The sequence below is a fragment of the Ornithorhynchus anatinus genome, chromosome 2 (genome assembly GCF_004115215.2).
Source record: "Ornithorhynchus anatinus isolate Pmale09 chromosome 2, mOrnAna1.pri.v4, whole genome shotgun sequence".
In the NCBI taxonomy this organism is placed as follows: Eukaryota; Metazoa; Chordata; class Mammalia; order Monotremata; family Ornithorhynchidae; genus Ornithorhynchus; species Ornithorhynchus anatinus.
Window position 1 is genome coordinate 66014229 of NC_041729.1, and position 288008 is coordinate 66302236.

Sequence of the window (288008 nt, forward strand, 5' to 3'; positions counted from 1 at the left end):
AACCCTTCACTGGAAATGCTAAGACGCCCAAATCTACGTGACCAGATCCGAAGCCTCTCCTTATCGACAATCTCACATCTTCTCCTGGCTCTAGACTATCAGCACGTTGTGGGCAGGGAATGTGTCTGTTTTGTTCTATTGTATGCTCCCATGTGCTTAGTACAGTGCTCTGCACACAGTAAGCACTCAGTAAATACAATTGACCAACTGGCTGATTCCAGCGCATCTCTACCTGGACATGTTGCTGCCCTTTCAAGCTCAACCTGTCCCAAACTGAATTTGTTGGCCCTCCCAACTCCTTTCATCCCCCATCACCAACTTTCCCATCACCACTGACAACACCATTATCCTCTCCATCTTTCAAATTTAGTAGCATGAGCTAATGGAACTAACACAGGCCTGGAAGTCAGAGGACCTGGGTTAATAATAATAATAACCGCAGTATTTGTTAAGTGCTTTCTGTGTGCCAGGCACTGTACTAAGCACTGGTGTGCACAGAAGGTAATTGGGTTGGACGTAGTCCCTGTCCTACACTGGGTTCACAGTCTTAATCCCCATTTTACAGATGAGGTAAATGAGGCACAGAGAAGTAAAGTGACTCACCCAAGGTCACACAGCAGACAAGTGGCACAGCTGGGATTAGAACCCAGGTCTTTCTGACTCCCAGGGCCGGGATCTATCCATTAGGCCTCACTGCTTCCCTACTCGGCCACTTACCTGCTTTGTGGTCTTGAACAAGTCATTTACCTTCTCTGTGACTCAGTTTCCTCAACTGCAAAATGGGGATTAAATACCTATTCTACCTCCCCCTTAGACTGTTGGCCTTTTGTGGGATAGGGACTGTGTCTAATGTATTCTTATTCTACTACACCAAGGTAAAGCAACTAGTAAATGCTTAATAAGTACTACAGTCATTACAGTGAAAAAGTCAGAAGAGCCAAGTGGGGGGTTTTTAAGGAAAAAGTAGACAAATCACAGGTCAGTGATATCTTAGATTATGAGCCACTTTGAGGACCAGGGAACTTGCCTAATTCCCTCCTCCGTATTCTTTCCCTGCGTGATTCGCTCCATTCATTCATTCAATCGCATTTATTGAGTGCTTACTGTATGCAGAGCACTGTACTAATCTCTAAGAGTAAACAGACACATTCCCTGCCCACAGTGATCTTACAGTCTAGATGGGGAGACAGACATTAATATGAATAAAGAAATGACAGATATGTACATAAGTTTTGTATGGCTGGGAGGGGGATGAATAAAGAGAGCAAGTGAGAGCAATGCAGAAGGGAGTGGGAGAAGAGGAAAGGAGGGCTTAGTCCCAAAAGGCCTCTTGGAGGAGGCCTTTAATAAAGCTTTGACGGGCTGGGAGGTAGAGGGTAATTGTCTGGTGGTTATGAGGTAGGAGGGCCTTCCAAGCCAAAGGCAGACTGTAAGCTCACTTTTGTAGTGTACTCTCACATGCACTTTACAATATGATTGACTGACTACAACGCTCTGCACACAGAGAACACTTACTAAACATAATTACCGATCCCGAATCAATACCGGGGCCAAGCTATGAGTCACTAGAGCAGGAAGCGGTATTTTAAGGCAGAACTTGGCTTTCTCTTAAAACATTCCAGTGCCTGCAGCAGCCGCCCGCTGACCGCGTGCAAGTGGAGTAGCAGACGACATTCCTGAAGGACTAAAAAACTGCGACAATGGCCCAGGGCAAAGAGAAAACTGGCACCTCAGCAAGCCCTCCAGAAAAGACCGGGGCCTTCTCACCAGCAGATGTTTCCTTTGCCCTCAAAAGCCCCCAGTCAGATGGGCAATTCTCCCGCCACCAGAGCTGGGTAAGGGCCTATCCCAGAATCCTAAAATTGCTGCCGTTAATATTGGCACTAACAAGACCCTGGGTACCTGGTACAGAGTTAGGTATCGATCAGGACCGGTTTTAAGAATAATAGTAATTATTATGGTATTTGTGAAGCGCTTACTATGCGCAGAGCACTGTTCTAAGCGCTGGGGTAGATAGAGGGTAATCAGATTGTCCCACATGGGGCTCACATTTTTTTTAATCTCCATTTTTACAGATGAGGTAACTGAGGCACAGAGAAGTGAAGTGACTTGCCCAAGGTCACACAGCAGACAGGTGGAGGAGCCGGGATTAGAACCTATGACCTCTGACTCCCAAGCCCGGGCTCTTTCCACTAAGTCACTGCTTCTGCTTAGTGGTTTCAGCCACTAAGTGAGTGGGCTAACCACCTCAGGATGCAGGGTGAGAAGCAGCATGGCACAGTGGGTAGAGCACAGGCCTGGGAGTCCAAAGGGAGTTCCAATCCCAGCTCTGCCACTTGTCTGCTGTGAGACCTTGGGCAAGTCAGAACATGGGCCCGGGAGTCAGAGGATGTGGGTTGTAATCCCGACACCACCACTTTTCTGCTGTGTGACCTTGGGCAAGTCATTTCATTACTCTGGGGCTCAGTTCCCTCATCTGTAAAATGGGGATTAAAACTGTCAGCCCCATGTGGGACAACCTGATTACCTTGGATCTACCCCAGCAATTAGAACAGTGCTTGGCTCATAGTAACCGCTTAACAAATACCATTATTATTACTATTACACTTCTCTGCTTTTCTGCTACCTCATCGGTAAAATGGGGATTAAGATTGGGACTGTGTCCAACCTGATTAGCTTGAATCAACCCCAGTGCTTAGCACAGTGCCTGGCACATAGTAAGCGCTTAACAAATGCCCTCTTGTTTCTACCCTTCCCCCTCTGATGTTGTACCTGTGCCCCCAACTTTATGTTTTAAGGGTAAGATCAGAGCGCCTGGGAATTGGAACATAAATGTTGCCACGTGGAACGATAAATTCTTGAGCCACTTCGGAATGACATGATAGGAATAGGAGGAGGCAATATTTTTTCCTTCAAAATAAGAGGAGGAGGCCATGGAAGAGACAGATTGGCCTAATGGAAAAATCACAAGCCTGACTGTCAGAGGACCTGGGTTCTAATTCCCACTCTGCCACTTCTGCCTCGGTGACCTTGGGGAGGTCACTTGACTCCTCAGTGCCTCCGTTTCCTCATCTGTAAAATGGTGATTAACACCTGTCTCCCTCCCTGCTAGACCGCACTTGGTGTGTACAGGGACTGTGTCCAATCTGATGATCTCGGGCCTACTCCAGCGCTTAGCTCAGGGCCTGGCACATAGTAAACAAGCTACTCATGTAAACATGAAAACATGGAAACACATAGTAAACATGTAACACATAGTAAGCATGTATTTCTAGACTGTGAGTTCATCTCTAGACTTCAAGCTCATTGTGGGCAGCCAATGTGTCAGTTTATTTCTATATTATACTCCCCCAGGTGCTTACTAAGTGCTTTGCGCACAGTAAGTGCTCAATAAATATAATTGAATGAATGAAAGAAGTAACAAATTCTGCAATCGTTTTTATTATAATTATCTGAAGCTGGCCTTACTCTAGTGCCCTGTTGAACTAGAGGCTATTGTATTACATTGTACTCTCCCAATCACTTAATACAGTGCTCTGTATATTGTAAGCGTTCAATAAACTTAATTGATTGAAGCCAAGAGAAACCAGGGCTGGAGGCAACAGGCAGCAATCCATCTGTGCCTCAGAGCTAGGGTCTCTACCCACTTCTGCCCCTCAACCCTAAGGGGTTGCAAAGGTTTCCAGGGTGACCCTGACCACAACGGCCCAGTTAATAATAACAATAATAATACCTGTGGCATTTGTTAATCCTTACTATATGCCTGACACTGTTGATAATATTTGTATTTGTTAAGCACTTACTATATGCAGAGCAATGTTCTAAGCACTGGGGGAGATACAGGGTAATCAGGTCATCCCACACGAGGCTCACAGTTAATCCCCATTTTACAGATGAGGGAATTTAGGCCCAGACAAATTAAGTGACTTACCCACAGTCACACAGCTGACAAGTGGCAGAGCCGGAAGTCAAACCCATGACCCCTGACTCCGAAGCCCAGGCTTTTTCCACTGAGCCAAGCTGCTTCCCTGTTCTAAGCACTGCTGTATATACGAGGTAATTGGACACAGTCCCTGTCCCACGTGGAGCTCACAGTCTTCAACCCCATTTTATAGATAAAGTAACTGAGGTACAGAGTAGTGAAGTGACTTGCCCAAGGTCACACAGCAGCTGCATGGCAGAGCTAGGATTAGAACCCACATTCTTCTGACTCTCAGTCCTGTGCTTTGCTAAGCCATGCTGCTTCCACAGCCCCACACCGGGCAAAGACCAGATCCAATTAGGGCAGTGAGACCGAACCCTTTCAAGCCACGGCTTGCTCTGCAGCTGACTCCAACCTATCTTTAATTAAAGCACTGCATCAGAATTCCAAATCAATTCCATCCTGCCTTGGCTAAGTGCTTTGCACAAAACATTAACTCTAGAATCTCATTACGCATTAGCAGATCCTGTGACAAACATAAATGATCATTTAGCCCTAATGCATTCTCGAGCCAGCATTCTTTTGCTCTAAAGAGCACATGGATAAGAGCAACTCTCTGAGAGACATATGTGGCCCAACTGATCTTCCTCTATATTCTTCAGTTAAACTACATGAGAAACACTGTGGTTTAGTGGAAATTGAGGACCTGAGTTCCAAATCTGCCTCCACCACTTTTTTTTTTTTTTGGTGGCAATTGTTGAGTGCTATGTGCCAGGAACACAAGTGCTGGGGTAGATACAAGGTGGAGCAAAGTCCACATCCCACATGAGTTTGGCAGTCTTAATCCCCATTTTCCTGGTGAGGTAACGGAGGCCCAGAGAAGTGAAGTGACTTACCCAAGCAGACAAGTGGCCGATCAGAATTAGAACCCGGATCCTTCTGACTCCCAGGCCCATGCTCTATCCACTTGGCCGTGCTGCTTGTCTTGCCTGCTGAATGAGCTATGGCAAGTTACTTCCATGTGACTCAATTTTCCCATTTTTCAAATGGGGATTTAATACCTGCTCTCCCTCCTATTTAGACAGTGAGCATCAAAAGCTGAACCACGTGTCCTAAAAAACCATCTACCCTCCTCCAGATAGGGTGTGGTGGGATGTGAGAAGATCTGTCTGGCTTTCGAGACCCCATTATTAGAAATCCTCACTCCGGGAAGACACGAGTTGGTGGGGGGCTATGGGGAAAATGGGGCTGTGCTGTGTCTCTCAGATGAACAGGAGAAAGGGTTGTGTCTAAGATCGGGCTGAGAAACAGCATAGTCTAGTTACATAGAGTTTGGGCCCGGGAGTCAGAAGGACCTGGATTCTAATGCGGCTCTGTCATTGGTCTGTTGTGAGACTTTGGGCATGTCGCTTCACTTTTCTGTGCTTCTGTTGGCTCCTCTGTAAAATGGGGAGGAAGACTGTGAGCCCTATGTGGGACAGGGACTGTGTCCAACCTGATTAGCTTGTATCTATCTCAGTGCTTAGAACTGTCCTGTGTCCCTGCTTCTAGACTGTGAGCCCATTGTTGGGTAGGGATCGTCTCTATTTGTTGCCGAATTGTATTTTCCAAGTGCTTAGTACAGTGCTCTGCACTCAGTAAGCACTCAAATAAATATGACTGAATAAATGAATGAATGAACTGTGCTGGACCCATAGAAAATGCTTAACAAATACCATTATCATTATTATTATTAACCAGCATAGGCCACCCATGACTTGGATGCTGGCCTTGGACTGCGTTCCTGGCCCATAATGTTTGTGATCCTGTTTTCCATTACCTCTAAAATCTAGGTCTGAAGAGATCTCCACATAAACATCTGGAGAGATAGAAACACAGACAGACTGATGTTTTACAGAATACAGAGACCTAAATAACATGGCCTAGGATTCAAAGGTCCTAGGTTCTAATCTTGGCTCTGCCACATGCCCGCTGTATAACCTTGGGCAGGTCACTTAACTTCTCAGTGCCTCAGGTACTTCATCTGTGAAATGGAAATTAAGATGTGAGCTCCCTGTGGGACAGGAACTCTGCCAACCTGATTACCCTGTAAGCAGCGTGGCTCAGTGGAAAGAGCATGGGCTTTGGAGTCAGAGGTCATGGGCTCAAATCCCAGCTCTGCCACTTGTCAGCTGTGTGACTGTGGGCAAGTCACTTAACTTCTCTGTGCCTCAGTTACCTCATCTGTAAAATGGGGATTTAAGACTGTGAGCCCCACGTGGGACAACATCATTCACCTGTGTCTACCCCAGCGCTTAGAACAGTGCTGTGCACATAGTAAGCGCTTAACAAATACCAATATTATTATTACCCCAGCACTTAGAACAATGCTTGACACATAGTAAGTGCTTAACGAATACCATGATTATTATTATTATTAATAAAGGTGGTGACAGTGAGAGTGTCATAAAAGCACAGCATGGCCTAGTGGGAAAAATATAAGCCTGGAAGTCAGGGGACAAGGGTTCTAATCCTTGTTCGGCCACTGGCCTTCTACATCAACTTGGGTTGAACACATGACTTCTCCGTGTCTCGGTTTCCTCATCAGTGAAATGGATCCATTACCTCTTCTACCTCTCCTGTAGACTGTGAGTCTCACCTGGGAAAGAGAATGTGTCTGACCTAATAATCTCTACCCCAGTGCTTAGTACAGTGCTCGGCACATAGTAAGCACTTAACAAATACCATTATTATCATCATCGTGTCCTCCTACCCCCAACTCTGGATCTCCCGGGATCTCCCCACAAGAGATGACTCTGGTTCCCTCCTCCTGTAGCTGAGAAGGACCACTGCCCCCTCACACACACACACCCCACACACCCCCACACACCCCCACACCCACCCACCCCCCCATCCTGGCTTCATCGAACACTAGCCCTGCATGAGAAGAGTTAATATAAAAGACGTCCCCTTTTCATTTAGATCCCTTCCCTTCTCCTCCGAACTTCCCTTCTCCTCCGAAGTCCATTCACAAAGCACATCTGAGCTCTCTCCCAGGAAACGGCATTGTTTGCACTCCGTTTATTGTTGAAGAGACTTGGTAAACATTAGAATCAACATCCTCAATCTCTCCCCTGCCTAAAATATCCCTTTCTAAAACAACAGGAGAGGTTTGAGTTCTAATTAAGCTCGTAACCAATCTGTGCGGGTGTGAAATGTGTGTATTTAACATGATAAAATATTTGTAACTAAAATATCTCTCCCTTGTTATCTCTTCTCTTAAGGAGCTTCAGATCCAGTTAGGTCCCTCCCTACAAATTCCCCTAAATATTCTCCTTTTTCTTTAGCTTACTCTCTCGCAGTACCCAATGTCTTTACCCCAAGTATACAGTTTACTCAGGAGAAGCAACTGGTTGCCTAGGGGATAGAGAAAGGGCCTAGGCATCACAAGGCCTTGGGTTCTAATCCCAGCTCTGCCACTTGTCTACTGTGTGACCTTGAGCAAGTCACTGAAGTTCTCTGTGCCTCAGTTACCTCACCTGTGGAATGGGGATTAAAACTGTGAACCCGATTTGATATATGGACTGTGTCCAACCTGATTAGTTTGTATCTACCCCAGCGCTTAGTACAGTGTTTGGCATGTAGTAAGCATTCAACAAATACCATTTTTTTAAAAAGCCCACTCTAACAAAAAACCAATCTTCTCTTGCTTTCCCTACAGGAAATGTAAAGCACCTAAAAGCTTGCCCAAAGAGAAACGAGGGTTATCCTTGAAGAATTCAGTAGATGGCCTCATACATATGTATTTACATATATATTTCCTCTGCTACATTACAAATAATAATGTTGGTATTTGTTAAGTGCTTACTATGTGCAGAGCACTGTTGTAAGCGCTGGGGGAGATACAGGGTAATCAGGTTGTCCCACGTGAGGCTCAAAGTCTTAATCCCCATTTTACAGATGAGGTAACTGAGGCACAGAGAAGTGAAGTGACTTGCCCACAGTCACACAGCTGACAAGTGGCAGAGCCGGCATTTGAACCCATGACCTCTGACTCCCAAGCCCAGGCTCTTTCCACTGAGCCACGCTGCTTCCCACTCAGTGGTAATAATTGTGGCATTTGTTAAGTGCTTGCTATGTGCCAAGCAGTGTTCTAAGCACTGGGGTAGGAATAAGGTAATCATATCCGACACAGTCCCTGACCTACATGGGGCTCACAATCTTAATCCTCATTTTACAGATGAAGTAATTGAGGCCCAGAGAAATTAAGTGACTAGCTCAAAGTCACAAAGCAGCCATGTGGCAGGGCTGGGATTAGAACCCACATTCTCTGACTTCCAGGCCGGTGGTCTTCCCCCTAGGCCACATAGTTTCTTTACCCTGGGCAGAGAGCTATTCTAAGCACTTGGGAAAGTCCATATAATAACCGACCGCTGCCCTTAAGGAGTTTACAGTCTATAGGGGAAGACAGACTTTGCATTAAATTACAAGTTGGGGAATTAGAGTATAGGATATGTAATAAAGTGCTGTGGGGCTGAAATGAGAATGAAAAAGCTTAAAGGCTACACAGTCAAGTGCCTAGTTATTCAGAAGGGTAGGTGGATAGTGGAAATGAGGAATTAGGGTAGGCCTCTTGGAGGAGATCTCATTTTAGGAGGGTTTTGAAGGTGGGGACAGCGGTGGATTGAGGGAGGGAGTTCCAGAACCAAGAGAGAACATGAGCTGGGGATCGAGCAGTGGGAGAGATGGCACAGTGGATAGAGCACGGGCCTGGGAGTCAGCAGGTTATGGGCTCTAATCCCACTCACCACTTGTCTGCTGTATGACCTTGAGCAAATCATTTCACTTCTCTGGGCCTCAGTTACCTCATCTATAAAATGGGGATTGAGACTGTGAGCCCTACCCGGACAGGGACTGTATCCAACCCAACTAACTTGTTTCTGCCCTAGCGCTTAGAACAGTGCCTGGCACATATTAAGCGCTTAACAAATACCACAATTTATTACTATTATTATAGATGACATCGAGGTATCGAGAGTAGGTTGGCTTTAGGAAAGTGCAGTGTGCAGATTGGGTTGGAGTAATAAAAATAATAATAATAATGTTGGTATTTGTTAAGCGCTTACTATGTGCAGAGCACTGTTCTAAGCGCTGGGGGAGAGACAGGGTAATCAGGTTGTCCCACGTGAGGCTCACAGTTAATCCCCATTTTACAGATGAGGTAACTGAGGAGTAGGAAATCAGCGAGGTAAGGCAGGAGGGTTCAACCTGAATGAATGCCTTAAAGCCGACGGTAAGGAGTTTCTGTTTGATGCGGAGGTGGGTGAGCAACCGCTGGAATTATCGAGCAGAGTGGGCAGACTTGGACAGGATTTTTGTTAGAAAAATGATCTGGGCAGGAGAGTCAAGTATGGACCGGAGTGGGGAGAGACAAGAGGCACGGAGATCAGCGAGGAGACCGATGTAGTAGTTAAGGAAGGTTAGGATAAGTGCTTGGATCAACGGGGTAGCAGTTTGAATACAGAGGAAAGGGAAAACTCTAGAAAAGTTGTGAATGTAGACCCTTTGAAGGCAGGACAGTGTTCATTTCTAGAGAAGCAGCGTGGCTCAGTGGAAAGAGCCTGGGCTTGGGAGTCAGAGGTCAGGAGTTCTAATCCCGGCTCTGCCACTGGTCAGCTGTGTGAGTGTGGGCAAGTCACTTCACTTCTCTGGGCCTCAGTTACCTCATCTGTCAAATGGGGATTAAAACTGTGAGCCCCACGTGGGACAACCTGATTCCCCTGTGTCTACCCCAGCGCTTAGAACAGTGCTTTGCACATAGTAAGCGCTTAGCAAATACACAATTTTTTTTTTTACTCTCATTTCTACCCTGTCCTCCAAGCTGCCAAAATGAGGGCAGGAGCCAACAGCTATCCACTGAGGAGATGGTGGCAAAGATCTGTTTCATTATGGCTTCCTCTCACCTGCTGCCCCTCTCCCTGCCCTTTACCCTACCTACTGTCCCCTCTAGACCGTAAGTTCATTAAAGGCAGGGAATGTGTCTGTTCTTTTGTTCTATTGTATTCTCCCAAGCACCTAGTACAGTGTTCCTCCCACAGTAAGGGCTCAATAAATACAAGTGACCAACTGACTGGCCGACCTCTTTTAGGGGTGTGATTCCCTGCCATGGCTACCCCCTCTATGGCCAAACAGTGAGTGGGTGGGTGCATGCATTGGTGTGTGGGATTGGATGCTTCTGTGACTCCTTTCTGACTTCCTGTCTGTCTGTCTGTCTGCTTTCCTTTCTTCCTTCCCAAAAGAGACCTCTCCCTCTGTCCCACTTAGGGATTGCAGGTTGCAAGTTTTCTTGCTTTGCATGCCTGCAAGCTCTGCTTACCTCTCAATCTGTGCTGTGTGAGGATACTGGTGGACAAGAAGCCTCCAGCTGAATTTAAGGACCAAGGACTAAGTGATCCTCCCATTCTCTCCCTCCTGGGCCTTCTATTCTGACTCTGAAAGCTCATTGTTGAGTGAAAAAGAGAAATAGATCTTCCCTATTTTTTTTCCGAGATTTCTGTCTCCCCAGGAATTTCCCTTTTTTGTGTTCCACCTTATTTACTTGTCTTGACCCCATTACTTAGAACAGTGTTTAACACGTAGTAATCATTTAACAAATACCATTAAAAACAAAAAGCATAATGAGAAGCAGCATGGCCTAGTAGTAAGAGGCCGGGCCTGGGAGCCAGAAGGTCTTGGGTTCTACTCTCAGCTCCGCCACTTGTCTGCTGTGTGACCTTGGGCAAGTCACTCTCTCTTCTAGACTGTGAGCCTGTTGTGGGCTCTTTGTTGCTGAATTGTACTTTCCAAGCACTTAGAACAATGCTGTGCACACAATAAGTGCTCAATAAACATGATTGAATGAACTTCTCGGGGCCTCAGTTACCTCATCTGTAAAATGCGGATTGAGATTGTGAGCCCCACATGGGACAGGGGCTGTGTCCAATCCAATTTGCTTGTATCCACCTCAGTGCTCTGTACAGTGGCTGGAACATAGTAAGTGCATACAAATACTAATAATGTTGGTATTTGTTAAGCGCTTACTACGTGCAGAGCACTGTTCTAAGCGCTGGGGGAGATACAGGGTAATCAGGTTGTCCCACGTGAGGCTCACAGTTTTAATCCCCATTTTACAGATGAGGTCACTGAGGCACAGAGAAGTGAAGTGACTTGCCCACAGTCACACAGCTGACGAGGGGCAGAGCAGGGATCCCATTATTCTCTAGACTGTAAGCTCATTGTGAGCAGGGAATGTCACTGTTCATTGTTGTGTTGTACTTTCCCAAGCGCTTAGTACAGTCCTCTGCGCACAGCGCTCAATAAATACAACTCAATGAATGATTGAATGAGTGAATCAAACAACAGAAACTGAGTCAACTCCCTCTTTTGGGAAGTTCTCTGTTGAAAGTTGTAGAACTTCAATACTAACTTTTAAGGCCAGGGAGCCATTAAAGAATTCATTAACAGCAGCCTGTTGTGCATATAAAATGAGAGATGGGGCAATGGGTTGGAGGCTTTGTATTTTCATGCGCAGAATTAACATTTTAATCTAATTAGCATGTTTGAGCATTTCCTAATGTGTGTTTATACTTTTTAGTCCATTAGAAATCATTTCCTGCGCAGAGGCTAAGATCAACACAGAGACATTAATGCGGGATTGGATCTGTTCATCCCTCCAACTGTAACTGGATGCCGTTAACTTTTTGGTCAACCAAATTTGGATAATTCTAGATGCTCCAGTGGGGCTACGTTGGGTTTTTTCAAGAAGCGCCAAGCGAATCCACAGGTCCTCTGAAGCAGAACTCTCAAACAAGTTTGGTTTTCCTCTACTTACACACTTGAAAAAGCACCAACGATTGGAAGACCGTGAGACAAGCAGCATTGTCTAATGGATAATGATAACTGTGGTATTTGTTAAGCGCTTACTATGTGCCAAGCACTGTTCTAAGCGGTGGGGCAGATACAAGGTAATCGGGTTGGAAACAGTTCATGTCCCTCTAGGTCTCACAATCTTGATTCCCATTTTTCAGATGAGGTAACTGAGGCACAGAGAAGTGAAGCTACTTGCCCAAGGTCACACAGCAGACACATGGCAGAGCCGGGATTAGAACCCATGACCTCTGACTCCAAAGGCCGGTTTCTTTCCACTAGGCCATGCTGCCTCTCATTATGTCTCTCTGTTCTAAGGACAAACGTTAAACCCTTCTAAAAAGCCTTCAAACAACCTAAAGTGATGAAATGAAAAGCCGACCAGCTTTCATGCTATCTTTAATGCCTGACGTATTGTTTCTTACTATCTTTGGGGCCTCAAAATAATTATCTACCAAATCATCTAGAATGATGTCAATAGATTCTTAAACCCTAGCTATACCGCTGCCTCATGTTAATGTTTTTATACATATGGTATAAAGTTTATATGTGCATAGACACATACACGATTATGGTAAAGAGAAATTGCCGCCTCAATCCTACCAAACCTTACTTTGGAACTTAAAGCATGGGCCTGAGAGTCAGAGGACCTGGGTTCTAATTCCGGCTCTGCCACTTGTCTGCTGTGTGTCCTTGGACAAGGAGCTTCACTTCTCTGTGCCTCAGTTATCTCATCTGAAAACTGGGGGTCAAATCATCCCTCCTCTGAATTATGGGCCTCAAGAGGGACAGAGATTATATCCAAAATGATTATCTTGTATCTACTCCAGCGTTTAGAATACTGCTTGACACAAAGTAAGCACTCAACAAATGCCATTTAACAACAACAAAAAAAAAGATGGAAGAGATCAGGGACCTGGAGAGCGAGCAGGAGAAACAAGAGACCAAAATCAGGACACAAACTGAGGTTTCTCTGATCAACTACAGGGAAACTCAGCTCTGCCAAGTAGTTGGTAGCACTCTTCCACTATTGGCAGGAAAGGCAAATTTCTCCCATGGCTTCTGGGAAGAGTAAGCAAGGTAGCCCCTTTGCTCACTGGATCCTGTAGTATGTCTTGTCTTCTCCTTCATTTCAATTCTCTTGTCAGCTTTTAATGGAGCTGTTTCCAGGACTGTTCAAGCACTGCTTGGGTTGTGACCTTGCCATCCAATAACTAAACTCACTTGTATTCCCTCCCTGTAGCCTGGAACTCCCTCTCTCTCCACATTCGCCGGACCACCACTCTCCCCCCTCTCTCAGAATTGCATCTGGAGAGTTTCCAGGACTCTACCAGTCCTGGATAGGACTGGTGGGATAGGGACTGTTGTCCAACCTGATTAACTTGTGTTTACCCCAGTGCTTAGAACAGTGCTTGGCACACAGTTACTGCTTAACAAGTACCAATATTACTATTATTATTATGTGGGACAAAGACTGTGTCCAATCCGATTGATTTGCATCTACCCTAACACCTAGTGCAGTGCCTGGCACATAGTAAGCACTTAACAAATACCCTAAAAAAAAATGGAAGGGGGTGGCATTGTCTCAGTAGCTTTACACCTTCACTGTGCTAATTGAGAATTTGATCCACTCCAAATTGATCCCCCAAATGGGAAACCCAGCCCAACCCACCAATTAAACAAGGATCCTGAATCAGAACCAGGAAGGGGAAACTAGCCTGAAAGGCTTCTGAGAGCAAAGCCGGATCACTGCTCTGTTGAGGGGATGGCTTTCACTAAGATCGCTGCAGTCTCTTTAAAAGCCTTTTCCTCAGGAGCTCAGAATCGAGTCATTACCCAGAGTCCTGGGGCTTACGGAAGCACCCAGAACACCAACAGGCCACAGGAAAGGAGAAGATGAAAGGAAGCCCTGGGTGGAGGCGATTTGAAGGAAAACTAGGCCCCCGGAAGGAAGAATCGTCTGGGCCTGAGTTCTCTGAATTTCCTCATCAACACGGCTCTGCCAAAATACAGCATGTTCTGTCCTGTAAAACCATCTCCCCCAGCGTCACCTGTTGGTAAAATTGTTCTCCCTCTGTGACTCACAAATATGTTAATGGTGAATCATGAGCAGAATTCAAATCGGGGAGCCCACACTCTCTCTTACCCCATTGACGGGGGATATAAATTCTGGGGAGGAAAAGAATTACAGCCTCATTAAGATGACTTTCTACTGTCGGGGATTGTTATGAATTTCACATTTGCAAATAAATGTGCTCCGTCCCCAGGTTGTTCAAAATGTAAGTTGACTACCTAAGTCAGCACTTCATTTTTCATTTTTGATTTGAGAAAATGGGGGGTTCAAATTCCTTGCTATTCTGCCTCAGCGTCAGGGGGCATCCTCAGGTTCACACTGGGGGTTCATGCTGGAAGACCCACCAGGGGAGAGCCTCTCCCTCAGACCTTAGCTCAGTGCCCTAGATACCGTAAGTGCTCAATAAATCAATGGTATTTACTAAGCACTTTCAGTGGGCAGAGCACTGTACTAAGATAATAAGAATTATGATATTTTTAAAGTGCTTACTATGTGACAGGCACTGACCTAAGCGCTGGGGTAGATACGAGTTAATCATCTTGAACACAGTCCTTCTCCCTTATGGGGCTCAACGTCTCAATCCCCAATTCACAGATGAGGTAACTGAGGCCCAGAAGAGTGAAGTGACTTGCCCAGGTCACACAGCAGACAAGTGGCGGAGCCGGGACTAGAACCCAGTTTCTAGGGATATGGAGCCCCATATCTAACTGTGAGGTAACCAACACAAATGTGGACCCAGATGCTGCGTTGTGTTGGTGCGCAGAAGCTGTGTAGTGGCTCTGGGTACATCCAAAACAGCCCCCACATTCACTGCTCAGAGTGTACGCACAGAAGCATGACTTAAGATAGAGCATGGACCTGGGAGTCAGAAGGACCTGGGTTCTAATCCCAGCTCTGCCATGTGTCTGCTGTGTGACTTTGGTAAGTCACTTAACTTCTCTGGGCCTCAGTTCTCTCATCTATAAAATGGGGATTAAGAGTGTGAGCCCCAAGTGGGACAGGGACTGTATTAACCAGACTAACTTGTATCTACCCCAGTGCTTAGAACAATGCTTGGCACATAGTGCTTAACAACTACCATGATTGTTATTATCAGCAAAAGCAGAGCACCTTCCCGCAGTGAGAGTCCTGTACAAAATAGCAACATTAAAAGTTCAGTGGGGCTATCTTGGGACAGGTTGGAAAACTGAGGGGCATGACAGGCGAGATCTGTGTGTACTTTTTAATCACCCTCTTTGGAGACTTGCAGTCTGTATCCCATTTAAATTCTGTAAACTCTTCAGGTCCTCCGTTAACGTTTGATAAGGAGGATGAGGAGAGATGGAGGAGGAAGAGGAAAAGAAGTCCAACTGCACGCCTAGGTTCAGACTCAGAGGAACGAAATCATTCCTCTAGTTTCTTTGTTAGCTTGTATTATGGCATTTTTTAAGCACTTCCTACCATCCAGGCACTGTGCTAAGCACTGGGGTAGGTAGTTCATCAGTCTGGATGCATTTTTTAGGTAAATGACCCCATTTGCCCAACCCGCGAAGCAGTCTACCCGAGAGACCTGGTGGTTTCTATGGATCAGATGTGTCACGTTGCTTATTTCTTTTTCTTACCCTTAGAGAAGCAGCGTGGCTCAGTGGAAAGAGCATGGGCTTTGGAGTCAGAGGTCATGAGTTTGAATCCCAGCTCTGCCACTTGTCAGCTGCGTGACCATGGGCAAGTCACTTAACTTCTCTGTGCCTCAGTTACCTCATCTGTAAAATGGGGATTAAGACTGTGAGCCCCACGTGGGACATCCTGATTCCCCTGTGTCTACCCCAGCGCTTAGAACAGTGCTCGGCACATAGTAAGCGCTTAACAAATACCAACATTATTATTATTATTAGGAGGGGCATCCCGCTTCCCCTCTTCACATGTTCCACTTCTCTGACTTTCATATGGAAAGGATAGTACCACTCACTGATCTCCCCTGAGGAGCCCCGATTCCGGCTTGAATAGCACTTGGAGATTCTCTCGGAAAGACACTTGAGATCCTTATCTCGTTCTAGATGTGGGATTTTCAGAACAAATCCTCGGCAAAACAAAACAAGTCAAGGATTCTGTGAATCACCTGACTCTGGGAAACTGTCTAGCAGCAGTAACCTTTTCAGGGAAACCTCAGTAATTCGGTTGGGTGGGGCACAATCTGAAGTGATGAAGTGTTGCTCAGTACCGATCGAATCGACCGATAAATGGTACTCATGGAGTGCCGGCTGAGGGCCAAACACTGCGCTATACTCTTGGGAGAGTATGAAACAAGACAGTTGGTAGATCCGATCCCTCATGGAGCTTGCGGTCTAGTGGAGGAGACCAACATTGAAATAAACAACAAATGCAGGAAGCAGCAGAGTATAATAATGATGATGATAATAATGATGGAATTTGTTAGGCGCTTACTATGTGCCAAGCACTGTTCTAAGCGCTGGGGTAGATACAGGTAATCAGATTGTCCCATATGGGGGTCACAGTCTTAATCCCCATTTTACAGATGAGGTAACTGAGTCACAGAGAAATTAAATGACTTGCCCCAAGTATAAGGAGATGTTCATAAGTAAAGTAGGGGTAGATTGGGATATCAGAGACCCAAGTGTATAGGTTTTCCCTCAACTTAGGCTGTGAAACCCCATGTGGGACTTGATTATCTTGTAACTACCCCGACACTTGAAACAGTGACCTATTTTTTTTAAAAAAGGTATTTGTTAAGCACTTAGTATGTGCCAGGTACTGTACTAAGGGCTGGGGTAGATGCAAGATAATAAATAATAATAATAATGATGATGGTATTTGTTAAGTGATTGCTATGGGTCAAGCACCGTTCTAAGTGCTGGGGTTGATACAAGGTTATTAGGCTGTCCCTGGTGGGGTTCACAGTCTTAATCCCCATTTTCCAGATGAGGTCACTGAGGCACAGAGAAGTGAAGTGACTTGCCCAAATTCACACAGCTGACAAATGGTGAGCTGGGATTAGAACCGACGACCTTTGACTCCCATACCCTTGTCCTTTCCACAATGCCACGCTGCTCCAGGGGCTCACATGGGGCTCAAAGTCCCCATTTTACAGATAAGGTAACTGAGGCACAGAGAAGGTAAGCGACTGGCCTGATCACACAAAAGACAAGTGGTGGCGCCGGCACTAGAACCCAGGTTCTTCTAGACTCCCAGGCCCGGGCTCTATCCACTAGGCCACGCTGCCTCTCCATTCAGGTACGAGTGGTGCCTCCTGGGTCCCCGGAAGGAAAAGTTGGTGCTGTTCATTCATTCATTCATTCATTCATTCATTCATTCATTCATTCATTCAATCGTATTTATTGAATGCTTTCTGGGTGCAAAGCACTGAACTAAGCACCTGGAATGTAAAATTCGGCAACAGAGACAATCCCTGCCCAACAATGGGCTCACAGTCCTTAATTCTGAAGATAGGGGTGTCACATTTTGAGACAGATTAGTGGGCTGTGAACAGACAATGGGCTTTGCTACTCTCGTCTCAGCCTCTCAGTCCTACTTGTTCTCTTCACCACCACCTCCCCTGTTGCTGCTTCCTCTCCCTTGGCCTGGCCCACCTCCATGACCTCAGTCAGTCAGCCAGCCAATGGTATTTATTGAGCTCTGTGTGCAGAACACTGTACTTAGCGCTTGGGAGAATACAATGAGAAGCAGCGTGGCCTAGTGGCAAGAGCACAGGTTTAGAAGTCAGAGGATTTGGGTTCTAATTCCGACTCCATCACTCATCTGCTGTGTGACCTTGGGCAAGTCATTCTCCGTGCCTCAGTTACCTCATCTGTAAAACGGGGATTAAGACAGAGAGCCTCAAGAGGGACAACCAGATTACCTTTGTATCTACCCCAGTGCATAGAACAGTGCTTGGCACAAAGTAAACACTTAAATACTATAATTGTTATTATTATTGTTACAATAGACCAATAAACAGACACATTCCCTGCCCAAAGGCTCCCTCAACACAGGCACAAGGAACTAGTCACAGGCTTACTCTGGACATGGATGAAAATTGTGCTTTAGGAATGAAGGCCTTGCCTTGTATCTGCGTCGTTAACTTTTATCCAGGCTTTAATACTTTTCTATTATCTATTGGTAGCAGTATGTTCTCTTAGATCTGAAGGTCAGAGAGCGGGGGCCATGGTCTTTCAATTTGCTTCTATTAAAACACACAACCTATTTAGGGGGCCTATGACCCCATAAACCAACTGTCTGGTTTGCATAACAGCTCAGAAGTGATGACATTCAGAACGCTGCCCTTAGTGGGGTTCAGGTATTTCAAGTATGCGTACCTTTCTCCCAAATTGTCCTCTATACATGTTTGTAAGGATGATTTTTAAGATGGCTCGTCTCTGCGGTTTCATAGCGATAGACTCGTAACCTGAGAGAAGAATAATTGCGGTATTTGTTGAGTGCGCACTATAAACCAGGCACTGTACTAAGCGCTGGAGATCATAAAGGATAATCCCACGTAAACCCACTATAATACAGGATGGTCTCACCTGGGGCTCACAAAGCAGGATGGTGAACAGGTATTGGATCCCCATGTTGCAGATAAGGGAACTGAAGCACGGAGAAGGTGCGTGATTTGCCCGAGATCACACAGCAGGCAAGTGGCAGAGTGGGATTAGAATGCAGGTCTTCGGACTCCCACGTCTGTACTCTTTCTACTAGGCCATATTGTTTCGCTCATACAGATCATACAGGAACATTCCCGGTCAAAGAAATCAATCTTGCTGAAGCAGTTTCGCTGCCTGACAGAAGCAGCGCAGAGAAGCAGAGAAACAATAAAACAAAACCCCTGCCTTCAACAGTCGAAGTCTAGTGGAAAATGCACAGACCAGGGTTCTAATCCTGCCGCTGCCACTTGTCAACTGGGTGACCTTGGGCAAGTCAATGTCTCCGTGCCTCAGTTTCCTCATTTGTAAAATGGGATGAAATACTTGGTCTCCCTTCCCCAGAGACCACAGTCCCACGTAGGAGACGGCATCTAATTGGATTATTTTGCATTATAGGCAGAGAATTTATCTACTAATTTTGTCATATCTCTTACCCGCCCAAGCGCTTAGTAGAATGCTCTGCACATAAGTACTCAAATACCATTGATTAACTGATCCATCTACCTCAGTGTTCAATACAATGTTTGGCTCATAGCGAACACTTAACTAATACAATTATCACCCTTTATAAAGTGTGGTGACATAAATGGGCACATTACCCACATGTCTGCTGTGTGAACTTGGGCAAACCATTTAACTTCTCTGTGCCTCGGTTACCTCATCTGTAAAATGGGGATTAACACTGTTAGCCCCACATGGCACAACCTGATTACCTATCTACCCCAGGGCTTGGCACGTATTAAGTGCTTAACAAATAACATTATTATAATAATGAAAAAAGTGGACTATTTCCTAATCTTTGCATTTTTTGGATAATTTATTTGTGGGCTCGCTTGGATTTAGTAAGGGAAGTGACTTGCTTGGTCATGTTTAGCCTTGTGTCAAATATGATCACTATGTGGAGGGTTGGTTTTTTTTGGGGGGGTTGGGGGCTATGTTTGTGCCTAGTCAGTTTTAATTCATTCCAAAACCCTATAACTTTTGGTCCTGAGTTTTATCTCCCACTTATCCACTGACAATTTCAGCCTACTTCAGTAGGTCTTATTTCTCGATTCACTAGGTGCAATCTGGACTTCATTCACCTTCCAAAATGTGAGCAACCCTCCTACTTTTGTATCCTCTTTAGATCTGATAAGCATATTCTCAACGTCTTCACCAAGGTCTTCAATAAATAGACTGTCCATTTAAAAGAAGTATAAGGACTGCGGGGTCAAAGCGTGGAATTGATTTAATTTTAAAAGAGCAGCTTCTGGCTCACTTTAGTAGAGGGATTTTACATATAGACATGAAATGAGCTTACAAGTGTACTAAAATTCTGCAGTAAAGTGTACAAGACAGAGTTTAGTTGAAATTATGAATGGTGCAATAGTATTTCATTTTGGGGACTCTACTTACGTCTGATATCTTGGTTTTTAAATATGGATTCATATATTGAGATTTTAAAATAACCAGCTAGGTGTTACTTAAATAAATTAGGGCGTAATCTACACTCTGAAATAATTGTTTTCAATTCCAACCAAGTAAGCTATTTTAAAGAGATACTCTGAATTTACGTACAAATACTAGGAAAATTAAGTTGATGTTTAACCAGCACCCAGGAGGAATGAAAATAGGCTACAGCCTAGCTCTAGGATTTCCACTGTTGATATAAACATCCCAAATCTGGTTCCACATCCTCCTCTCTAAGTGAGTAAATAGTCTGTTTCTAAAATCATGGCCTGGAGAGTTCCACTGATCCACGATTTCTGGGAAAGTGGAAGTTGCGGATGGGAGAAGGAGAGTAACGTAAAGAGGATGATGTTTCAAGGGGAGATGAACTGGTTCTGAGAGGTCATTTGAGTGGAAAATACCAGAGAATGACGTGGAGAGCTAAACATAGTGAAAGAGGAAATTTTGGAAAAACCGAGGCTTTTAAAACTTGAGTGGGTGAGAAAACTTAGGAAGCCTTGGATCAGGTAGAGTGGAAAACTACCTCTGAGGATCCAAGTTGCTTTGTGTTGCTGCCTGTTGTGCGTGTGTGTGTGTGTGTGTGTGTGTGTGTGTGGAGGGTGGGGGAGGGGTTGGAGATGGGTGGTGAGAAGGCTGAAGAGACACGCATGATGGCTCTTCCACCCACTTTTATACCCAGAAAAAAGCAACTACTCCAATTGTTGGGTTCCTTTAATAACGATCACACAGAATCCAGAACAATGATTTCGCATGAATGAACAAATCCAACTGAGGACATCCGTAGTGTAATTTACCCATTTTCTTTTCTAGTCACTGAAAGTAGAACAGAAATTCTAAGTGATTCTTTAGTAAATGGCCTAGAGGTCCAAGATACTAGGTCTTGATATTATTTACTTCCTTGAAGTAAGCTCAGAGCATTAATACGGTTAACGGTTAAAAGATGCATTTTCAAATGACTTAGGCACGAAATGTTTCTGACTTTTCAAGAAGCCAAACTAGAACTGCAGCCTTGGAGCTGCCAGTTGGGTATAGAGGATAAAAGCATAGGCACTTTCCCCAGCTGGTTTATTGCACATCGTCATGTTCGGTCTCAGTTCGAGTTCCAACCACATGCGTTTTTGTAAATAACCAAATCCCCACCTCCAGGTACATTCCCACCATCAAAACACTAAGTGTTCCATGCTAATTGCCCTAATAAAGCTATATTCAGTAATTAGAACTGCTCGAAGGTCGCCCTTTTCATTATTGCCTCGGGAGTTGAGATTTGTCAGAAAGTGACTTTAAGTGACTTTGCCTCCACGAGGCAGCACGCTTCTCGGCCATGGGGATCCAGATGGAGACTAGCTAGCAACTGCAAGTCCTGTCCACTTCCGCTTAGTGACAATTAGTGCAGCACAAACATAGAAAGAAGAGCGCTCTGCTTGAATTAACCAGTTTGATTCCACATTGTGTACTGCATTTGAAGTATTTAACAGTACTCCTTTAATGGAGGCATTTTAATCCATTAAAATTCATAGTAATCACTCCAGGCGTAGTTACACATGTGTACTTTAGGAATGTTTCTCAAAAGTGATCCATTGTATTTTACATAATCTCTCACATCCAGTTTAGAAAATTGCTTCCTTTAAAATAAAGTTCACGTGGCATCAGAAGCAGAGAGGCAGCATGGTTTGGTGGAAAGAGCACGGGCCTGGAGTCAGAGGACCTGGGTTCTTCCTAATTCTGGCCCTGCCAAGTGCTTGCTGTGTGACCCAGGGCAAGTCATGTAACTTCTCTGTGCCTCCCTTGTAAAACGAGGATTAAATCCTCCTCCGTCCAATTTAGACCAAGCCTCATTTGGGTCAGGGACTGCATCCAACCTGATAAACTTCTATCTACCCCGGCGCTTAGAACAGTGCTTGACGCGGAGTAAGCGCTCAACAAAGACCATTAAAAAAAATTCTAAGAGTTGCGGAAACCTGATTTGGACTTTGTAGATAGATGTGACAAATGACCAGATACAAATGACCATTTGGTATAATGCTTACAAAAGTTCTCCAGCTCAAAAGCACTGGGTGCTGGTGATGCGACACCCTAGAAGATTCTAGCCTCAATTATGAAAAAAAAAACAAAAAACCACCAAAAAAATAACAAAACCCAACAAAAAAACAACAAAAATACCACATCGGTCTCCCAATTTGTGGAAATTGCCAGTCACTGTCAGTAACAAATGAATACTCCGAAAGCCGCTAAGCCGACCTCGACGACACATGAAAGTTTCAAGTATTTAAAAGACCTTGTTATCGACAAAACATTTTGGTTTAATTTGGTGGAGAGCCAACCTGTTCTCCCTCAAACTCTCGTACTGCTTTTGAAGCGCGAGAAAGATGAGAGGTCGTTTCTTCGATTAATACTTCTTTAGAAAACATTCACCAAATATGTACACAGTAATTATGGAGTTTGGTGTTCAGGCACAGAAAGTTTAAAATGGACTCAACTGCTCTTGGCGCTACAGCACCGCAGCTCATCAGTACACTAGGCTTCGCTATAGGTTGCGCGACCCTCTGCTTGTCTTAAAAACACAATTAAGCAAAAAAGAAGTCGTATGCGTCGCTTAATTCGCCAACTTCAAAACTGGGAAAAAAAATGAATATCCAGTTGGCTTGATAATGGGGAATAAATTGGAGCCAGCCTCGCAAGCTTATCTTTTCCTGGACTTTTTAAGGCAACGAGGTTTACATTCCAACAGCGTCTGACACGCTGGGTCTGTCGGTGTCCTGTTGTTTGTGTTATAGAAGGAGTAAGCCGAGGGGATGCTGGTGTTTATTACTACCTCCAAAATGCAATGGTCAGGAGTTCCCTTCATCAACTTTTACTACAAACTCTATATATATTACAAAAAAAGGGTTATATCTGTAAAAGTACCATTAAGGGACACGAGATGAAACCGCACTGTGACCCCCACAAGGTGACTGTAGTAGGTATAAGCAAAACCCTGAAGAATGGTGCTGTGGACTGGGGACTGTCAGCCATTGGCCCGGTTTCTTCAGGAAATGGGAAGAGAGAAAGGGCAGCGGTAGCAACAGTGTGGTTGGCCCAACGGGCTCTGGCGCTCACATAACAGGAAATGAGCACACGGAGCCAATCGCTGCGACGACCCAGGTCACCGACCCTATTCCTCATCTTTCCAGTTTTCATATCCAGGAAGTTCCGTTATCACAGGCCAGGAAGGCGACCCGTATCTGTGCCATTCGCAATGTACCCCGAGAGTCTCGTGGCTCATAGCTAGCTATCATCGTATTCTAAGTTCATGACTGAGGGTGGACCTTTTCAGACTTCCAACCCAGAGAGCGCTCAAAATCAATTTCTGAGAAATGGGACCCCACGGCCTTCCCCCGTCAATTCCCTGCCGAATGCTCTCCATTTAAAACCCCTGCGCTCGTGCGGAGACAGTCATTCGCAGGGGCAAGAGATCTGAGGAAACCCCAATCCTCACGCCTGAGGTATCGCTCAAGAGTTGTCCACTTAGAAAAACGGCTTCTTTCTCGCTGTTGAATTACAAACCATTATGTCAGTCTTCTGGCCTTTGGTTTGATCTCTGGGGTACACCCTGAGTTAGAATGTGATGGATGGAAAGCTCGATGAAACCCCACTGAGGAAAATGTTTGAGCCTCTTGAAGGGAGGGAAGGGATGGGCTGGCGGAGGGGATTTTTAGTAAAGGGTGAAGAATAACCAGATCTTTTGCTTCGTGCCAAGACCCAATACTTTCTTCCTTTGTGGAGCTAGAGGAGATAATGGTTCAACAAAGAATCAAACTGGTTCTTTCCGAGCATAACATCACACTGAACCTCTTCGCTTTTTTGTCGTGAGTGTGGACAGTGATTATTTTGGAGAAGGAAAAATAAGAAAGTGTGGAATTAGTAAGGCAGATGCTGAAAGGCAAATTGCAAGGCTCTGCAGGAAGAATGCCTCAAACAAACGCTACTTTGTTCCCATCTCTACTGGCACCGCTGCCCCTCCCCTCCCTCGGCCCCCGCATCCCCAAGGTAAAAAGGCCAGAATGACCAAAGCCATCTTAAGAGTAGTGTGCATAACGCCAGCTGACAAACAACATAGAAACAAGTCACGCTGTGTTATCCGTGGTCACGTTCTTCAGGGTTAGTCCAGTAACTCAAGACTTTACATTCTTCTGTCTTTATTTCTTTTATTTCTTTAGATTAAACACGTAAAAGGTTAATGAACAGACATAATCCGGAGTTAGTAGGTTGGTATTATCACATTTATTAAAATAATGCTATGGGTTAATAGAAACAGCAAAGAACCAAAGAATTAAAATGCAAGCTATGTAAAAACCCAACTAAAACCCAAATGTATCTAATGTATTCAACCAGAAGCTAACTAAAAGCTCAAGAAAGACAACACACCCGATATAATAAAGTACTGCAAAACAATTGGCAATTTTCAGTTATCAAAATCGTGGGTTTTGCATTTTTTGTATCCTTTTCTCAATCAGGAAAAAAATTATTTTGAATGTTATATAACATACATATAAAACAAGATAGAAAAATACATTATAAACTTGTAACAATGGCTGTAAATACATTATCTTACATGTTTCTCATAGGCAATAGGTTGGTTATGGTACATACATAGCATGGATCTACTAAGATAATAAAGAATAGACAAAATACATGTCAGCTGTACGATAACATACAAGCGACACTCCCATCTACCCACTCTAAAAAAAAAATTACATAATACTGTCAGAAAAAAGTCTACATATTTTAATAAGAAATAAATTCAAATAATAAAGAATGATAATACTGAGAACCAAGGCGTTCAGATATTTCAAAAGTCATGCTTTTTTTTTTTGTTTTGTTTTCTGTTGTTTTTTTTTTTTTTTTCAGTTGAGCCCCAAATTTGTCAACTAAGTTTTCCAAAGTTTGTTCGGAGCAAACATTCCTCATAATGTCACACACCTATCTCATAAGCTTACTTCCTTTCCAATAAAAAGAAGACATTTGATAAACTTCGAAAATGTCCAGGTTTATCGTAGTTGAGATGAAACTGGATCAAACACTGGTATCGTTCTAGCAAATCTCTCTTCGTATTTTTGAGTGTCGCACGTTTATTTGACCAACCAAAATCAAAATCAAAATGGCACAGCATATACTGTAGGTAAATGAAAAGAACTGTGTAACGGGGAGACCAAGCTGGTGGCATGTTGAACAAAAGCTAGCTGAATACAAAAGGATGAATGTCTATTGCATAGTAAATAAACTGATAAGTGTTTTTTTTTCCAAGTGACACACCACGGTAGGTGAGGTCACCGTGCGGGTGCTTAACTGAGCTGACTTCTGACCTTTGACTTCCAAGCTGCGAAGGTAGGTAAGAGGGACGTGAGTTGAGAAGCTGGGTCTACCCCCATCACCTGATATTTGCCATGACCGGTTCTGAGCTCTTGGGAAAAGAGTACTTAGAACCCAGCAGCCTTGTGTGTATGCTTGCTTCGCTTGATGCACAAGGCTAACCAAACCCCAGATGAAATGGAGACAAACAGGAAGAGGGCTGAAGCGTTCCCAAAAAACCAACAAAAAAACAAAAAACCCAGAAGCTTTTTTTTATGCACTATTTTGAGCCCACATACCAGTTAATAGTCAAATAAGAACCAATTCCCAAATTTACTGTAAAAAATGACCTCCCGTGGCCGGCAGGGATTTGTAAAAATGTGGGGTTTGAAGCACAAGGAAAGGCTGGGAGGGGTGGGAAAAATCAAGCCTATTCAATTCCACCATCCACAAAGCTTGACTTTGTGGAAAGTCAGGTTTTTTTTCTTTTCCTCCCTTCCCCCACCCCTGAAAGGAAGCCAAGCCAACCTGTGAACCAAGTTGAGTGCCTGGCCCCTTGAGTTTTTGTGAGTGTAGGTTCAGGTACATCAGAGCCACACACGCTGCGCTTAACTTAGGTGGTTGACAGGGCTGAAAATGATCCGGTTGGTGTGTGATAGAAAAGTGCCCTCATCTTTTCTTTTTTTCACAGTTAGTGGATTTGGCAGAGTTCGAGAAGTTGGCATGGCAAAAATTAGGCAATCTTATATCATCAACTCACTGGTTTTCCCTCCCAGCTTCTTTTCTCCAACTGGGTGACTGAGTGGCATGCTTTTCCTTGTTATCTGAGGGAGGAGCTGATTGGACGAGACACTTGACTAAATGACCGTGGAGGAAAATAAGGCACTTTCTTTTCTTTAGACGTATTCCAATACTTAAAAAATCAAAAATAAAGACAAAAAAGGCTCTTTTGGTCTTTTGTTTCTTGACAACCACCAGAAAAAATCATTTAATGAAATAAAGGGTTTCTTTGTTCTTTTTTCTTCTTTTTTTTTATAACACTTGAAAGTATAAAATGCTACATTTCCAAAAATATATTTTTTTTTCTGCACCAGCACCCTTGAATAGTAAAAGTATCTACTTTTTTGTTCATTTGTTTCAATGCACTACACTTTATCTACAATTTCATTACATGTATACAGCAAATAGGCAAGCATGGCTTTTACATCCTTAATGATTTTGTTCTATACAGGGAGGTTTTCAAAAAAATATTTGAACAGTTTGCCCAGAAATGTGACACATAATGCATGTACCTTGTTCTCGTAGAATCTTTTAAAGGAGCTGTAAAATACATGTTCGGTCATTTTACCTCAGGTGTTTTGAAAAAATAGTGTTGCAGTTTTGTTCTTTGCATCTCTTTGAAAATTCCTCTTAGTTTTCCCCCTCATGGCACGCTTTTCAGTTAACGCATCAAATTTGGCAGGCTATATAAAAAAGGCTGCAACTTCTGCCCTCTGAGGGCACTGTAGTGACTTAACAGCATGTCAAATTTTGAATACTTTTGGAAATCACTTCCCCAATGACATCCCTGACCAAAGGTGCATGCATGATGCATCATCACACAGTACATTCAGAAAGAGAGAAAGAAAGAGAGAGAGGAGAGGGCAGGGGAAGAAGGGATGGAAGGGGAGAGCTTTGACTTCACTATGAGAAGAAAAAGATTCCTAGAAGTCTCTCACAGTAACTGCCTCTGTCATAGGGTAGTTAAGGGCCATCTGTCTCCGTTTCTTAAAAGTGAGGCCTTCTTACCGTTCGCTTAGGGTGGGTCGCTAAAGGATGATCAGTGCTGAGGGATGAATTGGGCCTTATTGCTTTACTACTCTTCAGTGCAGGTTCTAGAACCACTTTCACCCAAACAGGAGGGAAAAAAAAATGAAATAAAAGCCGAGTCGGAGGACAACAATTTCTTTGTCTTTCGTTTTGTTAGATGGTAAGACGAACGGACAAGTGCCTCAGCTCGCTGCACTGACGACAGGCAAGCAAAGGCGATTACCAGTTAACTGATCAGCAGGCAGGCATGGTCAGGTCATCATTGGGTGAAGAGTTCAGAGGTCAGAAGGTCATAGGTTAGTTGCCGGTGGCGGCTGGGTGGTTAGAAACAAAACAAAAAAAAAAAAAAAAACAAAAAAAAAAAAAACAAAAAGAAAGAAAAGATAGAGAAGAGATTAGTTTCAGCTAGTGACGGCTTAATGACAACATGAAAAACTAATCACGACTAATAAAAAAAAACAAGCATGTTTAATTCTGACAAACTGATCGACACCATCTACAGAGTGCAATAAAATCATGACATCATGAAGCATCATGATTTAAACATGTGAAGGAGAGCCCATACCCACAAAACTGGTTAAGGAGAAATAAATAGAAGTCAAATACGACTAAAGTCTAATGGTTAGTAGCAGTCAAATGAAGGAAATTGGAAAACAAAAACAATGAATAGGTTTTGGAACCTGGCAAAAGACTTTTTGAACCAACAGTCAGTGCAGTTATCCGTTTCTGACTGCTATTAAGCATTAGTACTCTCCCAGGTGCAAGCATTAAAGCAACTATTAATGATGGATGTGATTATTAATAACTGGTGGTTAACAGAAATGAATTTCAAATCCCCTCTACACCATTTGGTTTACCATAAACCATGGGCCGAACAAGGTTTCTTTTGTTCAATAAAATTTTTATTGCTTTTCAATTATCTATTTACAAACAACATGGAATCTCTTGGCCTCATGATACAAAAGCAATACTAAACTGTGGTCTAGCAATGTAGGCGTCATCATGGGAACCAAGCCTTTTGCGCTAGCCAGCACTTTCCAGTTGAAAATACTATTTTACACATATAGAACACTTATAAAATGCACTTAGATGTAAACACTGTAAAGTCCTGCCATTTTAAAGTCTATACTTACAAAGCTCTAAGTACATCAAAAAATAGAGAAAATCTCTAATTGATCTCTAAGAAGGCATTTTAAAACTACAAACAGCTTTCTTTATTCCATTTCAAAGCTAATACTCTGCAAATACAATAAAATCTGACATTTCATATACATTCCTGCTTTATATTTTTATATTTTAAAAGAAGCCACCTGTAAATACTATTTTCTTTTGCAAAATAACAAAACAAAAACCAGGAAAAAAAATTACAGTAAAACATAAAAAAGTTCTCAAGTGGAAAAAGTTATCATTCCCAATGTCCTTGAGCGGTTCCTTCCTTAATTATCCGCTAACCACACTCTCCTTCACCAAACTTGGTCCACTTAACAGTAGTATGATTTTTTTTTAAGACTCATTCAACAGCTTAATTTATCTAATAAATTCTGAGGTTTGATAAGAGTTTTGTTTTTTGTACTGTTGCCATTCTGACTAAGGCAGAGGAGGTGAAAGTGAAAGATCTTCAGTGCAAAGTCAGATTTGTGCCATGTCATAAAATGAAATCCAGTAGGTGTAACGTTCACAGATAGCGGGAGTTTAAATGATCTGCATCATGGGCTGATTTACCTTTACGTAATCAGAAATGGTTTCTGTGGTCTACCGTTTAGGATACAGTTCAAAAACACTTAAAAAGATCACTTCTGTATCTTAAACGTAAACACATCTTCCCTGAATTTCTTCGAAAATCGGTTATGTGGGATCATGCTGAAATTAAACTGCTGCTCCCAAAAGGAAGAAACTAAAAATAAATATTTCATGTGGTCATAGGCGCCACTTGACAGGTATCTAGAAAGACAGAATCTTATAAAGCGTTTGTGGTAGTGATTATAATTTCGAGTAAAATGTACAACATTTTTCATATAAATTATGTGAGGGATGGTTCTTGTAAAAAGATTATTCAGAAAAATGATCAGTATTATTTCTCGTGGAGCAGAAAATCGAAGCAAGCTACCTTTTAAAAAGAAACCAGTACACCATCCTCTGCCTAGGCCCTGGCCTTCTACAGTACACACAGGTTGTCAACTGTGCAACTTAATGGTTCCTTACAATTACAAGTCAGTCTGTAGAGTTATAGGAATCAAATTCAGTTTCGCATTATTTGTACAGCTGGGGCTTATCTTAGTAAAGAACTCTACACGGGGTCAACCCTTCACCAATTTGAAAGGCATAGTTATAAGAGTAAAACAGTGACACACGTTCAAAGGCTGAATTTCCTTGCTTTCAACGTAATGCTTACATCACCTCAATGCCTAAACAGAGGATACAAAAAGTCTACTTTAAAAGAGTGAGCACGGTAGTGTGAAAAAATAATTTAAGAGAACCAACTTAAACAATCCCTCAGACCCAGAGTACATCTTTATGTGGATGCCTAACAGCTGGGTGTGAGTTTCCCGTGCTCTAAAAATTAATATTTCGGTTTGCTGACATTGCATTCTGAATCAAATCAGTGACAAGACTACAACATGCATCATTAACTTACAAAAGTTACACTTGGAATGTGTTGCCAATTTCCAGATACACTGCAATTTTCGTTGAGCTCTTCTATTGAATGTTTAAAAGGACAGTAATTATTCTCAACGACAAAGTTTTCCGGATCTTCAAAATGGATAGAAATGGAGTAGTGTTCTCTGATGTGAAAAACTGTAAAAAATACTTTTATACCCTATCCTAAAAGATGTCACTGGTGTGAATAAAGCACTACACAGTGTCCATTTTGCTCTGAAGAAACCTCCCCCCCACCCCCCAACACAAACGCACAAAAAAAAAAAGTCACAAAATTGCTTCCGTTTCCTAGGAAATCCTTCCTGGATTCAGGCGGAATGGTGTGCATTTTATTTCCAACATGTTTTGTGAGGGACTGATAGTTTAGGTTTCCACAGGGTGGCCACCATAAGAGTCCTGTGGCAGCCGCATTTCTGCCCTAATACTGTCCCTTTGGGGCATCCTGTGTCAGAGCCTACGAGGCTCTTGTGGAATGTAAGGTGCTGTAATAAATATCGAGAGTGTCCCCTCGGGAAGCTCCTCTGGGTGCAAGGGATTCAGCCTATTGGGGGGGGGGGAGGGGGGGTCCACTGCGTATACTGAAAAACACATATTTTTTCATGGGAGGGCTTCATGAGTACAAGGATGACCAAAAGCTGCAGTGCATTTCCTCTAATCCATCAATGGCATTTATTGAGGGCTTACTGAATGCAGAGAGCACTATACTGAGTAAGCCCTGAGCCCTAACGAGAGAGGCAGATAGATCAGTTGGAGGAAAAGTGCCAATTCATGGACTTTCATTGACAGCCACGGCTACCTTGTGGCAGGAAAAAGAGTTCAATGTCAATAAACCGAAAAAAAAAAAAAAATAAAGGACTACCTTCCGATAGATTTCAATAGCTCATTGGAAGGTCCAGGGGTACAAGGAGGTGGCAGATTTTAACTGATGAATAGGAGAAAAATGAAGACTTATTTTCCACTCAAGGTCAAGCAACAGAGATCTCCAAGTGACTGGATCCCATCTCGGCAACGGAGCTTCAAAAGTCATTTTACCTTCAGACGATATATTTTAGCAGCAAATGACAGATACCGAAGGATCTATTTTGGCAAGAAAACGTAGCAGGACGAGGGAAACTACGTATATCGATTCAGAGAAGCCCAACTACCTCCAAAAGTTATCTTCACAGTCCTTACTTTGCTACCTCGGTTAAGTATGTCCTCGTGGCTAGACAGAGACCCAAACTTTTATTGCAAAAGAAAGTGGAAACTAAATCTTCAAATTTCTCCAGATATACTAGGGAGGCATTGATTCCCCTTTACTTCTTTTCCATTAAGCACCCACCCATCCAGTGTGTTTCTGCGACACCAACCTGATATGTTTTCGGGCCAGTTAAAGAGGCAAAAGAATAACGGGAAACAAACGTATTCATATTGGGTCAGGATAATGTACGTTACCACACGCCTACAGTTGGACAGTCTGGGGACAGGAAGAAACCAAGGAACTTTTGAAATGCCTTAAAAGATACCAATTTTTCACAGTAATCACTACTCAAATCGGAAAGGGGCAAACACAAAATGGATGAGTGGAGGGGGTGGGGAGGGGGAAGAGGGAGAAGATTTCCTCGCCAGATGTGGTGTTGCAAATTTCATGTACATCCCACATTATTTCTTATAAACAAGAACTGCAGAACTAAACTAACCTCGGTCTGCGGTCACAATCCTTTGGTAAGGATGGACTCGCATATCGTGCCTTCGAACTTTAGTAGCCACCGCACCTAGTTAAATTGCAATTACCAAGACAAAGTTAGAAAACATTCACAAAGAAATCAACATTAACAGCAGGGTTTATCAAAATGGATTTCAATGCTCATTTACTACAACACAAAGATTTGTTTTAAGAAAGCAACAAGTTAAGGCACAATCATTTCAAATTTTAACCATAATATGTGGAGTATGTCTGTGGAGCTTAAAATTGCATTCATTTCAAACATTCTGGCCTTAACCTGCTTGATCCATTCATTTGAGATCCCCAAATTTCAGTTTCTCATGAAATCAATTAGACTCAAGCACATTTAAGCTTTACTAGTCACATATTCACTGAAGTGCCTTTCTTGCAGCAGGACTATTTAAATAATGCCATATTTAATACTGACAATTACTTGCTAACCTTAAGACCACTTCCAGTTTCTACCATTTAGCAAAAGTTTAAAAGCAATTCTTCAAGCCTACAGATTGTGGTTTTAAACTTTTAAGTCATAAGTATGAACTGCAATGAATTAGGTGATTAGTAAAGCAAACAGTATAGAACACTTAGCAGTCAGTATACTACTGTACACTCATTTATAAATTACAGCTACTTCATCAAAATACAGGCTAAACCAAATCAATGGCAAAATTTCATTTGATAATCTATGTGCAAAAAAGTGCAAGTAAGTCACTGACTGCTAGGCCAAGCTTTTTTATTTTTATTTTTCCCCGAGGCTGCTGAAACTAAGCATTTGTTAAATTCAGATCTGATGAGGGTTCGGTTAAGACCGTTCTTGAATTCTTAGCCTTTCGTTGGGAAAGCCATACCTAAAGATAAAAGGAAGGGAATTAAAAATTAGTCACCAATGAAGATTTGATGCTAATATCACTCTCCTCCTCCCTACCACCAACACACATGGCCGCATCTGTTTTGAAGGGCGCTGCTTACTCATTTAACATGAAAATGGACATATGGCATGCATGTTATCTGTGTGTATACGTGTTAAAACTCAGCAAAGAAAGGAGCTAAAAATATTTGGAATTTCTCCCCAGTCTACAGAAGCAATCGGCCTTTTACTGCTTAGGACAAAAGTACTAATTAGAATTAGTGTGATATTAATGAGGTCTCATCTATATTGACCTATTTCTGCCAATGGGATATTTTCCCACTCCACATATTTTGGTCACTCATCTAGCTTCTTTTGAAAAACAGAACAACAATTTGCCCCATTTTTTAAAAAATATTGCTTAGGGGCCTTTATGTTCTTTCTAAGCAGTAAAATTTTTCGATGCCCTTTCCTTCCTTTAGTAGAGCTCGCACAGGTAATCACAAGAGTTGAATTCTACATGGTCAAATCACACAGCTTTTCCACTCCAACTGCCGAAAAAACAGCTGGTGGCTGAGTTACACTCTTGCAGGATAGCCTGAATAGCACAACTCCTCACCAACAGATGCTATGGGTGCCAGCAGAGAGGAGTGCTGGATGGACACACACACATAAACACACACACACACACACACAAAAGGGAAAACGGGGAAAAAAGGAAAAAAGCATGCGTGGGGTTACAGGATAGAATATTAATAAAATGGCAGAATCTGGGGTTAAATGTCACATGTTACTTTTTTAATGCTTTAGGAAAAGTCTGCGGTAGAAAAAAAGCCTCTTGTTAACAGTTCTGTCATGTGATTTTGACCACTATATTATTTTAATCAATGATTTAGAGAGAAATGAAAAACATAGGTCACAGTAAAAAAAGAGGATTTCTTTCCATAATTCTCAAGGCACAACTGTGCCCGCGCACCACACACAGATAACATACAGAACATCTAGTCTTCACTTAATTGAGCACTGAATTTTTGTTTCAACCAATTATTGACTGAATCTCAGTGTCCAGTGTTTCAGAATTTGTGTAAATCAATATCGCTGCTGAAAAAACTTTAAAGATCAAAGTTCTAGAAATCAACAGCAATACACGCAGCACCAAGGTCATAAGCAATTCAGGGATAGCGAAGAAAAAAAAACCAGAAAAAAATTATTCAAATTCTAACTGATAAAACAAAAGGTTTGCAATGAAACAGTTTGTTCCAGATTGATTGGTCGGGTTATAACGGCTGCTGTATTCTAGTCCTTCATCCAGCAAGTCAATGGGCTGAAATATCAGGCATGAATGGCATTTCAATCCACTCTATAAAAAAAAGGCATCAGTAATATTGCTGAGCACACTGCTTTTGTTTGTCTCGCAGTTCTAAACTCAATGCAATTACTAATATCTCTGCTCTCCTCTACAAGTGGCATTCAAAGTGTCCCGCCAAGGGATTTATTCATCTATTTTACACCCTGTTGGTACCTGAAAACCCCACGTACTTTGGCACTTTTGCCCAGCCTTCTTTCAAGGCCCACCCTAAAGAAACCCCATGACAGGTGAAGGAGGCCACTGGACAATTCACCTCTTCCCCATCTTTCACTTCTACCCCTCTTAAAATGCATTCAGGAATTACTCTAGTCTTTGGAGAAACCATTCAAGCTTTATATCTGTAACCCTAAGAATATATTCTGGCACCATACGCACTTGTCTGCAACCTTCTAACTGGCCCCCAAATGCGCCTGACTTTAATCTATGGCAGTGATCATCCTCTCGTCCCACCTCCGGGGCTTTGTCAATAGAAATGATGAAAATGTAACTCAGTTTTTCAAAAAACCCATGAAATGTCCGTCTGTCCCAAGCAAAAAATATATGGGAACAATTGTGTGTGAGTGTGTGTGGGAGAAATGGGCCACGATCTTATAATACGGTACGATCAAATCTGCCCCCGCAAAATATATACACATTTCATATGCTTGGTAATCCCTTTTGGAATTCATTCTCAGGCAAGCCCCAAATTCCAACTGAATTGTTGCACTACCTCTAAGTTGTACAGTGTTTGGGTGTGTGGATGTTGGGGTGGTGGGGGAGAGAGACACCATTTTGAAAGTTGGCCCACAGGGGAATTAACCATGGCGGGAGAGACACTTACCTAATACACCACTGGGCTCAATAGGGTACTCAAGGATCGAAGTAGCTGGTGCCAGTGTGTAGGGATACTCGTAGGGCGTGTAAATTAAACCAGCTTCGGGTCCCGGAGGAACTATTGCAGCAGTGGGGTGAGGAGTTCCGTTTGGCATGACAGCGGTCTGTATTTGTCGGATCAAAGGCATTATGGTAGGGCCAGCTGGCGTAGGGGTACGCAGGGCAGCTGGTGGAAGGACAGGCGCGGGCCCGGTAATGATCCTCGGCGCCTGGGCTGTGGCTGCAAGAGAAAAGGCAAGGGCTGCTACAGTAAGCAAAGAAATTGAGAAGGAAGTATAGAGGCAGCGGTACAAAATGGGACGGTTGTGAGGGGGAAGTTGGGGAGGAGCAGGAAGAGGATGAGGAGGAGCAGGAGGAGGAGAAAGGAGAAAGCAGGAAGGAAGAAAAATAAAAGGAAATCATTAGTACATGCGCTGATCACACAAAGTGCCAAAGCACACCAATCAAATGCAAACAGCTTTCCCTCTCCCCGTGTGATTAAGAAAAACACATGCAAAAATTAAAAAACAAAAAAAGCTGTTGTAAAAACAGTGAGCTGGACCATTAAAAGGTTACAGGAGCACAGGAACCTCATTCAGTCCGCACATTTCAATTATGGGGAGTTTCGGCACCGCATGGGACTAAGATGCATGCAGAAGGCACAAGGAAAACACATTTATATGGACAAATTATATGCAAAATACTGTGCATTTAGAGTCCACAGAAACAGTTATGGGTAGATACTACGAAACGGTACGCTAGACTTCAAACTGGAGAAAGGTGGGCTACTTTCACTTGAAAATACGGCCAGTTTAGCATACTCGTTCCACTAGCTTTCAGCGGTTACCCTCTTCACGTGAGAACGGGAAAATAGGCTCAAATTCATTGTTATCCTAACACATCAATTACCCACTCTCACAAAATCCCACATCAACCCTTTGGATTAGTAGACCCATTTTAAAAATCGGGGCTCAATATGTAAGATCAAATGGAATTAAATATCACAACTGTGGTGCCTTTGGGGCAAAATTCGCAACTCTTTCCCTCCCCACTTCATCGAATGCCGTACTATCATCGGATCTGCTTAGCTTTCTCTCTATAGGGTTCATTTATTCATTTGTAAACTTGCAGCTTAAAAAAAAAAGCACTCCCAAAGACATCCGATTAGACCAAAATAAGAAAAGGAAGGGCCCATCACAACACTCATCTCTGTGAACTCTCCCACGAAATCAATAAATATATGCGTATATCGGAGGGAAGACATGCAAGCAAGATGGCAGGAAAGAATGTCATACAGATAAGCTCGACTGTCTACGGATTCAAACATGTTCCCCCTTTCGACATGTTTTCAGTGAAATAAGGTTAACCTGTTTAGATGATACAAAAATCAACACAAATCTGAGGTGTTTACTGCACGCAACTGAAACCTCACATCTCCTGAAGCTAATAAAACGAGGCTGCAACTCTAGTTTTTAAAAGCTTGAACTTTGGTTAAAATTAAGTAACAAAAATGTTTAAAAATATCAAACCCAGACAAATTGGCAATGAAACAATGTCAACAGAATGTCTCAAATTTGAGAAAGCATTAAAAACGGGAATATTGGTTCTGCACCAAGTGTCCCAGTTCCTTCAACAGATCTGCTACTGTTCAGGAACACTGCTGCCAAAAGGAAAAAAAGAAAGAAAGAAAAAAAAAAGGTTTGTAGACCAAAAAAACAGCCGAGACAGGCATCCCCCGGGGCCCCTGGCTTATCCTTACGTGATTTGATGTTGGCATCTCTGTAGGTGCCATTGAGAATTGCAAGTTCCATCAGCTGCATCTTCTTAAGGCTGTCTTCCCCCTCTGCCTACAGGGGAAAAGGAAAGCATGGACTATTATTTTCAGAAACACCTTCAAGTTCAATGGCTCGATCGAAACTCATAATTTTAACAAACCCCAAGAAGTTTGGAATGCAGAGGAGGAGGGGATTTTAGGCCCCAAAGGGAGAGGGCCCTGCTGAAGAAACTATTCACCCAGGGATAAACCACTTGGTTGGAGAAAATGGTCACCTCTGGCCTACCAGGAATGTATGTATTCTTTACCAACCAAGTGCTTACACACTGACTGATCAATATAGAAATGCATTAGAGGAAGGGAACGCAGTTTGGTTTGGGAGGCAGAACGTACCAAATCTTGACTTCATGGATGACTACTGACTACAATTCTATACTAGTAATGGGAAAAATAGAAAACTGAGGACCAAAAAAAAAAAATACTTATAGGCTGACACAATACCGGGTGTTTTGGCGTTTTCAACTGTTAAAACCTAACCAGATAATTCATATTTCCCCATCATGTTTAGAGATCAATTAAAAGGCAAGATCTCCAAGAGTCCTCTCTAGAAAACCCATGTTAAAAACAGAAAAAGTACCAGACGTGTACTCCTAGATTAGGAGAACAATCAAAATATTTGCGATTTTACTATAAGGTGCACTGAGACTCATAATCACTTCAAAGAAACGATATAGATTGATTTGACTTCTCTCCAACTCACTGTATGTAGGTATTATAATCTATATATCAGGAGCGCTCTCTCTCCCAAGATAAATAGTTTGGAAATAAATGATGAGTACTATCAATTGATTCACAAAACTAAATATTGTAAGCCTAAATTTAATATTTCTCCTTATAAGCAATTTTGAATAAGTCTTTTATTTTTCTTAAGCTTTGGGTAATGATTAACAAGATCACAAAATAGAGGATTTGAGAACTCCCGATTTTGTGAATAGTAAAAGGAATATTGCATTCTTTCTTACATTCCTATATTAAATAAGCTAGACATGCAGAACAGTGACATAAAAGCTAGCTTCTATCAAACTTTTAGTCAGTAAAATGATTGTAAAGCCATCATTAGATAATCAAGTAGTATACCACTTGGTTTCTGAAAATGGAAATGCTATTTCACTATAACATTAATCATACAATTTTCCACACAAGACTAGACATATACTAAATGAAGTATTTAAACAAATGCCAATACTTGAAATATTTCTCATCAGGGGGCTACATATTAAAAATACCATTCTGAAGATCTCACACAAGCCGTGAAGAGTTAGAGCAATGTTCACAAATCTAATCCAAATTCACTTAAAGAAGCTTAGTAAATGCCGAAGATGTCTGTTCTAAAGGACAGGAAACAAAAGGCAGCCATTTGTATTCTGGAGCTGCACGCAGATTTATTCTTTTTTCATACATTTTCAAATCTCAAAAATCAGTAGTATCTCTCCTCAATCTTCATTTACGTAGAAGAGCGGCATCAGGAAAATGGAAAGAAAGCCCTCACTGTTCATAATTTTTCCTTCAGTGGCGAGCAGTGATCGGATGACACTTCTTTATGATATCCCTTAAGTTCTTATTAAGTGCCAAGCACCGCATCCCAGTCCCACATGGACTCCCAAATGAGGTAAATGAGGTGCAGAGAAGTGAGGTGACTTGCCCAAGGTCACAGAATAGACTAGGGGTGGAGTCCGGATTAGAATCCAGGTCCTCGGACTCCCGGGCCCGTGCTCTATCCACTAGGCCACGTTGCTTCTCATTTAAAGGTTACGGTAAGTGAGAAGCAGATTGCTCTACCCGGAACACGTGACCCACCCCTGGAGCTCTCTTCTGTTTTCAGTGCATCTGAATACTTTGCAAACCTGTGCTTCTGAAAACTACCCTAACCAAACTTTGCCAGCCAACTGACGTCGCTACCCAGGTCGGTGACCAACTTCATCATTGCGGTTTTTGGCACTGAGCGGTTTCGCTCATCCCTTCTACAGCATATGCTGACTGGCCTCACTTACTGAATCCTAACGACAGTAGCAACCCGCGCCTGCAGGTTTCAAGACTATATAATCTGGAGATGGGTTTGGAAAATGAATAAATGGGAGGGGTAAGAATTGCAGGGGGCGGGGGGGCTCGGAATGGAACCCAGACATTCCACCTTCCCAGCTGCCTGATATCTGTATTTTCCAGAAGATGGCACTGTCCAGTACACAATGCAATTACTCCGTGCACTGAGGGGGTTCTTTGTGGCCCCGATGGCAGTTGATACTGGCATCTCTGGCCAGCCTGCATCTGACTGTACCGAGTAAATCGTCGGTCGCTTTGCCACCTCTCCTTTGACTGACACGGCGATTTTGGGGGCAGTCTGCCGTCTCTGCAGCAGTCCTCCCCGGGAAGCCCTCTACTTTATTGTTAGCTCCTTGTTTTTCAGGCGTTGGGGTTGTTGCTCGGTGCTTCAGCAGTGAGTGGTCCTCCATTTCATCTGACCTGTCGTCTTTCCTCCCACTTGACAGCTGATCGAATGAGGCAAGCCGCTAGCTCTGGGCAATTCTGCAGGGACTCTCTGTGAGCAAAGCTTCCCTTGTGCTGGGATTCAAAGGCAAGCTCCAAAGCCACAGCACCCAATCCGGAGAGGCTCCAACAAAGGCCACTCATTTGTACAGAGAGGAAGCTCCTTTAAAGCAGACGGCAATAAGGTCACGTAAAGCTCGATTTGCATTGCTTAGGATATGCCCCAGTCTTTCATCCTCTTTAATTCTTCAAAGCCTCTCTCCTGTTTCTCATGCCCAATGTAACACACAGATGAAACAGTGAAAGGTTTTGAATAGCAGCCTTTGCTTCGGAAACGTGAGTCTTTAATGGGAGTTTCTAAAACTACTCACTAAACATCCAGGTGTTAAGCCAAGTGAAATTTCCAAATGAGGAAAGGGATAGTGCAGGCCTCTAGACTGTAAGATCCTTGTGGGCAGGCATCATGTCTACCAACTCTTTTCCAAGTGCTCAGTACAGTGCTCGGCACTCAGTAAGTGTTCAATAATTACTGTAGGGGTGGATGGATTGATTGTGGGCAGGGGATGTGCCTGCCAATTCTGTTATACTGTACTCTCCCAAGCGCTTAGTATAGTGCTTTACTCACAGTAAGCGCTCAATAAATATGAATGATTATGCTTTCCCTCTGGGCCCTGAAAAGGGATGGTCTTATTCTGTTCAGTGATCTCCGATGCTAGGGATCCTAAAGGGGCATAACCGAGATGCAACCTCTGTGCAGTGTATAGAGGATAGAGGAGGAAATTCCAAGGGCTTCAAATGGGATTGGGAAAGAAATTATGTATACTGGACTGTATACGCCTGGAGGTAAGAGCCCCTGTCTTTCATGTGCTGGGTGGTGGGGGGGAATTGTATATTACTACACAGTAGGTGCTCAAAAAGTGTTGTTGATGATGACGGTGAATCACTTCACTTCTGTGGGCCTCAATTACCTCATCTGTAAAATTGGGATTTAGACTGTGAGCCCCATGTAAGTCAGGGACTGTGTTGAACTTGATTAGCTTGGATCGAGCTTGGCTCTTAGAGCAGTGCCTGGCATACATTGTGTTTAACGAATATCATAAAAAATTCAACATAATGAACACAATCCATCCATTAATCAAAGAGCACTTTATGCAGCGTACTGTATGTAGCGCTTGGGAGGGTAGAATACAACAGAGTTGGTAGACAGGATCCCTGCCCACAAAGATTTTAGAGTCTAGAGGAGAGTTAGACATTCAAACAGATTACAGATATGTTCATCAGTGCTGTGGAATCAAGGGTGGGGAGAATACCAAGGGCAACCCATTTAACATATTCAAAGTACGTGACAAACACACACATTCCAATGTGCTATGATGTGGTGACACATAACAATGGGTAGATTTTTGTTCTAAAGGAAAAATGGTGGGCTTGTTTTCCCTCCTTGTTATAGTAGAAATAGTAATAGAAACAGTGATAGTAATAATCCTTGAGCATCTGATATACCAAAGGTGGTAGGAAAAAGTCTGGGCGGGTTATACATTTGACACCAAGTAGGGGTAGAGTTGACCTTGCTGTCGGACTCAATGTCGTGCACATGAACTTGGCCTTGACAACAACAAAGTGATCAAGCTTGGCTTAAAAGGAGGGTTCACAGGGCTAAGGGCAGCAGTTGTGAACTGCAGCAGAAAGGAAGCCATCTGGAAATGCTTAGCCTGGTCCCCAGCGATCCTCACCAGGGAGTCCCGACGAAGTCTAAATGGAGCTGGGACAGGAGGGCAACATCTGATCGTGGTCGTGGCTTTCCCACGCCAAGGGCTCATACTTGCTTTAGGTGCATCTGAGTTGTGAGTAAAGGCTGTGGTTCCATTAGCCAGAGAAGCCAGAGCCCCCAACATTAAAGTCCATTAGTCAATAGCATTTTTAGAGCAACAGCTGTGGGCAGAGCACTCTACTAAGCGCTTGGGAGAGGACAATATGGAGCAGAGTTAGTAGACATGTTCTAATCTCCAGTGGTTGCCTATCCACCTCCGTATGAAACAAACACTCCTCATCACTGGCTTTAAAGCACTCCATCACCTTGCCCACTCCTACCTCACCTAGCTTCTCTCCTAAAACCCAGCCTGCATACTCTGCTCCTCCACTGCCAACCTACTCACTACGCCTTGATCTCGCCTGTCTTGCCGCCAACCACTGGCCCACGTCCTGCCTCTGGCCTGGAATGCCCTCCCTCCTCAAATCCGACAGATAATTACACTCCCCTCCTTCAAAGCCTTATTGAAGGCACATCTCCTCTAAGAGGCCTTCCCAGTCTAAGCCCCACATTTCCTCATTTCCCACTCCCTTCTGCATCACCGACTTGCTCTCTTTGTTCTTTCCCCCGACCAGCGCTTATGCATATATCTGTAATCTTATTTATTTGTACTGGTGTCTGTGTCCCCCCGCTAGCGCAGATTAGCTTGTTGTAGGCAGGGAATGTCACTGTTCATTGCTATATTGTACTTTCCCAAGCGCTTAGTTCAGTGCTCTGCACCCGGTAATTCATGGATACGATTGAATGAATGCTCATCTTCCTATCCAGTTTCAATGATGGCTGCCACAAAGCCATCTTGCCCGGCACTGCAACTACTATCTCCATCTTTGACCCTGGGCAGGGGCCCAAAGTTGGCCATCTCCTTACCATGCACCTGGGTCCAAATCCCAGCTCTGTCACTTATCTGTGGTGTGACCTTGGGCAAGTCATGTCACTTATCTGGGCCTCAGTTACCTCATCTGTAAAATGGGGACGAAGACTGTGAGCCCCACATGGAACATGGACTGTGTCCAGCCTAATTTGTTTGCAGATACCCCAGCACTTACAGTGCCTGGCACAAAGTAAGCACTTGAATGTCAGAAGGTCCATGGTGGGAAAATAAAAACAAGCGACTAGGTAGTGCTGCTAGGATTCTCAAGATTTTTTTACAGAAGTAGCTGGTCCAGGGAAGAGTTATGACGAGTAAGCAGGAAACCCAGTTTGCATGCCTGCACTGTTGTCACTATCCTACAGCAACCCCTTTAATAAGACCAAAATCATAACCCATTTTAGTGTTAGTATTCCGAGGAAGGCTAGGGCAAAGAACAAATGGGGTGGGAAAAATAGGCCAGGTTTTGCATAGTCATCTAAATACAAGTGAAAAATTAGGCATCGGTCCAGAAATGCACAGGGGTGTATGGCGAAAGAGAGCTGAAAAGGGATGGAAATATAGTGGGAAATGAGTAGCCGTTGTAAAGTGCAGAGGAAGGGAATACCTATGAAATATCTATTAACAAGAAGGAAGTGGCAGACTGTAGAGACAAACTAAATGCGGGAGGCACATGTGAGTGGCGGCTCAAGGATGACACCAAAATTTCTGCGTACCTGGAATGGGGAAGATGAAGTTACTGTGGACAGCAGGACTTTGGAAATTAGTTTGTGAGAAGACAGGATGTGAATCTCTAGTCTGTCTTCGGTACTCAAGCTTACAAAGGTCATGCCACTAAGCCAGTCTGAGAGCCCATGGGCAATTGAACAGCCATGCTGAAACCAGTCTGGCCATTGATAGAAGGACTAAGAGGGCTTGCTGAAGGCTAAAAGTCAGCCAGCCAGAGACAAATTGGGGGGTGGTGGTAAAGTAGTCACAAATGGTCTTAATTCCTCCGATGAAGAGAACTACTTTATACAAACCTAGCCGGATGTTAAGATTAATGCTAGTCATGCCTGGGCCAAAAAGAGGAAATGCACTGATTTTAAAAAGCAACGTAATTTTAGAACACTGCCACCAAAGAACAGCCACATGGTCAATGTTTTCTTTAGAATGTCTAAATAGCATTAAAATATCAATATCTGAGGCCTAGCTATTTGTGTTTAGTTTATTCAATCAAAGGCCTGTCAATATTTAGCTGTTTTTATATTACGTGAAAGCGATGCTACAGGCCATTTACTGCCTACCCATATTCTGCTCCACCTCATTGTTCCCATATTTATGTATGGAAATGCATATTGCTTATAGATTCAAAAAAACCTCACTTTATATATCCTTGCATTTAGGAAAAGGGACTCAAGTTTTCAGAGGTATATTTACCTAACAGATTGCCGAAAGTACGCTTGTGATGATGTTATTCATTTACAGATTTCTTTGGAGAATGCTCAATTTAGCACAGCAAAAACACAACAGTGAGTGCACGGAAATTTTGTGCTGACAGTCACCTTTCAGTTTAGCACTGAGACAAAGCAGGCCTGATTCCTTCATCCTGTCTGGCCCCATGTGCAATAATCGTAGACTAAACTGATTCATTCATTCAGCTGTATTTATTGAGCGCTTACTGTGTGCAGAGCACTGTACTAAGCGCTTGGAATGTACAATTCGGCAACAGAGACAATCCCTGCCCAAGAACGGGCTCACAGTGATGAACGTTATCATAAAGCAGGCTAATGATAACGTTTTTGACAAATATAAGAGAACGCTTTTATTTAGCTGACCAAAGAAAAAACCAACAAAAAAAAACTGCTCCACTATAATTCACTCAGTATGCGTTCTAAATATATCAGACAACAAATGTCCTTTATACAACCATGTTTTCATTCACGGAGAAGAAAACGTCCATTCATAATTTATAAAGGAATAATCTCAGAAGAAGGCTCTAAAGGCTCTAATGCATGGGAGACATGGACATGTTTTAATTAAAGTTTCAACCACAATGTGATTTATGAAAGGCATCAAACTGATGGGGCTCTCCAAATCGAGCATTTAACAACCCACGGAGCTCAATTCACCCCACACTTGGCATGATCCTGTGGGAATTTTTTTCTCAGAATCCTGTTGGCGTTTATTTAGTGACAGCACGCAGTCACTACGTGAAAGTCACGGAGTGCAAGACCAACCAGCTGGGGGAGGACAGGAAGGTAGGCTTCACTCTAGCTCACTGTGGGCAGGGAATGTGTCTGTTTATTGCTATGTTGTACTCTCTCAAACGCTTAGTACAGTACTTTGCACACAGTTGACACTCAATAAATATGATTGAACGAATGATCAGGAGCCCACAAACACATTAAGCTGTTTTAATGCATCACTGCCTAGGAATGCAGCACTGCAGAAAAGCAGCTAGGCCCGCCTGGCAGTCAGTAAGACCAAGCTGCTAACCCCATGTCAGCCACCTGTCTGCTGTGTGACCCTGGGCAGGTCACTTCACTTCTCAGTTCCCTCAACTGTAAAATGGGGATTAAATCTTCCTCCTCCCAATTAAGATTGTTAGCCCCATCTCGGGCAGGGACTGAGCCCAACCTGATCAGCTTGTATTTACCCCAGGTCTTAACAGAATGCCTGGCTCATAGTAAACACTTAACAAGTATCATTAAGACAAACAATCCACGCAGATCTACATCTCCGCCCCGTCCTCTCCCCCTCCCTTCAGGCTCGCATCTCCTATGTCGGCCCGCCACCTAAAACTCAACATGAGCAAGACTGAGCTCCTCATCTTCCCTCCCAAACCCGGTCCTCTCCCAGACTTCTCTATCACCGTGGATGGCACGACCATCCTTCCCGTCTCTCAGGCCCATGATCTCGGTGTCATCCTTGACTCGTCCCTCTCGTTCACCCCACACATCCTATCCGTTACCGAGACCTGCCGGTTTCACCTCTACAATATCGCCAAGATCCGCCCTTTCCTCTCCACCCAAACGGCTACCTTACTGTTACGGGCTCTCGTTATAGCTCGGCTAGACTACTGTGTCAGCCTTCCCTCTGACCTCCCTTTCTCCTCTCTCGCCCCACTCCGGTCTATTCTTCACTCCGCTGCCCGGCTCATCTTCCTGCAGAAACAATCTGGGCATGTCACTCCCCTTCTTAAACAACTCCAGTGGTTGCCTAACAACCTCCGCTCCAAACAAAAACTCCTCACTCTAGGCTTCGAGGCTCTCCATCACCTCGCCCCTTCCTACCTCTCCTCCCTTCTCTCTACCGCCCACCCCGCACGCTCCGCTCCTCTGCCGCCCACCTCCTCACCGTCCCTCGGTCTCGCCCATCCCGCCGTCAACCCCTGGGTCACGTCCTCCCGCGGTCCTGGAACGCCCTCCCTCCTCACCTCCGCCAAACTGATTCTCTTTCCCTCTTCAAAACCCTACTTAAAAATCACCTCCTCCAAGAGGCGTTCCCAGACTGAGCTCCTCTTCTCCCTCTACTCCCTCTGCCATCCCCCCTTTACCTCTCCGCAGCTTAACCCTCTTTTTCCCCTTTTCCCTCTGCTCCTCCACCTCTCCCTTCCCATCCCCACAGCACTGTACCCGTCCACTCAACTGTATATATTTTCGTTACCCTATTTATTTTGTTAATGAATTGTACATCGCCTCGATTCTATTTAGTTGCCATTGTTTTTACGAGATGTTCTTCCCCTTGACTCTATTTATTGCCATCGTTCTTGTCTGTCCGTCTCCCCCGATTAGACTGTAAGCCCGTCAAACGGCAGGGACTGTCTCTATCTGTTGCCGACTTGTTCATCCCAAGCGCTTAGTACAGTGCTCTGCACATAGTAAGCGCTCAATAAATACTATTGAATGAATGAATGAATGAACAATCAATCAAACAATTGTAATTGCTGAGTGCCTACTGGGGGAGCACAGTGCTTACTGTGAACTAAGCATTTGGGAGAGAACAATACAGCAGACTTGATAGACACATTGCCTGTCCACGACAAGTGAACACAAGGTTACTGTGGCCTTGTGTGCTCTTCCCCCTTCCCCTCCCCAAAGCACTTGTGCATATTTGTATATATTATTTATTACTCTATTAATCTTGTTAATGATGTGTATATATCTATGATTCTATTTATCTTGATGACATTGACGCCAGACTACTTGTTTGGTTTTGTTGTCTGTCTCCCCCGTTTAGATCGTGAGCCCGTTGTTGGGCAGGGATTGTTTCTATCTGTTGTCCAATTGTACATTCCAAGCGCTTCGTACAGGACTCTGCACACAGTAAGCGCTCAATAAATACGATTGAATGAATGAATGAATGAGGCCATATGTTCTTACGGAATACCTTACTTGAAAAGAATCACTCGCCACTGATACATGAGAATTTAATCTTTTAGTACCTAAAAAGAACAAGCAATAGTAGGAGAAGTAGTGGTGTTCTCTGTCTGCTGGCTGCAATGGGCTTTATTCGGGGCTAGCAAAAACTAAACATTCCTTCATTCATTCGCATTTATTGAGCACTTACTGTGTGCAGAGGACTGTACTAAGTGCTTGAACAGAAACCTGAAACATGTTCCCTGCTCACAGTGAGTTTACATTCTAATGGGATATGTGGATTAAAGCATCTATTAAAAAAATCATCGGAATAAATAATTGACTGTAAAGCAAAATAATAATGATAATAATAATGATAATGTTGGTATTTGTTAAGTGCTTACTATGTGCCGAGGGCTGTTCTAAGCGCTGGGGGAGATACAAGGTAATCAGGTTGTCCCACGTGGGGCTCACAGTCTTAATCTCCATTTTACAGATGAGGGAACTGAGGCACAGAGAAGTTAAGTGCCTTGCCCAAAGTCACACAGCTGACAGGTGGTGGAGATGGGATTAGAACCCATGACCCTCTGACTCCTAAATCCATGCTCTTTCCACTGAGCCACACTGCTTCTCTTACACATCTGTATGTGTGGTTTTGGGGTTTTTTTTTTTGTTATTTGTTAAGCGCTACTGTGCTATGGAGTCAAGCACTGTTCTAAGGGCTGGGGTAGATACAAGTTTATCAGGTTGGACACAGTTCCTGTCCCACATGGGAGTCATGGTCTAAGCAGGATGGAGAACAGGTATTAATTCCCCTTTTTGGAGCTGAGGAAATTTGAGGCACAGAGAAATTAAGTGACTTCCCCAAGGTCACACGCAAACAAGTGGCGGAGCTGTGATTAGAACCCATGGCCTTCTGACTCCCAGGCCCCTGCTCTATCCACTAGGCCACGATGCTTTGCACATCTATAACCTTCTATGTCCACACCTTCTATGTGTCCATAAGGTTTTCCATTTCTACCCTGAGCACAGAGAAGGGTAGTCAGGCTTTCCTTTCTTCTAAAACATACCAAAGAAGGAATGGACAGTATTTGATTAGCTAAAGTTAGTAGCTAAAGCTAAACAGAAGGGAGAACAGGTATTAAATCCCCATTTTGCAGCTGAGGAAACTTGAGGCACTGAGAAATTAGGTGACTTGTCCAAGGTCACATAGTAGGCAAGTGGTGGAGCTGGATTACAGCTCAGGTCCTCTGGCTCCCGGGCTCTATCCATTAGGCCAACCTGTTTCTCGCTGCTTTCTTCAATAAGAGTCTCCAACTATTATTCCTCTGGGTAAAATGGTAAAGGACAGCAAAGAAGGAATTCAGGAGCAGGAGAGGGCAACTGAAGATCCCCTTGGACTTTATTAATGACAGATTATACACAGGGACTCATGGACCAAGCGCTTAGTAGAGTGCTCTGCACACAGTAAGTGCTCAATAAATATGACTGAATGAATGGACTCTCAGTCATGCAGGGAGGAACAACCTCCACCTCCCCCCACACACAGATCTTATACTTCAATAGCTCAACAATGCAGATGAACATTTTAAAAATCTGCTAAATTAGATGCTTAAACCAGGGAGTAGCATATAAATAATCCGTTCACTGGTTAGAGTCTTATCCGAACAGTACTTCTAGCTAGAGCCTCCACAGATTAAGTACTGTAAAGATGGTCTCAGAGGAGAGCCGCAAATAAGATTAAAGGATTGGGAAACAGGACCTATGAGAAAAGGAATTAGGTTGGAAGTCATAAATTATTTGGGGAACGGGGGATGCCTTGATCTGGGAGGGCGCATATAGGAATGGATATCGTCATCACCGCTTTTCCCCACTCCCGGCCACTTTCTGGAGGTAAATGTCCCAACGATCAGAAAAATAGGAAGCATTTAAGATCCAAGGAACAGAGAAAATACAAAGGGGGTGGATTAGCTCCGTCTGATTATTCTTCCCAACAGAGGGGTTCTGTTTCGTCTGAAAGAGCAAAGACCCAAGGGTGAACTACGGACATTTACTTTAGGAAGGGTGAGCAGGAAGAGGGAAAGGAGATCCGAGGCTCTGAAAATGGAAGAGAATCATCAGATCCCTGTCGAATGTAAATTTCTTGTGGGGAGGGATTGCATCTATCAATTCTGCTGGGTTATGCTTTCCCAAGCACTTAGTACAGTATGCTGCACATGGTAAATGTTCAATAAATACTGCTGACTGATTGATGAAGCACTAATAATTAATAATAATGAATTAATTAATAACCGTAGCATTTGTGAGGCACTTATTGTGTGCCAAGCACTGTACTTAGAGCTGGGGGAGATCCAATCAGGTCAGACCCAATCACAGTCTAAGGGGGAAGAGAGAGGAGATATTTTATCTCCATTTTACAGATGTGGTAAACAAGGCCCAGATAAGTTAGTTAGGTGACTTGCCCAAGGCCACCCAGCAAGTAAATGGTGGAGTTGTGATTAAAATCCAGGTCCCCCTATTTCCAGGCCTGTGCTCTTTCCACTGGGTCATACTGTTCCTCTGCCAATCAAGGGGCAATTGGATGAAATTCCTGACAGGAACTTTAAATACAGAAATCAGTTACCTAAGGATGCTGCCAAATCTCCCCCCCGCCATCACAGAAAACAGGCTAGCTATCCAGGATGGATTAAGCCAGTAATGGAAATTCGCTCTGAGTGACAAAGAGCACTGGGCAGAGTCAACAACTGTTTACTAAACACCCACATTCACCTGACTTGGGTGCTTGGAGCAAATGCTAAAGGAGAGCCGAACCATTTCTTTAGAAAAAGGAAGGACAACAAGGACCTATAGATCACCAGGTATAATCATTAGAAGTAAACAAATACCATTCATTGATTGATTGCTAGACTACATTCCAATGGAGGAATGAATTGTTAATGAACTGGAGACGGGTGAAGTTGATCAGGGAAAAATTATCCAGCAGCAGGGGTCCCTCAGACTGTGCTTTAAAGGAAGAAGTGGATGAGGTTTGAGTACATAAAGATGGGTAGTATAATAAAAATGATGGTATTTGTTAAGCGCTTACTATGTGCCAAGCACTGTTGTAAGCACTGGGATAGATACAAGGCAATCAGGTTGTCCCATGTCGGGCTCACAGTCTTAATCCCCATTTTACAGATGAGGCCACCGAGGCACAGAAAAGTCAAGTGACTGGCCCAAAGACTCACAGCTAAGTGGTGGAGCTGGGATTAGAACCCACCACCTCTAACTCCCAAGACCGTGCTCTTTCCACTAAACCACGGTGCTGCTCAGGAAAAAGCTGAGGCAGTGAACTGGGGTTGTGGCGGGGGGTGAGGGTGGAGACGGAAAATAGCGTTCGGGCTGAAATAATGAGGCAAGTAGCAGTTAAGGAAGGTCAGCTGATTGGTGAATCATGGACCAACTGGATGGTTGTCCAGTCATTTCAGGAGATGAGACCAGTAAGATCACCTCTGCCAGGAATTTCTTTTCATCCCAGTGGATTTCAAGGAGGCTCTACATCAGAAGCGAGGTACTCAAATCTTGTGAAACAAATTCTGACCACAAAATGGTGCCCGGAAAGAGGCAAGTCATTTCGTCGCTTAGATTGTGAGGCCTGTGTGGGACAGGAACTGTATCCTACCTGATTGCCTTCTATCTTGCCCAGTGCTTAGAATGGTACTTGGAAGCACTTAATGAATACCACAATTATTATTATCATTATTATGGAATCAAGCCCCCACCACACACACACACCACCATCTCCTTTTAAAATGACAGATTCTAATCTTTAGCCAATTTCTTCATTTCAGGCCCAGGAAACGCTATGACTAATAGCAGTACAATTTAATCTGCAGAGTTTATAAACTGCATACCTATTACTATTTATCTACTTTAAGATCCTGCATTTAATCCTATTTTAGTCACAAATATTTTTATATGAAACACATCTCTTAAAAACTTCAAAATTTGGATATTTGCACAGAGCACTACATTTCTTCTAACTTCATTCAAGTTCAAATAAAATTAAATGATATCCATAGAAACTAAATATCTTTCAGAAGTCCCTGCCCCCATCACAGAATGATCATGTTGCATAGCTGCACCATGCAACTAGGTTATTTCTCAATTTCCTTTACAACATTGAAGCACGGTGCTAAGCTAAGGTGGACAGGCAAAGATAAATTAGGATCATTATTTCTTCTGGGCAGCATAGCCTGTTTATCTTCTTCAAAGCAAGCCCTCAGTTCAAACGATATGCAAAGAAGACGGTGCTGTTTCACTTGACAAATTTGTGGGTCAGAATGTTAAAGATACACCGGGGGTGGAAAATAAAACTTGGCATATCTTCTCGCATTCCCCACCACCCAATCTGACATGCTCCCATTTAATCATGATACTCCGTCTTTCGGCAACAATTTCGGGAGGCCCTTTTTCGGTTGCTGCAATAAGCACAGCAAGATAAGGTGTAGGCAAACAACAGGGAAGTACACTCTGGCAAGATGACTCTAAATACATTATGGAGGAAACGCTGTGTTCTGCCTCAGTGCTAACCGTGTGAAATGGCACAAAATCTTGACTCCTTGTGATTTTCAATATTCTTCACAGAAATTCCATTTCTAATTGTGTGACCTTGAGAAGGTCCTTGGTGTGGTTTGTCCTCAGAAGCAAGTACCTCAACTTCCTCCTCTTATTTAGACTGGGGGCCTCATGTGGGGGGAGGGCCTGTGTCCAACCTGATTAGCTTGTAGCTACCCCAGTGCTTCCTACAGTGCTTGGCACATAGTAAATGCTTCACAAACAATACGACAATATAATAGTAATAATAGGACAGAGAAGGAGAAGAATAGAAATCACTCTGGCTAAACTGCTTTCCCACTTTAAGAAGAATAGAAGTCACTCTGGCTAAACTGCTTTCCCAACTTTCCATGTGATAATGTGCTATTAGGAAGAGTGACAAACTTTCTCTCAGCCCACTGAGGGTGGGGATTCTAGCACCTCAGAGCCACAGTAGGTAGGCTCAATAAACAGGACCTCAGTTCGGGGAGGCAACACATTAGAATGAAATGGCCTTCCCAGACAAAAAGCTGCTTTCCAAAATGGGAAGGAGAGATCTCCGAAATGTCCCATGGTCTGGATGGTCTGCATCCACTCTAAGTTTGCCTCGACATGCGCTTAATCTGGTCCTCAGTTTCCTCCCTGCAGAACGCATGGGATTGGACCAAGATGTCTTTTTCACTGTTTGGAAATACTTCTTCGCCACTCTCCCCCTTCGGCACATATGCTCCTTTTGGGTAAAGAAAATGCTTTTCTAGACTGTCAGCTCGTTTTTGTATTTTTTCGAATGATACTTGCTATGCGCTTACTGTGTGTCAGACACTGTTCTAATCACTGGGATAGGTACCAGTTAATTAGGTCTGGCAGAGTTCCTGCCTCGCATGGGCTCACAGTCTAAGTAGGAGGGACAACAGGTTTTTAATCCCCATTTTGCAGCTGAGGAAACTGAGGCACAAAAGGGAGGTGACCTGCGCAAGGTCATACAGCAAGCATTAGGCAGAGCAGGGATTAGAACTCAGGTCCTCTGACTTCCAGGCCCGTGCTCTTTCCACTAGCCAAGCTGCTTCCCTGCTGAAGGTAGGCAGGGAACGTGTCTACCAACTCTGTTATAGCGTATGCTACCCAGTGCTAGTGCAGTGAGCTGCACACAACGATCGCTCACTAAATACCACTGATTGATTGATTGTGGTACAGGGAATTACTGTCAGCAGATAGTCAGTAAGGACCAACATACATCTTCTATCATGTAGGGCTCAATCCTCCCACAACAGAGGCCCAACTTCTCCTTCCGCAGGGTCAAGCCAAACCAGTGTCAAAAATCAGCACGACTGTTGTCCCGTTACTCCCAATCACTCGACTGACCCTGGCCAGGTTATAAATCTTTTAGCAGTATTTTACCAGCCAGACCGACCCACTTGATACAAGGTGGAAAAACCCGGACAGAGAATTTAAATAACTCATCGGAAAGCTCATAACGAGCCAATGGATCTGCTAATCACGTGTGCCACTTATTTCTGTAAAACAGTAATGTAAACATGAAAAGTAGAACGGTTTAGTGGAAAGAGCCCCGACCTGTGAGTCTGAGGACCTGGGTTCTGATTCCATTTCCGCTAAACAGCTTAGTGGATAGAGCTCAGGCCTGGAAGTCAGAAGGCCACGGGTTCTAATCCCTGCTCGGCCACTTGTCTTCTGTGTGACCTTGGGCAAGTCACTTCACTTCTCTGTGCTTAGGTTACCTCATCTATAAAATGAGGATCGAGATTACGAATCCCACATGGGGCAGGGACTGTGTCCAGTATCCACCCCTGTGCTTAGTATGGTGCCTGGCATTTAGTAAGCCCTTAAATACCATCATTACTAACTTCTTGCTGTGTGACCTTGAGTAACACACTTAACTTCTTTGTGTCTCAGTTTCCTCAACTGTAAAATGGGGACTAAGACTGTGTGGAACAGGGACTGTGTCCAACGTGGTTAACTTGTATCTATCCCAAAGTTAAACCCAGAGTAAGCACTTAGCAGACACAATAATAATAATAATAATGATAAAAAACAATATGCCACCTAAGTTACTTTAACCTGCAATAGATAAAACTAGCTTGATATTGCTAGGAATAATTGCAATGGCTGATGATAGCAATTACTACTGTTGCTTATTTAGAAATCAGATAAAGTGTGTGAATTAACAAACATGACACTCCTCCGAAATGAACTGGGCTAATTCCGAATTAACGTTCCAGTGAATTCTGTGTTTCCAGTTTGGTTGCTGCCATAGAGCAATCATTTTTTTTCCCCCTTTCCAATATGATATTGGAATATGGGCAAGATAACATCACAGTTGGGCACAATTCCACGGATTAATGCTTCAACTATATGGATCTCATTTCCGACTTCCTTCTCGCACACAAACACGCAATGCGCACAACCAAACGCTACCCCACAGTGAGAGATTCTTATTTCAGATACAGTAAGGCCAGAAGTGAAAGCATGACAATTCTATGCCTCTATAGGAAGAAGACAAGCGATGCTGAGGATGATTGGAGAAATAAAAGATTATTTTCCAAATATAAAGTGCTCCTTCAAAACAGCCTTAGTTTTGTTGCAAAGGAGGTTTACGATCCCTTAATGCTTTCTAATATTTTTTTCTCAAAATTAAATACACCAAGGTAATATTTGCAATGATTAAATTGGTGGTGATGAACGACAAATTTCAACATGAATGAGATCTACTTGACTTGAATTATTAGAGTGGAACTCATTGGTAAAAAAAAGGCATAAATTATTTTTGGTGCTTTTCTCACTGAAACAAGTTTAAGCATGAATAGTGAAAGCTGAAATCAGTTTGGTTACAAAGACTAAAAGAAAAGATTTAACAGTCTACATAGTCTAGGCCGCTAGAGTTAGCCACCTGTTAGACTGAGTGCTGTCTACAAAAAGCAGGTAAAAATGAAATATCCCTAACTTCATTTGAGTTTCATTTGCTGACTAGGAAAATGTTGGAAAGTTTAGGTATAAGAAAAGTAATGTACTGTAAATGAGAAGAACGTAGTGGATACAGTGTGGGCCTGGGAGGCAGATGGTCCTTGGTTCTAATCCCGACTCTGCCACTTGTCTGCTGGGTAACCTTGAGCAAGTCACTTCACTTCTCTGGGCCTCAGTTATCTCATTTGTAAAATGCGGACTGAGACTGTGAGCACTACGAGGGACAGGGACTGTGTCCAATCTGATTTGCTTAAATCAGAGATTAGAGATTAGATCAGAGATTAGATCACGCTGATTAGAGAACCAGTGTGGCTCAGTGAAGGGCACGGGCTTTGGAGTCAGAGGTCATGGGTTCGAATCCCAGCTCTGCCACTTGTCAGCTGTGTGACTGGGGGCAAGTCACTTAACTTCTCTGTGCCTCAATTACCTCATCTGTAAAATGGGGATTAAGACTGTGAGCCCCACGTGGGACAACCTGATTCCCTTGTGTCTGCCCCAGCGCTTAGAACAGTGCTCTGCACATAGTAAGCGCTTACCAAATACCAACATTATTATTATTATTATTACTTGCTGTTCCATCAGACTAGGAGTGCTGATGTTTTACCCAAATTACTATTATTATTTAACTGATTGCTTATATTGAGTGAGCGGGACACTATAGTGTAAACACTTCGGTGAATACAACGGAATTAATATATATATAATCCCTGCCTTCAAAGAGTTTACAATCTAGTGAAGGAAGATCTATCCCAAAACTACAGGTAAGAGGAATTGATAGAGTATAAAAATATGTACATAAGTGCCTGGTGATCAGACAAACCATACATGAATACATCTAAGTGAAGCATGGAAAGCAGCAAGGCCGACTGGAAACAACAAGGGCTTGGGAGACAGAGGACCTGGGTTCTAATTCCAGTACCACCACTTGCTTGCTGTGTGACCTTGGATAAAGGACTTCTCTGGGTCTCTTTTTCCTGAAGTGTATAAAAGGGATTCAAAGTCCGGTCTCCTTCGAACTGAGACTGTGAGCCCCATTTGGGATAGTGACAGTGTCTGACCTGATTAACGTATTTATCCCAGCGCTTAGAAGAATGCTTGACGCGTAGTAAGTGCAAGAGTCAAAAGCGTTTGACACATAGCAACAAATATCGTACAAAAAAGTAAAATAAACAAAGGTTTAAAGGAGGGCACAAAAAATTAGAACCACCAAGAAATAAATCAGCAATTCACTTTGAAAAGTAGTCATTAAACAGCTGAATTACTGCAATTATAGAACGTATTTTATTCTCATGGTCATGTGCATTAGCAAAAACGTTAAAAATGACCTCCATAACAATCTAAAAGTGTAAAACTGCAGTGTTAACTCCATTCTAACCTTAAAGAAGCTACAAATACTAAAATGAGCTATGAGGAGTATTCTGTCAAAAACCACATTTGCTGACTGTAAAAACAAGGAATGGTTGTAAGCTCTCTGGAAGGGACAGAAAATGTCAACGAATAACTATTTGAATGGTTGAGCTGCTTGAGGTTTTAGTCACTTTGGAGAGTCTTTCTTGCTACTGAGCTTTGTTTTAAACTTTTCTATCAAAGTAGCCATTGATTATTCTCTGGAAAACCAAGCAGAAGCCCAGGACTTTCTGGTTGAGGCTTGATTGAGCACCCCCGGAGAGAACTGGATGACTGAATACTAGTGTGGTCAGCTATGTTCCATCCCTTTCCACTAGACTTGAAACTCGGGGCCATCTTGTCAAGACATGAAAGCTAGCATTGGTGTGTGCTGATGACTTCTACTTAATGCCTGAAGGCTGCTTTGGGGAAGAAGACTAATATACATAATGGGGATATCTACAGTCTACATTCCATGCATCCACAGAAATATGTATGGATTTGACTTCCATTAATGGAGAAAAATAACTTTTGCAATGTTAGGGAATGATGTGTGACAAATTTGGGACACAAAGCCAAATAATTTGATGGCTAAAGATAACCCTAATTAAATCACAGTGTCATATTAAAGGAGCCCCAATTTTGCCTATTGACAAACTATAACCTATAAAGAACTTGAAAATTATTTTCTTTAGCACATACTTTTATTCAAGATCAAAATGTTCTTTCCCTGAGGAAAGGTGGATGAGAATCCTGTGGATGCTTATAATTCGTCTACGGTAATTACGACTCGGATTGTCACCATCATCAAAAATGGCATTCACTGAGCACTTACCTAGTGCTTGACAGAGAAGTGAGTCGATAGACACATTCCCTATTCCCAACAAGCTAGAAATGCTAAACTCTGGCATTTGTTAAGTGCTTACTATTTGCCAAGCACTGTACTAAGCGCAGGGTAGTTACACGATCCAATGGGACTCACAGTCTGAGTAGGTGTGAGAACAAGTACTGAATCCCCATTTCAGAGATGAGAGAACTAAGGCACAGAGAAGCAAAGTGACTTGTCCAAGGTCACAAAGCAGACCAGGGATGGAGACGGGATGAGAACTCCAGGCCCGTGGTCTTTCCACTGGGCCACACTCTTTCTCCGCTTTCTCTTTCCCTGTACCCAGCCTTGCTTCCAGGTATGCCTACTCTCTATGGCAGCAAACTCCACCGAGGATGGCCGTGGAGAGCCAGGCCACAGCAAATGGGAGACAACGCACCCTAGTCCTCTCCCAACTATGACCGAAGGGGCAGAAGGCCAAGCTACACTCGCTTGGATTTGAGCTGTCGCTGCTTAAGGTGCGGTACCACTGGTAGAACAAGAGGAAAAAGATGTGCTTGGAAGGCTGTCTCCCAAAACTGGAGATGACGGGGTTATTCTAAGCTATGGCAGTAATCCATTTCTGAGTCCTGGAATAATAATAATGGTATTTGTTAAGTGCTAACTATGTGCCAAGCACTCTTCTAAGCACTGGAGGGGATAAAAGGTAATCTGGTTGTCCCATGTGGGGCTCACAGTCTTCATCCCCATTTTACAGATGAGGTAACTGAGGCAAAGAGAAGTTAAGTGATTTGCTCAAAGTCCCACAGCTGATAAGTGGCAGAGCCAGGATTTGAACCCATGACCTCAGATTTCCAAGCCCATGCTCCTTCCACTGAGCCACGCTGGAAGAAACCTGCTGAAGCCTGAGTTAGCATTTGTGCAAAGCACTGTACTCTAAGAGCAGGAGCGTGTGCCCCACAGCCCCTTTTTTTATGGTATTTGTTAATCACTTACTATGTGCCAGGCACTGTGTTAATTGCTGGGGTAAAGATGAGCTAATCAGGTTGGACACGGTCCATGTCCCCCATGGGGCTCTCTGTCAGTCCCCATTTTACAGAAGAGGGAACTAGGCAAAGAGAAGTTAAGTGACTTGGCCTAGGGCAAACAGGAGGCAAGGGTGGAGCGTAATTAGAACCCAGGTCCTCAGACTCCCAGGCTGTTGCTCTAACCGTTAGGCAACACTGTTTACATACATATCCTTGAACTCTGCCCCTTCTCCTAGCTATGACTGATTTTAATGACTGTCTCCTCCATTAGAATGTAAACTTCTCGAGGGCCAGGATCAAATCTACCAACGGTGTTGTGCTATATTCTCCCAAGTACTCAGTACAGTGCCCTGCACGCAGGGAGTGCTCAATAAATACCATCAATGGATTTACCGGAGACTATAATACAATGTGGTTTTAGAAGAAACGACTGCGTGTGTGGAGTGTCGAACGTGAGTACTACAAATTACGTTTTCTTTAACACAGGTTTATGCAAGAACGGGAGAACTCAGGGTACTGTACTTGTACTTAGGACCAAGACCACAAAGAAGCCCTCACTTCTTTCCTTATTTCTGATGTTTTCTATACCCTTTTATACACCACAGTAGCTAAAATGGGGCCATTCTTGAGTCCCCAAATTTCAGATGCAGCAAAAGCAGGCTTGAAATCGTCTCATGCGCCAATCAATTTGGAGGTAAAAATGCAATTACTTCTAGGAATGTAAGAAGACTAGGTAATAACAGTAATTCTTGAGAAGAGGGCTCCACACAAAATTGTATGGGGCTCAAACTACGGGGACAGTAACTATGGCTAATGTAAGCAGTGAAAGGGAGATTCTCCTTGATGTTATCAATCCTTTTCAAACGCCACAGGCAAGTGACAAATAAAATGATGGAAAAATCATTTCAAGCCAGGCAAGTCTTTATTTTGCGAGAACAGCAGAAGTGGATGGCAGATCAAGAGGCTGACAGCCACGAGATATCAACTAACGAGACAAAAATAAAGGTGCTTATTTAAAGAGCTCTGTCTAACTTATTGTACTACTCTGCTCAACTTCAGTTTGAGGATACATTTCAGCAGACAGCCAAGGGCTAAAGGGTAACAGCATTATTGGGGTATTTTGCTCAGTTCTGGTCACTGCACTATGTGTGTTCGCTGGGTAGTTGGAACTGTTAGTCCTGTGTTGACTCTTCCTGCAACTCTCACCCCTCAGACGCAAATTTCCCTGCAGAGACAACCTCTACAAATGTAAAGGACAAATACAGATGTATTAAAAAGATAACGAGAAGCTGGAGAGGGGATGATTATGTACGTATGTACAGATCCGTAATTAATTCATATTACTGCCTGCCTCACCCCAAGGCTGTAAGCTCGTTGTGGGCTAGGAAAGCGCCTACCAACTCTACTATACTGTACTCCCCCAAGTGCTACATGCAATGCTCTGCACCCAGTATGCACCCGATAAATATGATTGATTAAAGGATTGGTAAGTGTATCCTAAAAGAGGAGAGGTGGATTACAGTGCCGATCAGTTCTACAAGGGGAGGTGGGAAGAAACCTAAACAAGAGGAAATAGGCTTAAATTGCAAAAGGGGAGTGGAGTTCAACAGAAGGAAGAGTCTCCTGGCTGTCACTGACCAGGCTCCTGAGAGAACTGTGGAATCTCCATCCCTGGAGATCTTAATAAGATCAGCCCATCACCTGTCCAGGAATGGACAGACCTTGATCTACTTGAAAGCAAAGGGCCAGACCAGACTACTTTTCCATGTCCCTTCCTGCGCTAGGATTCTGAGATCAAATGACAGGAAAATAAAATCCTCCATTAAAATCACTCTTGGCACGTAGCAAATCCACAGGATTTAAAGCAGTACTCTCTCTCTAGCTCCCTTGGAAAAGGGGCAGAAATCACTGTGCCAAAGCAGTTGCTTTACTGTACGCTGGAGGGACATGGAAGAAGCGTTTGCCTGTCCAGGAAGAGCCAAAAAAGCACTGTACCGTCAGCCGGTCATTAGCTTGGAGACTATGACAGCACACAATTCACAAAGGAGTGTGGGAATTAGGGGTCTGGTGATAAATTTTGATTAAACCCACTCTTTGGATTAGCCAATCCATAAATGCTAATTCGGTCAACTGATTAATTGCATTTATCGAGCGCTTACTGTGTGCAGAGCACTGGATTTAGCCCTTGCGGTGGAATATAACAGATACTTTCCCTACCCGCAAGGAGCTTATCGTCTAGAGGCGTTTAGAGACCACAAAGAGTCTACCAAAATACAAAGACATTTAACTGCTCTACCCTGGATTGTTTCTACAATCTACATAAGTATTCCATGAAATATACTTGGTACTTCCCTCATCTACAAAATGGGGATGCAAGCCCCAGTTACAAAAGGGACTGATTGTTATTTTTTTTTAAATGGTACTTGTTAAGTGCTCACTATGTGCTAGGCACTGTTCTAAGTGCTGGGGGTAGTTTCGCGCTAATCACGTTGCACGCAACCCCTGTCCCACACGGACGGGACGGTCTTCATCCCCATTTTACAGATGAGGGAACTGAGGCACAGAGAAATCAAGTGACTTGCTCAAGGTCACACCAGCAGACAAGTGGCGGAGCCAGCATTCTAACCAAGATCCTTCTGACTCCCAGATCTGTGGTCTATCCACTAGCCTACACTGCTTATCTTGTATCTACCCCAGCATTTAGTACCGTGAGACACCTATTACTATCATGAAGACAGAATGAGACAAAGAGACCAGACCGTCACCTGTTAGAAGCTCACTTGCCGATGCTAAGATTTCACCCAGTTGGCTTTGCTTTTGGCCAGCACCAGAGGAACCGAGGGAACAGACATGACAGGTGGGTGTGTACTGAACATCCTGAAGATAATCGTAATTTGGAAACTGACAGGGGCAGAACGAAGAAATTAAAGGAAAAAGAAAAAAGCAGAATGGAAGGCAAAAAAATCATACGTCCCATGGTGTGTGCCTGGCCTCTGCACTCCCTGCCCGCTGTGATCCGGCACTGCCGCCTGAAGAGGTGATCACCTCCTCCTCCGAGCTCTCACCCCACAGGCTTCCGCCACGGCTGAGACTCGGCCCTGGACAGGCCCCGGTTCCTGTTGGTGCCAGAACTGAATTGTGCCTAGCGACCCGGGCATTCACGGATCAGTGACTGATTAGCATTTATTATGCATTTAATATGTGCCAAGAACTGTACTAAGTGCTGGGGTACAAGATAATCAGGTTGGATTATCCCTACCCCACAAAGGGCTCAGCAGGGTAACCAGGAAGGGGCAGGGTCCTCCAGACTCCCATCTACATATACACACACGCACATACAAGCATGGGAACTATCTCCTGCTGGACCACGTCAGGTCAGCTCCACTGTCCCTGCTTTTTCTGAGGGCCATCGGGCTGGCCCAGCCAGTCAGCAAACACACATCTACACTACAAGCTCCACGAGGGCAGGCAACAGTTCTACCAACAGCTCCTGCCCTCGTGGAGCGGCAGGCAACAGTTCTACCAACTTCCCCACTTGCTCTGCACTCGGCAAGTGGCTTGCTCAAGGTCACACAGCAGACAAGTAGCAGAAATGGGATTAGAACCCATGTCCCTCCGAGTCCCAGGACCAGGCTCTTTCTGCTAGGCCACGCTGCTTCTCGTTTTGACAGTCTGACTGTCATCCACTGACAGTCATACCTTTACTCACTAATCAACTCTCACAGTTGGTGACATTATCTTTGGACCATAATATACCTATGTGTTACATGTGTCTACATACACACAATGGGTGAGGAAGAGCATCATAGCTAAGGTCAAAAGTATGGGTTATTACATGATACGCAGCCCTATTTTGGGTCCAGTGGAAAGGGCAGTGTTCTAGGAATCAGGACACCTGGGTTCTGGTTCTAGTTCCGCCTGTTAGAGCTAGGCCCTCAGTGCTGAACATGTTTAATCACAGAACCATCTAGGGCACTCTGCAGGGTCAACAGGACAAGGGGGAATCCATCTGGCCAGAGACCAATGACTGAAAGCTCACCTCCTCTGGGAGGCCTTCCCAGACTAACACCCCTTTTCCTCTGCTCCCCCACCCCATCGCCCAAACTCGCTCCCTTTGATCTACCCCCCAATAAATATTAATTATAGAAATAAATAATCCTATTTATTTTTATTAATGCTGTGTAAATATCTATAATTCTATTTATTTATAATGATGTTACTGATGCCTCAACGTTTTTTGATGTCTGTCTCCCCTCTTCTAGACTGTGAGTCTGTTGTGGGCAGGGATTATCTCTATTTGTTGCTGAATTGTACTTCTCAAGCACTCAGTACAGTGCTCTGAACATAGTAAGTGCTCAATAAACACGACTGAATGAGAGAATGACTGCCAAGGCAACCGGCCTCCCATATCCTAGCACTATGATGCTGGCATTACCCGAAATGGGAGGTGGGGTGGACAGGGACACCTTTATGCACACCTGACAATATGCTGCATCCCTAACTATCCGCCGCTCGTTGTGCTCTGAGCCCTATTCATTCAATAGTAGTTTCATTCAATAACATTTATTCACTGCTTACTATGTGCACAGCACTGTACTAAGCGCTTGGAATGTACAATTTGGCAAAAGATAGAGACAATCCCTGCCCAGTATCGGGCTCACAGCGAAACCATGACTGCCAGGGAGGAGACAAAGCGAGTGGTGCACTAAAGAATCAATTTGCTGCACAGATTTTCAAACCAGAGGCCTCAGGACGGAGGATCATCTGTCATTTTCAACGTGGCAGGTGTGCAGGTTTGAAAAATCTGGACTTTTCAAATATATGTCAGGTGCTAGGTCACGGGGAGTTATGTGGTTTTCCTGGAGAATTGTCTGATCATGTATATTATACTGTAGGTGAAAGAGAGTTGATGGCCACTTCCCCGTTCAATAAACGTTGGCCATGCCGTGGGCCGGCACAAACTCCCACTCATCAGATATCCTCTGTGTGGACCTTGCTTGTTTGTGTATTTTTACCTTCGCTTGAAATTGTTTCTCAATTCCTCTCTACCTCTTGGTACTTCTCCGCTCTCCCCAGCCTTGTTAACTGCAGCTGAGTAACAGCGTGGCCTAGCGGATAACAGAGCACGGATCTGGGAGTCAGAAGGACCCAGGTTCTAATCCTGGCTCCACCACACGTCTACTGTGTGACCGTGGGCAAATCGCTTCAGTTCTCAGTGCCCTTTATCTCACCTGGAAAAAGGGGATGCGGACCGTGAGTCCCACTTGGGACATGGGCTGTGTCCAACCTGATTACACTGGCTCTACCCCAGTGCTTAGAACAATTCCTGGCACATAGCAAGCAATTAGGTCTAAGGGGGCAACCAGAACAGACCCCAGAGCACCAGGCCTCTTGCTCTGTATTAATGGCACAGACTCTAACAATTCAGAAGCAGATGACTCTCTGAGGGTTCCAAACAGCTTTCAGCTGCATTGTTACTAACCATTTAGGAACGTGAGAACTGAGCAGCTGTTCAGCTACTGAATCACCAGGATAATATACATGTTAATGAGGAAAACTTTACATTAGTAAGGTTTATTTACTAATTCGGTTTTCTTTAATTTATAAGGGCATCACAGACAGGGGGCTCTTAGCCTGAAAGTTTTACATTTTTTACGTTCTAAACAAATCAACAGTGTTTCAGGGTGGGTGGTATTTGGTGAGTGCTCACGGGGGGGGGGGCACTGTGACTAAAATCATCCCGTCAATCTGTTGAGCGACTTCTACCCTTCTGTGTGCACTGTACTGACCGCTTGGGAGAGGATGACGGATTGAAAGGCGGTATCTTTTAAAATGGTCCAAATCGCTAGGGAAAGTCTCTTCCGGAGTTCGTTCTGACGACTACAGCCTCCTTCTTGGCTACTCTGAGGGTTGGAATGGGCCAAGCCCCTTTCTCAGCTTCTAGGCTGACAAAGTCAGCAGGTCAAAGGGCACCTCCCTTCAGACGGAGGGGGGGAGTGGGCCAGCCAGAAACCATCTTCACGTGACCTCTGTGAACTGGGCCCAAGGACCTGGGCCCCTTATTTGTTTCCAAATGAAGCTTTCCGTGCCCTCTTCCCCTTCAGAGGCACATTTGACAAGTGTCCTAATAAATATTACATGTGCTGAGGAAAGTTAAAATCAATAATAGGTTAATGTTTATTGAAGCAATTCAAAGAGCCATTTTTAATAGCTTTACTCGAAGATGTATCTAACCTGGCAAGGGAAATTCAATTTATGTCCACGGCGATCAGGCTTTGTTTTTTTTTTTTTTTCCCTAGGGATTCGGCACAAACGGCGGCTCCTGAAATGTGCTTACTGTACTGTATTTAGCAGAAACTGTTTAGCCATAAAAAGCCGATTGTCTGCGCGAGAGGATGGAACCAACCCATTCTCATTAAGAATGTAAGACACTTTCGAACCATCTCCTTCTTCCCTATTCTGCCTACGCCGGAGAAAGCCGGGATCGTGCCGCTGAAACCCATAATTTCTGAGTTGATTCAAACCCACCAACAAATTGCTTTAAGTAAACGCCTCTTACATTTGAAAATTCCCATGGCAACTCATTTAGCCTGGCAGCCGGGCAGGCCCTGAATTCAATCCTTTTATCCTCTAGCTAAACCGTTACAATGGTAATTCTGCTCTGACAGTCTGAAGAGACCGCTAATTACTGTACTTTGGGTCCCCAGACAGATTTCCCCATTCAGATTAAAATGCTTGTGCTTGGTTGGAAACACTAGCAACACCTTTTAGTACGGGGGAGGGTGGAGGTGGGGGGCGGTGCGCAGAGGGTGTTGTGTGTAGGCGTTATAGCTCTATACATTCCATTACGGCCAAGTCCATTTTTCAGATCATCTGAGAATACTCCCTTCTCCTGGATCAAAGAGGCTGCCGTGACTTTTAGAAGTTAAAGGAAAGAGAGCATTTAAGGCAGCATGGAGCTTAAAATTACTGTAATAAACCCTCTAAAAAACAAGTACTTGGCGCTTTCCAACCCAAGAAAATATTCTTTTCCCCTTTATCACTGATCCTTTGCAGTCAAGTGCACTTGCCTCTATGACACTCTGTATGTTATAGAACTGGACACTGCTTGTTACTACAATTTCTAGATCCGATCATTCATTCACTCATTCATTCAATCAATCAATAGCATTTATTTAGCACTTGCTGTGTGCAGAGCACTGTACTCTGCTCTTGGAAAAGTACAGTATAATTACAAACGGACACATTCCCTGCCTACAACGAGCTAGCTGCCATCTGTCTAGAGGATGGTCCCCGACTGTCCAAGCCAGTGCATGCTGCTGAGTATGGTGGAAAACAATCCGCCAGGCGATAGTATATATTGAGTTCCCACTGTGTGCAGGACACAAAAATAAGCACTTAGGAGATTACTATACCAGAGTTGGTAGATGGGATCCCTGCCCAGAGGGAGCTTACAGTCTACAGTCTATTTTGAAATTTATCAAAATTAATTTCAGAAAGGGGAAACAATAGATTGTGAGGATATGTATGTAACTGTTGTGGAGTAACACAAAGGATTTAGTAAAACTGAACAGTATATGAAAGCCTCAGATCATACTGCATCTCACCTGAAAACTGGGAGCCAACTGCCAACTAACAGACTAGTGTAACACAAGCTGATCGAGTCAGAAGTTTTGTCAGGATTGTGAGACAAGCGCAGAAAAGCAAAAGTGGTGCCCGACACAGCAAACACCACCTGTGTGACAGGACCACAGGAATGGTCTTTGTGAACAGTGCCGTCAAGGTTTTGGGCCTTATTTAGGCCTTTTCACCCACCCACCCAAAGATACATTTCACTGTTAGGGGCACATCTTCTTTGAGAACAAGGGAACAAAGCCACACCTTGCAGTGTGCCACAAAGAGCCTGATGAAACACAACACTGGAAGACAATCGCTCGCTTGCTCCCTAAAGGAGGTTGGGGGTTTCCGGCTTATTTAAGGACATCCACATTTAACTCTTGTCCCAGTTTCTCTGGCCTGGGGTGGGGGGCAGAATGGGCATTTTGGCGCTTATCCGCTATATAAAAAGAAACTAGTGGGGAAATCAAATCAGTCAATTGTATTTATTGAGTACTTACTATTTACTTAGGCACTGTACTAAGCATTTGGGAGAGTACAATGTAACAGAATTGGTAGACAAGGTTCCTGCCCACAAGCTTACAAATCTACAGGACTGTAAATGCCATTTACAATATGAGTTCCATGTGTAACATGGACTGTGACCAACCTGATAATACTATATCTACCCCAGTGCTCCAAGACAGTGCTTGGCACACAGTAAGCACTTAAAAAGTACCATAATTATTATTTCTGATCCTGGCTCCGCCACTTGTCTGCTCTGTGACCCTGGACAAGTCTCTTTACTTCTCTGTGCCTCAGTTACCTCTTCTGTACAATGGGAATTAAGACTGTGAGCCTCATGCGGGACAGAGACTGCATCCAGACCGATTTGCTTGTATTCACTTCAGCGCTGAGTACAGTGCCTTGAACATTATAAACACTTAACAAATACCACAATTATTATTATTATTTACTTCTGCTCACCTCTCCCTTCAGTTTGGACTAGCAAAAGAACCTACTTGGGATAAGCAAATCACTGTATGAATGTCTTATCTTGACCCAGAGAGAAGCCAATCTTTCTGACTCATTCAAGAAAGGCTTGTCAAATTGTATAAGGTAACTACAAATAAAGATGTACCACCTGGCAAAACACAGGTGAACCTCAGCTAGCTATCATCTGAGAGTGTATGGAATTTCACTTGAAAATACCACCAAAATATGTACTATGTAAGAGAACCAGCATGGCCTAGTGGAAAGAACCCTGACCTGGGAGTCAGAGGACCTGGGTTCTAATCCCAGCTCTGCTGCTCATCTGTTGTGTGACTTAGAGCAAGTCACTTCACTTCTCCGAGCCTCAGTTACATCATCTGTAAAATAGGGATGAAGACTGTGAGCCCCATGTGGGACAGGGACTGTGTCCATAGTGATTGGCTAGATCTACCCCAGCATTTTAGTAGAGCACCTAGCAGAAAGTAAGCACTTAATACCATTAAAAAAATGTTGGGGGAATGATCCCCAATGAGGGAAATTCCCCTTTCTCTGGGGACCCTCCAACTATCTTCTCTGCATGGCCCTTCCCTACTGGCTCAGGGGAGAACCTGTCACCCCCGGTAGCTTCCTGACATTTCCAATAACAATCAGGAAGAGTGCCTAAGAGGAATGGCCAGGGTTGGAAGATGGGAGGGAGAGTGGCTCCAACCAACCAGGCACACTTCCTGCATTTGTTTCTCTGAAAAAGATTGTGCCCCTCCCGATCTCGGCTCAGGTCTACTCCATTAGAACGGTTCCCACTCAATGGGTGTTAAATTACAGCGGATCGCTTCGTTTGATAACCCTGCAAATGGGCTCGGAGGATTATGCTGTGCTCTCTGTTTTAAAATTCTTCAAAGTGGGACCGAGAGGCGGCAACAACCACTGCAAATGGGTTCATACTTGAGAATATCAGGCTGCTGCTCCTGACAGAAAGTTTGATTTCTTTGTTCTGGTACTGCCGAGTTTGAGATATTAGATGGTCCCCATCCCCTGGATGGCTGAGGATCCCATGAGTTTCTCTTCCCTACCTGAATGTTTGGAACATTGACCAGAAAATTTGTGGCTGTGGCTGGGGGAAGGTGAGCTGTGAGAGGCCTGGAGCTTGTGTCCCCTAGCCACGATGTACCCTCCCCTACCCGTGCAGCTGTGCATAATAATAAAAATAATAACAATAATAATGATAATGATAACAGTATTTGTAAAGTGCTTACTATTTGCCAGGCACCCTTCTAAGCACTGGGGTAGATTAGGAACACATTCCTTGTTCCACAAGGAACACATTCCTTGTTCCACAAAGGGCTCACAGTCTTAACCTCCATTTTACAGTTAAAGGAAGTGAGGCAGAGAGATGTGAAGAGCCTTGCCCAAGGTCACTCAGAAGACAAGTGGCGCAGCCGGAATTAGAACGCAGGCCTGTGCTCTAGCCACTGGCCCTGTTGTCTTTTATTATCATTTTGCAATCCTGATATTATTTTCAACACCTCAGGTGACTACCACTCTCTTGACCCATGAGCCCCTGGATGGGCGAGGATTGTGTCCAACTCTCACCTGCGTATTTTTTACCAGCTCTTAGTGTGCGCAGATTGCCGCATACAGTGCTTACTACTACTACAATTAATACGATTACTATTATTCGGAAAGTCAAAGTTGTTTCTCTGCCTTATTCTTTACTTCCCGGACAGGTCTGCTGAAAACAATTCCTCTCCAGACAGACTTGTCTCTCTTTTTCTTTAACTTGGCTGATTTGCCTCATAAATGGACTGATAACCTACTTTTCGGCTGTCCGTTCCATGTTATCTCAGGTGTCAGGACCAAAGAGGATGAAGCAGAGGTGTGATTAGCAGTGTCTCCAAAGGGTCAGTCCTGGGCCATGTCCAATTTAATACTTTTCAAACTTTGGATGATGAAAGAGGGGCCATGAAGCCACGCTCAAAGAGATGGTTTTCAACATGACTTTAACAAGCCGAGAGAATGGTCCTCTACAAACATAGAAGGATTCAACAGGGTGAATTGAAAAGGGGTACACTTGGGAAGCTAAAACAGTATACTGCTGTTCAAAGAAAGAACGAAACTATAACCTCTTAGCAGGAGCTTGGCACACTGAGAGGCTAAGACAGCTTTTTGATTACATTCAGCCCTGAACTCTTGGGGCCCCATAAATTAGAAGAGAGGCTTAGATATCAGGGAGTACCCTAGCGGTGGGAAGGATTTCAGAGTAGATATTATGAAGCACTTCCTGACTGTGAAATAGGTTATTCAGGATGGACGAACTACTATTATGGCAGTGCTTGGCAAAGAGTAAGCGCTTAACAAATACCATCATTATTAGCATTATTATTATTCTAAAGCTCCAGAATGAGAGGGTGAGACTGGGTTCCCCCCAAAATGGGACAGGGAAAATGCATGACTGTTTCACAGAGCACCAAACGGCACAAGTCCAGAAGATGCTGTGCAATCCAAGTATTGGCATTCTCAACCCCTTATCAAGCTTAAGTACTCAAGAATAATTTTGAAATGTTCCGAATATGAATAAAAATACATGCTTATTTGAATAGGAAAGTTAATTTCCTGTGAAAGTGTAAATATTCAAAAAACAAAAAAAAAAATCAAATTGATAGCTGGGTTTCTAATGTCCTGAATTGAAGAAAGTACTCTTGAGGCTAGGAATTATTCATTCTGTAACTTTTTGCAAAACAGCATACTGGCCTATGTATATGGCATAAAGTAATAATTCTGTAAAATAAATTGAATCATAAAGTGAAGAATAGTTTTACAAAATTCAATAAATACTAAATCTTAGGATACACTATGAAACGCTGACAAAGTTCCACCCTAGTTAAAAAAAAAAAAGATGTACAAAATATAGAATTTAAAATCAGCCAACGGCAAGAACTAAATGCTACCATTTCAAAAGGAATAAAAGCTATGCATTGGGCCAGCATTTCAGCAAAAAGGCATTTTTAGCTGATGTGAGTTTTTGTTTTGATTTTTAAAGCGTATGCTTAGAATCTCATTAGCACTGCAGCATAAATTCCACTGATACCTAATTTAATACCAAACATTTTCGGTCCCGGGTTCCTAACATGACATGTTGCCTTTCTTAGGAAAAAAGCTTTCCCTGTTAGGGCATAGAATATTTTTCATCGGATAAGAAACTAGGGTTAATTGTTTTCTTCACAAAAAAAGCTCGTTCTGTGGGCATGAATATGAATGGAAAATGAGCTCCAAAGTAAACTACTTTTACTTCCAAAAGCATTAGCCAAGGCATCATTGTGTAGCCCATTCAGGGCTGGATCAAGCCATGGGCTTATGGCGGCTGAAGCCTGGGGGTGCCTCAGGCTAAGGGCCCCACAAACTGATCATCAGCTAGCTACCAGCGCTCCGGCTGAGAAACAGCGTGGCCTAGTAGATAGAGCCCGGGCCTGGGAGTCAGAAGGACCTGGCTAATAATGATAATGGTATTAGTCAAGAACTAACTATGTGCGAGGAACTGTCCTGAACGTTGGGGTGGACACAAGCAAATCGGTTACACACAGTCCCTGTCCCATGTCTCAATCCTCATTTTACAGATGAGGGAACTGAGGCCCAAGGTCCCAAAGCAGATAAGTGGCAGAGCTGGGATTACCACCTATGAACTTCTGCCTCCCAGGCCCGTGCTCTACTCACTAAGCCACACTGCTTCCTCTGCCCCTAGCTCTCCACCTTTGCTTTTCATTGACTGTTACTAAACATGTCTAGAGCAACCTTTTTATCTTCAGAGGTCCCAGGCCCTGCCCCATCTTCTACTTTATTTTTTTTTTAATGGCATTTGATAAGCACTCACCTTATTCTTGTTCTTATCTGTCCGTCTCCCCCAATTAGACTGTAAGCCCGTCAAAGAGCAGGGACTGTCTCTATCTGTTGCCGACTTGTTCATTCCAAGCGCTTAGTACAGTGCTCTGCACATAGTAAGCGCTCAATAAATACTATTGAATGAATGAATGAATATGTGCCAGGCACTGCACTGAGCGCTGGGGCAGATACGAACCATCAGGTTGGAAGGAGTTCACCTCCCACATGGGGCCCACTGTCCGAATCTCGACTTTACAGACTGGGGAACTGAGGCCCAGAGAAGTGAAGTGACTTGCTCAAGGTAACTCAGCAGACAAGAGGCGGACCTGGGATTAGAACCCAGGACCTTCTGATTCCCAGGCCTGTGCTCTATCTACTAAGTCACGGTGACTGTCCCTTTTATCTTTAATCAATCAATCATCTCGGCTCTGCCATATGTCTGCTTGCCTTGGCCAAGTCACTTAGATTGTCTGTGCCTCAGTTCCCTCATCTGTAAAATGAGGATGAAGACTGTGAGCCCCACATGGGACATGGACCGTGTCCAACTCAATTAGTTTATCATCTTCCTAGTGTTTTAGTACAGTGCTTGACACTTGTTTAGCAAATACCATTTTAAAAAGAAGGGGGGTGGGATGTGGAGAGCTGTGGCTACCCCAACATCCTTTCCCCCAGTACCAACAAAGACGGCAGCTGGGACTAGGATCCCTCTCACCTATCCTCTGCCTTCCTCTTCCTGCCCCCCAAACCCTGAGCTGGGAGAGGGAGACAGGGGAGGCAGGACGAAGCTGTTCTGAGCTGAGGCTCGCCCACCAGGCCCCAACTACCTCCCGGTGGTCGGGTTTCACTGCTCCCCTGGTCTCCACCCTTAACTGGGGGCTGGGGCCAGGGTGCAGGGCTGTGGAAAGTGGGCCACACCTGTGCCGTCTGGTCAAGTGCTGCCTCCTCCCCGCCCAAAAACTTACCAAAGGCACATCTTCTCCAAGAGGCCTTCCCTGAATAAGTCCTCCTTTCCTCTTCTCCCACTCCGTTCTGCATGACCCGGACTTGCTCCTTGTATTCATCCCTCCTTCCAGCCCCACAGCACTTCAGTACATACCTGTAATTTACTGATTTATATTAATGTCTGCTTCCCCCATTCTAGACTGTAAACTCATTGTGGGCAGGGAAGTTGTCTGTTTATTGTTGTACTGTACTCTCCCAAGCGCTAAGTACAGTGCTCTGCACACAGTAAATACACAATAAATATGACAATGAATGGTCCGCCTCAACCGATCCAAGCCCACGGAGTGTTCTACCTCAGCCCCGGCAGGTCCGCTCCTGCATGAGAGGCCCACGGTTCCTTTCTCCCCCAGAAAGGGAGAGGACAGCGTGAGTCCAGAGAAATCCCAGGGGCTGGGACCTCTAGGGATGAAGTTACAGGTTTCACCTCAAGTTTGGGAGCACAAGCTGGGCTCCCAGGGGCTGAGCGTGAACTGGAGCCTGAAGCATTCATTCATTCATTCATTCAATAGTATTTATTGAGCGCTTACTATGTGCAGAGCACTGTACTAAGCGTGTGGAATGTACAAATCGGTAACAATGTGAAACAGCCACGTCATAGCGGCTGCCACAGATGTTGGGGGACATGATGGAGAGAGGATTGGAGGGGGATAGCTCTGAGGTCAGGGACAGAGGGATGCTTCATCTGCCCCCACAAGAAGGCCAGAGGTGAGGTAGGTAGTGGCGAAGGAAGTACTCCTTTTCTATCTTTGACATCCCTTTTCTCCCTCTCTCCTTCCCTTGTCTCCTTCCCCCTCCACTTCCACCAGCACGTATAAAAAGCAAAATCGGTGCCGGAGACAGCTCCTGGAGCTCTCAGGTTTCTGCCATCATCCTCACCACCCTCACTGAGGGACCACAATTGGGCTTTTCCGCCCAAAGTGGTGGTTGTTTTTTTAAATGGAATTTAAGCACTCACCATGTTCCAGGCACTGTACTAAGCACTGTGGTAGACACAAGATAATTTGGTTGGACACTGTTCCTATCCCACAAGGGGCTCACAATCTTAATCCCCATTTTACAGATGAGGTAACTGAGGCACAGAGAAGTCAAGTGACTTGACCAAGGTCAGACAGGAGACAAGTGATGGAGTCAGGATCAGAACCCAAGTCCTTCTGACTCCCAAGCCTTAACACTTTGCTTAACAAATTTCATTTAAAAAACACCACCACCACCACCTCTCTGGGCAGAAAAGCCCAACTGTGGTCCCTCGGTGAGGGTGGTGAGGATGATGGCAGAAATCCTGAGAGCATCAGACCACGCTACTTCTCTAGGTTTTTTTATTTCCCTCCCTTAAATAAGTGTCATTACCCTGTATGTACACCAGAGCTTAGCACTGTAAAATGGTACAATGATTAGGACCACACCTAGCTATGTAAGTGAGAGAGTTAGCTTGTGGGTGCGTGTTTGGGATTTCAGCGCTGACCTCATCTCTTAAAAGAATTTTGAATATGCATTCTCTAATCAACAGGGGGGTGGTGACCCTACAAAAGAGCCAAATTCTAAGTTCTGTCTCTTCGCTGCTTCATCAATCAATTAATCCATCATATTAATTGAGCACTTACTGTGTGCAGAGCCCTTATTCTCATTAGGAACAGATAAACTCTACCACAGTCCTTGAGAAATGATCAAACCAGAGAAGAGGAATTCATGCATAAAAGAGCCTTCTCTCCCTTCCATATAAAGACGGGGGAGATTGACAATGCGGATATTTGCCAGAGACAGTAAAGAGAATCACCCACAAACCAAGTAACCATGACTGAAAGTGAACTGAGAGAGTCGATTTCGTGGTGGGTGTTCTCTGGTTGTGTTTTCTGACTCAGAGAATGCCCGGAGGGTTCCTGACCTACGTTTGGGCTAAGGGAATACTCTTTAAAATCCAGCTGTGGGGGGGAATTGATTCTGACAACAGAAAAATGGGAATTTATGACAGATCACTGAGATGCAGCCGGGCTGGGGTTAAACGGCGGAATTCCATCTTGGCGGGGAAAGTGCTTAGAGCCAGATGGCCGTTGTCTAAATCAGAACTGTTTAGGGACCTTAGGTGGAATGTCATGGGCTGCCTGAATTACCTGAGGACATTTAGAGCTGGGGAATTTTGGGACACATGTACTTGCAGATGGAAGAGAAGGTGGCAGATCTGGCTAGGTATTTCACCGAAAGAGAAGGGGGGGCGATGAAGTAAAGGTCAAACTGGGACATAGGGAAATCCTTGGAGGATGGACCTAGTGACTGGCAGGAATATGAATAGCCTCCCTGTCAATCACAGGGATGGCGCTTGAAAACCATTTCCCAAAGTGAATAATAATGCTATTTGTTAAGCGCTTACTATGTGCCAAGAACTGTTCTAAACGCTGGGATAGATACAGGGTAATCAGATCGTCCCATGTGAGGTTCACAGTCTTAACCCCCATTTTACAAACGAGGTAACTGAGGCCCAGATAAGTTAATTGACTTGCCCAAGGTCACACAGCAAACAGGTGGCGGAGCCAGGATTAGATGCCACGTCCTCTGACTCCCAAGTCCGTGCTCTTTCCACTAAGCCACGCTGCTTCTCAAAGACAACAGATGCTTCAAGGTGTTAGGAAGAAATGAGGAACACTGCTTCGTCATTATTGTTTTAAACCTGGCACCTGAAAACGACGCAACACCCCTGCCCTGGCTCAGATCTATACCATCTGAGATTGATAGCTGTCTTGCTTACTATCATGAAAGGCCGGCTCTTACACGCTGAAGTTCAGTTTCAGTTCTCATTATGCACAAACTACGGCTACCCTGAATGCAATTTTGTGCTATTTACTTGTCTGATCCACTTCTACCAGCTACCAATATTCTTTCCCCAGAAGCCGACAGGGAATCAGGACTCAGGTGGGAAGGGGTATAACCTAAATCTTACAGAACTATCTCACCACAAACTGTGTGAAAAGTCCAGTTCTAAATTGTTTACTCCTAATTTACTGTTGGCAATGTCACATCAGTTGGTCAGAGAAGCAGCGGGGCATAGTGGATAAAGCACAGGCTTGGGTGTTAGAAGGTCATGGATTCTAAGCCCGGCTCCACCACTTATCTGCTGTGTGACCTCGGGCAAGTCACTTCACTTCTCTGGTTCTCAGTTACCTCATTTAGAAAATGGGGACTGAGACTGTGAGCCCCATGTGGGACAAGGACTGTGTCCAACTTCATTAACTTAGATCTACCCCAGTGTTTACAACAGTGCTTGGCAGGTAGTAAGTACTTAACAAGTACCAGAATTATTATTGATATTATTATTATTATTAATAAGTCTTATTGATGTACTAATTCAATCGTATTTATTGATTACTCGGTGCAGAGCACTGTACTAAGTGTTTGGAAAGTACAATACTGCAATAAAGGAAAACCCTCCCTACAACAGGCTTACAGTTTTAAAAACACTGGTTAGATACAAGGTCACATTTTAAGTGGAGAGGAGGCGTCTTGACCCCATTTTGCAGATGAGGAAACTGAGGCCAGGGAGGGGTTAACTGATTGGCCCGACATAACCCCAGCAGGCCAGTGGCAGAGCAGAGAGGTCCTGGATCTTCTGACTCCTTGTCTCATGCTTTTACCACTAGCCTGCACTTCCTCTCTCTGTCTTTCTCTTTCCAGACGTGGGGCTTTGCTTGATTTTCAAGTCCTTCTGACTCTGGGTTTCACCAACTTGACTTCTTGCTACTGTTTCTGCCTTTCCAAACCACCAGTATAGTTTAGCACTATATGCTTTGTAAGCATTTGGTTCGGAAACATCCAGCCTCCTTGGAAGTTTTTATTTTTTTTTCCTCTCTCGGCCTTTCTTTGGGTTGAACATTTCCTTGTATAGTTTTCCTACAGGATCCCATCCCTGGGGTGGGTGAGCACAAAAAAAACCCCACTCCCACCCCAACCCCTATCCCGGAACTCTCACGCAGGCTACTTCCACGTTTTACGGTTGTACTGGAAATTGTTTTTAAACAACACATGATGGTATCTTCATCTGAGACCCCTATACATCTATCTATCTATAGGCAGATATATAAAGAACATAAAACATATATTAAAAGAAGGGTAACTTGCATTTAGTCTCCAAGCAAACAACTTCATTCATTTATTAAAGCCGGGCCCGCTGATACCACTGCAGCATGTGACTTCCATTTTGGAGGACTGCAAAAGGCATGAGATGCAGAAATATGTGGAAATACTACGCAGCCAAAACTGCAAACCCACGAGCTGCCTTAGTGTTGGGAAGGAATCCTGCCCGGCCCAAAATCTGTCATGTGGCACGTGCAAAGAAGTAAAAAAGAAAGTGTCATGTCCCTAAGGTGTGCGCCTCTGAGAAGGAAGCCCAAGTAACTATCAAACGTCAATTATCCAGAAACCACCTGTGCCCATTAATCAGCTAAATGCTTGTGCCTTCAGATTTAGTACTGCTTTACGTTTCGATGAGAAAACTCTTCCAATTTCCATCTTGGGGCTTCCACTTGTGCTTTGTGTTACCTATCTGGGGCTGGTACTTTTTATATGGTATTTGCTAAGCACTTATGTGACAGGCCCTGTACTAACAGCTCGGGTACATACAATAATCAGGTTGGACACAGTCCCTGTCCCACATGGGGCTCACGGTCTTAATCCCCATTTTACAGATGATGTAACTGAGGCCCACAGAAGTTCCACCCACTAGACAGGTAGCAGAGCTGAAAACGGAACCCAAGTCTTCTGAGTCCCAGGCCCATGTTCTTTCCACTTGGTCAGGCTGCTTCTTTTTTTTATGGTATTTATTAAGCACTTACTATGTGTCCAACACTGTTCTAAGTGATGGGGTAGATATAAGTTAATTATGTCTGAAACAGTCCCTGCCCCACATGGGGCTCATAGTCTACGTGGGAGAGGGAACAATCAGTCAGTCAATCATATTGACTGAGCTCTTACTGTGTTCAGAGTACCGTACTGAGCGCTTGGGACAGTACACTATAACAATATACAGACACACTCCCTGCCCACAACAAGTTTACAGTCTCTAGATGGGGGGACAAAATTAATATAAAGAAATTACAGATATGTACTTAAATGTTGTGGTGTTGGGAGGGGGAATGAATAAAGGGAGCGAGTCAGAACGATGCAGAGGGGAGTTCAAGTTGAACTGGTAACCCCTTTTTACAGCTGAGGAAACTGGGACTCAGAGAAGTTTAATAACTTGCACACGTCACACAACAAGCAATTGGCAGAGACAGGATTAGAACCCAGGTCCTTCTAAGTCCCAGGTACTTCTCTCCACTGGGCCACCCTGATTCTTATGATTTCCTGACAGGTCATGAGTGAAATGTGACATCTGCATTAATCCCCTGGTATGGTAGTACTGAGACCTGCCTAGTATCGCTCCCTATTTCACTGAGTTAAAAGGGCAGCATCATTCGTCATTTTTATGAGTGCTTACCCAACTTTAATCAACGAAAGTGAACGGTGTTTGGCATTATTAAAGGACTTCTCACTCTGCTTTATACTACGGGAACTTTTGCCCTCCCTCAGATTTGGAGGTCTTTATTTTTCTACAAGGCAGCAATTATTTCATGCGGTGCTTTCTCTGCAGATAGCAATTATTTTTTCTATGTGAACAATTTCATCAAATAGCTGCAAAGGGCAGCCTAGCGGGCAACCTCGGGCCACTTCTGTTATTACCCCTCTCCCCACCTCCTTCCGCTAATGAGCCACCTCAGAGAAGCCTTTGCAGAGTCTATTGAGGATAAAAGAAAATGATTCATTTACGAGAATTCAAAATCATTTGTTGTCCTCCACAACCACACCTGGGTTGCCCAGAAAACTCACAATTGAGCACAGTCTCCAAGTCCTTAGTCTTTGAAAAACTGCAGTTGGCTGACAAAAAGTCAAGTCACATGAACTAACCTTGATGCAGACCAAAAGCTAGTCACGAGTCATTCTTCAAGCCCTCTGAGCAGTGCCTTCCGTGTATGTTTCCTAATGATATGTTGCTATGGTCAATAAAAACTTATGTAGGAAGAAAATGGGGGTGGAAAAAGCATCCTATTGGCTCTATATACTCTTACTGAGCCCAGTTCACACCCTCTAACTCCAACTTTAAAGATGCAAATGTGTTTTGGCGCATTCAGCTCCACACCAAATCATGGTCTTTACACTCCTATGAAAATTTGCAGCCTCACTGCCTATGGGGGACCCAACTGTCCCCTGAAGGATGCTGCTAATTTCCCTTCACAGCCTTATTGCTACTGCAACATTCCTTTGTGTGGGCACATCCATACACACGGGCACACACACACCCTCCCTCCCCTCACACAGACCTCCCCACTATCTCCCACAAAGTAACACCTGCACCCAGAGGCCAGTTTCCTTGTCTGTCAGCTCTGTGTTATTGTACTCTCCCAAGAACTTAGTACAGTACTCTCTACACGCAGTGCTCAATAACTACCTGTGAATGATCTGTTGCTCCCTCGCTCCCATCGTTGCCCCACATGAATACCGGTTCTGCCACTTGGTAGCTGTGTGACCTTGGGCAAGACACTTTACTTCTCTTTGCCTCAGTTACCTCATCTGTAAAATGGGGATTAACTGTGAGCCTCATGTGGACAACCTGATTACACTGTACCTACCCCAGCGCTTAGAACAGTGCTCTGCACAGAGTATGCACTTAACAAATACCAACATTATTATGAAGCCCTGGGAGGCGGGTCCTACAAACACCATTGTTCCGGTGCCAGACACCAGCTCCTCCTCTTCCCGCCAGTCATTCACGTTGACCCTCTGCTCTTCCTACTGGAACACTGCTTCAACCAGGATCGTCGGGGGATGGTAAATTAGTACAGTGCTTTGCAGTTAGTGCTCAAAAATACAACTGAATAAATGATTTAAAAAGATGTTTGAGGTTTGTCATTTTTTAAGGGAGAGCTGTTATTTACAGGAACTTTTTATCGGCCAGAGCAACCGCTAGGCACGAGGGGTGGGAGTACACCTATCTCGCTGAGAGGGTTTTACTGCAGCAGTTGCAGTGTGAGGGTCTTTGCCTTTCCTCAGGTACTGGGAGATTGCAGCCAAGGTACTGGTGGGGTTCAAGACCTCCATCACATGTGCCGGAGGTTTCTGACAGACCTGTCCCTTCACCAGAGAAGTGACAGAAGGGGACGGGGGAACACTGGCCGTTGGGGTGCCATGGAAAGGGACAAACATCAGTCTCGCGTCCTTCCTTCCTGTCACCCACTTTCCTTAGGTCAGCTCTTTCCCCGCCATCTGACGGGATTCAGACGAGCCCCGCAAAGAATGGCCGAAGGTAACCCCAACTCTCGACCGTTAGTGGAGAAAGGAAGGAAAAGCCATCTGATGTCTGGGCTTTATTCATAATACACTAAGGACTGTGGCTTTTGTTAAGCACTTTACTACGGGTCAAGCAGTGTACTAAGCGTTGCATTAGATACAAGTTAGTCAGGTCCCACGTGGGACCCCAAAGAGAGAATCAAACAACCAACAGTACTTACTGAGCACTTACTACGTGCAGATCACTTTACTGAGTGCTTAGGACTGTACATTACAACAGAATTAGTGGATACAGTCCCTGCCCTTAACAGCTTACAGTATAGGACAGGTACCGAATACCCCATTTGCAGGTGAGGGAACTAAAGCACAGAGAAGTAAAGCGACTTGCCCAAGGACTCCCAGCAGTTAAGTGGAGGAACAGGATTAGAATCCAGATTCTTGGACTCCCAGGCCTGTGCTCTTCCCACTAGGCCACAATGCTACTCAAGACTTGGCTTGCTACAGCAGAGGCGGGAGCCTAGACTTTTTCCAGCTGCCCAGACCCTAGGAGGGGGATTCTCCTTTACACCAGGGAGCAGTGGCCTGGGGAGCTATCAAACTACTAAAAGATCCCCAATTTCTTGGTTTTAATGGGATTTAAGTGCTTGCTCTATGCCCAGCTAAGGTACATATAAACTAATCAGGAGGGACACAGTCCACATCCCAAGTGGGGCTTACAGTTTAAATACACGAGAGAACTGAGGCACAGAAGAGTGAAGCGATCAATTGTGGAACCAAGATTAGAACTCACATCCTTCTGGCTCTCAGACATTTGGACTGAGTTTAACTTAAGGATGTGAGCAGAAAATCTAATTTCAAAATCCTTACTTGGGGTAGGGCTAGGGGATCACTCTTAGTTTGGCCACAGCTAACTGTCCATAGCTTATAGATGCTCTTTTTATCTGCCGCTGAAACATTAAGCTCGTAAGAGTGGTATTTTATTAAGCACCTTTTAGGTGCCAAATCTTATGTTATCTGCTGGGGTAGATACCCAGTGATCACATTGGTCACAGGTGCTGCACCACACGGGCCTTAGAAGCAAAGGATGAATGTGGATTAATTGGTCAATCAGGGAGAACCTCAAGTATAGGCTATTAGATCAATCAATTCAGCACTCACTGACCTAAGAGCTTGGGGTATGATACAATAAAATTGGTAGACATGCACAGTGCTGTACTAAGTGTTTGGGAGAGAATGAGACACATTCCCTGCCCACCATGAGCTTGGAGTAAGCGCTCAGTGAATATCACCGGTTGACGGAGCCAGTAGTAAATTCATTGTGGGGCACGGTTGTCCCTAGCAACCCTGTGGTGCTCTCTCACACTTAGTACAGTGCTCTGCGCACAGTCGATCGTATTTATTCAACACTGTGTGCAGAGCACTGTACTAAGTGCTTGGAAGCATACAATGTAAGAGTAAATCGACATATTCCCTGCCCAAGCTCAATGAATACGACTGATTGACGGATGGATCAATTGCGGAAGGAGGAGGATGAAGTTACAGCTCCAATCTTCCCCAACCTGGCTGTCGAAGGGATGGGAATCCCGCAGGAGGCTGGAAGAGGAGTTCCCCGTGGCTCCCCCAGGCCTGGGGGTCTGCAACTAGAAACAGCCATTGCCGTGGGAGAACTGAGTCCTTGTTACCAGCAGCCCACTGAAGGGCACGTTTCAAACCACCTGTGGCATTCCTGCCCCTTGTCCCTTGGCATGAATCTCATTGTTTACTGACAATCTTAGCTACTGCCAAGCAAAAATCAAATAACCAGGCAAATGGATCATGCAAGTAAGAGCAGCACTGCCTCCCACTGTATTACTATGACTGGATTTGTGAAGTGCGAACTATGTGCCAAGCCCTGTTCTAAGCGTTGGGGTAGGTACAAGTTAATCAGGTTGAACACAGTCCCTGTCCCACATGGGCTTCACAATCGACGTAGAAGGGAGACTAGGCAGTAATGCCCATTTTGCAGATGCGGGAACTGTGGCACAGGAGTGAAGAGACTTGTCCAAGGTCATACAGCAGGTAACTAAAGAGCCAGTATTAGAATCCAGCTCTTCTGAATCCCAGGCCTGTATTCTTTCCATTAGGCCATGCTGCTGCCTCTGCTGCTAGGGCTCTTTTGTGACAGAGCTTGCTACAAAGTCTGCAAAGGCTCACGAGCTTCTCTTTCCTTCTCTTGGAAGTATTTTGATAGAGGTGATAGTAATTGAAGTCCATTTCAATTTAGCATAGATCCTGGGAGCTCCGTTTAGCACACGGTGCCTTCTGGCTGAATAAGATGTGAAAGATATCACTGTGCAAACTAAATCTCGTACATTTGGATGCCAACAAAAGGTCAAATTCAAAATCGTTCCTCACTGGTACCTATTTACACTGGTATTTGACCCCGGATCTGTACTGTGTTTTTTAATCACTTTTAAAATCACATAAATCTGGTCATCTTTTAGGCTTTTGGCAACACAGTTACGTAGTGCTCATTACTTCCTATGGGCAACTATAGTTCACTTTGCATTATCTCACAAAATACTCTACTTTCTGGAATTAAGAATGCTCACCAGGACACACCTTCAAAGATGGAAGAGATCGAATCCCGTATTATATTTTATTGAAGGGATCACCCTCCACCCCCTGCAAGGCTATCTTTCATGCAGAATACAACATTAGGGCAAGCCTGTCCTGTAGAATTAATTACCCATGTCCGACTCTGTGCAGACGTGCACTGACGCTCCACCCTGCTGCAGCCAAGATGGCTGGCGTCATCAGGGTGAACATTTCCCGATTCCCTACGGCAACAATGTGTTCCGGCTCAACCGAGTGTACTGGGCACTTGGGGAATGTATGAGAAAATGTTCGATATTTGATTGCTACGCTGAGGAGCTGACAATTGAATGAATGGGACAGTCACTGCTGTATATACAATTATAAGAAGTAAATGTATGAATAAGAAGGACAGCAAATAACCGAATGAAGAAGAGTAGGGTAGTCTTACACGGTGAGCCGATGTAGGGCAGGACTCTGCTCCACCTGAGTAATCTGTAGCTTACCCCAATGTTAAGAACAGTGCTAGGTCCACGGCAAGTAACACAATGATTAATTATATTACTATTATTGATAAACCAGCAAACAATGGAGTGGGTGAGGGGATGACAAGTGGGATGTGGGAGAGAGAGGGGGCAAGGAGCTGAAGCTATCCTGTCCTGCTCCTTGGAACTCCAAAGGGGTAAAGAACACGATGCAGATGTTTTCTTTTTTGTTCTCATCTGGTAGCTTCACCAGATGCTTCACCATTATTGTGATAATGATAATAATTGTGGCATTTGTTAAGTGCTTACTCTGTGTCAGGCACTGCACTAAACTTTGTGCGTGGCTTAGTGGAAAGAGCCCGGGCTTGGGAATCAGAGGTCATGGGTTCTAATTCCGGCTCCGCCACTTGTCAGCTGTATAACTTTGGGCAAGTCACTTAACTTCTCTGTGCCTCAGTTACCTCATCTGGAAAATGGGGATTAACTGTGAGCCTCATGTGGGACAACCTGATTACCCTGCATCTACCCCAGCGCTTAGAACAGTGCTCTGCACAAAGTAAGCGCTTAACAAATACCAATATTATTATTATTATTATTAAAGTGGCTTACAGTCTAGATGAAGCTCCTCGAAGGCAAGGGATGTTTATCAACTCTACCGTAATCTCCCAAATGTGTTCAGTACACTGCTCTGCACTCAGCAGGTGCTCAATAAATACGGCCGATTGACTGATTATTTTTTTAGGAGGGGTGTGAGGGACAGAGACGTGACTCTGCAGAACCGAGAAGGGCTGACATTTCTGCAGGGGAGGTAAATACCACCTATAACTTCTCCCTTTAATAATCCACCTAAGAATGGATCGCTTGTTCTCATTTAGCCCAATTCCTTTTGAGCTTATTCATATGTCAGCCTGTGGTAAAAATTCCTCATTGCCACTTGTTGGGTGAAGAAAGTGTTTGTGGGTTAAATGTAGTCCTGGTTTGTGTGACATCCCCATTGAGTCAATCTTTCACAACTTGCTTCTTTAAGTGGCATCACAGGTCTAAAATGCCTAGGCGCACAAAAGCGAGGGAGTCAGAATATTTGGTGAGACCCTGAAGCTAATTCTTTCTCTTCCTTTTAACAGAGGACTGGGTATCCAAGCAAAGTGATCATATTTGACAAGTTTAAAAGTTTCATCTCAAAGCTACATCCTCCCCTCATCTCACATGATGACAGTGCTGATGGCATTTGTTAAGTGCTTACTATGTGTCAAGCAATGTTCTAAGTGCTGGGGTAATCAGATACAAGATAATCAGGCAGGACACAGTTCCTGTCCTACAGGGGGGCTCAGAGTCTTAATCCCCGTTTTACAGGTGAGGTAAATAAGGCACAGGGAAGTCAAGTGACTTGCCTGAGGTCACACAGCAGATGAGTGGCGGAACTGGGATGAGAACCCAGGTTCTTGACTCCCAGGCCCGGGCTTTATCCCCTAGGCCATGCTGCTTCACCAATCAATCAATCAATCAACCATATTTACTGAGCACTTAATGTGGTAGGGTACTTCTTTACAGTAACAACTGGTCTGGTCCACAAGTTACAGTATTGAGCAATGACGAATGAAAACTTTAATGGCAAGAGTCCAGCCTAATTATTTTACTTCAGGAGTCTACTGACACTGATTCTGACAGGATATTGGGATTTCTGACAACAGGAAGTGTAAGCTAGAAAAAACCCTATCACTCGCCAAAGAAAAGGAATTCCGGAATGCGGTACTACACTTCAGTTGTAACCTTGAATCAATCAATGCAATTTACTGAGAGCTTACTGAGTGCAGAGCATTGTCCTCTGTGCTTACTTGAGAACCTACGTATTCTACACTTAGAACACGTACTACACCTTAGTATTCTACACTTTAGAACCCAAGTATTCCAGTGCCTAGAACGGTGCTTGGAACATAGTAAGCGCTTAACAAATACCATTATTATTATTACACTTTGCCCTAGGACAAAGGTTTCAGTTGACTTTGGCAAATAAGTGTTTATTGGAGGCTTTGAAAAACCTTGTTACAAATTCCTGTTGAATGCTTTCCACTCAGTGATTTGCTCACCCTTCATTCCCACCCCTAAAAGTACTCTTTTCAAATGAGGACAAAGAACTACTGATGACGATAATGAAACTAGTCCAGATGGATATAATGGGCTGTCCTGGGATTAGGCGTTGTGATTACCCGAAGGCACATGGATTTATCCTACCATTAGGTAAATACTTCAAAGGTTAGGAGGATAATTTGAAGGGCTCATTTTTTTTTAAATGCATTGTGTTTACATAATCCCAGAGTAAACGACATCCCAAATCCCTTAATCCTAAATAGGAGAGAGATATGGTAAGAACCTATTTACAAAAATCTAGGTGAAAAGTGATACAGTTCTAAAAAAGGAGCTTCCCTCTGAGAAGGCAAAAACACCATTTTGGAAATAGGCATTGAGTCCCCGTATTAATTTCCAGAGAGAAGGAGGAAGTGAAAGGTTTATACTCACTATTTAACGGGAAATAATCACAATTCTGGATTAATCTCACAGACATCAACATGCGAACCAGGCGCTATACCTCTCATGTGCCTACATCAAGTACCAGGCCCGATTCTTTCTGAATGGATAGGGTATCAAATTATCTTTCTCCAATGTAAAGGGGGCTCAAAATCTGGTATACGACCCCGTAAAGAGACAAGAAGTGATTTATACTACCTATCTAAAGGATGCTATTCACTGTAGGTGTGAAAGGAAAATACCCAAGGCAAGGTGAGACCAGAGTTTGGGCAAAAAATATATCAAAAGTATTCTCGAACAGTATCAGATCTTTCAGGGGTGACCAATTTATCTACTGTATGATCCCAAGCATTTACCACAGTGTTCTTTACCTAATGGAGTGAATGCTGTTGATGATGACGATGATTAATAGACACGGTTACTAATGTACTTACACTGGTATACTATTGCCATTTTATCTCAGGAGCTTTGAAAGCTGTCTCCCTGAAACTCAAAGTTGCAAATGCAAAAGTAAAATATAAATTCAACTGTTAAATACAAATATCTGCTCAACACTTTTTGAAATTCCACAAACGTCACTGTAGTGGTAAATGAGATTACTGCAAATCAAGCCTCTAAATGCTCCTTCTACTCTTTCTTCTGCTTTGCATAAAATACCAAGCCAGCAAGCCTTATTTTTTTTTTTAGTATGTCATTTCTCTGATAATTAAACAGTCATTTATCTTACGAACCCTGAGGTGTCAACCGGCACCTGCTCAACACAGAAGTGTAATTAAAGAAGGGACTGAAATGTCTCCCATCTGCAGAAAAGCCAAGTTAACAGTTACTAGGCGCTTCTTAATATCATTGATTGGAGAGCACAATCAACTCTTTCTCTGACCCAGGATTTCAGTCCTGAATTGCAGGAAAAACGAATATGTGAAAGCTAGAGAGTTGTATGCGATTATTTGGGAAGAGGGCATCTACCTGTCCATTTATGAAATCTCCATTCTTTTAAAAAGACTGTCAGAGGGTAAATTCTGTCATAAATGATGAGATTCTGTATGTTGGAATTTGGCAGATGACTGTAAGCCCATCAAAGGGCAGGGGCTGTCTCTATCTGTTACCGATTTGTACATTCCAAGCGCTTAGTACAGTGCTCTGCACATAGTAAGTGCTCAATAAATACTATTGAATGAATGAATGAATTGTGGTATTGCTTAAGCTCTTACTAAGTGCCATGCACTGTACTAAGTGCTGGGGTGACTACAAGCAAATTGGGTGGGATACAGTCTCTGTTCCACATGAGGCTCTCACTCTTGATCCTCATTTTACAGATGAGGGAAGTGAGGCACAGAAGTGAAGTGCCTTGCCCAAGGTCACAAGGCAGACAAGCGGCGGAGCCAGGATTAGAACCCAGGTCCTCCTGACTCCCAGGCCTGTGCTCCATCCATGAGGCCGCCTGTCCACGCTGCTTCTCCAGAGCCATTTGGCCTTCCTCAGAATTTTGGATTTGAAATCTCCTTGGCTAATCCTGCAGGATGGACTGGAAATATCTGGAGGTGACATGATGGGTCATGTCAGAACATACAGGGCTAAATAGAAACAGTGCAGCCTAGTGGAAAAGTGCATGGCTGGGAGTCAGAGAACCTGGGGTCTAATCCCAGCTCCACCACTTGTCTGCTGTGTGACCCTGGCCAAGTGACTTCACTTCTCTGTGCCTCAGTTCCCTCATCTGTAAAATAGGGACCAAGACTGTGAGCCCCATGTGGGACAGAAACTTGTATCCCTTAGGCAAATCACAACTTCTCTGTGCCCCAGTTTCTTGAATATCTTATATCTACCCCCAGCGATTTCTTCAGTGCTTGGCACACAGTTAAGTGCTTAACAAATACCAAAATTATTAAGCACCAAGTCAAGAAGCTGAGAGCTCCCCCCAATTTTGTTGCTTGCTGGAAAATAAGACTGTACTCTGTGAATCTGTAGGAGAAGAAGAATAGAAAGCAAAACCAATGTGAACCTATAAAATCAGCCAACCTATAAAACAGCTTAAACAAACAGCACACAAAATCAGCCACATAGACTATTTCTAGTCATAAGTAGCTGCCAGAAATTGAGGAAAAACCAAGTGACATCCCTTGAAATGCAGTTGCACCAGGAACATCTCTGTAAAAGATTCATTCAATCGTATTTATTGAGTGCTCTGTGTGCAGAGCACTGTACTAAGCGCTTGGAAAGTACAATCCGGCAACAAAGGTTTTACCTAAGCTTGTTATGGGCAGGGAATGTGCTAATTGTGTTTTACTGTATGCTCCCAAGCACTTAGTACGGCGCTCTGCATATAGCAAGTGCTCAATAAATATGATCGATTGATTGCTACTAACTCAGCTGTACTGTACTCTCCCAAGGGCTTAGAACAGTGCTCAGCATACAGAAAGTGTTCAATAAAGACCACTGATTCTATGATTCCCAAATAGGTTCCAAAATTCAGTGCACTGTTTCCATTATGAGAATTTCCCTTGTTCTAGAAAATCAAATTCAATTTTCCAGGGTTTCTTTCAATTATTCATTCAATCGTATTTATTGAGCACTTACTTTGTGCAGAGCACCGTACTAAGTGCTTGGAAAGTACAATTCTGTGTAGTCCCTATGAAAGTCTGTCTGCTTAAAACAGTTGTTCTTCATGGAAGACTAGAAAATCTTTTGAGGCAAAAATGGTCTTACTGAGACTTCTCATCTAAAGCTGTCAGTTTGATCCCACCAACATTTTTGCAAAAGAATCTCTTTACTTTCTCAAAAGCAAAAAGTTGATTTATACATAAAGAAAAAAATGTATTGAAAAGGAGGGAACCAAGTATTGGTCATTACTCAAGCCACTGCAGTATGGGAGTTATCATAAATTGAACCGAAGCAAATAAATCAACTTGAAAAAACGTCCGTTAAATTTACCTAGTAATTCTTGTCACACTTATTGAGGTTTACAAATGCATATAATTCTGCTTCTCTTGCTGTTTTCACACAATGTCTTCAGGCATTGTTGTGTCACACACAGCTAACTGAAACGTAAGACTCCAGACATAATGCTGAAACTCTTACCTCTCCTTTGTAATTTACTGCCAGGACCCACCTTTAATGTACTGGTTTACATACATTATTATTTAGTGGCTAAGGCATGCTAAAAGTCCCCTTTTTCTTTCTTCCTCCTACCTGTAATTTATTAGATTGTCTGTCTTCCCCAGGAGGTTGAACTCCTTGAGGGAATGGATCACATCTACTGATCCTACTGTAATCCAGGACTCTGATTATAGCAGCCACTCAATAAATGCTACTGATTAATTAAGAAGGGCTCGCTATGGAAAATCTGCATGAAATCAAAAACAGAACATTTACACTTCTGTTGAGGATTGAGTCAGGAGAAATCTAGAGCAGAATTTTAAGAGACGGGAAATATACATTACATTAAACCGCAAAAAAACCTAATCATATTTTTTTTAATCTCAAGATATTTCTCACTTCTTGATTTTGAAAGGATATTGGGTTACTTTACCAATTAATGTTTTTAATTGTGAAACACAAATATGAAACGTAACTTTCTAGTGGTAGCTAACTGAAACAATTTTCCCCATTCCAAAATTAGGGCTTCCAAACTTAACAGAAAACTTGATTAATAATCCATTACATATACATTCCATAATAGTACCAAATGCAATGAACTAATTTTATTTAAATTCTAATATTCCATTTATTTTAAATGACTTTGAAAATGAGATGAAAACACTGATTTTTTTTTTTAAGAAGACAGACTCAAAGTTTGTTTTTCCCAAAAGCTAGTGACAATGACATACTCCATAATTATACCACTCCTAAATGAACATCTTTTGTTTTGCCGGTGTGTTGCTATAGCTATATTTGGAGAATAAATTCTATTTCACTCTGGGGAGTTGAGTCGCATTTTTCTAGCGTCTTGGAGAAAATTCCACTTAGTTAACAATATGTCGACGGTATATACTGAAGAAAGCTAAGGAGGGAGTTGGGATTTCACCCGAGAACGCTGGTCTGGGTGGAAAGCTAAAGAGAAAATTCCAGCTTGGACTGAGATTCCTAAGAATAGAGAGACGTTCCAGATGTCACAGAACTGCAAATCTGACCCGTACGCCATTCTAGCACACACCCAATTTTTGGAAATGCCATTTATTACGCTTACTTTTGATTGTATACTCCGTATCTTTCATTATGCTTTAAGAGCAATGCTGTCCTACTGTGACGTTTATTCCCTAAGTGGTTTTCCCCTAGGCCTGCCTGGAACAAGAGAGAAATCTAGACTGTAAATTTGGACTCTTAGCTCCTTGTGGGCAGGGAACTTATCAACTCTGTTGCACTGTACTGTACTGAGAATCAGCATGGCTCAGTGGCAAGAGCCCAGACTTGGGAGTCAGAGGTCATGGGTTCTAATCCCAGCTCTGCCGCTTGTCAGCTGTGTGACTTTGGGCAAGTCACTTCACTTCTCTGTGCCTCAGTGACCCTCATCTGTAAAATGGGGATTGAGACTGTGAGCTTCACATGGGACAATCTGATCATCTTGTATCTCCACCTCCCCCAGCCGTTAGAACAGTGCTTTGCACATAGTAAGTGCTTAACAAATATCATTATTATTATTACTCTCCCAAGGGCTTAGTAGAGTACACTGCACACAGTAAGTGCTCAATAAATATGACTGACTGAAATCAAACATGATGTTAAAATGAGACCAATACACTACCAAATGGGGTAACTATCCCTTACTGGAATATATATATATATATATATATATATATATATATATATATATAAAGAGGAAACTGGGCAATAGGATTGAGCAAGTCTGGAGATTTAGTGTAGTTAAGCTCACAAGGCACATCTCAGTTGGCGCAAGAATCCCACAAAATTCAAACAGGGAAGGAAAATGACCTAAGTTGACAGAGCATGGGCCTGGGAGTCAGAAGGACATGGGCTTTAACCCCAGCTCTGCCACTTGTCTGCTATGTGACTGAAGATGAGTCACATCACTTCCCTGTGCCTCAGTTCCCTCATCTATAAAGTGGATATGAAGTCTGTGAGCCCCATGTGGGGCAGTGACTGTGTCCAACCTAATTATCTTGTATTTACCCCAACACTTAGGACAGTGCATGGTACTATTTCAGTTGACGGCGTGACCACTATTTGGGGATCCTTGCATTCATCAAGTTGAAAAGCCAAAGAAATGTATCGCTGACCAATGTGCATTATTTCTACATGTAGGTGACTTGACTCAGGTCACACAGCAAACACCAGCCAAGCCTGTATCAGAACAAGAAGTCTTTTGGGAGAACTTTCTCGGAGGTCTTTGGGATGTTTTGCATAAAGTGAGCATTTAGTAAACTAAATGCTACTGATCGATCACCTAAGAGCATCGTCAATTCAGCTTCTGTCCTAACCAAACAGCTCTTTCCTGAACCCCACCACTCCCTCCAAGGCTCATCTGGGCTCCCTTCTAAATGACAGGCAGATGTGGGCTGAAAATATGGCATTATTCCTTTTTTACCCTTTCCACTGATCTAAGAACATATACGGAGAGCAATGATGAAAAATCAAAGAGATCCTCCCTGCTCATTGCAAAGGCATTCCAAGGTCACACAATACACACGGGCTGTAGCAACTGCAGTGTATTCTCTCTCCTGCTGTGATGTTGATACACCTCAGCTAACCCCTGCTGTGTTAAGGGTGATGACTCTTTTCTGCAATTCGCAATTCTTAAATCACACATTTGAAAGCGAAATACCGTTTCCCTCATTTTGTTTCTATAACAACCTGAGCAAGAACATCAGGAAAAGGGTCAGCACCACCCAAACCCACTTTCTATATAAATTCTTCTTACACCATCAAGTAAACTATACCAATTTCTTCAATCCGACTAGTTATACTTCTGAAATGAGCAAGTGCAATGAAACAGAAAAATTGATTCTTTGGAAGCCTGAATTAGACATTTCAGATCTCAGCAACCTACTGGCCCCAAAATAACAGAATTAACTTGGGAAAGAACAAGAACAGATCTTGCATTTTTCTGTGAAAGGAATTAGATCACCCCAATTATAACCAGCATCGAGAAAACAGTAAATAAAGTTAACTGATAGAGCTGTACAACATGTATTTGCAAATACCACTTAGTATGTCTCCAAGGTAGAGAAGAACTTGAACAGAATACAGCAATTATACCAGTTAAATAGAAATAATGAAATTTGGTTCAACTTCAAGTTGTCAGACTTAGCGGTCTAATCTGTCCTCTGGCAATGTATAAACCACACGAACTGCGAGATCATTTTGGACACGTGAAGAATGTCATTTTTCAATTTCCTCCCTTTGAAACCTAAAGAAAATTGTTTTAAAAGCCAAACATGTAGGCCTAAACTTCATTAGATGCTAAGAAGCGTGAAGATTTTCCAAAGACTAGTAATAAATGGGAATCCTTTGGCTCACTCCATTCATCACCTCTGAAGCAACACAAAGCTGTCCCTGTTTGATGATTTTCCTAAACGAGACTGAGTTAGTTCTCTTAGTATTTCCTCTGTGCTTTTGGGGTGGTTAACATCTACGTGGTATGGAAACAGCCTCAACTGGAACATAAATCCATTTGAAATGCAGATCTCCCTCATTAAACTATTGCATAGTCAATTTTAGTGTAAATAGCTATTAATATCCATGCTTTTAAGGGGGCACCGAATCAAAGTTGACCTCATGGCTTTGAACTACCAGCACTACGCAGATGGCTTCTAAATCCACCTCACTACACCAACTCTTTCCTTCTCTGCAACCTGTCATCTCCTTCTCCTGCCTCCGGGACATCTCCATTTAGATTTCCCATTGGCAACTAGACCTCACCATGTCCAATACTGACTTCATTTTCCTTCCCAACCCCCCTAATTTTCCCATCACTGTGGACACCACCTTCCTGCCCGCTTCTCAAGGCCACCCCTTTGGCATTATACTCAACTCCTCCCTTACCTTCAACCTTCAGATTCGGTCTGTCAGCAAATTCTGTTGATTTTTTCTTACCAACGTTTCCACAATCTGCCGCCAAACATGGCATTTGTTAAGCATGTATAATGTCCCAGGCATTGTACTAAGTGCTGGGGTAGATGTAAGCTAATCGGGTTGCACAGAGTCCATGTCGCAAATGGGGCTCACAGTCTTCTTTATCCCCATTTTACAGGTGAGGTCACTGAGGCACAGAGTAGTGAAGTGATTTGCCCAGGGTCACAAAGAAGACAAGTGGCGGAGCCGGGATTAGATCCCAGGTCCTTCTGTCCCCCAGGCCTGTGCTAGGCCATGGTGCTTCTCCAATGGTTGCAATGATCAGGAACTCTTGACCATTGTGTTTAGGAAACACAGTAAACTCACCCTCTCGGCCCCCGGTGCCCACCACCTTTATTCTCACTTTGCTCCTACTACACTCCACCCTTCGCTCATCTCAAGGCAACCATTTCCCTGTGCAGCGTTATCTCCTTTGCAGTCAACCTTTGCCCCTAGGCCTTCTTTCTTAAACTCTCTCCCGCTTCACATCAGCAGACCACTGCTCTCTCCCTAATCAAAGTTCTGAAATTGTATATCTTCCAGGAGGCCTTCCCCCTTCCCTGTTTAATCTCTCGTCTCCCTTTCTTGTTCCCACTTCAGCACTTCCCTGTCACCTAAGCACTTGGTTACACACTCCTCTCCTCCCTTCAGGGAGCACTTATGTACATAAATCCACTTTAAACTCTGTTGCGTGGCCCAACTTGTAACTTCTTTTAGAGTCTGTCTTCCCCCATTAGACTGTAAGCTCCTTGAGAGCAGAGATCGAACATACTAACTCTACCCAAGCACTAAGACCACTACCAACCACTTAGACTCAAGTACTCTTGATTGGCCATTAGGACTCCAAAAATGTATGGCCAATATTGAATTAATAGCTTCGCCTGTCATGCTTATTACATTTTTGATACTCTGTAATGATGTGATGGTATATTCTTCTCATGTTAAAAAAAAAAGCACCCATAAGGTGCTTTATTATGAAATTGAAAAGCACAACACCTATTCAGATTCCATTTCTCATTTGGGTGCATTAAACCCAAACCTCCTAAGATTTGACTGAAAATATAGATTCTCAATCCTATTATAAGCATCTGTTCAGGAATCGGGTGGGAAAGTTTCTGCATTAAGCCCCGCTTAGTCAGATCTGAATCCTTTCTTCCATTTCTGGAAAATTAGGGAATCAACAGTTCTCGAAAAAAGTTAGGTATTTTACAACTATACAAACAAGAAAATGACTTGGATGGAGAAGAAAACAAAATATTTGAGGTAGATTTTTCTGCACTGCCTTTGTTCTGCAGTAATTTCATTTTTCCAGAAACTAGAAATACATCCACAAAACCTACAGACAAGAAGCACAAATCACTACTTACTGCAGGTACCAAGAGTTTTTTGACTTCTTCAACAGCTCTCTTCAGTTTGATTTCTGCTCTGTTCTGAGCATCTTCCACAGTGATTAGTACGTGTAAATCTTCATTCAGGTGCTCCCAATTGGGCTTGCCTCTGTTCTGCTCTTCCTACAAAAATGAAAATCAAACATTTCTGTAAGAAATGTACTTCATATTATAATCAAGAATCAAACTCTTTCTTTTTCCTTCTGGAAAGAAAAAGTACCCCTATAATTTGGGAGGTTAAGACCTGAGAAGAGCAAACTTTTAGATAATTAATCAAGGGTGTTTACTGAGCGCTTGCAGTGTTCAGAGCCCTATATTAGAGCTTGGGAGAGTACAAGCTCCAACATCCGGGCTCTGGTATGCCCCACAGAAGTCCACTGTACATTGATCCAACGTATTTACCACAGCAGTTAAAAAGTCAATCCACGTTTCCTGTTCCTAAGCCAGATACGAAAGGAATATTTTTCTTTATGCTTTACAAGATGTCACGTACAGGCGTTTGCCACGTTTCAGACGTCCACACTGCCTATAAAAAGGTGATGCATCATGCCTTGCCCGACATTATATCCAGTCACTACTGGAAAAATCAATTCCCTCCTCATCCCTCCTTCCCTCCCTCCCTTCAAGCTGTTCCATTCCCACTCTTCTATGGTCAGAACAGAGTCTTAAACTGTGCCTTTCTCTCACCAGTCACCTCCCAAATGTCCCCATCTATTTTCTTTTTTAAAAAGACAAACAAACAAAAAAACTGTAACCACAGCGGGAGACAACTAGGGCTACACTGGCTGCCTCATACTGGGTACTGTGGCAAACTTCCTCCCAGGTCCTGCCTATCTTTAGAGAAGCAGCATGGCCCAGTGGATAGAGCCTGGGCCCAAGGGACAGAAGGACTTGGGTTCTAATCCCAGGTCCACCACTTAGTAAATTATAATAATTTCGGTACTTGTTAAGCTCTCACTAGGGTAGATAGAAGGATATCGGGTTGGACACAGTCCCTTTCCCACATGGGCTCACAGTTTTAATTCCCATTTAACAGATGAGGTAACCGAGGCCCAGAGAAGTGAATTAGAATCCAGAACCTTCTGGTTTCTAGGGTCCATGCTCTATCCACTGAGCCACTACTTGTCTGCTGTGTGACCTTGGGCAAGTCACTTCACGTTCCTGGGCCTCATTTACCTCACCTGTAAAATGAGAATTGAGACTGTGAGCCCCATGAGGGACATGGACTGTGTCCAACCGATTTCCCTGTATCCACCCCAGGACTTAGTAAGTGCTTAATACATATCACAATCATTATTATTATGATTATTCAGAAAAGCAGCCATCACAGGCACCACGGAGACAAGGGCTATGATTCCTCCTCGGAATCTACAACTGTTGTAGCTGCCAGAAGAGAGGCTCCGTGGAAGGGAAGGATGGAGGGAAGGGGTGCAGATGCTGGCGGAATACAGAGACGGGAGTCAGACATAGAGTGCTGGGGGAGCCGGGTCGAAACGAGGTGCCAACCACTGCTCGGGCAATGAGTCCAAGCAGGAAACCAGGTTTCTGGTTTCCAGCCATGGCAGTCTTTACCTACCCTTCCCTGCTGCTACTGGTGGCTGTGAGGTGTGGTTTTAGGGGATGCTGTGAACACCCTACTGATTTCTCAAAACAGAACACAAATTGAGGGGGGATGCGGGGAGAGATGAGGGGAGCTGGGAGGACTGGGGCAAAAAAGGATGAAATTACAATGCTCTAGGGTCAAGCACATCAAAAATGATGAGGATGAAAGAAGGAGAGGAAGAGCTGGTGGGGAGGATTCCACGGTGTTATTTTTACTTAACTGTAGGACATGGTCATCATGTCAGAGCAATTGAAACCTAGCAAACTGCAATTATGTGTATGGGAAAAACATATCCCACGATCCTCTGGACTGTAAATTCGCTCTGGGCGGGGAACTTTCTGCTAACTCTGTTGTAATTATGCTCTCCCAAGAGCTTAATACAGTGCTCTGCACATAGTAAGTGCTCGATAAATACCACTGATTGATACAACCATTCGCAATACATCCATGTTTTTGGGGAACATATCATGGCTGTATCACATGGCATACTTCCACTCCGAAGCAAAGTGAAATTGATATTCACCGCCATTTCCATTTGCATGTGCAAAATCAATGAATCATTCCTGGAGATTTTTTATGGAAAGGAAAGCTGTTTTTCAATTATGATTTGGGGACAGCCTGTCCTAAAAGCATAAAGATGGATCTGAAGACTTCAGGGTCTAGTGCTCTGAATCCCTGTAAGCAAAATCCCCCATCTGGTTTTTTGCTTATAAAATGATGAAGGGGCCATGAGAATGGGGGGCAAAGGTAGACCCCCTGGGTGTCCTGACTGGAAAGAAGAGCTTCCCATCTATGAAGCTAGTTGAGGACTGCCCCCCGCCCCCCCCCCCCCCCGGGACGGACAGAGAAACGTGAATACTCTGACCCCCTCTCTCTCACAGAGCACGGACCTGTGAGTCAGAAGGACCTGGATTCGAATTTCAGCTCAGCCACTTGTCTGCTGTGACATCCTGGGCAAGTCACTTAATTTCTCTGTGCCTCAGTTACCTCATCTGGAAAATGTAGATTTGGGACAGGGAAGTGTCCAACCTGATTAGCTTGTAGCTTCTCCAGCTCTCTCTCTCACCAACCACCTTACAACACAGCCAACCCTCTTTCTCATAGGAGAAACACAGTAACAGAAATGGTCCTGAATCCATCAATCATTGGTATCTGCTCAGCGCTAAGTGCAGAACATTGTACTAAGTGTTGGGGAGAGTACAATATAACGAGGGTTGGCAGACATGTTCCCTGGATACAAGGAGTTTACAGTTGAGAGGACAAGCAGAAAACTATCCGGCCATGTTCCTGTTACCCTAGGCTGTGGCCACTTCCTTCCAGGCATCCTTTTCAGAGGGGGCCTTTCTTCATTCACCAGGCCAACTCTGTCCTGTGACCGGGCGGCCTCGTCACCAACCTCCTCGCTCCAGAGCACCACCTCCCCTTCTCCAGCTCGAGAACTACACTTCTCCAAAAATACACAAACACTCCAGGTTTATCTACAAATGAGAAACCAACTTGAGTGAAACACTGTTAGTGTATCAGAATGAGGGTGAACACATGCCTTCTGAATAATCAAAACAAATAAAGGTAAGGGAAGTGCAGGTAATACCCAAACATAATTAGACAAAGGGCTAATGCAGAGTTGGCAGTTCTAGTCTAACTACAGAGAAACAGAAATAAAGTGTTTTCTCAAATGTAGAACTCTAGTGGGAGGGGAGAGACTTCTGCTTCTGCTCTTAGTCTGGCTCAGATGTCAGCACAGGTAAAAGTATCCATTCATTCAATCGTATTTACTGAGTACTTACTATGTGCACAACACTGGACAAAGTGCCTGGAATGTACAATTCGGCAACAGATAGAGACAATCTCTGCCCAACAAAGGGCTCACAGTCTAAACGGGGGTGACAGACAGCAAAAGTAGCTAAGTGATCGATCTTACTGGTTGACCGTAACCAAGACAGAAGCAATATATGCGAGAGAATTGGAAAGCAAGACAAAGGGGGTAACGCAAAAAGATAAGCACTACAAAGCAGCTTCAGGGTTAGGGAAAGACTAGAAAAGCTGGATTGAGAGGAATGGTTCAGAAGAAAGCCAGGTACTAGACAAGGAGGAGAAAGAAGTTCCCATAAAGAAGGTGAAAGGTGAAGGGGGGAGCGCATGGGGAAATGGAAGAGGGCGATATGGACTGAGAAATCAAGGGCAAGTGGCTATTGAAAGAGAACAAGCTTCCATCAAAACACTTCTGACTCCTCTCCTCCCTCACCCCTCCAACCAGTAAACTTGGGTTCTAAAGGCCATCTTTCGGAGGGACTCCATAGGTGACTCAAAATGCTCACTTCAGTGTTGGAGCAGCAAACCACTGGCTGTAATTCCACAGGAATAACTCAGAAAACTCCTTTTAGAATAAATTGATGGAAAGATTACTTATGTTCAAATTCAAAGAAGGAAAAAAGAGTAGCTTGTGCCTGTAAGGATATGTTGAATTACAACTGGCACACACTGCCTCCTTTTAGCTACAAAAATTTATGCCAAGGATTTACGTGATGCAAGATTCGACTCACTTGGCTTCTAATGGAAAAGCTCTAACTGCTTGCTTCCTTTCCACCCACTCAAACTAACATTTAAATATCTGCCACCAGGCACTCTTTCAGCAGCAATGCTTCCTATAAAATTAAGAAACTTTTAGAAAACTATTTATCATAAATATTTAACTGCTGTAATGATAGCGGCTCCTGTGCATCAGCCATGATAATAAAATCCTTAGAATAAAAGAATGGCATGTAAGAGATTTTGTGTTAGCACGCCCTCTGTACAGATTTGTCAAATTAAGTCCATTTTAGGAGTTTTCTCTAATATTCATCACCATATTCATCTTTAAACTGGAAAAGGTCTCCACCACAGAATCATTACGGGAAGCACAGATTGCTGTTCGACTCAAGCCACTTGACTGAGCAAAATATAAATTGTGTTTAAATTCATTCATTCAATCGTATTTATTGAGCGCTTACTATGTGCAGAGCACTTTACTAAGCACTTGGAAAGTACAATTCAGGAACAAATAGAGACAATCCCTACCCAACAATGGGCTCACAGTCTAGAATCAAAGCCGATCCTTTGTTCCTCTAGACTGTGAGCACACGGGGCGGGCCCCGCGGAGGAGGAGAACATATTAACTCTGTTGTACTTTACTCTCGCAAGCGCTCAGTAGAGAGCTCTTCCATAGAGTAAGCACTCAATAAACAGTTCACTGATAAGGGTGTAAGTTAACAGCAATTGAGATGGGTTGGAAATCAATCCTGCATATCTTAGATCCAGATTTAGAGAAATAACTAAAGTTAACTTTTTTTTTTTTTAAAAAAAAGGCATTTGTTAAGTGCTTATTTTGTGCCCAGCACAGTACTAAGCTCTGGGGTAGATACAAGATAATTGGGTTGGAGACAGTCCCTGTCCCACATGGGGCACACAGTCTAAATCTAACCTAAAGATGAACAAGTGTTTACAGAGATTTTAAGTCATCCAAATGATCAGCTCTTTTATTAACTGATTTAATTTTAAACATAGTAACAATAATAATTATGGTGCAATACAAATTACACTTTCCTAATCATACAGTTCATTAATAACTCATCAATCTTTAATAACAGAGGGGGTTATAGTGTACTTACTAACCAGAGAAAATGTCAGATATTTATGCTTTCTGAATAGCATTCTGACCTCTAAATACATAAATTAGAAATATTGAAAGACATGCCATGTTCCAATGTCATATCTTTCACTTTTTGGCAACTCAGTAATTTGTGAAGTAGCTCTTTTTTATGCCACTTTTACACCTTTGGTCTTTGAAAAAGAGAATCCTACAAAAATGTAGGTATTTGATTCTCTTACCTGCGTGTGTGTTTTATCACACCCATTACATTAAGGTGTAGAGAGAATTCCTCTGGGTGATATTCAAAATACGGAAATACACATAAATTGTTTCAAAACAGAAGCAGACCTCTACCTAGAAAAGTAAGGTATCAACTGAATCATAAGGGAGCTTGTCATGCCTATGTTAAGGAAGTGATACTGACTCTTAATTTCATTACAAAGGCAAATATTTAAGTATTGCTCTCTTTTAGATGTTGGTTTGCTTCATCATCATCATCATCATCATCATCATCATCCCTAGTGGTATTTATTGAGAGCTTATTGTGAGCAGAGCTCAATAAATACCATTGAAACATGCCAAAAAGATTAAGATTTCTGAGCAAATGCATCATGAAAAAGTGAATCAGAAGAGAATTTTAAATTACACTGCTTAATTTTTATCTAGACATTGTAAACCAATCTCTTGAGGGTTTATTTTTTGGCAAAATATGAAATATTTCCTCAACGCAAGTCATTAGTTTGTCCATGAGTATTTATATCATACTTTCTGGAAGACAGTACTGTACATATGCACAAAATGGATATGTGCAACTATGCAAAGCAATAAGAGGTATATAAAAGAACACCAAGTTCACATAAAGAACCAACAGGAGCAAATAAACAAGTTGGAGCAAGAGGCATAATGACTGGACTATTGTAAGATTAATCAGGTCAATTTAATATGGGACTACCTTGTGGAGGAGGTGAGTTTTTATTAGGTCTTGAAGGATGGGAGGGATAAGAAAAGGCATTAAAAATTAATTTGCTAATTGATTTTTAATGTGCATTTCCTCAGAGTTATACAAAGGGAATCACACATTTTTCAAAGACTACACTCAAAATAAATTATCAGCCCCTTCAAAATGGGTATTTCAGTGGAGATCCACAAAGAGACAACAATTTTGGGATAATGATGTCTATTTCCTCCCCCCCCCCCCCCCCCCCACTGAGGTTGCGAAGATAAAGACTCTCTGCTGCAAGGGGTTCTGGCATAGGATGGGTAAATTTGGTGAGCCCATCTGCCTAACCCTTACCAGACCTTGAAATTGGGACCCACAAACCGGGAGCCTGGGCTCCAGTTTTCTCCGTGCAGAGGCCCAGACTGCCGGCTCATGATGGAACCAATAAAGATGAACACGTAGAGCCAGCCTTGGGCTCTCTTCTTTAGGGTCTCCAAATCGCTGCTTCTGTTTGTCTTTAGGTCTCTGTCTCTTCTTCCTCCTACTCTCTGACTCCCTCTAAGCCTCTAAGCTCGTTATGGGCAGGGAACGTCAGTCTATTATTAAGTACTCTCCCAAGTGCTTAGTACAGTGCTCTGCACACAGTAGGTGCTCAATAAATACAATGAACTGACTGACTGATTCTCTCCTATCTCTCTGCCTCTGTGGAATCCAGACAGACTACAGACTGGCTCTGACTTTGGTTGTGTTTTCTGCCTTTACTTTTGATTTTTTTTGACCCCCATGGCCTGGAACTCCCACCACCGCTCCAATTCAAAATGAAAAGTTGACACCGGTGGCTCCGCTGGAGAAGAACATGAGTCTGGACACGCTGTTTCCTCCAAGGGCATCAGAAAGTTCTCTATGGTATGTCTCAGGAGGGGATGACACCTGGCTTATAGACAATGCAATTTAATAATAATAATAATTATAATAATGTTGGTATTTGTTAAGCGCTTACTATGTGCCGAGCACTGTTCTAAGCGCTGGGGTAGACATAGGGGAATCAGGTTGTCCCACGTGGGGCTCACAGTCTTAATCCCCATTTTACAGATGAGGGAACTGAGGCACAGAGAAGTTAAGTGACTTGCCCACAGTCACACAGCCGACAAGTGGCAGAGCTGGGATTCGAACTCATGAGCCCTGACTCCAAAGCCCGTGCTCTTTCCACTGAGCCATGCTGCTTGTCATAATTTAATGTCTTCAGTTCTCCAATAAGAGAAAAGTACTATGTTACATGCCGGTTCCAAACCAAGAGAAGAGGTAGCGCACAGGGAGGGCAGATCGCTACCCCTGATTGTCCAGATGGCCACTAATGCTAGTTTCCTACAACCACATTTACTTGAAGGGTGTTTTTTTTCCATTTGTTTTTAGGCAACACACACACACATACACACCGCCTGCCCCCAACACACATTTTAGCCTTAACTGTACAACTAGTCACTTCTAGGAGTTGCCAGACTGTTAGAAAATCCATCACATATTACTGAGTCACCAAACTTGCTAGTTCAAAAGCAGTCTATTGACAATTCAATAAAAGCATTAAATAAAACAATAGCCAAGATTTTTTATTTTTCTTTCTTTTAGGTGAGAGCATTATGAGTCATTGCCCTGTGAAGGAGGAAGGTTTCAAATGATGCACTAATTACAGTATCTGTTTGAACAACAAGTAATTCTATAACATGAAGCATCAGAACACACTGATTATAGGAACCCCTGCTGATAACTGCTTTAATTGTACTCTTTGAGGCAGGCAAATTAGCAGAGACTTTTGCTCCTACTGTGATCTTAATGGTGAAAGTTCACATGCAGACGTCTACTACAAAGCTGTGTGGAATAGATAAATAAGGAAGCAAACCAAGGTTCCCGCTGCACCCATCTAAAAATAAAATTGTGCGATGGTTCATTCTTTATGTAATTCTTACTCTAAAACATATGGATAAAAACATGACTTAGGTTGTTCCCAAAATGTTTAAATGATTATAAGCTACCCCCAGGTTCATCAAGGGTTGATCCTAGGTTAGAAGCCCTCTTAAAACCTGCTTTAACATTTGTCTTTTCCAGGACAATGAAAATACTTGAGATAATGGCCAGATGACTTGGATATAAAAGAATTATTTACTATTTGCTGGATCTACATGGTTTCTTCTCCATCTTGGATCTATCAATTACTCCACCTGAGGGCCTCCAAGGATACAGGGAATTAGAACCACTTGAAATAATGCTTCGATGCCCGGTTTGTCCTGATGACTGTGGTCTCATTTTAATTATCTCAGGTAAGTTCTATAAATTTAGTCAGTCAATATATTTATATGCCCCTCCTGCCCACCCTTCCGTGCACCACCCCAGGCACAGACGTACTCCATGATCCAGCCACGGTGTGTTCCTCGAAGACACGGGCTGTGATCGGTAGGGCCATTAAAAAAAGAAACTGAGATATGAATGTAGTCCTTCATTTTCCAGCAAAGGTCCCAGCAATTTCAGTTCTTATTTAGCACAGGATGGCTAGAAATTGATGGGAGGAAACAGTATTCTGGCAATGAGCTTGCTCCCTGGGGGATGCAGAACAGTGCCTGATGCATAGTAAGTGCTTCACAAAGAATCATAAAAATAAAAATGGAAATATTAATACTACTACTGGTAAGCTACTACTACTACCAATGATAACCGTGGTATTTCTTATGTGCTTACTCTGTGCCAGGCACTATACTAAGCGCTGGGGTGGATATAAGCAAATGAGGTTGGACACAGTCCCTGGCCCAGGTGGAGCTGTCAGTCTCAATCCCCATTTAACAGATGAAGTAACTAAGGCCCAGAGAAGCAAAGTGACTTGCCCAAGGTCCCACAGCTAACAAGAGACTGAGCTGGGATTAGAACCCAGGACCTTGTGACTTCCAGGTCTGTGCTCTATCCACAACGCCTTGCTGCTTCACTACACCATGCTATACTGACTGGTTTGGGAGCCCGTCCAATTGACAGCTTGAACCAAGATGGTATTTGGCCCTACACCAACCAACCCTCGTCACTCTGGACCAACACGGTTGTCTTGTGGGCAGTTCAAAGGGAAACGAATTGGGGCTGAACCTCGGTCTGCTTCTTCTGCAACCTAATAATAATAATAATGTTGGTATTTGTTAAGCGCTTACTATGTGCCGAGCACTGTTCTAAGCGCTGGGGTAGACACAGGGGAATCAGGTTGTCCCACGTGGGGCTCACAGTCTTAATCCCCATTTTACAGATGAGGGAACTGAGGCACAGAGAAGTTAAGTGACTTGCCCACAGTCACACAGCCGACAAGTGGCAGAGCTGGGATTCGAACTCATGAGCCCTGACTCCAAAGCCCGTGCTCTTTCCGCTGAGCCACGCTGCTTCTTAAGTGTTATAAGCACTGTTCCAGCCTCCAACCATATTTCTTTTCTGGTCCTATCTAAAAGCAGTTGGATTTGCAATTTGTATTCTCTCCTAAGCCCCATATCCCTTATCATCGTATCTGTGACTCAATTACTGATATTAATGTCTGTCTCCTCCTCTACACTATAAGCTTGTTGTGGGCAGGGAACGAGACTACCAACTGTTATATTATACTCTCCCAAGCTCTAAGTACAGAGCTCTGCATCAAGTAAGCAGTCGACAAACATAACTGACTGATTGATTATAAGCCTTAGAATAAAGACCTTTGCTACCACCCCTCTAGTATTTCATATTTGTTAAGTGCTTACTATGTGCAGAGCACTGTTCTAGGCGCTGGGGTAGATACAGGGTAATCAGGTTGTCCCACATGAGGCTCACGGTCTTAATCCCCATTTTACAGATGAGCGAACTGAAACCCAGAGAAGTGAAGTGACTTGCCCACAGTCACAGAGCTGACAAGTGGCAGATCTGGGATTTGAACCCATGACCTCTGGCTCCCAAGCCCATGTTCTTTCCACTGAGCCACGCTGCTTCTGATCTAGTGACAATCTCATCTAGTGACAATCTCATCTCATAAGATACCTCATCTTGACTAAGTAAATTGGGTTTTAAGTTTAGAAAATCAATTTAATCCAAACTAAATAGATCAAAACCGACTTGATATGAGGTCACACTTATGACATTCAAAATGACAGGCATATCCAACACAAGTGGGTGCTCAGATGTGCGTTTGTTGATTAAGTCTCATCCTAGCCTGCAGGGGCATCGGGAGATCGGATGTTTTGAGTCGTTTGGCCACTTTCACCTCACCGCCATGAGCTCTGGGGATCCATTGGGAACAACCAAGAGTCAAGTTGGTCAGGCAATCGATCAATCCATGGTATTTATTGAGCACTTACTGAGGGCAGAGCACTGTACCAAGCGAGTGGGAGAATACAATACAGGTGACCAGGCAGGCACGTTCCCTGCCCATGAGGTGCTTCAATCGTCCCCCATCTCAAACCATGCCGAAGGAGTGAACTCTGGAACAACGTGGCCAGTGTTGGGTGGCTGTGTCATTTGTCACCCTCAATATATCCATGGACTTTTTGACTGGAGTGGTCGAGGTCCTGAGGTCCAGAAGACCTCCCACTCCAAAATAGCCAGTTAAAAAGCATAAAATTAATAATAATCTTGCCTTTCCCTTGTTCGTTCTTGTCCTATACCGTCAAGTCATCTCTATCCCGTAACGACACCATATACAGATCTCTCCCACAACACCCCATCTCCATCAGCATTAACAGCATCCAATTATTGTTCAGATCCTTTGGGTAAATCTCAAATCTGTGGAAGAACTATTATATCAGTGATAACATTAAGCATCATGTACTGACTGTTTTTAACTGTGGGGAGGGTACTGTACTACATGTTCGACAATGCACCTGCCAAGGCCTTGAAGGACTGCAGAGAAAACCAAGGTTTTTGAGGTACTCTCTCAAAATATAACCTACTCGTTAATGAAGATACTGATATACACAAAGAATGGAAAACCCCTCCCCTTAACAACACGTTGCAAAAGATAATTCTGAATTAAAAAATGAGTTATCAGCTACAGTGCACATCCAGGAGTTCACTCTAAACCCACCTCTGTTAAAAAAATCTTTCCGCCAACACATATCCAGAAGACCAAGCAGATGATTTAGAAACTGATAAATGCACATAAACTGGGATGCAGAAAAGCAATTTTTGAAGTCAGTTACCCATTTTTCCAAACCCTTAACGGCTTAAATTTTCTAAAAGAAAATGAGAAATTCACACAGAAAAGCAGTATAATTGTGTACCCAGTTCTTAAAATGATCCATAATTGCTCACAGCATTGTTAAGGAAAGAAATCACTGACCTATTATTGAACAAAAACCTATTCTCTCCTACACAAGCCAGTTGTTCTTTTTTTTTTTTAAAAAAAGACACGGCAGAAACTCTAGCCGAACCACTTTCCATTAATATTCTCCATACGTTCCCCAGCATGTTAGAGACAAGGATTAATGTTTGTTTTAAATGTTATCCATTTTATTTTAATCTTTATACTGTACTGCCATGACCTGAGCATCTAACTGCATCTGTCAAAAGTTGTTGTAATCACTCAGGAGTAAAAAGCAGGGCCAAAAATATAAAGGTTCAGTGAATTGGATATTGCCTGCATCCGTCTCAAGCCTGCTCCAGATACAGGGATCTAAAACTAAAATGAAATTACTCAATTCTTTGTCTCTGGCCATCAACTGATGCAGAGCTAGTTTTTCCATCAAGAGCACTTCTCATTTAAAAGTCAAGAATGTAGCAGTAAAATCTGTTTGTTCACTTCTGTTTCTTACTGGTCACTGCCATTTGTGCTCTCTCTGTCCCCCCCCCCCCCTTACTTCTGTTCCTCCCCCATTCTATGGCGTGTTTCCTATTACTAGGGCAAATGGAAGAAAGGGCCAGGTTCTTTGTATAATAAGCATTAAGATCAAGTATATTCTCATTTTCCAAGTCTTTATTTCTTGCTGGTCACGAGCAATTGAAAAATTACAATCGGAATGACTCTTCTGCCCATAGGCATCTACATGTCTTGATTCAGAATGAATTCTGATCCACAACTGCTTCTAGTTCCTTTAAGTGACAGATTCAGAGGTGCATTTGTGACCTGCATTTAAGTGCTAATTTTGTAAATAGTCTCTTTGAAATTCACCTGCCAATACAACTCCTGCTCCTCAAAGCACTCTTATAATTACTGCAGCTCGGAAAGAAAATATGCAACTCAGTAAAGAAGTGGTGCTTCTGATAGATATTTCTCAAGCTACGAGCATGTGCCTATTGACTCCGTTATACTGCACTCTCCCAAACACTTAGTATAGTGCTCTGCACTCAGGAAGTGCTCAATAAACATCACTTATTGACTGATTAAGAGCTGCACAGCTGAGGCTCAAGAATTCTAAATTTTTCTTCTTCAGAAGGGGTGCAGGAATTGTACTGACGGGTGCCCTTCGGGGAGTGCATTTACTGATAGGAGAGGGGAAAGAAGGGATGGATCAGAAGGGAAGGAAAAGAGTAATGTTCAGAGCCGAAAATACTCTCTTTAGTTCTCCACTTCCTTTTAAGTTGCAAGAAACATTAAAAAAGAGAATTGGGCTTTAATAGGATCAATCGGGAATTCTAACCATGAGTGTTCTTTCTAGGAAGATAATTAGAGAGCCCTCCACATGAAAATAGAGTCCATGGTTCATAGGTAGTCAAAACTATTTCATTTGCATTACTTAAACCGCTTTCTATCACCTAAACCAAATTTAATTCAAATTGAAGAGGCCATCAGAACTAAGGTGGGGCGGGGGGGGGGGGGGGGGGGGGGGAGTAGGGGGAAAGAGAAGGGGGGAAAATGTTGCAGAGAAATCAGTTCAGGGTTATTTGTTTTTAATTTTATAGGGCATAAACATCTTAATGATACTTGCACTGAACAGACTATTTAGTCCCCTACAAGACTGCGGAGCACAGAAGGGAGAAGGTGGCAGAAGGGGACATAATGATTAATTCAAGCATATTCAGTACAGAGGTCCGTTGCATGTCTTTGGCATTTTGGACATTCTTTGTGTTTCAGGACACTCCTATGAACTTATTAGGAAAAAAAAGTAACATTTATAGTTACTTTTCACAGCAGTCATTTGGCTTCTTCAAAGGTCTGGTTGGGCCAGTACATTATACTAGCGTGGCTCAGTGGAAAGAGCACGGCCTTTGGAGTCAGAGTTCATGGGTTCGAATCCCGGCTCGGCCACTTGTCTGCTGTGTGACTTTGGGCAAGTCACTTAACTTCTCTGTGCCTCAGTTCCCTCATCTGTAAAATGGGGATTAAGACTGTGAGCCCCACGTGGGACGACCTGATTCCCCTGTGTCTACCCCAGCACTTAGAACGGTGCTCGGCACATAGTAAGCGCTTAACAAATACCAACATTATTATACTAGAGTACTGTTTCGATCCAGTGAGACACTTTTGTTCTGGGATAGTCATAAAGACTTAAAATATCCAGATATGTAGTGATTAGTCCAAGATTACCTTTCCAGATCTTTCTCCTTTGGCTAAAATTCATTCAGGAGGGAATAACCTCAATTTTGCTTTTTTTAAACTTTTTTAAAGGCATGTTTAAAAGTAACAGTTGTTACAGAAGTGTGATAATTTCATCAGAATGTTCTCTTAAAAGGATTGGGTCTTAGTTTTCTTAGGGCCGTTCACACAGGGAATAACTTTGGCACTGGGGAGGACGAGGTTCATCACAATAAACTGAAGGCTCAAAGATTCCAAATGTTTGACAAAAATTTTTCATAGTTCAAAGAACTTTCAACGGCAACTAGAATGACCCTCACAAAATGGTATTCAAGGAAACGTATTTATCTCGCAAAGATTACAAAAAATTCAAAGATGAATTTCATCATTTCCCAAAGGGTGTAAACCACAGGGTGACATGTTTTCCTCCAGAGTTATGCTGTGTGATCTTCAAATCTTTACAATTAGGTGAAGTTGCTAAAATAACACCATAGAGCATGATTCAGATAGATTTTGCTCAATTATATGAAGTTATATCATTCGAGCTAATGAGTACCTACCAGCTTTAATTATAATAATTGTAAATGGCATTTTTTTAAGGATCAAAGAGAAGATGTATAAAACATCTTTAATTTTCAGTGGCCAGTTAGTATTCATTTTAATCGCTAAAGAGATCTAAACTTTGGGAATCGTACCTCTATTATAAAGAAGGTTGGCTTAAATATGAGTGCTCTGAAAAACTTGGTGGTTGTGTACCAAATTTTCTAAATGCAGTCATTAGCTGCCCCTCCATCTCATCAGCAGTAGCACTGTATCTCAACTGGAGAGATTAACTTCAATAAAGAATGAGTCCCTCCATGCAGTATGAGCACTTTGAAGGACAGGATCTGGGTGGAATTCGCACTTGTATACTCTCCCAGATCTCAGTAACAATAAGGATGATCACGGTATTTGTTAAGTGCTTACTATGTGCCAAATACCGCACTATGTGCATGAGCAGAGACAATGCAGTCAGATCAGGGACTGTCTCTATCTGTTAGCGATTTGTTCATTCCAAGCGCTTAGTACAGTGCCCTGCACATAGTAAGCGCTCAATAAATACTATTGAATGAATCTATAAAACCCTCAAGTACTTGATATTCACCCCACCCTTGGCCCTGCAGCACTTATATACATATCCAAGACATTTATTTACATTGATATCTGTCTGGATTGTAAGCTTCTTGTGGGCAGGGACCATGTATACCAAATTTGTTGTACTACAACAATGATAATAATTATGGCATTTGTTAGGCACTTACTATGTGCCCGGCACTGTTCTAATCGCTGGGGTTGGACAGAGTCCCTATCCCACCTGGGGCTCACAGTCTTAATCCCCATTTTACAAATGAGGAAACTGAAGCCCAGAGAAGTTGAATGACTTGCCCAAGTTCCCAAAGCACACAAGTGGTGGAGTGTCTATTAGAATCCATGACCTTCTGACTCAAAGATGGCACGCCCTGTGCTCTACCCAGTACACTGCCCCGCACACAGTAAGCGCTCAAAAAATACCATCGCTTGATCAGTTGCTCAGACATTACCCTGACCCGTATGGGGCTCACAGTCTAATGTGTTACTGCTGCATGTGGAGAAGCAGCGTGGCTCAGTGGAAAGAGTCTGGGCTTTGGAGTCAGAGGTCATGGGTTCGAATCCCGGATCGACCACTTGTCAGCTGTGTGACTTTGGGCAAGTCACTTAACTTCTCTGTGCCTCAGTTACCTCATCTGTAAAATGGGGATTAAGACTGTGAGCCCCACGTGGGACAACCTGATTCCCCTGTGTCTAACCCAGCGCTTAGAACAGTGCTTGGCACATAGTAAGCACTTAAATACCAACATTATTATTATTAAAGATCTAATGTTTTTACAGCAAACACCCATCCTACACGCCTTGAGAAAAATGGATAAACGTAGCACCCAATTCTCTTAATGCCTGAGGTTATGATCCCAACCTTTTCAGTGGAGCACTCTGTGGCATTCTTCAGCAGGTTACTTAGTGTGCTGCTGCGATCTGAACTCGATGAAGGCAACAATGCATACTCTCTTCCGTACAGTGCAACGACGCTAAAATATTGTTGCGGATGATGATGATGATGTTGGTGGCATGCTAAGCTCTATGTGCCAAACACTGTTCTAAGCGCTGAGGTAGATACAAGGTAATCAGGTTGCAGTCTTAATCCCCATTTTACAGATGAGGAACTGAGGCACAGATAAGTTTATTCATTCATTCAATCATATTTATTGAGCGCTTACTATGTGCAGAGCACTGTACTTGGAATGTACAAATCGGCAAATTTAGTGACTTGCCCAAAGTCACACATCTGACAGGTGGCAAAGCTGGGATCAATCAACCAGTAAAAGATAATAATAATAATAATAATAATAATAATAGTTAAATACTTACTATGTGCCAAGCACTGTATTCAGTGCTGGAGTAGATTAGAAGATCAACAGGTCCCAAAGTGGGACTCACAGTCTAAACTAGGAGGGAGATGAGGTCCCACTGACTCCCCCATTTTCCAGATGAGGGAACTGAGACCAGGTGAAGTGAAATGACTTACCCAAGATCACAGAGCAGTTAAGTGGTAGACGTAAGATTAGAAACCTAGGTTCTCTGACTCCCACATCTGTACTCTTTGCACAAGGCCACGCTGCTTTTCACATTTGGGAGGTGTAGTACATGTAGGAGGCGATGCACATATGGTGTAGTGGAAACAGCACGGGCCTGGGAGTCAGAGGTCTTGGGTTCTAATCCCGACTCCTCCACCTGTCTGCAGGGTGACACTGGGCAAGTCACTTTACTGGGCCTCAGTTACCTCATCTGTAAAAAAAGGGGATGGAGACTGTGAGTCCCTCATGGAATAGGGACTGTGTCCAACCTCATTTGCTTGTATCCACCCCAGCGCTTTATACAGTGCCTGACACAAAATAAGTGCTTAACATATACCATAATTATTATTAATAGTATTTATTAAGCACCACTGCATGCAAAACACTAAGAATAAACAGCGGCATATTTAGCTGTGATACTCACTATGGGGGGGTGGGAGGGAGAAAGACAGACAGGCACACCATCTTCTGTTCATCACTCCAGGTACCACAACAGAACAATGCCATCACTGGATTTTGGATATGTATGACAGTGAAAAGATAGAATTTAGAAAGGTGATGGTACAATGCTCGTAGGAAATTGCTGCTATTTGTCTGGTATTGGTGAAAGTTCAAAGAAATGTTTGAAATAGCAGCTCCATAAGCAAATGAGTGCATCTAATTTATTTTTGGCCACCAGGTATTCTGTAAGGCTAATTAAACTATGGAAAATAATGAGAGTTTGAAACAATTCTAAATAACCCATTCTGAAAATGCTTTCAAGCTTGCACTACTTAGCCAATGTGAAGGGATTAGTAAATTTCACAAAGCACCTTTTTTACCTCTTAATGAAAACCGAGTGTCAGCGATTTGCTTTTCTATCCAGGCATCAAATTTTACTGGAGTTTGACTTTCCACAAATCATCTGGACTGTTAAGCCAAGTCACCGTTAGTCAAGATCACTCTGAAAATCTGAAACTTCAGACCATGGACTACCTTGAAGCAGAGTGGCTCAGTGGAAAGAGCACGGGGTGGGGAGTTGGAGGTCGTGAGTTCAAATCCCAGCTCTGCCGCTTGTCAGCCGTGTGACTTTGGGCAAGTCACTTAAATTCTCTGTGCCTCAGTTACCTCATCTGTAAAATGGGCATCAAGACTGTGAGCCCCACGTGGGACAATCTGATCACCTTGTATCCTCCCCAGCGCTTAGAACAGTGCTTTGCACACATAGTAAGCACTTAACAAATGCCATTATTAGTATTATCTTAACTCCCAGGAATGGGCCTCTACTGGCACCCATGCACATGAACTTGAACGGAACATTACCAAAGAAAATCCCCGGGACTTGCACTAAAAGAATACGACCATTATCTGTGAAAAAGTGCGAGAAGATTCCTGCCCTTCAACAGTAATATCAGACACTGGACTCTGGCAGTGTTCTGGATAGAAAATATCTGATAAATGAAGCTCAACTAGACCATGCACACTAAGTATATGATACTCAAAATTGGCTCCGTTTTTCCAGGAATTTCACCAACTAGCATTTGGTCCCACTGAAATCCCAACTCCTCTGGAAGTTTCCTGATTTACATAGTGTGTGGCCATGCCCTTTTTTAAAAAAATGGTATTGATTGAGCTCTAACTACATGCTCTGGGGTAGATACAAGCTAATGAGGTTGGACATGGTCCCTTTCCTACATGGGGCTCTCAACCTTACCTTACAAATTACCTCATCTGTAAAATGGAGATTAAGACACAAAAAGGTAAAGCAACTTGCCCAAATTCACACAGCAGACAAGCGGCAGAGCCAGTATTGGAACCCAGGTCCTTCTAACTCCCAGGTCCATTCTCTATCCACTAGGCCTCGCTGCTTTTCACCATCCCTCACAGGTTGGAAACCCAGGGATTCTCATCTCTTACTTTCTCTTCTAAAGGAAGGGCAACACCTGGGATGCCTTTTTCCACAAGCAATGGTATTCACTGAGCCCTTATTGTGTGCAGATCACTGTACTAAGTACTAAGGAGAGTACACTATAACAGAGTTGGTAGACACATTGCCTGCCCCAAACGCACATCACACCAGCACACTTAACGACAGCAAGAAAAGATTCAGAAGGATCTTCTGAGTCCAAACTACAGCCTTTCTTCCCAATGAGAAATTTAAAAAACCCAGAGAATCTGTCATAGCATTTCCTGAGCACCTACTAGGTGCAATTCACTCTATCAAATGCTTGGGAAGAACATAACACAGAAATGACATGTTCCCTATCCACAGTGAGCTTATGGTCTATTATTACTATTGCCACTGCTATTATTTTTGCATTTGTTAAATATTAAGTGGGAAGCACTGTTCTAACAGCTACGGTAGATAAGAGTTAGTCAGGTGGGACTAAGTCCCCATCCCACATGGGGCTCTTGGTCCAAGTAAGAGGGAGAACAGGTATTGAACCCCCATTTACTCGATGGGGAAACTGAGTTGCAGGGAAGTTGAGTGACTCGCCTAAGGTCACAGAGCAGAGAGTGGTAGAGCCATAATTATAACCTACATACCTTGACTCTCAGGCCCGAGGTCTTTCCACTAGGTCATGCTGATCCTGACCAGCAGGAGTCAATGGGGGCAGAGGGAGATATATTAGCAGCATGGCCTAGCGAATAGGTAGCCCACAGGCCTGGAAGTCCCAACGTCCTGGATTCTGATCCCAGCTCCACCTCTTGTCTGCTGAGTGACCTCGGGCAAGTCAATTCACTTCTCGGTGCCTCAGTCACTTCAACTGTAAAATGAGGGTTAGGACTGTGAGCCCCATGTGGAACAGGGACTGTGTCCAACACTATTTGCTTAAATCCACTACAGCGCATAGTACAGTTTTTGGCACATAGTAAGTGCTTAAGAAATACCACAATTATTATTATAAATACATAAAAATACAGTATTAAAAGTAAATAAGTGCTAGCACAACGGAATCAACTTCTAAACAAAGTGAAGGGGGACATAAATAAATGTAAAAATTCTGGGGCTGGGTGGGGGGGCGTTGTTCGAGGAGGAGAGGGAGAGCAGGAACAAACGGGTCATCTGGCTGCTGTCAGTTCATTCCCTCTTTCTAATCATTCTATTTTGGCCTCTGGCTTGGGACTGCTTAGATTTGAAGTTCTTTTTACTTATTTATCTCTATTAATGTCTCTCTACTACTCTAGACTGTCAGCTTATCATGGGAACAGGTCTGCTATGTCTGTTGTACTGTCCTCTCCCGAGCACTTAATACAGTGCTCTGCACATAGCAAGAACTCAATAAATGCCACTTTATTGATTGGCTCCTTTCCCGCCCCTCCCACTCACAAACCACTAAACAGGAGATACCCCAAGGCCAGAGAGGGAAACCCTCAATCACTTAAAACTCTCTATCATCTTGCCCCCTTCTACCTCACTTCACTGCTCTCCTACTACAACCCAGCCCACAAACTAAACTCCTCTAATGCCAACCTTCTCATGTTCCTCAATCTCGTCTATCTTGCTGCCGCCACAGCTGCTCACCCACATCTTGCTTTCGGCCTGGAACGCCCTTCCTCTTCATATCTGACAGACGATCACTCGCCCCACCTTCAAAGACTTTTTGAAGGCACATCTCCTCCAAGAGACCTTCCCTGACTAAGCCCCCCTTTCCTCCGCCCTGACTTGCTCCCTTTATTTATCCCCACTTCCCAGATAACTAATGTATATATCCATAATTTATTTATATTAACGTCTTTCTCCCATTCAAGACTGTATGTTGATGTGGGCAGGGAATATATCTGTTTTATTGTAATGTACTCTCCCATGTGCTTAGTATGGTGCTCTGCACAGAGTAAGCGCTCAATAAATCTGATTGATGGGTTGACTGACCCTCCCCACTCCTTCAATGACAACTGATGGATATAAAATGGTCCCCCCCAGTGGTCCCGGGGCTCGGCAACGACCCGAATCATTGCTTCCAGTGCACACTGGGGAAAGGAAGAATCCTCAGCTCACCCTCCGGAGTACTGGTCAGGCTGTGGTCGTATTTACTGAGCTCTTACTGTGTGAAGAGCACTGTAGTAAGCACTTGGGAGAGTACAATATAACAATAAACAGACACATCCCCTGCCCACAATGAGCTCACATACACTGGTTCTAGACACATCCTTTTCCCCCCCAACCCCTACTAGCTGGGGCAGCCATTTCACTTCCTGCCCTGACTGGGAATGAGAGGAACCCTGACAGGATCTAGGATTGGGCCAGGAAACTGCAATTTGTCCATGGAAATCTGAGAATAAAACCACCAAGTTGGCTCCACTTTTTTTTCTTAAAAAAAAAAACGGCATCTGTTAACCACTTACTATGTGTCGAGCACTGTACTATGTGCTGGGGTAGATATATGCTAATCAGGTTGGACACAGTCCCCTGTCTCACACGGGGCTCACAGTCTTAATCCCTATTTTACAGATGAGGGAACTGAGGAACGGAGAAGTTACGTGATTTGCCCACAGTCACCAAGCAGACAAGTGGCAGAGGCTGGATTAGAACCTAGGTCTTTCTGACTCCCAGGCTAGTGTCCTATCCACTAGGCCATGCTGCTTCTCCTCTGGTCACCATCCAACAAGGCATACTAACTGCCACTGTCTTGCTTTCTCCACAACATAAATTCCAAAGGGATGACAGCGTCCCCCATTCCCCAAAACTAAAGCATGTGTGTGGTTGGGAAACAATCAGGAGAATAGCATCCTATCTGAAACCTGGATCATCATCCATTATGTGAATTAAAGAAACCATCTACACTGAAAAGAGCGCTACATTCCTTATTTTTGAATGGTATTCATGAAGGGCTCACTATGTGTTAAGCACTGTACTAAGCGCTAGAGTAGGTACGAGCTAATCAGGTTGGACATCATCCTTGTCCCACACGGGGCTCACAATCTTAATCCCTATTCAACAGATGAGGGACTTGAGGCACAGAAGTGAAGTGAGTTGCCCAAGGTCACACAGCAGACACGTGGTAGAACCAGGATTAGAGCCCAGGTCCTTCTGACTCCCAGGACCGTGCTCTATCCACTAGACCAGTCATCGGAACACTTCAGGGCTCTTCAGAAGAGACAGAAAAGAACAACGGTTACCAGGGAAAAAGCGGGTATTTCACAAATAGATATAAATCTTTACAACAAAAGCCCATCAATACAAGTAAAATACCAACACCCTTTTGCAAAATAATATGGAAAATGCCTAATTGGTTAATCTATTAGTTTAAGTACGATATCCTTCATGTCAACTCACTGGTGGTGTCATGAATACCATTTAAAAAAAGCTGGGGAGAATATAGCTGCCTTGCCTTTGTCTGTAATTAAAAGAAGCACTGACCTACTCTAATTCAGAAGGAAGTCAGCTCCCTACTTGCAGTGGGATTTAAGAGAGGAAGTTGGGATATCAACTGAACAAACCATCTGGATATCACTGCACATTAGTGGGGAATCAGACTACAAAATGACTTTTAAATAAAATTCCTTGGTGTCTCACCAAATAGGAAAAGCAGCATCTTGAGGACATTCCACTGAAGATTCCCTCCTCCACCCATGTAATTAATTACCCAATTATTCCATATTCATACAATCTCTGAATAAGAAACCCTCAGTCACACCTGCTGCCAACAGCAAGGAGGGGAAAGGGAAAAGAGAGGAAAGAAACTTAAAGGGAGCGATATTAAGGATGGGGAGAGGAACAAGGACAAAAGACAGGAAGCAGCGTGGACTAGTGGATACAGCATTGGCCTGGGAGTCAAAGCTTCCAATCCCGCCTCTGCTGGGTGACCTTGGGCAAGTCACTACACTTCTCTGTGCCTCAGTTCCCTCATCTGTAAAATGGTGATGAAGACTTTGAGCCCCATGTAGGACATGGGCTGTGTCCAACTTGATTAGCTTGGCTCTACACCAGTGCTTAGTACAGTGCGTGACACATACTAAGTGCTTAAGTGCAAAAAAACCAAAACAGTAACAAAAAAACCTCCCAACCTGGTTAGTCCCGATGCCAGGGATCAAACAGAATAATTAGAAAAAGGGAATTCAAGGCAGCCAGAAGATGGAAATGGGGTGGAATTATCGAGCAACGGTATTTATATAAGTGCCTCCTGTGCGCAGATAACTGCACTGAGTGCTTGGGAGAGTCCAATAGAGTGGGTAGACAAAATCCCTGCCTTCAAGAGGCTTAAAATCTAGAAGAGAAGTGCAAGGAAGTTCAGGGGTGGCTCGGAGAAGCTGTGAATGCCAAAACGGGCATGAGGGGAAAATGCTGAAGAGGCACGGGGAATAAAGGCCTGCGGATGATGAAGGGGAGGAAAGTCCGTGTCAGGCCAATTATCCACTGTAGTGAAGATAGACCCATTATCCTATTGGAGCCTGCCTTTTGAGACGTCAACTTGAGAAAAGGAACGCCCACCTGCACTACTGGCATAGACAACCTCTTTTGATATCTCCAATTCCTTTTTGCGGTTTGGCTTCCTAGACAATCCTATCTATTCACTCCAAGGGCTGTAGTCAACTACTTCCACAGCAGAAACATTTCAAACTAGACACCTACATTACCACCCTGCACAGCTGCCTTGCCATCTGCCTACAAAGAAAGGTTTGTCAACGTTCTCCATTTTCCAAATAAATGACGATGCCCACAAAAAGAACCCAACTTCTTTCTTAAAAAGTATTTTCAGAAACTCAGCAGTCAATAGCACTTTCTGAGCACCTGTTGTGCGCAATGCTGTCAGTCAATTGTATTTATTAAGCGCTTACTGTGTGCAGAGCACTGTACTAAGCGGGTGGGAGGGTACAACACGACAATATAATGGACACATTCCCTGCCCTCAGAGCTTACAGCCTAGAGAGAAATGCTGACGCACTTGGGAGAGTACAGCAGAATTAGAGTCCGTGATTACTGCCCTGGAGGAGCAGAGACACACAGACCCTCGGATTTTCCTGTATAAAATACCTATTGTGCTTTTTCAAGACAGAAAAATTTTAAAGCTTTGCTCCCATACAGAAAAGAATGATTTCTTCCTACTGGGAAGGAGGAAGGATAAAAGCACAGTGACCTGCTTGAAAGCTGCAAGAGAATCTTCAAGGAAACTGGGATTTGTCAAGTGGTAAAGGATTCTAAAGATTTTTGCTCGATGGAATATACAAAGGGAAATCCTGGAGATTCCTATGTGGGCTGCAGCACACTTATGCTAAAGCTTGGCTAAAGCTGCTTTTTATGATCTGGAGGGGAAAATTTTCTGGCGAGGTTTACAAGATTAAAGTGAAATGTCCTTTAGTTATCACATTTTTGACTGGAAAGAGAGAAACTCCTTTTCACTTCTAGATTCTAAATCACTTATTGAAAAACGTAGATTTTGAATCAAGCAAAGAAAAAAGACGGTAATGCTTTTGTATAATACAGATGTATCTACAGAAACCTTTAACACAGCTTTTAAAGTAAGAAGAGAGGAGTGAACTGTCCCTTTTGTAGTTTCATTTTTTTATTCACAAGAAAGATAATTTACACATAGAAATATCTTCCACATTTTTCTCCAATAGTAGGATCAAAAGGCTTCACCTGTAATGTTGAAGTAAAACTGTGAAATGCCATTTTAAATTGGTTTCCACTGATCAGAATCATGACAGACTGATTTAGATACTGAATCTGTGCTCTGATCTTAAATAATAATAATGATGGCATTTGTTAAGCACTTACTATGTGTCAAGCACTCTTCTAAGTGCTGGGGTAGATACAAGGGAATCATGTTGTCCCATGTGGGATCACAGTCTTCATACCCACTTTACAGGTGAGGTAACTGAGGCCCAGGGAAGCCAAGTGGATTGTCCAAGGTCACACAGCAGACAGGTGGCGAAGCTGGGATTAGAATCCAGGTCCTCTGACTCCCAAGCCCGTATTGTAGCCGCTAAGCCACGCTGCTTCTCCAAAATGTGAGCATGTCCAGAATGTCTTTAAAATGTGAGTCTCCCCTCTTCCCAGCTGGGGAGGGGTGGGAGAAGGGAATGGTTCTCCCTAATAATGCTTCTCAATGAGGATTAGGTGGCCAGAACTGTGGAAGTCTCCCTCTAGACTCTTAGCTCCTGTGGCCAGAGAACGGGTCTGTCAACACTTTTGTACTGCTCAATACGGTGCACTGCACTCAGTACATTTGCCTTGGTGATGATGTTCTCTGTCTTCCTCTGTTTCGTTTTTGTGGGGGTAATCTTAACTAGTGTTGTCCAGATCGGGGACACAGCATCAGAGGAGCAAAGAACCAATCATACTCCCATTTTGTTGAAAACCATCAATACCCCATCAAAATGACCCGTTTTAGATTGTGACACTGCCAAGAGGCAGGGACCATGAATAAATTCCCACTTGCGCATTCCCTCCCAGTACTTAGTACAGTGCTCTGCATACAGTATGCACTTGGTGAACACTGTTACTACTACTACATGTCAAAGCGCATCACGGTTGTGAGGCAGAACCAAGCAAGGAGCTTTGGGTCAAATTTTCATTTTTATTCAAATTTTCCATCAGCTTTCTCTCTTTTTCAGGTTTCTGCTGAACTTTGAAAAAATCCGCTATTGAGCTTCTTTTTGCGGGGGGTGGGGTCACAGGTAATAATGATATTTAAGGAATTCAATTATTCAAAGGTGGCATTTTAAAAATAGGTTAAACTTAACAAATGTATTAAGCAGCATGGCCTAGTGGAAGGAAGATGGGCCTGGGAGTCAGAAGACTTGGATTCTGTTTTGTTTTGCTGTCTGTCTCCCCCATTTACACTGTGAGCCCATTATTGGGCAGGGATTGTCTTTATCTGTTGCCAAATTGTACATCCCAAGAACTTAGTACAGTGCTCTGCACACAGTAAGCACTCAGTATGATTGAATGAATTGCTCTGCCAACTGCTTGCTGTGTGACCTTATGCAAGTCTCTTAACTTCTTTGTGCCTCAGTTTCCTCATGTAAAATGGGGATTCAATCCCCATTCTCTTTTCCTACTTAAGACCTTGAGCCCCCATGAGGGACCTGGACTGTGTCTGATCTAATAAACTAGTACCTACCTCAGTGCTTAAAACAGTGTTTGGCACATAGTTATCACTTAACAAGTACCATAAAACAAATAAAAACCCCCAGTGGAGTTTTGAGTGGACTGCACTGTATGTAAACAGAGATATCTAAGCAGAATCTGTTCCAACCTAAGTTAAAAAAAAACAAGCTTCTCAAAAGGTGCATCATAATAATGGTATTTGTTAAGTGCTTCCTATGTGCCGGGCACCATACTAAGCACTTGGTGGATTCACGTGGGACAACCTGATTACCCTGTATCTACCCCAGCGCTTAGAACAGTGCTCGGCACATAGTAAGCGCTTAAGAAATACCATTATTATTATTATTATTATTATTATTATTATAAGCAACTCGGGTTGGACAACAGTCCCTGTCCCATGTGGGGCTCACAGTCTCAACCCCCATTTTACAGATCAGGGAACTGAGGCCCAGAAAGTGAAATGACTTTCTCAAGATCACACGGCAGACAAGTGGCAGAGCCAGAATTAGAACCCATGACTTTCTGACTCCTAGGTCCATGCTCTATCCATTACGCCACACTGCTTCTGTGATGCTCAATTAATAAATAGGATACAGAGCACCATACTAAATGGGAAAATACACGACAATATGTTCCTATACATACTATTGAATGTTCCTACTCACAGGATCTGAATCCCTGAATTGAAGTGTCCTGCTCGTCTCTCCATTCACCTTTCTAATACTTTAATTACAGCACAAAAGCTGAGGGTCCTAAAGAGTCCTGAGTTACCAGTCACAGAATATCTTCCAACGGTCATTTAATAACTCTTATCTCCTTTCTTTTAAAGATAACAGTACTTTTTAGAGGCAGTCAAGAGTGATAGAGTGTTTTAAGGCTACAAAAGAAAAAAGAAAAGTACACCTTGTAGTAAACAGCTTTTTGCTCCCAATGGGTTTTCTGAAAAACGAAGCTGCCCCCAAGCAGCTGAAAAAGTGCTGTTAATTTTTCTCAGCTCACATCTTCCCCACCTGATAAAGGAGGGCATTATCGCTGTTTAAGACTAGTTTTAATTGAGTACTGTCACTGGTGGGAAGGGAAGGGAAGGGAAGTGCAGAACCACTACTTTCCATATCAAACAAAGCAGGTAATTAACAGCTATTCTGGCACAATCCCTTATCACCAAAATACACAAAGCTGCTAACTTCTCTCAATGCCAGGACATGGCTACAGCAAAGTAGAACTGATGTTTCAGGGTCACATTTGCTCCTTTAATACACAAGCATAAATTTACTGCTCAGCCAGACACCTATAATTAAACCCGAGAAGAATATAATCCTAATAGTTAGGCAAGTTTGCATGTGAGTGGTGGGTTTTTTTCCCCTGCAAAGATGATTGCCTTTTATTTTATAGTTTCAAGTTGTTACAGTTCACTTAGTTTTGATTACACAGCAATTAGATATGCAAATGCTGGGCTCTGAAAAATACTTTTTCAACTACTAGATTGTGAGCAATCAGGCCCATTCTTTTCTCCCATATATATACCAGAAGCTCATTAAACGGGTATTGTCTCAGAACCATTTCTGCTACAAATGCCTTGCATTTTTTTAATCTGACAGTTTCCTTCCAGTCAGTTAATGGTAATTACTGAGTACTTCCTATATGCAGAACACTGTACTAAGCGCTTGGAAGAGTGCTCTATAACAACAGAACAGATGCATTTCCTGCCCACAAAGAGCCTAAAGTCTAGAGGGGGAGAGAGACAGTCTAAAATGCAACTCTCTCTCTCTCTCTGACTACCCTGTTATTTTCTGGGGTTGGGGTGCTTCATCTGGGTTCCTTGATTTGGGCCATTTTTCATCTAAACCATGGGCCACATTGTCATGAAGCAGTCTGGACGCTGGTCTAAGAAGCAGTGTGGCTTTGTTGAGAGAGCCTGGGCCTGGGAGTCAGAAGGACCTGGGTTCTCATCCCCGCTCCACCACGTGTCTGCTGTGTGACCTTGGGTAAGTCGCTTCACTTCTCCAGGCCTCAGTTCCCTCATCTGTAAAATGGGCATTAAGAGCATGTGCCCCATGTGGGACAGGAATTATGTCCCACCTGATTAACTTGTATCTACACCAGCATTTAGAACAGTGCTTGGCACAGAGTAAACACTTAAAAAGTATCATTATTATTATTATTACTAAGAAAAGAAATCCGAGAGCGACAAAATGATGAAGAAGAGAAACAAAGATGGGTGAACCTGAGGTGAATGGTTTTCCAGCTGGCTTGTCTAAAGAAGTGGTCCTCCCTGAGAATCCACCAAGGACCACGATCTCCTACAGCCACTTGTGCTCAAAGACTGGTAAGACCACGCAAATGGCCATTTAGGTTGATGTACAATGTACCACCACGGACAACTGACTGGTCTCCACTAGCCTACATGGGGGAAGGTAGGTGACCTAATTGTGGGAGCTAAAATCCCACGGTGAAGGAATGGCTCATTTGTTCGTTCGTTCGTTCATTCAGTCATACTTATTGAGCACTCACTGTGTGCCGAGCACTTTACTAAGTGCTCGGGAGAGTACAATGCAAAAAATTGTTATATATATTGTATATATTGCAGCGTGGTATAGTGGATAGAATACCGGCCTGGGAGTCACATGGTCATGGGTTCTAATCCCAACTCTGCCAGCTGTCTACTGTGTGACCTTGGGCAAGTCACTTCACTGTGAATCAGTTACCTCATCTATAAAATGGGGATTGAAACCATACAGGACAGGGACTTACCAACCTGATTTGCTTGTTTCCACCCCAGTACAGCAGCAGACACACAGTAAATCCTTAAGAAATAAAATAATAATAATAATAATATTCGATATAAATGTCTATATATTATATCATGGGTGTATGTTGTGTGTACATATTTTATAGAGTGAGGCAGCTCTCGTCCGCCTCTCTGGCTTTCCACTAAGCACAGTTCCTCCCCCACCCAAAGTCAAGAGTGGAAAGAGATTTTATTCCTGATAATAATAATCATAAGTGTGACATAACCGCCTACTATGTGCCAAGTACTGTTCTAAGCAATGGGGCTGATACAAAATCATCAGGTCCCACATGCAGCTCACAGTCTAAGTAGGAGAGAGAACAGGGATTGAATTCCCATTTTACAGATGAAGGAACTCAGGCAACGAAAGCTCACCTCCTCCAAGAGGCCTTCCCAGACTGAGCTCCCCCCTTCTTCCCTCTGCTCCCTCTACCCGCCCCCCCTTCACCTCTCCGCAGCTAAACCCTCTTCTCCCCCCTTTCCCTCTCCTGTCCCACCCCCTCAGCACTGTACTCCTCCGCTCAACTGTATATATCTTTATCACCCTATTTATTTTGTTTATTTTGCTTAATGAGATGTACATCACCCTGATTCTATTTAGTTGCCATTGTTTTTATGAGATGTTCTTCCCCTTGACTCTATTTATTGCCATTGTTCTTGTCTGCCTGTCTCCCCCCATTAGACCGTAAGCCCGTCAATGGGCAGGGACTGTCTCTATCTGTTGCCGACTTGTACATTCCAAACGCTTAGTACAGTGCTCTACACATAGTAAGTGCTCAATAAATACTATTGAATGAATGAATGAAAGTGACATGCCCAGGGTCACACAGCAGGCAAGTGGCAGAGGTAGGATTAGAACCCAGGTCCTCTGACTCTCAGGCCCCGGGTTCTTTTCACTAGGCGGCACTGTTTCTCGGTCTCTATGGTGGTTCCATTAGATATTTTCTGCCAAAAATGAATAACCAGTAAACAGAAACATTTTCCCTATTTCTGATGTTTCAATATTCTTTCCAAGAAGAGGTCTCCACGAAATTCCTCTCAACAGCTGCAAGCACAGGCACAAGGATTATGGGGTATTCAATATTGTTCTATAAACAGTGCCTTTTTTTTTTTCCCAAGAAACAAGATCTGTTCCACTGAACAGCTGGTACTGATGATCCATGTGGACGAATAGGTTTGCACTTTTTTATATTCTACTTGAACTGAAGGTGAGAGCTCAGGACTCAATCAGTGCGGACTGACAATAACTTATATTTTCCATGCCAATTGTAAACATGGTCTTCCCACTAAACAGATTTAACGTAAGAATGCAATGTGTGTACAACAGAACAGAATAATGTAATATGGGAGATTTGATGAGGCTGATAACAAAATGAAAATTTGAAAAAACGCAATTCTGTAAAGTTGTCAAAATCCAAGCAGAGGGCCTTTTCTCTGGTTTGATAGTGACAATTTATTAAAGTTTTTATAAGGCATGATTTTCTTTTGCAAGCTATGTAAAGCAAAGTGGGAGAGAAAACAGTAACGTTCCTCCAAAGGAACACTGCAATTTCCCTTAAAAGCAATAAAGGAGGAGAATTTTACTTTCAATCTTGATTAGACTTTTTTTTTCCATTTTTTAAAATTGGCACTATCCTGTTTTCATGCATTTCTCTCACTGTACAAAAATTGGGTAATAACAACAACAATGAGGATGGCATTTGTTAAGCGCTTACTTTGTGTCAAGCACTGTTCTAAGCACTGGGGTAGATACAAAGTTGTCAGGTTGTCCCACGTGGGGCTCCCAGTCTTAATCCCCATTTTAGAGATGAGGTAACTGAGGTACCGAGAAGTTAAGTTACTTGCCCCAAGTCACACAGCTGACACGTGATGGAGCGGCATTAGAACCCACGACCTCTGACTCCCAAGCTGGGGCTCTTTCCACCAAGCCATGCTGCTTCTCTACGTTGAGCAATCCAAGGGCTGAATGTTTTAACCATGCCTTTTCCTGTTTTTTACTGGTACTTATTCTTTCCCCTAACATCCAAAATGTTATTATTAGAACAGTTCCTCTTTAACAATCCCAACAGATGCCTCCAGGAACCATGATAGTTGCTGTTGAGGGATGGATCATCTAACTAACATCTCTAACTTTTCCCTCTCCATACTACAGACTGCCAATCCACCACAGGCTGCATCTTCATGAACTTATCCAAATCTCTTTGGCCCCCTCAACCTGATAAATGCTTACTATGTGCCAGGCACTGTACTATGCACTGGGGTAGATACAAGATCATCAGGTTGGAGACAATCCATGTCCCATTCATTCATATTTACTGTTTGCAGAGCACTGTACTAAGCGCTTACAGTCTTAACCTCCATTTTACAGAGGAAGTAACTGAGCCCAGAGAAGTGAAGTGATTTGCCTAAGGTCACACAGCAGACAAGCGGCAGAACCAGGATTAGAACCCAGGCTCCCAGGCTCGTGTAATTTCCATTAAGCCATGACACATTTTGGCAGCTTTCCTGACAAGTGTGGTCACACGAGGACATATGAAGCAAACAATTTAAAAGAGCGGTCAACAGTCATTCCTAGACGTTTCCTGAATTAAGACTCAAAGTTTTTCCCAATGAAAAGCTGCAAATACACCTTCTAAGTTCAAAAGAAAAACTTCCAATAGTGAACTGTCCATAGCAATATTTCAGCCTCAAAAATGGTTTACATAAGTGTTATCTTAAAACTGCATGATGACACTAGAATGTAAGAAGGATATTTACAAAACAGTATTGTCTGTTGCATCAAGTACCAAGAAATAAAATAAAGTTTCGTAGGATCACTGGGGCAGGGAATGTGTCTACCAACTCTGTGCTCTCCCATGCGTTTAGTACAGTGCTCGGCAAACAGTAATCACTCAATAAATCAAAGGATTGCTTTCCTTGCACATCTAATTTGGGAAGGACCCTTTTCCCCTAAGTACCATTTTACTTTTTCTTACACAGTAAAAATATTATGAAAACAAAATGTACTTTCAATGTATAAAAATCTCAAAAATTTAGCAAGCTCACACTGAATACCAAATAAAACCTTTCTCTACATTGATAACTGAACATTGACCAGGCAAGGTCAGTGAGTATTAGAAAAGTAAAACATAAAATCCTTTGGTACAAGGTTAATTTCAGTACTTGTTGCCAGTAGTTGAAAATACATTTAAATCAAATTAGGACATTTGCATTTTTAAGCACCGCACACTGTACGAACACCATCTCACTTTACAGCCTGAAGCCACAATGAAATCTTCCCAAGAGATCCCTCAACTTTTATAAGGCAGCCAATAACTCAGACATTTATTTTGCACTTATTGAGTGCACAGCACTGAATCAAGAGCTTGAGCACAAAACAATGGGTAGACTTGATCCCTGCCTTCTAGAATCAGAATTTAATAGGAGAAACAGACGATAAATTGCGGAAGGAGAAGAGCAAGTATAAAGACAAGTTCGTAAGTGCTGAGTGTCTGTGGGGGTCTGGGGAGGCCACGGTGGAAAGCACCCAAGTGTTGAAGTGGCACAGAAGTGCCCAAGTGGCAGTTAAGGAAGGGATGTAAAATTAGAAATCAACTGCCAAAGGCTTCCTGACAGAGACGTGATTTTAGCAGTAAAGATGGGAAGGGAAGTGTTCTGGTTGATCTCAATCGGTGCTATTTACTGAGCGCTTATTGTGTGCAGAGCACTGTCCTAAGCACTTGGGAGAGTACAATATCAAAGTTGGTAGACACATTCCCTGCCCTCAGCCAGCTTAGGCTTAGTCCCACGAGGGGACTGCGGGAACGTGAGGAGGGTGTCCAGCGAGGGGATGAAAGCAAGGTCAGGTGTGGGAGTAAAAGGCGTGGGGCACCTTGAGCATGTCGGTTTAGGAGGAAAGAAGCGCGCAAGCTGGGATGCGGTAGGAGAAGATTGTGGAGGGAGAGCACTGACCTTAAAGCTAAGGGTCAGGAGTTTCTGTTTGAGAGGGAGAGGAACGGGGTTTTTGAGGAGAGGGAACATGTGCGCAGAATGACATTTCCTAAAGATAATCCAAACAGCAGAGTGAAGTCTGGAATGGAGAGGGTAGAGACTGGAAGCAGGGAGATCAGCAAGGAGACTGAGGCAGTAGCCAAGCCGTGACTGTGGCAGAAGGACCTGGGTTCTAATCCTGACTCTGCCACTTATCTGCTGTGTGACCCTGGGCAAGTCACTTCACTTCTCTGTGCCTCAGTTACCTGGTCTGCAAAATGGGGATTAAGACTGTGAACCCTATGTGGTTCAGGGACTGTGTCTAACTTGATTACCTTCTATCTACCCCACTGCTTAGAAAAGTACCTGGCACATAGTAAGTGCTTAACAAATAAAATATCATAAAAAAGTCATGATATTACGAATGGCTTAATGCTCATCCACACCCCAAAATATAGAGTATACTATCAGGATCCTAAAACAGCTGACAGGAAATGCCTTTGAAAAGTGAAATGGATGGAAAAGGCTGTTCGAAAACAATTATCTTTAGACTTGTTCCTTTTAAAATTAAACAATACAACTTCTGCAACTAGCTGGGATTTCACATAATGTGCTACAAACTCAGCGTTTTTCACTTCTAAAGTTTTTTCCCTTACGTAAGCGACCTTAAGGGAACAACTCAACCAAGTTTTCCTTCCTTATTTTTTTTTTTAAATGTTCCCCTATAAAGGGCTTAAACGTCTGACTGAAGGCTTGCTCTCACTAAATGAGGGAACTGGTACCTCATTTTCCCCCAGTCACCTATCTTCCAACTCTGACTTCCATGCACTTTGATCTTTAGACTTGGTGTACCCTCTCTCACTCTTATCTGGATTTCCCCAAGGACCATCTTTCTCAACTGGAAGAGGATGGCTTTTCTTTTTTTTCATTCCAAAATCAGGTTTGACATGCAAACAAAAACACTATCAATCAATGGTATTTATTGAGCGCTTGCTATGTGCAGAGTGCTATACCAAGTACTCGGGAGAGAACGATACAATATATTTCTGTGTCACCATTAACAAATGGGAGAATGCTGCTACATGATTGGTTTTTGACTTCTAAGTTATTTATTCAACCTGAGTAGCACAAACTTTGTAAATTAAAGAAAAAAAAACTTTCTGGAAAACTTTGTTTCAGTGCATAATTATTCACTGCATCCAAGTAGTTGTATTAAAATGTCATTCCTTTTAATTAATGAGCTAGGCTACATAAAGTCCATTTTGATCTATTATAAGCTCATACAACATTGACACATTGTGGAATTAGGAATTACCAGCCAAGGGAAGTAGCTGTTTAAGCCTAAATAGCAAGGGAGATAAAATATTTAATCTTGTTTAAGGATAATCTTATGATGGGGGAAGAATGGAATAGCCTCTCCTGGGAAAGGATAGGCTCTTGCAGTCGCTGCGATTTTGAACATATACTAACGACTCTAACAGTCCTAAACCCTTACTGGAAGGCAGCAAAAGTCTGCAGAGACTGAGAATTTTTATGGCAAAAGGATCTCTGATCCAGAGAAGAAACCTGAGACTTCTCAGAAGAGGCCGGGGCTGCGGGTGCTGAAAGTGGTGATTTTTCCAGGCAAAGTCAATTCCTGCAGAGGTGGGCTCTGGCCCAGGGACGTTTAAAGACACATCAAGATCAATATAGAAATCAACATCTAATATCCTGGAAAGGCATGTATAGTCTCCAGCTCACCATTATACACAAAAACTATATGGATTTGGGGGTTCAATATACAACACTTGCAAATACTCAGGATTTTTATTTTTTCCTTAGAACAAAGCCGTGTTTTTATGTTGAATTTTTTTTCCAAGATGAACAAACTGGCTTTATTCTTAATGAAGCTTGAAGAGGAACAAAGGGACAGGCAGCATTTATTTCTCTCACTTGTGTGTGCGCACACACGCATTTTCTTGCTCTTCTTATTTTAAGACGCCACTGATGGTGAAGATGGCGTGCGGTTTAAAAGGCCAAAGCAGGAGCCACAATCTCAGCAAAAATGGACACCCACAAAGGTTGTCCCTTGGGTTGTTTTGCTTAATATCTGTGGTGACTGAGGCTGTTTGTTGTTCTCTTAGATATAAGCAATGCAATTTACCTGAGATGGGGGAAAAGGTGGGATACTAAGAGGGGCAGGGTGGCGGTGGCATAATTTGCTATTATTAGGACTCTTCCACAGAGGCCAGGTTTTTGAGAAGGGGTTAGGGAGGAGAGCAGGAGCAGTGGTAGTATTACTGAAAGCAGCAGTACTATTTACTGAGTGCCTACTTGGTGTGATGCACTGTTCTAAGCTGCTGTGAAGTACAGAACGAAGAGCTGACTGCTAATGGGCAGGGGTTGCTTCGCGAGACAACCTCCAGGAACTACTCGACTCTGAAATGGGAGAGCGCAGAAAAGAGGAGGGCCTGCCTGGATAACAGGAGAAGCAAGCAGGAAGCAGCGAGTGGCAGCAAGCAAACACAATCAAGAGCCTACGGGTCACAGGACCTGGGTTCTAATCCCAGCTCCGTCATTTGTCTAACTTGGGACCCTGACCAAATCACTTCATTTCTCTGTGCCTCAGTCACCTCATCTGTAATATGGGAATTAAGACTGTGTGCCCTATCAATCAGTAGTATTTATTGAGCACTTACTATGTGCAGAGCACTGTACTAAACGCTTAAGAGAGTATAACAGAACTATCAGATATGTTCCCTGCCCATAAACAGATGACTGGGACTGTATTCAACGTGATTATCCTGTATTTCCCACAGCGCTAAATTCAGTGCCTGGCCCAGAATAAGCACTTAAATAACATTAAAAAACCCAAAAAACTACAGGATTAGTCAACCATTAAGCCAACTCTTTTTGAAAAAAGAATCCTGAGGCAGAAATAAAGTCTAAAAAGTTTACCTGAATCAGGAGATATGAATCCAAGATTCATAGCCATGGAGAATATGCTAGATACTCTTACAGCTTTAATTACTTTTAGTTTGGGGTGAAGCTCCATGTCCCAGGTTGTGACAATCCCCCCCAAAATATACTGGCCCTGCTTGATTGGGTTTCTTCTTCTTAGTCCATCCGTGTACTATTGGAAAGTGTGCCGCTTCATCAATCAATGGTACTTATTGAGCACTTACTACGTGCACAACACTGAACTAAGCACATGGGAGAGTACACAACAGAATTAGCAGACATATTCCTTGCCCATAATGAGCTTACAGTCCAGGAAGGTAACTGAATTCAATAACTGCATAAAGTGCTGTCTTGTATCAAAACCTATGATTTAGTAAAGGGTTTCCTTAGCATAAGAGAATCAAACTTGGGCTCTATTCAGGATTACTGTCAATACTCGGCGCTGATCCCATAAAGGAGTTCACAATCAGTGGTTTGACTCTCAGGTGAAGAGTCACAGGAAGTTTGTGGAAATCCATGGCACTTATTAAGCTCTTTACATTTAATGATAGAAAGATTACTGAATGTTAGTTATGTATAATGACTGGTTACCTCAGGACAAGGCTGGTTCCAATCATCGGGAGGAAAAAGTTGGATGATAAGAAAATAGGGTAAGTTGTACCTCAGGCAGCCAAACCCAATTTCCTTTATTTGACCTTTATCAAACCTCATATGTTTTTTAAAATACCTCATGACTTACCAATGGTTAGTATTCAGGAGAAAATATGTAGTAATTCTACTTTTGAAATGATGAATTTATCACAAATTCTGATTTCCATGAAAATACAGGTTCAGAATGAAAAACATGTTTATCTTTGTACAACGTGTAACAAAACCACGGAATGCGCTACCAAGAAGGTAACAGACACAGTATGCAACCCTTTCTTATTTTAGCAACCACAAGAAATTTGTCCATTCAAAAATTCACTCTAATCCTGCCATCTATGAGTAAAGCAATTTAGTGCATCATCGAATATCTACACCGGCTCTAACACTGACACCAACCTTCTCTCTCTACCTCAATCTCAACTATCTCGCCAACGACCCCCTGACCACATTCTCCCTTGGGCCTGGAATTCTCTCCCCTTTCATATTGGACAATCCGCCATTCTCTCCACCTTCAAATCCCTCCTTAAAACCCACCTCCTACAAGAGGCCTTCCGAGACTACTCTCCTTATTTCCCTTAACCGCCCTCCCCTCTTCACCTACTACACCCTTGATCACTTAGATACTCACCCCAAGCCCATAATCCCCATGTAAACGCTACTTCCCTCTACTCTATTTCCTCTATCCCTAATCTTTTCTAATGTCTGTCTCCCCCTGGAGACTGTAAACTCCTCGTGGGCAGGGATCCACTGTACTGAACTTTCCCAAACGCTTAGTACAGTGCTCTGCACACAATAAGCACTCAGTAAACACCTTTGTTCACATCATTATCCTCGATGTAGATATTGCAATGTTTGTTGGTGTTTAAATGTCAGTCCATTTGCCATCCACGCATTCCCTACCCAAGGAAATTCCCCAATCTTCACCACTCTGGAAAAGAGCTGGAGTACTTGTTTCCGGGGATGACTTTTCACTAATCTCTTGTGTGTCATCATTCTTTTTACTTCCAATAGGAAGTCTTCACCTCCAATCCAAAAATTTGACGTTGTTAGATTTTGGACTGAGGCTGGAGTCTGAAAAATGGATGGCTTCTCCCTGCTATGCAACGGTGAATCCTTGCTTAATCAATTGTGTATGCCAAAGAGGAGTAGTATTACCAAAGGAACACTTATGCAGATGTTGCACGTGAATCATCAAAATAAAGCCTAAATTAAAATACCCTTTTCGAAATTTAAAACTGATTTTTACTCCCAGCTTTTAAACCTCTATGATAATTCCCCAAATATCTGAACACACCAAAAAAACCTAAAGCCTAATTACAACGGAGGAGAATGGTGTGGGGGAGGAGAAAGAGGAACAGATCAGGATGACTTTAGTGGGCCTGATCAAAACCAGATGGCATCTGGATTGTATCAAAATGTTTAATGTTTTTTGTCACACTCAGTGATTGAGAAAAGCTCTTGCGATCGAGGTTCCTTGCTAAGGACTTAGGAAAAGAAAATCAATTGACACTGTGTAATAGTACACACGTAAGCAACATTCCACTACTAATTTCTGTCAGCTGAGAGGATTAAAATGCTTTCAAAGGAAAATCTGTTATATCCAACAATGCAACTACAAGGTGCTTCAATATTCCTTAACCAAATTGACTGCAATCTAATCAAGGCTTAATTTAAAAAGTCTCATTAACAACATCTCCTGACAAAATGGACTCTCCCTTTTCAGAAACTCAGTTCATTTCATTAGACATGGACAATTAACTAATCCAAGTATTAGATCTATGGCATAGTAATTAGTTTAAATTTTCTGGGTTACTTATTTCAATGATGAAAATGGATATTTGTTATTGGTTACCGTTTTCTCTCCAAACGCCACCTGACACTTCTGGATCCTCGAGCCGGGATGGTCTTTTGGAGAGCGCTATGAAACTGAGTTCTCCCTCTCCTGACATGGCTCTGGCCTGGCACACCCTCCCTCCTCATATCCAACAGACAATGACTCTAAAACCTTCAAAGCCTAGGTCTTCCCTATCTAAGCCCTCCTTTCAGTCAATCCATCGCATTTACTGAGCACTTACTGTATGAAGCACTTGGGAGAGTACAATATAACAGACACATAAGAATAATAATAATGATGGCATTTGTTAAACACTTACTATGTGCTGAGCACTGTTCTACGTGCTGGGTTAGATACAGGGTAATCAGGTTCTCACCCTGGGATCTCACAGTTTTAGTCCCCATTTTACAGGTGCAATAACTGAAGCACAGCAAAGTGAAGCGGATTGCCCAAGATCACATAGCAGACAAGTGGTGGAGCTGGGATTAGAACGCATGGTCCTGAGACTCCCAAGCCTGGGCTCTTGCTACGAAGCTACCGTGCTTCCCCTGCCCATAACGAGTCTGGAGGGGGGAGACGGACATTAATATAAATAAATTTCCCAGGACACACCTGGTTCCACGGGTAGTTTCATCAGTGTCACCTGCGAAACTTAGTCACTAGGGCATGGCAGGCTGTCACATATGGCCAACTCCTGAAACACAGCCAGTTCACCAACAGCGAAGCAATGCTCCCAGAGACAAGGCTCCGCTGGGTGGACTACGTGAAGGGACTTGACGACGGCGTGATTCTCAAGCAGCTACGGAAGGGGGTATTTACGGGGGCCTGCACCATGGCAGGGAGCAGGAAAACAACTTCTCAAGTCCCAGTAAAGCACAGTCTCAAACAATGCCACCGTAGCAAATGTTTAAGAAACCACAGATACTGACAGACGGAGCCTGGTGGGCAGAAACTGGGAGAGGGTTTTCTCTCTGAGACCAGTAGTTTCATGAAGACCAGTGTGTTGGAAGTCAATCAGACAAGGAAGAAGGCCCTGTGTGGGATAAACTCACTAGCACTAGGACCTACTCTTACTTAGCGACAGCGTGGGATGGCATGTCCAACCCACCTGGATCTTTCCAGCTCCATTCACTATAGGTGGTGTCACCTGTGAATGTGCAGGACGGTTCGACATATGAGGAGGTTAGTTAAGGGTGCCTCCCCCACTAGACTCTAAGATCCTTATGGGCAGGGATGGTGTCTACCAACTCCGTGGAATGCACTCTCCCAAGTGCTTAGTACAGGGCTCTGCACATACAAGTGATCAATAGAGTCCAATAATTGACTGATTCAAGAATAATTATGGTACTTGTTAAGTGCTTACTATGTGCAAGTTAATCAAGTTGGACACTGTCCTGATCCCAGATTGGGCTCATGCTCTGAATCTCCATTTTTTTTTTCCAGATGAGGCAACTGAGGTACAGAGAAGTGAAATGACTTTACCCAAGGTCACATGGCAGACAAGTGGTCGTGCAGGGATTAGAACCCACCATTAGAACTCCCAGGGCTGTGCTCTATGCACCATGCCATGCTGTTCCCTTTAATACTCCCGCTGACCACCAAATCTCTACTCCATTAACCCTCTCCTGGTTATGCCACTGGTCTTACACTTCCCTCCCCTCTAAACCTGCCTTTTTTGATAGGAGCAAGAAATAACCTGAATTCTAAGGGCCTTTTCAACTTGAATAATACCAGGAGTCAATTTAGAAAATTCTACTAATCCAGGATTCTAAGGGGCTTTCCATTCCCAGCAATCTTAAATTTTAAATTCCAAAAGTTCCCCTGAGGTGGGTGAATGAATATGATATGATATGGTTCTCTTTGGATATTATTAGTTTTCCCTAGGCCCTTCCCACCTACCTCACTCTCTGAAAGCAATATACAGATGTTATTAAAAAAAATAGAGAAATCTTACAAACAGATTCAGACCAAACATCTCTTGAATTGCAAGAGATGCAGGATATCTACTAAAGCTGATCTCCTTCGTTACTTTTCTCCATTTAGCTCAAAGCCTCCTATGTACCCTTCAAAAACCTTTTTTCAAAAACTCAATAATCCCCTTCCAACACAAGAGATTCTGAATGCAAATCTCCTAATAGCTAACTACACTTAAAGCAGACCTTGTCATTCTTTTCTTAATCCACTTCAGCCTCGGAACAATACACCACCAAGGCCCTTACAGATGAAGGCTGGAATTTAATCATTGGAATTTGGGGGTTGTTCACTTGCTGTATAGGCAAAATTTGCTTCCTTTTGATCTTTCTAAATTAACTGCAGATTTATTACCGTACCCTGTTCACCAAGTTGCATAAGGGCTGATTCTATCCGATAAACACTGGACACAAATATTCACCTGTCAGCCCTGGTGGATATAATACAAGAAAAAGGCACATGTGACAAACTGCACAGGGTAGGCATTCTACTGTGATCATCTTCATCATCATCATCATCAGACTTTATCGGACCCTTACTCTTTGCACAGAACTGTACTAAGCTCTTGGAAGCGTATAATACAACCAGAATTGATAATAAGTGATAAGTGATAATAAGTGACTTGCCCAAGGTCACACAACAGACAAGTGGCAGAGCCAGGATGAGAACCCAGGTCCTCTTGACTCCCAGGCCCGTGATCTTCCCACGAGGCCACATAGCTTCTCTTGTGCTTTCCCTGATTTTCCTTTACTTGGGAATGCTGTTTTGAGCATGCTTTAAGCAGCCTGTTGAGTGCCCAAGACAATACTTAACTAAATAAATGACATTTTTTGTTGAAAGGCTCAAAACCACCAAATCTCCTACAAGTGTCTTTGGAACCTCTCCCTCACAAATGGCATTGCTAACTCCAACTAATGAATCTTCTCTAACCCACAGCATTGCGTCTCACCCCAGGTCCAGGACCCACAAGAAATGCTACGTATCTACGTTTTTTGTGGATTTTGCTACCAAAGTCAACCAATCTCCTCTGAGACTGGGCAGTGGTAAATGGTGCTTTATACACCTTGGAAAAGGGCTATTGGGTTTCTGAACACGGAAGCCACAAACCACTGCCCCTTGAGAAAACGTGGACCACCTGACTTGCTCGTAGTCATATCCTAATAATAATAATATTGGTATTTGTTAAGTGCTTACTGTGTGCCTAGCACTGTTCTGAGCACTGGGGTAGATACAAGAAGAACTGGCCCTAAAATTCCAGACTGCAGGAGACTCCTTCCACTGTCTTTTTGCAAGAGGAAGAAAACTGGAAAGTAACTTAAGTGCAGACCTGAAGGTCAGTAAATGGAAATAAACTCTTGAGCCGTTAGTGATATTACTTTTTATCACTTGGATGAAGAGTCGGAGGTACGGATTTGAAGCAGAAATGCTTTTGGGTAAACCTAGCTTAAGGGATTGTTAACTAAAGAAAGGTCATGGTCTGTCACGTTGTCTTACTGAACATGAAGGTAGCTTTAAATTAAGGGTGCTGTGAAAATTATTTAAGCTGGGGAAAGCTTAATGGAAAATAGTAACAAAAAAGATTACAGTGTTGATGTCTTCAGCAGCCTCCCTTGCACGTGGGCTCACGTCTTAAATCATAAACTTGCATTAATCAAAATGATTTAACGATTGTGCTTGCTTGTAAATGTCTCTCAACTAAACTGAGTGCATTTCAGTATATTCAGAATGTTGTTTAACACAAGAAGTGTGTTAAAATGTGTGACCTGGTGGATAGAGCACTGGTCTGGCAGTTAGAAGGATCTGGATTCTAATCCCAGCTCTGCCATGCCTCCTGCTGTGAGACCTTGGGCAAGTCACTTCACTTCTCTGTCCTCAGTTACTTTGTGTGTAAAATGAGGGTTAAGACTATGTGCCCTGTGTGGGACATGAATCATGCCTATCCTGTTCAGCTTCGATCTACCCCAGCACTTAATATAGTTCCTGGCACATCATAAGTGCTTAACAAAAACCATAAAAACCCCCAATGGATTAATGAAAGTATCTATTTTTTGATGTAAAATAATGTTGGTATTTGTTAAGCGCTTACTATGTGCCGAGCACTGTTCTAAGCGCTGGGGTAGACACAGGGGAATCAGGTTGTCCCACGTGGGGCTCACAGTCTTAATCCCCTTTTTACAGATGAGGGAACTGAGGCACGGAGAAGTTAAGTGACTTGCCCACAGTCACACAGCCGACAAGTGGCAGAGCTGGGATTCGAACTCATGAGCCCTGACTCCAAAGCCCGTGCTCTTTCCACTGCGCCACGCTGCTTCTCAAATGTTGGTATTTGTTAAGCGCTTACTATGTGCAGAGCACTGTTCTAAGCGCTGGGGTAAACACAGGGAAATCAGGTTATCCCACGTGGGGCTCACAGTCTTAATCCCCATTTTACAGATGAGGGAACTGAGGCACAGAGAAGTTAAGTGACTTGCCCACAGTCACACAGCTGACAAGTGGCAGAGCTGGGATTCGAACTCATGAGCCCTGACTCCAAAGCCCGTGCTCTTTCCACTGCGCCACGCTGCTTCTCATAATAAATGGTGGCATTTGTTAAGCGCTTACTATGTGCAGAGCACTGTTCTAAGCGCTGGGGTAGATACAAGGAAACCAGGTCATCCCACATGGGGCTCACAGTTTTAATCCCCATTTTACAGATGAGGTAACTGAGGCACAGAGAAGTTAAGTGACTTGCCCAAAGTCACACAGCTGGCAAGCGGCGGAGCCAGGATTCGAACCCATGAACTCTGACTGCTAAGCCCGGGCTCTTTCCACTGTACCACGCTGCTTCTCATGTTCGAATGTACTGTGAAAATAAGTTATTTCAGTGGTCAACTTTTAAAACAGCATCAACGAGTTTAAACCAAAGCTTGAATGAAAAATTAACTAAGGACGTGTTTGGTCAATGTGAGATTACTGCTGCTGGATGAACGTTCTTCAGGTCACTGAGCAAGTTATATAGGTACTGTCTCTGACACATTTCTTTCTAGCTGCCTAGAAGCAAATGAAAAGAGAACAGTCTCTTTCTGCTGCTTCCACTAGTATGTGGCAACACTCATTTGCAGCAACTGATGGACCACATTTGATCCGTGAAATCCAAACTACAGCAACATGCTGGTCAGGCACAGCCAGGAAGTACATGGTAACTGGAAATCAATGCGCTGTAATGGCTACTGCTACTGATAATGGATTTTTGTGAACTGATTCTGACAGTTGTAATAACTGTAAAAGTAAGCATTTGAGCAGCCTGAATATTCTAGACAGCTAGTCCAGAAATTATTACATCAAATACTCTACTTTTTTTTCCTCCATGTAGTCTGCACAATGGCCACACTATTGTATCTTATCAAAGGAAAGAACTTTCCTTGTTTGTAGTTTCAATTCGGTTATAAACTTCCTTTAAAATGAATTAGAAAATTCATGAACTAAAGTCAACTCCCTGAATGATAAGAGTTCTAAATGATAAAAAGCACGTTAGCCTAGTAGAAAGAGCACGGGTGTCGGGGTCAGAGACCTGGGTTCTAGGCCCAGCTCTACCACTTGTCTGCTAAGAGATCCTGGGCAAGTCGCTTAACTTCTATGTGCCTCACTTTCCTAATCCTAGAAATTATAACCTATAAATTATATATAACTTACATATAACTTTGATATATAACTATATATTTATATAACGATAATATAACTACTCCTATAAGTTATAATTTATAACTTACATAGAAGTCACTTAACTTCTATGTGCCTCACTTTCCTAATCTATAAAATGGGGATTAAATCCTACCCCCTCCTTCTTGGATGGTGAGCCCCATTTTGGAAATGGATGGTGTCCACTCTGATTATCTTGAATCTACTCCAGCCCTTAATAAACTACATGGCACATAATAAGTGTTTAACATGTACCAGACTTATGGAATTATTACTCAAAATTTTGAGCATTCCCTACCTGGGATACAGGCCACAAATACAGTACCTTGGGTTGCTCTAAATCTCTACATATTCACAAAGTAATATGCCTCCTTCACCTCACAGGAGGGATGGAGCTGTTGCTTTCTTCCCCCATCTCTTTTGCAGGGAAGAGAGCCGAATCTGATGCCTTTTGTAATCGGACATTGCCAAACAGATGAGCCTACAAATATACGCTCATTATCTAAGTTCAATTACCATCTCTATACAGTTGATTCTCAAATCTATGTCCCCAGCCCTAACCTCTCTCCTTCCTTTCAGCCTCACATTTCCTTCTGCCAAGACACCTCCACTTGAATATCCCACCAACACCTCAAATTAAGCATGTCCAAAACTGAAGTCACCTTCCCACCTAAGCCTCTCCTCCTTTTTTCCCATCACTGTAGACAACAGTACTATTTTCCCGATCTCACAAGCCCGTAAACTTGGCATTGTCCAATTCATCTCTCTGATTCCACCCGCAAATTCAATCTATCCCCAAATCCTGTCATTTCTACCTTCCCAAAATTGCTGAAGCCTACCCTTTCCTCTCCATCCAAACTGCTACCATGCTGATCCAAGCACTTATCCCATGCCGCCCTGACTACTGCACCTATTTCCTCCCGGCTGACGTCCTGACCTCCTGTCTCTCCCCAAGACATTCCAACACTTCACTCTGCTGCACGGATCATCGATCAACAAAAATGTCCGATCCATGCCTCCCCACTCAAGAACCTCCGATGGCTGCCCATCCACCTCCACATCACATAGAAATTCCTTACCATCGGTTTTAAAGCACTCAATTGGCTCTCCCCATCTTAACTCACCTCGCTGATCTCCTCTACGGCCCAGCCCGAACAGTCCATTCCTCTTACTCCAGCTTACTTGCTGTGCCCCAATTTCGTCTATCTCGCTGTGGACCCCTTTATTCCCCCTAACTTGGAACTCCCTCCCCTCTCCACACACTGCAGACCACCACTCATTCCACCTTAAAAGCATAATTAAGGTCACATATCCCCCAAGAGACCTTCCCCCATTACCGCACTTGGACCTATTAACCTTTGGATACTTGATAATCGCCATCCCTCCCATGCCCCAACCCCAAAGAACTTATGTACATATCTTAAAATTATTCCTATAAATTACCCATTTATTCATATTTATGTTCGTCTCCCCCTCTAGACTGTAAACTCATTATGGGTAGCAAACGTGTCTGCTAATTCCCCTGCACTGTACTCCCCCAAGTGCTTAGACCAGTGCCCTGCACATAGTAAGTGCTCAATAAATACCATTGATTCCATGTTTACTAAGACAGCTAGAGAGGCATTTGATGCCTGAACATGAAAGCTGTAAAATTCTCTCAAAGAAAAGGTGTTTTTCACAGAAATTCTGAAACACATTGAATGCTGTGAATTGCACTGTGAGAGTCAGGCTGTAAACAGACCCAAAACAATGAGTGAGAACTATAACCGTACCTTATCAATTGAACAAGAAGGGCTCTTAAATAAACGCAGAGAAGCCGCATGGCCAAATGGAAACAGCATGGGCCTGGGAGTCAGGAGGACGTGGGTTCATTCATTCAATAGTATTTATTGAGCGCTTACTATGTGCAGAGCACTGTACTAAGCGCTTGGAATGAACAAGTCGGCAACAGATAGAGACAGTCCCTGCCCTTTGACGGGCTTGCAGTCTAATCGGGAAATAATGTTGGTATTTGTTAAGTGCTTACTATGTGCAGAGCACTGTTCTAAGCGCTGGGGCAGATACAGGGTAATCAGTTTGTCCCACATGAGGCTCACAGATAATCCCCATTTTACAGATGAGGTAACTGAGGCACAGAGAAGTGAAGTGACTTGCCCAAAGTCACACAGCTAAGTGGTGGAGCCGGGATTAGAACCCATGACCTCTGACTCTCAAGCCCGGGCTCTTTCCACTGAGCCATGCTGCTTCTCTGTGTCTAATCCTGGCTCTGCCACTTGCCGGCTGAGTGACCCTGGGCAAGTCACCTCATTTCTCTGTGCTTCGGGTACCTCGCCTGTAAATGGGATTTAATATCGTGAGCCCTGAGTGGGACAGGGATTGTGTCGAACAGTGCCTGGCACGTAGGAAGCGCTTAACATTAAAAAAAAAAACAAAACAACAACAGACAAAATGTACAAGCACTGCTGAAATAGAGATCAATTACCTTCTTTCAGAGGAAATTGCATGTGGTCCTTTTAGTTTTTTAATGTATGATACATGGAAATATTAGAATGTGCATGGAATAAGTCAATACTTTTACCTGTAGTTTGAATATTTACTCTCATTAAGATCAACCCACTAACAAGCCTGACAGAGTTCCTTAGTTCTTGATGGATCAGCCCAAATATTTGTTCCCCCAAAATCCATTCTATGCTTCGTCTATGATTCTGAACCTCGTATTTTCCAAGAGATACTTCCAGGATCTTATTTTGGATAATACATGTAGAAAAGAAATTAATGAAGTAAACTAATTTTAAGGAATTCAGTCTAGTTAGGTGTTTAATAAGAAAAGTTGGCTTAGTTTGGCAACACAAACAATTTTAGAAATATTCTTAGCAATGAAAATGTGGTAGCCGTGCAGTTAAAAATGAACCACACTAAAAATAGATAAAGCATCACAGGATGTTTCAGTTGGAAGTTGTTCATTTTAAAATGCACTCAAAGGTCCTAAAATATAATTATGGTATTTCTTAAGCACTTATTATGTACCAGGCATTGTACTAAGCACTGGTGTGGATACAGGCAAATCGGTTTGGACACACAGTCCCTGTCCCACGTGGCGCTCACAGTCTCAATCCCCATTTTACAGATGTGGTAATTGAGGATTAGAGAAGTGAAGCTACTTGTCCAAGGTCTCCCACAGCAGATGAGTGGTGGAGTGGGGATGAGAACCCATGACCTTCTGACTCCCAGGCCCAAGCTCTATCCACCGCGCCATGCTGCTTCTCAGGTGAGTTGCACTGTCACAAAACTGCAAATTAAGGAAAACTCACACTGTAGTACTCACAGTGTCTGGCACTCCACACGTGTATTTCTTCTGACACCCTAGCAAACTGGAACCAAAGTGGCTCATATTGCTGGAGGAACATTCCTTATTCCCTAAACAATATTCTAGTCAAAAAGTCTTGAACTGGCCAATGATTTCCAGTGGGTCTGAATATCATTGTGCAGTGTTCCAGAAAACTTCACACACCATCCTCACAGCTCGCAAGTATGCACCAGACAGTAGAGACAGGGCTTCATTTGCTGAATGGGCCCAGTGAAGCCTCATTTTTTTTGTACTTCTTCATAAGTGCTGACTTTGGCACCTAGTAAAGCGTTTAACAAATAGCATCATCATTATTACTATTATTATTATGTGCCAGGCACTGTACTAAGTGCTGGGGTAGATACAAGCTAGTCAGGTTGGACACAGTCCATATTCTATATGGGGCACATAGTCTTAATCCCCCTTTTACAGATGAGGGTACTGAGGCACAGAGAAGTCGAGTAACTTGGCCTAGGTCACACAGCACACCAGTGGCAGATCTGGAATTAGAACCCAGGTCCTTATGACTCTCAGGCCCGTGCTGCCTCTCTGTTGAACTAACAGATTTCTTCAAATATGGTCACTCTACAACTCTGCTCCAGGATCTCCTTCAGGAAAAAAAAGGAGCCTAGTGGAAAAAGCATGGGCCTGGGAGCCAGATGACCTGGGTTCTAATTCCACCTCCACCACTTGTCTGCTGTGTGAACTGGGGCAAGTTACTTAACATTTGCAGTCTATCTTATTTACTGAGCGCAGAACACTGTACTAAGAGCTTGGGAGAGTACAATATAACAAAAAGACAGAATTCCCTGCAGACAATGAGCTTACAGCCTGGGGGCGGGCGGGGGGGGGGGGCAGAGATTAATATAAATCGATGAATAAACTACAGATATATATTACAGGTATATAAATTAGGGATTCAATACTCGTGCTCCCTCAGACTGCGAGCCCCATTTGGGACCTGTTTATCTTATCCCAGTGCTTAGAACAGCGCTTGACACAACAGTGCTTAACCAATACCACAGTTATCATTATTCTTACTGGTAATTAAACACATCTCACAATTCTCAATTCAAAAGATATGTGGCTCAGATGATTCAAATTAGCAAGGAGCCCCAATCAGTAACCTCTAGAATGGAACTTCTGACTTTTTTGCCCAATATCTGCCCAGGCTTCACAAGGCTTCATTCCCCCACCCAGAGCTCTTCAAGGACCTATATATTCAGCTCATGTTTCATCTGAGCCCAACGGGGCAATGCATAATTCAGGATTAAGCCCCCTGCCTGAGGTGAGCCGCTGCCCGAGGCGAGTCGGACATTTTAAAATTGGAGTGAACGCTTTCAGTCACTGCCTTAAGTTGCTATTCGTAAAATGAAGTCACCACAGTGTGTTCTGGAAAAAGCCATTTAGGGAATGACACTAGAATCGCCCCATGGCTTTAGAGGAAGGCTTGGAAGAAAGGGATGCCCGAGCCCGGTTGGGGAGAGTCCCTGCCTCATCGGGCCTTTGAAGCGCTCATGATCATGATCAGAAAAGCAGTGTGGCTTAGTGGAAAAAGCCCAGGCTTCCAGGTCAGAGGTCTTGGGTCGTAGGTCCTAATTCTGGCACCGCCACTTATCAGCTGTTGGACCTTGGGTAAGCCACTTAACGTCTATGTGCCTCACTTACCTCTTCTGTGAAATGGGGATTAAGACTATAAACCCCACGTGGGACAACCTGATTACCTTGTAATTACCCCAGAGCTTAGAACTGTGCTTGGCACACAGTAAGAGCTTAACAAATACCATCATTATTATTACCGTCAAGACTCAAAGACCCCCTTTGGGGCTGGGGTTGGTCAGGTTCCCCCTGAACCATCGAGACTCAACCACCCTTGGGGAAGCAGCGCGTCCTAGTGGAAAGATCATGGGCCTGGGGGACAGGGGTCCTGGGTTTTAATCTCAGCTCTGCCACTTGTGTGACCTTGGGCAAGTCACGCCACTTCTCTGTGCCTCAGTTGCCTCATCTATAAAATGGGGATTCAATACTGTTTTCCCTCCTTAGACTGTAAGCGCCTTGTGGGACAGGGACCCCGTCCAACCTGACTCACTTCTCTGTGCCTCAGTTTCCTCATCTGTAAAACAGGGATTCAGATGGAGAAACGCAGGTGGTATATGGACTGTGTCCAACTCCATTAGCATGTCTCTGCCCCAGTGCTCAGTACAGTGCCTGGAAAGTAGTAAGCACTTAAAAAAATACCGCACATGGTACGTGTTTAACAAGAACCCTAATTATATTATCTTTGAGCACTGATTACAAGGTGATTTCTTCTCACCATTTTTCTCTCCCTTTCTGGATTCAGTTTACCAAACACCTGCCTCCTCCTACTCATCCTCCAGTGCTTTCCCCAGCAGCTCCAACAGGGAATAGCTGAGTTTCTCTTAAAGATTCACAGTTGTTATAATACCTCTTAACTGCTGCAACCAAGAGTAGCAGTTGTCACCAGGAGACAGCGGAATGTACTCAAAATGTTGAGACGATTTTGCACCTCCAAGTATTGAAATCTATTATCCCTAACCCAGGAAAGCCTCACCTATCAGAGTTGAGCGGAACTGGGAATGAATCACATCTTGGGAAAATCTGGAACCGAAGGAGATCATTGGAAATTGGTTCTGAAAGAGGAAACTTCAGATCTCCTAAGCGATCACTTGGGTTTATATGCCAGTAAAAACAAATACAGATTTCCTTAATGGCTGAAACGAAGCCAAGGAGAACTCCAGATTCGTCAGCTGGAGATATCCCTGCAACTTTTTGCAGGTAACCAGTCCGTAATGATACCTTTTGGGAGTGTAGGGATAGAACATCTGGACTCAGATATTGGAGAATGAGATGTGTGTGTGTGAAAATTTAGAAATGTCTCAAGTGCAGGTCATCATTACTGCTAAGGTAAAGTTGAAGACTGTCATTCATTCATAACCAGACTCTCCAGGTACTACTTTTTACCCACTTTTCTCCTTCCTTCTGTATTAAAGCCCTGAGCATCTACTGTTGCTGTAAACGCATCAGTATTTGTAGTTCATTCTAATTGACACTATTCTGTTTATCTACTGTGAGTTATTAATTTCCAGAGTATATGATTTTGAATGTTTACCCTGCAATCATGAGATATAAAATCAGTTGATGTGAATGCCATTCTGCACATTTGGAAAATACATCAAAACGATGAATATTACCATACAATTATTCTTCAGAATGTCTGTTAGAGATTAAAACAGATGGAAAGAAAAACATTCAAATAGACCCCAAAATGGTCAGGTAAAAACATCTGATTTATAACCAACTTTCCAAAGTTGAGAATACAGTCTTATTAATCTAACAAAAACTGACACATGATATTTCAATTAATTCTAGCTCTGCCACTTGCCTCTTGTGTGACCTGGGGAAGTCACTTAAGTTCTCTGTGCCTCAGTTTTCTCATCTGTAAAAAGAGGTCCGATATCTGTTCTCCCTTCTCCTTTGAGCTCCATGTAGGACTGGGTACGATCTGATTCACTTATATCTACCTCGGCATTTTGAACAGTGCTTAATACAGAGTAAGTGTTTAAATACCATAAATATACTCTGATGCATCACAAAGCAATCAATACATATTTACAAGTTCTGCAGGAGGGATAAAAATCACGATTCCAATTTTAACAAAGAACGTGAGTTATAGGGAAGTTAGAAGATTAGCTTCACTAGGACACAGGAGTAAAAACTTCAATCTGGTATCACCACACCAGTCCACAGTTTAAATAGTTATGAACATGCTTCTTTCTATTAAGCTGTGCTTCTTAAATTTGGTAGAAAGAAACAGCTGAGTTTGTTGAAACTAGTTTAGCAGCTAAAAACAGATTTGAAAAGTGGAAAAGTTGCATGCTTTACAGTATTTAGATAATAACTGTATTCTCTGGAATGCAAAAGTCATGGCAGCTGATTAAATTTTAGAAATGAGAATACAAGACAAATTGCATTTCTGCAGTTTTCAGTGTTAAGGAACACTTGTGTTTGAAGTATTCAGCTTGTGCACAACATTGCACATATTCAACCGTTTCTTCCAACTCCACAACACACTGTATCCAGACAAATAGCCACTGTTAGAACACTCTAGTTCTGCTGTTACATTTTCTTCAAAATGCCTACTGAAAACACATTAAGGTACCGAAGAACTGATCGCATTAAAAAATTTAGATGACAAAGTAAATAGAAAACTGAAAAATGTTCTGACAATTTATTTTTACTGAAGATGGACTCAGGTTAACAAAAACCATCCAGCAAATAAACAGAAGATTCAAGTTGAAACACTGAAAAAAAGGAGCCAGGTAGCTCAGCTTTAATTGGTGACATAAGCAGGATTAGCACTCTATTAGCTCAGGTAAAACTATCTAAACAAGCTTTATTGAGCTTCACATGGTCATGGCTTCAAAAAGATCTCTAAAGCTACTCAACTTATGCAAGCTGTATAAATGAAAATGCCACATTTAAAAAATCTGTCTCAAATTGTAAACTTAACACTGCATACACATCACTTTTTATTACTTCTCCATAGTGGCAATTTATTAAATTTACACATCAATTGAATTTTATAAGGTTTTAGTTCACTAAGGGAAGGAAAACAAATATCATTAACCATTCAAGCCTTTAAAAAAATGTTCATCGTGCCTTGAACTAACTTTTTCTAGCGTCCAATAACTATTATTAAGCCAGACTTCGAATGATTTTTCTTGGTGAGCACACTACTAGCTTCCCAGCGGGAATGAAAATACAGGTAGAATAAGTTCAGCCTCAACTCCAAGGACTCACCTTCTTTTTATCTCTCATTGAGCCTTTCCCTCGGACCATTATTTTACATCCTGTTTCTGCTTCAAGTTGTTTTGCCGTTAGTCCTCTGGGTCCAAGGATTCGCCCCACAAAGTTAAACTGAAAAAAACAATATACATACATATATAACTATATATAAAATCAAATATATCCATCTGAATTCATAATCCACTCAATCAAATTCAAATTTACCCTAATGACCTGGAAATTAGTAATACAGCGTTCTAGAACTGTGGTGCTTTAAATTGTGGTTTGTGGCCATGGTTGTTGAGGGTGGGGGGATGGGGCAAGGGGAGGCGTGGCTCCATCAGACAGCAACACGAATGGTTTGTCTCCATCGGGCACCAAGTGATAGTGGTTTGAATTAAATGATTACCTACAAATAGTGCCTGGCATATAGTAAGCGCTGAACAAATGCCATTCACTGCAGCTGACTAATGAATACACTGTTCAAGTAATCTTTATTCCCTATGGAGAGTTTATTCCTAATTACTCAGTCCTGGCTAGCCCTCTGATGGACTCCTGCAAGGCTCCTTGCACTTCTCCTGAGATAGGCTCCCTGTGGTAGCCAAGACTCGCAGTTAACCGGAACCTTTACTCAAGCCCCCCCGCCCCCGCCTTGGGTGGTCTAGTGGATGGAGCTCGGGCCTGAGAATCAGAAGGACCTGAGTTCTAGTCCCGGCTCCGCCACTTGGCTGCTGGGTGACCTGGGGGAAGTCACTTAAATCCCCTGGGTTTCAGCTCCCTCATCTACAAAACAGATATTGAGACTGTGAGCTCTACATAGGACAGGGACTGTGTCCAACCCGATATGCCTGTACCCACCCCAGCACTTAGTACAGTGGCTGGCACAGAGGAAGAGTTCAACAAATACTACAATTATTATCACTACTGTGGTGGTGGCGAGCCTGAGCGAGGCTCAGAGTTGTGGTCCTCGGCGTGAACGTGCTGAGGTTGGGTCGGGTTTGGGGCAGTAGGCAGGGTTTGGGCCTTGGCGCCCCACCTCCCACTGTGAAGGCTGTACATTCGCATTGGCTCAGTCAGTCCACACGGGGATCCCCAGCACAAGGTGGTCACCATTTATTTGTGTTAATGTCTGCCTCCTACCTCCCTGGACTGTAACCTCATTCTACTGTACTTTTCCAAGCACTTAGCAGAGTGCTCTGCAAACAGTAAGCGCTCGGTAAATATGACTGAATCAATCAATGAATCCCAGTGAACGTTGGGAGTTGTCCAGCTCAGGCGGCCTGCCCCATCACCCCAAGCTGTGGCATGCCCGAGAAGCAATGTGGCCTAGTGGAAAGAGCATGGGCCTGGGGGCCAGAGAGCCTGGGTTCTAATCCTGCCTCTGCCATTGCCTGCTGCGTGACCTTGGACAAGTCACTTCACTCTTCTGGGCTTTAGCTCCCTTAATTGCCTTCCTGCTACCTACAATAAGAGCCCCACACGGGGCCTGATGATCTTGTATCTACCCCAGTGCTTTGTAAAGTACTTGGCACATGGTAAATGTTTAAATACCACAATTACTATGATTCTTACACCTGAGGCAGCAAAACCTCTAAATTTGGCCCACGTAGGCAATTTTCATGAATTGGCACTTTTTGCTTTTCCTATTTGCCCGTGCTTGGGTCAACTGGGTAACGGAGAGTGCACCATTTATTTGGGTGAATTTTGAATATTGGCATGCCTAACAGTATTAATAATAATTCTGGTATTTGTTAAGCACTTACTAAATGCCAGGCACTGTACTAAGTGCTGGGGTGGATACAAGGAAATTGAGTTGGATACAGTCTCTGTCCCACATAGGGTTCACAGACTCCATCCTCATTTTACAGATACGGTAACCAAGGCAGAGAGAATTGAAGTAACTTGCCCAAGGCAACCCAGCAGACAAGTGGCAGACCACAGATTAGAACCCATGACCTTCTGACTCCCAGGTCCGTGCTCTATCCACTACACCACGCTGCCTACCTAGTACACAGATATCTTGACATCAGCTCACAGACAGTTGAGCCTATGGCCCACAACCAGTTACTGTGTGGATGTACGGTGCATATTAATTGCCCTCATTTACTGACCAATTATCACTGCTCAAAATTTTGGCTTGCCCGTTGTCACTTGTAAAATCTCTTACATTCTCTGAAGATTATCCATGGTTTGTGATAACCCAAACCAGGGCTTTATACCATTAACTGACTGACCATGAGAAGGTTAAAACAGTGGGGTGATGAGACCAATGTATTTTTTGAAGCCCCAGCTCCACAGTGTTTACATAAACAGTCATATGCCGCTATTTCCTCTACCCCTTATCTAGCTTATTATTATTATTAATAATAATAATAACAACAATAATAGGATTTAAGGGCTTTCTTTGTGCAAGACACTGTACTAAGCAATCAGTTGGGCAAAGTGCCACCTGCCACAATGCCAGTTGCCCCCTGTAGACTATAATCTTCTCATGGGCAGGAACCACAACCACCAATTCTATTGTATTGTGCTTTTTTTAATGCTTTTTTTTACTATGTGCCAAACCTATATAAACTGGGGTAGATACAAGCAAATCAGGTTGAACACAGTCCCTGTCCCACTTAGGACTCACAGTCAATCCTCATTTTACAGATGAGGTAACTGAGGCCCAGAGAAGTAAAGTGCCACGCCCATGGTCATACAGCAGACAAGAGACGGAGCTGGGGTCAGGACCCGGGACTTTCGGACTTACAGTCCCATACTCTCTCCGCTGGGCCATGCTGCTTTTCCTGACTGTACTGCAGTACGGGGTGGCTAGGGCCCACTCCTTCCCCAGCTGACAGCTCCTGAACATTTCATCTGCTTCCTCCAACTCAAAGGCAAGTCGTCTACTAGCTTATGCACACTTGTGGGAAAGGCTAGTCCCACACACAGTAACATGCTCTTTTTCCACAGTCAACAGGGTACTCCCACTGCCTGTCATCCGACCTTCAAAGTCCATCAAGGGAAAATACTGCACACATACACCAGCAACTGACGGAGATCTAATTTTTGTGAATCGCTGACCTATTCCTAACTTGGCAAAGCTTTAGTTTGAACAATCTGAAAATCCAAAGACCAGAGCGATGTCTCCTGAATTGTCTATGCTTCCTGCCATTACGGGGTACAAGGACACATCCTTTATATTCAATGTGCTTAAGAAAAGCTTGCCTGGGAAGAGGTCAGCCATTTGCTCCCAGGAAAAACAGTCACATATGCCTAGAAAGAGAGCAGCTGTGAACCCGAAAAAAAATGGGAAGGAAAAGAAAGCCACGAGAGTTCTGTGGAGAATTTGGTGCCCCCTAAGACCCTAGGAAAGACCCTAGAAAAGACCCTAGACCCAAAGGTAGGGATTGTACCTACCGACTCTTTTATTGTATCATACGGGGCGAGGCAATGAGGGCTAGCGCAAAGAGCACAGGCCAGGGGAGTCAGAGGACTTAGGTTCTAATCCCGCTGGGTAACCTTGGGCAAGTAGCTCAATTTCTCTGGGCTTCAGTTTCTTCCTCTGTAAAGTGGGGATTCAATTTATGTTCTCCCTACTATTTCGACTAAGCCCCATGTGGGACAGGGACTGTGACCAACTTGGCTATTAATTTTTATTTTCCCCCATGCCCTATCCGGGGCACATAAGCAGTTAAACACCACAATTACTATCATTCGAAGAGTGCCCTGAACACAATAAGTGCTCAGTAAATACCACTGACTGAGGAACTGGAACAAGTTTTATACGAACCCCTAAAGATACAAGAAATTGTTTAAAGAAGACCTTGATCATCCATCAATGGTATCTGGGTGCTTACTTTGTGCAGAGCACTGTACTAAGCACTTGGAAGAGTAGAATATAACAGATTTGGTAGATTCGTACCTTGCCCACAATGGGGTTCCAACCTACCGGGGGAGACCGACACGAATGTACAATTTAAAGATATGTACAGAAGTGTTGTGGAGCGTTGGGCAAACACTAAATGCCCCAAGATCAGAGGTCCGAGTGCACAGAAGATGCAGAAGGGTGATCAAGCTGGGGAAAAGATGGCTTAATCCGGAAAGGCCTCTTGGAGATGTGACCTTAATAAGTTTCTGCATGTTGGGAGAGTAGTGGTCTGTCATGGCGGGGGAGGGAGTTCCAGGCTAGGAAGAGGAGGCGGGAAAGGGGTCTGCGGCGAGACAGACGAGATTGGGGCACCATGAGTAAACTGGTGCAAGAGGAGTGGAGTGCGTGGGCTGGGCTGCAGTAGATTATTGAAGTGAGGGAGGAGAGGGCGAGTCGATCGAGGGCTTTAAAGCCAGTGGTAAGGAGTTTCTGTTTCGCTCTGGTCTACCTAGCTGCTTACACCTTTCCCACATCCACCCACTGGCCTGGGACTCTCTTCCTCTCCATATATGCCAGAACACCGCTCTCCCCACCTTCAAAGTATTATTACGGTCAAATCTCCTCCAACAGGGCTTCCCCAATTTAAGCCTTCTTTTCCCCAGCTCCCTCTCCCTTCTGCATCATCTATGCACTTGGATGTGTGACTTTTGGGCATTTGATATTCGCCACACTTTCAACCCTACAACATCTACAGACCTATCTTTAAATTATATACCATAAATTACTCCTTTATTTACGATAATGTCTGTCTCTTCCTCTAGACTGTAAGCTTGTTACAGGCAGGGAACATGTCTGCTAATGCTGTTATACTGTATTCTCCCAAGCGCTTAGTAAAGTGCTCTGCATACAGAAGACGGTGATTGATGCAGTGGTGGATGGGCAACCACTGGAGGCTCTTGAGGAGTGGGGAGATGAAATGAGCAGAGTGAAGTATGAATGGAGTGGGGAGAGACTAGAGGCAGGAGGTCAGTGAGGAGGCAGATGCAGTGGTCAAACGGGATAGGATAAGTGCTTGCATCATTCATTCATTCATTCAATAGTATTTATTGAGCGCTTACTATGTGCAGAGCACTGTACTAAGCGCTGGGGATGAACAAGTCGGCAACAGATAGAGACAGTCCCTGCCGTTTGACGGGCTTACAGTCAGCATAGCAGCAGTTTGGATGGAGAGGAAAGGGCAGACTTTACCCATGTTATAAAAGTGTAACTGATAGGATTTGGTGACGGGGTGAATATGTGGTTTCATATTTGAAGAATAAGGATCTGGTCTGTGTGGTCTGGTCTGTGAATAAGGTATGGTCTGGTCACTTCAGGATCTAGCCTGAAATGACAACAGAATCTCCAACACCCAGCCACGTTATGTTGCCACAGATAATATAAAGACACAGATTTTTCTGCTACAGTTAATTTCATGGAAGTTTGTTGAAAACCAGCTGAACTGCTTTGACCTGTGTTACGCTGACAAGCCAGAGTAGTCCAGGAGGGTGAGAGGGGGGGAAAAGGACAATTCATGCGCAAAGCCTAAAGGGAAATATCAATTAATGAATGACATTTATTGATCACTGTAGGTCTATGCAGTCGTGTGTGAATCATGAAACTTCTCCGTTTTCCTGGACTAGCAAGGATTGAATTTAACTTTCCAGGAAAGTCCTAGAAGGGACAAAGACAAGGACAAATCATGATGAAGGAAAATGAACGCTGCAAAAAAAAAAAAAAGGACCTGAGCTATACTGGGTTTTGGTATATGGTCTATATACCAATTTTGTATTTCATTTGTTTACATACTGCAGGAATACATATCTGTATCTTGCAGTTTCTGTTTTGCAGGCAGAACCACTAACCTAAATGCTGTTATCAATCTCCCATTGATGAGTTCTGTGATAAGAGAATTAAGACCTTTGTTTTAGAGGACTCAGGGACCCAACGTACTAAGGTCCAGACACCTGCAAATGCTCCTTTAATTCTTCGCATCTTACTTATGGAAGCCACTATGCCCTAAAACAGTTAAATTCAAACAAAAAACCCAAAAAACCACAGCAGCACAAAAACAGGTAATGAACAATTCCACGAGGAGGGTCTCAGTAAGAAAATCTGTCAAACAAAACTTGCCAATGGTTAAGTTTCTTTCTTTGCATCAAAACAACAAAGGTACTGTTTGAGAAATCTCATAAAAATTCCTTTGTTTCTTGAAGATCCTTGAGGCTACCTGAGTGTAGTCAGCTTTTCTTCTGTGGTGAAAAATATGAGGTGGAGGTGTGGAGAAGAGATGCCACTTCCCTTCTTCTCTTCACCTTTCCGAATTGAGCAATAGTTGCTGTCTCTCCAGGCTAAGCCTGGAGCACCCCACAGAAACTTCAGAAAACAAAAGTCAGATTGAGGCAAAATACTCTCCATTCTGTGGCAATGGGCATTATCATCAAAAAGGATTGCTATGTCACATAGTGCTCCACTGAGAGGAGCAAAAAAAAACGAGAGTGGGGAAGCAAATTAAGCAGATAAAATGTAGTATTTCTCTTTTTCACTTATTTCACTCAGCTTCATTCTATGCATTTCACCTTTCTTACTCAGAAATCAGAAAGGAAAGCAATTGGAAACCCTGCTCAAATCTCCCAGTTGGACTTGTACTCTCCCTAGCGCTCTGCACATGGTAAACACAGGATTGACTGATCTCTCACTTAGTGACTAAAACCACCATTCGCTAGCAATAAAAGTTGGCTTTAGAAAGCTTAAACATTTGAAAACACAACTGGGATTTGAGAAGAATTATTCAATCCCTGAAATCCATATTATTTGTCTTAGATAACTTACATACTAAAAGGGTTTCTGAAAGCCATTCAAGGACAGCAGTGATTTTCCAATGGCATTTAAATGTTTTGCACGAGATGCATAGCCCCGACTAGCTTTTATAAGAACACTTAATAACAGCTACACAGTCACTTATACTTTTTCCTTAACAGTTAAGAATAAAATCCAACCCACCCACTTATATTACTTTTTAAATGATATTTGTAAACCACTTTAAGTGCCAGGCACTGTACTTATTAGCATTGGGGTGGACACAACTAATCAGGTTGGGCACAGTCCATGTGCTACGTGGGGCTCACTATCTTAATCCTCATTTTAGAGATGAGGTAACTGAGGTACAGAGAAGTGAAGAGACTTGCCAAAGGTCACAGAGTGGATGCTGCTTCACTATCAATGTTAGCAACCACCCTATGCAAACTACCTAATGGCTACACTGTCTGTTTCAGTTCCTGCCTCTAACCATGGATTTTTTCTTTTTCTGGTATTTGTTAAGTGCTTACTTTGTGCCAGGCATTCTAGTATGCAGTGGAATAGACATAAACTAATCAGGTTGGACATAGTCCCGCATGGAGTGTACAGTCCTAATCTCCATTTTATAGATGAGGTAGCTGAGGTCCAGAGAAGTGAAGTGACTTGCCCAGGGTCACCCAGCCAAGAAGTGGTGGAGCCGGGATTAGAATCCAGGTCCTTCTGACTCCTAGGCCAGTGCTCTAACCACTATGCCACGCTATTTGTGCTCTGTCCTGGGAGCTCAACTCTTCTTCCTCCATCATAACTCCCTTGGAGAAAACCTGACATGGCTTTGGCCCACACCACGAACATGGGTGACTGACTCCCAAATCCAGCTCTTTAGCTTGGACCTCTCCCATTCCATTATTTCCTCTGGCCCCCAGGGCCCATTCCCCCTAGATGCACCACCAGGACCTCAAACTCAACATCTATTTTAATATCTGCCTCCCTGATTAATTTGTAAGCTCCTTGTGAGCAGGGATGGTAGCTACTATCTACTGAGCTCTTCGAAGTGCTTGGCCTAGAGCTCTGTCCACATTAAGTACTCGCAATTAATACTAAGGATCCATGTCCAATTCTGTACTCCCCATTTTCCCTGCTAAATAATAATGATGGCATTTGTTAAGCGCTTACTATGTGCCAAGCACTGTCAATCCATGGAATTTGTTTAACGCTTACTGGGGGCAGAGCATCATACTAAGTCCCTGGGAGAGTACTATCTTCTCCTCTCTTCCTCCCGGTTTTCAATATGTATAACTATATATTGCTTCGGATTTGCTCCCCCAAGCGCCCAATACAACGTGCCACACTCTGTAGGTGTTCAACAGTTTTTACCCCTTGGAAAGACAGGACCTGAATTCACACTGACTTCAATACATCAGTAGGTTACTTTCCTCTACACTGTAAACGCCTTCAGACTGTAAGCTTGTTGTGGATAGATGTGACTGTTCTATTGCTCAACTGTACTCTCCCAAGTGCTTGGTGCAGTTCTCTGCACACAGTAAGTGCTCAATAAATACAACTGATTGACTGATTTCTGCTTTCAGGTGAGGGCCAGATGATCCCAAGGTCACTTTCAACTCTGATTTGTTGTGCTTTTGTATGGGGAGGAAAGCTCGCTTTAGGTTCTAGTCCATGAATGTTGATATTACAAAGCCTTTAAAAAACTGGAAAAGGATATAGGAAGCAGCATGGCTCAGTGGAAAGAGCCTGGGCTTCGGAGTCAGAGGTCATGAGTTCGACTCCCGGCTCTGCCACTTGTCAGCTGTGTGAATGTGGGCAAGTCACTTCACTTCTCTGTGCCTCAGTTACCTCATCTGTAAAATGGGGATTAACTGTGAGCCTCACATGGGACAACCTGACTATCCTGTATCTACCCCAGTGCTTAGAACAGTGCTCTGCACATAGTAAGCGATTAACAAATACCAACATTATTAAAGTACCAGAGTGCCTCTCTACAGTCTAAGTGGATAAGATCTTGGAAGCATTTTAAAATGGCATCGCCCAACACTCGCTAAATGAAATATGAACTGCTGGGGGGTAGTATGTGGAAAGATGACTTTTGCTGAGAGCCAAGTCTTGCCTGAAAGGGAAGTGAGTCTAGTGAAAAGTGATATAAAACCTGTCATGAAGCATTTCAAGCTGATAATGGGTTGCAATTAAAATTTTGTTTTTCCAAATAAACCGGAAAGGTGCTTTACGAATAAGAACATTCTCCTGAGTCCTTCGCTTGGGCATGCCCCCAACACAGTTTGACCTTAGCTGTCATTTCACCAAGTGATAAGCCCACCAGCTGTTTTTCCTTCCATTGCTACAATACATTCTCTTCCTTTTTAAGGTCAGCAATCTCCAGCAGGAACAACCTACCAGATTTAAACCAGCTGCTAAAGTATTACAAACCAGTATTTTTAGCTCTGATTTCATTATTGCTATTCTTCGGTGACTGCCTTTTAGCATTCTGTTTTGGTAGCAGGCTGTTTCTACTTCTCACCAAATGGATACCAGCTGTTGGCTAAAATAGGTATAAAATGGTAGCACATCAAAAAAGTGAAGAATTAAGTAGAGAGAAAAACTACTTCCTAAGCTTGAAAATTAAACTGTTGGAAGGACAGGTCACTGAAACCTTATGTACTACAGGTAGGTGCATATGCCCATCTACAAGCCACAAAATTTAAATGAATACCAAAGGCCTCTCTGTTTTTACACTGTTATGGGGAGGGACACAAAGAGGCTTTGGGAAAACATACATATTTCTGGTTTATCTGCCTGATCAGATTTTTAAACATGATCTTAATATCCAAGGTACCATACTTTAGTTGTGAAGCAGCCACGGTGTAGCGGATAGAGCACGAGCCTAGGAGTCAGAAGGCCATGGGTTCTAATCCCAGCTCCGCCACTTGTCTGCCGTGTGACCTGGGGCAAGTCACTTCATTTTTCTGTGCCTCAGTTACCTCATCTGCAAAATGGGGATTGTCCCTTGTGGGAGAGGGACTGTGTCCCACCCGGTTTGCTTATATCCACCCCAGTGCTTAAGATTTCAGTTTTGCAGGTGCCCTGTAGTAAACCAAACATGTCTTCTTTTGAACAGTCTTTTGAGACCCTGTTTTGACGAAGAGAAAAGAAAACAATATCAGAAAGCCAAACTGAGCGGTGTGCTTGGAGAGAAATTGTAAATTTGTCTAAAAATTCATTTTGGATATTGCTAAAATCGAGGTAGCCTAATTTCTGACAAATTTTTAAAGAAAATGGATTTCCAATTACTTGTAATTATAAATTCAAAAGGTCAAACAATGGTGAAAGACAAATGAATAGGATCCCTGGTTTTAAAAAGAGCAGTTCATGTAGCCAGACTAGAGAGATTTAAAGGCCCACATTACATTGAATTGCCTCGATTGTGAATTTATTTAGTAATAAGAAGATTTAACAACTCGTTGGGGAAATCTGATCCTCTAAAAGGACTGCAGTAGCCAGCAAGTTGAGTAGAGAATTTATTAACCAGTCTAACCCTTTAACAGCAAGACAGAGTTGCTGCATGAGGACTCCTGAAAAACAGCAAAATCTACAAACTTTGAGATCTAAAGCGGGAATCTGATTAAATCAAGTCAAAAATTAAGTAAATGGCTTCTGAAACTCTTATCCACCACACGATTACATACAGTTCTACCACGCCACCTGTTTCCCCCACTAGATAGCCACAGAATGCGTGCTATTAGGGAGGGGTTATTCCTCTGACAGTAGGCATCAGCAAGCAGGGTCAGGTGTGACCTGTGGGCCCCTCTAGGAAAAGTTTCTGAATTGCATGGTTCTTCAGGAACCTAAACCTCTGTCATGGAAGAATGGACAACAGACCACACTAAGGGAATTCTGGATGTATTCCCTTAATGAGTCTAATTTTTGCATTTTTATTGTCTTCTCATGGTATTGACACTATTTAAGTCAGGTACATTGACTTGATTACAGGATTGTCATCTCAGTTCTGATTTTTAGGAATTAAAAGAGGTCTGGTGAAAGACAAACATTTTCCCCCATGAGATGAAGAGTTCTTAACCTAAACTACAGGAAATGGAAGCTCAAAAATCAGTGGTAAGTTTTTAAGTGCTTACTGTGGGCCAAGCACAACTAGGTGTTTGGGAGAAGAATACAATAGAGTTGATAGAAACCTTCTCTGCCCAAAAGGAGCTTACAGACAAGGGGAGGAGACAGGCATTTGGAGAAACTGAGGATGGGGTGAGCACTGAGAGCTTAAGGGGTACAGAGCCAAGTGGACAGGAGATGTAGAAGGGGGGGTGACAAATAAGGGTGGGGAAAGGAGGGCTTAGTCAGGGAAAGCTACTTTTGGAGATGTGATTTTAGGGGGGCTTTCAAGGTGGGGAGAATGGTGGTCTGTCAGATGAGGGGCGAGTGGGTTCCGGACCAGAGGAAGGACATGGGCAAAGAGACAGCAGTGAAGCAGGCAAGATGGTGGTAAAGCGACTAAGTCGGCACCAGAGAGAAGTGTGAGAGATGGGTTGTAGTAAATCAGCAATGTAAGGTACCTTGTGGACAGGGAGCATTTCTACCAACTGTCATACTGAATTCTCCCAAGCACTTAGTACAGTACTCTCCACACACCAGGTGCTCAGTAAACATGACTGATTGAGGGGGAGAGGAGACCGAGTGCCCTAAAGCTGATGGTAAGGAGTTTCTCTGTGACATGTAGGAAGATGGACAACAATGACTGGAGTTTATTGAGAAGTGGGGAAAAGCAGACTGAACCATTTTGGGGAAAAATGATTCGGGCAGCAGAGTGCAGGACCGGCTGGAGAAGGGAGAGGCGGGAGGCAGGGAGGTCAGGGAGGAGGCTCAAACGATCAATAGTCAAGGTGGAATATAACGTGAGAGCTTGGATCAGCAGGATAACAGTTTGGATGGAGAGGAAGGAGCAGATTCTAGAGATGTTGCGATGGCGCAACCCACCTGATTTGGTGGCACATTCAAGGTTAGGACTAAATGAGAGGGATGAGTCTAGGGTAATGCCAAGGATGTGGGCACGTGAAACAGGGAGGATCTTGGTGTTGTCTATGGTGATGGGGAAGTCGGGGGGTGGACAAAGTCTGGGAAGGATGAGAGGTTCTGTTTTGGACATGTCAAGTTTGAGATGTTGGCATCGAAGCAGAGATTTCCCAAGGGAATTTTGATATTTTGAAGAATCCAATGAAAATCTAAAGAAAAACCAATAAGGCTGATGACCTCACATTCCCCTATCTCTCCCTCAATCATTCACTAATTCAATAGTATTTATTGAGCACTTGCTGTGTGCAGAGCACTGTTCTAAGTGTTTGGAAAGTACAATTCAGCAACTAAAAGAGACAATCCCTGCCCACAACAGGCTAACAGTCTAGAAGGCTGTCTACAGCTAGACGGCTAGACTGACAGTCTACAGCCCCATCCTGGGTTATCCTGTGGAAAGCCTAGGGAAGGAAAGTGGGTGGCGGTGGGACAGAGGAGTATATGTCTTTAAGCAAAAGATATTGTAGTTTCTACCCACGAAGTTTTCTGTAGCAGTGAGTTCCACCAGGCACCTGGGAATAATAAATACCATAGTGGTTTTCTGGGATGGTTTCTGTCAAACTCTGAAATGGCTTTTCCCACTATTCTAGCATTCACTTAACTACCTATTTGGTGCTTTCATACTGATCCATAATTCCTTTGTGATTTTCCTGTCTTCCCTGCTTGATGATGAAGTCCTTGTGGGAAAGGATTATGTCCACTATCTCCACCCTACCCCCCCCCCAACCTTTCCGAACACAGCTCTGCCCAGACTGTGCGCTCAATCCTGTGGCCTAGTGGAAAGAGCAGAGGCCTGGGAGTCAGAGGACCTGGGTTCTAATCCCAGCTTTGCCACTTGCCTGCCGTTTAACCTTGAGCAAGTCACAACTTCTCTGCGCCTCAGTTACCTTGTCTGTAGAATGGGGGTTCGGTACCCATTCTCCCTCCTACTTGGACTGTGAGCACCAAGTGGGACAGAGACTGTGTCCAGCCTGCGCAGACTCTCTCTATCCCAGCACTTAGTTCAATGCCTGGCATTGAACAAAAAAAGCAAACCTTATTGTTGATTGGAGAGCTAGGTATGGATGCCAACAAAACAGGATTCATAGGACCCAACATAAAGAATGCGTTATCTTTTCCACCGGGGCAGGGTGGGGGGCAGGGAGATGGTTAAAGAAGCAAGTGGGGCACTAATGTGAAGATGATGAGTCAAGAATATCAAGTTCTGGGGGCCACTGACAGAGAGGAAATGCCAAGGGCGAGGATTAACTTTTCATCCCCTAAATCTCCTGGCTCAAATCACCACACTCTAAGAGCACAGGAATGAGCATACAGGGATATAATATTAATAACTTTGGCAATTGTTAAGCGCTTACTATGTGGCAACCGCTGGGATCAATACGAGAAAAGTCCCACAGGGGCTCACAGTCTAAGTAGGAGGGAGAAAGGGTTTGAATCTGCATTTTGCAGATGAGGGAAATGAGGCATAGAGAAACTAGACAATTTGTCCCAGGTCACCCAGCAGATGATTGGTGGAGTCAGGAATAGAACCCAGGTCCTCAGACTCCCAGGCCCGTGCTCTTGCCACTAGGCCATGCTGCTTGCCATGATTTCAGTTCTTTGACTACATGACGCACACTTTTTAAGTGCCAGTTTATTTTGAGAAACAGAAAGTGCATCGGTTATTTTTGTTTCTTCTGATGCTTCTAGCGATTTCACTAACACAGGCTAAGAGACGCTTCCTCCTCCTACTGATGACATCCCATTTATAAGACAATTACCCTTTAGGCAGTGAGAGGATTAGGGCAAGTCACCAGAGAAAGGAAACGCTAACCCCAGCTAGAGATTCCAAGACCTCGGCAGGTCCCTCCGGACCCCCTGGGAAGCATGCCCGGTGGGCCCATCCCCGGCCAAGTCGGGCAATCACCACTCGCCCACCCCAACCTCTGGCCAGGGTGGAGGGGGAAGGGACACGCCTTATTCCTATTTCAAAGCATAGCGTGCCCAGAAGACCTTGAAAGAGTCCACCCAGTTATATATCAAACTACATGATAGATGATGTTCCAAAGGTGTTAGGTGACAAAGGGCCTCCCGGGAGATGGAGAAAGTGAGCCGAGAGAACTCCAGGGGACGTAAGGAGCACCTCCAGGATGGGCTAACCATAAGGCACATCCTGGTCTGCTGTCCAGTCTGACGTACTCCTCAAAACAGCTTGGCCTGGTGGAAAGAGCACGAGCCTGGGGGTCAGGCGACCTGGGTTCTAATCCCTCGCTGCCACTTATCTGCTGGGTGATCTCAGTTAAGTCACCTGACTTCTCTGTGCCTCTGTTTCCTCTTCTGCAAAATGGGGATTCAATACCTGTTCGCCTTCCCACTTAGACGGTGAACCCCACGCGGGACAGGTATCGTGGTCCATCTAATTAACTTGCACCTATCCCAGCGCTTAGAACAGCATTTGACACAGAGTAAACAATGCCATTATGGAAAAAGGAAAAAAAACTGGCAGCACTGCCCCATCAAGGACCACTGGGGAATACATAATTCATTCTTTAACTGCATGGCTTTGACTGGATAAAATTCAGTCATATTTATTGAGAACTTACTGGGCAGAACACTGTTCTAAGCGCTTGGGAGAGAACAACTTAGAGTTTGTAGAAACGTTCCCTGCTTGCAAAGAGTTCACAGTCTAAAGGGGGAAACAGACTTTGAAGTGAATTTTTCTATGTGAACATAGGTGCTGTAGGGCTGAGGTGGGGTAAATAGAGAATTCATCTCCAAGTGTGTGGACAACACAGCGAGGAGAAATGCTAAGGGAAGTAGCGTGGTCTAGTGAATAAAGAACGGGCCTGGGAGTAAGAAGAACCTGGGTTCTAGTCCCTTCTCTGACACTTATCAACCAGTCAATCATATTTACTGATCGCTTACTCTGTAGGGAGCAGTGTGCTAAGTTCTTAGAAGAGTACAATATAACAATCAATGATAAACTTGTCTGCTATATAAGCTTGGGCAAATCACTTCACTTCTCTGTGTCTCAGTTCCCTCGTCTGTAAAATGGGGTTTAAGAATGGGAGCCCCACGCGAGACAGGGACTGTCATCCCGGCTCTGTCACTTATCAGCTGAGTGACTTTGGGCAAGTCACTTTACTTCTCTACACCTCAGTTACCTCATCTGTAAAATGGGGATTAAGACTGTGAGCCCCACATGGGACAATCTGATTACCTTGTATCTACCCCACGGTTTAGAACAGTGCTTGGCACATAGTAAGAGCTTAACCAATAGCATCATCATCATCATCATCCAACCCTGTTTCTACCCCAGTACTTAGTACAGTGCCTGGCACATAGTAAGAGCTTAACATATAAAAATAATTCTAAAGCATGCAAAAAAGTGTAATTTGCACCATTTATTAACGGAATGGTGCAAGCTGCTCCGGAGGCCAAAAAGGAAGCTTGGCTTCTCGAACTGGTTACTACCAGCATCCAAAATATTTCCCCACTTGAAATGGTCGAGGTCATCTCTGTCTCACAATATTTTAAGTAGGCAATGGAAAAAAAAAATGTAATCATAGCTGCTGCTTTGTCTACTGCAACCAATTTCCAAGTTAATATTGTTTCCATCGCACAAGAATTCATTCTGAGTTGATTTATCAGGCTAGTGCTGGGGCTTCATACAATTAAAACAATGTCACAACACTTGCAGGGAAAATCATTTCAAACAGACTAAACAAAGTAACCATAAAGGCCTAAAGAAAGGGAGGGGATGGAAAAACCATTCATTAACCCCACTGCTTTAAGTTCAGGCCTTTCTTTTGGGTCAATGTTTATAAATCTGCCAAGTGGCAATCTGATTTCAAAGGAACAGGCTTCCAAGACTAGTAGCAGTCTGTGCCTAATGTTTGTTGCTACCTAATGCATTTTAAATAGGAATGATCAATCTATCATAACAACAACATTTACAACAGTATTTGTTAAGTGCTTACCATTTGCCACGCACTGTACGAAGTGCTTGGAGTGGATACAAACTAATTGGGTGGGACACAGTCCCTTGTCCCACGAAGGGCTCACAGCCTCAGTCCCCATTTTACATATAAGGTAACTGAGGCACAGAAGTTAAGTGACTTCCCCAAGGTCACAAAGCAGTCAAGTTGCCATGAAAGGATTAGAACCCATGACGTTGACTCCAGGTCCATGCTCTGTCCACTACCCCAAGTTGCTTCTCATCATATTTATTGAGCCCTTACTGTGTGCAAAGGACTGTACAAAGCACTTGGGGGAGTATAACACAATATAATAGAACTGGTAGGCACGTCCCCTGCCCTCAGTGAGCTAATCTAAAGACTTCATCCACTAAGAAAGTAGACTCATGGGAGAAGACTAAATGCCTCTTGCTGTAAGAACTCTCCTCTTTCTGTGACCATGCCAGAACCAGAAATTAAATCGAATAAACTCAGATGGTCCGCTCTATATTCCAAACTATAACTTGCCAAATCGCCTCAGGTTGAATCTTAAAAATAACATCAATTCATTAAGTCTCCAGTACTGTGTGACTGCCTATGGTGCGTGCAGCGGGCTGCATGAAGGCCTTGGATAGTACAATAAAAGCCATGAACCCTGTCCCCAAATCTCAGGGGGATACCAGAAGGCCAAAATTGTACGAATCCAGTGGGAGTGGAAGAAAAACACAACAAAACAGCAAGATATTAAAAAGGTGAATAAACTAATGGAGTGCATAAACAATAGATCTACCACTGTTAGTGTGACAGAATCAGAAATTTGTTAGGGCATTGCTCAAGGGAGCAGGAGGACTCTGTAAAGAAGAGAACACTTGTTGAAATGGGAAAGACTGTAGTCTGGCAGGTTTCAGTCCTGTTGAACCGGGTAAATAAGGGCAATTTGAAAGGGGAAATGACCTCAGTACATTGGAACTGTCTTGGAATTAGGTGGAGGGGGCGGGATGGGAGGCGGGGGACGAGGGGGACGAGGGGGACGAGGGGAGAGAGGCTCGCTTGGCGGTGGCATTACCATCTGCACCAGACTGTGGAAACTCCTTGAGGGCAGAGAATGTGCCTACCAATTCTATGGGGAAGCAGAGGCCTAGTGGAAAGAGCACGAGGCTGGAAATTACTGGATCTGGCATATCAAGTGGGACTAATACAAGTGCTTGAAAAAGCGGGTGGGATGCCTGTGGTAGGTCAATCTATTGATCAGTGGTACTTACTGAGCGCTTACTGTGTGCAGAGCACTGTACTAGGTGTTTGGGAGAGTACATGGCAACAAAGTTGGTAGTCATGTTTCCTGCCCACAACGAGCTTACAATCTAGAAGGGAGCTTACAGTCTAGAGGTCCCAATCTCCCTGTGATAGAGACGAAGACGCATTTAGAATGGTATGGAACCAGGGGCGCTGACTCCCGAGGGGATAAAGGGGCACATTTAGGAGAAGGAGCCAGGTAGGGATCAGAGGAGGCATCAAGACAAAGGCTCCATTGCTTGGCTTGTGCTAACAGGAGGAGGAAGAGGCGACGATCGCGGCCATCATCCTGTTTCTGGCCGGGCATCCCGCACCCACTGGGGGCTGGGGTCCTTCACCCACCCTGGCCTCCACCCGGTGTCCCCGGCTGTGCCCTGGACATGGGGGAAAACACCTGCAAGCTGCACAGGTGCCATGCTGCTTTGGGGGGAGAGCCACTCCCCCCAGCACCAGGACAACAGCAGCTCTAAACAATCGATCAATCAAGGGTATTTACTGAGTGCTTACCGTGTGCAGAGCACTCTACAAACCGCTTGGGAGAGTCGGTAGACACATTCCCTGTCCACAACATTCCGTCCCTGGAGGCCTCTTCGAGGCCTGGACCGGCTCCACCTTACCATTACCAGACTTGGGGGGGAAGGAGGAAGGACGCCTCCGGTGAGAGTTCCAAAGAAGCAGCAGTGGAGAGGAGAAGTAACATGAGCCTACACCATTTGCTTCCACTTCCTCCCTCTTCAAGCAATCTGTTGTGGGAGGGGAATGTGTCTGTTCTATTGTACTCTCCCAAGGGCCTAGTACAGTGTTCTGCACACAGGAAGCGCTCAATAAATATGACCAACTGACCAACAATCCTTCCAATCCCCTCAGAGCCCCGCTCTCTCCACTATGGATCTTGAAAATCTGAGCTGGCCAGCACTGTTACCTACACTGGTTACCGCTCCCCTGTTTGTTGTCTTAAATTGAACCTCATCCAAAGCAAAATCCAATTGCGTGTGGATCCCTAGCAACCCACACAAAGAGTAAAATAAAGAAACACTGCACTTTCAAGTCATGTCATATTTAGCCATACTTAGCTGGAATTCATCCTTGCACTGAATTGAAACCACAAATGTCAGCATTTTTAGCATATACACATTCCCAATTTTTTTTAAAAAGGTATAACTTCTAACAAAAAAGACATCAGCAGAAAAAGGCAGGCTGCGAGTGTGTTTACATGAGAGTGGTCATGGGTTCTAATCCTGTCTCCCCCACATGTCAGCTTGATGACCTTAAGCAATTCACTTCACTTCTCTGGGCTTCAGTTCCCTCAGCTGTAAAACTGGGATTGCGACTGTGAGCCCCATGAGGGACAGGGACTGTGTCCAACCCGATTTGCTTGTACCCAACCCCAGCGCTTCAGACAGTGCGTGGCACATAGTAAGCGCTTACCAGACACCATAATTATTATTACATTTTTTGTTTAAAATTTCCATTTCCCACCTTAGATGATGCATTTTCCGACCCACATCCAATGCGTTCATCAAAAGACAGAGTTTTACATAAAAGAATTATAATTTAAAAAATCATTAATATAAATAACTAAAAAATAAACTTACATCCGGATATTCTTTTACAGGCACATATAGTTTCTCTTGTAACTGTACAATAGGTCCCACCGCATCTGGTAGTTCCGCACTCCTCTTCTCTGTACTGCCATTTAATGTATCATTATACATATCTTTCCGTACTCTGCTAATTTCTGTTGAAATAAAAAAATATACACAATGCATTAGCCTGGAGCCTTTTTGCTGGGACAGTAAAAATACATTTTTGAAAAAGATTAAGCTTGGTGGGCAGCTTTGCCAAACATTCCCTTTTATTTGACGTCTTCTGAAGAGCTTAGAGGTAATGCTATATACACCCTTCTTTATTCATTCACTCAATCGTTTTGAGTGCTTACTGTGTGCACAGCACTCTACTAAGCGCTTGGAAAGTACAATTCAACAACAAATAGAGACAATCCCTGCCAAACAACGGGCTCTCAGTCTAGAAGAGCGGAGACAGACAACAAAACAAAACAAGACGACGGGCATCAACAGCATCTTACTGATAACTGAGGTTACAGACAGCTGATGTATTTCCTTCAGCTTTATAACATCATGCTTCTCACCTTTCAATCTAGCCAAATCTTTGATGGAACAGGTTTATTAATAAAGAACCTCCTTAATGACAAAGTGTCCTCAAAATCTACTCATCTATTCCCAGTCGCTTAATTACACCCAGTTAGTTATAATACTACCACTGAAATGTGTCAAGTGACTGTTGTATGCCAAGCTCCGTGTTAAGCATAGAGTAGCACCGAGATAATCAGATCAGACACAGTACCTGTCCCAAATGGGGGTCACAGCTTAAGATACACTGATATTTTATCCCCTATTTACAGATGAGGGAGCTGAGGGACAGAGAACTTGTGACTTGCCCCAAGTGCAACAAAAGGTACGAAGTGGAGCTGGGAAGAAGAACCTGGGTCTCCTGACTCCCAAGCCTGGGCTCTTTAGGTTATGAGCCCGAGGGACCGGAACCGTACCTACTTGCCAACTCCGTACTCTCTCCCAACCCTTAGTACAGTGCCCTGCACCCAATAAGGACCTAATAAATACTATGACTTGCACTACACCCTGCTGCCTCCTCAAAGTCAGTCCATCGTATTTATTGAGCGCTTACTGTGTTCAGAGCACTGTACTAAGTGCTTGGGAGAGTCCAATACAACAATAAACAGACACGCTCCCTGCCCATAACAAGCTTACCCAAATTTGTGGGATCTGCATTACTGTGATGCCATTCGTTAGGCAAAGTTCGCCCAGTACTGTTCACGGTGCTCCACGCAGTAGTAATAATAATGTTGGTATTTGTTAAGCGCTTATTATGTGATGAGCACTGTTGTCTCCCAACAGGCTCTCCTTTTTGGATCAACACTTCTGAATTTCCTAACCATAGTCTAGCTAAAATACATAATGAAAACACATGCTCTGACAGAACTGGGTTTATCTTAAAGGAGTTTCTTTTTAACACAATCTGAATGACACAATCTTGATTGGCAGAAATTAACCAATGAAAAGTTCTGTTAGGAAGAATGGAAAGGCTAAACAAGTCCCTAAATTTGCTTGGAAATCACAGGCATTAGCTTTGGTAACAGAGTCTCGCATTTGTTTTTCTCTGAAGGAAAAAAAAATAAAAGCATTCTGAGATAAATTGGGAAATTAACCTAAAGCAAAATTAGGCCACAGAGCAACTAAAACAAAGAACAAAAGTCTTAAAAGTTGTCCTTGATATTTAATACAAAAAAAGTTTTATCACAAAACTTTCACTTCCCAAGTGCCCTTTTGAAAAACATGCTTTCAAAACAAGACAAACAGTCATTATTTAGACCCGTCTAGGGTGCAGGTTGTTTCACTGAGATTAAAATAAATTTCCCTAAACTCCTACTCCCTCTCCTACCAGATATAGAAAACTGAGAAAATGATACCTTTTGAAAATAAGTTTGCTTTGCCAAGTCAAAGCAAAATGTTCCAACTTCCGTTTGTCGGGTGTGGTCCAAACCTTTCCAAAGGCTTAACAAGGAGTTTTCATTCCCCAAGAGCAAGTGGAGTTTTCACAACACCCAAAGTGTAAAAACTTTAAAGAGCCTACTAGTGACCTCCTTAAAATTCATAAAACAAACAAGGCCTAGGGCAGAAAATCTGCTTTCCCTCTTCCCATTCGCCTTGCTTTCACACTTATTCTCTTCCCTTTTCCAGCAGAGGCAAATCCTAGGTCACCATCAGGTTCTCTTCTTGGACCTCACTGCTGCATTGTAGAGTATACTTCCCTATACATTTGTTATAAATTAGAATCCATTCCATATCCTCTAAAAGAATAGTATGGAATTCCCTTATGGCAATGGTAAACATCACTAAACTATCCTTCAGTCTTGATGAGGTAATTCAAAGCAGAACGTCATACCGTTAAAATGCAAGAGGTTACAGAAGTAGACGCTTCTACTGACTGTGGTGGTGGAAGTCGACTATTTTTTAATATGCCTTCCCTGATTATTTTTAATATGCCTGGGTCACAGTCCCCCCAGCTGCCATTTAGCACTTGGATGCCCCCTGAGCCTATGCATATGTAGCAGCCCCAAGAGTGGCACTTATACCTCGTATATTCCATCTCTTTTAAGTGCCTAGGTTAAGGCTTGGCAGAAAGTGAGAGCTCAGTGAATATCACTAACTGATTAAAGCACTAACTCGTGGGCTTACCCCACCCTACCCTTTTTCCTTTTCAGAAAAGGGACCGTGTCCACTAAATTCGTTGTACTGTACTCTCCCAAGTGCTTAGTTCATACGGCAATAAGCGCACCCTAAACATTACCGATTGACTGGAAGAAGATACGGAGATAAGCCATTTCCTTCATTTAAGAAACGGTTCATGGATCAGGAAACCTTTCAATGTTCACTGGCCAAATGATTTGGTAAAACTTTGGTCAAAAAAGGGGAAATTTCAAAGGGCCTGGGAAGCATGATGGCTAGAGCGGGCAGGCCAGTAGCTGTTTCTAGAGAGACTGTGGAGGAGACTATGTTCCCTAAAAAGGAATCGAGTCTCTTCAAATGCCAGCAGGAGCAGGGAGGAGGTGCTCTTCTCCCATGACTTTCATGTTTCATTTTCAAATCTTTGGCTCACCTTTTACTTTTTTGCCTTGCTGCAAAATTGCCATTTTATTCTGACTTTGTTCTTTTGTGAGCCCAATTTGAGAAGAGTACTTAGGATGATTAAACTGTCAGTCCAGTGATTAATGGACGGTACTTTTTGTTATTTGTCAGCTCCCTCGATCTTGGAATTCAATCATTTTTCTTTGGTGAACAAAGCCCGCAGAGGTCCGGAGAAATCACACCACAGAGTGTAAATGTAAGGCCTGCATCAAACTGAGAGTTCAAAAACTGAATCACACATATCCACAGGGTCTCCACTTAAAAATGTCAATGGCACTGTAGGTATAATTTCTAATCCAAGCATTTGGGAACTTAAAACCTATTTAAGTTCAAAAACCCCCTTCAGCATAGAGTGCTCTGAAGTATTTAAGGGGTGCAGAAGGTGGAGAGCTGTGCAGGAGTGTGCTACTGCTGCACATCAGGAAAAATCTGCCCCACGCGTTCTCCCGAGACCAGATGCTCGAACAAGACTCTTCAGAACAATAATTGTGGAATTTGGTAAGCACTTACTATGTTCCAGACACTGTACTCAGCGCTGGGGTGGACACAGATAAATTGGGTTAGACATGGTCCCTGTCCTGGGTGGGGCTCACAGGCTCAATCCCCATTTTACAGGTGAGGGAACTGAGGCCCAGAGAAGTGAAGTGACTTGAAAAAGGTCACGCAGCAAACAAGCGGCAGAGTGGGGATTAGAACCCATGACCTTCTGACTACCAGGCCCGTGCTCTATCCACAATGCCGTGCTGCTCGCTTCTCAATAACCCCCGGTCCCAGGCGCTATTTCCCCTTTCTTTCTCCACTTCCCAACCTAGATGCACTTTGGAAGGAAGGAGCCTCCAAATATTAAGCAGAAATTTAAATTTTGAGGGAACCTTGATGGCAAAGTCAAGGAGAAGTGGGGGGGAAGAGAATATTCACCCAAGAAGGTGGTCCCTTAATCAGTCCCGAAAAGACAGCTGACCTGGGTCTTGACTTGTTGAACAAAAAGATGAAGCTCCAGGGGCCAAGTTCATAGTTTGTGCTGGTCTAATTTTTCTCATTCTTCTCTTGTCATCCTCTTCAGGGGAAATGCAAGGGGCGGAGAAAATATTGGAGCAGGGGATGTCATAGTGGGATTAAGATACTAAAGTGTAAAGTGCCAGGGGCTGTAAACCGCAAACAGATCCACATAAGGGATCGATCAATTTTGTGTGTACAGGGTGTGGTCAGGACTGTCAGCCAAGCATCAGTCTTTTGATCTTATTTTCCAGCCTGTAAGCTAGTTTGTCCGATTTTGTTCCGCTTCACACGTAACTTGTATGTCTGACTCCTGGAGGCTTCCCAGTCCCTCAGCTGGGAACGTAATAGTTCGGGGATTTGGCACATGCATTCCTCTGAAGGCCCTTTTTTGGTTACAGAAACTGCCTCTCCCGAAGTCCATTTCCTACCCAACATTCTGAAATGCACGGCATTGATGACCAAGCGGTGAAGACAAAAGGTTCTCATTTCTTCTGCATGGACAGGGAGTCCACCAATAGTGTCACTATGGCTACTAACTGATGGATGCTGTTTGCATCTCTTGTGTTGGCTCTGTCCGCTTGGAGGAATTTAGGTGTGGTTTTGCCCTTCTTCAATTTCTTTGCCATTTACTTCAATGTACTTCTCTGCGTATGCTTCATGAAACCATTTGGCCTTTCAGAAATTCATCTGCTCCACAATGTCTTGCAACCTGAGTGGTTTCATGAGAAGCAGAATAGCTTAGTGGATGGGGCATAAGATGGGAGGCAGAAAGACCTGCGTTTTAATTCTGGCTCTGCCACTTTTCTCCTGGGTGATCTTGGTTAAGTCACTTCACTGTGACTCAATTTCCTCATCTGTAATATGGGGATTAAGATGCTGAGCTTCAAGTGGGACAGGGACTGTTTCCAACCCAATTAGCACCTATCTACAGCACATAGTAAGTGTTTAGTTCTAATCCCAGCTCCGCCACTTGTCTGTTGTGGACCTTGGCCAAGTCACTTCACTTCTCTTGGCCTGTGTTCCCTCATCTGTACAATGGGGATTAAGACTGTGAGCCCCACGCTTGGGACAGGGACTGCGTCCAACCTGAATTTTGCCTTTAGCCACCTCAGTGCCTGGTAGAGTGCCTGACACATACTATTATTATTTGTATTTGAGCACTTACTGTGTGCAAAGCACTGTACTAAGCACTCGGGAGAGTACAATATAACATCAAACACATTCCTTGCCCACAACGAGCTCACAATCTAGAGGATAGTAAGCATTTAACAAATACCACAATTATCATCATTATTAAGGAGTAGTTATTCTCACAGTCTAGAGGATAGTAAGGATTTAACAAATACCACAATTATTATTATTATTATTATTATTGAGTAGTTATTCTCAGTCTAGAGGATAGTAAGCATTTAATACCACAATTATTATTATTATTAATGATTAATTATTGATGTCATTCTTGCCTGAGCCTTTCCTGCTCTGCATCATTTGTAAGCAGATTGCAATTTTCCATGTGCTATGTTGCAATGCACCAATTGCTCATCATTGTCCTGTAAAAAGCTTAGCCCTGGAGCGCCAATGGAATCCTCTTTCGGATGACACAAAAGGGGTTACTGAACTTTGTGATTTCCGATCTGCAGATACAGCTCACCTCCCTCATGAGTGTGATATAAGCCACCTCCCTGTTACGCTCTTCTTTTAAAGCTTTGCGCTACGGAATTTCACTATTGATATCGCCCTCCTCTCAAGTATTTAAATTGACTTCGTAGAATAATCAAAGCCTATTTCAATTGAGCGTTGGTTGATAATACTTAGCTAAGAAAACATCCAGTGTTAGTTCCAGTTAGCTTTCGGTTAAACCAGATGGGAGAGCAATCAGTGGTACTCACTGAGCATGCACTTCGAGCAGAACACTGTACTACGCGCTTGGGAAAGTACACTATGAACAGTTGGCAGAGACAATCCCTCACCACAAGGATAACCATTTGAAAGGTAAGTTTTTTTTAATGCCACTTGTTAAGTGCTTACTATCTGCCGGGCACTGTACTAAGTGTTGGGGTAGATGCAAGCTAATCAATCGCATTTTTTGAGTGCTTACTCTGTGCAGAGCACTGTTCTAAGTTCTTGGGAGAGTACAATACAACAATAAACAGGCAGAAGGTTGGACGCAGTCCCTGTCCCACCTTGGGCTCCCAATCTTAACCCCCATTTTAAAGATGTGCTAACTGCGGTACAGAGAAGTAACATGACTTGCCCAGGATCACACAGCACACACGTGGTGAAGCCATGATTAGAACCCAGGACTTTGTGACTCTCAGTCCCATGTTCTATCCACTAGATCATATGGCTTCTCAATATAGCAGTGATGACACTGCTGAACTGACATCAGTAACTTAAAAAATATAATTAAAAAACAATTCACCACTCCTCCATCGCATAACTAACTCCTGGGTTGATATCTTTTGTAGATATATTTATTTTGACCGATTTTTTAGATTCTGGGAATGCATTAATACAATGACATAATTCCCTGAGGGAAACTGCTCTGTTTAGCACGCAGTCTATTTTCACGGAACCAATTTCGAGCGCAAATCCAGGGATAGCAGTGTGTCTAATGGATTTTAGTTTTGTCAAGTCATGGTGACTTCTGCTTACAAACGGCCTAGATGGAATTGAATCAGTGATTTAGAGCTGAAAGAACTCAGTGACTTCTGGCCAAATTCAAATTGCAAAATATAAGGGTATAGTGACGATCCTTATAATACATGGGATTTTTGCACCTCATCTTGTAGATTTTTCCATTTGGAGGGAATTGAAACAAAAAGAACTGATTTTTCGACTCGGGCATCAACCACTGGAAAATCCATTTTCCATTGACACTTCAGAGCAATCTCACCTTTCTTCTTCTGTGACCAACCTGATTAACATGGATCAACCCCAGCACTTAGAACAGTGCTTGACATATAGTAAGCGCTTAACAGATATTTTAGAAGTGAAGAAAAATGTCACCTCAGATTGAGAACGTGTCGGCCCATTTTTAATATACCCTAATGTCGCTTATAAAATTGAGTTGGTGACAAAACAAATGACTCATTTACTGCCATGGGGTCTCCCCTGAAGTGTGCCGGTATAATAGCCCAAATCCTTACAGAATGAACTGATGACCCGTTAGCAATCCGTAAGTCAATATGGATGTACTAGTGAATGGAGTCACGCTGGAGAAGCCAATGGTTCAATCACTTAGAGAAAGGCAGGGAAAAAAAACCCGCTAGGTCACCATCTGTTGCGAATCCCCCACTCTCCAAAATCAAAGGTAACTAAATATTATAGTTATCTCCATTTCTCTTTCATTTTATTACCGGCTCCTGCAATTGGGACTCATTCATTAGGTGCTTAACTGTGGTAATGTTGCATGACTAAACAAGATCGGTGATTTAAATCACTATATTGATAATCTGGGCATCCCAAACCAAACTGCCTAAGATGGCCACCACAGTCAGGATGGTCTTTATTCCATTTAGCGGGAGTTCAAACTACATCTGGGTGAGGTGATTAGAAGGAGGGCGGAGGACCAGATGGCTGAGAACCTGGATACTTGTAACACGCTAGGAGATGTCAAAGCAGCAATCTTTGGAGATGAGTTTGTGAATTTGAATTCGTACGATGAGACGGAACCTAATGGAGCTACTGTATTTTAGGTCTTTGGTAATGCCGTTCGTGTAAATCAGGGTTCTACTTGGAAGTCAAATAGAATGATCAATCCTTCCTAGGCCTCTATGTGTATAGGCTTATTTTAGTTAACATTACCCCCTTCCCAACCACCGCTGATTGCTAACACCATCTAGACTTAAGGATCCTAAAAATTATTTCTTCCATAAAGACCAAGCCCCTTGGTGCATAGTGACAAAACTTACCCCAGGGTAAACAGTGTGTCCTGAGGATTCCCTCTTTCCACTACCTATGTATTATGGGTGTCTGGAGCTTAGCTTTTCTCCTGCCTAAATACATTTGTCTGTCATACAGCAACCCAATCTATAGCTCCCTAAAGATCTGGTTGAAGCCTTTATAACTGTCTGCAGTTCTGCCACCAAAGCCACAACCATCTGACTGTGTTCACACATGGCCAGTTTGGCATGTGGGGGAAGTCATCAGGAATGAAAGAGGCTGTAAAACCACAGAGATTGTCACATGTACACAGTCTACACCATACCTCAGCTGAAGCGTGGAAGAGACTGGATCTAAAACAGTCAATTCAGGGTTGCCTTGATTCTATTTATTGCCTTGATTCTATTTATTGCTATTGTTCTTGTCTGTCCATCTCCCCCAATTAGACTACAAGCCCGTCAAAGGGCAGGGACTGCCTCTGTTACCGATTTGTACATTCCAAGCGCTTAGTACAGTGCTCTGCACATAGTAAGCACTCAATAAATACTATTGAATGAATGAATTCCTGCAAGCATGCTTCCCAGGAGATGACTGGTTTTGCCTTCAGCATAAAGGACCCCTAAAAAGAGCGCTCGGTATGCATTAGCTCCATCAATAAGTGCAAAGATTGGCAAACGGTGAAACGGCATCAGCTCTTGGCCACGTGTATAAATGAGAACAAATCTAGTCCAAGATCAATGTCCCTAAAGGCTAACTTATTTAAGAATTCAATGCAAAATTCAAGAGATTCATTTGAGGGGGTAACCGGCTGATTAGAAGCCCTTTGATCAAAATAATGCCACACCTGAGCCTGCCTCGGATGAAAATCAGCATTCCAACACAAAATTTAACTGGCTACGTAATCTCAGAGCCGATAATTTTCACTTTCTGTTTTGCACTTTGAAGAAACTGTGCGCTTTGGACAAAGATCACATTAAAACACGGCACTGTAAATATGTTCGTGATCTCATTAGGCAGAATGTAAATGACATGTGTCCAACTTTTCAAAAAATGAATTGGGCACAATAAACTTGCCCCTTCTAACCCTCCGGCTCACAGATCTTCCACCTCAAATCCCACATCCTCCAAGAATCTTTCCCCAATTAATTACCACACTCTGGGTCATGTCACCCTTGGCACTTTAAGTGTATTTCAATCCAAGTACTCAACTTATCTATTCATCTTTCCACTCTTGCTTGCCATTTCCTCTTGTATCTGCTCCCTTGTTTCTACTTCTGTCTTCTTCATTAGATTATCAACTCCCAAGGGGGAGGGGGTCATGTTTCTCCTGCCCTCTTCCAAATACATACTCTAGTCTTCTGCAGTCAGACTGAACGATTGCTTAATTTACAACATAAGCTATCACTAAAAACCCCTAGTAAGCATGAACCTCAGGAAGGGAAACTGAATTTACTGTTTTCATCATATTCTGGTGAAAAGTAACATTGCATTCATTAAGTACGTCCAAAACCAGTAACAGTTTTCTGATGCTACATGTGCCACCAATAAAACTTGAGATGCTTGAATCTACTTCAAGTGGTTTGGACTACAATGAGATTTTAGATTGTGGTAACGATCAGAGCAGATGTTGTGAGGATAAAATAAGATCACTGATGCGGAAGCAAAATTTAAAGCAGTGTACGAAAACAAGGTATTATATGACAAGTTCACTCACTTCTAGAATGTGGGATTTACGTTCTTGATCACTCCCCATGTCAAGGGAAACTTGTTTTAGAGTGCATGTGCCTCAAGACTGTAAACTCACTGTGAGCTGGGAATATGTCTACCAATTCCTTCGTATTGTACCCTCCCAAGTGCTTATACAGTGCTCTGCATACAGTAAGTGCTCAATAAATACCACTGATCGACTGACAGGCTCATACATGTACAACCATTTCTCCAAACAGTGCGGCAACACATTCAATCCAGAGGCACACACATTTTTAGAAGAACATCTCTGAACTCCCTAACAGCGCTCTCTCCAAGACACACAATAATAATAATGGCGGTATTTGTTGAGCGCTTACTATCTTCCAAGCACTGTTCTAAGCGCTAATCGCTGGGGTAGATACAAGGTAATCAGGTTGTCCCACGTGGGGCTCACATTCTCAATCCCCATTTTAATGAACACACACTCAATGGAAGGATTGAGCTCAAAGAGAAAATTAATTCTAGCATTGCATCCTGATGCACAAAAGATCAGGACACTTAAAAAACCTACAAACCACCCCCACTCATAATTTTTGTGACATAAAATAATGCAATAATCTCACTTCAATGATTTACATCGTTTACATGCTCCTTTCAGAAGTTATTTACATTATGCCTCAGTTGACATCACCATGAAAATCATTTACTGGAATCATTCTGAAGGCTCAAATTGCTGTGTTTGAGCTCGAGTTATAGAGAGTTGTGTTTTGACTCCCATCTGCTTTCTCTCTATGCATCACCAGTCATCAAAATCCAGTCACAGTCAGTCAGCCAAAGTAAAATTATCTTAGTAGAGCAATGTAGCCAGTTGAAAAGAGAACTTTTTTAAAAATTACATCATTGTCTTATTAGGACCAATTCCACTTTAAAGATATATCCGTACTGTCAATTTTCAATTTGCTATGCAAAAGAGCAAGGTGATAAAGCCACTTATTATATCTTGAAAGCTCACTTTAATAAGAGAGGCTGAGCTCCTTCTATATCCCCAATCAAGTTGATAGGAAATTGACGCTTTGTAAAAAACAAAAAAACAAAAAAACCCTTTCTCCCCACTTATTTTGTTTTTAATTTCCTCTACCAGTCCTCTTCAAAAGCATCACCTGTCCCATCCTATTGTTAGAATAAAACCGAGTTACCATCAACAAGGTCCGAGAGACTTGATAATAATTATAACAGTGGTACTTGTTGGGCACTACGTGCCAAGCATTGAAGTAAGCGTTGGGGTAGATGCGAGATAATCAGGTAGGACAAACACACATGGGTGTTTTCAGTCTAAGTAGGAGGGAGGGGGATTTAATCCCCATTTTACAGATGGATCAATCAGCCGGGTTTATTGAGAGTTTACCCTGTGCAGAGCTCTGTACTAAGTGTTTGGGATAATACAGTACAATACGAGAGAGTTGGTAGACACATTCCCTGTCCACAATGAGCTTAGAGTCTACGGGCTGAGGAAACTGAGGCATAGAGAATTTGAATGATTTGCCGAAGGTCACAGAGCAGACAAAGGGTAGGAAAGGATCAGAACCCGGGGCCTCTGACTCACAGGCCCGTGTCGTTTCCTCTAGGCCATGGGACAATTTCTGAAAACTCACAATCCTGAAGGTAAAACTACACCAGCTATATGGGCGTTCTGAGAATATGTGACACCTAATGCTCGAGTAGATCCCGGCAAATTCGCAGATCTGCCAATCTTATGACCTAAATGCATTACAAGAAAATCTCATGGGGGGGAGAAAAGTAGGGGGAATGGCCCAGAAAACAGTAGTTTTTAAAAAATAGAGGCAACTGCTTCAATCCTAGCTTTATTTCATCCTCAATCTACTGTGACAAGTAGCAAGTCTACGTATGTCCAATTAATTTTATTTTTAGCCCTTACGTATCAAATTGTCTGTCTCCTCTTGAAGAGGACCCCTATGATCATTATAACTATGACACGTTAATACGAGTCAAAGTCTCTATTTATAACTAAAGACCATACATCTTTTCAACAGATGGTTTACTCCACTGCTTTGTAGCCTCGGCCTCCCACGCCCGGTTATTGTAAAAAGAAATCTCTGTAAATATTTTACTTCGGCCATGGCCATTTGATGCAGGAAAATAATTACGGACATCTGAACACAGCCGGCTTTATGGAGTGACCTCTAACTCTATCTTATGACAAATTACGTCCCTGAGGCCTGTGCAGTTGGTGAGTTCTCTTGGAGGCGATCGCACCGTCTGGGAAGCCCAGTAGGACAGCTGAGAAAGTCAAGCCGGTGTGCTTGGTATGTGATATAAGGTCAACTGAATAATGGCACTTGACTTCACTTCAAGTCGTCTGCTTGAGGGCCGGAAATAGAGAGAATCTGGCACTGTCACTGATTCCTGTGACGGGGTGCAGTTGCTGGGTGGAGTATTAAAGCTACTGAAGAAACAATAAACAGCAAGTAATATAAACCTGTGTTACTGAACCCAAGGATTTCTCTAACACCGCTGAAAAGAGGTATTGAATAGAAACGACTGTGGAATGCTTGAGCTCTTGTGATAATCTCAACAGCCATAGAAATCTGATTTACGTGATCGCTCAAACTTCCCAAATTCAAACTGAGATCGCAACTGAAATATGAGGGAATATTAGTCAACCGATCCACATCTTGGCTGCTACTGTAGATGGCAGATGCAATTTTTTGATTTTTCAATCATTTTTAATGGCAATTTTCTCTTTTAGTAATTTCACTCAAGAACACTAAGTGTTTGGAATAGAGAGGAAAAACACTCAGGGAAGCAGTCTGGCCCAGTGGACAGAGCACAATCCTTAGAATTAGAAGGACAGGGTTCTAATCTCAGCTCCAATACTTGTCTGCTGTGCGACCTTGGGCAAATCACTTAATTTCTCTGTGCCTCATCTGTAATATGGGGATTAAGACTGGCAGCCCTATCAGGGACAGGAATCTGATTAACTTGTATCTATCCCCAGCACATAGTATAACGCCTGGTACATATTAAACACTTATATACCATAAAAAAGTCACAATAAAAAACATACTTGGTGACTCATTATCATGTCCTCTGCTTCAAATTCAAAAGTCAGGTACTATTCGCCATTACCTAAATTCAATAGTATTTCTTGAGCTCTTACTATGTGCAGAGCACTGTACTAAGCGCTTGGAATGTACAATTCGGCAACAGATAGAGAGACGATCCCTGCCCAACGATGGGCTCACAAATAATACTAAGCAGCAGCGGCAGCATCTAGTATGTTCCAGGCACTGTTTTAAACACCAAGGTAGATACAAGATACTCAGAGCAGACACAGTCCCTGTCCCACATGGTACTCCAAGTCTAAGGGAGAGGGAGAAATGGTATCTAATCCCCAAGATACATATGAGGAAACGGAGGCAGAGAAGCCAGAGGGCCCACCCCGGGTCTCACAGCATGGAAGTGGGGGAGGCAGGTTTAGAACCACCTTTCAAAACACTTTGTCCTTTAGAACGTTAAGAACGTAACTATCAAAAACTCAGCTAACCATAAGAAGTATGATCATTGTCAAACCAACAGTGCATCCAGTTCAAGATTCTTTTTCAGTGGAAAGAGCTCAAGCCTGGGAGTCAGAGGATCTGGGTTCTAATCCCCCCTCAGTCAGTTGCCCACTGTGTGACCATGGACAAGTCACTTAACTTCTCTGGGCCTCAATTCTTCCATCTGTAGAATGCGGATTTAATATCTCTCCTCCCTTCTACTTACAGTGCAAGCCCCACTTGGGACCTGATGCTCTTATATCTACCAGAGCGCTTAGTACAGTGTGTGGCACATAGTAAGCACCAAGATACCACAAATAGCATTATCATCGCCACAGTGGCAAAATCACCCTGATATTTAGACATGAATCAATCATTGACATCTACTAAGGACTCTGTGGGAGCAGAGCACTTTAAAAAGCTCTTGGGAGAGCACAACGCAATTGATTTGTTAGACATGATCCCTACCCTCAAGGAGTTTATAATCAAGTGGGTGAGATGAGCATTAAAATTAAAGTAAGGGAAGAAACAGAATAGAAGGACCCCTGTATTCCAGTGCCCTAGGAGTGATGAGTTTCAACATACTTAATGGGTACAACCCCAAAAGGGCAGGCAGTGCAAAAGGGAAGGGCAATTCTCTTTGAATTCTCCCTGTCTTCAAAGACTTACAAAAATCGTTTTCGTCTCCAGGAGTCTTTCCCTGACTAACCTCTCATTAGGGTGGGGAAATGAGAGGTTAGTCAGGGAAAGACTCCTGGAGACGAAAACGATTTTTGTAAGTCTTTGAAGACAGGGAGAATGTCGATGGTCTGTCACATATGAAGGAGGAGGGATTCCAGGCCAGAGGTAGACTCGAGCGAGGCAAGCTCGAGGTACACTGGGGAAGCTGATCTTAGTCAAGCGAGCATGCTGGTTTGTTGTGGGAGATCAGTGAGGTAAGGTAGGAGGATATGAGCTGATGGAGGGCCTTTAATCAGAAATTTCTGTTGGAAGTGGAGGCAGATGGGCAATCACGGAGGGCTTTGAGGAGTAGGGAGTCCTGTGCAGAAGGGTACTACCTCCCTGTCCCCCTTCGTCCTTCAGTTTTCCCCTCCACAACTCAAACTTTCTCTTTAGTAATGGACCTTTCACCCAAACATTTCTTGAATATACTTCTGCCTACACAACTTCCTGTGGTAACAAATTACATAAGTGTCCCATTCCCTTCCCCTTTTTTGTCTTCAAGCTACCACTTTCAGGTTTCTTTAGGTCCCCTGTCCTTGGAGTTCTATGGAGCTTGATGAACAATTATTCCATGTCTGCCCTGTCCACACCTTTCTACGGTTATTAAAAGGTATTTGTAAATAATTCCCACCTGAAAAATGACAAACACCATAAGCTGAAAAGTTAATTTAAAAGGGAAACTAGCTGTGGGATTAGCCCTCACCTCAGTTTAAAAGTTTACATCGGAATTTGTTGCTCTAATCAATTGAAATGTACTTGAAAACTGTTAGAACCGATGGAGGCCCAAGTGAAAAGGAATGTTACTTCCCACAAAAATTAAATTCTATCGCCAGAAATGTTCAGTTTACAACCATTTTGAGTGTTATTTGTGATGATGATGATTATTATCGTTATGGTAGTTAAGGGCTTAATATGTGTCAAGTGCTGCTCTAAGGGCTAGTTCAGACATGAGTTAAGGTAGATGGGAAGCAGCATGGCCTAGCGGTAAAACGACAGGCCTTGGAGGCGGAAAATCTGGGTTCTAATCCCAACTCTGCCGCTGGTCTGCTGAATGACCTTGGGAAAGTCACTTAATTTCTCTGTGCTTCAGTTATTTCAGCTATAAAATGGGGATTAATACTGTGAGCCCAATGTGGGACAGGGCCTGGGTCCAACCTGATTATCCTGCATGTAGACTACTACTTAGTACAATACCTGGCACACATTAAGCACTTAAATACCATGAAAAATATAAAAATATATATATGATACATATATTCATAAAGCAGGACACAGTCCCTGTCTTACATGGGGCTCACAGTCTAAGAGGGAGAGCTTGTAATTGTTGGTCTACAGGCTGTCCTGCAAGTGCAATGAGAAGCCAGAAGGCTAAGCAGTAATGATCTCCTACATTTCATGGTTATCTTTACTTTTGGATGACTGATTTAAGCTCCTTGTGGGTCCCTGTACCACATGGGGCTCACAGTCTTAATCCCCATTTACGGATGGGGTGGCTGAGGCACAGAGAGGTTGGGTGGCTTGGCTAGGGTGACACCGTCGATGGGTGGCAGAACTGGAGAAGTAGAAACCGAAAGACATCATCTTAGAACCTGGGAAATAATGATTTATTGGTTTGTGAAACCTGCATTTTAAAGCCACGATTTTTTTTTTGGTTAGTTTTCACGGTATTTGTTGCATGCTATGTGGCAGACAATTTTCAACACAATGGGGTAGGTACAAGTTAGTTGGGTGAAAAACAGTCCCTGTGGCTCATGGGGCTCACACCCTAAGTAGGAGGGAGAAAAGATATTTAATCCCAGTTGAGGAAATCGAGGCACAGAGAAATTATGTGACTTGCCCAAGGTCTAGAACCCAGGTCTAATTCTTGTTTAGCGCTTACTTACTACTGATGCACTGTACTGAGTGTTGGGGTGGATACAAGCAAATCGGGTTGGACACGGTCTCTGTCCCACATCGGACTCACAGTCTTAAAGCCCATTTTAGAGATGAGGCAACTGAGGCCCAGAGAAGTGAAGAGACTGGCCTGAGGTCACCCAGCAGACCTGCGGGGGAGCCAGGATGAGAACCCAGGACCTTCCGACTTCCAGGCCCATGCTCCATCTACTATGCCATACTGCTTCTTTATAAAGGAACCTGGTGTTCTAAAGCAAGAAACCCATTTGATGTAAAGCTCAAATAGGGTGAAAATATAACAGCATAACTCAGAAGGTCTTGGATCTAGGACTGCCCACCCGGAAACGAGCATGGATCTGGGAACCAACTACCTGAATTCCGACTGCAGTATACCACTGGCCCAAGATCTCGAGCCAGTCATTTAACCTCTCGGCTTCTCTTTCCACATCTATAGAAAAGAGTTGACACCAACTGCCTCTCTATACTTCACAGGGATGATCCTGGGATGAAATGAAATGATTAGATTAGAAAGTCTCCTTTGGCAGGGACAGGGTCTTCCGTTGTCTATACCCATGGCTGGGTGACCCTGGGTAAGTCAGTTAACTCCTCTGAGGCTCAGTTGCCTCATCTATAAAATGGGGATTCAGTGCCTCCTCTTCCTCCCACTTAGACTGCGAGCCCCACGTGGGACAGGGACTCTATCCGATCTGATTAACGTCATCTATCCGCATGCTTAGAACAATGCTTAACACTTAGTAAGCCCTTTATACAATAATAATAGTGACTCTGTACACCGTTGCTACTAAAATGCTAAGGATAAACATGGACCTGGAGCAAAATTTCATTCTCTACTTATAATTACATAATTAAAGTTGAAAATGTAAATGGATATTATGTTACTTTTGACAAAAAGTGATTTTATTCACCCTTCCATGATTTTGCACTCCAACCCACCAATTCCCAGAGCTAGCTATACTAAAAGGAAACACATCTCCTGCTAGATGACTGATTTGTTGGAATTTTTTTTTCCCTTTTTCTCATTCCTTTGGCTTGCTCCACATTTCAACAGGCTGAATCATAACACTCTACAGTCAATGGCATCTGTTGAGCGCTTGCTGTGTGCACAGCACTGTAATAAGGACTTGGGAAAGTACAATACAATAGAGTTAGTTAGACACACTCCCTGCCCACAAGGAATTTACAGTCTAGAGTGGGGAGGCTGGCTTAAAATGCATACAGAAATTACAGATTTGCACATAAGTTCTGTGGGGCTACCTGAAATTCAAGCCCTAAAAAAAAAATTACCCCAAAGTTATGCTACTGAAACTACCTTTCCTACTTTAAGTAGTGTACCAGGTTGTCCAGGTAAATAAATAGAATCAGGTCAGGACTGAACCCGTGGCATAATAGTTTCAGGGACAACAGATTCACTCTCTATTCTGATGCAAACAGTACTTACTTTAGTTTTCTCCTTAACCATAAAAAGCATTATGTATAAAAACAGAAATGATCTTTAGCACTCTGCTCTGGTTTAGGGTCTATTTTTACAAACAAATTCCAGGAGCAGAAGACTGTGTCTGTGACCTTTGCCAGCGAGTACTCTCAGGCTTATTTGCCACTTGAGAAGGGATTGGCAAAAAACAAATTACAAAACCCTCCACAAGGTGCTGGTAGAAATTAGGTTTGTGAGGTAAGGTGTCTTCCAACTGAAGTTACCCAGATTTAATTTGTATATAAAATACCTTGAGCTATAGGAGGCAGTGAGGGCAATGGAATGTTTTCTTTACGAGTAGAACCAAGGCAAACAAATTCGTATGTGTACAATTAAGAAACAAGAACATTTGAAAGGTGAATTTAATGGACCAGGATCGAAGAAGAGTTTACTACTTCTAAAACCAAAGTTAACGGAAAAGAAAACAAACTGTAACTCTAATTTACAGAACTGAGTTAATTAAATATATTAAAATGACCCCCGGCTTGACTGGATCTATAGCTCAAGTGAAGTGGAGGACAGACTTTGCTCCACGTAAACAATCCAACTAAAATATAAACGAAAAGAATACACCATGGAACCCAACTTTCTACATGGAACGTATTGACCACATTGGTCTCAATCTTTATGTAGGATTTAGCTCCAGCCATCTTATGAAAGGAAATCAGGTTTTTCCCCCCGAAAAAGCTTCAAAAGCCCTAATTTTAAGCAATTATTTACTACCGCTAATCAGTCAATGCTATTTATTGAGCATTTGCTGTGTACAGAACACTGAGCTCAGGGTTTGGGATAGTACAATATGACAGATGGGTAGACAGGGTCACTGCTAAAGGAGCTGACACAATAGATGGGGAGGCAGACCTGAAATAATTATAATAACAGTGGTATTTGTTAAGCGCTTACTTACTACGTGCCAAGGACTGTTCTAAGCACTGGGGTGGATACAAGTTAATCAGGTTGGAAACAGTCACTGTTCCACATGGGGCTCACACCCTTAATCCCTATTTTACAGCTGAGGCAACTGAGGCATAGAGGAGTGAAATTCCTTCAATAGTTCATCCAATCATATTTATTGAGCACTTACTGTGTGCAGAGCACTGAACTAAGTGCTTGGGAAGTATAATTCAGCAAAAAATAGAGACATTTCCTGCCCACAACGGGCTCAGAGTCTAGAGTGAAATGACTTGCCCAAGGTCACACAGCAGACATGTGGTGGAACCAGGATTACAGCTCAGGTCCTTCTAACTCCCAGGCCCGTGCGCAGTCTATTAGGCCATGCTGCTTCTCTGAGCCTGTGTATTCAGCACGTGTGGAGCACTGTGCTAAACACTTGGGAGTCCAATACCACAGAGTTGGTAAACATCAACCCTGACCATAAGCAATTTACCAAACCTAGAATCAATATTTATGGAGCACTTACTCTGTGCAGGGCACTGGACTAAGAGCTTGGGAGAATACAAAATAACAGAGTTGGTATATATATTGCCTGCCCACAACAGAACTGCCCTATGACATTATGCCCCAGTGGTCCCAGATCCCAAGCAGGAGAACCAAGGAGGTGTGAAGTGTGTCTGGAGTCTAAAAGAGCCTCAAATTGAGGTCCATGGGGATAATGGAGAAAAAAGAGGCCCCACATCAGGCATTCCTAGCACTGTGGTTTCTCTTGGGCAGAGAGGGCAGTCTACACCTTCCATTTCCATTTGGAGAGGCTTCAGGTGGGCATTTTACGGCAATTCTTTTGAGAAGAAAAGGAGGGACAGAGAAGAAAAGGGCACCTAATCCACGAATACACAGAGCAGAAAGGATGCTGGGAAAGAGGGCCAAAGAAGCCAAGAAGCTCATCTCACCAGGACATAGGAGTGGGCTCCACAGGCATGGAAGATGAGAGGGGATTATTTCAGGCAAGGAAGCTTGGAACCCTAGGGTCACTGTCAAAAGCTGCAGGGGGAAGAGAGGCTCAGCTCAGCAATGATCGCCCAACAGGGACAGGACTTGCAGAGATGGGGCTCGATCAATCAATCGATCGTACTTATTGAGGGCTTGTTGGGGGCTGAGACTAAATAGTTGGTAGTCATGTTCCCTACCCAAAACAAGCTCACAGCCTGGAGGATGAGCTTACAGTCTAGAGTGTCCCAGGACTAAGGAATTGTGAGCTTCTTCTCTCTTGGCTGGAATTTCTGAAAGCATCAGAGAAAATACCCACTCTAGACCAAAGTGGTCTTTGGAAGGCCAAACGATTCAACTTAGATGAGCATATTTAGGACACATCATCAGGAGGACTAATTCTCTGGAGAAGACACTAATGCTATGAAAAGTCCAGGGAAAACGTGGAAGAGGCAGACCGGCAGCGAGATGGATAGTGACCATAACTGAAGAAGCATTAGAAAGGTTGAGGATTATGGCAGAAGACAGGATATTCTGGAGAAAGTAAATCCACATGGAGTTGCTGTGATTCAGAAACGACTTGACGGCACTTAATAATAATAATAATAAGACAAATGCTAATCCAAAAAGAGGGGATATGGGGAGCCGAGAGGGTCACAAGGAGAAATATCCTTGAAAGAGATCTTTCTGCTCCAGTTCATCATGCTGAGAAGGGGCTGGAGAAGGGCAGGTACACTTGATCGTGAGGACTTCTATCATAGAAAAATCTGAAAATCAACAGGGTAGGTCTGCTCCGGATCAGGAGAGGCCCCCTGTGGATAAGGCCGGAAAATTCTTGGTAAGAAAACTCCCCTTTCTGGCTGAAGCAACTCTACGCCAAGACCCCAAATGTCTGGGGCACCAGGTGACCAGGAGTGAGGGAATGAAGGATCCAAAAGCAGTAAGCTGTAATAAAGATAATACTAATGATAGTAGACTTTTTTTTAAGTGCTTACTGTGTGCCAAGCGCTGGGGTACATACAATACGAGCACATCGGACATAGTCCCTTGTCTCACCCGTACCTCGCAGGCTAAGGGAGAGTCAGAATAGGTACTGAAATCCCCATTTTACCGATGAGGAAACTAAAGCCCAAAAGTTAAATAACTTGCCCAAGGTCACATGGGAACCTAGTAGAGGAAAGGGAACAGGATTAGAACCCAGGTTTCCTACCTGTCAGTTCTGTGCTCTTTCCACTCGGCTATGTTGCATCTCTTGGGATAAGAGGTGTAAAACATTATGAATCATTTAGAAAGGCTTAAATCAAACTTTACCTCTAACTTCCTCTCTAACACAAGATACATAGCTACAAAGTCCTTTTAATGGAACTTAATGAAAATTGATTTTAAAATTTACATAGCAAGAAAGTCTGCAAATGAAAATAGGCACCAGCAAAGCAGTAAAGGGTCTCTGCCATAACAGAACATAAGTTATGGCTTTAAAGCTCTGCATTTATACCGCCATACTGCATACAGTGAATACTGCATTATAACAACACACACAAAGAATTTAAAGACCCTCTTTAACCCTTACAGACCATTTGAATTTAGCTGCTTTTCTTTAAATTATGGATGGCTGTCCATTAGTTAGCAGCAGAAACTACATCATTCTGACATTCATCAAACATGAGGTGGGGCTCAGTTTGGATATTCAAGAGCTCGGATTCTAATTACTCTAGCTCAATTTGTGAACTCTTGGTCTCTTAAGGAAAAAGCATTTCCCCCTAATGAAGACTTGGGAGTTTTGACTGACAGTAAGGTAAGTGTCCCAGGGGAAAAAAAAAAAAGATGCTCCCTGATAGGCTTTTCCCTAGGCCAGGAGGAAGGCTCCCCTGAAAGGGCTGGTAAAAGACCACAATTGGTAGTGGGTTTGCTTCTGCTTCTGTCTGGACTCCACCCAGCAGCCCAAAGAACCCTTCAAAAACACTACCTAGTGCACATTTCTGCTCCTCACAAAGCTCCGGAGGTTACCTACCTCCCTCTTCACCAGGCACAAATGTCCAAAGGCAGGGCTCTTCCTGACTCCAGCTCTTCTTCTTTTTTTTATGGCATCTGTTAGGCGCTTACTAGGTGCCAGGCACTGTACTAAACGTTGGGGAAGATATGAGCTCATCAGGTTGGTCACAGTCCCTGTCTCACATGGGGCTCACAGTCTTCATCCCCGTTTTTCAGATGAGGGAAGTGAGGCTCAGAGAAGTTAAGTGACTTGTCCAAGGTCTCCCAGCAGACAGGGGGAGGAACCAGGATTAAAAGCCAAATCCTTCTTATTCCCAGGCCCCACCTATGGCGAAAGGAGTGGAAGAAACATCGAGAAGTAGTACAGGCCCTGTCAGGGACAGATCCATCAGCCTAGCACTGAAAAAATATGGCAGGGGCTATCAGCGAGCGTCATACCTAGACTCTTGGAGAGGGCCTCACTCAGGCACGCGATCAATCCTATTTATTAAGTTTTTACTGTATGCACAGCACTGTACTAAGCGCTGGGGAGAATATAACAATAAACAGATGCATTTCCTGCCCATAAGGAGCTTACAGTCTAGAGGGGACCTCAGGGTCAGCAGCAGCAGTATAGCAGCAGTGGGTGTAGCACCCATTCCCTCAACCAACCCCTCAGAAGAGGGTAAGCAGGGAGTTGGTGGGAGAGGGGAGGGAGGGGGCAGGTTGCAACCAACACACACATAATTAGGAGTCAAACATGCAGTGCAGCAATTCAAGGAAATAACATAGGTTACTATGTGCCAACCACTGTACTATGCTTGGTTGCACAAGAATCATACCCAACTCAGTCCCTGCCTCAAAAGGGGCTCATGGTCTAAGAAGGATCAGAAATTTGCCCCCAATTTTACAGATGAGGACACGGGCACAGAAGTGACTTGCCCAAGATCACATGGTAAGCAAATGGTGGAGCCAGGATTGGAATTCGCATTCTCTAACTTCTAGGCGTATACTCTTATCACTAGTTCATCCTGCTGCTTCTTAAGTATCCTGAAGGGGTAACCTAACTTATGAGAGACATGGAAATTTCATCTCATGCACACACATACACACACCCTCCCAGTAGAGTCTTTTAAGCAGAAAAAGATGATGAGGTATTATTACCCAATATTCATTTCATTTCACAGAAGCCACTCGGATTAACACTGAGTTATGGGGTTCTAGATACAGTAGTTGGCATTTACAATGACAAAATATGACTAAGATAGCCGATATTAGAAAACCTAATCCCCGGTGTGAAGCTTGGCAATATGGTAATGCAGTAAGGCATAACTATCACAGAATCTCTCTAATGAAAGTATTACTAATTACATACTCAAGACAGTATGGCAAAAATTAAATGATTTCACAGGACTGCTGATCATCTCAGGAATATTCTGCAGCTTTCAAGCTTTCTGTTTCCCAAAGTATACCAGGGCTAGTAACCACAGGAGAATAACCGTATATCGGATCCTAACGTATTAAAAGGTATGATTTTCCGAGGACGTAGCGTCAGAAATTTTAACAACAAGGTCATTTTCTTTAAAACAAACCATTCTTAGTTCTTAAATAAAGGAAGGCTCACGCATCATTCATCTGAACCCAGCAGGCCGAGCAAAATATCCTGTGATTCCTATGTTCTCCTCAATGTCGAAATGGGTGGATAAATTTAAAGCCTGCTCTCTCAAGAGTTGCTTTATAGGCAATTTTCTCCCAGTATCAAGGCCTGCAATTTCCATTTGGCTGCCAGTTTGCGATTAAATTCATCACCTTTATTATAAAAATGTGCTGCAATCCATGGCCTGCTGCACAAGAATCCTAAGGAAGACATTTTTCATTGCTAACAGCCGCATCAGTCTGAGGCAACCACCACATCCATTCAGGCATTAGCGGGCTCCAACCTGATGCAGGGACCCATCGCTCACAAACCCCGAACAATTGCATACCTCAGACAAACCAAATTCTGCAGAAGCGGCACCTTGCAGTTTAGCCTTCTGAATAGGACCCAAGAACTGCAAGCAACATTCGGTCTTTTACCGCTCAAATACATGGAGGCGTACGGCAAGTTAAATTACACTTTAAAAGTTGTCCACCTGGCCAAACTTATCATCCAATCAGCAGTCCAGATATTGCATCTTTCAGAGCATCATTAAAAGAAAAAGAAAACAGAAATTAACATCCTCCAGGTTGCCCATGACTGATCGCCCATGTTAGATTCTATTATTCAACTTTCGGGTTTATTTTGGAGCTCAGTGTTTGCCAACTGGGCATACGTCCACTGGGAGAACAACAAATAAAACCAGGAACATATAGGCTTACAACATCCGTCCATTTGATTTACGCTTACTTAAATGATGCAAATAACGGAGGATAAGTAGGGATTCAAATAAATCCCATGAAGATTTTGTGGGGAGCATAACATTGAAAAATAATCCAAATTGTAAACAGATGAAAAAAAATCATGCTTCTGATAAATATTCTCCATCACAACATCTAATTAAAATTTGAGTCTTTCATTCAAATCAACTCAGTCCATCAGACTTGGCTATTCCGCTCATGAACGGCAACAGAGAAGGAGGTAGTTAATCATATTTACGTAGCACTTGCTGTGTGTGAAGCGCTTGGGAGTGTACACTACCACAGAGTTGGTAGACACATTCCCTTCCCACAAGGAGCTTACATTCTAGGGAGGGATCCACAAAAAAAATTATACAAGATATACTGATTAATTATGCTTTACATTGTATGAATCTTGAAGGCAGGGCTACCTTAGAGAAGCAGCGTGGCTTAGTGGAAGGAGCCCGGACTTGGAAGTCAGAGGTCATGGGTTCTAATCCCTCCTCTGCCCCTCGTCAGCTGTGTGACCTTGGGCAAGTCACAACTTCTCTGTGCCTCAGTTCCTTCATCTGTAAAATGGGGATGAAAACTGAGCCCCACATGGGACAATCTGTTTACCTTGTATCTACCCCAGCGCTTAGAACAATGCTTGGCACAGAGAAAGCGCTTGATACCAACATTATTATTATTCTCTTGGAAAAACATACACTGAATTTTTCTTTTCCCCAGGACCTTCCTTATTCCCACCATTCTACCTCCTTAGCACTTCTGCTTCAATACACACTTGCATCCCCATAGCACAAATACATATTCACCTACACGCACTATTTAAGCACTCACTTCTTTTCCCCTTTCCCCTCCTTTTTGGAAAGAATTTGGTTAATATCTCTGAGGGCAGTCAACACATGTATCTCCTCTACTATATAATCAATCAGCCATATTGAGCGTTTATGGTCTGCAGAGCACTGAACTAAGCGCTTTGGAGTTTCTGTTTGAGGTGGACAGGTAACCAGCGGAGGTTACTGGGGAGTGGGGAAACACAGAGTGTTTTGCAGAAACGATTTTGCAGAATAAAGATCTGAGTAGCAGAGTGAAGTAGAGACTGGACTAGGGAGAGCATGAAGGCATGGAGGATCAGCAAGGAGGCTAATGCAATAATCAAGGTGGGCAAGAACCCGCCTAAATACTCTCCCAAGTATTTAGTTCAGTCCTCTGCCCAGAGCAGAAGCTCCAAAGGCCTTTAGTGAACAGTGCAGATGCTGATCCAAGCTGCTTGAAAATGAAAATAATCCAAGGAGCAAAACACTAGGTGGACTTTAAATCCTTTTGTATTTATTTGAACAACTCTAAGAAACGCTAATGACCATACGGACTTGGACTTGGCCTGCCCCGAGGGAGCTTACATATGCTAAACTAGATGAGATCAATGGAAATTGTCACTGTAACTGAAAATTTTGCACATGGGCGGAGGGGAAGAGGGATGATGTGGAGTGCGCAAATGTGCGTATTTTTCCCTTCTAATTTTTCAAGTGGAACAATGTTTCCACATTTCCATGGTTCATTCTTAGCCTTTCTAGCATCCCCTGTTGGACCATCCTTCTTGAATTCCCTCTTTCGCACTCTTCATTGTCAAAGATGACAATGCTTAATGTGGGGGTTACACAGCTGAGAAAAACTGATAATAATAAGGGGAGGAAGTGAGGCATCAGCACTGCCTTGTGGTAATGAAGGCTACTACTGGGTTCAAATTATTAAAAATTCTCAACTGTCGGTCACCCCACTTCTTGTACCCCTCAAGCGATTTCCCATTGGAATGTTTATTGAAACAATCTTGACACATTTTGCAGTTAACATTCCGCCTTTAGACTACTCTTTAATTGAACTTACTAATCAGTACTAGTGCTGTTACTTTGCTTCAAATGGAATTTCTTAAGAGGCATTTTTTCAACATCTAACTATTCCCAAGGCAATCACCCATTTTACAAAATATGAAATGATCGATTTACAACAATCTGATTCGATCCTGTACTATCCAAAACGAGTCCATTTATTTTGGTGTCTAAATAACGTTACAGTGATGATTGTTCATTCGATCGTATTTATTGAATGCTTACCGTGTGCACAGCTCTGTACTAAGCGCTTGGGTGAGTACAATATAACAATAAATGTCTGAAGAGCTGCCAAAGGCCAACTACTAAGCCAACGGTGACATTGGCTGGCTTGGACCGCAGTCTTCCTTTACTTTGTTCCCTATGCCATCCCCACCTGAGAGTGGCTGGCAAGAGAAGCAGCATGGCCTAGTGGATAGAGCACGGGCCTGGGAGTCACTAAACCATGGGTTCTAATCCCAGCTCTGCCGCTTGTCTGCTGTGTGACCTTGGGCAAGTCACTTCACTTCTCTGTGCCTTAAAAGTTACCTCATCTGTAAAATGGGATTGAAATTGTGAGCCCCATATGGGAAAGGGGCTGTGTCCAACTCCATTTGCTTGTATCCACCCCAGCGCTTAGTACAGTGCCTAGCACAAAGTATATGCTCAACAAACACCATCATCATCATTATTATTACAGAGAACACTAGGTCTGCACTGGAAGAAACCCACCCTCCCGCCCCTCCATCAGAGGAGCAGGAAGGCTTAGTGGGCTTGGGAGCCAGAGGACATGGGTTCTAATCCTGGCTCTGCCACTCGTCAGCTGTGTGACCTTGGGCAAGTCACTTCACTTCTCTGTGCCTCAGTTTCCTCATCTGTAAAAATGGGGACTAAGACTGTGAGCCCCAGGTGGGACAACCTGATTACCTTATAGCTACCCCAGCGCTTAGCACAGTGCTTGGCCCACAGTAAGCACTTAAAGTGTAAAGGCACGCTACCTTTTCCTGGGTCCTTCTGGGAATATTAAACTCTTCTCAAAGCTCTTTAAACAGGTCCCCATATAGGGTGACCCCAGATATGAGTGTCTAACCTAAACCTGCATATTGCCACTTAAATCTCTATCTTCTTGTTCTGGCCTCAGTAGAGTTGGAACATATTCTCATTGTCTCAAACTTACCTTTGAAAAAAGGTATTTGTTAAGCGCTTACTACGTGCCAGGCACTGTTCTAAGCGCTGAGGTAGATACAAGTTTGGACACAGTCCAGGTGGCACGTGGGGTTCAGTCTTGTCATTTTACAGATGAGGTAACTGAGGCATACAAGTCAAGTGACCATGAGTGGCTCTTACCTCATTTCGCTACTCTCCTGCTCCAACCCAGCCAGCAAAAACTCCTCACTAAAGGCTTCGAAGTTCCCATCACCTTGTCCCCTCCTACCTCACCTCTCTTCTCTCCTTCGACAGCCCAGCCCGCACACTCCGCTCCCCTGCCACTAGCCTCCTCACTGTGCCTCGTTCTCACCTGTCCCGCCGTCAACCCCTGGCCCACGTCCTACCTCTCCTCCTCCTCCTCACATCCGCCAAACTAACTCTCTTCCCCTCTTCAAAGCCCTACTGAGAGCTCACCACCTTGTTTTGTTTTGTTGTCTATCTCCCCCTTCTATACTGTGAGCTCGCTGTTGGGTAGGGATTGTCCCTATCTGTTGCCAAATTGTACTTTCCAAGTGCTTAGCACAATGCTCTGCACACAGCAAGAGCTCAATATATATGACTGAATGAATGAATGAACCCAGCCCGCACCTGTCGTTCCTCTAATGCTAACCTTCTCCCTGTCTCCATCTCACCTATCTTGCCGCCAACCCCTGGCCTGCATTCTGCCTCCAGCCTGGAACGCCCTCCCTCCTCAAATCCAAGGGACAATTATTCTTCTCCCTTTCAAAGCCTTACTGAAGGCATATCTTCTCCAGGAGGCCTTCCCTGATTAAGCACCCCTTTTCCTCTTCACCCACTCCTTTCTGTCACCCTGACTGGCTCCCTTAGCTCTCCCCGACCCCCAATCCCTCAGCACTTACGAACATATGACATTTATTTATTTAAATTAATGCCTGTCACGCCACCTCTAGGCTGCAAGCTCATTGTGGGCAGGAAATGTGCTTGTTTATTATTGTATGGTATGCTCCCAAACATAGTACAGTGGCCTGCACACAGCAGGCACTCAATAAATATGAATGAATGAATGTGGCAGAGCCAGGATTAGAACCCAGGTCCTTTTAACTCCCATACCCATGCTCTACTCATTAGGCTACACTGTTTCTCTTTATAGACACACACTTAATAAAGAGACCCCCATAACCTTTGCTCTCCCAGTATAAGCTCATATACCATTTAGATTTTCCTCATAGGTCGTATTTTCTATCCTATTTGCCAGTCAACCACATTGACTGTGGGCTTACAGCTTTCAATGACCAGCATTGTTCTAAGCACTTGGGAGAGTACAGTGCAAGAGTTGGCAGACACGTTCCCTGCTCACAGTGAGCTTACAGTCTAAGGGAATAGCTACACTATTTTGTCATCTTCCTGGCTCCGGTGAATACTCTTCTCCGATCCCTACCCTCTCCAAAACTGGACAATACGCTCTAATACCACAGTTCCCCCCTCAAAAAACTGCCTTTTTTGAAGTAGGTTTATCTTTACAGCCGGCATAAACTAGGGAACAGTCGCAATCCTTTAAATGTTCCCTGCCTCCCTCGATCCACTGGTATGAATGGTTGGGCTGCCTGCAGGCAGAGTGACCACACTCGACGGTCTCCAAGTGCCCGCCTGAGAGCCAGACCCAATGAGTTCTGACCTTCAGGAAGCCTTCTCTCCAAATAAATCACACACACACACCCCCTGGTCGCATCAATTCAGCAGCCACGCTTGGCACTTGACCCTTTTATTTCTAGCCTCTTAATTGTACGTAAATTTCTGCTTGCACTTTCATTTGTACGTTCCATGACATATTCACCCTGATCCATCTACTCCCTGTCAGAGTTCAAAGAAGATTAAGTGCTTGGGAGGGCACAGTAAGGAAGCACATCTTCCCTGCCCTCTAGGAGTCTAAAGAAAAACACTCTTTTTAACTGTAGCACAGGAATGATTGCTTTTTCCATCCTTTCCGGGAACAGACGTTAGATGTCCAAGTCTCTGGTTTGCAGGGTCTGCTCTTTCTCCCTTTCTTTACCAGACTTGAGGTGAGTTCCTCTGCAAGTTTTGGAGATCACTCAGTCTTAGAGCAATTTTCACAATGACAGCCCGACTTCTTAAGAACCTGAGGATATAAGTTATCAAGGCCTGGTTACACCCAACTTGGTTCAATACCCATTCACCAGATCTTTCCCTCCCGGACCCTATCCTCTCCACTGGCACCTCTTGGCCAAGAGCACAAGAACTGTACGGCAATGTACTGTGATGTTTTTGCTATCGCTCTAGTTAACTGTTGTGTTTTTTGTTTCTTCCTGTTCTGACTCATTTTCCTCGCTGACCTCATCCCACCTGATATTTTAGCCTGGGAGGGTTACGGACTGTGTCTGAGTCAATGACCACGAATCTTTCCTAGTAGTCACAACTGCTGGCTGGCACGATATGCGATTAAAGCCAACGGCCAGTATTATTCTTGATTTTCCCTCAGCAGCACTTGGTGGAGGAAGTGTATGGGGCAACAACTCACCTTTGCTTGAAAAATAAAATGTGTTTTATTTCTCATTGGTTAATGTATTACGATTTAGAACTACTTTGAGGTAGCAAATCTGGCAGGGTTTTGGAAAAAAAACAGCTCAATGAAACTGTTTACGGGGCAGAGAGAAATCCCCGAAAAATTTTTGTGAGTAATCAGATTGTCAGAGTTACAATTCAATCCAGTCTTGGGCCTTTGTAAAGTATGTGGGACATACCATTTGCAACTTCCAACCTGATTCCAAAAATGGCACAACCTGTCTCCTTTGTAATTAATTGTTTTTTCACTGCACTAACTCAATACAAGCTCACTTCAAGTGAACTTCACGGAAAATAATACCACGGATTTACAAGCTTAGGTTCCAATCACTTCACAGATCAGTGCTTCTAATAATCAGTATACCAAATTACCGGCACCATTTGATGACATCAACAAGATGATGCATCTAACAGTCTTCCTTTATGCCCCACTTTGGTGAGACTAGGTGAAAAATTAAATTGAATCAATCAAGAAACTCTCAGAACATTAGCCAAATTAAAACAAAACAACAACAGGCTGGACTATAAGTGCAGGGGTAGATACAAAGTGATCAGGCCAAGAAGCGCCCCTGTTCCACATGAGGTTCACAGTCTAGGTAGGACAGAGAACAGGTGTCGAATCCCCATTGTGTAGTTGAGGAAACTGAGGCGCAGAACTGAAGTGACTTGCCCATGGTCTCAGAGCAGAGCAGTGGCAGAGCCAGGATCAGAACCTGGGTCCTCTGACACCCAAGCCGGTGCTCCTAAGGCAGTGCTCCTTCCCCAGGCCATGCCACCTCCCTCTAATGACTTCTCATTGTTCCCAAGTCAAAGGTCCTTTGGAAGGAAGCCGGCCATAGAGAGTGTGAACTCTGACTGAGGAATTGGAGGGTGGACAAATTCCTGACTAAGCATCCTAAATCAACTTGCCAAGATGCATTCCTATTTGCAGGGCTGGACTCCATCACTGAAAGAGTCTCCAACTGAAGGATTAAGATTGCATCAAGCATCTGTAAATATCTTGCACAACTACGAATGCAGAGAGCAAAACTGCACTAATGGAAAAACTTCTGTGTATTGGTGGGGAGGGGTCGGGTAGAGGGTGGTGGTGAGAGAAGGAAAATAAACTATTTCAATATTAGAATGGTCCACAGATTTCAGTATCAAGAAATGCTTGCTGCCATAAAGGTACAAAACCCAAAGCAGAGGTTTATGCTTGTTATCGACATTCCTCATTTTGACTCCTATGCAGAGTACCCCCAAGAATCAAACACAAAACAGTACCTGAAGTTTAAAATGTTACCAGTGCCTGTCGGTTAACTGGTAATGCGTAGGGGCCATAATCTGACACAAAGTCTATTTTATCCTAGTTCATCCATCATTCATGTAAAAACATGAAAATACCCAGAAGTGTCTTGATGTGGCACTCATTTTCATTTAAGTATAGCTAAGTGCTTTATGCTTGTCCCTCAGGGCAGGTCTAGAATTCATTCAATCTTAGGATGGTAGAAGTGTCTCCGCCTAATGTCTTAACTTATCAGAGCACGGAAAGCAATTAGCTCATCACACCTTCACCAGCAGCCCTTCCCACAACATATAGCAGCTATAAACCTGATGGCACTGTGGCTACCAGCAGACCTTGAATGGTAACTTAGGTTATCTACCACTATTTGCAACGCCTTGGGTCTTTGCCCTATTCATTCATTCAATCCTATTTATTGAGTGCTTACTGTGTGCAGAGCACTGTACTAAGCGCTTAGCACTGTACTGTACTCATGCCATCACAGGCCTTCTGAAGAGTGACGCCAGCCAAAGCGTCACCCCAGACGAGGAGGGAATATTGCAGAGCACTTCAACAGAGCAAGCATCCCTTCTATTATGGAAGGTGAGGTCCTGTAAAACAGAAATACCACCTGCCTCTGGCCTGGGACTCCCTGCCCCTTCACATCCAACAGACCCATCACTCTCACCGGCTTCACACCACATCTCCACCAAAAGGTCTTCCCCGACTAGGCCCTCACTTCTCCTACTCCCTTCTGCAGTGCCTCTGCACTTGGATTTGGACCCTTTATTCAACCCTCCCTCGGCCCAACAGCACTTACGGCCACATCTGTCATGTATTTAAAGTCCGTCTCCCCGTCTAGTCTGGAAGTTTCTTGTGGGCAGGGAGCCTGTCTACCAACTCTATTGTACTGTAGTCTCCCAAGTGCTCTGCACACAGTCAGCCCTCAATAAATGCAACTGAAGTCTCCAATGGGCCAAGATGTAGCATGTAGCCCAACTACTAGGGAGAGCACCGCAGCAGGCAAGAATGGCCCCAAATGGAAAAGTACGGTGGAGTTGTTGACACAGAGGCTGATATCCATCTACATGCACAGAGAGGAGCCACTCAGTACTTACGCACCGCTCATCCTCGACCATATGAACCGCTGAGGAAATGCCGGAGTACCTCCCACTTCAAGAAACAAGGGGAAAGATCTGACCGCCACAGTTATTGAGGCCTCTTGCGACTCTTGGATGCTAGCGAAATCCTAGCCAGACCACTCCTCAACAACATCATGAACCACCGTACCGAAAAGCTGGCCCAGGAGACGGCTCTTTTTGGGTGTCAGATACAGGTAAAGTGCAGGGAATGGCACCAAGACAGCTAGACAGTTTTCGGAGAACTTACGGAAGCATGTGAGATCACCCCCACATCTGATCTCTGGAAATCACTCAGCAGATCCAGCTGCTCTGAAGATCTCCCCCAGCTTCTGAGACTACTTCATGTGGGTCCGGAACAGAAACGAGGGAGCCCTGATGGGTTCCCCGCTGTCGAGAGGGTCAAGCGTGGGTGCGTGAGGCCCGGTCCGATTTAATTTATTCGTGGCAGCCCTGCTGGAAGACTGATCCGTCAATGGTATTTATTGAGCACTTAATGTGGGCAGAGCACTCGGTTAAGCCCTTGGGAGCGTACGACCGAATTAGCAGACATATCCTTCGCCCTTAGAGAGTTTAGAGTCTAAAGGGGGAGACCGGAATTAATACGAATAAATTAGTCATTTATGAGATACATTTAAAGATCTGTATATAAATGCTGTGGTTTTGGGGCGAATGTCAAATGTCATGCAACAAGAGACCAGGATGCCGGTGTTCGAATACCCTGCCCCGCACCTCTGGGAACCTCTTCCAACTCAAACTCTGCCGAGCATCAACTAACGCCTAGGGACAGCTACTCCAAAAGTACCGGGTACTGAAGACTGCACCCTAGAGGCACACAGCCAAGAGGACCTACTAATAACCATAAGCCGCTTCAATTCAGCCGGCCGTTAAGAAGTCTAAAAAAGCCCAGGTGATGAATCAACCAGCCACAGGGAAATAGGGATACCACCGCAAAATGATATTGGCCAACACCAAGACAAGCGTCGTCATCTGGTTCTGTTTCCTAGGCCACACGATGACCCACCACGACCGACAAGGAAATAGAAAGGTGAACGGAAACCAAAAGAACCTTTGGGAGACTAGCAAGGAGAACAGGGCAGCGGAAAGATATGGTCTCCAAACCCAAATGAAGGCCTACAGAGCTGTAAGTCTCTCCAATCTTCTTAATGGTGCTCACATGGCACCACACCCAACTCCTGGAAGAGTTCCTTTGGTTTCATTTAAGAGCGGTACTCAACGTTAACCAGCAAGGCAGGATTATGCACAATGAAGCTCTGTAACCCTGTCTCAACATCGAGGCTAAACTCGCCCGAAACAAGAGCTCGTCTCAACACAGTCATTCGGGGTGGGACACCCGAAAATAGACAAAAACAAGACATCTAAACACCCGCTGGATGGCGAGGTCAAATTGGGAAGCCACAAGGGAGACAGAGAAAATGTTTTAAGGACAGGATAAAACAGAACAAAGCTGCATCGCAACTAGTAAATGGGAGTCGGTTATCGAGCACAGACCAGATTGGTGCACTGCAATTAAAAAAAAAAAGTGGCTCTTTTGGAGCAAAACCTTCCTAAGGAACAAGCGACAAGTAAGGAAGAGAGAAAAACGGCAGGCACCGTAAACCTCAAACATTAAAACACAAGGGACAGCTTTTTTGTGCAATGTGAACTGTGGGTTCCACACTGGCCTCCTCAGACACACAGGCACTCACAGCTGAATTTCACTGTCAGAGGTAACCTTTTGGTTTTTTTTTTTAAAGGGTATGTTAAGCACTTATTATGTGTCAGACCCTGTACTAAGCACTGGAGTAGATACAAGCTAATCACGTTGGACACAGTGCCATGTCCCACATGGGCCTCACAGTCTTAATCCCCATTTCACAGATGAGGTAACTGAGGCCAAACAAAGTTAAGTGACTTGCCCAAGATCACACGGCACACAAGGGGTGACACCGCGATTAGAACCCACATTCTCTGACTCCCGGGTCTGTCTTCTATCCACTAGGCCACACTGCTTCTCCTGGTTATTTGCACTAGAAGGATAGCTAAGTCTGTATTGTATACACACATACAAAAGAGCGCACTGAAACTAACAGAACGGCTTACAGGAAATATTCCTCAGTCCAAGACAATGCCAAGAGAATAATTCTTAAGACAACATCATTATCTTTATTCCTTCAACAAGATTGCATGGGTAAAGGGCCATACAATAAAGGTAACCTTCTGCAGTTTTATTGTTTACATGGTCAATTAGAACACCCGAGATAAGATCACTATCACTTCATTGATGGCAATTAATTTGCTAGCTGATTTTATTGCGCCTATAAAATGAAGAACACAGAAGAATATTTATTCTATTTTTTAAGAGAATAGAGCGAATGCTATGTACATATAACTGTTCTTTGCATTCCCAAACAATGCTACGGATGGTGAGGTTTTCCCATTGGATGGCAGTACAACCATCTTTCACACCCACTGGGTGTTGATGAAGAGCAGCAGTGCAGCCTAATGGGAAGAACACGGACCTGGGAATCAGGGGACCCGCGTTCTAATCCCGGCCCTGCTGCTTATCCGCTATGTGACCCGGGGCAAGCTACCTCACTTATCTATGCCTTACTCAGTTCCCACACAAATGGGGATTCAATACCTGTTCTCCCTCCCGTGAGTCCCACGTGGGAGCAGCGTGGCTCAGTGGAAAGTCTTGGGAGTCAGAGGTCGTGGGTTCTAGTTCTGGCTCCGCTACCTGTCAGCTGTGTGACTCTGGGCAAGTTACTTCGCTTCTCTGTGCCTCAGTTACCTCACCTGTAAAATGAGGATTAAGACTGTGAGCCCCACCTGGGACAACCTGAATACCATGTATCTACCCCAGGACTTGAAACAGTGCTTGATAAGTAAGCGCTTCACATATAACATTATTACCTACCCCGGCGTTCAGTACAGTGCTTGGCACACAGTAAGCACTTAACCGATACCAGTTACCATTACTGTCCCTGAAGTGCAGCCCTGCACTGACTCCCAGAGAGAATGGGACCTTGTCATGTCTTCATTTTGGTGTTATCAACTTCTTGAAGCTTCGGCTCTAAGAGAGTCGTCCCACGTATGACTGCTATATAGCGGGCTCATCTTTCTTCCGCTGGGAGTTTTGCTTCACTGGGTTTTCAAGTGTTTCTTCTGTCCTCCCTGTTTCCTGTAATCCATCAGTGGTCTCTGAGTGCAGAGCACTCACCTAGGTGCACGGGAGAGTACGACACAGAAGAGTTGGCAGACATGATCCGGCCCTCAAGGTGCTTACAGTTTAGTCGGGGGAACAGGCTAACTGTCCTGTGGATGTTCAATACAACCAGCACAAAGGTACGACGCACGTTACCACACAATAAATTTCCTGTTTTGCTTGAATGGTATCAATGGAATGAAGAATGTACTGCATTATTTAGAGCTCTCTCAATCAGCGAAATGAAATACTTCTTGACCATAAAGACTCATTCCCTAAACTTTCAATAATTGAATTTGATCATTCAACGTGATAATAAATGGAAAAATGAATACTGGTTCACAAACATATCAAAGAATACAGCCCGCAGAGCGGCTTGGGCTGAAAGGATCCTGAAAGATGCAGGTCTTTCTTTACTGTTTATTTTTATAGTGTCCCTTTAAAGTATTACTGTAATGAATTTTGAAGTATCACAGGGCCTCATAAGCATGTTATAGATCAGTTTTATAGCCGTAAAGCAGAATTAATTTCAGTGCCCTAAATTCTCCAATTATTCTCCCAAATAGCAGCAAAAAGCATTCTGGTAAAACTTAAGGGGCCACTTTCCAGAAGCGGCCGCTCAATCCACATAAGACTGTGCTCTGACTCCTCCCAAGGCCTTTTAATAATAAGAATAATGGTAATTGTAGTGTTTGTTAAATGCTTACTACATGCCAAACACAGTACCGAGCGCACGGAAAACAGGTATGGAATTCCCACTTTTACAAATGAGGAAACTGAGGCACAGTCAAGTCAAAATGACTTGTCCAAGGCCCCACAACAAGCAAACTGGGATTAGAACCCAGGATCTCTGACTCTCAGGTCCATGCTCTTTGCACTAGGCTGCGCTGCTTCTCTATCAGAAGGTAATATATTTACTCACATAACTGCACCTCATCATTTCCCCACACCAGCTTTTGAGGAGGAAGCAACATACTACATAATGAGAAGATAAGGGCCAGAACACTGTAAAGCAGCACTGCCAGCTCAAAAGAGTCAAGTTTTTCAAAGAGTGTAATTCTGGGGAAGGAGAAGAATCAATCATTAAGGACCTAGTATCACAGTCAGTGATACTTATTGAGCACATACTTGTGCAGAGCACTGCACTAAGCATTTGGTCGATGACCACACAACAGAGTTGGCAGAGAGATTCCCGGCCCACAATAAGCTTACAGTCTAAAGGGACGAATAGCCATTCATGTAAACAAGCGATTTACACTACATGATTCAAAGATATGTACAAAAGTGCTGAGGGGTTGAGGTTGGGGCAAAAATCCAATGCCCAAAGATCACAGATCCATATACGCAGATGGTGCAGATGGGAGGGAGAAGGAGCTGGGCAAACGACGGCTTAATAGCGGAAGGCCTCTTGGAGAGGTGACCTTAGTAAGGCCTGGACAGTGGGGAGAGGACTGACATATAGAGAGAGGGTAGGGAGAAGGGGGCATTCCAGGTTTAAAAGAGGATGGAGGGGAAAGGGCTTGGCATTCAAACGGATGAGATTGGAGCACAGCAAGTTAGCTGGTCTACTATATGCAGCACTTGAGAGAATGCAATAGAAGAGACTGTCTCATCTTCATTCAACCCTCATTTCTTCCTCCCCACCCCGTTAGACTGGGTGCTAAAAGAATTAAATCTAGCAATAAGGCTAAGAGCCCCATGGATTTTTTTACACAAAAATTATGCAAAGTGGGGAAACTGTGACGGTAAAAACAGAAGATGATGCTACTCAAAATTAAGGAGTCTGGCAGAGTATTTCTCTCACCCTTCGTTACACCCACACTTTATGTGTATCTAAGTGTGTATCAGTGTGGGTGATATACACTTTGGCAAAAAAAAAAAAAAATGTATGGTGTCAAACATATATATAGGCTCTAGGGCTTGAAGATTTCCCAGTTTTAATAGTGATTATATTCATTCTCCCATTGAACTTAAAATATTTTATGGGACAATTAAAGATGTCTTGTATTTATTTTCTCCCCTACCGCAGCACAGAGTCTTTGATTTCTTGGCACGGTCTGCCACAATATTTTTCCACTTAAAATCCATCGTAAGTTACATCTTAAGCCATACAATGATAATTTGCAGGAAAATTAAAATTTGTTGAAAATTCCATCTGGGCTGTCTAAGAAGAATTTTGCCACAAAACATTTTCTGACAGTCACAGAGAACAGGCGGTGAACAATGTATTTTCAAGGAGCAGAGTGGGAACCACGGTATAAAGAGAAGCACAAAATCCTCCACTTTACAGGCTTTACAAGCTGGCACCAAGAATTATGTCCTTTTTGGGAATCTTCATTCACAAACTAGTGCCACTGTATTTTCAGCAGTGGGTCTTTATCATTTTAAACTGGCATAAGATATTGTCTGTGCAATATTAAATTGTGCCTTTCTCGTGAATCCCAGGCTCCACTGCTCCAACCCCACCCAACCACAACAACGTCCCACATTCTTCACTGTCTTCCTTAAAAGACCACCTCCTCCAAGAAATCTTCCTGGATGCTTTAATTTCCCTCCCTCCCCCATATCCTTGGGGATTCTACTCCATCTGTCCCCTTAACACTTAGGTGTGTATGTACGCACGTGTGCATACACAAGGATCTTGGATTGTTGACCTGTACTTTTTAATTGGACTCTATGTATTCCTTTTTCCTGTTGTATATTTCTTCTTCATTAGTTTCCCAAGCATCTAGTCAAGTGCTCTATATAATTTAGGTTCTCAAAAAAAAAAAATGCTATTGATGGAAATAGGTGTGATAACAGGTCTTCAGATTTTACACCAAAAAATGGTCAAATGATCATCTAGCCAGGAAGGGGATTCCCAAGAGCACATCTGTGATTTTAAATGCAGCTACTCTGCATAATGTACTCAGCTCTGCCACAGAGTGTGTTTTCACCACATACTTTAGAAAGTATGCTGTTAGGGAATACTAGTCTAACATGAATTTGTTTGGATTCAGCCTATATGCCCAAGGGTCTGGCAGTGGACATGCTGAATACAAGTATTCCTTAACACTCAGGTTTACAAAACACAACCCCCAGGTTATAAGAGAACTGGGCAAAAATTTACATGCATGCGCAGGCTAAGTTCATTTTGGGTGTTTTTTTGTTGTTTTTTAAAACCAGACCTGCAATGTTTAAGGTGGTGGCAGCTCACGATTGTCTTGGCAGGTTCAACCACATTTTCTCAAAGGCAGTGGCATAGTATCTTCTTAAAACAAAAAATCGCATACTTAAACAAAACATTTAAGTCTTTATGTGTACTGGGCCTCGGGGTTATCACCCTTATGCATGTAGCCATGAACGGGACACCTTCTACTGAAAACAGATCTCTTAGGAAAACTCACCTGATGCCCAACTGTCAGTTCAGGCTCCTCAAGTCACAAAAATTCCTCAAGTGTCAAAGGAGGGGTTTTTTTTTTTTTTTTTGCCTCTTCTCAGGAAAGGAGAAAGACATTAAAGTCCTAGTGACTTCATTTTTCACCTATACCTCAATATAATAGCTGTGGTATTTCATTCATTCAATTGTATTTATTGAGTGCTTACGTATTAAGGGCACTGTACTAAGCACTTGTTAAGCGCTTACTAGGTGCAAAGCACTCTACTAAGCACAGGGGTGGCTACAAACAAATCGGGTTGGACACAGTCCCTGTGTCACTTGGGGCTCAGAGTCTCAATCCCCATTGTGCAGATGAGGTAACCGAGGCCTAGAGAAATGAAGTGACTTGCCTACGGCCAGAGGGGAGTTAAGTGCTGATGCCGGGATTAGAACCCATGACCTCCCGACTCCCAAGCCCAAGCTCTATCCACTACACCGGGCTGCTTTCGTTTCCGCTCCCCAAGATCAGGGGCCTCCGGAATGGGGTGTATTGGCTACCTCCTGCTGCACCTACTTCCACCCAAATCTTCATCAGGCTTCATCATCCTCATCAATGGTATTATTGAGTACTTACAATGTGCAGAGCACAGCGCTTGGGAGAGTACAGTACAACAGAGTTGGCGGACGTGCTCCCGGACCACAACGGGCCTCGTTGCTGACACTCTTCTGAGCCGTCTAGTTGATAAATTGCTCTGTTTTTCACCCAGTGTTCATCTAAGGGTGATGCAGATGTTCCTGACACCTAGCCTTATTAAAAACACCGCCTTACCAAGCAGTCTCTACGTACATTCAACTCCCCAGTTGGAACCAACGGGTTTCCTGGTGATTAGTTATGAAGAAAATGCAGTTAGTAGATTAGTACTCGCTAGGTTTCCGTACTCCCGTTAGCTAAACAGCTGAAGCTCTGTCCTTTGGTTTCCTGGGAAGTTCACTTCAGTCATTACGAATTATGTGAAAACCTGGGATACCTATAAGAATACCAAGGGTCACGTCTAAATGCCAGAACAATTTCTGGGAGTCTCCGCCGGCGGACGGAAATTACGTAATGGCAACTATATGACAAAAGTCTTCAAGTCATTTGTGGTAATTCATGGATTGTTTCCCATTTTAATTCTCCCTCTCCCAAATGAGCCACAAAATCATGTTTTAACATGCCCGGCAACCCAGCTGGCTCAGAGAAGTTAAAGTTTCACTGACATGCCTGTTGTGTTACCTCTCTGCAAAAGTAGGTTCAAATCGGATGGCGGCGATGGACCTGGGGAGAAGAAAAACATCTCAACCTGAGCTTCCTTAGAGCTGGGGTCTTTCCTACAAGCTTTAATTCTCACTTCTTTTCGGTTCCCTTTTTAAATATATCACTTTAGCCACACGTAAGAAACAATTCAATGCTACAGAATTACCGTAGCAGGGATTTCGCCTGTCTTTTCTAAATAAAAATCAAGAGTGAGAGGGCAAAATCACAGTTCGAAAGCTGACTTGTCTAAGTGCGATCACAAGAGATTCTCTCAAACCAAGCCTTTTTATGTGGTTAGGCTTTTCTAAAAACTGTATGCAGAGAAAAGGCCAATGAAGTCCCTCCCCACCCCCCAAAATAGTCAGGTAAAAGGCCCTTCTCACCTACATGATCGACAGATCTACGCCGGATAGCCAGCAGCAAGCAAACAGTACACTGCACGCACTCAATATTAAATCAGGTCCTATGTTGTGAAAACAGACCTTTCACTTTCTCCTTCAAAGAGCTGGATTATATCTGTAAAAATGTTGAAACGCAGGTGGTTAAGAATAATACACTGGAACAGATTGCAGGAATACCGACTACCCTGTTATTAATACGGTATTTCTAACTTGTTCTCTCATTTTGGAGAGTGCCGGCGTACACAGGAGCACACTTTCCATTAGTTGGCCCAAAACACAACTCTGGTGTCCTACAAATACTGTGATCTGCTTTTCCAACTTCACTCCAACAAGACTATGAGGTCAGGTCCGACAAAAATAATTAATTTTGTCAGAATATCAAGTAAGAGGAAGTTTAACTTCAGGCACGAAGAATTACGCAACTAAGAAAATGCACATTACCTAATTGGATATTTTTTAAAAGCCTTTGACTTGAGTTGTCAGGGTTGATAATGCTTCTTAACTTAGAAAATCATACAATTAAGAATACGCATCCGCATCCCGTCTTTCGAGCTAGGAGCTAGCCTTATCCACCCGCCCCCCCCACCCCCCACCCCCACCCCGGCCCCGACACACACACTACTGAAATCTGTGCAAAATATTTATGCAGCATACAGTTTTGCAACAAAGCTTACAACTATTATTTGGCTACGTGCTTAACGCAAAAGAAACTGGAAAAGAATAATCAAGAAGCCAAAAGAATGGTTTGGTTCAGGATCAGACCAAACAAATCGGTGTTGGGCTTGGGTGGGGGTCAAAGAAAAGGGTGCAAATACCATTCTGATACACTATCACCCGTATTTATACCTTGCACAGCGGGCTCAATTGTGATGTTAACAGCTGCCTTGCTGTCCACACCTCTCTTTCTCCTGAGAATTACTCAAAATGTATTACTTTGGTACTTGACGGCCCACCGGTTTGAAATCTACCTTCAGGCTTTTAAATAAACCACAAGTGCTTGTTTTTTGAGGATCAACGTAATCAGTGAATTCATTTGCTTTGGTCGGATGTGGGTTAACTCCACCTATAAATACAGTCCACTATGGCCCCACCAGTATTGTTTTCGGTTGCCAGTCCGGTTTAGCAGCGATGGCTTTCCAAGGGTACAGAATCGGAGATGAGAACCACCTAGGGGATTCTTTTTAAAAAAGCAGCACGACCTAGTGGAGAGAGCCTGGCAGTCAAGAGGACCTGGGTTCTAATCCCAGCTCTGCCACTTAACCACTGCATGACCACGGGCAAGCCACTTAACAACTCCGTGCCCCAGTTCCCTCTTCTGTAAAATGGGTATTAAATCCCTGTCCTCCCTCGGAAACTCTGACAGAGCCCTAGTCCCATTTGAGGTTCACTGAATCAATGGTATTTACTGAGGGCTTACCGCGTGCAGAGCACTGCGCTAAGCACCTGGGAGAGTACAAGATGAGTCGGCAGATAACTTCCCTGCCCACAAGGAACTTACAGACTAGAGGGTCCTCAAGGTCTAGATGGAATCCACTCTATCTTGTAATGGACGCTTAGCATTTACTACAGGGCCGACACACAGTAAGCGCTTAACAAGTACCATTATTTTCATGATCACAAACCGGCAAAGTATGGAAATATAGCATTTAAACCGGCAAAATTGATTCTGTCCAGGTATTTGGGGGAAGCCTGTAGAGGCAAAGGATTCTCTCCATTTTATGGATAAGCGCACAGATTTACTTAGCCCTCTGCACGGAGTAAGCGCTCAAAAAGTACGAGTGAATGAACACCTCTAAAGAAATGCAACAAGTCAATGGGCAAACTAGCCACTGGTAGGGTTCCTCTTCTTACTGCTACATTAGCTTAATCAGATGGTCTGCAGCGTTTGAGTACAATCATTCCAATCTGTCTTCCGACTGGCAGGAGAGCATTCTTAGGTCTTTTGTGGTTCAATTCATTCAAGTGTATTTATTGAGAGCTTAGTGTGTGCAGAGCACTGTACTTAGGACTTGGGAGAGGACAAATACAACAATCAGCAGACACATTCCCTGCCCTTAAGGAGCTTACCGTCGAGAGGGGAGACAGACCTCTTGTTTTACGGTAGTTGTTGAGCGCCTTCTACTACTAATAGTTGGGGTATTTGTTAGAGGCTTACTCTGTGCCGGGCCCTGGGGTAGCTACAAGCGAAATCAGGTTGGACCCACTCTCTATCCCACGTGGGGTCCACAGTCTTAATCGGTGCTCTCCCCCTCCCCCCAAAAAAGGTTGACCTTTGAAGGTACAGGGAAAGAGGGTATATTTCCAAGAAAATATAGCTATGGCATAAGCCTGGTCTCAGAAAAAGTGATGAGCAAGAGGCCATATGACGCGTCTTACCTTTCAAATGGCAATCCCTTATTTCCGCTAGGACGACTGTCAAAGTTTCTTTCATAATTTAGAAATGCAAGGAAGCAAAACAACGTAAAAACTTCTTTGTCGGGAGCTAAGAAGAAGATACGGAGTACTCATCATCAGCATCAATAGCATGAGATATATTTGGGGCACCAGGACCGCCTTCAGAGGAGTTAAGCCCAATGGTGTCCATCATCAAGGAGCTCAAGGTCTTACCTTAAGATCTTAAGTGAGAGTCAACTGTCTGCCCTTGGTAATTTCCCTAGGTAAGTTAGTAGGAACTTTCTATTTTGGTGAAGTGAAAACGAAGCGAGGACCAAACGGAATTCCGGGTGAAGTTTATTTTAAATGGTACTTTTTGGCTATGCTTCTACTGAAGCTAGTTATCAGGTAAGAGTCAAATGCAGAGAGTGCAAGTATTCTCAAGGCAACCTTTCAAGTTGCGTGCAGGGATGTGCATATTTCTGAAGTCCTCTTAGCACGCCCAGCCTTAGGTGCCAGCCACCGATTCTATGAATAGCAGCTGATGTATTACATCAGTCCTCTGATCCTATTAACTACCCAAGACCATCGTCTCTGGAAGAAAAGTACTCTGGTATTAAGACCACAAATTCCACATCGTAGTGGCAGAAGGCTGCATCATGACACTGGTCTAAAACATACTCATCAGGCACCGGTGCCAGTCTTCAATCAGCAAACCGTCCTCCGACTCCCACCCAGTGGACAATTATCCTCTCGGCTTTATCATAACCCTAACGGATCCCATTACTTTTGATAAGACCGCTTTCAAACTAAATTCTAATTGGCTGATTAGAAGTTACCAACCTAGACCAATTCAACTTTTTTCACATAAAAGCAGACACGGTTCGCCTCTGAATAGCCACCAACGGGACTGATCAGGACAAAAGTTTAATACATACGGTTCACAAAGGAGGGGGCGGGGTGGGGGGGAATTTACCACCCTCCACAAGATGCTTTTAATTGACATTTCAGTGACCAGAAGGCCAGCCTAAGAGGGGTGTTTTGGGGGGGGGGCGGGGAGGAGGGGAACCCCATGTATTTCTGCCGAAGACCCCTGCTGCAATTCAGCTGCCGCCTGGACAGTCTGAGAGCTTCGTGTCCGGCATTTCTGACAGCCGCGGAGCTCGCACCGAACGGCATTTAATACGTCTCATTAAGAGTCGTTTCACCATACGAACTTCTTGAAGGGGGAGCCAGTGGTTTAAGGTAAAATGCTGTTTTCAAAGTCCAAACATCTTCTGCATCACAGAGAAAGAAGTAATGCCTCATTCCTGCTCATCTCTTCAGAATCTCATTTAGGTTAACGTAACCTAAGGAGGGCCTTTTTCTTTTTTTTTTTTTTGGGTACTCTCCAACAGCCATGGAGGAAATCAAACTCTAGTTCAAAATCCCTTAAAAGAAGTGATTTCCACTTTTGGCTTTCCCTGAGGCACGTTAACTCCCGGCTCCAGGGGAGTTACTCCTATTTGGGCTTCAGGTGTGACCTCTGATGCTGCAATGAAAATGAGAGAACATCACTCTCAGTCGAGACCCTTTTCACAGGCTCCCGGCTCCCGGGTTCCACGGTAAAATGTTCAACTAAAAAAAATTATATATATTCACATATACCACTTCAAGACTGCCGACAGAAAACAAAATTGTGGATCAACTATAACGGATAGCTGATGGGTATATCGCACGGTCACGACGCTAAGAATAACCGGGTCCGGATGAGAAATGAGCATCGAGAGAAAATTTTTCATCCTCAGGGTGATTACGTAAACCCTCGACAAAAAGCTCAAAATAAACAGCCAGTTTTTTAATCAAGAAATACCATTTTATAATATTCTCTCAAAGGATTCTTGGCACTTGAGAAATTTTGAAATACAGCAAGGAGAGCAATCTCCCACTTGGGGCTGCTAACTCCACGTTCACCTCTACAAGGGATGGATAACCCTAACGAGGTATTTTATTTAACTGGAAATTAAAGCGTGGACTACTCATCAACTGACGAGACAATATTAGAGATGAACGACTCACTGGGTAACCGCTCCCACCCCCACGCAAATTGGTTTAAAAAGCATACGTTTTACTGGTAGCCATCAAGAGAGGAGGAAAAGACGCTTGAAGGATGCCAACCAATGATAAGGGGCAAATCCACTCTGAACAAAGATTCTTCTGGGAAAAACTATCACCTGACCGGTTGAAATGGAGTAGCATGATTTCTGCAGCGTCTTCTGTGATTTTGAAAGGGTTCCCCACATTCCCAGTCGACTACAGTATCTTCCCAAATTGGCACATGCACCCCTATGAGAAATAATGTGTGGCGCAGTTATCAGCGCTTAGAAAAGCGCTTGGCACAGAGTAAACGCTTAACCAATACCCTAATTAATCAGTGTTTCCTTTGCTTTTAGGAACAGCTGGAAACCAAAACTATATCCAGCGCTTAGAACAGTGCCTGGCACATAGTAAGCACTTAAACACCATGATTACTATTATCATCATTATTATTATTACATTCGGGAGATATAGAATCTAGACTAAAAGAAAAGCCACCCCCATAAATCGCCTCATCTCGAGTAAATAAATGGGTTCTTGAATTTATCAGAGCATTTCCCCCGACTTCAACCTCACTTGGCTGGAGAAATGTGCAAACAACTTGGGTAACTCAGAATGATCCCTTAATGCTTTAACCTTTTTCCGACAATGCCATCGTCAAGAAAAAATGAGTTTTGGGTTTTTTTGCTTTTGCTTTTTTTTTAAAAAAAAAAAAACAACAAACAAACAAGTTACTCAACTGATCCTCCAAATGGGCTCCTATAGCTGGAGCAAGTTACCAGCCTTTCAAATGGACAATCACCAAATTTGAACGAAAACGAAATCTGCATTTCCACCTTAGCCCGGTGCTGCTCTTTAGCCCACATACCACACACGGGTCAAACTTTTGCAACTGAAGATCTTGCTGGAAAGACTGGGTCCCGGCTTTCATTCCACAAGAATACCCCTCTAGAGCCAAGAGGCTATTCTGAGGGGGACACTCGCCCAAAGGGGAAAAGTGACTCAATTCGTTCCCTTCTTGGGAGGGCATCAAAATCTTTCACCTGGGAAAAATCTGACGCGCTTCATCCCTCAACTTCAGGCTTCCGCCCAACGGACCCGTCAAGAGCCGGTTGGGCAGTTCGGAAACCTAACGGGGGTTTTCACGGCGGCCCTCAGCCTGTCGGTTTCAAGTAGATAACCTGGCTGATTTTCCATCATCAAGTTTTAGAGTGCTATCATAACAAGAGTAGAGTATGATTTTCTCTACCTCCGACTGAATTCCACTTGCTTCTTAACGTATCTGATGAAATAGGAGAAGGACCATGGCTCAGTGGCAAGAGCCCGGGCTTGGGAGTCAGAGGTCGTGGGTTCTCGTCCCGGCTCTGCCCCTTGTCAGCTCTGTGACTGTGGGCAAGTCACTGCGCTTCTCTGGGCCTCAGTTCCCTGGTCTGTAAAATGGGGATGAAGACTGTGAGCCCCATGTGGGACAACCTGATGACCTTCCCCAGCACTTAGAAGAGTGCTTGACACAGAGTAAGCGCTTAAGAAATGCCATCATGAAATTTAAGTCTTCACCTGGATGGGAGCGCACTTGGAAAAATGGCATTTTCGGAGAAAAGTTCTAGTTAGGCCCATCAGCAAAAAGGCCAGTTTCCTCATAAAAAGTTAATGGGGGTGGTGGGGGGGGAGGGGAGGGGAGGGGCATTTTAGAAACCAATGAGGGGTGTTTTTTTTTTTAATCAGGTTAAGTTTTACAGTGAAAACAATGGTAGGAAACAGCTTATTCCATCGAAGGAAGAGCCCCTCTTCCTGTGTGTTTGTGTTAGCCTGATAAAAACAATCCAACTTCCTCCTCATTATGCTGTCTGTTTTAAACATCCTTGTTACCATACAAAAGCAGACTTTTTACACATGGGAGTTGAAGAGTTTACCATTCCAGAGACTTTAAATAATTTTCGACTTTCCAGCATTTACAGTGAGTGATGTTCTCAGAAAAATGAATCACATAATCAACCGGGGGTCTTTCAACTTTTAGAACCTTTAAAGAAAGAAAGAAACGAATAAAAGGTCCCACTAATCGCCCCTGACTACCATCTCCAGGCCAAGATTGAGGGAACTGCCCCCATGACGAGGGTTGTTAGGTACTAGTATGTTTGAGTCGTTGCATATTTTGAAGGACCTTATTGATATGGGGGGGGGGCGGGCGGAAAGGAGTTCAAAATCAAACTTTAGAGCTAAAACAAATTAGACTTAAAATAATTCATCTAAAACGACTCCGCCTGACTTGGTACAGTGTACTTCAACTGAAAAGTCATTTCATTTCTCTAAATTCTAAGAAAGGTATTCCTAGAAGAGGCAAGTCCAGGGTAGTAAGATCTTTTTTAAAAAAAATAAAATTATCCTATTACTAATCATGTTTATCAAACGCCTGCTGTGAGCAAAGCACGGTACTAAGCACTCGGGAGAGCACACTAGAACACCAAACACATTCCCTGCCCACAACGAGCTCACGGATTAGAGGAGTCGGTCTCACGGTCCGGTTGGAGAACTGGGACTTGGCATCAAGCTGAAATATCTGCTTCTGGCTCACACGCTTTCCCTAACGTTTGGCATCAAGGATCTGGAGAGAGGTTACAAGGGTCCTCGGGGAATAAAACGTCTGGGTCGCCCGGTGGCACCACACTACGCTACCCCATGCACTGACTGTCTCTTCCAAGGGCCGACTTTGATCTCCATCACTCAACTCAACGGGGATTAAGATGGACGAAACACTTCCTTGCCACCAAGGGCCGCAGACTTCCTGGGGGGGTGGAAACTGATGCTGACCAAACGTCTCTTGACAGGGCGTATGTCCACACGAGATGTAGTCATAATATTTCTATTGACTCCATCGTTGGGTCCCATTACTGTGGAGCTCTTTGGGGGGAGGGAACCCCGAGCAGAGAGTCTTTTCTTGGAACAAGTTCCCATGCGCCATCACAAGTTGCAGAACGGGAGAAACACGTTTGGAACATGAAGCAACAAGCGAGGCCACCACCTCCGAGGGGTGCTGCTAAAACGAGGCCTTTGGGGGGGAACTCTGGAGGCCCGAGCCACCAAAAAGGTGCAGCCGTGGGGAGGGAAGGAGGGAGGGCCGCGCGCACAGACGCGATGCCTCCACCCCTTGCAAGTGGGCCCTTAATTTAGGACAAAAGAAATGCATGGAGAGATCCACCCACCCAGTTTCCAGCATGGAAAAAAGGAAAAAAAATTCCCTAGCGCCCCTTAGTGGAAAATTTGGAAACTTGGAAAATGCTCCATTGAAGAGTTCCTGAAACAGTTTTTTTTTTGGGGGGGAGGGGGGGGAAGAGAGGAGGAGGAGGAGGGCCGACATTCCACAAAGTTTTTCTGCCTCCACAATCCTTCCACCCCGACGCCAACACCAACAGGAAAAAGGCAAAGGGCTCCAGGGGGAGGCTGAACTTTTTCCGGGCCCGGGCGGAATCCGCCCGGCGAGGTGGCCTTCGTTGGGGCTGGGGAGGGGGGAAAAGCCCCCCACCCCCAAAAAAAAAGCTGGAAGGGGGGGAAAGAGGAGAGAGGCTTCTCCCAATACTGTCACCAGCCATTTTAGCCATCCGCCGGGGCTTTCGAGATGAAGTGGCTGAGGATGAGATGATTTCCCCGCCGCCCCCCGCCCAAAAAAAGAAAATGCCCCGGCTGTGGGCAACCTTCTCCGGCCCCTCCGGCTCCACTCCCCGGTGTTTTCCTCTTCCCCCGGTGGCCCATTTTTTTTAAAATTTTTTTTTTCCCCCAGGGTGTAATTCTAAGGACGCTTGAAAAAGCAAAGGACCACAACAAAAAGACGGAATCCACTCTCCGACTTGGGGGAGAGTCCATTTTCGGGCGGGCCTTTGGGAAGCGCCCTCCGTGGGGAAGCGTTGTCCATCTTGGCCCGGCCGCCGGCTCGAGGCTCTGCTCGCCAAATCACCCGGGGAAGGAGGGAGGGTTTTTCCTCTCTCTTTTCTTCTTTTTAATGGAAAATATCCAGGGAAATCCGGCGGGGCTCGGCAGCCCGGGCCACGGGACCCAAACCAGACTTCTTGAAGGAATGTGGATCCCACCGGTGGATCTACTCCCAACCTTTTCTCCCCCCGCGCCCCCCCCCCCAAAAAACTCTTTTTTCCCTCCCTTCCTGCTTTCTCTCCCCCTTTCCAACCGGGCCCTAACAATCCGCTCTGATCCGTCTGCCATCCCCCTCGCTAGCAAAATAAAAAGTTATTTCGCGCAGGAGGAAGGCCTTCGGTCACGTCGCCCTCCCCGAAACCCTTTCAGAGGGCGGAAAAAAAAGGAGAAAAAGGCGAAGTTCCACTCCCTAAGTTTTCGTTTCCCCAAAACTAGATTTTTTTTTTCCAAAGAAAACGCTTCGGGGAAGAGGGGAGAGAGGAATGATTTTGGCCCTCTCCCCGGGCTCACCCGGAGCCCCGTCGCCTCTTCTTCAAAGGCCCAGCCCCCCACGTATCCTTTTCTTTTTAAAAATAAAGCCCCCCGATCCCACGCTTTCCGGCACTAATGTCGGCAGACTGGGCCTTAATCGGAGACCTCTGGGTGTGCGTGTACGGGTGCTCATTTTCATTCATTCCATAGTATTTATTGAGCGCTTACTATAAGAAGAATAGTGATGTGGGTATGTGTTAAGCGCTTACTAGGTGCCGAGCACTGCGCTGAGCGCTCGGAACGGACAAATCGGTACCAGACAGAGCCAGTCCCTGCCCCCGGACGGGCTCACGGTCTGATTTTCGTTTTCGGAAGGGAGAAAGCGGGGGGAGGGCGAGGGGGGGAGGCGAAGGCGTTTGTCCTTCTGGGGGTGCGGAGGGCTGCGGCCCCGCGTGCGTGAGACAAAGCGGCGGGGAGGGGGGGAGGGGGGGCGTCGAGACAGTAGCCGGGGAGGACTACCTTCGTCCAGCAGGCGCTCGAGGTGGTTGAAGATCCCGCAGAAGTTGGGCAGGCTGCTCATCAGCTTCTTGTCGTTCATCAGCTGCATCAGGTAATCGGGGGTGGGCTTGGGCTTCTCCTTGGCTTCCATTTCCCCGACCATGTTCCAGGCGGCGGGGAAGCGGGAAGGCGCGGCCGGTCCTGGGGGGTGCAGGAGAGCGGCGGCGGCGGACGAGGCCCCCGCTGCCCCCCGCGGCCGCTCGGGCTCCCGCGCCGCGCACCCCCGCACCCCCCGGCCGCGCTGCCCCCCGCCGCCGGCCTCCGATCGTCGTCGTCCTCCGCGTCCTCCTCCTCCTCCTCCGCCGCCGCCGCCGCCGCCGCCGCCGCTGCTCCTCCTCCTCCCCGCCGCCGCCGCCGCCGCCGCCGCCGCTCCCGCTCCCGCTCGGCTGTGGAGGAGTTGGCTCCGCTCCGGGCGGCGGCGGCGGCGGCGGGAGGAGGAGGAGGAGGAGGGGAGGGGACGGGAGAGGGGAGGGGAGAGGAGAGGGGCGGGGACGGGCGGGGACGGGCCGGGCCGGGCCGGGACGGGACGGGCCGGGCCGGGCCGGGCCGGGGGAGGGGCGGCCGCGCCACACCACCACGCGCCGCGGGAGCGCGCGCGCGCCCCCGCCTTCCCTCCTTCCTTCACTGGGAGCGATGGGCCGCTGCGCGCTCCCATCTGCAGTTCGGCCCCCAAGAAGGAGCGGCCGCCCCGCCTGCCCGCCCGCCCGCCTGCCCGCCTGCCCGCCCAGGGCTCAGCCGTTCCGTCGTAGCGATGGAGCGCTGAGGGCGCAGCGCTGGGTTGAGCGCTCCCATCTGCACTTTGGCAGCAGAGGGACCGGGCCTGACCGTTCGCTCGTTCCTTCGGTCAGTCGGAGCGATTGAGCGCTTGGAGGGCAGTTTGGCCGCAGGGACACCCGTCCTCACCCTTCATTCGTTCGTTCAGTCAGTCAGAGTGATTGGGCGCTAAGTGCTCGGCGCTGGGCTGAGCGCTTGGATTGCAGTTTGGCGGCAGAGAGACCAGTCCTGACCGTTCACTCCTTCGTTCATTCAGTCAGTCAGTCAGTCAGTCCGAGTGATTGGGCGCTAAGGGCTCAGCACTTTGGCAGCAGAGAGACCGGGCCTGACCCTTCATTCGTTCGTTCTTTCATTCAGTCAGTCAGTCAGTCAGTCAGTCAGAGGGATTGGGCGCTAAGTGCTCGGCGCTGGGCCGAGCGCTTGGATTGCAGTTTGGCGGCAGAGAGACCAGTCCTGACCGTTCACTCCTTCGTTCATTCATTCATTCAGTCAGTCAGTCAGAGTGATTGGGCGCTAAGGGCTCAGCACTTTGGCAGCAGAGAGACCGGGCCTGACCCTTCATTCGTTCGTTCTTTCATTCATTCAGTCAGTCAGTCAGTCAGAGTGATTGGGCGCTAAGTGCTCAGCCCTGGGCTGAGCGCTTGGATTGCAGTTCGGCGGCAGAGAGACCAGTCCTGACCGTTCATTCGTTCGTTCATTCATTCATTCATTCATTCATTTATTCAGAGTGATTGACTGGGCGCTAAGTGCTCGGCGCTGGGCTGAGCGCTCCCATCTGCAGTTTGGCAGCAGGGAGCAGCCCTGATCATTCAGTCCATCGCAGTGATGGAGCGCTAAGGGCACAGCGCTGGGCTAAGCGCTCCGATCTGCACTTTGGCAGCAGAGAGGGACCATCCCCGACCATTCGTTCGATCGTAGTGATGGAGCGTAAGGTGCAGAGCCCTGGGCTAAGCGCTCGCATCTGCAGTTCGGCAGCAGAGAGAGACCATCCCCCATCATTCGTTCAATCGTCTTGATTGAGCGCTAAGTGCAGAGCACTGGACTAAGCGCTTGGAATGGACAATGGGGCTGCAGAGAGAGACCATCCCTGACCATTCATTCAATCGTATTTATTGAGCGCTAAGTGCACGGCACTGGGCTAAACGCTCGGATTACAGTTCGGCAGCAGAGAGAGACCATCCCTGACCATTCATTCATTCATTCATTCATTCATTCAGTCGTACTTATTGAGCGCTCACGAGGTGCGGAGCACTGGACTGAGCGCTTGGATCTATAATTTGGCAACAGAGAGAGACCATCCCTGACCATTCATTCTTTCATTCAATCGTATTTATTGAGCGCTGACTAGGTGCAGACCACTGGACTGAGCGCTTGGATCTGCAATTTGGCAACAGAGAGGAAACCATCCCTGCCCATTGACGGACTCACAGTCTAATCGGGGGAAACGTCCCTTCTGTCGCCTTCATAATATAAAATATAATATAATATTTGATCAAAGTAATGTTGGTATTTGTTAAGCGCTTCCTATGCGCAGACCACTGTTCTAAGCGATGGGGTAGATACAGGCTGATCAGCTTGTCCCCCTTGAGGCTCCCAGTCTTCACCCCCATTTGACAGAGGAGGCAACTGAGGCCCAGAGAAGTGAAGTGACTTGACCTCAGTCACCCACCTGAGCAGGGGTGGTGTAGGATTCGAACCCATGACCTCGGACTGCCAAGCCCGCGCTTTCTGGAGCGCTGTCTGCGGGCCTAGCCCTGGACCCAGCGTCTGGAGTCTCCCTGGGGCAGTGGATGGAAGCGACCCCCCCACCCTGGGGAGCAGAGCGTGTTGCACTTGCAGCGTGGCTCAGTGGAAAGAGCCCGGCCTTGGGAGTCAGAGGTCATGGGTTCGAATCCCAGCTCTGCCCCTTGTCAGCTGCGTGACTGTGGGCAAGTCACTTCACTTCTCTGGGCTTCAGTTCCCTCATCTGTAAAATGGGGATGAAGACTGGGAGCCTCACGTGGGACAACCTGATGACCTTGTATCTACCCCAGCGCTTAGAACAGTGCTCTGCACATAGTAGAGAAGCAGCATGGCTCAGTGGAAAGAGCTCGGGCTGGGGAGCCAGAGGTCCTGGGTTCAATTCGCTGCTCTGCCCCTTGGCAGCTGGGTGACTGTGGCCAAGTCACTTCACTTCTCTGGGCCTCAGTTCCCTCATCTGTAAAATGGGGATGAAGACTGGGAGCCTCATGTGGGACAACCTGACCACCTTTTATCTCTCCCAGCGCTTAGAACAGTGCTCTGCACATAGGAAGCGCTTAACAAATACCAACATTATTATTATTCTTATTGCCCTGTCTCTCCCCCAGCGCTTAGAACAGTTCTCTGCACGTAGTAAGCGCTTAACACATACCAACATTATTATTATTATTATTGTTACCCTGTCTCTACCCCAGCGCTTAGAAGAGTGTTCTGCACATCGTAAGTGCTTAACACATACCAATATTATTATCATTATTACCCTGTCTCTCCCCCAGCGCTTAGAACAATGTTCTGCATATAGTAAGCGCTTAACACATACCAACATTATTATTATTATTATTACCCCGGGTCTCCCCCAGCGCTTAGAACAGCGCTCTGCACGTAGTAAGCGCTTAACAACTACCAGCATGATTATTACTGTGGCACGGGCTGGGGGCTGGGCCGCGCGCGCCCGCCGCTTAGCGCCTGCAGGCGCGCGCCCGGGCCGCGCCTGGCGGGGGCGTGCGGCGCGCGCCCCCGGCCGGAGGAATTTCCAACGGAACCCGCGGCGCCGACGTCCCTCCCCCGGCCCCCCACCCCGCTCTGCGCCTGCGCCGGCGCGCGCGCCCAACGGCCTCCCGGCTTTTACGAGGCTCAAAAAATTCCACCAGAAACCCTCCCCGCGCGCGCGGGGCCGGGGGGGGGGGGGGGTCACGTGACCGGGCCCGTAGGGCGCCTGCGCACTACCGGCGAGGCGGCACCCGCCCTGGGAGCCGCCCCCCCCCGCGCTGGGGCGGGCCGCGACCGCGCCTGCGCGGACGCCGCAGTCCCATTGGCTGCTTGCCGTTGGGCGGTGACCTAAGCTGTTGTCCGGTTGCCCTGGCGACCGGAGGGCGGAGGGGGAAGATGCGCGTGCAGGGGCCTCCTAAGCTAAACGCTCTGCACCTGCCCCGAGGCGCATGGCGTGCAGCCCCCCTCTGCAGCATCGGCTGGGCCGGCCCTCAGACCCAATCACAGGGCCGCCGTCCCGAAAGCTTAGTACAGTGCTCTGCACGGAGTAAGCGCTCCATAAATACTATTAAAAAAAAAAAGATTGGCCCCCTAGGAAACAGTCCCCAATGCCCAGCTGTGGCGCGCAGAGGGGAGGGGAAAATTGCAGATAAAATGGATTTGCAGGAATTCATTAATAGGAAAGCGCTATTGGTGCCTGCTTCGCTCCCCCCCTTTGTAGGCAAAAGACTGGTTTGAGATGGAGAATATTCATTTATATTCGCAGTCGTATGTGAGGCCACAGGTTTATATATATATATTCATTCATTCAGTAGTATTTATTGAGCTCTTACTATGTGCAGAGCAGTGTACTAAGCGCTTGGCTTATACACATATACATGTATATATATTTATGTGTATATACATGTCTATGTATATATTTATGTATATATATTTATATATACATTCATTCAATAGTATTTATTGAGCGCTTACTATGTGCCGAGCGCTGTTCTAAGCGCTGGGGTAGACACACGGGAATCAGATTGTCCCACATGGGGCTCACAGTCTTAATCCCCATTTTACAGATGAGATAACTGAGGCACCGAGAAGTGAAGTGACTTGCCCACAGTCACACAGCTGACAAATGGCAGAGCTGGGATTCGAACCCATGACTTCTGACTCCAAAGCCCATGCTCTTTCCACTGAGCCACGCTGCTCTATATTTATGTATATTTGCACACACACCCCCACACCTTATAGTAAAGGGAAATCATTCAGTGACTTTTATGGAGCGTTTACTGCGTGCCGACCACTGGACTAAGAGCTTGGAAAGTACAATAGAGCAATAATAACAATAATAATAATAATAAAACTGTTGGTATTTGTTAAGCGCTTACTATGGGCAGAGCACTGTTCTAGGTGCTGGGATAGATACAGGGGAATCAGGTTGTCCCACGTGAGGCTCACAGTCTTCATCCCCATTTTACAGATGAGGGAACTGAGGCCCAGAGAAGAGAAGTGACTTGCCCACAGTCACACAGCTGACAGGTGGCAGAGCTGGGATTCGAACCCATGATCTCTGGCTCCCAGGCCCGGGCTCTTTCCGCTGAGCCACTTCCTCTCACGTGAGACTCACAGTCTTCATCCCCAATTTATAGATGAGGTCACTGAGGCACAGAGAAGTTAAGTGACTTGCCCACAGTCACACAGCCGACAAGTGACAGAGCCGGCATAGAGACAGATCCCTGCCCACAACGAGCTTAGGGTCTAGAGGAGAGGGGGAGGTTGTGAGATTGTACAGAGATTAGGTTGTTCTTTTTTTTCTACCCGCCATTCGGGCCTGAAGTCAGGAAAAGTGCCAAAATGATACAAATGGCTTATTGAATTAGGAATCCCACGAGCGTTTTCCAACTTCTCCCGAGCTGCGTCTGGGATCGAACGTTTGGAACATGTTCCGTTGGAAGGGATTTGAAGCAGTTATGGGCCAGCCATTTATTGAAAGTTTCTTTACCACTCTGAACACGGAAAGCTGGGAATCCGAAAGAGGATTTTATCCTAAGCAGGTAGGGTATCTCGATTCTAGGAATAAAATGGAGAATTGTTTTTTGAATCATTTTTAGCAGTCACGCTTCAAGTCATTTCGTCTTCGGCCCCATGCCCCGCGAGGGTGTGGCCGTGTTATTTTTTGGCAAAATACATGCATTTGAGTTCATTTTCCTCGTGGACTGATTTCCAAGACATAAAAGTGGGGGAAAAAAAATGGAACCTGGACCTTGTAAATTCAAATCGCTGTAATGGTGCTGAAATGATTTTTTAAATTAAAACAGATCCATTTAAAGATTGCCTGTTGATTGGATTTTTACCTTTTTCCTTTTGCGGCTTTAGAATAATCATTATACTTATTATGGCATTTGTTAAGCGCTTACTTCGTGCCAAGCGCTGTTCTAAGCCCTGGGGTGGATAGATTCCAGGTGACCAGGTTGGTCACAAGCCCCGTCCCACCTGGGGCACAGGATCTTAATCCCCATTTGACGGATGAGAGAGCCGAGACTCAGAGAAGCGAAGTGACGTGCCCAGGGTCACACAGCAGACCAGTGTCTCTTCTTCCCGAGAAGCAGCGTGGCTCAGTGGAAAGAGCCCGGGCTTGGGAGTCAGAGGTCAGGAGTTCTAATCCCGGCTCTGCCACTTGTTGGCTGGGTGACCCTGGGCAAGTCACTTCACTTCTCTGGGTCTCAGTTACCTCATCTGTAAAATGGGGATGAAGACTGTGAGCCCCACGTGGGACAAGCTGATCACCTTGGATCCCCTCCAGCGCTTAGAACAGTGCTTTACATGTCATAGTAAGCGCTTAACAAATGCCATTATTATTATCATAATTATTATTATTATTATTGTTCCCCCCACAAAGCTCCGTTAGACTGTCATGGCCCATTGGCCTGCCTCTCCTCTCCCTCTAAGGACCCCTTTGCTCCCCATTCGAGATGGTGGTGCAGTACAGAGAATACAGAGTCAAGAGGGCCCCTCTTCATTGCCCCTAAACCTCCCACCAGGGTATTAGCTTACTGCTCTCTCTGTCCATTGGGTTCCCCCAGACCACAGATTCCTTTCCACTATACTACCTGTCCCCTTATTCTTCCATCCCAGTTACTTTCCCCCTTGGTGGTGTCGACAGGGTTGTCCTTTACACGCCTGATTTGTCCCAGACCGACTTACCCCACCAGACTTCCGAGAGCAGATGATAGAATCGGCCCACAGTCGAGAGACAGATCATCTTAACGGAGGCAGGATGTCAGCCTCGTGCCAATATTCACAACCCATGAGCTTCGCAGGGCAGAAGAGCCCGGAGGAATGAAAAGCCATGGGACCCCCAAATATCTCCTGAGAGGTGGCAGGGGGGCAGACCCCAGTAGGGAGAACAGAGTAAATATTTGAAAGACCCAGTGGAGAGCAGCGTACGAGGGTGCGGTTTAGCTCGAGACAGCAGCAGCGGACAGATCAGCCCGGAGAGAGACAAAGAGTTGCCTGTCCCTGAGCAGCGGCTTCGGAAAAATACCCTTTAATCAGTGGTAGAAACGGCCACGGGCACCCCAGATTCGAGCCCAGGGTGGCGGGCGGACACAGCCACGAAACAACTTGTAGATCGCCCACTGGTCGTTTTAGCCACCCCCAGAGTCACCGACCCCCTTCAAGTAAAACAGCGGCGAGAGGGCATTTGAAAACATCCATCTATCCATCTCTGACAGAAGCTTCATTTGGGCAAATTTTCAGCCTTGGTATCTTTTTTCCCCTTCTTCAAGATTGAGCATGCTATTCCGCTGGGCGGAAAACTTGCATTCATCTCGGCAGAAAGTAGAGAGGGGAGGTGATTCCGCTGGGTCACTTGATTCTACCATAACACCTTCTTTTACTGCACCTTTTGGGTGGAACGCAGGGGCTTAGCGAAGGTTCGTCCGACAAGTACGCCTCTCTGGATGGAATGGGTTGCCATGTCAGAATAATAAAAAAAAATAATGATGATGATGATGGCATTTGTTAAGCACTTACTAGGTGCCAAGCACTGTTCTGTGCACTGATGCGAGGGGCATTGGCCCAGCTATCAATACGCTAACAAGTTTCTCAGGCGGCAGAAGGAGGCATGAACATTACACCCTGCCTTAAAAGGCTACGGAGGGTGCCTTTTCTTTCCCCCACCATCACAGCCCTCCCTACAGAATCAGTCCTGCTTCTTTCTGTGTCTTTTTCAGTCAGTCGTATTTAATCGTCAGCGCTTGCTGGGGGCAGAGCCCCGTCCTAAGCCGCTTAAAAGCGGTTTCAGTGGTTTGGGGGATCACCACGGACTCAAAGTTCCAAGAAGCTAAATTTGGATCATGTAAGAGAGGCCTGTCCCCTGTGGGCACTCCGTATTCATTCCACCCTCAGCCCTACGGTCCTACAGACAGATACGTAATGTACCGATTTATCTAAGCATGTGTGTCCCCTCTCTAGCCTGGGAGCTCACTGGGGGCCCGGGATCGTAGCAACCGACTCCGCTGAAGTGTACTCTCCCAAGAGCTTAGGCCAGTGCTCTGCACACAGGAAGGGCTCAATAAATACCATCGACTGATCGATTCCTCCTCCCCTTCCACTCTCCCATCCCCATGCAATTGTACCACGGTGTTTCAGTCCAAATACCAATGGTACTTTTTAAATAATATGAAAACCCCTTCCCTTCCCTTCATTTTTTTTGTCCTCCCTTGGAATTCCCAGCCCAATTTCTAAATCAGTGACGATTTTAAACACGGAGTTTCTCGCAAGCTACTGAACACCCATTAGCTGTCTCTCTAATCGGGGCTGCGGCCCTGATCCCCAGATGAAGACTCTCTGCAGTTGAGGTTCAAGGGACTAGAAATGGCAAACACTTTATCCTTTTAGCAAAGTGTGGTAGCCCACATTCCATCCTGTTCAATATTCACTCTAGGTTTTGTTTTCCTCCCTTTCCAAGCTGATTCAAAAAGTGTTTGGTGAGTGCAAAACTATTTCAGTAGAATGGGTTTCCCCTTTTTTTTCTTGTGCAGATAGAGGCGATTCTGTGATTTTTGAAAGGAACCTGAAAATTGAGGAAAGATGCCAGTCAGGTGCCAAGAAGGGTGGATCAATTATTTATGGATATTTGGCTTAAAAGATGAGATTCTCTATAGAATGTCTAAGGGGGGAGACACTAACGTATCTATCTATCCAACTTCTAGAAGAATAGTTTGTTTTTAAGTGATTTAGTAGAATCACCCACGCTGCCCTGTTAAGAGTCCAATAAATACCACGGATTAATTGATTGATCGAAGACCTCTTCAATCTTGAATGGCTACCACCGAATAAATATCCTGAATAAATACGATGACGCCGGCTATTAGCACTACTCCCCTCTCAGTGCTAGTCGTTTCCAATACTCTACCAGTCTCGACTACAGGAGGGACCGTCAAAACGGAGGCCTTACCCATTCCACTCCTAGCTTGGCCAGTGGCTAGCGAGTGGACGGCAATCTGCTACAAGTCGAAACTCACCCATGCCGGGCAGCAGCAACACGGGAGAGAGTCGAGGGCGGAGACTCAAGCTGACTGAGCCAAAGGAGGCTGTGATCAACCACGTATTTGCTCATCTTTACCAAGAAAACTCTATGGATATGCTTACCAGAAAGATTGGAGGGGGAGAGTGGGGCATTCAGGGCGAGATGTGTCCATGGACTCACTAGGGGTTGGAGACGATTCGACAGCATAAGACAAGACTACTGCTACTAAAATATTGTTTCACTTTAGGCACCAAATTTTACTTATGCTAGTGGGATTCTCCCCGATGTGCCACGCGATGGATTAAGTCCCGTACTCTGTCTTAGCAACACCCGAACCCATTCAGAAATACTTCCTGTCGACTCACCAGGCAGGAATTCATTCATTCATTCAATAGTATTTATTGAGCGCTTACTAGGTGCAGAGCACTGTACTAAGCGCTTGGAATGTACAATTCGGCAACAGATAGAGACAATGCCTGCCCACTCACAGTGGCAGGGCTCACAGGGCTAATCGGAGGAGACAGACAGCAAAGCAAAAGAGAACAAAACAAAAACAAGACAACATTATCACGATAAATAGAATCAAGGGGATGTACACCTCATTAACAGAATAAATAGGGTAATAAATAATATATACAAATGAGGACAGTCCTGAGGAGAGGGGAAGGGGTGAGGGGGAGGAGCAGAGGGTAGAGTGGGGAGGGGAGGGAGAGCAGAGGGGAAGGAGGCTCAGCTGAGGCAGGGGAAGGGGGAGGAGCAGAGGGTGGAGGGGGAGCAGAGGGAGAAGCGGGGGAGTTCAGTCTGGGAAGGCCTCTTGGAGGAGGTAAGCTCTAAGTAGGGCTTTGAAGAGGGGAAGAGAGTGAGTTTGGCAGAGGTGAGGAGGGAGGGCATTCCAGGACAGCAGGAGGACGTGGCCCAGGGGTTGACGGCAGGATAGGCGAGAACAGGGGAGGAGGTGGGCGGCAGAGGAGTGGAGCGTGCGGGGTGGGCGGTAGAAAGAGAGAAGGGAGGTGAGGTAGGAGGGGCCAAGGTGATGGAGAGCTTTGAAGCCAAGAGTGAGGAGTTTTTGTTTCGTGTGGAGGCTGATAGGCAACCACTGGAGATTTTTAAAGAGGGGAGTGACATGCCCAGAGTGTTTCTGTAGGAAGATGATCCGGGCAGCGGAATGAAGAATAGACTGGAGCGGGGAGAGAGAGGAGGAAGGGAGATCAGAGGGCCGTCTGACACGATAATCCAGTCGGAATATTATGAGAGCTTGTACCAGCACGATAGCCATTTGGATGGAGAGGAAAGGGTGGATCTTGGTGATACTGTAAAGGTGAGACCGGCAGGCATTGGAGATGGACTGGATATGTGGGGTGAAGGAGAGAGCTGAGTCAAGGAAGACATCAAGGTTGCGGGCCTGTGAGACGCGAAGGATGGTTGTGCTGTGCAAAGTGACAAGGAAGTCAGGAAGAGGACAGAGCTTGGGAGGGAAGATAAGGAGCTCAGTTTTAGACATGTTGAGTTTTAGGTGGCGGGCAGACATCCAAGTAGAGACGTCCTGGAGGCAGGAGGAGATTCGAGCCTGAAGGGAGGGGGAGAGGACGGGGAGGAGATGTAGATTTGGGTGTCATCTGCATAGAGATGATAGTTGAAGCCATGGGAGCGAATGAGTTCACCAAGGGAGTGAGTGTAGATGGAGAAGAGAAGAGGGCCAAGAACAGACCCTTGAGTAATTCCTACAGTTAGTGGATGGGAGGGGGAGGAGGAGCCCGCGAAGGAGACCGAGAATGACCGGCCAGAAAGATAAGAGGAGAACCAGGAGAGGACAGAGTCCGTGAAGCCAAGGTGAGATAAGGCTTGGAGGAGAAGGGGATGGTCGACAGTGTCAAAGGCAGCTAAGAGGTCGAGGAGGATTAGGATAGAATAGGAACCATTGGATTTGGCAAGAAGGACGTCATGGGTGACCTTCGAGAGGGTAGTCTCGGTGGAGCGGAGGGGACGGAAGCTAGATTGGAGGGGGACCAGGAGAGAGTTGGAGTTGAGTTGAAGGCAGGGAGTGTAGACAACTCGTTCTAGGAGTTTGGAAAGGAAGGGTAGGAGGGAGATAAGGCAATAATTGGAAGGGTAAGTGGGGTCGAGAGAGGGTTGTTTTAGAATGGGGGAGAGGTAGGCATGTTTGAAGGCAGAGGGGAAGAAGCCATTGGAGAGTGAGTGCTTAAAGATAGAAGTTAAGGAGGGGAAGAGGGAAGGGGCGATGGTTTTTATAGGGTGAGCGGGAATGGGGTCCGAAGCACAGGTGGAGGGGGTGGCACACTTGAAAGGAGGGAGGAGATCTCCTCTGAGGATACTGCAGGAAAGGATGGGAAAGTAGGGGAGAGGGTTGGGAGGCGGGGGGAAGGAGAAGGGGGAGGCCGAACCCAACACATCAATATCGAAACTAGGCACCGTGTTCCACAGATGTACTTCAATACAGTAATCAATTAATAATAATCATAATAATAATTATGGTATTTGTTAAGCGCTTACTATGTGCTAAGCAGTGTTCTAAGAGCTGGGGTAGATACAAGGTGATCAGGTTAGACCCAATCCCTGCCCCACATGAGACTCACAATCTCAATCCCCATTTTACAGAGCGGTAACTGAGGCACAGAGAAGTGAAGTGACTTGCCCAAGGTCACACAGCAGATGAGCGACGGAGCTGGGATTAGAACCTATGACCTCTGACTCCCGAGCCTGTGCTCTTGCCACTAGGCCATGCTGCTTCTCTAATCAATTAATCAATCCACAGTATTTCTTGAGTGCTTACTCTGTGTGAAGCTCTGGGCTAAGGGGGCTTGGGAAAGTAATGTCAGTTTGGTTGGGAAGGAAGCGGGGAGCTGGGAGGGGAACACATAATGATGAGAAGCAGCGTGGCCTAGCGGTCAGAGCCTGGGCCTGGAAGCATGGTCAGAAAGACCGGGATTCTAATCCCGGCTCTGCCACTAGTCTGCTGTGTGACCTGGGGCAAGTCACTTGGATTCTCTGGGCCTCAGTTCCCTCATCTGCCAAATGGAGGTGAAAACCGCGAGCCCCATGTGGGACGGGGATTGTGTCCAACCTGATTTCCTGGTATCTGCCCCAGTGCTCAGAACAGTGCCTGGCACATAATAAGCACTTAACAAATACCATCAAAAAAAAAATGTTTCCATGGAAGTGTTTTGTAAACACTGACCAAAACAGCTCAACAATGGATAACCCACCTGCAGTGTGCATCATTAGTAGAAAAACCTCCTCATTCTTATAAACGTCTATCAACAATGGCAAACAGACAAACAATGGAAGCAATTAAGAGCCAAATGGCTCTTTTAACCTAGAAGACTTGAAAAGAACCTGATAGCAGGTTGAGGAAGCAGCCCGGCCCAATGGACGGAACCCGGGGCTGGGAGTCAGAGGACCTGAGTTCTAATGCAGCTCTGCTACTTGTCTGCTGTGAATTGGGGCGAGTCACTTCACTATGCCTAAATACCCTCAACTGTAAAATGAGGAGGAAGATCGTGAGCCCCTCGTGGGACTTGGATTGTGTCCCATCTGATTACCTTGGCTCTACCCCAGGGGTTCATACAGTAGCTGGCATATAGCAAATGCTTAACAAATTCCATCACAAGAAAAAAGGAAGGAGGATTAAGAAGTCTGTAAAATGGAGCCTCCTTGTGGACAGGGGTCCCGTCAAGCAACTGTATTCCACGGTACTTTCTCAAGAGTTTATTCATTCGGTCGTATTGATTGAATGCTTACTGTGTGCAGAGCCTGGTACTAAGCGCTTATAGAGTGCTGTGTTCACAATTGATTGATTGATAGAAAGGCTCAAAAACAGCACCAGGCCTAATAAATAACAACTGCAATCGCCTATCAAAGGACAATCTTTTCATGCATACGGTGTTAAAAGGTGGTCATGAGGGCCGAACAGACAATTTGCCCCTCCTAGGCAAGGACAAATGTGCCACTCAATCTTCTGAATCTAAAATATCCCACCCGGGGGTGTCGGGGGAAGAACTGCCTTTCTCCAGACCGACGGTTTTCATGGTGTTCCCCTCCCAGGGATCTGGTTCAACCATGTGCCACTTATGACTTGGGCTGCATCACTCCTCGCCCCATGACTGCCCCCCCTCCGCCAACCCTAACTTCCCCCCAATACCCTCCCCTCACCAGGCACGCTAGGGCAATCGCCTCACTCCCTCTTACTGTCTGAAGCCCGCCCTGGCTGGCAGACACGTGCCATTTTATCCCAATAGCCCGCCTCCTCCAACTCGCCTTCCCAATCAATCAATAGGATTTATTAAGCGCTCACCGTGTGCAGAGCACTGTACTGAGCACTTGGGAGAGTACTATATGTACCTCTTAATTCGCAGAATCCCAACGCAAACCTATCAGTCGGCTCTAGCAATTCTATTCTTATTTACAACTATCCTCAGCACTAATGTAGATGGGCCTTTTCCACTAGACATTCAGTTATTTAATTTCGATGACTCTGTTTGAACATACTTTCATATCCGTCCCCTCCATTAGCGCCTTATAGATAGAGAATGTGCCACGGACTTGTTTTGGACTGTCCAAGGGCTCAGTGCCGTGCACTGCACCCAGCGGATGTTCACTAAAGGGTGCTATCAACGTCATCATTCATCAACAATGGTATTTATTGAGCATTTACCATCTGCAGAGCATTATACTAAGCGCTTGGGAGAGTTGGTAGACACATTCCCTGCCCAAATGCCAGTGCGCTTAGTGCGTGCCGAGCACTGTGCTAAGCATTTAGGAGAGTACATACAGCAGCGTATTACTACTGCTGCTGCTGCTGTGCTCCTGCTATATTACACACGGATAAGCTTTTACCATCAGTAAGAGAAGCAGTGTGGCTCAGTGGAAAGAGCTCGGGCTTGGGAGTCAGAGGTCATGGGTTCAAATCCCGGCTCTGCCACTTGGCAGCTGTGTGACTGTGGGGAAGTCACTTAACTTCTCTGTGCCTCAGTTACCTCATCTGTAAAATGGGGATTAATTGTGAGCCTCAGGTGGGACAACGTGACTACTCCGTATCTACCCCAGCGTTTAGAACAGTGCTCTGCACATAGTAAGCGCTTAACAAATGCCAACATTATTATTATCAGTAATCAATTAGCCAAGCAGTGGCATTTATTAAGTGTTTACCCTGTACTAAGCGCTGGGGAGAGTTCAGTGCCACAGACTTGGTAGATGCCTTCCCTGCCCAAAACGAGCATACAGTCTACAGTCTAGACCACTGTTGCCGATTTGTACATTCCAAGCGCTTAGTACAGTGCTCTGCACATAGTAAGTGCTCAATAAATACTATTGAATGAATATTAAGCACCTGGGAGAGCATAACAGAGTAAGTAGAAACTCTCAGACCTCAGTGGGTTTACAATTTAGCAGAACATTGGGATTTTCTGACATGAATGGGCTCTTGTAACCTCTCTCTCTGCCACTTGCAGTGACATTTTATCCACAGGGGCAAGTATGCCTGAAAGGACAGTGTAACAGATAATCCCTTCCACACAGAAATAATAATGATAATAATTGTATCTGTTAAGCGCTTACTGTGTGCCAGGCGTTGTACTGAGCGCTGGGGTGGATAAAAGCAAATCAGGTGGGATACAGTCTCTGTCCCACGTCGGGCTCACAGTCTCAATCCCCATTTTACAGGTGAGGGAACTGAGGCCCAGAGAAGTGAAGCGACTTGCCTGAGGTCACACAGCAGGGCAGTGGCGGAGGCAGGATTAGAATCCATGACCTTCTGACTCCCAGGCCCATGCTCTATCTGCTACACTGTTCTATCCTCTATCTATGCTCTATCCGCTGGAAGCTGCGTGGTTTAGTGGCAAGAGCATGGACTTGGGAGACAGAGGACGTGGGTTGTAATCCCGACTCTGCCACTGTGTGACCTTGGGCAAGTCACTTCACTTCTCTGTGCCTCCGTTACCTCATCTGGAAAATGGGGATTAAGACTGTGAGTCCTACATGGGACAACCTGATTACCTTGGATCTACCCCAGCGCTTAGAACAGTGCATGGCACATAATAAGGGCTTAATAAATACAATAATAATAATAATAATATAACTACACCATGCTCCTTCTCTATGATCTCAACCTGAGCAGATACGTTTGCCACTTGTGGTAGCCGGTGGTGTTTTTCAGTCTGCCTCTATTCTATCAGTTTTGTTGTATCGTACTCTCGTAAGCCCTTAGTAGAGTGCTGGGCAATCATTCAACTTGTGCAAGCACTATAACAAGCGCTGGGGAGAGTAACAATAACAACTGATATTGGCTAAGCGCTTATGACGCGCGAAGGACAGTCCTAAGTGCTGGCGTAGAGACAAGCTTATTGGGCTGGATGCGGCTCCCGTCCCACATGGTGTTCACCATCTTAATCTCCACTTTGCAGATGAGGGAAATGAGAAGCAGAGTGATTTGCCCAAGGTCACAGATCAGACAAGCAGTGGAGTCGGGATTAGAACCCAGGTCCTTCTGACTCCCAGACCCGGGCTTTATCCACAGGGCCACGCTGCCCCTCATCCAAACGGCAGACGGTAAATTCTCGATAAATACCCTTGATGACGATGATGCCTCTTGCTGCGAAAATCACCTCATAGTCTCTAGCTGAGGAATCCCCAACTAGCCCCGCTTGACGCAATCAGGCCTCTCTGTCTCCCGTCTGTGTTCCGCTTCGCCCGAGGTTGGGCTTCCTTATCTTTAAAACGTTCCTGCAGCCGCCCTGTGGAAAACTGAAGCGGGAGCACGGTGGTCAGCGGAGCCAATTCTTGGTTATGCTGCTGCCCTCTCTCCCCTCACGGGTCCTTTCCAGTGACGCACTGACGAGATAAGGAGGGCTTCGGGGGCTGGTGGGCCGACAGATTGCTTTGATCCGGCTGCCAACGGACGATGCTAAATTTGGCATCCAGGTGACGCTGATGCAACTGCTCGAGAAGTTGAAAGTGAAGTCTCTGATAGGCCAGATACTTCGGCCTGGCCAAACTGGTTTGGTAATTCCCAGCACCCAGACACGCTTCTGGCATCCAAGGCATCCTTTCAAGCGTTATTTGGATCTGCCGGCAGGAAGCTCGGGCTGCAGACCTCCTTCCCCAGATTAAATGATAATAATAATAATAGTAATGGTATTTGTTAAGCACTTACCATGTACCAAGCACTGTTCTAAGTACAAGGGTAAGTATAAGGTCATCGGTCGGACACAGTCCCGGTCCCACATGGGGCTCACAGTCTCACAGCCTCAATCTCCATTTTACAGATGAGGGAACTGAGGACCAGAGAAGTGAAATGACTTGCCCAAGGTCACACAGCAGACACGTGGCAGAGGGGGCCTTAGCACCCACCTCCTCTGACGTCCAGGCCGGTGTCCTTTCCACTAGGCCACGCTACTTAAACGATTAGCCCCATGCGGGATGGGGACTGTGTCCAACCTAATCAACTTGTACCTACCCCAGCACTTAGAACAGTGTTTGACACATAGTAAGTGCTCAAAAGAAACCACAGTTTTTTTTTTATTTTTTTGTTATGTATTTACTATGTGCCAAGCACTGTACTAAGTGCTGGGGTGGATACAAGCTACTCAGGTTGGACGTCGTCCCTGTCCCACATGGGGTTCACAGTCTTCATCCCCATTTTAAGGATGGGGGAACTGAGGCCCAAAGAAGCAAAGGGACTTGCCCAAGGTCACACAGCAGACAAATGGCAGAGCCAGGATTAGAAGCCAGGTCCTTCTGACTCCCAGGGTCCTGCTTGTCTCCACTAGACCCTGCTGCTCTTTCACTGGTATTTAACCAGTGTTTTCAGTGCAGAGCACTGCACTAAATGTTTGGGAGAGTAGGTAGACCTGCCCCCCAGGACCTTACAGATTAGAGGGGGAGATAGGCATTTAAGAGATTTCAGATGGGTAGTCAGGTCCTGTGAGGCTGGGAGGGTAGTGAGGATCAGAACTCTTAAGAGATACAGACCCAAGTACGTAGGCCAGCCAAGGAAGTGAGAATTTCGTCAGTGAGGACCTCTTGGAGGAGATGTGATTTTAGGGGCGCTTCGAAGGTGGGGAGAGTGGTGGTCTGTCGCATATGAGGTGGGAAGGAGTTCCAGGTCAGAGGGAAGACACGGGCAAGAAAGATGAGATCAAATGAGCAGGTAGGTTGGCACTGGAAGAGCAAAGTGAGAGGATCGGGTGGTACTAAGAGATAGGGGGAAGCAATGTAGCCTAGTGGATAAAGCCCGGGCCTGGGACTCAGAGGACCTGGGTTCTAATCCTAGCTCCGCCTCTGGCCTCCTGTGTGACCTCCAGCAAAGCACTTCCCTTCTTTGTGCCTCTGTTTCCTCCTCTGTAAAATGGGAATTCAAGACCTGTTTTCCCTCCTACTTAGACTGTGAGTCCCATGTGGGATTTAGAACCATGTCCATTCTGTTTAACTTGTATCGATCCTAGCATTCAAGACGGTGCTTGACCCAAAGTAAGCGCTGAACAAATACCATGAAAAAAAATAAATAATCAGACGGATGAGGTAGCAGAGCTTGATGTTGTTCTGTACCCTTTTTCTGGATCTGGCATGAGGAAAAGGTCACGTCAAGAGCCATTTTGCTTTATAAAGTCCAAGTATGATTTTAGGGCCTCGCAGTTAATGATATTTTCTGGTAACCAGTCCAGAGGGACTCCGGCCTACATCTTTCCATTCATTCAGTTATATTTATTGAGCACTTACTGTGTACCAAGCCCTATACTAAGTCCATGAGCAAAAAGAGTAGAGAGCTGCAATCGCAATTTCTAGTTTGTTTCCAAGAGGCTACCATCATTATCATCTTTAAGAATAAAGGTAAGAAAGCAGAGTGCTGTTTTCTCAGATTCCATGCATAGTTTGAGTGTGGGGGTAAAAGAGGAGACAGAGATTTTAAGTGGGGGTGGGAAGGACACAGGCTTCAAGGAGCAAAGGGGCCAGAGAGCCATCATTTGGGGGTCTCTTCACACCTGATGGGGATCCTCTCAGGTCTTGCTGGGTAACCTGGGCAAGTCGCTTCCCTTCTCTATGCCTCAGTTACCTCATCTGCAAAATGGGGATTAAGAACGCAAGCCCCATGCGGGACAGGAACTGTATCCAACCTGATTATCTTGTATCTACCCCTGCACTTAGTCCAGTGCCTGGTACATAATAAATGCTTAAAAAATGCTACCAAAAAAAAAAATTCCAGCTCTAGAAGCCATGAGGACAGTTGTCTACATTATGCGGTTTAGTGGAAAGACATGGGCTTGGGAGTCAGAGGTCATGGCTGTGTGACTGTGGGCAAGTCACTTAACTTCTCTGTGCCTCTGTTCCCTCATCTGTAAAAGGGGGATTATGACTGTGAGCCCCATGTGGGACAACCTGATGACCTTGTATCTCCCCCAGTGCTTAGAACAGTGCTTGGTACATAGTAAGAGCTTAACAAATACCATTATTATTATTATTATTATATGGAGTTGGCACCTACAGTTCCACATGTCTTCTTCACCCGCTAGGAGGTAAGGATAATGAAATTCCTTTCCACAAGAAATGGTGCAGGCCCAAGATAGCACTAGGTCCAAGAGGGATACATTCATGGATGAATAGTCTGTGACGGGTCACTAAAAGTTAACCAGGAGGATAGAATTTTTCATATGATATTCGTAAAGCACTTCTGTGTATCAAGCACTGTACTTAGTGCTGGGGTAGATGCAAGTTAATCAGATTGGACACAGTCCCTGTTCCACAGAGGACTCACAGTATAAGGAGAAAGGAGAACAGGTATTTAATCTCCTTTCTACAGTTGAGGAAACTGAGGTACTGAAAAGTTAAGTGACTTCCCCAAAGTCAGCCAGCAGGCAATCCGCAGAGCTGGAATCAGAACCCAGGTCCTCTGACTCATAGGCCAGTGCTCTTTCCCCAAGGCTATGCTTCTCAAGTCCATTGACAGTACAATTTCTAAACTTGAAAATAGAGCAAGGGCCTTGAAAATAGAGCAAGGGCCTGGGAGTCAGAGGACCTGGGGCCTAATCCTGATTCTGCCACTGGCCTGATGTGTGACCTTAGACAAGTCAGTTCACTTCACTGTGCCTCAGTTACTTCATCTGTAAAATGGGGATTGAGATTGTGAGCCCCATGCGGAATGCTGTCCAGCCTGATTAGTTTGTATCTACCCCAGCGCTTAGAACAGTGCTTGGCACATAGTAAGCGCTAAATAAATACCATAAGGAAAACAACATGAGGGACAGCTATATCCATGACGAGGCAAATAAAGGATGTTGGTATTTGTTAAGTGCTTACTATGTGCAGAGCACTGTTCTAAGCGCTGGGGTAGAAACAGGGCAATCAGGTTGTCCCACGTGGGGCTCACAGTCTTAATCCCCATTTTACAGATGAGGTAACTGAGGCACAATCACAGAGCTGACAAGTGGCAGAGCCGGGATCGAACCCATGACCTCTGACTCCCAAGCTCTGGCTGTTTCCTCTGAGCCACGCTGCAGACTGACTGTAAGCTTCTAGTGGGCAGGAATCCTGTCGACAAACTCGGTTATATTGCACTTTCCCAAGTGTTTAGTAAAGTGTTCGGTATACAGAAAAGGCTCATCAGGTACCATTAATTGATTGATTAATTAACTGATAACCATTACGTAATTCTTCAAAGCTTTCTATGGGGTACCCGTAGGCTGGTCCAGCCACATAATAATTATTATGATATTTGTTAAGCTTACTATGTGCAGAGCACTGTTCTAAGCACTGGGGTAGATACAGGGTAATCAGATTTCCCACATGGGGCTCACATTTTTTAATCCCCCTTTTTACAGATGAGGTAACTGAGGCCCAGAGAAGTTAAGTGACTTGCCCAAGGTCACACAGCAGACAAGTGGCAGAGTAGGGATTAGAACCCCCGACCTCTGACTCCCAAGCCCGTGTTCTTTCCACTCAGCCATGCTGCACATCATCTTTATGGCCTTATTTTCTTATTAACAAAAGTCTGAGGAGATATTTGAGCCACTCTCTACGTCTCAGTCGATCTTAATGTTCTTTATGGCATGCTAAAGACACCTCCTCAACTCCCTTCCCAATTGGACAAATCCATCCGTAAAATCCTCTGTGAACTTCATTCAATCATATATTGAGCACTTACTGTATGCATAACACTGTACTAAGCGCTTGGGAGAGTACAATACAACAATAAACAGACACATTCCCTGCCCATAATAATAATAATAATAATGATGGTATTTGTTAAGGGCTTACTATGTGCCAAGCACTGTTCTAAGTGCTGATGAGCTTCACAGATGATTCCTAGGCCCAGGCCCCTATTTGATCCCTCTTCACCCACTTTCTAATATCACATTGTCCAAATCCATTTATAAAAGTTAGTCTCAATATTATTTTTATAGATCATCAAAATCCATCACTGTGACAAACTCACCCATTGAGACATTTGCTACCCTAAGCTTCTGCCGGTCCACTGATTGTCAACCAAATTTAAAAAGGAAATAAAATGGAGGATAGTAAAATGAGAAACACTGATATTTGTGAGGCAATTCTGCTACATTCAAATCTGTATTTAGAGCGGGTGAGTCTGGAGCTAAGGTAGTCCAAAACCAGTCGTGTCAGACAAAAGCATGCAGCTCTCAACTGGAAGTCTTATTTTCCTCCTGTCGAGGTGAAGTTCTCACTTCTTGTATTCTCTCTGCAAAACTGTAGGAATGTCACTCGTTGTTGCCTCTGTCGTTTTGCTACAGGAAACCCGCGCACCATCTGTGATGGCGACACCGTCAGCTGGCCTCGCTCTGAACCACCATAGTCCAAAGGCTTTTAGAAGAAAACAGAAGTCCATAATGCAGGTGGACATGGAAGAAAATGATGACATAAAAGGGCCCATAAGAAGACTGATCAAGCTCCTCTCACCATACTGTAAACTCCGCGAGGGTAAGGATCCTGTGGACCAACTCTATCATACTCTCACTATGTGCAGAGCACTGTACTAAGCATTTGCGAGAGTTCAGTAAATACCATTCATTGATTGAAAGGCAGAGAACAGGGAAAGTTGGGAAAAGAGTAGGAGAGAAGGCAACAGTGAGGCCCAGTGGGAAAAGCATGGGCCTAGGAATCAGATGGACCTGGCTTCTAATCCCGGCTCTGCCCCTTGTCTGCTGCATGAACTTGGGTAAGTAACATCATTTCTGTCTGCCTCAGTTACTTCATCAGCAAAATGGGGATTAAATCCTGGTCTTAATTTAGGCTGTGAGCCCCAGGTGGGCCAGGGACAGTGTCCAACCCAGTACAATTGTATCTACCTCAGTATTTAGAACGGTGCTTGACGCATAATAAATGCTCAACAAATGCCATGAAAGAAGGGAGAGTTAGGAGGGGAGGCAGAAAGAAAAAGAAGTGACAAGGAGGGACCAAATGAGCAGAAAGTGGAATGGTGGGGAAGGGGAAATGATGTCACTGTCTGAATCAGCTAAGTCTTTCAACACAACCCCAGGCTTTGATCTTGAATAGCCAGCCTGTGGCAGAAGCTTGGCCCTGTCTCTCTTCTGAGCTTCGCTGGGCTGACCGAGTACATAAAAGTGTGGAAGCTGAAGATGTATCCATGCTCCTCCCTTCCCCACCTCTCCCTGCACATCCTTGCGGTCCACTTGCCATTTTTTCATCTCACTCAGCTGTTTTTATTTTTATCATATTTGTGCCACTGGGGAAGATACAACCTAATCAGGTTGGACACAGCCCATGCCCCACGTTGGGCTCACAATCTTAATCCCCATTTTACAGATGAAGTAACTGAGGCACCAAGAAAGGGAAGAGACTTGCCCAGACCCTTCTGACTCCCGGGCTCGTGGTCCCTCCACTAGACCACGCTGCTTCTCAGATGACTCTAGTCAAGTGATTGCACTTTAACGTTTTATCTGGTCACATGCCAGATTTCTTGAAGATACACGTCTATATATCAGCAGGTCCAAACAGGTCTTTCCTTTGCTTTCTTTCGGATCAGAGATCCAGGTGGCTATCCATACTGGACTTATTGACATTTCTACCAAACACAACAGCGGGAGGCATACTGCTTACAACCTCAGTGTGTCCATTCCAGAGCTGTGGTGGATGCGAGGAATCTCACCTCTACACTTTAGAAGTAGTGCAGCCTAGTGGATAGAACACAGGCCTGAGAGTCAGAAGGTCTTGGGTCTTAATCCTAACTCCGCCATGTGTCTGCTGTGTGAACTTGAGCAAATCACTTCACTTCTCCATCCTCAGTTACCTCATCTATAAAATGGGGATTTCGCTTGTCAGCCCAAGGTGGGTCAGGGACCATGTCCAACCCGATTTGCCTGTATTTCCCCCTCACCCAGGGCTTTGTGCAGTGTCTGGCACATAGATAACAAATACCCCAATTTTTTTTATTTTTTTATTTTTTACTCTTATACAACTTTGCTGGAGGGCCTCTTAGAGGGTATTTCTCTAAGGAATGCTTCTGCAATTTAAGTAGGGTAATTATAGTACTTCAAATTTTTAGAGTTCCAAGATCATCGTCCAAAGCTCAGTAACTATGCACTGGTTTGACCTCATCCCTCAGACCCTAGAATGTAAGCTTGTCTCTAGACTGTAAACTCCCCGTGGACAGGGAACGTGTCTACCAACTCTCTTGTACTGAACTCTCCCAAAAGCTTAGTACATAATAAGTGTTCAATAAGTACCATTATACATGGAATTTATACGTGTGGAAAGTCAGTAGGAAAAGCAGTGTGGGCTAGTGGAAAGAAGGACCTGGATTCTAATCCCTGCTCTGCCACTTGTCTGCTGCGTGACACTGGATAAGTCACTCCATTTCTCTCAGCCTCATTTTGGAAAATGGGGATTAAGACCTAGAGCCCCATGTGGGACATGGACTGTGCCCAAATGATTAGTTTGTATCTACCCCAGTACTTACCTTAGTGCCTGGCACATAGCGCTTAACAAATACCATAAAGTAATATAAATCGAGGAGGAGAAATAAGAGAAATAATAATCATACTTATTAAGTGCTGTGTGCACTTAATCATACTGTGTGCAGAATTAGATGCCAACCTTATAATAATAAGAAGAATAATTGCAGTATTTAACTACATGGCAAGCATTGTGCTAAGAGCTAGGTTAGAAACATGATTACCAGGTCAGACACAGTCCTTGTCCCACGTAAACCTCAGGGGCTAAGGGAGAAGAAGAACAAGCATTGAATCCCCACTTTAGAGATGAGGAAATTGAAGGCCAGAGTAGTTAAATGACTTGCCCCAAAATCACACAGCGGGGAAGTGGCAGAGCTGGGATTAAATCCCAGTCCCTCTGACATCCTGACCCATGCTCTTTCGACCAGTTCACACTGCTTCTCTCAGACTTCAATCAAATGCCAGTATCCGAATTTCTTTAACAACAGCCAGCTAATTCCAGTTGTTCTGAAAAACTGAAATGAAAGTAGGCTCCAATCCTGGCTCTGACCTTTCGGGATAGCCTGTTTTGATAATGCTATGGTACTTATTTATGACGACGCCTGCACATACGCAGGGCTTCAAAATGTGGTCACCAGCTTTTTGCCATTTCCTGTTAGGCATACCATTTCCTGTCCTCGGACCTTCTGTCAGGATAAAGGCTCTGCTGAAAATGTCCCCAGCCATGGGGCTGGAGTGTGAAAAACTGACACGGGACTCCAGTCAGCACATCTGGCTTGAAATTGGCACGAGATATCAGTGCTTGCTCTTTAAACAGCAGGAACAGAAAACCAGAGGAGAGGGCAAGAACAGGAATGGGCACTAAAGTAATAATAATAATAATAATGGTATTTATTAAGCACTTATTGCGTGCCAAGAACCATTCTAAGGTCTGGGGTAGATATAAGCTAATCAAGTTGGACACAGTCCCTGTCCCAAATGGGGCTCACAGTCTTAATCCTCATTTTACAGATGAGGTAACTGAGGCCCAGAGAAGTTTATAATAATTGTGGTATTTGTTAAGTGCCTATGATGTTCCATGCACTCTACTAAGCACAGCAGTGGATACAAGCAAATCAGGTTGGTCACAAAGGGCTCACAGTCTCAATCCCCATTTTATAGATGAGTGAACTGTGGCACGGAGCAGTGATTTGCTCATTGTCACACAGCAGACAAATGGCAGAGCTGGGATTAGAACCCATGACCTTCTGATTCTCAGGCCCATGATCCATCCACTACCCCCCGCTGCTTCTCTGACTTGCCCAAGGTCACACGGCAGACAAGTGATGGACACGGGATAAGACCCCAGTTCCTTCTGACTCCCTGGCCTGTGCTCTACCCACTTGGGCACGCTGCTTCGGTAGACTGTGGGCAGGGAATGTTATCATTTATTTTCCCATTTTACTCTCCCAAGCACTTAGAACAGTGCTTTGCACACAGTAAGGGCTCAATAAATAGTACTGAATCAATTGAATGAATGAATGAGTTCACTCTGCTCCTCAAGGGACTTTCCCCAGGGAATGACAGGAATTCATTCATTCAGTCGAATTTATTGACTGCTTACTATGTGCAGAGCACTGTACTAAGCTCCTAGAAAAGTACAATACCACAATTAACAGTGATATTCCCTGTCCACATGGGAAGCAGCGTGGCTCAGTGGAAAGAGCCTGGGCTTCGGAGTCAGAGGTCATGGGTTCGACTCCCGGCTCTGCCACTTGTCAGCTGTGTGATTGTGGGCAAGTCACTTAACTTCTCTGTGCCTCAGTTACCTCATCTGTAAAATGGGGATTAACTGTGAGCCTCACGTGGGACAATCTGATTACCCTGTATCTCCCCCAGCGCTTAGAACAGTGCTTGGCACATAGTAAGTGCTTAACAAATACCAACATTATTATTATTATTAAGCCCTCACTTCCTCTTACTCCCCTCCGTTCTGTATGGCCCAGCTCCACAGCACCTATGTACATAGCCATAATTTGATTTTTATTAATGTCTGTCTTCCCCTCTAGACTGTAAGCTCGTTGTGGGCTGGGAATGTGTCTGTTACACTGTTACATTGTACTCTCCCAGCCACTTAGTTCACAGTGCCCTGCTCGCAGTAAGCACTCAATAAATACGTTTGATCGATTGATTGATTTTCCCAACTACCTATGAACTAATCACCCAAAAGCAATACTCTCTAACTTGTCCACCTACTTGTGTCTTTTTATTTTATTTTTTTGTTTTGGTAGTACAGCACCTGGCATATAATAAGTGCTTAAGGGTGACGGGCACAAGCTTTCCTGGTAGAGAGTGGGTCCCTCCTGTTCACAGCCATATCTGTCTCTCCCTATTTCCCTAATTAGAGACATTTGCCTCGAGGCAACCCCTAAATTCCAGCCTCACTTATCACAGCAAGAAACTAAAGCAGCGTGGCCTAGTATTAAAGAGCATGGCTCTGGGAGTTAGAGGGCCAGGATTCCAATCCCAATTCCACCACTTGTCCACTGTGAAACCTTGGGCAAGTAACTTCCCTTCTCTGGGCCTTCATCTCCATTTTACAGATGAGGTAACTAAGACTGTGAGCCCTGTGTGGGACAGGGACTGTGTCCAACCCAATTACCTTGTATCTACCCCATTCACTTGACTTTTCTGTGTCTCGGTTACCTCATCTGTAAAATGGGGACTAAATTCTTCTTCCTCTGATTAATAGTGTGATCCCTTTGTGAGCCCTGTGGGCCCTCTCCCCCTCTAGACTGTAAGCTCTTTGTCGGCAGGGAATGTGCCTGTTATACTGCTGTATATTACTCTCCAAACACTTAGTACAGTGCTCTGCTCACAGTCACTCGATCATATTTTTTGAGTGCCTACTATGTGGGACAGAGACTATGTTTAAACTGATAAACGTGCATCTACCCCAGCACTTGGAGCACTGCTTGACACATATCAGTCCATCCATCATAGTTACTGACTGCTTACTGTGTGCGGAACACTATACTAAGTCCTGCCCACAAGGAACTGAGAAGCAGCATGATCTAGCAGATAGAGCAGAGGCCTGGGAGTCAGGAGGACCTGGGTTCTAATCCCCGATCTACCACTAGTCTGCTGTGAGAACTTGGGCAAATCACTCAACTCCTCTATGCCTCAGTTACCTCATCTGTAAAATGGGGATTAATACCCTGAGCCCCATGTGAGACATGGACGGTGTCCAGCCTGATTAGCTTTGTATCTACCCCAGTGCTTGTTACAATACTTGGTACATAATAAATGCTTAATAGATACCATAAGAAAAAAAAGGAGCTTGCAGTGTAGAGAGATGTACATAAATGCAGTGAGACTGAGGGTAGAGTGAATAAAGGTCGCAAATCCAAGTGCATAGTTAGTGCTTCTGTGCTCGCTGTGGGCAGGGAATGTCCGTTATATTGCTACACTGCACTTTGCCAAGCACTTCGTTACCGTGCTCTGCACACAGTAAGCACTTAATAAATACGATTGAATTGAATGAATAAACCTAGCAGGTACCAGACTTTATCGTCGGCTCCGAATGGGGCCAAAACCTTTTATTTATTTTTTTTTATGGTTTTTTGTTACGCAGTCAGTCAGTTGAATTTATTGAGCACCTACTTTGTGCAGAGCACTGTACTAAGAGTCTGGAAAAGTACAAAATAACAATGAGGACACATTCCCTGCCCACAGTGATCTCACCAAGCCCTCCCCCATCTGAACCAGCTTCCCATAAACCTTTGCCTCCCTCGAGTCCCCCATCAATGAACAGTTCTCAGACCAAGCCTCACCCTGTTCAGTGGCTTCATTGCCTTCTTTGGCCCAAAGGTAAGAGGAAGTGCAATGACCGCCTGAAAGCTTCGCTCACATGGAGTCAGCAGTTCCTCTTTCCCTTCAGCTGCATTCCCCTCACACCCTCCAGGGCCCCAGGAGAGAGAGAAGTCCATCCCTGTTCCTCCTCCGCCTCAGTCGCCTCTCCACAGACCTCCTCTGGGCAGAGGAAGCTGGGCAGTCGTGGATCGTAGTTCTGTGGTTGGAGGGAGAGGGTAACAGCAGAACAAATTACATGGCTAGCTGATCTCCAAATGGGCACAGCTCTGTTCCTCAACCTCTCCTTTGGTGATCCCTTTATGCTCTCCCACCTTCTCTCACACTTGGCTCCTCTAATGCCAACCTTCTCATTGTACCTTGATCTCATCTATCTCGCCGCCCACCTCTTGCCCACCTCCTGCCTCTGGCCTGGAATGCCCTCCCTCTTTATGTCTGACAATTACTGTCCCCCACTTCAAAACCTTAATGAAGGCACAGCTCCTCCAAGAGGCCTTCCATTCATTCATTCATTCAGTCAGTCGTATTTATTGACCGCTTACCATGTGCAGAGCACTGTACTAAGCTCCTGGGGAAGTACAATACCACAATTAACAGTGATATTCCCTGTCCACATTCTAAGCCCTCACTTCCTCTTACCCCTCTCCGTTCTGTATGGCCCAGCTCCACAGCACCTATGTACATAGCCATAATTTGTTGATTTTTATTAATGTCTGTCTTTCCCTCTAGACTGCAAGCTCCTTGTGGGCAGGGAATATGTCTGTTACACTGTTACACTGTACTCTCCCAACTGCTTATTACACAGTGCTCTGCATACAGTAAGCACTCAATAAATACGTTTGATCGATTGATTGATTTTCCCAACTACCTATGAACTAATCACCCAAAAGCAATACTCTCTAACTTGTCCACCTACTTGTGTCTTTTTCTTATTTTTTTTCTTTTTTGTTATGGTAGTACAGAGCCTGGCATATAGTAAGTGCTTAAGAAATAAAATCTGGGGTAAATACAAGATAATGTGGTTAGACACAATCCCTGTCCCATGGATTACAGCCTTAATCCCCATTTTACAGATGAGGGAACTGAGGCCCAGAGAAGTGATTTAGAAATCACATAGCAGACACTCGGCAGAGCTAGGATGAGGACCCAGATCCTCTGACTCTCAAGCCTAGATTCTTTCCCCTAGGCCACGCGCGCTCTCTCTCTCATTCTCTGTCTGCAGTGACTCTATATTTGTCTTTCAGAGTCTATCCTTCCTGTCTCTGCTCTCCAACTCTGTTCTTTAACTCTGCTCTACTCTTTCTAGTTAGCATGAGCTCACTGTGGGCAGGGATTATCTCTCTTTATTACTGTATTGTACTTTCCCAGGTGCTTAGTACAGTGCTCTCCACATAGTAAGTGCTCAATAATTATGATTGAATCAATTATTTCAGGTTCTCTCTTTGCCTGAGGTGTTGTCTCTTTCTCTCTGTCTTTGGTACTTGGCCATTCTGTGTCTCTGTGACTCTGATAATCTCTGCCTGTCTCCCTCTCTAATATCTAACATCCCCCTCTAGACTACAAGTCCTTGTAGGCGGGAAATGTGACTACCAACTCTGGGTTACTGCATTCTTCCAAACCTTCAATACCGTGCTCTGCACACTGCAGGGGCTCAATAAATATCATTGATTGATAGGTTGATCTCTGCCTCTATCTCTATTTCATCTGCATTCATATCCCCCTTTTCTCTTTCCTCTTATCTATAAATTATTTCGGTACACTCCTCCCTATGTACCTTGAGGACAGGGACTATCTCTGTTAACAGGTGTACTCACCCATGTGTTTAGCACAGTACTATCCTCCAAGAGACCTTCAATCCATCAAGCAATGTGTTGAGCACTTACTCTAGGCAGCACACTGTGCTAGACTCCTCACCTAGCCTCATTTCCCCTTCTCCCACTCCCTTCTGCCTCACCTGTGCACTTGGATCTTTACCCTTTAAGAGTTTGATATTGACCCCACCTTCAGCCTCATAGTGCTTATGTACATATCCATAATTTACTTCGATGACTGTCTCCCCCTCTAGACTGTAAACCCCTTGTGAGCAAGAAATGTGTCTACCAACTCTGCTGTATCATGTTCTCCCAAGCACTTAGTACAGTAATTGATTGCCCACAGAAAGCTCTCAATAAATACTATTGACTGATTGATCGCTGCTTCTGCCCCTCTGATACGCCTCTATGCGTCTGCCTTATTTTGTACTTCTGTTTGTACCTCTAGGTCTCTGTCTTTATCCATGTCTGTTTCTTTGACTCTATTTCTGCTTTTCTCTGTTTCAGTCTGGTTTTTCTGTTTGTTTGTTTTCAGATGGGAAGGGGAGGGGGTGGGGGTGGGGGGACTGGCATAAACAATTTATATTGATGGCATGCCCAGGGATGGAATTGGCATGGGGAATACCTGCTGTCACATACCAAAGAGAACAGACATGTCTCTGTCTTTTACCCCGTGAGCTCTGTGAATTCAAGCCCTAGCCCAAAAGACTTTTGAGAGGCAGGGCACCATCCAAGGAGTGTGTATCTGTTCCCATCCAGTTTTGAGGTCGGTCTTTGGGGTTTGGAGTTGGATCTGTCCTGGATCCCGTAAATGCAACTGGGAGAGAAGTCAATCCCAAGTCAGGACCATTCCTAGTAATCACAGTATTAGAAGCAGCATGGCATAGTGGAAAGAGAATGGGCCTGGGAGTCGGAGAAACTGGGGTTTAATCCCGGCTCTACCAGTTGCTTGCTGTGTGACCTTGGGCAAGTTACTGAACTTCTCTGTGCCTCAGTTTCCTCAACTTTAAAATGGGGATCAAATACCCATTCTCTCTCCTACTTAGATTATGAGCCCCATGCAGGGCAGGGATTGCATCCAACCTAATCAACTTGTACTTACCCCAGCACTTAGAACCCTGGTCCTTACTATGTGTTAAACTCTATTCTAATTCTGCCACTTGTCGGCTGTGTGACCTTGGGCAAGTCACTTAACTTCTCTATGCCTCAGTTACCTCATCTGTAAAATGGGGATTAAGACTGTGAACTCCACATGGGACAGGGATTGTGTCCAACCTGATGACAAAGGAAGAGGTCAGGGACACGTTAACCTTTTCCGCTCTGATAGCATTCCATTTCCTTTTACTGGAACATCCTATCGACTGGGGACTAGGGCAACAGGATTGCGGAAAACAGAGAAAGTTTATCCCCAGCACTTAAACCTCATGATTTAGTGGCAAGACCCTGGGCTTGGGGGTCAGAAGGACTTGGGTTCTAATCCCGGTTCCGCCACTTGTCTGCTGTGTGATCTTGGGCAAGTCACTTCAGTTCTCTGTGCCTCAGTTCTCTCAACTGTAAAATGGAGACTGTGAGCCCTATGGGAGACAGGGACTGTGTCCAACCCAATTACCTCTATCTACCTTAGCGCTTAGTAAAGTGCCTGCCACATAGTAAGCACTTAACAAATATCACAGTTAATTAAATCTGGAGTGCCAAAAACTCTATTTGAGCTTTATGTGTAAATCTCACACTGCCTAAACCTGTTATGTTATTAACTCGTACTGTCTCGTCATCAATGCTATTTACTGAGTACTTACTATGGGCAGAGCACTGTTGTAAGTGCCGGGTTGAGTACAATATGACAGAGTCAGTAGACACGTTCCCTGCTCACAGTCAACTTATTTGTATATAGTGCATCATGAGAACATTAAAAGACTTATAAAAGGGCCTCTGATTGCATTATGATAGCTAATAAGAGAGACTCCTTATTTTGGGTTAGTATTACAGTTTCTTGGTGGACTGAGCAATATTGCCATAGTAGTAAGAGCAAGTGCCTTGGAGTCAGAGGACCTGGGTTTTATCCCAGCTCTGCCAGTTTTCTGCTTTGTGATGTGGGGCAAGTCACTTTTCACTTCTCTGAACGTCAGTTACCTCATCTGTAAAATGGGGATTAGTACTGTGAACCCCATGTGGGACAGGGGCTATGTCCAAACCAATTAAATTCTCTTGACCTCGATTCCCTCTTCTACAAAATGGAGATTCAATACCTATGCTCCCTCCTGCTTAGAATGTGAGTCTTATGTGGGATTTGATTGGAACAGAGCTTGGCACAAAGTACAGTGCTTAACAAACACCATAATTATTAATTTTTTTTGGTAATTAAAGATGTCAAAGCTCCTTCTTGTTCAAGCCTCCATTTTGTTGCCTGCACCTTCTTTAAAGATGCTGCTATAAAAGCATAGGAGAAAGTGGAAAACATGGGACAATTTTCCTTCAGCATAAAAGGAAAATGAGATAGCAAGGAGTTTGTGCTACCATGGACAAGTCAATTATCCAAGTCATACTCTGCCTTTCAGGGAAATTCATACTATGTTTCCAGTTATGATTTTACAAATGAGATAATGGATTTCACATACGTGTCAGAGCAGTTCTACCCAACCAATCTGACAGCTTGGTTTTACAGGTCCTCTTAAGCAATAGTAAACCATACTTTCTGGAATCTTCAGCTTTCTTGTGTGATGTAACTAGATTTAAAACATTCACATAGTTAATGTGTATTTACACTAAAGTCCACATATTTTGACACTCTCTTTAATCTCTGACATTTAGTATTAAAAAAAAAACCCTAATAAGAGCAGAATGAAAGCATGAGAAGCAGCGTGGCCTAATGGAAAGAGCATGGGTCTGGGAGTCAGAGGACCTGGGTCCTAATCCCACCTCAGCCACTCCTCTGCTCTGTGACCTTGGCCAAGTCCCTTGACTTCTCCATGCCTCAGTCACCTCATCTGTAAAATGGGGATTAAAATGGTGAGCCCCACATGAGACATAGACTTTGTCTAACCCGATGACCTTGTATCTACCCCAGGGCTTCGTACAGTGATGTTGTGTCTGCCCCAGGGCTTCGTACAGTGCCTGGCACATAGTAAGCACTTAATAAATACTCTTAAAAGAAAAAAAAGAAAATTCTTGGCAAGTGTTTTCAAGCGATCTGGTCTGGTCCCAGGTAAACTATGAGATGGAGTGATTCCTATTTGGTCTTTTTACAAGTATGAATTAAAGAGAGAGGCAGGGAAGTTTGGGGATCCAAAGTGTTTCTGGGTTATTTCTGGGACATCCCCTGCCCACAAGGATCTTACAGTCTAGAGGACGAGACAAACATTAATATAAATAAATTACAGATAAGTACATATCTGCCGCAATTCTGTTTGTATTCAGAATGCCTGGAGTTCGAGTGCACGTTCTAGGATTGAATTTATTTGCGCCCTGAGTAGCTGAGGCACTCCAGAATCTAGGACATTTCCGGGGATAATATAAAAGGAGATGGTACCCCCTTATCTTCAACATTTAATTCACCCAGGGGGCAGGGATCATATCTCACACCTCTACTGTCCTCAACCCAGTGCTTAAGCACAGCGCTCCAAGCACAGTAAGTGCTCAGTAATTGATTGACTGAATGAAGGTTTAAGTTTTCCAGCTCAAACAAGTAAGATTTGTTGATTTTATTTATCCTTCATTCTAAACTACCTTCAATGCCCTTAAATTTGACCTTTACCAAGTTTATTCAATTCACTTCCATTCTGAAGACAGCAGAGTTGGATTTTATGAAATCGAGAGGAGACATTTTTTTTTCCCTAAGAACCGACTGCAGTCCTGCAAATCACCTCTGCCAACAGTTCAACTTGCTCTTTGTTTGGTTTTTCAAGTTGTTTGTCCAAAGCCCCACCACTCCCAAACCCACTGGCGAGTTTGGATAACTCATCCATCACCTCAGCTGTGTTAATCTAATTCTCCCCCCCACCCCCACCAAGCACTGCGGGGAGGTGGAGCTGGATGGACAAACCCTGGGAAAGTGGAAGACTTGAACTGCTTCAGATGTGTTTGAGGTGAGCTGCAACGCTCGGGTTATTATGTTGAACAGGAACAGATGGCGGCTTCAAGAAAACACCAAGTAAAATAAGTCAAACTGAAAAGAATTTTACCAGCTAGGCTTTAGGACTTAAATCGGTGTCTGGGTAAACGCCCAAGTTTTAAATGGGACGACTACTCAAAAATTTCAATGACGTCCTCAAGATAGGGGTTTTTTTTCCACCATTATGAAGTAAGAGGAGGGAGTGGTGGGGAGAGGTTCGCGTTATTTTGTGATTTGTTCTCTTTTGCCTGGTTCCCCCATCGCAAAAGAAAGCGATTCCACAGCCTGGTAGTTTCTAATAAATAACTCATCCCAGTGTGAAGGAATGAATATTCCCCCCTCTATTTACTGGGCAGTGTGGTGGCCTCAGAGCATTTCAGCTGAATAGAACATCTGAGGAGAGGAGGTCTTACAGGGGAGTTGGGCAAAACTTGAATTCCTTCGTACCCAGTTGAGTGTTTGAGGAGCGCTTGCATTAAAGAGATAAAAAATACTACGTGACAAATATTATTTTCACGGGAAGTTGACAAACCCTAAACTCCCCCAGGTTTTACAAGTAACCTTCCTAGTTGAAAAATGACTAAATGGTGGCAGTAGTCACTGGAATGTATTTTATTAAAAGCTCAAGGTGGAAATCTAATATTCTGTTCATGTTCATTCATTCACTCAATCCTGTCCTCTCACAAGGGAAACTAAGACAAGCAGGCTTTGTGTCAATTCAATATTCCCGTGAAGTTCAGCACCTCTGCATTTATTAGATGGAGCTGATTTCCACATTTTTAATTATATTCAACAAAATATAGTTGTCCTTCTTATTCGAAGAAGACATCCCTGAAGCTCAAGTTCACACATACACTTATGAACTGAGCTCTCCCGACTCGCCCACCTCTTCCCTCTGGCCTGGAATGCCCTCCCTCCTCATAGCCAACGGACAGTGACTCTCCCTAGCTTCAGAGTGTTATTAAGGGCACATCTCCTCGAAGAGGCCTGCCCTGACTAAGCCCCCCTTTCCTCTTCTCCCACTCCCTTCTGCATCCCCCTGACTTGCTCCCTTTATTCATCTCCCACTCCCCACCCCACAGCACTTGTGTACATATCCGTCATTTACTGCTTTATATTAACGTCTGCCTCTCCCCCAGACTGTAAGCTCGCTGTGGGCAGGGAATGGGTCTGTTTATTGTTCTATTGTATTCTCCCAAGCACTCAGTATAGTGCCCTGCACTCCGTAAGAGCTCAAAAAGTACGATTGACTGAATTGACTGAATTGCCTGAGCTAGAGAAAATACTGTCTGCCTCTGGGTTAAAAGTTTCCCTGTCCCAAGCGGGGTGAGGATCCCGTGAATTGCTAAAATGGGGGATTTCGAAAGCCTACTGAACTTTGCCCATCGTTTTTGTCTCTTTCTGGGTGAAAATCAGAGAGGCCAGTTCTGCTTTTAGGTTCGCTGCTGGCAGTAGCCGGTCTGTGTTCCCAGGACTGCACAGCCCAGGCTTTCTTTCATAAAGCGAAGTGAATACGGATTCTGCCTCTTTTTAAAAAGAAAAGGTTCTTCTCCGAACACGAAGAACAAATCCATGCGTAGAAATGCCCGAGCACATTTGGACAGTGCAAGAGCAGTGTTTATTGGAGAAATCCACCCCATTCCAAATTTAAAACACTGCACATCCTCTAAAAGTACAACCGGATGGAACTAAACTTACACATCTTTTGCACTCTGTCTCTGCGCATAGCCAAACAGAGGAGATTTGCAGAGACAGCCAAGCAGTGAGACTGAGATTGTATTGACAAGCACAAGATGAATGACTCCCTGGAGACTATAGGGTTTGTATTCGAGTTTCCACCACCTTTTCATCCTTTGTCCCCCTTGGCCTTTCACATGCAGATGGGTCCTGACCAAGTTCCTTCTAAATACTGTTTTTCACTTTAGTTTGGAAGGTGGACGGTGGATCTAAATATTTATGAGTCCTTTCCCCCTGGTTTATGATGCGCTCTTGTTGAATGTTGAGGAATTACGTTAATGAATGCATGCCTGCGCACACAGACACAGAAACCAGGCAAAGAAAAAAAATACACAAAGCTTTGTCAGCTCTAATGTCGGCACTTACCAAACAGTTCCCATGAAGGAGAAGAAAAAGAGGGAGGGAGAGACAGAGAGATTTAAAATCTGTTGCCAGGAGAAAAATAAATCGTACTGCTGAATACAAAAGAAAGAACAAAGTTTCATCTTTGCTTTCCTGAGCTGCGAATGTAACTCTTGTTTCAAGTCAGGACATATTTGAAATAAAACAGGGTAATTGAAAAATGAGAGCTGGCTGAGAGTATGTGAGCCATTTCACCCTTTTCAGTGATGAAGTGAAGGTTGGGACAAAGATTCTACAGTGTGCATGAATAGTTTAACTTTAAGTCCTAAAGTTTACAGATAAGATCCAGATTTTTTTAAAAAAGGTAATTTAGCATGATTCGGTGAAAAAAAAATTGTTTGGATTCTCCCTCCATTAATCATATGTATTCCTGAGAATAATTGCTTTTTCAGTTGTTCAAAGCTACTATTGAATTAGGCTTGCTAGACTCCATTTTAAAAAGAGACTTCAAGCTAAGATGCCTTTGAATGAACCTCCAGCTAGATGCTGTGTCTAAATCTTCTTGAAAAATACATAAGCTTTATGAGTATTTGGTACATGAAACAATATACTGTATTGGGAAACAGAAATGAAATATGGGCTTATTAATAGCTTTAATATCACCGGTCAGAAACAATCGTCTTTTGCAACACTTAATCATTGCTTTCCTCCCCTTTCCCTTCTTATTTTCCAATGAATCTGTGACTGTAGCAGTCACGGCCTTGTTCGCACAAGTGGAACAGTAACTCTACAGTTTGCTTTCTCCTGTGAAGTCCTTCAGATATTAATCCTCCAACAACATCATAATGCTCATTTTATCGGCCTTAAAGTGCCATAAAATGTCATCCTTAACTTCATTGTTCATATTTACAGGATGTTTTTCTGGATGTCAGTAATAATTCTTAAGTTGTGAATAGGAGCTATGTATGAACCTTGATAGTCTAGGCTAAGATGTCACAACCCCATTTTGCAGAAGAGGAAATCAAGACAAGGGCAAGCAGGCCTGGTTTTTAGAGCTGGGAGGAGCAGACCGGCCCCCCAAACAGCCAATAGGAAATGATCCTCATTTCTTTCTTTTTCTTTTTCTCTTTTTTATGATATTTGTTAAGCACTTATAACGTGCCAGGCACTATTCTAAGATCAGGGGTAGAGCTAAACCCTCTTCTCCCCCCTTTCCCTCTGCTCCTCCCCCTCTCCTGTCCCATCCCCTCAGCACTGTAGTTGTCCGCTCAACTGTATATATCTTCATCACCTTATTTTGTTTAATGAGATGTACATCACCATGATTCTATTTATTTGCTATTGTTTTAATGAAATGTTCTTCTCCTTGACTCTATTTATTGCCATTGTTCTTGTCCGTCTCCCCCGATTAGACTGTGAGCCCATCAAAGGGCAGGGACTGTCTCTATCTGTTGCCGATTTGTACATTCCAAGCGCTTAGTACATTGCTCTGCACATGGTAAGCGCTCAATAAATACTATTGAATGAATGAATGAATGAATAAGCAGGAGGGGGAACAGGTATTGAATCCCCATTTTGCAGTTGAGGAAACTGAGGCTCACAGAAGTGGAGTGACTTGTCCAAGATCACACAGCAGGCAAGTGGCAGAGCCGGAATTAGAACCCACATCCTCTGGCTCCCAGGCCAGGGCTCTATCCACTAGGCCACGCCACTTCACTGTGTGATACCAGTTGGAGGAGTAGAAGTTTCCCGGCACCAATGTGTGGGCAGAAAATTGTCTCTTTTTATTGTCCTATTGTACTTTCCAAGTGCTTAGTACAGTGCTCTGCACACAATAAGCACTCAGTAAATACTACTGAATGAATGAATCCTTTAATAATGTTGGTATTTGTTAAGCACTTACTATGTGCAGAGCACTGTTCTAAGCGCTGGAGGAGATACAGGGTTATCAGGTTGTCCCAAGTGAGACTCACAGTTAATCCCCATTTTACAGATGAGGGAACTGAGGTCCAGAGAAGTGAAGTGATTTGCCCACAGTCACACAGCTGACAAGTGGCAGAGCTGGGATTCGAACCCATGACCTCTGACTCCCAAGCCCGGGCTTTTTCCACTGAGCCACGCTGCTTCTCTGAGCCACGCTGCTTTACCCTCTCCCAACTCCTTCGCTCTCAGGTCGAAGCGATGTTTTGCCTGAGGTGGTCGAAATGCCAGCCCCATTCCCCCGATGAGCAGGATCAGACAGTGAATCGGCATTGGAGTTGGTATTTAAAATCAAACTAATGACATCCCATCAAAGGCTATAAAACGTTACCCTAAAATTACCTTTCTGTTTTTATTGGAAGTGTATTTTAGAGGAGTCGGATTACAGATGTAATTGGAAAAAGTAATCAAATTTGCAAGTTATGTACTCTTAGCTTATCATTTATATCCAGTCCAGGACTAACATTGTAAAATGTATCTAGGGGAGCTTTAAATCATCCTTTTAAATAAGTTAAAAAAATGATCTACCCACACAGATTTTTAACCATTCTGTCCTCCCCCACAGAAGTACAGGAGAGCAAAATGAGTGAAATTAACATTATTTTCTATTCACCTGGTATAAATTGTTAGCTGCCCTCAGCAGACAAAAGACTATTTCCAAAACTGCTTAAAATAAATTTCAGACAGACACACTGATTTTAAAATAAGAAGATCCAGTTCCTGTTCAGAAAAGAAAAAAAAAGTAGAAACGTTGAGGGGACATAAATCCCAATATTTGCTAATTGTCCAGAACTCAGACTGTTTCTGCTCTTGCAAAGTGAAGGATTGAAATGATTACCATCAATAAACGACCTCAAAGTGAGATTCCCAGCTGCTCCCTTACCAACAGACAGAAGACCACTGCCCTCTGGAGACAGAGGACCTGGAGTCTAATCCTGGCTCTGTCAATTGCTTCCTGTAGGCAAGTCCCTTCACTTCTCTGGGCCTCAGTTTCCTCAACTGTAAATGGGCATTAAAGTACCTGTTCTCCTTACTACTTGGACCGTGAGCCTCAAACCTGTATTTATTACAGATGTTGCTTCATCTGTAAAATGGAGACTAAGACTGTGAGCCCCATGTGGGAAATGGGCTGTGTCCAACCTGATTAACTTGTATCTACTTCAGAGTTTAGAGCAGTGTCTGCCACATAGTAAGCACATAACAAATACCATACCAAAAAAAAAAAAAGAATAAAAGAAGAGAAGCTGCCCATCCCTAACTCCATTGGAACTTTTCACCAACCCTTGCTCCAGCCCAGAAAGGTAAGGGAACTCCAGAAATTTGAGGTCTTCTCACCCTTTAAGAGTTGGAAAAGCAGTGACTGTGACATGAATTGTGAGCCCACAAACTCAAAACTCTGCTCCTCTATCACACCCTTTCTCTTATTCTATTGATTTTTATCCTGACCTTTTGTGTTGCTTTTGAATTTTTATTGTTTCATCTTTCCTGCTGAATCTTTTAACAACCTTCCCCACTCCTATTCTTCCATTCCTTTCTGCATCGCCCTGACTTGCACCCTTTATTTATCTCCCTCTCCCAGCCCCACAGCACCAATGTACATATCTGTAATTTATGTATTTAATGTCTGTTTTCTCCCCTCTAGACTTTAAAGTGATTGTGGGCAGGCAACGTGTCTGTTATACTGTTATATTGTACTCTTCCAGCTGCTCAGTACAGTGCTCTGCACACAGTAAGTTCTCAATAGATACAATTGCCTGACTGATTTCATTTTTAGAGTGTGATCATCTTGGGGGTCAGGGATATATCTAATTCTCACTCAGGGTGCTTTTTTCCCTCAGTGTTTAAGCCTCTGTAAGTGCTTAATATGCACAGTTACTACTATTATTTAGAACCAAAGGGACCATTTCATATGAAATTTTGGAACCATGGAAGCCGAGGTGAATTTTTTAATCCAATACCTCAGGACACTTGCTGGGAGAGAGTTGGGATTTCAGTTAAATAGAGAGAATTAGTGAGCATGTTGGAAAACCGTGGAAAGGATGAGTGGCTGGGTGGAAGCTGGAATAGCTGTATTCTGTGGCAAACAACCAGCACCCCCGGCTGGCATTCCCTGCCCCTGACACCTGAGAGCCCCAGGAGAAGGCTTCTTTGGTGGCCTTAACCTTTGGAGACCCTGTTTTGAACATGTCTAAGACCCAACCAATCCTGGACCCATTCAGGCTTCCTAGTTCCTGATATATGCCAGGTACTGTACTAAGTGCTAGAGTAAATACAAGAGAATCAGGTTGGACAGAGTCCCTGTCTCACACAAACTTCACAGTCTTAATCTCCATTTTATAGATGAGGTAACTGAGGCACAGAGAAGTTAAGGGACTTGCCCAAGGTCTCGCAGCAGACAAGTGGCAGAGCCAGGATTGGAACCCAGACCCTCTGACTCCCAGGTCCGTGATTTATCCACTTGTCTACGCTGCTTCCCCCATTTCCATTCCACATGGCTGTGGGTACTGGGACTCTGATAGGGCTGAAGTGAGTCTGAGGTAAAGTATTCAGATTTTGAGGAGATTCAAAGAAGGTGGGAACTTAAGGGAGTAGGGCTTAAAAAGGGAGGGTGTCAAGGCGGGGGAAAGAAAAGGAGAGGGAAAGGGAAAGCAAAGGTGGAGTCAGAGGAAATGAGAAAAAGATAAAGGAGAAAAGAAAGGGGAAGCAGGATGGAGACAAGGAAGAAGAGAGATGAAAAGGGAGAGAGGGCTGGGGAAAGAGGGAAGAAGAGAGATAGTAGAAGGTCACCAAACTTCTCTGCTGCACCTCACCACTAATTTCTAACTTTCATTCTCCCCTGCCTAGGCTCAACACCTTTTCTGAAGGTCAGACTGCTCATCCACAAGTAAATCCTCTAACCCCTGGCATTTTGCTGCCACCAATCCATCAGTGGTTTTTACTGAGTGCCTACTAGTAATAATAGTAACAGTGGGCTGGTTAAGTCCTAGAGCACCGTCCTTCCTCAAATCCTGCAGACAATTACTCTCCCCACCTTCAAAGCCTTATTGAAGGCACATCTCCTCCAAGAGGCCTTCCCTAAGCCCTCCTTTCCTCTTCTCCCACTCCCTTCTGTGTTGCACTGACTTGTTTCCTTTATTCATCCCCCTTCCCAGCTCTACGGCACTTATGTCAGTATCTGTCATTTATTAATTTATATTAATATCTGTCTCCCCTCTAGACTGTAAGCTCACCGTGGGCACGGAATATGTACACTGTACTCTCACAAGTGTTCTGCCCACAGTAAGTGCTCAATAAATACGATTGAATGAATGAATGCATTAAGGTACGGTACTAAGTGCTGGGATAGACACAAGCTAATCACATTTGCACACAGTCCATGTCCCACATGTGGCTCACAGCATTAATCCCCATTTTACAGATGAGGTAATAATAATAATAATAATGTTGGTATTTGTTAAGCGCTTACTATGTGCAGAGCACTGTTCTAAGCGCTGGGGTAGACACAGGTGAATCAGGTTGTCCCACGTGGGGCTCACAGTCTTCATCCTCATTTTACAGATGAGGTAACTGAGGCACAGAGAAGTTAAGTGACTTGCCCACAGTCACACAGCTGACAGGTGGCAGAGCTGGGATTCGAACTCATGAGCTCTGACTCCAAAGCCCAGGCTCTTTCCACTGAGCCACACTGAGGCACAGAGAATCAAAGTGAATTCCCCAAGGTTATACAGCAGGCAAGTGGTGGAGCCGGCATTAGAAGCCAGGTCCTTTGATTCCCAGGCCCAAACTCTTTCCACTAGGTCACAATGCTTCCCAACTCTGCCCTTGGTCAGCTGTGTGACCTGGGTCAAGTCACTTAACCTCTCTGGGCCTCAATTTCCTCATTTACAAATGTGGATAAAATAGATTATGAGCACACAATGGAACAGAGACGTTGGAGCTAATAACCTCCTGTCTAATCTGTCATTAAGCATGTGATGAAAATGACATTAGCTTATCATTAATATTTATCATAGTCTAGGTGGATGTTGCCATGGTCAAGTTCTTTATTTCCTTCAGGGCTGATATGCCCATAAAGTCACTGTGTAGTTGTCCTTGGGCTACAAGAACTATAACTCAGTGTGGCTCAGCGGAAAGAGCCCGGGCATGGGAGTCAGAGATCATGGGTTCGAATCCCGGCTCTGCCACTTGTCAGCTGTGTGACTGTGAGCAAGTCACTTCACTTCTCTGTGCCTCAGTTACCTCAACTGTAAAATGGAGATTAACTGTGAGCCTCAGGTGGGACAACTTGATTACCCTGTATCTACCCCAGCGCTTAGAACAGTGCTCTGCACATATTAAGCACTTAACAAATACCAACATTATTATTATAACTCCTAGCAGCCCAAGGGGCAACCACAGGGACCAAAGCCCAAACTTTACAGTGAGCTCAGAACACATCCTAATTTGGCAAAGCTTCACTCCCAATCTAGATATGTGCTTGGGGTTTATTTCCTGTATTTGGAGGCAGGTAAGGTCCCAGATTTATGATCTCTGAAGAGTTCTGCCACGGCTTGGCTGCATCGCAGTAGCTTATACAGTAACAATCCCTAAAACTCAAACCGACAGGGAGTAGTCATAGAGAAGTTCAGTGAGATTTATTGATCAATATTCCAGGGAGCTTTAGACTTTAATCCATCTGTCAGTCAATCGTATTTATTGAGCACTTACTGTGTGCCGAGCACTGTACTAAACATTTGGGAGAGTAAACCATGACAACAAAGCAGACACATTCCCTACCCACAACGAACTTACATCTAGAAGGGGAGACAGGTATGGATATAAATAAATAAATGACAGATATGTACATAAGTGAAGAGAAGCAGCATGTCGTAGTGGTTAGAGCACAGACCTGGGAGTCAGAAGGCTATGAGTTCTAATCCCAGCTCTGCCACTTGTCTGCTGTGACCTAGGGCTAGTCACTTCACTTCTCTGTGCCTCAGTTACCTCATCTGTAAAATGGGGATTGAGACTGAGAGCCCCAAGTGGGAGAGGGACGGTGTCCAACTCGATCATCTCTTACCTACCCCGGCGCTTAGTACAGTGCCTGGCACATAGTATGTGCTTAACAAATTCCAGAATTATTATTATAAGTGCTTTGGGGCTGGGAGTGAGGATGAATAAAAGAAGCGAGTCAGTGCGATGCTGCAGGGAGTAGGAGAAGAGGAAAGGAGGGCTTAGGCAGGGAAGGCCTCTTGGAGATGTCCTGGGGGGCAAGGGGGATTGCTTAACTACTTGGCAGATAAGTGAGACCCTCCCTGCCCTCAACCAAACAAGAAGGGACTCCCCTTTTTCTCCCACACCCCACCACATCGATCCCATCTGCTCACTGAAGCGTTCAGTATCGAGGAAAGCATAAGCCCCCTGACATTTGCCCCTTGTTTCTTCACCAAGTGTAAGCTCCCCTAGACTGTCAGCTTACTGTGGGCAGGGAATGTGACTGTTATATTACTATATTGTCCTCTCCCAAGAATTTAGTAGAGTGCTCTGCACAGAGTAAGACTCAGTGAATAAGACTGATTGATTGAAGTACAGACGGAATGATCTTGGGCCTTTCTTCTGCAGGGTTGGGTCAGATAAAAAAAAGACACTGAGAATTGACATTCTGTATCTCCATTCATTGCAGTCAGTGAGTCCTTGGCCTTTCTCTAGCAGTGTATAGTTTGTACGGGTCAGTTTATACAGCATGGGCCTGGGAGTCAGAAGGTTTTGGGTTCTAATCCTGCCTCCACTGCTTGTCTGCTGTGTGACCCTGGGCAAGTCACTGTGCTTCTCTATGCCTTAGTTCCCTCATCTGTAAAATGGGAATTGAAATTGTGAGCCCCACGTGGAGCAGGGGCTGCGTCCAACCCTATTTGCTTGTATGCACCCCAGCACTTAGTACAGTGCCTGGCAAAAAAGTAAGCGCTTAAATTCCATTATTATTATTATTATTGCAGTGTCACCCAGAAATGACTGGGTCATCAGCTTTCTGATGCTAAATGTGGTATTTGTTAAGTGCTTACTTTGTTCCAAGCACTTTACTCAGTGCTGGGCTATATAATGCAGTTAGTTTGGACACAGTCCCTGCCCCACATGGGGCTCACAGTCTAAGGAGGAGGAAGAACAGGGATTGAATCTCCACTTTACAGATGATGGAACTGAGGCCGGAGAAATTAAACGACTTCACAGAAGAGGTAAGTGGCAGAGCCAGAATTAGAACCAAGGTCCTTTGACTTTCAGATCTGAGCTCTTTCCACTAGACCTCGCCACTTACTGTTGACCTGTACTTTTTCCTGGATTTTGCTCCTTATGGATCTCTGCACTCCGCCCTGGACACTGGTCTGGTCTTCTTGCAGCTTGGAGCTTCCTCAGGGGGTAAGGAGGGACTTTTCTGAAAACTTGGTGCTAAGTTTCAGGACCTTTAGTTGGTAAAGGTGAAACTCACCAATGTTGGTTTGTTCCTCTTCGTTTTAGACAAAAGGCTGCCTGTTTCCCCAAACCCACATGAATACCATCATCTAAATATACCCTCTTTTGTATATATCACTGTATATACAGTATATATATATATAGATAAAGAGAGAGGGAAAGAGAAGGAGACAGACAGGCAGACGTAGCATGGCCTAGTGGAAAACCCGGTTCCACCAGGTGCCTGGTGTGTGACCTTGGACAAGTCACTTAACTTCTCTGTGCCTCAGCTGTCCCATCTGCAAAATGGAGATTGAGACTGTGAGCCCCATGTGGGATAAGAGTTGTGGCCAACATTGAGACTACTCTAGCATTTAGTACAGTTTCTGGCACACCGTGAGCACTTAACAAATCCCATTAAAACAAACAAAACTATTATTATTATCATTACTATTATTAACCAATTCTCTTCTCAGTTTAGTAGCAACTATATAGGTCTCCCTGTTTCAGTGGAAGACTGCCCACACTCCAGTACTGCAACCCCCACCCCTCTGGCTGTGGCACGGTGAGATAATCGGGTGGGGTTTGTAATGTTTTGGTCAGGCACTAGCCCCACCCAAGCCAGCTAAACTTTGTTCTAAAACTGAGGGTGAGGATTAAGATGCTGTCTTGGACATCGATCCATCAGTTTATCTGTTAACTTGGAGGCAAGGGCTCTAAAGTGTTTTCCGGACTTCTGCCTGTAACAAAATGCCAGTGAAGGATGATGTTGTAAAGAAACATAGCAAATGTGTGCTTCAGGTTAAAAAAAAAATCACAAGGAAAGTGAAAAGCAGTGTAGTCTAGTGGAAAGAGTACAAATGTGGGTGTCAGAGGAGTCTCATCTCTCTTTGCTCTGCTCTTGTCTGTTGTGTAACTTTGGGCAAGTAACTTGCTCTATCTGGGCCGCAGTTTCCTCATCTGTACAATGGGGGTTCAATACCTCTTCTTCCTCCTCTTTAGACCATGACCCCCATATGGGACAGGGACTGTGTCTGACCTGATTAACTTGTATCCACTCCAGTGTTTAGTACAGTGCTGTCACTTAGTAACTACTTATACCACAATTATTATTAACTGGTTTGGTTTTCGTATCCCTTCTTAAAGCAGTGTAGCTATGGTACTGGTGTCACTCAAAGGTAAAGGTGACCATAAGGAGAAGCAGCATGGTCTAGAGGATAGAACATGGGTCTGGGAGCCAGAAGATCTGGTTTCTAATCCCGCATCTGTTGCTTGTGTGCTGCGTGACCTCAGGCAAGTCACTTCACTTCTCTGGGCCTCAGTTTCCTCATCTGTAAAATAGGGATCAAGACTGTGAGCCCCACCTGGGACAGGGACTGTGTCCAACCTGATTAGCTTGTATTTACCCTAGCGCTTAGTAGTTTGTAAGCACTTAACAGATACCATACAAAAAAAAGGATCAGAATTTTGACTTGCTCGAGTTGCTATAATATTACAGCTGTCGATACCGTTCTTTGTTTTGCTTTTCACTTCTTGTTTTGCTTTTTCAATTCATCCTGGTTTTTCCAAGAAAGTTGAAAAGACACCATCTTTCTTATTAAGCCATTCTAAGAACCACACTTAATTATGCCTTAGGAAATGGGTGAGGCCACAGCAAACTCGACTTCTCTGCCCACAAACTGCCTTCATTCTCCCAACCAGCCACACTGCAATGCATGTCACTAGACAATGGAGGAACTGGGCAAGAGTACGAATGACTCAATGCAAACCATCACCACGACTGCAAAAATGACTGCAAAAGATTTGTCCTATTGGTGGTAGCTAATGCTTTTCCCTTCTTCACCATTGGTAACTGAGCAATGCTCACCTGGATGACAAGGAACCAGAAGGGGTGCAGTAATGTATTTTCATGGATATACAACGTAAATGTGAAAAGCACTTGTAGCTGTTGTGCAGAGAAGCGAGGTGGCAAGATGGAAAAAGCACAGGACTGGGAGTCAGGAAACCTGGGTTCTAGTCCTGGATTTGCCATCTACCTGTTGTGTGACGTTGGCCAAGACATTTAATTTCTGTGTGCCTCAAGTTCCTCATTTGTAAAGTTCATCCATTTATTCAATAGTATTTATTGAGCACTTACTGTGTGCAGAGCACTATACTAACAGCTTGGAAAACACAATTCAGCAATAAAGATTAAATGTCTGATTCCTTCCCTCTTAGACACTGTCTAAGAGGTATTTCCTCTGTGGGGTTCACAGTCTCATCTGAAGCAGCGTGGCTCAGTGGAAAGAGCCTGGGCTTTGGAGTCAGAGCTCATGAGTTCGAATCCCAGATCTGCCACCTGTCAGCTGTGTGACTGTGGGCAAGTCACTTAACTTCTCTGTGCCTCAGTTACCTCATCTGTAAAATGAGGATGAAGACTGTGAGCCCCATGTGGGACAACCTGATTCCTCTGTGTCTACCCCAGCGCTTAGAACAGTGCTCTGCACATAGTAAGCACTTAAATACCAACATTATTATTATATTGTATCTACCTTGGCACATAGTATACTCTTAATAGCTACCATAATTAATATTATTGTTATTATTAGTGTAGAAGTTTCCCTTCCAAAGACACAAGTGCTCAGCTCACAGTAGAAGCTCAATGGTTCCTGAATCTTTATCTCCCCTACCCAAACAGTATTCTGTTTTACAAACACAAGAATACATATATACATATATATATTTGATGACACCTGTTAGTTACTAAGTGCTTGGAAAGTACAATTCAGCAACAAATAGAGAAAATCACTACCCAGCATCAGGCTCACAGTCTAGAACAGGGGAGAGACAAAGGCACATAGTTTACTGAATAACAAATGCTAACTATCTGAAAGATGCCTTTTCTCTTTAAGCAGTAAAGTATGAGACTGCAAACACTAGCCAAGATTTAAACTAAAATCAATCAATTAATCAATCATTCAGTGGTATTTATTGAGTGCTCACTGTGAACAGAGCACTGTATTAAGTGCTTGGGAAGGGATAAGAATGAAAACTTTTAAACTTCCATCACACTAACATATTCCTCCGTCAAGTAGCAGTTCCATGTCCTTTGGTTTGGCGTCTCCACATTTAGCAACTCTGTCCAATTATGAGGTATATTGAGAAGCAGTGTGACATAATGGATAGAGCTCGGGCCTGGGAATCAGAGGACTTGAGTTCTAATCCCAATTCTGCCTTTACCTGCTGTGTGACCTTGAGTAAGTCACTTGTCTTCCCTATGCCTCAGTTTTGTTATCCGTAATGGGAGTTCAGTACCTGTTCTCCTTCCTACTTAGTTCTTTTCCCACATGGGGCTCACAGTGTGTGTCCAACCTGATTATGTTGGTATCTTACCCAGGCACGTATTAGAGTGTTTGGCATATTGTTGTGGGCAGGGAATGTGTCTGTTAGATTGTTGTGGTGTACTTTCCCAAGCACTTAGTACTGTGCTCTGCACATAGTAAGAGCACAATAAATACCATTGATTGATTGAATAAATATACCTTAATTTCCTCTCTCCATGTCCAGAGATTTGGGACTTCAGTACTCTCAACCTAGAGAAGTGAGACTATTAGCTTAAAACCCAAAGCACAAAACTTTCTTCAAAATCCAAAGAAAAACTGGAATTCCTATATTTTGCCAGACAAATAATGATAATAATGGTATTTGTTATGTGCTTATTATATGCCAGGCACCATACTAAGCTCTAGGCTGGATACAGGGTAATCAGGTTGGACAAAGTTTCTGTCCCACGTGGGGCTCACAGTCTCAATCCCCATTTTATGGATGAGGAAACCGAAGTTAAGTGACTTGTCCAAAATCACACAGCCAAGTGGAGGAGCCATGATTAGAGCCCATGACCCTCTGACTCACAGGCCCATGCTCTATCCACTACGCCATGCTATTTCTCTTATACCAAGCACGTGTCTCCAAACTGTGTTGTTCAGATCAAGCAGTTTTTCTGATGTCTCTACTCTTTTCTAGCTGGAGTAAGAAGAGATATTAATGGTGGAGTCTCCCATCAGAAACAATGGCTGAGCCTCAGTGATACCCAGAACAGCAAAGACAAGGAAGAGCAGAGCTTAGTACAATGATCCTGAGTGTCAAAACTCAGGAAATACCATTGATTGATTGGTCGATTAGAAGGAATCAGCCACGAGGAGTCATTCTGAAGCTTTGCCTGGGACCATAATCAGGAGTGATTTGAGAATGGCCAATTAATAATAATAATGATAGTGATGGTTATTAAGCATGTACGTAGCATGTACTATGTGTCAAGCACAGTTCTAAGTGCTGGTTAGATACAAGGTAATCAGGTTGTCCCACGTGGGGCTCACAGTCTTCATCCCCATTTTACAGATGAGTGTAACCGAGGCACAGAGAAGTTAAGTGACTTGCCCAAAGTCACTCAGCTGACAAGTGACGGAGCCAGAATTAGAACCCATGACATCTGACTCCCAAACCTGAGCTCTTTCCCTAAGCTATGCTGCTTCTTACGGCATATAATTAGGAGGACATATAAATATCTGGAAAATATCCCCTCAGTTCATCAGAAACCAACATTAGAAACAAAGATTAAACCAGCTCCCTTGTTGAACTGCAGCCAAAACCTGAGTTTGATGTCAGGCAATTCTTGTGCTAGAGCTCCTTGATTGGGAAAGACACGCCAGGAAGAAAACCAATCAGTTAACCAAACAGTGGAGTTTATTGAACGTTTACTGTGTGCAGAGCACTGTACTAGGTGTTTGGAAATGTATAATGCAACAAAGTGATAGTCGCAATCCCTGCCCACAAAGAGTTTACAGTCTAGAGGGGCAAACAGACATTAAAGTAAATTAGAGAAAATGGAAATAGTAGAGTATAAAGATATGTTTATAAGTGCTGTGGGACTGGAGTGCGTATTGAAGTGCTTCAGGGGTTCACAGTCGAGTACATAGTTAACCCAGAGGAAAGTGTGTAGGAAAGGGGCTTTTCTCCCAGAATCCTGGGGTAAGAGAAGGTAATCCCTCTCAAGTGGCAACACACACTTACTAGATGAGGAAACTGGGAGTTAGCTATGTGGTAATTTTTCTAAGACCACCCGGCGGAGAGTCAGGTAGGAATCCTACAACCGAATTGCAGTTGGTGCTTCTTACTTTAGCATCTCGAACTAATTTTATCCATTTGAAAGATAATACAGTGAAATCACTGGGTAGCGGGAGTTCATGGATTTTCCAAAAGGTTCCAAGTTGAAGTCATTATAACCAAAGATCCCTTGGAAAGGGTTAGAGCCAGCTAGGGTCTTAAACTTCAACACAAATAGAGGTTTTTCTCAGCTGGACCAAGCCTGTGAAGTCCTAGGCTTCCATAGAGAGACAGGAGAGCATTTGCATGTGGGAAAGACTTGTTTTGTTTTCACCCAGTTTAGATGCTTTTTTCCTCTGGGGACAATTCCCTTTCCTGTGGCGGAATAATTCATTTCCCACGGTGCTAGGCAACTGAGAGGCATGGGAAGGGTGGAGGAAGTCATGAGAAATGTTTTAATGAATTGTATCACCTCCCTCAAGATGGTTGTCATTCACATATCCAAATGGGGTTGTAAGAGAAAACTCTCGCTGTAATCAGACATGTCATCACTGTATGTGGCATTGTTAGTTGGGCTCTGTTGGAATGGTTTTTTTCTTGGCCTCTGGGGGTTCTCATTTTGGTGTCCACTCATTTAGCCCAACGTGGTCTAATGGACAGGTCTGAGACTCGGAAGATCTGGGTTCTAGTCCTGGCTCTGCCATTTGCCTGTCATGTGAACCTGGGCATATCACTTAACTTTCTTGTGCCTCAGTTTCTTCATCGGTAAAATGGGGAGTCAATACCTGTTCTCCCTCCTACTTAGACTGTGGGCCCATGTAGAACAGGGACTTGTACATGGCCCGATTAACTGGTATCTACTCCACTATCCACAACAGTGGAAAAAGCAAAGGTCCGGAGTCAATAGAACCTGAGTTCTAATCCTGACTCTGCCATTTGTCTGTTATGTGATCTTGGGCGAGTCAGTTCACTTCCCGGTGCCATAGTTCCCTCATCTGTGAAACGGGGATTGAGCTGATGAGCCCCATGTGGGACAGGGACTGTGTCCAATCCAATTTGCTTGTATTCATTCCAGTGCTTAGTACAGTGCCTGGCACATATTAAGCACTTAATAATAATGACAATAATGATAATTGTGATATTTATTACCCCAGAACTTAGTACAGTGCTTGACACATAGTAAGCACTTAACAAATACACATTTACTGGAGAGGGAGCATGGCCTAATGGCTAGAGTACAGTCTTGGAGTCAGAAGGACCTGAGTCCCTGCTCTACCACTTGCCTGCTGTGGGATCTTGGGCAAGTCACTTAACTTCTCTGTGTCTCAAGTCGCCTCATCTGTAAAGTGGGGATTAAGACTGGGAGTCACATGTGGGACATGGACTGTGTCCAACCCGTTTGCCTTGTTATCTACCCCAGTGCTTAGAACACTGCCTGGCCACCTGCCTGCTTAGTAAGTGCTTAACAAATATCATAAGAAATATTACTTTTGTTTCATTAACACCACATGGAACAATTTGGAAAGGTCCCTTATCAGTTACGGCAAGGGACGTGACATCACTAGGCATCACTGCTTCTCCCGTACTCTGTTCACAGTAAGCTGTCAATTTATCCAATTGATTGACTGAAGCGTGGGTATAGTGCTGTGGGGGTTAAAGGCAAGGCAGAGAAGCACTTTAGTACAGTGCTCGGCACAGAGTCAGACCTCCCAAAATACTGTTGACTGACTGGTTGCTTAGAAGGAATCAACTACAGAGAGCCAATCAGGATCTTTGTCTGGGTGTAGGATGATGACTATCTGGTGGATGGCCAAATATCTCCTCAATTCAGCAGAAGCCATTTGAAACAAAGGTTAAACTGATGCCCTCACTGATGCCCAGAGAGGTCGTTAGAAAGGAGGAGGCAGGGGAGGTAGAAGAGGTGGTCACAGTGAGGAGGGTTGGTAATTTGAGGGGAAAGGATACAGGCACACCCAATAATACACATACAGTGCACACAGTAAGCACTCAAGAAATACATCTGAATGAATAAATGAAAGAGAAATTCGGCTTTGTTGCCCTCTCTTTGAATTTTGGCTTCCCATGAATGCGTGCCATTTCCCTCCTGACCTCCTCCCCCTTCAGCCCTTACCTTGGTAATTGGCAGGATGGTGACAAGCTCCTCAGCAGCCCCTGTGAGAGTTCCTATTAACCAGCATCCTTGCAGTATTAATACATTCACTTACGTATTCACTGTACCTCAAACCTGTCTATCCCATCTCCTGCCCCTTGCCCATGTCCCGCCTCTGGCCTGGAACTTCCTCCCTCTTCACAGCCAAGAGTTGATGGCTCTCCCCACCTTCAAAGCCTTATTAAAATCACATCTCCTCCAAGAGGCCTTCCCCGGCTAAGCCCTTTTTTCCCTGTTCCCTCTCCCTTCTGCATTGCCCTCCCCCTTGGTTCTGTACCCTTTATTCACCCCACCCCTATCCTCACACCACTGTGGACATATCCGTAATATGTGTCTCCCCTTGTAGACTGTAAGCTCGCTATGGGGAGGGAATGTGTCTACCAGCTCTGTTATTCTGTCCTCTCCCAAGCGCTTAGCACGGTGCTCTGCTCAGAGTAAGCACTCAATAAATACGATTGTTTAATACCCTAGATGTGGCTGCAGAATTTCCAAGCCTAAGAGTGGCCATTTTGAATGCTGTAACTCTGAGGGGTAACTTTCTAATGAGGCCTTCTTTCAGGCGTGGCGGAGTGAGGAGATGCTATTGACGGAGTTCCAGGGCTTCATACCCTCCCAGCCCGAGTCAAATCTGCCAACACACTTATTAAGGCCCTTCAGAGCTGATTAAACTAAAATCACAGGCAACATTTGCCTAATATAAAATATGCATAGTAACACTATCTTAATTAGATGTACATGTCTCTGAAGATATAAATAAATGTTTCCCTTTTGATAAGTCTGATTTAATAGACTAATAACAGGGGAATGTTTCTGAAATATAATTCAGGGGTGAGGGAAAAATTAATAAACTCAAATATTTAAAGCTCAACAGCAATTAACAGCCCATTTAAAAGAAATTTCTGAATTTTAATTTTATTTATCCTCATCCAACTGGGGATCAGCTTTCAGTTTATCAAGAGACATTTTCAAGTCTAATAGGATGCTTCACTCTTTACTTGGGGAAGAAGTTTCGAATTCCATGAGGCCAGTGCACCATCCTGGGAAGGCAGAGGTGACATTGCTTTGAAATAAAGATTTCCTACTTAATGCCCATTCTACCACTTCACACACTGACCATTTCCCCCATTTATTAATAATAAAAATAATAATGGCATTTGTTAAGCACTTACTATCTGCAAAGCACTGTTCTAAGCCCTGGGGAGGATACAAGATCATCAGGTTGTCCCACGTGGGGCTCACAGACTTAATCCCCACTTTACAGATGAGGTGACAGGCATAGAGAAGTTAAATGACTTGCCCAAAGTCACACAGCTATCAAGTGGTGGAGCTGGGATTTGAACCCATGACCAAGACATTTACTTTTTGTTAGTCATTCATTCGAATTTATTCAGCACTTACTGTGTGCAGAGCACTGTACTAAGTGCTTGGGGGAGTACAAAATAGACACATTCCCTGCCCACAACAAGAATTGTTCCTCACACTGTTGACAAAGCCCTAATTCAGCTGGTGTTGGAAACTTATGCACAAACACACACTCTCTCTCTCATACACACACACACACACACACACACACATACACTCACCCTGAAATGAATAAAAAACTGATTAGACTTAAGGTTTTATTCAAATCTACTGGCTCTGCACATAGTAATCGCTCAATAAATATGATTTATTGATCATCTTAAGCTGTGGACAGAGTTTTCGCCTCGAGAGGGTAGAAAGGGGAAGGAGAACTTTTGGAACTCTCTAATGGCAATGAAAAGAACCCTTTAAAGGAAGAGGGAGGAAGGAAGGAAAGCAGCAGCTGAGCCAGTGGCCTTCTCTCCCTGTCTTTACTATTTCAATAGCCAACTCTGTGGGTCGGGTGAAAAATAAACAAGATAACTTCCCTATCTCATAAAAGCACTAGTCTGGACTACCAGACCGGCAGCAGCGAGAAAGGAGATTCCTCAGGGGCTTTACCTTATCAAGGCCATCCACATTCTTCTCAGAGGGGATGGGGGCATAGGTGAGAAAAATAACAATACTTCTGGTATTTGTTAAGCACTTAGGATGTGCCTGTCACTGTACTAGGTGCTAGGGTAAAAAGGTGAGAAGGTCTCCCAGCACTGGGGTGAGCTTTTGGGGCCTTTCACTTTTCTCTCCCCACTAGGTTTTATTTTGGAGGAGGAAGCACTCCACGACTTTGTGAAATGCATTCATCCTTCCTGGAGGGATTGAAGAATGAGACTGTGCTTAGTCTTAAAGAGAAGCAGCGTGGCCTAACAGGAAGACCAAGGGCCTGGCAGTCAGAGGATCTGAGGTCTAATCCCAGCTTTGCCACTTGTCTGCTGTGTGACCTCGGGCAAGTCACTTCACTTCTCTGTGCCTCATTTACTTCACCTGTAAAATGGGATTAAGGCTGTGAGCCCCTTGTGAGACAGGGACTGTGTCCAATCTGATCAGTTCATATCTACCCCGGCTCTTAGTAGTGTCTGACACATAGGAAGCACTTAACAAATACCTTTAAGACAAAATCTGAGGAGGCAGAATTGCCTAGTGAAAAGAGCACGAACCTGGGAATCAATAGACCTGGGTTCTAATTCGGGCTCTGCCACATGCCTGCTGTGTGACCTTGAGCATGACACTTAACTTCTCGGTGCCTCATCTCCCTCATCTGCAGAATGGGAACTCAATACCTGTTCTCCCTCCTACTTAGTTTGTGGGTCCCACGTGGGAGCTGATAAGCTTGTATCTAGCCCAGTGCAGAATACAGTGCTTGGCACACAGTAAGTGCTTAATGAATACCACGGTAGTTATAATTCTAATTATAATTGGGGTGCAGCATGAACAGGGGACTGGAGGCAGGAGAAGCTTTTTATGGTATTTGTAAATAATAATAATTGTGGCATTTGTAAAATGCTGACTAGGTGCCAGACACTGTACTAAAAGCTGGGGGACACCTAAGCTACTCAGGTTGGATACAGACCATGTCCCACATAGAGCTCACAGTTTTAATCCTCATTTTAAAGATGAGGTAACTGAGACACAGAGATATTAAGTGACTTGCCCAAAGTCACCCAGAAGACAAGAGGTGTCCGAATTGTACATTCCAAGCGCTTAGTACAGTGCTCTGCACAAAGCGCTCAATAAATACTACTGAATGAATGAAAGAGGTGGAGTTGAGAATGAGGGATTTAGAAGTTTCGCTTGGAAGGATGAATAGGGCGTTTGAGAGTAAGCTCAGTGTGGGCAAGGAATGTATTTGTTAACTCTGTTGTACTGTGTTCTCCCAAGCGCTAAGTACAGTGCTCTGCACATAGTAAGCACTAAATACGTTTCACTGATTTACTGATTGACTAAATGAAGCAGACAGATATGAAAGATGGGGAGAATCAGTGGAGAGTGTTGACATTGATTTGAAGAATTTTGCTTTCTACATGAAGTCAGTGTTAGAATTCATATACCTCTTTAACAGTCTGCAACCTTGGTTAACTTCTAGCAAATCCTGAGGAAAAAATCATTTTGATATAACATCTGCATAACCAAGAGTTAGAAGCTCAGTTGGTATAATCAAATTGCATAGCATAATTTAAACAGCTTACAGAATGACTTTGAAGATGCCCATTAAAAACTGAAGAACCTATCACCTCCAAGATCTTTGCAAAAAATTAAATGCTAATTGATTATGACAGCTTTGTCTATAGCACTGATGGAATCCTCAGCTTCTCCTTTGGCAATAACAGTGCTGAAATGCCCCTTTATTCCTCTTCTAACCACATCCATGCCAGATGGAGTTTTATACGCAACTGGTTTTTTTCTCCATGTAGTTGATCAAAACGAACAGCTAGGCAGGACGAGAATTTGCTGAAATTCTGATTTCTTGCTGCAGCGTTAAGGATTTTCTAACTTGTTATTCTTTGATTATGCAAGATCCCTGCTCCAGAACATCTGTTTGTTGCATCTGGGAGAAAGACAGATTCCTTTTTTTTAATGCTACTGCACAAAATTTAAGAGAGATCTACCTCTGGATTGAACAAGACCTTAAGAGTCCTCAGGGCCTCCATTCCCCAGTTCGTGAGCAAAGCAATTCCAGTAGGACAACGAAACAAACTCTTACAATATTACAATAATAATAATAACTGAGGAATTTGTTAAGCCCTTATTCTGTACCAGGCACCGTTCTAAGCGTTGGGGTAGGAGGTGCAAGATCTCAAGATTTGGACAGAGTCCCTGTCCCACACAGGGCTCACAGTTTTAATCCTCATTTTACAGATGAGGGAACTGTGGCACAGAGAAGTGAAGTGACTAGCCCAAGGTCACACAGCAAAAGGTGGCGGAGCCAGAATTAGAACCCAGGTCCTTCCAACTCCCAGGCCCGTGCTCTATCCACTAGGCCACGCTGCTTCTCAACTGTTTGACAGTTCAGAGATGAGGGAGATTGATCATCAATCAATGGTATTTATTGAGCGCTTAGTGGGTGCAGAGCACTGTACTAGGCACTTGGGAGAAGACATTTTCCATGATCCTTGAATATGTCTAAAGTTACATATGAAGCATAGGAACTGTTGTTATGAGATGGTCAAAGATGTAGCTGCTTACACTGTACGTGAATTTTACTTTCCAAGCACTTAGTACAGTGCTCTGCACAGAGTAAGCTCTCAATAAATGTGATCGAATGAATGAATGACACTATAGCAGGGTTAGTACACAATGAACTTTAAAGTCTAGAGGGGGAAAGAGGCATTAATATAAATAAATTTCACATATGAACCTAACTTCTGTGGGGCTGAGTGTGGGGAAAATACCAAATGCTTAAAGGGTATAGAACCAAGTATGTAGATGGTATAGAAGGGAGAGGGAGTTGGGTAAAAGACAGCTTAATTGAAGGCCTTTTTATTCATTCATTCGTGTTTATTGAGCGCTTACTATGTGCAGAGCACTGTACTAAGCACTTGGAAAGTACAATTCGGCAATAAATAGAGGCAATCCCTACCCAACAGTTTTGGAGATGAGACCTTAAAACTTTGAAGGTGGGGAGAGTGGTTGTCTGGAATACACGGATGGGAAGGGAGTTCCAGGCTGGGGGAAGAAGTGGGAAAGGGGTTGGTAGTGAGGCAGATGTGATGGAGGCATAATGAGCGAACTGGAGCTAGAGGAGTGAACTGTGCCGTCTGGGCTGTTGTAGGGGATCAGTGAAGTAAGCTAGGAGAGAGCAAGCTGAATGAGTGCTTTAAGGCGAATGGTGAGGAGTTTCTCTTTGATGCAGAGGTGGATGGGCAACCACTAGAGTGTCTTGAGGAGTGTGGAGAGATGGGGACTGAAAGTTTTTGCAGAAAAATGATCCAGGCAGCAGAGTGAAGTATGGACGAGAGTAAGGAGAGAAAGAGGCAGGATGGTCAGCGAGGAGGCTGATGCAGTTGTCAAGGCACGGGTTGGAGAGAAATGGCCAAGAAAAGGGAAAACAATGTGTGGCATTGGAAACAGCATGGCCAAGTGGAAAGAGCATGGGCCTGAGAGTCAGAAGACCTGGGTTCTTCTCCCAGTTCTTCCACTGAGCTGTAGGGTAACTTTGGATAGGTCACTTAACTTCTCTGGTTTCCTTGGTTTCCTCATCTGTTCTCCCTCCTGTTTAGAATGTGAACTCCAGGAGGAACAGGAACTGTGTCTGACCTGATGATTTTGTATCAACCTTAGCACAGCTCTTGTCACATAGCAAGCACTTAACAAATGACACAATTATTATTATTATTATTAGTGGGAAGACAATGATGAGGAATGGAAGCCTACCCTTTTTTATGGTATCTGTTAAGCTCTTACTGTGAGCCAGATACTGTACAAAGCATTGGCACAGATTCAAGATAAACAGGTTGGGCTGTTCCACGTGGGACTCACAGTCTTATTCCGCATTTTACAGATGAGGTAACTGAGGCACAGAGAGGTTAACTGACTTGTCCAAAGTCACACAGTTGACAAGTGACGGAGCCGAGATTAGAGCCCATGACCTTTGACTCCCAAGGCCGGGCTCTTGCCACTGAGCCATGCTGCTTCTCTGGTAATAGTATTTATTAAACACTGTGTGCAAAGCACTGTACTAAGTGCTGGAAGAGAACACATAGGTGAGAATTAGACAGGGTCCCTGTCCTCAGGGGGCTCCCAACCACAGGAAACCTGATCAAGAGTCAGCCTTGTTGTAACCTTCAAATCCCACTGGGAAAGCTGAGTGCCACAGCTGGGAACGATGATGGCCTGAACTTGGTCTAATCAATCAATCATTTATTGAATGCTTACTGTGTGCAGAGTACTGTATTAAGCACTTGGAAGAGTATAGTATAACCCATTTGGTAGACACATTTCCAGCCCACAACAAGCTTAAAGTCTAGCTGCTGTTTCTTAGATATTCCTCTGGCCCTGGGATATGTAGTGATTGGGAACTGGGTTATCAGTTCGTAAACTCCTTGAGGGCTGGGAATCACTCCTCTAATGCCAATCTATTTACCATACCTTGACCTTATCTATTTTGCTGCTAATGATCTGCCCACAGTCTCCCTCTGGCCTGGACTTCCTCCTCCTTCATATCCAATGGAAGATCACTCTCCCCACCTTCAAATCCGTCCTAAAAATCACATCTCCTCCAAGAGGCCTTTCCCAGTTAAGTCCTAATTTCCCCACACTTTTACCCTTCTGTGTTGCCTATGCATTTGGTTCTGTATCTTTTAAGTAGTTGATATTCCCCCCGACCCTCAGACCCACAGCACTTATGTACATACCCGTTATTTATTTGTTTATTCATTCATTTCTCTCATGATTAAATATAAATTATAAATGAATCAAATAGATATAATTATATTTACTTGTATTAATGTTTGCCCCCAATACAGACTGTAAACTTCTTGGATTGTAGTCTCCCAAGTACTTAGTAAAGTGCTCTGCACTCAGTGGGAGATCAATACTATTGATTGACTGATTGATTATTTTGCTTCAGTTAATACAGTGCTTGGTACTCAGTAGAACCTTAGCAAATTTCATTATTTCATTTGACTTCTTTAATCAGTCAGTCAATCAATAGTATTTGGTGAGTGCTTACTATGTGCAGAGCACTAACCTAAGCCCCTAGGAGAATACAATTAGAGTTAGTAGAAATTATCTCTGCCCTCAGAGAAGGTTGCAATTTAGCAAGGGAGACAGTCACTAAAATTAATTACAAGCTGGGGAAGGAGAACAGTTTAAAGATAAATATATAAGTGTCTTTATTGCTGAATGGTATTTTCCAAGCGCCCAGTACAGTGCTCTGCACACAGTAAGCGATCAATAAATATGATTGAATGAATGAATGTTGTGGTGAGAGAGGTTGGGGCGAGAGTTAGCGTGCTTACAGAGTATGGACTCAAGTGCAAATGGGTGATATAGTACTGGGGGAACTGGGGTAAGGAGTTGAGGAATTAGTCAGGGGAGGCTTCCTGGATGAGATGTGATTTTAGAAGGATTTTTTTTAAAAGGTATATTTGTTAAGTGCTTATTACATCGCCAGGCACTGTACTAATAATAATAATAATGTTGGTATTTGTTAAGCGCTTACTATGTGCTGAGCACTGTTCTAAGCGCTGGGGTAGACATAGGGGAATCAGGTTGTCCCACGTGGGGCTCACAGTCTTAATCCCCATTTTACAGATGAGGGAACTGAGGCACGGAGAAGTTAAGTGACTTGCCCACAGTCACACAGCCGACAAGTGGCAGAGCTGGGATTCAAACTCATGAGCCCTGACTCCAAAGCCCGTGCTCTTTCCGCTGAGCCACGCTGCTTCTTAAGTGTTATAAGCACTGTTCCAGTGCTTCTGTACTAAGCACTGGAACAGATATGAGCTGATCTGTTTGGACACAGTCCCTATCTCACGTCAGCCTCACAGTCTTAATCCCTATTTTACAGATGAGGGAGCTGAGACCTAGAGAAGTGAAGTGACTTGCCCAAGGCCACACCGCAGACAAGGATTCTGCAGAAGGGGAGAGTAACCGTCTGCTGCATGTGAAGATGGAAGGAGTTCCAATTCTAAGGGGGCCTGCTCAGTTTCATTGTTCTGAAGCTCCCTGGGGCATCTCATCCAGGGCTTGAGACATGGCTTTTGGGTGAGTGGTTAGTGATGAGTGAGCACTGATCATGAGAAAAGCATCTCTCCTCAGCAATTACTTCATACACACGTGCCGACAGCCTCTCCATCATAAAAACTGCAGAGCATTTATAATACATTGAAGATTTCACAAACCAATGGATTTCCTAATCACCAGATGACGCGGTTTCACATTGCCGCACCTCATCGTTAGGAGGTTAGCCCTCCAGTTTCCTCTCTAAAACCTTGGTGGCTTGATTTGGCACCATAAACCTTAGAAGATTAACGGACTCTGATTCCCACTTGCTTCTTCCACGAGGAGAAAGAAGGAGAATGAAACCCTGACATCCCAGAGACCCCATTTATCTAATGCAACAGTTGGTCTATAAATATCGACAGCAGCAGGCCTTTGCGGTACATATTTGTCAGGGGAAAATGAAGCAGTTTAGGATTGGCAAAGGAAAGAGGAAGTGACCGAAGGACTGATTTGCAATAGCTGATACAAGTTTCTCCTTCAGCTCAAGAGCTCATTCCTGGGTCTTGCAAAGTTAAGAAGCCTTTCCCAGAAAGACAGCTCACTGGTTTGCATCTCCCTATTTCCCGTTTAGGAGAGGAAGGAGGAAGTTGGTGGATGCTTCCTGTATCCCAGAGATAAAAGCAGTTGGGGCGCAGGGCTGCCTCTTATCCCTAGGGTGTTGAGGAAGAGCAGCAGCATGGCCTAGTGGAAAGAGCACGGGCTTCTCCTTGCTTCTCCCTTCCTTCCCTCATTCCCTCCTCTCCCCCAGTGTTCTATTACTCCCTTCTATTAGCCCCTTTCCCCCACTTCTATTTCCACCTTACTCCTACTCTCACCCTTACCCCTATCACCAACGCCCCTCTCTAATGTACCTCGTTCTTATCTTTCCAAATCCAGAGAGTCCCGGCGGGAGAATCTGCCACCTTCTACTCCAAGGCTGGGAGATGGTCACCTTCACTGTGGGACAGTGGTTTAACTCTGACTACATGCAGGGATTGGATAATGATAATAATACCGGTATTTGTTAAGTGCTATGTGCCAGGCACTGTCCTAAGCAACGGGGTGGATACGAACAAATCGGGTTGAACACAGACCCTGTTCCATGTGGGGCTCACAGACTTAATCCCCATTTTACAGATGAAGTAAACGAGGCACAGAGAAGTGAAGTGACTTGCCCAAGGTCACACAGAAGACAAGCGGAGGAGCCGAGATTAGAACCCACGACCTTCTGACTTCCAGGCCCGTACTCTATCCACTACACCATGCTGCTGGATGTGGGAGGGGGAAGGAAGGAAGGAGGAGAAGGGCAGGGTGAGGAAGTACAGTACTATCTCAGGCTAACGAATAACCAGAGCCAGTCCTGACCCCCTGTTCATCCCTCATTGGAGAAAAGACGGCACATGCCACTGTCCGTCAACCCAAGCAGATCATGCGACCATGCTTGGACTCTCTAACTGGTTTTCCATGCACCTGCCCCACCCTAAGGAACCCTCTGAAACAATAATTATTAGGGAACTAACCCTCTCACAGAGTTGGGATAGACTCACACGCTTGTTTGTTAAAATGCGTACTGCGGGAGTAATGAAAAGACATTCTCCAGTCCTAGCTCGAACAGAAAGAAACAAAAGTGATAAAAAAAAATACGCTGTTTTTGAATGTCCAACCCTACTAGACCTATTTTGATGTTTATTTATTTTACAAGTCACAGTTCAAAATTAAATACTATTACTGTAATCGATTCTTTAGCAAAAGATTTGCTTCCCGAAGGGTAAGCCCTAAATTTAATCCTTCCTACCAATTTCTGAAAAAATAAAAGAAAAAGAAAAGAAACACAGAACCAAGAGAAAACTCTTAATTTCAGTTTATGGACTTCTAAGAACTGTTGCGCTTTTGCAGAGTAGGAAAAAAAAAAATCTTTCTTTGTATCTAGAATCTGCTGGATACTAATTTGACACGGCAGTGAGATGAAAGTTGGTCTCATGCTAGCTTCAACATCAGAGGAATGGAATGCAGTCTACTTAGCATAGAAGTCAAACTATTCATTGGCAATAGATTGCTTTCCACTTCTAGATCTGCTAAATAAATAGAAAACTAATTAACAGTGTGGTATGGCAGATGTAGCGGTTTGAATTTCATTAGACCAGTGGCTAAGAACTGAAAGACATGAGAAGTCATTTATGTTCCATTGTCTGATGAATCTTTCATGCCATCTTTTCTGTGGGACAGACATAATGCTATCTCCATTTTGTCACTTAAAGAATTTCTTTTTTTTATTTCCATTATTCCTACTCTTTGATCAAAAAGAAATTGAAAAATGCTAAGCTCCTGAAATTAGTCCAAGATACACAATTCCTCTCATTTCTTCATCCAACTATTTTGGTCCTGAAACAGCGGGATTGTGGTCCGGTTTTGTTGCTTTTATGGACTTCTGCTAAACAGTATGGATCGTTATTAAATATTAGTATTTTGCAGTGCAATTCTGCAATGCTATTTCCAGTCTCATTGCTGCTGTTCTTTGGTTAAAAAATTACTTTTGTTAAAATTCCGATTTTACTTAAGTGGGAAGAAGTAAACGTACATAGACAGATCCTGTGCTCTCCCAAAGAAACAAAATGTTTATAACATTTATTTTTATTCAGCTGCAAAAAAATCCATTTGAAACAGAGAACTCAATTTCCTATATCCAGAATTTCATAACCAGATTTTGAAGCATTAACAATAAAAGTAGTGTTTTGCCTAATGTGAATAAATAAGATAATTAACTTACTTAGGGAGTGTGGTCATATGATTTTACTTTGGGTGAATGATGTATGACATTAAGTTATTGGGTAACAAAGAAGCTTTGACAAAACACCACATGGATGGAATCTGTCAGAAATTTCCTGTCGAACACCTGACCAGTTTCCCTCTCCTCTCCTCTTGGTTTCGGCAAAAGGCTTTTGTGACTGGCAGATGTATTTTTCTACCACTTCCCAACACTGTTTGCTATGTCTCCATGTTGAAAGAAAATCAGTCAGTGAACAAACAGGCCGGGCCCCTCCCCAAAATGTTCTCCGTTTGGGGGGTACAAAATACCAATGACATTTTTGTATTTAGCACGTGGAGCCTTTGGATTTCTGAATATTTTTGTCACACTTGACATAACTTCATTCCCAGGTGAAACAGAATACAGGCGTCTGAAATGGCCATTAGCAAACCAAGGTTATAAATATGCATAAGAGGACATTATTGCCCAAGATGGTGGTCAAAAGTTTCAAGTACGCCTTGTTAAGATTTTTCACCTTGTTTGTCAAGAGCACAGTGATTGCTCTGGGGCTCGGTTGCTCGATCCCACGGCCCCTGTTCCTACTTCCTGGCTTCCCATGCCCCCTTTCCCCATCCCACATTTGATCCCTTCAGGAGGGTTGCCCAGAAGCTGGTTGAGAATTTACCGAATGCTTAATTTTTTATAAATAAACTAGTATTTTTAAAGTGCTTACTGTATGTCAGAAACTGTACTAAGTGCTGGGGTTGATACAAGCTAATCAGGTTGGACACAGTCTGTGTTCCACATGGTGAATCCCCATTTTACAGATGAGGTAACCGAGGCCCAGAGAAGTGAAGCAACTTGCTTAAGGTCACACAGCAGACAAGTGGCAGAGGTAGGGTTGAGAATCCAGGTCCTTCTGACTCCCCGGCCCGTGCTCTTTCCAGTAGGCGCCACTGCACTTCGGTGTGAAGAGCACTGCACTAAACACTCGGGAGAATACAGTATAATAGAGTTGGTAGACACTGACCATGAGGGATAATTTAGGCCCCAGTAGGAATTCCACCAGTGGGACTATCCACTGCTCTCTGGAGCTAATGCTTTCCACTGCTGGGGACTCTGACAGAGGATTACGTTCCCTACCATCGCCCTCCAGCCCCCTCAGCCCTCTCTGGGGGCAAAGGAAATGACGGGGGGCACACAGCACCTGTGTATCCTTTCCCAGTGCTTAGAAGAGTGCTCTGTACATAGTGAGTGTTTAATAAATATTACTAATACACTTCTAATGCTGCTGCTGCTATTACCACCACTACGACAACTATTTCTCTAAAAGGTTGGGGGCTGTTACAGTCCAGCTCCATACCTGACACAACCCTCGAGGCAGGAGATTAAAGGGGAGGGGATCCTTAAGGTTTAGGGACAGGATCTCTGGGTTGGTGGCTGTAATCACTTGGTCAATACACCAAATTTATTCAGTACTCACTGTTTGAAGAACTCTACACTAAGCGCTTGGGAAAGTACGATACAATAGTGTGGGTGGAGTTTAAGGAAGCAGCATGGCTTAGAGGAAAGAGCACAGGTTTGGGAGGCAGAAGATGTGGGTTTTAATCCCGGCTCCGCCATGTCACACAGCAGACAGTCTAATGAGGTAGGAGGTCCAACCCAGGCCTCTGGCCACACAATAATAGCTGCTGCAGCAGTGCAGCAATATGAAGACCAAAGCCATACTATGACAGATGCAATGACCTTGAGAATGAGTAGAGGGAAAAGAGCTGAGTGTGTCTCAAAGGTGACGGTGATAGAAAATGATAGAAAAATCAGAGCAAACACAGAACTGGGACTTGGAAAATCTTCAGCCAGATTCTCAGAATCAAGGTCAGATGGATCCCACAGTCCAGGCTGCAGGAAGTGGTGGTGGTGGTGATGTCATTTATTGAGTGCTCACTGGGCCCACTGTGCTCTACTGAGCACTGGAAATTTTCATTTTTTAAATGGTATTTGTCAAATGCTTATTTTGTGCCAGACATGGTATTAAGCACTGGGGTAGATTCAAGTTTATCGGGTTGCCCGTCGTTCATGTCCCGCATGGGCCTCAGGGTCTTAATCCCTCTTTTACAGATGAGCGAACTGAGGCACAGAGAAGTGAAGTGACTTGCCCAAGGTCACACAGCAGATTAATTCAACAGAAGCATGAGACACATGAGCCCACCTGGGCCCAATGTCCCTGCCCATAATGAGCCTCCACTCTAATGCCGGGGACAGACCAAAATATTTACGGCTAGATAAATCAGAATACAGAGTTGACCATAAGGTTGACTATACACATATTTTCCTATCTACCCTCCCCTCTCCATTGTCTGTGCACTTGACCATGAAATAATAATGATGGTATTTAAGCGCTTACTACGTGCCAAGCACTGTTCTAAGCACTGGACCCCTTAGACACTTTGATACCCCAACACCCTACAGCACCTATGAGAAGCAGCATGGCCTAGTGGATAGATCACGGGCCTGGGAGTCAGAATGACCTGGGTTTTAATTCTGGCTTGGACAATTGTCTGCTGTGTGAACTTGGGCAGGTCACTTAACTTCTCTGTACCTCAGTCACCTCATCCATAAAATGGGGATTAAACCCTCCTCCATCCTGAACCCATGTGGGATGGGTTCAGGGTGAAAATTATGGACCAGACACGTCTCCAGCGTCAGAAACAGCCACTCTCTTACTTGCCTGGGAAAGTAGCAGCTTCTGTTTTCCAAGGAGTTAAGAAGGCTCTTATTTAATGTGTGTGGGCCATTAAATTTCTGGTTGAAATTTACAAGGCCGATAGCTCCTATCACTGGCAACTCTGCAGCCCACTCTAAATCTTTCCTGGAACCAACTTTTATTATCCATCATTCCTTGGCTTGGAGTCTCCCAGCCAGTTGGCAGCAATCGCAAGCGTCTAATCACGGCCTAATCTAGAATGTCCTATCTGCAACCTGTGACTTCATCAAGGAAATTGGAACTAATTGTGCCAATAAAATTTCATAAGGCTCCTGAAGAGAGACCTGCCTGAAGAACCAACGCTAACATTCCCCTGTGTCCTCTTGATCCACTGGTCCTGTAAGTCTATCAAAAAAACCCCTTTATGTTCCCTTGGCAGAGTTTGCACCCATAAAAAAGCCTTTCAGGACTTCTTTGACTCTCAGATGGGAACATGGCTTCTGTAGCATAGTTTGTTTCTTGACTGATTGCTAACTCCAGCTCCGCCTTTACAGTAGGGTGATTTGTAGGATTGCTGATCTTCATCCTTTTGAAAATCAGTGCTGCAATTCCTCCCCTATTTTCTCACCACCCCAGGGTTTTAACCTCTTAAAACAGAGAAGAGTGCCTGAGTTCAGTGAGACTGCAGGCTGGTGCTGGGAGTTAAGCGTTTTATGAAGTGTTTTGCAGTCCTCTAGACTATAAGCTCGTTACCGGTAGCGAACATGTCTATCAACTCTGTAATATTGTACACTCCCAAGCTCTGCACACATTAAGTGCTCAATAAATATGATTGATTAATTATGAGAGGACTATCACCTCGTACCAACTCAGGATTAATGCCATCACACTCTGCAGGGTCCGATGAAAGGATGGAAAGAAGAAGGTCTTGGGAACGGAGAAAATGAGAAGCTTGGAAGGGGAGGGTCTCTCAGGGTCTGCACTCTGGAAATCCTTCCCGTAAAATAACGCCGCACATTATAGAATCCTCAAGCCTTGCTAACTCTTCCAAGATGTAGTCTGTGCTGGAGAGAAACAGCTCCAGTCATTAGGAAAACTTACTAGTCAAAATTTACAACCTCGATTTTTGCAGGACTTTTATTTTCATTGTTATCGTCATCATTAGTTTTTCTGTAGTGCCTATGTGGACAGAGCAATGTACTAGGGGCTTGGGAGAATATAATAGAAGTAGAAGGGGAAGTCACTGTCCCTGAGAAGTGGCTGGACCTAAGGTAAAGATCCCGGGTCTGGGAGTCAAGAGACCTGAGTTCCAATCCTGCTCTGCCACCTGGCTGCCTTGTGATCTTGGACAATCACTTTTCTCTGTCAGCTTTCTAATCTGTAAACTGGAAATAAAATACCTATTCTCCCTTCCTTTTAACTGGGAGCCCCATGTGCGACCGGGTCTAAGACCTATTTGCTTTGATTTTACTTATGTGCTAAGTACTGTATTTAAAAAAAAAATGTATTTGTCAAGTGCTTGCTGTGTGCCAGACACTCTAAGAGGTAGGGCAGATACAAGCTAGTTACGTTGAACACAGTCCATTTCCCACGTGGGGTTCTCAGTCTTAATCTCAATTTTACAGAAGAGGTAACTGAAGGACAGAAGTTTGAAGTGACTTGCCCAAAGTCACACAGCGGACATGTGGTGGAGGTAATAATAATAATAATAATAATGTTGGTATTTGTTAAGCGCTTACTATGTGCAGAGCACTGTTCTAAGCGCTGGGGTAGATACAGGGTCATCAGGTTGTCTCACATGAGGCTCACAGTTAATCCCCATTTTACAGATGAGGTAACTGAGGCATAGAGAAGTTAAGTGACTTGCCCACAGTCACACAGCTGACAAGTGGCCGAGCCGGAATTTGAACCCATGACCTCTGACTCCCAAGCCCGGGCTCTTTCCACTGAGCCACGCTGTCCTCTGATTCCCAGGCCCATGCTCTGTCTCCTAGGCCACACTGTCACATAGTGAATGCTTAACAAATACCACAATTATCATTACTTGTAATCTATGCTAACATGGGTGTAGTCTGAAACTAAAATAGTTATTTCTATTACATTTTATCATGTTATTATGGTAGAAGGAGCAGAGGGTGGCTATAGGTCTTAATTGGCCTCTAACATGGTACATACTTCTCAAGCCTTGGTTTGCTATCAGTACTTACTGTGCCTCTATATTACTTTCATCAACTTTATGCTCTCTGGTCTCATTGAGTCTGAATTTATCTATTGATTTAATAAAGAGACATTTATTATTGTCAACCCTTCCAGATAAAGCTCCTGTCTCATCTCCTTCGTGGCAAATTTCATCAATGAAAGATATTCCACAGACTCTTTTTGATAGCTAATTTCCCCCCCCACAGGAAAGGAAACATATCCCTGCCATTGTTCAAGTCTATTTACCCTTAACTGATCAACTCAGCCTGTCCTCGGGGACTCCTTCCACCTCAGCCTGCGCCCATTGTTACTTAAGAAGAAAGGACATTGCTCAGAAAATGAATCATTCATTCAGTCAATTCATTCGATTGTATTTATTGAGAGCTTAATGTGGGCAAAATAGTGTACTAAGTGTTTGGGAAAGTACAATACAATAATAAACAGACACATTCCTTACCCACAGAGGGCTTAGTGGAAAGAGCACGGGCTTGGGAGTCAGAGTTCATGGGTTCTAATCCCGGCTCTGCCACTTGTCAGCTGTGTGACTTTGAACAAGTCACTTCACTTCTCTGTGCCTTCTTTACCTCATCTGTAAAACGGGAATTGGACTGCGAGACCCACATGGGACAACCTGATTACCTTGTAAGTACCCCAGCACTTAGAACAGTGCTTGGCACGGAGAATGCACTTAAGAAATACCATTATTATTATTATTAGAATCCATTAAGTCCCAGGTGCCCTGATCAAAACCAACTTTGCCACCCATGTCAAATGCCAATGGGCAAAGAAAGGGCAGCCCTCCACTTCCCTAACCCTTCAAACTGGGCCATCGGGCTCAAGGTCCCAACTCACTGCTCCGACAGACCAATTAGGAAACCGGGGAAATGACTGCCGGCAACTTCCTCCAAAAGTTTACAGATGAAAAATGCTGTATGTGCAGTAGAAAGGCCAAAGTTTGCTTCTCGCTAATTTGGCATTAACATGAGCATGAAAACATACATATATACACACACACAGTGTGCACCACAATAACTATCCACAAAAAAATGGATCATTTCCCACATCTTTGGGTCTAGCAAGAGAGACTGGAATCTATTCCACCTGAGTTTCCAGGCCCCTTAGCTTCCAGCTTCTCAGTCCAAACGTCAGCAGTCTGGCAAGGCCTTCCAACCACGCGAGCCATGTGTGCTCTTTAGGGAAACAAAGTGATCTCTCCGGAGAAGCCAAAGGGGAAGTGAATCTAACCAGCTGCTTTTTTTTTCTTACCTTGCCCTCCACTTGCTACCAATTCTAGCACTGGCTTTTTTTAGCCTGTCTAACCCTGCTTCAAAAGGGCATGTGTCCATGGAGTATTTTAGAGTGACAAATCAAACTCCAGGAATCATGAGGTGGACATCTTTAACATTATTCTCATCTGACGCACATTTCAGCTCCTGTCCTTTACCTCAGGGAGCAAAAGCAGGGAGGGTTTCTTTAAGAATGACTTAGGGGCTAGTATCATACCTTCAAGGCAGCTGCTCAACAAGAATACTATTTCCATTTCAGACTTCCAGACACCATAACGAGATTGTAGGTTGACATCTAGTCATGTTTCCTAGTTCTTGTCTTCCCCAAGAGGGCAAACAGTCATATCAGTGATGGTCCATGTCCCTTGTGGGGTTCACAGTCTAAGTAGGAGGGAGAACAGCTACTGAATCCCTATTTTAAAGAAGAGGAAATTGACCCAAAGAAGTTAATTGACTTGCCCCAGGTCACACAGCAGGCAATTCTTTTAAGAATTAATTATGGTTGCTGCATTTAAGACCAGCATCTACATTTGGAAACCAGATTTTTCAGGCTTTTGCTAAGCGTTGTGCTAATCACCAGGGAAGATAATAGAAAATCAGATTGTACAGTACCTGTTGCACATGGAGCTCGCTGTCTGAGTTAGGGAGAGCAGGTGTCTTGCCTCCATTTTTCAGGTGAGATAATTGAAGTTCAGAAAGGGTAAATCACTTATCCAAAGTTACACAGCAGGCTAATGACTGAGCTAACTCCTATTCCTGGTCTCTTTATACAAGCCCATACTCTCTGCTGATCTGCTAGAAATATAAAGCAGCAATTTTAAGTGATCTCTTTAACTTTTATTAATCTCATGGCAATTTTCTTTCAGAGGGAAGTTTGCTTGGTAACAATTGATCTTCCATTCAATGTTTGACACACAAAAGGTATGCAAAAAATACTCTTAATTGACTAATAGATTGATTCTGCCCACTTATATCCTCTATCTGTGCACCAAGTAAAAAGAAGCAATACAAAGACTCTCAAAGAGAGATGGGTGAAATCAGAAATGAAGAAAAACAAATGTTTTGTGTCCCAGGTAGAAAGAGTCCTAAAAAGCTCATTCAATCATTCTTTTGTCCTTCTTTCCCCTCTCTCTCTCTTTCTCTCTCCCTCCCTTCCTTCCTCTCTCTCCCTCCCTCCCTCCCTCCCCCTTCCCCTTCCTTCCTTCCTTCCTTCCTTCCTTCCTTCCTTCCTTCCTTCCTCTTCCTTCCTTTCCCTCTCCCCCTTTCTCTCTTCCCTTTCCTTCCTTCCTCCCTTTCTCTCCCTCCCTCCCTCTCCCTTTCTCCCTCCCTCCCTCCCTCTCCCTTTCTCCCTCCCTCCCTCCCTCTCCCTTCCTCCCTTTCTCTCCCTCCCTCCCTTCCTCCCTCCCTCCCTCCCTCCCTTCCTTCCTTCCTTCCTTCCTTCCTTCCTTCCTTCCTTCCTTCCTTCCTTCCTTCCTTCCTTCCTTCCTTCCTTCCTCTCCCTTCCTCTCCCTTCCTCTCCCTTCCTTCCTTCCTTCCTCTCCCTTCCTTCCTTCCTGCCAGGCTCTGTATTAAGTGCTGGGATAGATGCAACTTAATTAGGTTGGACATAGTCCAATCCCCACATGGACCTCACTGTATTTACCTGATTTTAATAATAATAAATTATGGTATTTAAATGCTTACTATGTGCCAAACACTGTTCTAAGCACTGAGGTAAGTACAAGGTAATCGGGCTCTCCCACCTGGGGCTCACAGTCTTAATCCCCATTTTACAGATGAGGTAACTGAGGCACAGAGAAGTTTAGTGACTTGCCCAAAGTCACACAGCTGATAAGTGGCAGAGTCAAGATTAGAACCCACAACCTCTGACTCCCAAACCTGTGCTCCTTCCACTAAGCCACACTGCTTCTTCTTTTATGATCATTCATTCATTTATTCATTCAATCGTATTTATTGAGCACTTACTGTGTGCGGAGTGCTTAACTAAGTGCTTGGAAAGTCCAATTCAGCAACAAATAGAGACAATCCCTACCCACAATGGGATCACAGTCTAGAAGAGAGGAGACAGGCATGCATCAAAACAAGTAAACAGGCATCAGTAGCATCGATATAAATAAATAGAATTATAGATATATACACATCATTAATATAAATGAATAGAATTATAAATATGTGCATATAGACACGTGTTGTGGAGGGGGAGAAGGGTAGGGCAAAGGGAGTGAGTCAGAGTGATGGGGAGGAGGGGGGAGCAGAGGAAAAGGGGGACTTAGTCTGGGAAGGCCTCCTGGAGGAAGTGAGCCTTCAGTAGGGCTTTGAAAGGGGGAACTGTGAGTGGCAGATTTGAGGAGGGAGGGCATTTCAGGCCAGGGGTAGGATGTGGGTCAGGGGTAGTGGTGGGATAGGTGAGAATGAGGCACAGTAAGAAGATTAGCACCAGATGAGCAACATGTGGGGGTTGGGCTATAGGAGAGAAGGGAGGTGAGGTAGGAGGGGGTAAGGTGATGGAGAGCTTTAAAGCCAATAGTGAGGAGTTTTTGCTTGATATGGAGTTTGAAAGGCAACCACTGGAGATTTCTGAGAAGGGGGTGGGTGGTGACATGCCCAGAATGTTTCTGCAGAAAGATAATCCAGGCAACCAAGTGAAGTTTAGACTGAAGTGGGGACAGACAGGAGATTGGGAGATCAGATAACAATGAGGTAACTGAGTCCCAGAGAAGTGAAGTCACTTGCCCAAGGTCACACAGAAGACAAGTGGAGGAGTCTGGATTAGAACCCAGGTTCTCTGACTCCCAGGCTGTGCTCTTTCAAATAGGTTGCTTCTCTTTTGTTAGATTGTAGACTTACTGAAGACAGAGATCATGCCTATTAACTCCATGGTATTTGCTCTTCCCAATGCTTAATATCAAGTTTTGTGAACAGTAAGCACTCAATAAAAAATATTATTTGATTTTGTTCTCCTGCTAGACCTTCATGGAAAGTTCATTGATCAGTGGAGGATTCTGAATTTTATAAAATTTATCCATGCTACTTTTCTTCATCTGCTGCATTTGCTGTCCAACATATGGCCTTGTTTGTTTCCTGGCTGAGATAGAAGTAACATCACTCCTCCAGTATATTTTAAAGGTATTTATTAAGTGCTTTCTGTGTACCAGGAACTGTACTCAACTTCTGGGGTAGCTACAAGCTAATCAAGGTAGAAGCAGTCCATATCCCACATGGGTCTCACAGTCTTAATCCCCATTTGGTGGTTGAGGCAACTAAGGGACAGAGAGGTTAAACGATTTACCCAAGGTTACACAGCAGACAGGTGGCAGAGCTGAGATTAGAACCCAAGTCCTCTGCCTTCCCAGCCCTTGTTCGTATCACTAGCCCACACTGCTTCTCTGCTATTTGCAGAGTTGGATCCAATAACACAGTCTCCCATGTGTATCCACTTGAATTTGGAGAGCTCCACCTGTATCCCAATGTGGTGTGGCTATACTGTGTTTTCTTTTCCAATTCTGCCTTTTCTGTTTAAAATGGTACTAGTTAAGTGACTACTATTTGCCAGGCATTGTTTTAAGTTCTGGGGTAGGTACAAGTTAATGAGGTTGGACACTTTCCATGTCCCACATGGGACTCATAGCCTTTAACACCCATTTTACAGATGAGATAATTGAGGCACAGATAAGCTATATAACTTGCCCAAGATCACCCAACAGGCAAGGAGCGAAGCAGTATGAGTACCCACATCCTCTGACTCCCAGGCCAGTGTTCTTTCCACAAGGCCATAGAAGGCTTTAGCCATTATGTGGCTCCTCATTAAGCTCCTCCCACTGTGATTTCCATTTCAGCAGATGCTGCTCATCTTCCCCAGGAGGATTATCTAATCTATTCAACATTGATTCCATTCCTATCTCACTGAGAACATTGGAAAGAGCACAATTCCACAGAGTCAAATGCTTTTTTGTCCCTGATAGAAAGTCATCTGGGATTTCATGTGGTGCTTTCGTACTGGCTGGCTAAAGGAATGCCAATTGATAGTTTGGTGTCCAACTTGTTTTCTGCTGCATATATTATGCAGTCATTTTTTATGTGGTTTAACTTTTTTGTGGTATTTGTTGAGTGCTTGCAATATGCCAGGCATTGTACTAAGCATGAGGTTGATACAAACTAATCAGGTTGGACACAGTCTATGTTCCACCTGGGGCTCACAATCTTAATCGCTATTTTTACAGAAGCTGTAACTGAGGCACAGAGAAGTGAAATGATTTGCCCAAGGTCACACAGCAGGCAGGTGGCAGAGCTGGGAATAGAGGTCAAGGCCTCTTGACTCCCAAGCCCGTGCTCTATCCACTAGGGCACACTGCTTCTCTCTTATTAAGTTATTGAACTTAACAATAATTGTGGCATTTGTTAAGTGCTTACTATGAGTCAAGCACTGAGTTAATTGCTGGGGTAGATTCAAAATGTTCAGGTGCCACATGGGGCTCACAGTCTTAGTAGGCGAGAGAACAGGTATTGAAACCCCAATTTTTGATGAGGGAACTGAGGCACAGAGAAACAAAGTGACCTACCCAAGGTTACCCAGCAGGTAAGTAATGGAGGTGGTATTAGAACCCAGGTCCTCTGACTCCCAGGCCCAGACTCTTTCCAATAGGTCAAGCTGCTTCTCTGTCCTAGTGAAGACTTAGATCTAGTGAAGCGTTTGTATATTCATTATAAATATTATACTAATAGTATTTATTTAATGGTTACTGTGTACAGAGCTCTATACTAAACCCTGGGAAAAAGTACCCAGGTTTATTATAGTAGTAATATTATTTACTGAGTATTTACTTTGTATAGAGCCCTGTACTAAGCCCTGGGAAAGAGTACCCAGGTGGGAATTAGACATGGATATCTAAACATTTCTTATTTGAGGCCAAGAATTGTGCCTATTTACTCTTTTGTACCTCCCCAAGCGGCTAGTACAGTGGTCAATAAAACCATTGACTGATTGATTAAGTGTTTAAAATAGGCTTTCAGGACACAATAAAATAAAGCCTCAGGCAATGCTGTATTTTAGATGGAAACAGGATATCAGCTGTTGAGCACTTACCAACCTGCTAGGCAGAACTGTCATTAAGTGCCTCTTTATGAGAAGCAGTGTGGCTCAATGGAAAGAGCACGGGCTTGGGAGTCAGAGGCCATGGGTTCGAATCCCAGCTCTGCCACTTAGCTGTGTGATTGTGGGCAAGTCACTTAACTTCTCTGTGCCTCAGTTCCCTCATCTGTAAAATGGCGATTAAGACTGTGAGCCTCACATGGGACAACCTGATGACCCTGTATCTACCCCAGTGCTTAGAACAGTGCTCTGCACATAGTAAGTGCTTAACAAATACCAACATTATTATTATTATTATTATGAGCAAAAACTTCACACTGAAAGAGTGATAGACCAAAGAGAAAACAGTATTAAGTGCTGCAAACATTAAGCATAACAACACAACAAAGAACAATCTTTTTGTGTGTCCAGTGCCTCCCAGTCTGCAGAACCCACGCTGGTCATTCAACTCGACTCAATTCAATTCATTCAGTCATATTTACTGAGTGCTTACTATGTGCAGAACATTCATTCATTCTATAGTATTTATTGAGCACTTACTACGTGCAGAGCACTGTACTAAGCGCTTGGAATGTACAAATCGACTGTACTAAGCTCTTGGGAGAGTACAGTATAACAATAAACTGGCACATTCCCTGGCCACAGCGAGCTTACAGTCTAGTGGTCTGAGGTCTTCTCAGTCTCTTCAGCCTTTTCAGCCTTTTTAGCCACATGGTGTTTTCTTCAAAACTGAAAGCCAACTATATATAGTTCACTCCACCAAAACGTCCCTCTCAGAGGTCATCAATGAACTTAAACCTAATGGCAGGGACTGTCTCTATCTGTTGCCGACTTGTTCATTCCAAGCGCTTAGTACAGTGCTCTGCACATAGTAAGCGCTCAATAAATACTATTGAATGAATGAATCCTCCTCACCCTCTCAGCTGCCTTTGACACCCTCGACCACCCCATTCTCTTCATTCAATTCAATTGTATTTATAGGGCACTTACTAGGTGCAAAGCACTGAAGTAAGCACTTCTCTTGGAAACATTATCTACCCTTGCCTTTCCTGACTAAATATTGGTTACCTCTACTCCGTCTCCCTTATGCGTCATCCTAGCACTTGGATTTGCACATTTAATCACTCACCCCTCCCTCAGCTCCAGAGCCCATACGGATATCCGTAATTCATTTTTTATATTAATATCTATCTCCCCCTCTAGACTGTAAGCTCTCTGAGGGCAGGGATCATGTCTCCCAGTGATAATCGGGTTGGACACAGTTCCTGTCCCACTTGGGGCTCATAGTCAAAATAAGAGAGAGTAGGATTTAATCCTCATTTTACAGATGAGGAAACTGAGTCAGAGAGACAGCAGAAGAGTGGTCCACAGGCATATGTTCTTTCCACTAGGCCATGTTACTTCTCACTAGTACCTTCATTACTATTACTCTCTTAGAACTATCCTGAAGAGAGTTCCTTGAAAATTGGATACCAAGGCTTTTCCCATGATAATAATAATGGTATTTGTTAAGCCCTTACTATGTGCCAACCACTGTTCTAAGCCCAGGGTAGATACAAGGAAATCAGATTGTCCCACATGGGGCTCACAGTCTTAATCCCCATTTTACAGGAGAGGGAATTGAGGCACAGAGAAGTTAAGTGACTAGCCCAAGGTCACACAGCAGACAAGTGGCAGAGCCGGGATTAGAACCCATGACCTCTGACTCCCAAGTTCATGCTTATACTGCTTCCATACTATATGGAAAGGCCAGATCAGATGGACACTACCCCTTTAATAATGAGGTTAGGAGAAAAGCGCGATGAATCGTAAGTAATAGTCCCGACAAGGGTAGCTTGCTTATCAGTTACTGAGATTGCAGATTCCTTGAAATTTCAGTCCCATCCTGGAAATGATCATCTGATTCCCAGATAAAGAGATATAGAAGAGGCAGTTGAAGGTGGGCTAAGATGATGCTTCTGTTGTTTGATCGAAGGAAGATATCACTCATGGATTTTCTGCTATTTGTAAATGGTGTTTTTCCCGGATATTATTGTCCGTTGATTTATTTGGGGAAGTGATTCTGAATCATCATAAAACAACTGTCCTGACGCACGTTAAGCTGGGCAGCTTTGTAGATTCTTAGGCTGGGGTGAGAAGTCTATTTTGGTGGTTCCATTAAAGTGAGCCAACAAGGCAATTACTCAGAACCAATGTGGAAAGCAAGTCGAAGAGGTCGGCGTGTACTTGGAGGTGCCGTTTCTTGGGAGGCAGAGAGTTTGTTAGCAGTCAGAGCAGAAGCTGCTAGACTTGAGAAGCAGCGTGGCTCAGTGGAAAGAGCACGGGCTTGGGAGTCAGAGGTCATGAGTTCGAATCCCGGCTCTGCCACTTGTCGGCTGTGTGACTGTGGGCAAGTCACTTTGCTTCTCCGTGCCTCAGTTACCCCATCTGTAAAATGGGGATTAACTGTGAGCCTCACGTGGGACAACCTGATTACCCTGTATCTACCCCAGCGCTCAGAACAGTGCTCTGCACATAGTAAGCGCTTAACAAATACCAACATTATTATTATTGAGCGTGGAAAGGACAGGGGCTTGAGAGTCAGAGGTCGTGGGTCCCAATCCCAGCTCTGCCACTTGTCAGCTCTGTGACTCTGGGCAAGTCATTAACTTCTCAGTGCCTCAATTACCTCATCTGTAAAATGGGGATTAAGACTGTGAGTCCCACGTGGGACAACCTGATGACCTCTTATGTACCCCAGGGCACAGAACAGTGCTTGGCACATAGTAAGCTCTTAACAAATACCATCATTATTATTTTTGAGAGAGGACAATCCCTCTAAGAGGACCATTTTGAAGGAAAGGCAAGGAGGGGAGTCACCCCTTTGCCTAAGAAGGTTCAATCAATCAATCACATTTATTGAGCACTTCCTGTATGCAGAGCACTGTACTAAGCACTTGGGAGAGTTCAATATAATAGAGTTGGTAGGCACCTTCCCTGCCCACGACGAACTTACAGTCTAGAGGGGGTTCAGGCTGAAGCATGAGTGCAACTGGAATGAGTTCCACTAATGATTATAGGTTTACCGCTCATTGGTTCTGCCCAAAGCAAACTGCCTGAAATAACACTAGTTCATGCAAGCTTAATTCCACAGAAGTTGAGTTACCCTTAACAAATGTTGTAAAAAAGATGACCCGATGAATTTGACTTCAAACAACACTATCATTATAGTACTTATGAAGCACTTAAAATGTGCCAAGCACTGTACTAAACACTGGGGTAGATTCAAAATGTCCCTGTCTCACGTGGGCTCCGTGGCCTAATAGAGCATGGGACTGGGAGTCAGAAGGAACTGGGTTCTAATCCTGGCTCTGCCAGTTGTCTGCTGCGTGACCTTGGGCAAGTCACTTCATGTCCTTATGCCTCAGTTCCCTCACCTATGAAATGGGGATTAAGACTGTGAGCCCTATGTGAGGCAGGGGAAGTGTCCAACTCAATTAGTTTGTATCTACCCCAGTGCTTAGAACAGTGCCTGGCAAATAGTAAACACTGAACAAATACCACAATCATTATTATTATTATTATTTTTAGTTTATATGAACCATGAAACAATGCTTGCCCTGGCCCTGCAAGAGGTAGAGAAGGGACTGAAGTTGGTGTTTTCTTATATCACATAATTCTCATTGTACCAGAGGCCTGCTTCAGCTCAAGAACAACATAGCTGAATTCAGAATCGGGTGAAGTCCGATTTCCTGTAAGCATTTCAGCTGCTCATTTGGGGTCTCTCTTTCCCAGGACAAGAAACTGCCATAGTTTGCTATCAATCAATTGATCAAACAATCAATCAATCAGTTTCAATCATAGTGATTGAGCATTTACTGTGTGCAGAGCACCGACTAAGCACTAGGGAGAGTACAGTACATCCAAGTTGGAAGGCGCATTCCCTGCCCACAGTGACCTGACAGTCCAGAGGGAAAAAGATTCAGCAGGATTCAAACCCACACGGGGAAACTCAAATAGATTTCTAGTCCATCAACTTAACCACTTGGTCATGACTACAGACTAAATCAATGGTGTTAACTGAGCACCTACTATGCATAGAGCACTGTACTAAGCACTTGGAAGAGTATAATACTATGGCAGACATCCCTTGGAGAAGCAGCGTGGTGTAGTGGATAGAGCCCGGGCCTGGGAGTCAGAAGGCCATGGGTTCTAATCCGGCTCCTCCACTTGTCAGCTGTGTGACGCTGGGCAAGTCACTTTATTTCTCTGGGCCTCAGTTCGCTCATCTGTAAAATGGGGATTAATACTGTGAACCCCTCAATGGGACAACTTGATAAGCCTGTTACTGTCCCAGCACTTTGAACAGTGCGTGGCCCATAGTAAGCGCTTAAAAAGACCATCATCATCATCATCACTCCAGCCTCCAAGATGCTTAGGGCAAAGGCTTTGTGCTGAAACGTCTTGTTTCACCCAAGGCACCTAGAGCATAGTCCAATCAGAAAGGCCTCAATCCTCCCCATCCTTATGCATGGAAGCATGATTCAAGACCCTTTCTTTCTACCCGCATGTAGACCTAGACTCAAAGAGAGATTCCACAGATTGGATATCCAAAGTCCTGGGTGACCCCCCTTGAAATTTCTAACAGTTCCTCTTCCTTAGTTTAAGCAGCCCCACCCGTGCTCACCAGGTCATTAATAAAAATGGTGGTATTGTTTTAAGCACTTATCATGTGCCAAG

At 44.1% G+C, this 288008-nt stretch overlaps 1 protein-coding gene across 8 annotated transcripts; it reads right to left on the reverse strand.

Annotated features, from left to right (window-relative positions):
- Positions 1–24133: 24133 nt before the first annotated feature.
- Positions 24134–210862, reverse strand: QKI (QKI, KH domain containing RNA binding). Of its 8 annotated transcripts, none has more exons than XM_029053770.2 (8): positions 210654–210862; positions 161414–161556; positions 142830–142946; positions 91460–91603; positions 36297–36384; positions 34506–34802; positions 31444–31518; positions 24134–27420 (listed from the first exon to the last, which is right to left on the reverse strand). In XM_029053770.2, the coding sequence occupies exons 1-8, from the start codon at positions 210793–210795 to the stop codon at positions 27404–27406; spliced, it is 1023 nt and encodes a 340-aa protein (XP_028909603.1). In that variant the 5' UTR covers positions 210796–210862; the 3' UTR covers positions 24134–27403. The 8 variants fall into 8 exon arrangements, 7 of the variants coding, with proteins under 7 accessions (XP_028909603.1, XP_028909575.1, XP_028909573.1 ...); XM_029053742.2 differs by having other exon boundaries at positions 34506–34778; positions 210654–210860; XM_029053740.2 differs by having other exon boundaries at positions 34506–34799; positions 210654–210860.
- Positions 210863–288008: the final 77146 nt, after the last annotated feature.

Bases quoted from the DNA above. Each gene is read 5' to 3' on its own strand.
- QKI (XM_029053770.2), bottom strand. From the start codon at position 210,795: ATGGTCGGGGAAATGGAAGCCAAGGAGAAGCCCAAGCCCACCCCCGAT. The intron at 161,557-210,653 runs GTAGTCCTCCCC...TTATTTCAACAG, and splicing joins CGAGCGCCTGCTGGACGAAG to AAATTAGCAGAGTACGGAAA. The intron at 31,519-34,505 runs GTAAGTGTCTCT...CAATTTAACTAG, and splicing joins TGAGCCCAGTGGTGTATTAG to GTGCGGTGGCTACTAAAGTT.